The sequence below is a fragment of the Caretta caretta genome, chromosome 1 (assembly GCF_965140235.1).
Source record: "Caretta caretta isolate rCarCar2 chromosome 1, rCarCar1.hap1, whole genome shotgun sequence".
NCBI lineage: Eukaryota > Metazoa > Chordata > Testudines > Cheloniidae > Caretta > Caretta caretta.
In genome coordinates, this window is record NC_134206.1 from 344,753,416 (window position 1) to 345,041,773 (window position 288,358).

Sequence of the window (288,358 nt, forward strand, 5' to 3'; positions counted from 1 at the left end):
TCCTGAAAGTGCCTAAAATCATCAGCCACCATCGGATGTGGTGGTATGATAGCTTCATCAGGTGAGGATGAAGAGACGTGAAGTCCCAGAGGTACTTCCTCATCCTGCTCTCCTTCCAGTTCCTCCTCCTGTGGTGGTATTTGAAAAAGTTGTGGTTCTGGAGATCGGGAGATAGTTGAGGAAGGGATGGATGGAGGCCTGTGAGTTTGAAGCAGTGGCGGATTACCAAATTGTGCCCTATACATGACCCAGGGATCCCAATATGGCCAATTAGGTGGGAAGGGAATATGTGGTTGCATCCATGGGGGTTCCAGAAAGAGCTGGGTTCTCTGAATTGTGGCAGAGTAAAGGCTGGTAAGTTGATGTCAAGTGCCCTGACTTTGACGGGGCAAGAGACTCTTGATATTCATCATCCTTGTCCTCGACATCACTAGGGAAAGAAGGTGCCATCCCTGTGGGAGAGCGTGAGAAGTGTCTTGATTGTGAAGTGGGTGGGACTTGGGATACATCCTGTCTGAGGAGTGAAAAATCCAGAATGTCAGATATAGTAAGGTCTGATGGATGTGTGAATTCCTGTGGCGTGTAGGCTCTCATTGGTGCTGTTGCAGATCATGGTGCCGAGATCTGAGATGTAAAAGGATCAGCAGATGGAGCCAGAGAGCTTTGCAGAGCTACCAATTTAGTTAGGGCTTGGGACAGTGCAGATGGCTTTTTCGGTGCCAAGGATTTCTGTGACTAGGGCTTCGGCGCCGTGGGCAGCGTCGGGACCCAGGGTTTCACTGGAGCCAGCTGTTTTGCCGGTGCCATTGTCAGTGCTAACATCCGTGCTGACAGCTTCTTCGATGCCAGAAATGGTCCTGGAGCCAAGGATGAGATAGAGGGCCCCCTTTGGTCACCAGCAACAGAAGGTTATTTAGACTGACTCTCAGGGGCTGAGGTAGTCAGTCTGGGAGCAGATTTGTGCCCCTTGTCAGAAGCCATTGAAGCCACGGATCTAGCTGGGGACAGCATTCTAGCTTACCCTCAGTCTGATCAGAGGATGTTTTTCTCTTGGTCAGGCGAGGGGAATGAGAGTCGACAGATGACCTTGAAGAGCGTCATGATCTCTCCAATGAGGAGTAGGAACCGGTGTCCGACGCAGGTCGCAAGGACCTTTCCATGAGAATTAATTTGAGTTTAAGGTCCCTGTCCTTTCTTGCTCTCTGCTTCAAACCCAGGCAGTGGGAACACTTCTGAGGAACATGTCCCTCTTCCAGGCAGCGGATACACTATGCATTGCCATCCGTTATAGAGAAGGTGGCTCCGCACGAGACACACTGCTTAAACCCAGATGAATTGGACATCAGGGTGAGGGAGCAGCTTCCCTGACACTAAAAGATCACTAGTAAGAACTAGGTACAAATGGTAGGTAAATGCTGGCTATTAGAGGAAAAACTAAGCTCAAGTGCTACAGGGAGCTCCAACTCTTGCCACAGGTAGCAAGAAGGCACTTGGAGGCCGTGGCAACACCCCTTTATGCCCTTGACTCCATGCATGAGGATAGCAATTTTTAGCCCCGCAGCCCCAGCCCTGCGAGCCTGAGTCAGCTGACCTGGGCCAGTCATGGGTGTTTAATTGCTATGTAGACATACCCTATAGGGTGTGGCTAAGATCAGCGAGGCAGTTTGCTCTCTTCAGTTATAGGGCGGTTGGCCAAAAAGTGATTTGTTTGGGGTAAAAATGTCACACTTTCATTAAAACTCTATAAATAACCCTCACTGCCTTTTCACTGTGTGACTCAATCACCTAGCAAGTGACTGTTACAGTCAAGCTGTGTGCTTTGGGGAGAGCTGTAGGAGGCCTCATTTCTAACTGGTTCTGCTCAGGGTTAGCTGCTGAGCCTGGGGTTCACCTTAAAAACTCTTTTGTATATGATTTAGCTTTTTTAAGGGGCACAAAGAACAGACTATGGGCTGTGCTATCACATGATACACGGTATATTGCTATATTGAACCTCCACAGCTATTTAACATGTACATAGAAGATACAACGGGAGAAAGTTTAGAAGCTCAGCCAGGGCATATAGCCCAATGGCATATAAATCAACAATATAAGATATGCTGATGACCTAGTTTGCATCACTTTTACTAGAGAAGAACTTGAGAACATGCTTATTGCTGTGAACAATGCCAGCCAGAAGTACAAATGACTATCAGTGTTAGCTAGACAAAAAGTATGATAATAAGTAAATACAGTAACTCACATGGTAGACCATAGCTATATCTTGATGCTCAAGTGGTGGAAGAAGCGAATAGTTTCTTCCACTTAAAAAGTCTATTAACATCAGACAGAAGATGTGACAAAGAAGTCAAGAGATGGATACTAGATTGCTGAGGTGCTGTATATAATTAAACCTCCCATATGGATCGGTGAGCTGGACACTCAAAAACGACATGGAGAGTTTACTCAGAGCATTCAAGTTTTGCTGTTACATAAGTATGTTAAAAATTGGCTGGATAACTAAAATGCATGAATGATGAGGTGATGAGAAGAATGAATTTAAATGACCACAACTATCTGAGATTTTAGATAAAAGAAAAACGTATTTCTGTGGACACACAGGTTTCCAACCTCAGGGCAGCTCACTTTCAGTACTTATATTATCAGGCAACATTGAAGGCCAACCAGGAGGAGGAAGAAAGAGAACCAGTTACATCAGAAACATTACCACATGGACTGGTATTCAAAGGAGACTATAAGTTTTACAGCTCTGTCATGATTGTGAAAGATGGAAGGTGCTGGTCAACAACCTGTGCATCGGAGACTTGAGAGAGAAGTGAGATGCTATGGAAGTGAGCCAGTCAAAGAGAAGACAATCACCTGGATGTAACATCATGGATATACCAGTGATTAGACAAGGTGAAGACATTTGTGAGGAAGGATAATTCACTTTTCTATATGTACCGTATGGAAAGTACAATATATTTTATTCTAGTATTTCCATGTCACCCCTGTCTATTACAATGTCTTAACATACAGGCATTGATGACCCTGTATTAAAACCTTCTGCCACTTGCAAGCCAGAACCTGAAGCAGTTTACTGAGCCTTCTATCATTCCAAGAGGCTGCTATGTTTTTCTGGATAGAGATAAGTTGAATGAAGACACTGTTACCCTCAACTGTACAAGTTTATGTTAATATCAACTTGTTGGCTGATCTTGTAGAAGTACTTACTCAGTTCTGAAGTTACCACTTCATAAGACTCCATTACAAAAGGGTTCCAGGAATTAGGTGTAGTCAGCCAGCCAGCCTAATTACCAAGCAAGATGAAAGAATAAATACCATCTGAGACATTTAAATTCTCAAATGCCATTGCTTTACAGCTCTTTCCTCTTAGGAAAAAGTAATTAGAATATGAACATTTTAAAGATTCTTTATGTTTAAATGTACGGAGAATTTACAGAAACAAATGTAAGCCAGGACTGGGAAATACTCAGAAGGGATTTTGTTTTCCCTTTTTCATCAAGACTGAGTTGTAGTCATAAGCAAAAACCACTAAGCAAGAAACCTGATGTCTGTGCATGAAAACTGGTGAGGGCTCCAGGATAGAAACTTGTAGTGAGAAATTGAGAAAGGTCACATAGCACTTCTCATGAACCAAAGTGAAGGAAACAGAAAAAAAATCCATCCTCTGTGCAAATGAAAAAAAAATCTTTAAAAAAATCTATTCTAATATTATTATTATTCATTCATTTATTTATTTGTATTACCTTAGTGCCTAGGACCCTTAGACATGGACCAGGACCCTGCTAGGTGCTGTACAAATAGAACAAAAAGACTCTGCCCCAAAGCATTTATAATCCAAGTCAGGAAGTCCACTACCTTGATACCTGCCTCCAGGAAGGTGTTTTGGACCCATGACTTTAGATCAGCGGTTCTCAAACTTTGTTGCACTGTGACCCCCTTCTGACAACAAAAATTACTACACAGCCCTTGAAGGGGGGACCAAAGTCTGAGTCTGCCCACGCCCTGCCACCCCGGGCAGGAAGACCAAAGCCCAAGCCCCAACGCCCCAGGCTGGGGGGCCCAAAGCCAAAGCCCCAGGCCCCAGCAAGTCTAACGCCAGCCCTGGTGACCCCATTAAAATGGGGTCATGACCCACTTTGGGGTTCCAACCCACAGTTTGAGAACCGCTGCTATAGATGATTCACTGAGCTGCTTCTCACATTGTGGTGATGCATCAGTTGGGATTCAAGCAGTAACACTTCCTGCTAGGTGTACCCAGTTGAGGCGTGTTTTAGAGCTACAAGGAATATTATTGAGTAACTGCATTAAAGAAAACTATACACCTCTCTAGAGCCACGCTCCTTCCCAATGCCCTGCCCTTGCTCCCCCTCTCCCCAGAAGCTGGCGAGGGCTCAGCTCGGGCTGGTGGACTGGAGCTCAAGGTTGCTACATGCTGCTTGACCTCTCCCTCCTTGGCCCTTACCCAGCTTCTGTGACTTTGCTCTCTCCTGCCCCACACTTTCTCTTCCTGTCTGGCTCCTGTTCCTGGGTGTTTCTTTGTTTAAACCCTGCCTGGTCACCTGGCCTGTTTTGTTCTACTCTTTGTAAGTTTCCACTGCTCCTACCTTCTGCCCTCCCTTCAGAGAAGTCAGCGACACTAGTTTTCTGGTGATGCAGCTGATCCATTATCCCAAATGTTTGCACCTAAAGGCAGGTCTACACTACGGCAGGGATCAATGCTCTGAGATCGATCCACTGGCGGTCAATTTAGCAGGTCTAGTGAAGACCCACCAAACGGGTCTCTCTTCCGACGACAAGAGTAAGGTAAGTCAACGGGAGATTTTCTCCTGTCGACCCCCCGTGGTGTAGACCCCGCAGTAACTCGACCTAAGGTACGTCAACTCCAGCTATGTTATTCACGTAGCTGGAGTTGCGTAGTGTAGGTCAACTTACCGCGGTAGTGTAGACATAGCCTAAGTAGAGTCATTAAGTCCCAAGCACCTTCTTATTGTATCTGTCTGGGGCATACCTGCAACAGGTCTGTCACAAACGGTAGACCCACATACACATAGGCAGAGATGATACAACAGTTTTTCATAATACAACTTCACAATATCAATCAGAATTCATAAACAGACATAGCCCAGTTCATCAAAACACCATAACGGGGGATGTGAAGCGGGTGTGTGTCGTAGCAAATGCACAGAAAAAGAGAACTAAACTGTAAAGAGACCCGGGGAGAATAAAGATGTCAGTCCTGTGGGCAATGTGGGGAGATTTGGTGATAATAAATAAAAAGCCCTCCACCCACGGAAAGGAAATAAACAACACAGCTACAAAATGTGGGATTTAACCAATAGCCACACCCGTTACACTGAACTTCGTTTTCGTTATCGTGTCTCATAATACTGTTTTAATCCTCCTGCCTCCGATAACCAACCATAGGGTGACCAGATGTCCCGTTTTTATAGGGACAGTCCCCGTTTTGGGGACTTTTTCTTATATAGGCGCCTATTACCCCCCACCCCCTGTCCCATTTTTTCATAGTTGCTATCTGGTCACCCTAACCAACCATAACAGTGGTGTCCGTGCAGCTGTGAGATCAGGCCTAGAATATTGTGATGGGAGGTATCTCAAGAGAATCCCTATAAAAACATTCAGAAGAAAATTTTGAGAAGCAATGATTTTTGGTGACTTGAGCAGACTGGTTTGTTTGAAAACCAAAGGTGGTAGGACTCTAGAACATTTCAATTCCTCATACCTGACCACAAATACCCATTGTCTGCCTTTTGACTAGCATCTGGCAGCAAAAAAATTGTGGGTGAAAATCTGCAGTTGTCTTTTGACTGTGCACTGGCAGGACACTATCTGATTACCTGTCTTGTCTTGTTGGTCCCATCAAGAATAAAAGTCTGCTACCAAGTAGCTGCTCAGGTAGTAGGAGTTTGAGCTGGAAGTCCTTGATTTGGTCCCCGATGGCTTCCTGACGTGTGCATTCTTAACACGGAAGAGTCAGATTCTAATGGTTTGCATGGTTGGAATGTGAAACAATTGATTCTTCACTGGAGTAGAAGATCAAGGGGAAACCTGTGCTATCTCCCAGCAAGGACATTGATAAAGTGGAGACATTTTAATTTCCAGGGCACTGAAATCATTGCCATGAGCCAGCTGATACTACATGCCACCCAACACTGTTAATCAGATGTGAACAACTGCAATTATTCATCTTATTTGGGAAAAATCAAACCCTATCTCTAGCTGATTTCTGTGTTCCTTTTGGATTTCCTTCATTGTGCATGACTTTACAATGTGACCCTGGTTTGCCACCACTATCCACACAGACAAATGCAACTATCTAGGGCTCCTTCAACCAGCAAACTCACTGCTAAGAGACATAGATCTTTTTTTTTTCTTGCCCTGGGACTAAGCATAATGCTGCTGCAGTCCATTCAGCCCTGAAGATCAGAGGCCAGGATTTTTAACCAAAATGAAGTCTTCCGAGTGAGAGTGGGGAATATTAACTACTTAGGCAGGCAGCTGCTAAAGCTGTTAGTAAAATAAATTTTATTTACTTTCCAGCATGTTGAGTAAAAGTTTTCAAACTTCAGCTGAGATCTGCCGCCCTGATGCAAAGTCCAAGTGCAGAAATGCTGGTGTGCAAGACAGGGAAACTGAACATTTGATACTGAAGACAGTTATGTTGTCTACAGAGGTGCAGAAACACTATTTAAAAAAAAAAAATAAAAAAAGATCAGCCGTTATCACAGTGCATGCAAGTGGAAAACCCAAAATGCTTGATCTGGGAACTGAAAACCACAGATGACGAACCTGCTGATTTTCTGATGTTTCATCATCTCAGTTAAGGTATCAAGGGGAAATACTCCAGATGTAATGTACAGCTGTAGTCATGTCACACATAAGAAGAACAAAAAGAACAAGTGGCAGAATACAACATTGACATGTAGAGAAGGATAATAGGACTATAACATCACCACCCTGTATCTTGGGCCAAAGTCATCAGCATGTAATGGCTCGTTGACACCAGCTCTGCTAGCATAAAAGATCTGAAAAAGCACCATAACAGACCCACAGGGGAATTCTCAGGATGTAGAAGAGCCCCTAATAGGTGTAGGTGGCATAGCCAGCTCAGCACCAGTACCTGCAGGAGCCTCCGACACAGTGGTGTGTTGCAGGTGGGAAAAGGCAGGGCTGGTGTATTTTTATGCCCTTGACTTTTGCAACAGCACATAGGGACCATCACACCCAGGGCACTAGCTGGCCAATCTTCAGGTTGTTTAACATGCACTAAAGGCTGATGAACCCCAGCGTAGGGGAGAGGCAAAGGCAACACAGGTGCAGGGCTTGTCTATCTGTCTATGATATTGGTAAAGTATCCATCACCACAGGCTGGTACTTAGTCACCAGAAACAAAATTATGGTAATCAGTGAACCACTCTTTCTAGTCCTCAATTCAACACCTACTATTTATAGTTTGATTCTTGTCTAGCCCACTCCTGTAAACTTTTTTCCTCTCCTTCTCCTGCCTCTCCTCCTTTCAGTTTCTGATAGTAAGGCTTGAATGCAAATGATGGTGTTGCAAGGTACTTAGAAAATGGCCAGGATTGAGTTCACCATGCTGATCTCCTCTGGCAAGAGTCCACACAGTCCCTCAACACCCTGCCTCCAAAGAAAAGAGAGGAAGATAAAGGGGATGGGGTGAGTTTAGGAAGGAATTAAGAAGGTAAAGAGGATATGAATTATTATAATAGGTTGTAGATATGGAGAAGTTACTTACCATGTACATTAACTTGAGTTCTTCTTGATGTGTTCTGCCAATGGGTGTTCCTCTCTATATGTATATGCACTTCAATCAGAGAATTTTTTGCCAGCAGTATCCATTTGGTCCATGCATACACCCCAGCTATCCTCGTGCCCCATGCCAAGGGTATACAGGGCAGTGCAGGACCAACCACAGCTCCTTCTCCACTGTGGAACCTGACCTAAGCTAGGGGCTCCTAAGTAGAGGGGAAGAAGGGTGGGTTGTGGAGCAATCATAGGGACAATACATCTTGAAGAACTAAAGTTACTATACAAGGTACATAACCTCTCTTTCTTCAAGTGACTGGTCCTGTGCATGCTCCACCTCAGGTGCCTCCCAAGCAGTGATTCCGCTATGGAAGTGGGTATTTTGGAGTTGTCATGACGAGCCCCTCCCTGGGCATGCACCTTGCTCAACACCAGTGTCTCTGGGTTTGCCACTACAGCACTTCTTCCCCTCTCAGCTTCCTCTCAAGACATTTGCCTGTAAATATTGAACAGTCTTGGCTGCCTTTCCTAACACGATTTTGAGGGCCCTGCCAATTGACTATGACTCCAACTTCTGGGTTTGAAAAACCACCAAACTTTTATTTAACTATATTAAACATAACAATTGCATTCAGTAAACCTTCCACTTCTTATTCCACTAGGGAAAGCTTAATCTGATAAGAGTCTGGCCATGCTTTCCTCCCCAACCCCTTCTGTGATCCTGCTTCCTCTGTCTTCAAGAGAGAGTACCTCAGAGCAGAGACAGGGATACCCTTCATTCTCGGTGCAAATAATATAAAAAGTCTTTGTGAGGCTCTGAAGGGCTTCATTCTTGGAGGTAAAAGCCAATGCCCTCTAAATGTCTAATGGATGTAACATTAAAAACATAAGAATGGCCATACTGGGTCAGACCAATGGTCCATCTAGACCAGTATCCTGTCTTCTGACAGTGACCAGTGCCAGATGTTTCAGAGGGAATGAACAGAACAGGGCAACTGTCAAGTGATCCATCCTCTGTCATCCAGTCCCAGAGGTTTAAGGACACCCTAGAGCATGGGGTTGTGTTCTTCACCATCTTGGCTAATAGCCATTGATGGACCTATCATCCATGAACTTATCTAATTCTTTTTTTTAACCCAGTTATACATTTGTCCTTCACAATATCCCCTGGCAATGAGTTCCACAGGTTGACTGTGTATTGACACCTGTCAGGAAAGGTCTACATAATACTTAGTCCTATCATGAGTGCAGGGGACTGGACTAGATGACCTCTTGAGGTCCTTTCCAGTCCTACAATTATATGATTCTGTGACGTACTTCCTTATGTTTGTTTTAAACCTGCTGCCTATTAATTTCAACAGGTGACCCCTAGTTCTTGTGTTATGTGAAGTAGGAAATAACACGTCCGTATTCACTTTCTCCACCCCCTTCATGACTTTATAGACCTCGGTCATATCCCCCCTTAGTTGTCTCTTCCGCAAGCTGAACAGTCCCAATCTTTTTAATCTCTCCTCAGATGGAAGCTGTTCCATCCCCCTCACCATTTTTGTTGCCCTTCTCTGTATCTTTTCCAATTCTAATATATCTATATATAAACTAGCATGATATGTACACAAACCCTCCTGATTTGCACAAGGCATTAGAGAACACTGGTAATTGGATATTAGATACTACTTTAGGTGTAAATTGAGCATGAGTACAAAGAAACTTTGTCATGGTGTAGGAGGGTCTGTCATAAGGGGCCCTAACTCTCCCACCCTCTAACTGACATTATGGTGACAAGGAATGATGTTTACATGGATAAATGTTACAAAGGACCAGAGCTGTAACTAGGCATTTTATTACCCGGAGCAAGCAAGCATATTTGCATCCCCTCTTGGGTTTTCTTAGATGATATGAGATAGGATATTATAGAGTAATGATAATGAGTTTATTTTTGCAAAGAGGTACAGTACATAAAAAATAAAAGCTACTGTATGATTCTTTTAGGTGCCACATTAATTCTTACACAATCCTTTAACATCCCTGTAGTATCCTCCTATATCACCGTTAAGTAAACTCGTTGATTGGTACTGAAAAAAACATGGACTGAAAATAATCATAACATAAACATGGATACTGCTATGACTCAATAGCACTAAGCATATTCAGAAAGACATAACATTGCATTTTTGTTTATACATTTAACTAAAAGAAAATGTGTTAATAATGAGTCAATCTGCCCAGCAATGGTATAGGGACACATACAATGATAGAAACCCTGTATGAGTAACAGATGCAAACAAATAGGGTGAACACACTCGGTAGATTATAAGCTTTGTAATGATACCTTACAAGAGACCTTTTGCATAAAGCATATTCCAATTACATCATATTCACATTCATAAGCATATTTTCGTAAAGCATATGGAGTGCAACGTCACACAGGGATCTTAACCTTTCCAGTTTTCCTGCAGTGATCCATTTGTTCTTGTATTCCTCTTCCAGTTCACACTCTGCTGCAAGATATTTGATTGTGGGATTGGTGGAATCTGCAATTTTTTGCAGATGAAAGACTTGAATGGAGGGAGCCAATGTAATCAATCCTAGACCACACCATCTCTGTCCTGGACATACAGAGTTTATTGCACATTTTAATAGTAAGGTGAAGCCATACTCTAATTGCTTCTCTGATTACATTATCTATGGCTATAAACATTCATTTGGGAGAGTTTGTGAGACTAGCTAAATAGATTAATCTGGGAGTGATGCATATTACGAGGGTTTGGACCTTCTGGGTTGATTTGAGAGTTGTTTTGTTTATCCTTTAAATTTATTATCATCTTTTGTCAGATTTTGTAAGACCTACCAAGTGGTTCATCTTTTCTCCGAGATATTTCTGGGTCTCTCCAGATAGAATCTTGTCCACTTTATCCTTCACAATCTTCCATGGTGCATGATTGTTGATCATGTCTGAGTTGTGAGCAGGTGTCGGGAAGAATCCATGGTATTTCCATGATCGAACTCTGAGGCCAGAGAGGTCATAGAAGGCTTCCTGAATCTGGATATTCTTAGTCATGCCTTCCCAAGATTTACTGAGAAGCACAAAACTGTCTGCAGAAGCTAATGATTTTTCCAAAGTCCATTTTCTTTAATGCAGCAAGTAATGGATCCAGGGCCCAGTTAAGCAATGGGACGATATTTGACATTAATGCAGGCTGTTGTTTCCTGACCTCCATCTGTGTGGTTATGTTCACGTAGGAGTCCTTTATGATATGCACCATATGGTGGTCTAGAGTTCTGTTGCAAAGCACCTCGGGGGTATGTCCAGAGCACACAGAGCCATACACTCTCGCTGGTGATGAAGACAGCTGTGGTCTTGGCGTTCTTGATTAGTAGCTGCAAGAGCTTTAAGTTCTCTTAGCAGCCTTGTGCAGCTGCTGAGAGGGCAGGCAGTAACAACTTCTATGGCCAGTGTACAGGAGTACAGTCTCAGCCATGGTGACAGGAGGCCAGTTTCCCAGGCCTTTTAGGTCTTATCGGTTCATCATCTTGGATGAACTCCACATACCAGCACCCTTATGATGGGACTGTAGTTGCCGCACACTACTCTGGGGAGCGCTGCAGGTAAAGAACAGAGCTTCCCAAAAGCAGTCCCATCTGCTCCTACTGGCTCCACAGATTAGTCAACCTCATGGTCAACAGTGTCAAGGGCTGCTGATAGAGCTAATAGTATCAGCCTCCTTTGAACATGCACATTGATAGGGAGGTCCTAATTAGTATTTGCAAGGCCGTGTACTCACCATCCATAGCGTCCCCTTGTGTCAGGGTGCAATGCTGCAAGAGGCCCCCTCCCCAGGCACCCTGGCACTTCTCTTGGGGCTCTCACTGTCAACGCTAAGCCTGCCTTCACAGCTTGCCCCCACAGAGGCCTATTCTACTTCTCATGGACTCTCCCCAACCAGCAGCAGTTGCTGGGCCTCGTGGGCCAATTAGGCCCTAATTCTTCTGAAGAGCCATTGTCCCCATGCAAGTATTATTATCGGTTCATTGCTACTCAAGGAATAAATGGATACAAACTTATCTTTCAGTATATTTTTCTCTTTAAAAGAACCAGCAGTGGTACTTGTTTTTGCTGCAGGAAGCTCTCTCTCTGTAAGGGGGAGTGAAGAAAGTCCCTTTTTAAAATAACAAGAAATTCATTAGCACTTCTTGTTCTTTTTTTGAAGTCACCCTTATAGATATTTTGATAACACATCCTTCTACACACACGTGGTCTGGTCTGCTGATGTGGTAGATGGAGGTAATGCTGTTCAGAGTGCTAGGGCTGTTACCTATAGGAGGCTACTCTTCTTTCTGAGACCCTCCTAGTTTTTTCAGAATTAGAACATTTCCTTTGTTTTTGCCATTCCATCTCTTCTTCCCATCTTGTTTAAGCCTGTTTGCCTAAAAACATGACTAGTCATTAACAACCATTACTAAAATCTAAAATCCAGCAACAAGTTGATCATTTCTTTCCCCCGAAAAAGATCTTTCTATATCCACAAGAAACACTACCCAGCTAAAATCAGCAATGGGGTTTTAACAAGTATCTTCCGTCTGTAAACTAAATTCTGAGACTGTTGCAGACGAATAACCATTTAACTCTCAGATTTCCACATCCTATGGTTCTGCTTTGATTTGTAGCTGCCCCAAGGTGCTGTGCAGGGTTGAGGCCTCCTCTGGTGTCAAGGCTGTAGACTTGCTTCTGGGCATTGACATTTCAGAAAGGTTATCACAGCAGCACCACTTTTCCCCCAAGGCCTGGGCAATAGTTATTTTCACATGACATGCTGATGCTGGATTGACAATGCAGTTTCAGATTTCTGTTTTCTGAGGGTGGTTCCTTTGATCACTAAAATTGGTCCTTAAACTCATTTGCATCATTAACTGACACTTCCCATTCATCCAAGAATCCTAGAGAAGTAAACTTGGTGATACGGGGCCAGATTCTCTGCTACATTTAGTCCCTGCTGAGCACAATGATGGTGGGGAGGGCAGAGGGGATCAGTCAGGGCTTCCTGATTCTCAGCCCTAGCCTCACCCCACATCAGGTGGCAACATTTCCTCGGGGAGAGACCATCTGCCAAGGATAGCTGGATCATAGTGCACTTGTCACCTCTTCCCCCCAACACTCACTCACTGTATTCCAGGGACTGATGGGAGGGAGGTTTAGGAGCCAGCTATGCCAACTCTACACTCACCAGAGACTCCCCACACCAATGGTAACCCCAGCATGGGACTCACAGGCTCTCTCCTCACTCCATACCGCCTGAATGGTGCAAGGGGAGCAGAGTAGGTCAGAGAATCTGACCCTATCTCTTCACAAAAGGAAGACACACCTTTCCCTCCTTATTGCCCCTGTGAATCTCTTTCAGTCCAAGCAAGGACTGCCCATTTCTGTCACCACAGGTATCATGGGGTCCCACTTCTCTACTGGTTCGGTAATGCACTGGAGAACTCCAGTCTTCTATCTTCACTTTAGGAAGCAATGGGATCAGCACCCTCTAAGCACACAGGGTTTGTCTGTTTTACAGTGGGAGTCACATTGGTTCTCATTTAAGCCGTCCATTTTTGCTAAGAATCATTCCAACAGCCTCTGTGCATTTTATGAGGCCCACTTCAGTGGCTGTAGTGCAGGTGAGTTGGCTAGTGACAGTGGCCTCATTAATCAAAACCAGTATCAAATGCACATTACTTGCCTTTGTAGCTAGTATGGGCTTTGAATTGCCCCATGCTACTTACCTCACCCTGGGCTATTGAGCACTACCCTTGCCCCCAATTTAGAACAAGAGCTCAGTTCCTTAAGAGGTTTCAGAGTAGCAGCCGTGTTAGTCTGTATTCGCAAAAAGAAAAGGAGGACTTGTGGCACCTTAGAGACTAACAAATTTATTTGTGCATAAGCTTTCGTGAGCTACAGCTCACTTCATCGGATGCATTCCGATGAAGTGAGCTATAGCTCACGAAAGCTTATGCTGCAATAAATTTGTTAGTTCCTTAAGAGCGTCTTTACAAATCAGTCATCTCTGCCCTTGGATCCATTTTAAGTGTAACAATAGAATTGCAAATACAGTAGTTAAAGCCTGTTCCTGAATCCTGTCTTGGTATACAGGCCTCAGGGAATAGGCATCACACACCCTTAATTGCACAATCCCTCCGATCCCTTACTGTGACCGACCTTCCCCCAAGGCCTTTTTTCTTACACTTGCTGTATATACTTCCCCCAGCTGCACAGACTTCATCTGTCATGTGATCTCCATTGCTGCACTTCCCACACTTCCGCCCAGGCAACAAAGCACTCACCTTTTCTCCAGGGTGATTTTTCTTTACTGCGTCTTGCACCATCCTTCCTATTGCTAAAAGAACAGGAGGACTTGTGGCATCTTAGAGACTAACAAATTTATTTGAGCATAAGCTTTCATGAGCTACAGCTCACTTCATCGGATGCTTATCATGAAAGCTTATGCTCAAATAAATCTGTTCGTCTCCAAGGTGCCACAAGACCTCCTTTTCTTTTTGCAAATACAGACTAACAGGGCAGCTACTCTGAAATCTGCTTCCTATTGCTGTCACTGTTTCTCAGGGGGGTTCTCCTCCCTTTTGAAGGCTAGAGCTCCCCCTTCTGGCCCTTTCTCAGACTGCTTGTGACTTGGGAGTGAGACGCCTCAGTGTGGCGGTGTTCACTGAAAACAGTACAACAGGCTTAGTTCCCTTCAGCTTGAGCCCTGATTCCAGTGTCAGCACACGGTAACTGGGGGAGCGAGAATTCACTGGTGCAGGGCACTGACCTAAGAGAAAGGGAAGACTGTGGGTTTGGGAGGATCCACTCCCCAAGGAGGGAACTTTCAGTGCTACCTCTGGCCACAGAATCCTGGGGATCCATCCCACATATTTCTAGTCCTTTGTTTCTATACATTCCCCTGTTCATATGGTGGCAGGAGGGCTGGTTCAAGTTGTTACACAGGCCAGAGTGCCAACAGATGGCTACAGGAGTCTTGGTGGATGCTGGGGTGGAGGCTCAGTTTCTGTGCGTGCCAGTATGCACCAGGAGCGGGGTTCTCCCTATAGGCAGCTTGTTCAGAACAGTTTTACATTGAGAGGGAGGCATGGTGGAGCCATTTATTTTGTGCTGATGGATGCCATTGACCCAAATAAAAATGTCTGTCATTTGTCTCTTCTGCAGTCAGTTTGTCCGACTGGGTCACAGGTTACATATCCTACCCAAGTCTCTTGGCCATAAAATTGAGCAATAGGCTGCAGCCCTGGACTGCCCTCTCACACTTGAATGCCAGGCAGCGGTCCATTTACAGACGGTAATATTCAGCAGGCTCCTGTCTAACTAAGCCTCAAGAGCCGGCTTCTGTTCCCCATCTGAAGAAAGAGGCCTATGCTGGAGCTTACAGAAATGACACTCAAACCAACAGCAGCTTGTGATGAAATGGACACATGCCAGCCAGAGGCACATAAATCCGGAGTATTCAAAGGCCCACGCTGGCTCCAGGATAGCCCCGCGTGATGAGGTTTTTTGCTGTTACCTAAGCCTGGGTGTTTCCATTTATTGATGGAGGACTGCAGGAACTGCTCTTTGCTCTAAGCAGTGACGCTGCTGATCGCAGATTTGGCCTCATGCAGTAGTTAACAAGAGACCAGCTCAAGTACGTGTGATTATGCCACCCTCTAGTGGCAGCTCTACTCCATATCATCCCTAAGCATTGTTACAGCGAAGGGGAACAGCTTTTGGTTCAACCTACAGAAACCTGTGTTTGCAGAAGAAATGGGTGCTTATTTTACAACAACCGTGGTTCTCTGAGATGTGTTGTCCATACATTCCTTGCTTGGAGCACGCACTTGAGCTTGGAATCTTTTGTCCAGCAGCGTTGGCAGGGGCCGCACTTCCCCCAAGTGCCCTCATGCCCTATGTTGTCAGGTGTTGGCTGTGTGCGTATTCTCTTGATGTGCTGCACCATCTCTGGCCAGGTATCCAGTACAGCAGACTCTGCTCGAACTGCCCAAGAAGATCACAGACTCGGTTCAGTAGCGAAGGTGGTCGGACACGTTTATCGTCCATGAAGCATGGTCCTAGTGCCCCGGCTCAATGGTTATTGGTACACTAACATGTATGTTGGTTACAGTGGACCAGCTCAGTGAACAGCGGTACTTTCTGATCCCTCCTCAAACAGACAAAGACACCCCCTTTGTGACCCCTCTTTTATAGACTGATACAAACAAGTTACATATTGCCCCTCTGACCTGGTTAGTTACCACCCTTTACCTTGTACTGGTGGTTCAATCAAAACATCTCTATCCATCACCCTGTCATCCTGACCTTATCTTTAAGAGAGCTCAGTGTGTCCTTGTATCATCTTCGGTGAGAGTGTTTACACCATAACTTCGTATTGGGGTCTTCTAGTACTACCCTTCTGGAATGTGCTTACGTGAATACTTAGTGCCTAGGAGTACTTGTGTTTTTGCAGTGCCAGCCCTGTTCTTGCCAAGTTCCTGTATCAGATAGTGAACCTGCAAACAGGCACCTGCTTTGTAAGAGGGCCTGACTTTTGCTTATAGCTTGACTCTTGTTAACTTTGCTTTATATCAGCAGGGCCTCACTTTACATCAGAACACCTTCACTAGTGAAAACTTCACTGGGGCCTTAGGCCTTACACCAGACCCGAGGTGTTGCAGTCCTCATTCTGCTCAGGGCTCTGGGGATCAGCCCCATTTAAAGCTCTCTGGGAAAGCCCCAAGAGGAGCCCCGTCTCAGTCCCTTCCCACCCAGGCTCCACCTCCTCATGGCTGGTCGCCATCCCTTCCCCAGATGGAAGAGAAATGGGACTAGATGGGACTCACTCCCTGTGCCGGGGGTCGAGAAGCCCCAGTGAGGGATTGGTGCCCATTGTACTAGATGCTATACACAGTAAAAAGTAGGTCCAGGCCTCCTAGCATTTACAATACTGACAAAACCCAAACTCAGTAATCCTGTTCCTGTCTGGGCCACTCAGGTATAAAGCGCAGCATCCTTATTGTGCCTTAAATCAAGGCAGCACCAAGTTCTCTTTCCTTCCAGCGCTGTGGTGGAAATGAAATTAACTTACAGCACTTTTATTAAGAGTAACCATTCGCACCTGTAGCCTGGGCCAGTCCCACTTTCCTCACACTGTGCTGTCTGCCCAGTTACAACCTTGCAGCTCAGAGGTGGTTGCATTTCAGAGGTACTTCATGTACATAGCTTGTAAAGGAATTTGGGACCCCTCCGGAGGAGAGGTGCTCTGTGCATATTTTGGGGGAGCTAGAGGGCTTTACACTTACACTGGGGTCTTTTTCTCCCTCCTTCAGGCATGCTGCTTTCTAGCAGTGAGGCACAGTTGCCAACTTTCACATGGTAAATAAACACCCCGACTTTCACAATGAGCCAAAAATCAAGCTAATCCCATTTCAAAACAAGGCCAAAACAAGACAATCCCTAAGAGCCACAACACTCTATGTGATAGATCCCCCGGCGTGCAGTCTGGGACTGTGGTGAGTGCACTGTACACCCCTGACTCTCCGCCCCCCCCGCCCCTGATTGCCCCCCCCCCCCTGATTGCCAGGAGCTGATAAAAAAAAAAGAAGCAACAAGCTACAAGCCAAAAATTAGCCAACAAGTAACTCACTGGCCAACTAAGCCAAAAACAAGCCCAATTTCTGCATTTTTTCACAGATTTGACATGTCTGAATGAGAGCAGAAAGGCAATGCAGCTGATCTTTCCCCAGATGTTCTTTACCTACTGATGCAAGTCCATTATGTCACTGGACTGGGCCTGCCAGAAAACTTCAAGGAGTGATTGTATTCCGGAAGCTGAGCCAACCTTCAGTCCTGTGAGGTGATTACTGAAGAGACAAGATGTTAGATGACCAATCATGTTCTATTTCTGCTAAGCATGTGGCGCATACAGGGTTTCTATCATTGTATGTGTCCCTAGACCTTTGCTGGGCAGTGTCCAGTCATGGAATGCTTCTGCTGCAGTATAAAGCATGTAACAACTGCCTTTTTTGTTTCGTTGCCTCACTGACTCCTCACCCACTCTCAAATAAAACTATTATAGTATGTTGACATAATGCACAGCCTCTCCAAGGGGAATTTCCAAAATCAATGGAGTTGGGTGCCTAACTCCCTGAGGTGTTTTTGAAAATCTCACCATATTTAACTTGTGTCATATCACACAGAGGAAATCTAAATGAAATATCCCAGTCCCCATGGGAAGAAACACGTCTGTGCAGTGCCTGATGGTGGTGAGGCTGGGAAGGATGCACATTGTATAATTGTCATGGTGATTCTGTAGGGGGCCACAAAGGTACTGTGAGTGACTCTGTTGTCAGTAAGCAGTGCAGGTGGGAACCGGCTCTGAAGACTCTACCCAAAAACACTGGAAGGCTGGACAGAGACAACTGCTGCAAACTGCCCTCTGGTTCCAAGAGCCCCCTCACAGGCCTTCTCTGGCCACAGACTATTGGGGCCAGGGGATGGGAATCAGCAGAACTCCATTGACTCCAGTGGGGGGTTGCCAATTTACACAGCTGAGCATCTACACCTTAGGGTTTGCCCGGCACTCCGGGCAATATGATTTCAGTTGGATTTTTTTCCCTCAGACTATGCCCTAGTGTTTTGGCGTCAGTTTATTTTTCCCTTGATATTCAGGGTGTCCACGTTGAGGTTTCAGAGCCTTGTTGAAATGCCCTGTATTCCTGAAGTATTGAAACATCCATGGGGACGTGCAACAGAAAATTACCACAGTTGTAGTCTTGGTACAGGTAAGGAGTCACTGTGGCAAATGGCTCTCCTGGCTATCACAGCATTGCAGTCACTTTGGATGTATTATACAGCAGCTCTAGCTCTGACAGTTCTCAGGTCAGTGGTGGGGGCTGATGCAGATCGTTACAGCTGGTTCCTCAAATGCTGTTGCTTCTGCCAACACAGCAGTCTAGTTTTACATGACCCGTAGGATTGGATCTTCCACCACTTCCCTTAAGAGTCTATTTCAGTCTAATAGATCTCCCTGTTAGAAAGTTTTCCTTGCAGCACTGAGGATTTTTAATCAGCTATTTCTTTTGGGCCGAGGCTAAACCCCATGTCCATGAGATCAGCCACTCTCAATGGATTTTATAAAACAGACTGGAGAGTTGTGCAGGTCATGAATACTCTGCAAAAAGTTCTGTCATATGCTTATGCAAACAAGGAAGTTATGATATGAAGAGCTCCGGTATGAAACTGCAGAAAAACCTGAGAGTCTCTGGATTAAGTTTAGAAGTGTGAGCAACAAGGATGATGTCGTAGTGGGAGTCTGCTATACACCACCAGACCAGGGGGATGAGGTGGACGTGGCTTTCTTCCGGCAACTCATGGAAGTTACTAGATTGCAGGCCCTGGTTCTCATGGGAGACTTCAATCATCCTTATATCTGCTCAGAGAGCAATACAGCGGTGCACAGAGAATCCAGGAAGTTTTTGGAAAGTGCAGGGGACAATTTCCTTGTGCAAGTGCTGGAGGAACCAACTAGGGGCAGAGCTCTTCTCGACCTGCTGCTCACAAACCAGGAAGAATTAGTGGGGGAAGCAAAAGTAGATGGGAACCTGGGAGGCAATAATCATGAGATGGTCAAGTTCAGGATCCTGACACAAGGAAGAAAGGAGAGCAGCAGAATATGGACCCTGGACTTCAGAAAAGCAGACTTTGACTCCCTCAGGGAACTGATGGGCAGGATCCCCTGGGAGAATAACATGAGGGGGAAAGGAGTCCAGGAGAGCTGGCTGTATTTTAAAGAATCCTTATTGAGGTTACAGGAACAAACCATCCCGATGTGTCAAAAGAATAGTAAATATGGCAGGCCACCAGCTTGGTTTAACAGTGAAATCCTTGCTGATCTTAAACACAAAAAAGAAGCTTACAAGAAGTGGAAGATTGGACAAATGACCAGGGAAGAGTATAAAAATATTGCTCAGGCATGCAGGAGTGAAATCAGGAAGGCCAAATCACACTTGGAGTTGCAGCTAGCAAGAGATGTTAAGAGTAACAAGAAGGGTTTCTTCAGGTATGTTAGCAACAAGAAGAAAGTCAAGAGAAGTGTGGGCCCTTTACTGAATAAGGAAGGCAACCTAGTGACAGAGGATGTGGAAAAAGCTAATGTACTCAATGCTTTTTTGCCTCTGTCTTCATGAATAAGGTCAGCTCCCAAACTACTGCATTAGGCAGCACAGCATGGGGAGGAGGTGACCAGTGCTCTGTGGAGAAAGAAGTGGTTTGGGACTATTTAGGAAAGCTGGATGAGCACAAGTCCATGGGGCCGGATGCGCTGCATCCAAGAGTGCTAAAGGAGTTGGCGGATGTGATTGCGGAGCCATTGGCCATTATCTTTGAAAACTCGTGGCGAATGGGGGAAGTCCCAGATGACTGGAAAAAGGCTAATGTAGTGCCAATCTTTAAAAAAGGGAAGAAGGAGGATCCTGGGAACTACAGGCCAGTCAGCCTCACCTCAGTCCCTGGAAAAATCATGGAGCAGGTCCTCAAGGAATCAATCCTGAAGCACTTACATGAGAGGAAAGTGATCAGGAACAGTCAGCATGGATTCACCAAGGGAAGGTCATGTCTGACTAATCTAATCGCCTTCTATGATGAGATTACTGGTTCTGTGGATGAAGGGAAAGCAGTGGATGTATTGTTTCTTGACTTTAGCAAAGCTTTTGACACGGTCTCGCACAGTATTCTTGTCAGCAAGTTAAAGAAGTATGGGCTGGATGAATGCACTATACGGTGGGTAGAAAGTTGGCTAGATTGTCGGGCTCAACGGGTAGTGATCAATGGCTCCATGTCTAGTTGGCAGCCGGTGTCAAGTGGAGTGCCCCAGGGGTCGGTCCTGGGGCCGGTTTTGTTCAATATCTTCATAAATGATCTGGAGGATGGTGTGGATTGCACTCTCAGCAAATTTGCGGATGATACTAAACTGGGAGGAGTGGTAGATACGCTGGAGGGCAGGGATAGGATACAGAGGGACCTAGACAAATTGGAGGATTGGGCCAAAAGAAATCTGATGAGGTTCAATAAGGATAAGTGCAGGGTCCTGCACTTCGGACGGAGGAACGCAATGCACAGCTACAGACTAGGGACTGAATGGCTAGGCAGCAGTTCTGCGGAAAAGGACCTAGGGGTGACAGTGGATGAGAAGCTGGATATGAGTCAGCAGTGTGCCCTTGTTGCCAAGAAGGCCAATGGCATTTTGGGATGTATAAGTAGGGGCATAGCGAGCAGATCGAGGGACGTGATCGTCCCCCTCTATTCGACATTGGTGAGGCCTCATCTGGAGTACTGTGTCCAGTTTTGGGCCCCACACTACAAGAAGGATGTGGATAAATTGGAGAGAGTCCAGCGAAGGGCAACAAAAATGTTTAGGGTCCTGGAACACATGACTTATGAGGAGAGGCTGAGGGAACTGGGATTGTTTAGTCTGCAGAAGAGAAGAATGAGGGGGGATTTGATAGCTGCTTTCAACTACCTGAAAGGGGGTTCCAGAGAGGATGGTTCTAGACTATTCTCAGTGGTAGAAGAGGACAGGACAAGGAGTAATGGTCTCAAGTTGCAGTGGGGGAGGTTTAGGTTGGATATTAGGAAAAACTTTTTCACTAGGAGGGTGGTGAAACACTGGAATGCGTTACCTAGGGAGTGGTAGAATCTCCTTCCTTAGAAGTTTTTAAGGTCAGGCTTGACAAAGCCCTGGCTGGGATGATTTAATTTGGGATTGGTCCTGCTTTGAGCAGGGGGTTGGACTAGATGACCTCCTGCGGTCCCTTCCAACCCTGATATTCTATGATTCTGTGATTCTATGATCTTTCAAAACTCATGGTGATTGGGAGAGGTCCCGGATGAATGGAAAAAGGCTAATGTAGTGCCAATCTTTAAAAAAGGGAAGAAGGAGGATCCTGTGAAACTCGGCCAGAGGGCTGAGTCACTGAAAAACTCCCTGAGAAATCACCAATAGGGGTCACCAGAAATGAAAGACTGCAGACACACCCGATCAGAAGGGGGTGCTCATGAGAGGTGGGTGCCACCCCATTACAATCCCCAAACAAGAATTGGTGAGACCATGCTGAACTATGTTGGATGACTTCAGCTTAGTCTTGTCTTACTTTTCTTTACACTCTTGGGATTGTTAGGAATAGGGGAAAGGCATACAACAGATGTGTTGTCCATGGAATCATAAAGGCATCCCCCAGAGATCTTCAGCTCATCCCTTCCTGAGAACAGAAAAGGGAATGTTTTCTGCTGGCCCCAGTCGCAAAGAGGTCTATTTGCAGAAAATCACACTCTTGGAAAACTTGATGAAGAACCGAATTCTTCAGTGCTCACAGAATGCTCACAGAATGACAAGTTTTTTCTGCTTAACTGATCTGCTAAAATATTGAGCTGTTCTGGCACATAAAGTGCTACAATGTTGACATGATTCAAAATGCACCAATCCCACAACCTTATGGCTTCTTGACAAAGAGGATCTGATCCTGGCCATCTTCTCTATTATATAATACTTAGCTGTGGAATTGTCTATCAGCACTTGTTCTGACAGTCTCCTTTGTAGATGGATAAAAGACCTGCATGTTTAGCTCCAACACATTTATGTGATCCAAGGAATCCTTTATTGACCACATACTGTGTGTTTGAAATTGTACTAGATAAGCATTCCATCCCTTTCAGGTTGTGTCAGTAATCAGAGTCTTGGTGGGATGTAGAGTTTGAAACAGGTTCCCGTGGCTCACATTAGGATTCCGCCACCACTGAAATGACATTTATAACTTGCAGTGGTATTTTTACTTTTTACATAGAGTGAACACTCAGCTGAAACTCTGACTTGATCCAAGACTGAAGAGATCTTATTCTGAGCCTGGCACATGGGGGCCACATAAGTACAAGAGGACATGTACCTCAGTTTTAGGTAGACTCTTATAGGATTCTGTGGTTGAGTGCCCAGATCAGAAATTAACTGGCACATGTTTAGAAATGTCTATTGAGAGAGAAAAGCTCAGATGAATTCAATTGACTGGGATGGAACTGGGGGAGCTCATTTCTTTGAGCTGACAATTACTTCCAACTCCAGAAAGAGATGTGCGACTAACCAAAGTGATCCTATCACTCTATTAGCCAAAGTGCCCTAAATTAACCAATCCAGATACAGTACACATGTATGCCCTGACAATGAAGATGAGGCATAATGACCCATAGACAGTTTGTGAAGATTTGAGGCATGTTGATAGGCCAAACAGGAAAACTCTGAACTAAAAGTTTGCCTACTGCCACAAAATTTAAAAACTTTCTGTGTGCTGGATGAATCTGTACATGAAAGTAAGTATCTTGTATGTTGTGGGTACTGAACCAGTCCATGTGATCCATGGAGTGTATAATGGAAGCGAGAGATATCATGCAAAATTTTATGCAACAAATAAAAGCATTGAATAATCTGAGATCCAGAATTGGTCTCCAGCCCCCTTTCTTTTTTCAAATTAGGAAGTATGGAGAGTAACATCCCTCTTCCTACTAATTTGTGAGGAACTAACTCTACCTCACACCATTGTATCATAGAGTCTTGTCACACGAGATTAATCCCTGAAAAGGGATGGGGATGGAGGGAGTGGTGAGGAATGGTCTGGAATTATATGGCATAACCCATATAACCCATATAACCCATAACCCATATAACTGCATGACCCAAAGAACCCATCGATCCATAGTTACTCCAGCCCAGGCTTCCTTCAAAAAAGAAAAGTGAGAACCAAAAGAGTGCAGGGGGAGGAAGAGTACAGGTCCATGTAGACTGGATCCATATCCTCAACCATGGCATGAAAATAATTTTTTTTGAGCATGACCAGGTTGTGTCAAGATCATAGAATCATAGAATATCAGGGTTGGAAGAGACCTCAGGAGGTCATCTAGTCCAATCCCCTGCTCAAAACAGGACCAAGATATCGGATGAAGTCAAAGATTTCCTTTTCTGGAATTTTGACCTCGGAGTCCTTTGTTTGGTAGAAACTTGAGGTCTATACTACTTTCTGATGAAGGACAGAGTATGGAGGCCCAACAATCTTAATGTGGCTCTTGAATCCTTTAAAGAATGCAATGTGTCATCCATCTTAATGCTAAAAAGATCCTGACTATCAAAAAGGAGGTATAATAACTGTAGTCTGGACCTTTCTAGGCAATCCCAATGCAGATAGCCAAGAATTACTTCTGATGACAATTCTAGGTGCCACTGATCATGCACCTGCATCTGCTGAGTCCAGAGCTGCTTGCAGAGATGTTTCACAATCAACAATTTTTTAGAGCAGCTGGAAAAAAAATTTCTTTAAATTTTGTAGGGGGCTTATCTTGAAAGTCTTCCACTCTGTCCGGCTGTATGTAGTTATACTTAGCCAGCATTGCTTGATAATTTGAGATTCTGACCTGAAGAGAAGCAGAGGAATAAACTTTTCTCCCCAAAAACTCCAGCTTTTTTGAGCTCTGTCTTTCTCTGGGTAAAGCTCGAAGTCTGCTTGGATTTTTCATTGACAGCAGTGACTACAAGTGACAAAGGAGCCGGGTAAGTATAAAAATACGCAAATCCCACAGGAGGGACCTGATATTTTTGATTGGCCTACTTAGAAGTTGCTGCTATGGAAGTTGGTGTGGTCCACAATTCCTTAGGTACTTCAAGAATACCCTTGATAATGAGCAGGGCTACCCTATTTTGAGTAAAAGGCTGCAGGATATCCAAATAGGTATTTTCCTGCACTAGTCCCAGAGAAATTTCTAATGTCTGCCTTTCTTTTAAAAAGTTCTTGAAAGGTTTTTAAGTCATCTACCATCATAGGAACATAGCTTCGTCAGGAGAAGAAGATGAAGAACTCTCTTGCTGGAAGAGGTTCAGCACAAGTCTCCTCTCCTTTTTCTTCAGAAAGGGGTTGCTGTGTTTCCAGTACCATGTTCTTTGGAAAGGGGACAAGGTGCAGGTAGAGGAAAATCCCTCAAAGGAGATCTCTTTCCTGAAGTGGAGAGAAGAGGAAATTGTTGAATTGCATTGTGCCAAGGAGGCAATAGGGTCAGGAATTATATCCATATGGGCAAGGCACACTATTCCAAGGTACTAACACCCATGTGGCGGATTCCTTACTAGTGTATTTTGAAGACATTTTTAATGATATTTGGAGCTCTTATCAGGAATTGGAGAAGGTGCTTTGCTTGACTCAGCTGATGAAGATGAAGAAAATTTTTCTATTGGAGGGTCTGCTCCAGAAGTTGGAACCATCTGTTTAGGATTTAGAAGCTCTCCAGCCACAGAAGCAGCAGGCCACAATGGAATTTTCATAATTGGTATCATAGCAGTTGTACTGGTGATCTTGAAGAAACTGAAACAGGAGATCTCTATGGTATAGGAGATTCTGGCTCCAGTGTAACCATGAACTCCTCACGGGTTGTAAAGGATGTTCTTGGTACTGAATAAGAATTTGAAGACTGTGATGTCAATTTATTTGGTATCAAATCCCCCAACGCTGGACATTACTAAGAATTAAAGCAAGGGTAATATCATTAATCAAGTTCTGTCTCAGCTGTTCCATTATTCTGCCCATTTTTTTTGTTCATCATCTTGCATTGGTGACTTATTCTCTCTTCCATCCATAGCTAGGAGATTGTAGCCTTCCCTTACTGATACAGTTCTCATCACAGCCATCCAGACCTTTGCCCCTCCAGACTGCAGCCTACTTGTGCCTGCTCTTGAACTCTACTCAGGACCTTCAGTTAGTTGGGAATATGGCATCCCAACTGTGCCACTGATGTGGGTAGGCTTGAAAACATCCCGTCTGGGCTTTCTGTTTGCTCCTGGGGTTTGTTTCAAGGTGTTGGTTCTAATCAGTAAAAGCCCTATATGGTTTAGGACCTGCATACTTTGGGAATAGTCTCTTCTGCTATACACCTTGAGATCAGCCGAGGTTCTTTGCTGACACTTTCTGGCTGATGAGTCACTTCAGGATCAGAGGCAAAGAGAAGATTTCAGAAGTTCCTCAGCTGTGGAACTTGCTTTCTCTACAGGTTTGCCCATTTTAGTGACCTTCAGAGAAGGGTCATCTTTTTGGCCAAGCGTCTGTTAAGTGATGGACCATTGCAGAACTATTAGTGTGGCTGGATAGAGAGCGTTGTTTGCCCTGCATATTGTGAGCAAATTATATTTTTTAAAAAAATTTACACTGTATGGATGGGTGCTGGAACAAAGGGGAGATTGAATGATCAGCAGCTAAATAAACTGACCTCTAATAAGTTCCAAACTGTATTTCTCTTATGGTCCTTTTACAGCATTGTTTACGGGGTGACTATGGAGTGATACCGTTTTTTGAGGTAGTTTCACCTGAGTAATAGCTTTATCATCACATTTTTCATTGCAATACTCGGCAGATCTCCTCAGTCTTATGGCAACAATGAACATTATAGTCCGAGAGGAAACTAAAAAGGTGATAGTGGGGATTTGAAGATGCAAGCTGTGTCCCCCTCTGAAACAATTACAGACAAACCGGAAATTCACTGTGGGCTGTTGCTGTTAATGCGTCAGCAGGTAGAGTTGGGATTAGGGACTGATGGAATCAGATGTACCCACATGACTATTTACATATGAATAAACCAGGGTGTAGGGTGGTTTCTAAAAAGGGAAACAACATCAATAACATTGATTCCATCTCACTTGCTGCTCAGAGAGCACTCAATGAGCTGTGAACAAGTTACTATCCCTGTAAAAAGAAAAGGAGTACTTGTGGCACCTTAGAGACTAACCAATTTATTTGAGCATGAGCTTTCGTGAGCCACAGCTCACTTCATCGGATGCATTCAGTGGAAAATACAGTGGGGAAATTTATATACATAGAGAACATGAAACAATGGGTGTTACCATACACACTGTAACGAGAGTGATCAGGTAAGGTGAGCTATTACCAGCAGGAGAGCGGGGGGGGGGGGGACACCTTTTGTAGTGATAATCAAGGTGGGCCATTTCCAGCAGTTGACAAGAACGTCTGAGGAACAGCTGGGGGCGGGGAAACATGGGGAAATACTTTTACTTTGTGTAATGACCCAACCACTCCCAGTCTTTATTCAAGCCTAATGTAATGGTGTCCAGTTTGCAAATTAATTCCAATTCAGCAGTCTCTCGTTGGAGTCTGTTTTTGTAGTTTTTTTGTTGAAGAATTGCCACTTTTAGGACTGTAATCGAGTGACCAAAGAGATTGAAGCGTTCTCTAACTGGTTTTTGAATATTATAATTCTTGATGTCTGATTTGTGTCCATTTATTCTTTTACGTAGAGACTGAATAGGTCGGAATACGAACAAGAGGCTGCTCGGCAGCTCTCCAACACCACTTTCTACAAGCCATTACCCTCTGATCCCACTGAGGGTTACCAAAAGAAACTACACCATCTGCTCAAGAAACTCCCTGAAAAAGCACAAGAACAAATCCACACAGACACACCCCTAGAACCCCGAGCAGGGGTATTCTATCTGCTACCCGAGATCCATAAACCTGGAAATCCTGGACGCCCCATCATCATCTCAGGCATTGGCACCCTGACAGCAGGATTGTCTGGCTATGTAGACTCCCTCCTCAGGCCCTACTCTACCAGCACTCCCAGCTATCTTCGAGACACCACTGACTTCCTGAGGAAACTACAATCCATCGGTGATCTTCCTGAAAACACCTTCCTGGCCACTATGGATGTAGAAGCCCTCTACACCAACATTCCACACAAAGATGGACTACAAGCCATCAGGAACAGTATCCCTGATAATGTCATGGCAAACCTTGTGGCTGAACTTTGTGACTTTGTCCTCACCCAAAACGATTTCACATTTGGGGACAATGTATACCTTCAAATCAGCGGCACTGCTATGGGTACCCGCATGGCCCCACAGTATGCCAACATTTTTATGGCTGACTTAGAACAACGCTTCCTCAGCTCTTGTCCCCTAATGCCCCTACTCTACTTGCACTACATTGATGACATCGTCATCATCTGGACCCATGGAAAAGAAGCCCTTGAGGAATTCCACTATGATTTCAACAATTTCCATCCCACCACCAACCTCAGCCTGGACCAGTCCACACAAGAGATCCACTTCCTGGACACAACGGTGCTAATAAGCGATGGTCACATAACACCACATATACCGAAAACCTCCTGACCTCTATGCCCACCTACATGCCTCCAGCTTTCATCCAGACCACACCACATGATCCATTGTCTACAGCCAAGCTCTATGATACAACCGCATTTGCTCCAACCCCTCAGACAGAGTCAAACACCTACAAGATCTCTATCAAGCATTCTTAATACTACAATACCCACCTGCTGAAGTGAAGAAACAGATTGACAGAGCCAGAAGAGTACCCAGAAGTTACCTACTACAAGACAGACCCAACAAAGAAAATAACAGAATGCCCCTAGCCGTCACTTTCAGCCCCCAACTAAAACCTCTCCAACGCATCATCAAGGATCTACAACCTATCCTGAAGGAAGACCCATCACTCTCACAGATCTTGGGAGACAGGCCTGTCCTTGCTTACAGACAGCCCCCCAACCTGAAGCAAATACTCACCAGCAACCACACACCACACAACAAAACCACTAACCCAGGAACCTATCCTTGCAACAAAGCCCGTTGCCAAATGTGTCCACATATCTATTCAGAGGACACCATCATAGGGCCTAATCACATCAGCCACACTATCAGAGGTTCGTTCACCTGCACATCTACCAATGTGATATATGCCATCATGTGCCAGCAATGCCCCTCTGCCATGTACATTGGCCAAACTGGACAGTCTCTACATAAAAGAATAAATGGACATAAATCAGACATCAAGAATTATAACATTCAAAAACCAGTCGGAGAACGCTTCAATCTCTTTGGTCACTCGATTACAGACCTAAAAGTGGCAATTCTTGAACAAAAAAACTTCAAAAACAGACTCCAACAAGAGACTGCTGAATTGGAATTAATTTGCAAACTGGACACCATTACATTAGGCTTGAATAAAGACTGGGAGTGGATGGGTCATTACACAAAGTAAAAGTATTTCCCCATGTTTATTCCCTCCCCCCCTCCGGCCCCCACTGTTCCTCAGATGTTCTTGTCAACTGCTGGAAATGGCCCACCTTGATTATCTCTGTGTATATAAATCTCCCCATTGTATTTTCCACTGAATGCATCCGATGAAGTGAGCTGTAGCTCATGAAAGCTTATGCTCAAATAAATTTGTTAGTCTCTAAGGTGCCACAAGTCCTCCTTTTCTTTTATCCCTGTAAAAGATGCCGCTGAATTGTTTGGTCTATAGGTTCCATGGTAGTTGGTAATAGCAGCGGGGAAGTTCAGGGGCAAGTCAGAGGAAGACAGAACAGCAACGGGGAAGAGGCAGAGAAAGAGGGGAGTGAGAAGGGGAATGAGATTTATAATGGACAGAAAGAGAGAGGGCCTAATGAGGAAAGAGTTATAACAGGAATTAAGGACAAAAGGAGAATTTCCTTCTGCGGATCCGCCATAATGCTACCTATCTATCCTAAGTATAAGACTAAAAGGCACTTAAAATGGAGAAAAACCCGGTTCCAAGCGACTGGAATAGTTCAGTTGTCTACCTCAGTGACTGGAAAGAACTGAGCTGCAAGGGCATGCAGCGCCCCCTTCTATAGCCTTGACCTTGGAACGTTTGGAGACACTGGGAGGGACGGATAGGAGGGGAGCACATGTGCGTTCCAGCACGCAGTGCTTGGGGACAGTTCTACCACAAAGTGCCACCAGGCAGTGCAGTACTCATGAGTGGGACAACACAGAGCCACTCCAAGAACAAGCCCTTTCTCATCTCCCCAGCCTCTTTCCACCTTCCGCACTCCATGATTTCACCCTAGGTGGATGGTGAATCCACTCACCCATCAGCTGCCCCTTAATAGCTGCTTCTGGGCTCTCTACTAGCTTCTCTCCACCCTCGGCCTCTGAAATGAGCCACATGACTTCTGCTGCGTCCAGGGCTGAGGGAGGTAGGAGGACAAGGCAAATAGAGGGAAGTATCTCACATCTGGTGAGTTGGCTAGGGAAGAGGAAGGGTTTCTGCAATGGGGATGAGGTACCAATTGAGGCTCACTGCTGGCATGAGTCCAAACCCACCACCTCCTTCCAGTAGCCAAAGGACCTGTGCCTCCATCCTGCCAAAGTGCCCCCCTACCCCCCTCCCAAAAAGAATCATTAGCTAGTTTCCACCACACATCCACCAGGGAACTGAGAGTTAAACAGGTAAGTTAGGCTCAAATTTATGATTTGGAAAAAGGAAGTTTTGCTGGATTTAACATTAAAAACAGAAATATCGTCATGGGGTTTGAAAACATTATTCCAATTAAAACAGGTTTTTGCTTGTATTTAAACTTGGAACTCAGATACACCAGCCTTCTGTTGTTGTGTGAGGACCAGATTGAACATAATTAGACAACAATGAAACTGACTAGTCCCAGGTGTCTAAGGAGAATGGAAGTAAATAATATGGTGAAAAGTAAATTAGATGTTAAAAATTTCAATTTTAATCATTGACATTTTTAACAACAGGGGACAGAGTCTCAAAAGTCCTGAGATCTTTCCTCAGCTTTGTCTGACTTGCTGGGTGACTTTGCATATATTCTGAATTAATCTTTCATCTTCAAATAACCTAATTCTGATTGCTGTAAAGTGTAGCTTCCCCTCAGACTTGACACTACAGTGCACAAGTTCCTTCCTCCTTTAACGTCTCCTGACCGAATATTTTTTAAAAAGTATTTCCCCAGCCTTATTTACGTTCAGAATATTGAAGCCTACACTGTGAACAGAACCTTCCAAAAGCTTCATAATTCCATGGTTACTAGAAAGCATCCCGGTCATGTGACAAACGTAGCTATCCCGTTGTACTGTCAGTCATCTGTCAGAAGATAGTTTACAAATCATTCATGAGGCCCGTCACACTGCTAAGTGAAATTTAACTAAATTGCACACCATGAAACCTGCTTATAGTGAAGTCAGCTTTTCATAAAACAATTTCACTCAAGTAGAGGTTCTCTCTAATTGGAATTGTGATTTGCATGATTGGAATTGCAAATTGACTTTCACTGAAACAAGTAGAGGCTTTCATTCCACTTCATTATAAATGGGGTTTCATATAATAGAGTTCACACTGAAAATATAACAGAAACTGTTAGGAGGTTGCGTTCAAAATCAACTATAGTTTTATAATATTTTGGAGAGCCTGGAAAAGAATGATAAAATCCATGAATCTCCTGGACAATTTGGGAGACTCCACAGGTTTGGTTGGACGACACATTGAACTGCAAGATATTCAGTTTCTGTAGCAGATATGTGAAAGCCTTGGCCAAAGCATTTCTAGCTACGAAGGGGTTTGGGATTATCCTATAATTCTCCTCCAAATCTCTTTACGTAAAAGGTAAAAGAGAAGGTCAAAAATTAAAAATAATTAGTGCCTGAATCTGGTGGAGAAAGAGTTGGTTTGTGAACCTCTGGAGATTAATGACAGATTAGCTAAGATATCTGTGTCTACAGAAATTTTATATCTATCTTAGATTTTTATATTGCTGCCCATCACCATTGTATCTGAGTGTCTTCCATGTAAAACCAATAGGAGTAGCAAAGTCCATAATGAACGTCATGGATCTTTGTTACCTCTCATGTTAGGGGGTCAGTTTATGATAATACAAATAAATATTAATAACTCTGGTTGGCGTAGGGTTTTTTGAGGAGTAGGAAGAGGTTTGTGGATAAAAAAGGTGTTTAAGTTGTGTTCCGTATGACACAAAAGGCTTTCTCAAAGAGGAAGGCTTTGCAACATTTCTTAAAGATGGTCAGACTTTGGATTTGCCTGATCTCTCGAAGATTGTTTCCTAGCTGGATCCCCTTGACAGGCTTTGTCCCCAGCTCTCACGTGGTTCATCCTGGTCTCTTTGCTCTGCATTATCCCAGAAGAGTGCAGCTGTCATGGGTGTTCATAGATCAAACTTCAGTCTTTGATGTAACCGAGACATAATCCATTAAGTGCTTTGAAAATCAGGATCAAAGCATTAAACTGCCATTGGAACATGACTGAGAACCAGTGGAGGGATTTGAGAACAAGCCCAGTGTGTTCTCGGAGGCCTGAGCCATGGAGAAGGTGGGCAGCCATATTCTAGACCAACTGGAGGCTGTGTGCCATCTTCACATTCAGCTTCAGATACACTGAGTTACAGTAATCCAACCTGGAGGGGACAAATCATGGGAGAAAGGGACAAGCTGGAAGTGAAAGGTGGCATTTTTGGAAACGAATGCTAGCTGGTCATCAAAGCTTCGCAAGGAGTCAAACAGGACCCTGCAGCTTCCTATCACTTTGACCAATGGGGATTGCATGCCTTCACAGGAAGGTAGAGACAATGTATCGGCCTTCAAAGTGCACTTTAGTCTTGCCTAGGTTCAGCTAGTGCCAGCTGCTATTCACCCAAAAGCAAATTTCCTGTAGGCACTCTGACATTTTAGTAGTGGTGGTGGTTAAATCAATTATTAGTGAGATATATAGTTAAGTGTCATCAGCATACTGATGTGATGTATTAACAGGAATGTTGTATGTAAGACATTAGAGGCAATTGTCCCACTCTACTTGCCATTGGTAAGGCGTCAGCTGGCACACTGCGTCCATTTTTGGGCACCACACTTCAATAAAAATGTGGACAAACTGTAGAGAGTCTGGAAGACAGCAACAAAAATGCTGAGAAGTTTAGAAAGATGACCTATGAGGAAAAGTTTAAAAAATTGGACACGTTTAGTTTAGAGAAAAGAAGACTGAAGGAGACATAACAGTTTTCAAATATGTTAAAGGTTGTTATAAAGACAATGGTAATAAATTGTTCTCCGTGTCCACTGAAGGTAGGACAAGAAGTAATGGGCTCAATTTGCAGTAAGGGAGATTTAGGTTCAATGTTAGGAAAATCTGACTAGAAGGATACGTAAGCACTGGAACAGGTTACCTAGTCCCCATCATTTATGGATTTGGCTTCGAAGAATGGGTTAAACAAACATCCATCAGGAATGGCCTAGGTATACTTAACCCCGCCTCAGCATGGGGCGGGGCGCAGATGCATGACCTCCTGATTGGTTGTTTGAAAAGTGTGAATTGGGAGTGCTTTGTTCCAGGTGAGCCTTGAGTGGGCCTGACTGTTATAAAAAACAAGTCAGCTGCGAACCAGCTGAGCAGCGAACAGCAGAGAGGCTAACAGAGGGAGTTTGCCTGGGATCTGCCTGAGAGGAGGTACGCTAAGGGCTGCATTAAGGAGGCTGTGTTGGTGAGTATCTGAGTGTCTGTTGTAGGGACAGTTTGACCGTGTGCTTGATTGGTTGTTTGAAAAGTGTGAATTGGGAGTCCTTTGTTCCAGGTGAGCCTTGAGTGGGCCTGGCTGTTATAAAAAGCCAATCAGCTGCGAACCAGCAGAGCAGCGAACAGCAGAGAGGCTAATAGAGGAAGTTTGCCTGGGAGTTCACCTGGGAAAAGCCCACTGAGGCTTACATCTTGCCGGCTGCTCTGAGTGGTTAAAACAACTCCTGAGGAAGCTCGTAGAAGGAAGGTAATATGGATGGGGAGTGTTCAGCTGTTGTGACCTGCACCGGATGTGCCATGTTAGTCTTTCTTCCACAGGAGAGAAGTGACTAGGTCTGTACAAAGTGCAAGCTGGTCTCCACATTGGAAGAGAAGGTTCAAGGTCTGGAGCAACAGGTATCGACCCTGCGTTGCATAAGAGAAACTGAAGATTTCCTGGACAGACATCAGGATATGCTTCTACAGACACAATGTTCTGAAGATTCAGAGCAGGCTGCACTGCGGGGACAGGAGGACGGTGAAGAAATTTGGCAGCATGTGACCTCCAGAAGAAGAAAGGGGAGCGTCCGTGTACCAGCAATGCAGATATAGGTAAGCAACTGTTTTCATGTTCTCTCCACAGGTGCTAATGCGGAGAGTGGACTAGATGATACATCTGAGGGAAGGGAACAGAAAGAGACTCCGCCGATTGGAAGGCATGAAATGCACTGTCCTAGGGTTGGGAGTTCCACGACCACCGCTCCCAAGAGAAGGAGGTGGGTGGTGGTGGTCAGGGACTCTCTCCTCATGGGGACTGAGTCATTCATCTGCCACCCTGACCGGGAAAACCAAGAAGTCTGCTGCTTGCCAGGAGCTAGGATTCACGATGTGACAGAGAGACTGCCGAGACTCATCAAGCCCTCAGATCGCTACCCCTTCCTGCTTCTCCACGTGAGCACCAATGATACTGCCAAGAATGACCTTGAGCGGATCACTGCAGACTACGTGGCTCTGGGAAGAAGGATAAAGGAGTTTGAGGTGCAAGTGGTCTTCTCATCCATCCTCCCTGTGGAAGAAGTCACACAAATGAGGGTCATTCTTGTCAGTTGCCAGCTTGTGCAGATCAAGGAGTGACTGGTTCACATTCTTTTCCAGGAAAAGGCCTGGGTAGAGACCGTCGAATCGTGGAAGTCAATGAATGGCTACGCAGGTGGTGTCGGAGAGAAGGCTTTGGATTCTTTGACCCTGGGATGGTGTTCCAAGAAGGAGGAGTGCGAGGCAGAGATGGGCTCCACCTAACGAAGAGAGGGAAGAGCATCTTCGCGAGAGGGGAGGGCTCCTGCCTCATACTGAGAAAGATGGACGATCAGCGAGTTATCTCAAGTGCCTATACACAAATGCAAGAAGCCTGGGAAACAAGCAGGGAGAACTGGAAGTCCTGGCACAGTCAAGGATTTATGATGTGATTGGAATAACAGAGACTTGGTGGGATAACTCACATGACTGGAGTACTGTCATGGATGGATATAAACTGTTCAGGAAGGACAGGCAGGGCAGAAAAGGTGGGGGAGTTGTACTGTATGTAAGAGAGTAGTATGACTGCTCAGAGCTCAACTATGAAACTGCAGAAAAACCTGAGAGTCTCTGGATTAAGTTTAGAAGTGTGAGCAACAAGGGTGATGTCGTGGTGGGAGTCTGCTGTAGACCACCGGACCAGGGGGATGAAGTGGACGAGGCTTTCTTCCGGCAACTCCCGGAAGTTAGTAGGTCGCAGGTCCTGCTTCTCATGGGAGACTTCAATCACCCTGATGTCTGCTGGGAGAGCAATACAGCGGTGCACAGACAATCCAGGAAGGTTTTGGAAAGCGTAGGGGACAATTTCCTGGTGCAAGTGCTGGAGGAACCAACTAGGGGCAGAGCTCTTCTTGATCTGCTGCTCACAAACCGGGAAGAATTAGTAGGGGAAGCAAAAGTAGATGGGAACCTGGGAGGCAGTGACCATGAGATGGTCGAGTTCAGGATCAAGACACAGGGAAGAAAGGAGAGCAGCAGAATACGGACCCTGGACTTCAGAAAAGCAGACTGACTCCCTCAGGGAACTGATGGGCAGGATCCCCTGGGAGAATAACATGATGGGGAAGGAATCCAGGAGAGCTGGCTGTATTTTATAGAATCCTTATTGAGGTTAAAGGGACAAACCATCCCGATGTGTAGAAAGAATAGTAAATATGGCAGGCGACCAGCTTGGCTTAACAGTGAAATCCTTGCTGATCTTAAACACAAAAAAGCAGCTTACAAGAAGTGGAAGATTGGACAAATGACCGGGGAAGAGTATAAAAATATTGCTTGGGCATGCAGGAGTGAAATCAGGAAGGCCAAATCACACCTGGAGTTGCAGCTAACAAGAGATGTTAAGAGTAACAAGAAGGGTTTCTTCACGTATGTTAGCAACAAGAAGAAAGTGAAGGAAAGTGTGGGCCCCTTACAGAATGAGGGAGGCAACCTAGTGACAGAGGATGTGGAAAAAACGAATGTACTCAATGCTTTTTTTGCCTCTGTCTTCACGAACAAGGTCAGCTCCCAGACTACTGCACTGGGCAGCACGCATGGGGAGGAGGTGACCAGCCCTGTGGAGAAAGAAGTGGTTCGGGACTACTTAGAAAAGCTGGACAAGCACAAATCCATGGGGCCAGATGCGCTGCATTCGAGAATGCTAAAGGAGTTGGCAGATGTGATTGCAGAGCCATTAGCCATTATCTTTGAAAACTCATGGCGATCGGGGGAAGTCCCGGACGACTGGAAAAAGGCTAATATAGTGCCCATCTTTAGAAAAGGGAAGAAGGAAGACCGTGGGAACTACAGGCCAGTCAGCCTCACCTCAGTCTTTGAAAAATCATGGAGCAGGTCCTCAAGGAATCAATTCTGAAGCACTTAGAGGAGAGGAAAGTGATCAGGAACAGTCAGCATGGATTCACCAAGGGCAAATCATGCCTGACTAATCTAATTGCCTTCTATGAAGAGATAACTGGCTCTGTGAATGAGGGGAAAGCAGTGAACGTGTTGTTCCTTGACTTTAGCAAAGCTTTTGACAAGATCCCCCATAGTATTCTTGCCAGCAAGTTAAAGAACTATGGGCTGGATGAATGGACTATAAGGTGGATAGAAAGTTGGCTAGATTGTCGGGCTCAACGGGTAGTGATCAACGGCTCCATGTCTAGTTGGCAGCCGGTATCAAGTGGAGTGCCCGAAGGGTCGGTCCTCGGGCCGGTTTTGTTCAATATCTTCATAAATGATCTGGAGGATGGTGTGGATTGCACCCTCAGCAAGTTTGCAGATGACACTAAACTGGGAGGAGAGGTAGATATGCTGGAGGGTAGGGATAGGATACAGAGGGACCTAGACAAATTAGAGGATTGGGCCAAAAGAAATCTGATGAGATTCAACAAGGACAAGTGCAGAGTCCTGCACTTAGGACAGAAGAATCCCATGCACCGCTACAGACTAGGGACCAAATGGCTAGGTAGCAGTTCTACAGAAAAGGACCTAGGGGTTATAGTGGCCGAGAAGCTGGATATGAGTCAACAGTGTGCCATTGTTGCCAAGAAGGCCAATGGCATTTTGGGATGTATAAGTAGGGGCATTGCCAGCAGATCGAGGGACGTGATCGTCCCCCTCTATTTGACATTGGTGAGGCCTCATCTGGAGTACTGTGTCCAGTTTTGGGCCTCACACTACAAGAAGGATGTAGAAAAATTGGAAAGCATCCAGCGGAGGGCAACAAAAATGATTAGGGGACTGGAACACATGACTTATGAGGAGAGGCTGAGGGAAGTGGGATTGTTCAGTCTGTGGAAGAGAAGAATGAGGGGAGATTTGATAGCTGCTTTCAACTACCTGAAAGGGGGTTCTGAAGAAGATGGATCTAGACTGTTCTCAGTGGTAGCAGATGACAGAACAAGGAGTAATGGTCTCAAGTTGCAGTGGGGGAGGTTTAGGTTGGATATTAGGAAGAACTTTTTCACTAGGAGGGTGGTGAAACACTGGAATGCGTTACCTAGGGAGGTGGTGGAATCTCCTTCCTTAGAAGTTTTTAAGGTCAGGCTTGACAAAGCCCTGGCTGGGATGATTTAGTTGGGGATTGGTCCTGCTTTGAGCAGGGGGTTGGACTAGATGACCTCCTGAGGTCCCGTCCAACCCTGATAGTCTATGATTCTATGATGTACCTTTCAGAACTTCTATGGTTCTATCTCGCTTAATTTAGCATATGGGTTACCTTTTTGGTTATGGAGTCTCAATTTATTGCTCAAGAAATTAGGAAGTGGTCTAAGATCTCTGTTTTATCTAATTCATGATCCATTCCTTGCAAGTAGTCTCAGTGATAGCCTAAACTCTATCATGAAAATAAAATAAGGAATGATTCATAAGAACTCCTGTTCTGTGCCTTAACCATTTGACATCAAGATAAGTAATGTCTACACCCTCAACCCAACTTTCTTCTCTAAAATGATCCAGAGATTTTCTTCCCAAGTTCCATTCCGACCCAAGAATTGAACTCCCTGGACACAGTTCCTCAGTGCAGTAGATTTAGTTTTTTTGAGATAATTAAACAAGGCCACAAGTCTTTCAAACAAATTTATGACTGACATTTGAAGATGTATGAATGATTTGTTAGTCATAATTGAAGTGATTGGAATGAAAGCCACATTTACAATTAAAAGAATTTTATCATGTTTTTAAAAATAATTACTAAAATATTTTTGGTTATGTTTTCCTAAGAAAAGCTCCCTATTTTTCAGCTCTTTGTTAGGTGCTCTTCATCTTCTTGTTAAGCTCCACTGATATGCTTGACACAATGAAAAAGCTTCTTTAGTTATCAGAGAACCCTCAGAAAACTTGCAATCTGAGAAACACTGCAGACTGAATGGGTTTTTTTTCCTTCTTGAACATCAAACTTTACAGTTGCTGCAGGGTATGAGATGATAGACTAGAGCAGATCCTGCAGACAGATGGATTAAGTTATCTAGTACAGAACGCAGAGTACGTTTAGTGAATGTCCTAACATCCAGAAGCCCTGTTCCTCATACCCATTATCTAAGCATACGTCTGCTGTGATGTGTGTAGTTATGACTGTTTTTTATTTACTTCACATTTAAAAGGACACCAACAACTTGAGAGCTAGTCAGTTAAAAAAAAAATTCAGGTCCGACCCAATCTCCTTAGCCTCTCTGGTTTTATTTTACAAGTATATTTTCCCTATTTTTTGCTTTTCTCTTTCCTGTGGTATGTGAAAGACTCATACAAACAACAGGAGAAACCAGGGGCCCACTCTTGCAAGTCCTTAGAGACATAAGTAACTTTACTCATGTGAGTAAAGCTACTAAAATACATACAAACGGAAACAGAGAAAAATGATTTCCTCTTGTCTCTTTCTATGCAATTGTTTTAGGTGTTCTTTGTAATAATTGATCAAAATATTTTAGACTGAAGTGTGGTTTTTCAAGCTGACCGTGTTCCTTTAAACGTAAAATGTCTGTCTGCCTGTCTCCGAGGGGACAGAGTTGTCAGACATTCAGATCCTAAAGTGATGACACAGTATAAACACCTAGAGATCAATTAATTCAAGGCGAGCACTTTACAGACTGAAAGCACATGGTTTTACCCTCTGTTTTGGAAACATAACAGGCACATTCACCATATAACTTTGTGTATTGTTGTAGTTTAGTATATATAAAGGTATTTCAGCACCAGACAAGCCTCACAGTGATAGACATGGATTACAGCCAGACAGCATTTCAGTACATCATATTATCCTTTATAAACATTAATCACCAAGAAAACCTCAAATTATAAAAATAAATGTATGGAGGAAAATAAAGGTTAGTTCATATTTCAGAGACATGTGGCATGCTTTTCTCTTGGTTCTATTTATTTTAGTAAAATGCTCAGATTCCACACTGATGAGTGCAGTATTAGAACTTGGGTAGACGGAAGAGTGATTTAGATAAACTCTCTCCAAAAAAGGCCCAAAAAGAATTTGAAGCACTAGCAAAAGACACGAAAACTAGTAGCAAAAATGTGTTTAAGTACATCAGAAGCAGGAAGCCTGCCAAACAATCAGAAGGGATAATCGAGCTGCTAAAGGAGCAATCAAGGAAGACAAAGCCATTGCAGAGAAGCTAAATGAGAGATACCCTCACCTGAGCCATTCTTTTTAGGTGACACATCTGAGGAACTGTCCTGGACAGAGACGTTAATAGACATTGTTTTTGGAACAAAATAACAAATTAAACAGTAATAAGTCACCAGGACCAGATGGTGTTCACCCAAGAGTTCTGAAGGAACTCAAATATGGAATTGTAGAACTAATAATTGGAATATGTAACCTACCACTTAAATCAGCGACTGTTGGAAGACAGGATCCTGTGCTAGATGGACGATTGGTCTGACCCAGCACGGCCATGCTTATGTTCCTACATTTGTGTGGCACAGTTGGGAATACAACCAGTATCTTTCAACTCATAGTTGCTAGCGATATCCCCCAGATGGTGCTGTCTCTCTGAATAGCTGGGTCACAGCAAGAAGATCAAAAGCAGCCTTCCACTATTGCAACTCAAGCATGTGTAACATTTGTGTGTGCAGGAGCTTGTGCACCTGCATTAGGTTTCCAGTACATTGCTGGGTAACAGCATTTAAGAATCTCCTTGGTACCTCTCTGCACCAGAAACTCTCACGATGCAATTCCCCAGTCACTATAACCGATTTCAAATGGTGCTAGAAAATAGTATTGACTCTGAACACCAAAAGAAATCAGTCATCCTTTGAAGGGGTTATTGGGAAACGCTGCGAAGAAGAAAAAGCCAAGTCTAGTATATTTATAGCCATTAATTAATCATCACACCACTACTGTCATTAGACAAATATTATACACATTATTATTGATGTCTAAATGGAGTCACAAAGATGTTTGGGTGCAAATTTTCAGAAGTACTCAGTGTGTGTGCCTCAAATTTTGTATAACTAACTTTAGCCATCTCAGCCAAAATCCTTCAACGCCGGGTGCCAAAATTAAGCACCGTAATCCATATTTAGCCAACTAAATGAGTGACCTAGTTTTCATAGATACTAATACCGGCAGCCTCCATTAACTACGATGGGAACTGTGGGTGCTCAGAACCTATGAAAATCAGAGCACAGGTGGCTAAAAGCTCAAAAATTAAGCTTCCTCCCACCCCCAAATGAGACAACACGTGAATATTTGCATCACAGTCCACAGTGGATCAGCAGTAGAGCTGGGAACAGCATCTAGATCTACTGACTCCCATATTACATACACAACGTCAGTTCAATCTCTTCAATAAATAAGAGACAGATTATTTTACAAGGGCAGAGTAAGAGCTAATAAATTAAACAGTATCCAGGGAGTTCTGGCAATGTGCTCATTGCCATAAAGAACATGGAACAGATGAGGCCCGTCCTGAAGAGTTTACAATCTACGATAACACTGGATGTATACTATCATAGCAGAAACAACAGTGACAAGTTATGTCTAGTATGCTGTGTCGTAATTCCACATGTCCCATTTTCACCTCTTGTAAACAACATTCCTGCCTCCAAGAGTTCACAGTACAAACATTACAAATATGCTGTTGCTCAATATCGTGATAGTGCAATTTTTTTCTGTGGAATTACAAACTGGGATTGTGCTCGCTTGGTTCAGTTTAACCATAGATGCTGCAGTCACAGGCGGGTGGGATACAGACAATACACGCAGATCTAGCAGTTATATCCTATATTGAAAGCATGTGTCAGAAGCCTTGATCTTCTTTTCCATATGCCATCAAGATTTCCCAGAATTCAATTCCTTCGCTGACGGAAGGGCAGCCATTCTTCCTCCAAGAACACTGATTTCAAATGGTGCTAGACACCGAGTAGTTAAATCTAAACCACCATATGAAACCAGCTTCCTGAGGGAGCTTCAGAGAGTTTTCTATCTTAGATGAGACTTCCTGTTACTACAGTGAACTTGATATGACCTAGAAAACAGGCACGTACAATTTGTTTTGCATTTATTTCCTTTACATTAAAGAAATGGCGATTTTTAATATTACTTCCTCGTTCTGGATTGAGCCATACAATGCAGAATTTTTATGTCCCATTTATACTGTTACCAATGCAAACAAGAATCACTGATAGCAAAATGAATGACCATGCTGCAGGATTCCATTACTCAAGACCTGTGAATGTCTACCAGAATTTCATTATTTGCTGGATTAATACTGAAAGACTGATCTATAGCCTCGCCCCATTATTTTCCTCTTCTCCTCATTCTTTCTGCAATCCACTTGCCCGGAGCTTCATTATCACTAAATGTGTTAATGAGACTGGCATTACTGCAGATCTTCACCATGGGGGTGGCAAACGTGTGAACCTAAAGGTGTGGCATATCTCCTGTCAGAGGCTGAGTTCACTCAATTCCCAAGGGCTCCACAGGCAATAGTAACAGCGGGAGCACTAGTGTGGACTCAGTGCAGCATATTAATCACTGTATTGTCTAGATTTGCTTTAAACAGAGTGATATGACAGAATCCAGAGACAGGATTACACTAGTGCTCTCACCATTGCTAGAGCTGAACCAGCCTTAGCAGTGGTAGGAATTTTTAAGGAAAAAAGTGTAGGGACAAGCCTGACATCAGAACACGGCTTTTGCCAGCTGGGCTCAAGCAGGGGTCCTGAGAAGCATGGGCAGGGGTTTTTTCTTAGAACAGTGCTAGACAAACTGTGTTACAGATTACTTACTCCCGTAGAGTTGATCCAAATTTTGTCCATCTGACCCAGTTAGAACAAACTTGTTTGAATTATGTCCATATAGCAGCTTTATGCACAACACAACCATGCACTGATCACATATGTGTATCCACACAGACCACGCTTCCTATGTTTGTATGGCTGCGTTCTGGGAACAGCTGGGCAGCTGTTTCATAATGCGTCAGCAAAGGAATAAGTTACCCAGAGGACATGCACACAGTGTGACAACAGCACCATGTGGGGCAATGTTTGGCTGGTTTGTGACCAGGCACAGGTAGTTCAGAGGAAGGAGGACTGGCCAAACAGGCTATGCAGGCAGGCACAGTTAAGAGTCCCATCTGCACAGCAAAACAACTGGTGTTAACAAGCAAGACAACAATGCACCAGTCTAGGCCTCTTGCAAGTGTGCAACATAGTCTGTCACCCTGGGTACTAAAAGAATGATAAACCCTAGCTTACGCACAGCCACACACCATGTTTAGAGCAAACCATGCCACTACCTGGTTATCAACCCGGTGAAAAGGCACAATTTTAGTACAAGGTTTGCAGACAAAAAAGTGCCTGTTCATAAAAATCAGGGAACCCATAACGTAACTTTGCGAGGAACAACTGCGTTTACACATGGTTACAGATTGCTCCCAGGGTTCTGCTCCTACTGTGTGTACAGGGCCTGGATACAAAATGCTAACGGTTAACACAGTTTAAATACAGTGATTTTACCCTGTAGACAGGTGTTCTCAAAGCATGTTACAGAGCCTTGGGCTTTGCCAAGCTATGGCACGATTCATGAAAAGAGCTAAAACAGCATTTGGTCCCTTCTATGCTGTAACACTGAACTGAGTTTTAACTGCGTCTGGCAGTACCGGGCTGTAACCAGGTCTCACAACACAGCACTTTCATAGTGTGGAAGGGACATAAGTATGGACAGGATCTACAGTGGACCAACCCAGGGCCACACAGAGACAATCCAAGGCCTTCAGACAAAAGTCTCTCTTCACACTGGTCAGGAAACCATGCTAAAAATCTAGTTAGTTACATATGTGCTGTAACTAGCATGATTCTGCACCTAGTATGGACAGCTCCTAAGGGGCTTTCAGAGTTAGCAGCCGTGTTAGTCTGTATTCGCAAAAAGAAAAGGAGGACTTGTGGCACCTTAGAGACTAACAAATTTATTTGAGCATAAGCTTTCATGAGCTACAGCTCACTTCATTGGATGCATTCACTGGAAAATACAGTGGGGAGATTTATATACATAGAGAACATGAAACAATGGGTGTTACCATACACACTGTAACGAGAGTGATCATTTAAGGTGAGCTATTTAAGGCGTGACCTTTTGTAGTGAAAATCAAGGTGGGCCATTTCCAGCAGTTGACAAGAACGTCTGAGGAACAGTGGGCGGTGAAGAGGGAGAATAAACAATGCATCCGATGAAGTGAGCTGTAGCTCACGAAAGCTTATCCTCAAATAAATATGTTAGTCCCTAAGGTGCCACAAGTCCTCCTTTTCTTCATGGGGAAATAGTTTTACTTTGTGTAATGACCCATCCACTCCCAGTCTCTATTCAAGCCTAAGTTAATTGTATCCAGTTTGCAAATTAATTCCAATTCAGAGTCTCTTGTTGGAGTCTGTTTTTGTTTTTTTTGTTGAAGAATTGCACAAGCTCCTAAGAGGGGTAATCCTTAAAGATGGAACACCTTGCCATCCACCTCACCATTCAAGAGGAATTCCGAAAGACCTGGGAGAAGAGCTTAGATCGTATGTCAACAGAACCACACTGTGTTGTAAGGAAAGGCCAGGAGTGTAACATGATTATGACACTGTCCCATCTTGTCCATGCAGGCAAATCCAAGTCAATATGGTGTCATACACAGTAAAATGTTGATGGGGCTTAAAAGAGGAGGCTCACTTCATATAGTTGAGCTTATCAGTAAGTGTAACCCACAGAGAAAGTGTTATTCAGACAGCAGGATTTGGGTGTTATTCTGTTAAGTTAATTTACACAGGCAAACATAGTTATTCGAAGAAAAAAAAAATCTTTCAAGTGTTGTAATAGTAACTCTGAATATTTCCAGAGCATTGATAATGAAAAACATTCTCAAATAAAGGCTGTAAATTAAAATATGTAATAAAAGTACAGAACAATTATCATGAGATAATCAGAGAGAAGAGATACTGGCCCATGATATGCTCTAATAGCTAGACCTTTTCGTTTCCTATATGCCCTTAAATGTCTTTTTAACCTCTGACAAATATTCTCTTGCTGTTTTCCTGGATTTGATGCTGTGAAAGGAGGCAAGTCATTTCCTGATAGACTCGGGGTTAGCTCCTCTCAGCTTACATGGACGCTTAGTGCAAGGACTTAAAAGCAGTTGTTTGGGAGTCAGAAGAGGGAGAGCTCACACCCAGGATTCACAGAACTAGGTAAAGCCTCAAGATGGGGAGCCTTCCCGGTTATGCTTTTTCTTCGTGTAAACACTATTCTTTAATCTTCAAGAGTAAATGCGAAGAAGGAGATTTGCTGACGTAGGCCCTGTTCTTAAAAGATATCAGCACATACATAACTTTATTTGTCTTGTGGGATTACTCACATGAGTAAAATTATATACATGCTTAACTCAATCCAGGATTAGGGCCTAAAACTGCTGTGTTTTTGTTGCTGAAAAATTCCACCAATTTACATGTGATTAGATAACTGAATAGCCAGTTAGAAGCATTCAAGGTCTCTATAGTTAGGCATTCCTTCTCCCCCTTGTAAAAGAATGCCTGTGGTAAAAAGTTCAAAATAAAATGTGAACCATCAGTTTATTTTTGCTAATGCAAACAACAATTGTGTGCATTATAAAACGTGACTCCAAGATTAATCATAGAGAACTTTGACTGGTAGTGACTTGGAAAGTTTTTCCAAAAGGAGTAACATTTCCGTATTGGAAATTCCTAAAAAATTAGTTTTATTACTTCCTTTTCATACACTTCCCTAATAGGAGATGTGTAAATGTACTTTGCTAGAGCTTTACGTATGACAGCTTTAGTGGATCCACCCATGAGATTGTGAAAGAACAAGTCAGCCTATAATTTTCAGACAATAGCCTGTAAGTACTTTATGTCAGACAAATTGTTCAAATTATTTTAACTTTTTTTTTTTTACTTCAATTTTGTTTGAAAAGTGGAGCTGGTGAAAGATGTCAGATTGACAACCCTGGAGAAGTCCTCTATTCACAGAACAGATACAACATAGGAAGTGATAGTGTGAGTTTTCCACACAATGCCCCACCAGTATATCTCATCCTTGACCTGCAGACAGAACCCCTATGCTCTTAGGCCTTATCTACACTACAGGGGAAATTCGATCTAAGCTATGCAATTTGAGTTACGTGAATAATGTAACTCAAATCAATGTAGCTTAGATCTACTTACCGCGGGGTCCACACTACGCGATGTCAATGAGAGATGCTCTCCTGTCGACTCCCCCTACTCTTCTCGATCGGGTGGAGTACAGGAGTCGACGGGAGAGCGATCGGAAGTCGATTTAGCGGGTCTTCACTCGACATGCTGAATCGACTGCCAATGCATCAAATAACCGCTCATCGATCCCCCGGTAAGTGTAGACAAGCCATCAGTCTCCTGGGCCATTGTGAACATGGCCCTCCACTGAAATACCAATTAGTGCTAACTGGAGTGTTTGTTCTGTGATGGTGATCTGTCCACTATGACACAAACTGAGACCATGGAGTCATTTCACAAAAACCTTCTGACACGAACAATTCTCAGTAACTTCGTATTTGGTTTGGATTCAAACCACTGGAGGAAAAAGGTTACATATCTCTTGATCAGTTCCCTGAGCCATCCATTGCCATCACTTTCACCACCACTTGCTTAATACCCTCTGATTAATAAGGAAGCTCACCAACTGTGCGAACCGTTATTATTTTTCCTCCAGTCAGAAAACAAGTGTGACGCAGTATTTTTAATTTGCTGGGCTAAGTGAGCATTTACAGGGGAACATTCGGTTCTTAATATGGGGGCAAGACTTTTATGATTCATGGGGTGAGGCACCCACACAGCCACCTTACCTCTCACCAGGATGACGTATCTGTTGCTGGTGAGGTACTTCTGAGAAAACTGAGACAAAGCTTAGTCTTCCCCCTTTAAAATAAGTAAAGAAATAAATCATGGCAATACAAATTACAGTGGCAGGTGAAACAATTTCACTCAGGTCCAAATCGTACAGCCACTCCTCAGGCAAGTCACTGGGAATGCAACTAGAGTAAGGATGAGAGTTTCATTTCACAATGAACTGAGCATCTTCAACTTCCATGAAAGCCAAGTGGCCAAATCAGGCTTTCACTACTCAGGCATTACTTAGTCCTTACTTAAAGCCAAATTTTCCAGATTTGGGTCCTAAGACTTTCCTTTGTATTTACTACTGAACAATTCTACTATCTTACAGGTGGTTACATAAGTTAATTAGGGTAAACAGCAAGAAGCAATCAAGACCTCCACAGCTAGCACCAGGAGAGCAGGGTTTGGGTGTATATAAATAGTCAGAAAGAAAAATGTGTTTTGGTAACAAAGCTGAAAGTCATTTTCTGGGATTAGAATGACATGATAAACCGTAAAAAGAACAGGAGGACTTGTGGCACCTTAGAGACGAATAAATTTATTTGAGCATAAGCGTTCGTGAGCTACAGCTCACTTCATCGGATGCATGCAGTGGAAAATACAGTGGGGAGATTTTATATACACATACAACATGAAACAATGGGTGTTACCAAACACCATCTGCTCAAGAAACTCCCTGAAAAAGCACAAGAACAAATCCGCACAGACACACCCCTGGAACCCCGAGCAGGGGTATTCTATCTGCTACCCAAGATCCATAAACCTGGAAATCCTGGACGCCCCATCATCATCTCAGGCATTGGCACCCTGACAGCAGGATTGTCTGGCTATGTAGACTCCCTCCTCAGGCACTACACTCCCAGCACTCCCAGCTACCTTCGAGACACCACTGACTTCCTGAGGAAACTACAATCCATCGGTGATCTTCCTGAAAACACCTTCCTGGCCACTATGGATGTAGAAGCCCTCTACACCAACATTCCACACAAAGATGGACTACAAGCCGTCAGGAACAGTATCCCCAATAATGTCATGGCAAACCTGGTAGCTGAACGTTGTGACTTTGTCCTCACCCATAACTATTTCACATTTGGGGACAATGTATACCTTCAAATCAGCGGCACTGCTATGGGTACCCGCGTGGCCCCACAGTGTGCCAACATTTTTATGGCTGACTTAGAACAACGCTTCCTCAGCTCTTGTCCCCTAATGCCCCTACTCTACTTGCGCTACATTGATGACATCGTCATCATCTGGACCCATGGAAAAGAAGCCCTTGAGGAATTCCACCATGATTTCAACAATTTCCATCCCACCACCAACCTCAGCCTGGACCAGTCCACACAAGAGATCCACTTCCTGAACACTACAGTGCTAATAAGTAATGGTCACATAAACACCACCCTATACCGGAAACCTACTGACTGCTATACTTACCTACATGCCTCCAGCTTTCATCCAGACCACACCACACTATCCATTGTCTACAGCCAAGCTCTATGATACAACCGCATTTGCTCCAACCCCTCAGACAGAGACAAACACCTACAAGATCTCTATTAAGAGTTCTTACAACTACAATACCCACCTGCTGAAGTGAAGAAACAGATTGACAGAGCCAGAAGAGTACCCAGAAGGTACCTACTACAGGACAGGCTCAAAAAAGAAAATAACAGAATGCCATTAGCCATCACCTTCAGCTCCCAACTAAAACCTCTCCAATGCATCATCAAGGATCTACAACCTATCCTGAAGGATGACACTCTCACAGATCTTGGGAGACAGGCCTGTCCTTGCTTACAGACAGCCCCCCAACCTGAAGCAAATACTCACCAGCAACCACACACCACACAACAAAATCACTAACCCAGGAACCTATCCTTGCAACAAAGCCTGTTGCCAACTGTGTCCACATATCTGTTCAGGAGACACCATCATAGGACCTCATCACATCAGCCACACTATCAGAGGCTCGTTCACCTGCACATCTACCAATGTGATATATGTCATCATGTGCCAGCAATGCCCCTCTGCCATGTACATTGGCCAAACCAGACAGTCTCTATGTAAAAGAATAAATGGACACAAATCAGACGTCAAGAATTATAACATTCAAAAACCAGTCAGAGAACACTTCAATCTCTCTGGTCGATTACAGACCTAAAAGTTGCAATTTTTCAACAAAAAAACTGCAAAAACAGACTCCAAGGAGAGACTGCTGAATTGGAATTAATTTGCAAACTGGATACAATTAACTTAGGCTTGAATAAGGACCAGGAGTGGATGGGTCATTACACAAAGTAAAACTATTTCCCCATGTTTATTTCCCCCCCTACCGTTCCTCACACGTTCTTGTCAACTGCTGGAAAGGGCCCACCTTGATTATCAGTATAAAAAGGATTTTTCTTCTCTCCTGCTGGTAATAACTCACCTTACCTGATCTCTCTCGTTACAGTGTGTATGCTAACACTCATTGTTTCATATTCTCTGTGTATATAAAATCTCCCTACTGTTTTTTCCACTGCATTCATCCGATGAAGTGAGCTGTAGCTCACAAAAGCTTATGCTCAAATAAATCTGTTAGTCTCTAAGGTGCCACAAGTACTCCTTTTCTTTTTGCGGATACAGACTAACACGGCTGCTACTCTGAAACCTGTCATGATAAACCATGTTAAACATTTCTCGACTAATACAATCTCCTTGCCTCTCATGTCCTGCCTGTAAATTTACAAAACAGTTATCAGTTAAGGAGTCTGAGAAATGTTTAGGAACCAGCAAAACCTTGTTTCCAAGAAACAGCCCTACATTATGGGCCCAGGTTTTCCCCTAATCAAACTTCCAATTTACCTGTTATGTAAACACAGCATATATGGATTTCAGGACTGCAAAAGAGTCTCAGAACATTTAACCCAAAAGGCCTGATTGTAAAAGCTGCTAATTATTCAAAATATTATTCAAACTGACATCAAAAGGAGCAGCAAGTACGCAGCACAAATGAAAATTGGTTTCCAATGTGTACAATTTTCTCTGTGCGTTTCTGGAACAATTCATTACTGACATCAAGGTTCAATCTCAGCATTCCGAAAGCATCTAAAGCTGATTGAGCTTTTATTCTTGTTTGTGGTGTCAGCTGAAATGCAGCTTCATAACCCTCTTTCCCCACAGTGGTCACATACAGAATGTAACAATTTTAGCTGTTACGTCTGTGTTTTGAATATAAATTGGGGAGGGTTTATTTGGGTGTGAAATGGAGATACAGGATTTTAGACCATGTTTACTGCTTCTCTTTGGACCCCATGGTCCCCAACCTATGAATAATTAACACTGGCGACTGGAAAGTCGGAGAGTTTGCCATTGCTCTTTCAACTGGGGATATGTGGCGTCTGCACATCCAATTGTGAAAGAAGTAGCTGGTTTGGCACACAACCTACGGATCTCAGAGGACTTGTCTGAGGCATGGGTCACTGGTGCAGCTGACCCGTGCCTGTTCATTGGCTCCCATCCCCATATAACCTAGTAGAAGTATCGCTGTGTAAGCAGACTGTAGCATTTGGCACTAACAAGAGTCCTTTTGAGAGATAAGCTGACTTGGATTTACTCTGGGCCATGTTTTCTGAAGCCTAAACAGGAAAGTAGAGACCCTAAAAAAAAGGCATATTTGTTACAGCAGGTTCTAGGTAGTAAAAAATTGATTTAGCTGTCCTCAAAACAGAGTCCTTAACAAATGGATTATGTGTTACTGAAAACCCATTTACATTCTGAAGGGGAAAAAAAGATGATTTGCGCTGAGATCCAAATTCAAACATTACAACCACAACTATGATTGCAAGAAATAACATTCCATACTTCCATAACTCTGTCGAAGCATTAGCTAGTTAAGCCCTGCAACACTCTTGGGGACTAAGTATTACTCTTTCAGTTTTATAACTGGGGAAAAATGAGACAGAGAATGGTGAAGTAGTATAACAAGGCCAAACAACAAGTGACTGCAAGACCCAGGAAGGGGTACTGAAGCAGTAAAGGTGCCATGGGCTTCCTGGTCCCCTCACCTTGTATCACTATCTATCTAGGTTCTCATAGCACACATATTGTCACAATATCTGACCACTTTGCTGTCAAATGCACTCTCTGGTGAGCTGAAGGAGCCGTGCTGATGGTTTCTGGAGGGCACTGTAATTAGTACCGCTTGGCTGGACAGAGGGTCACTGAGACAAGTGTTGTTAGAGTGGGAATGGCAAATGCAGGGTACTGGAGATCCTGGAAGATTCCCTGAAAAAACAGTGGCAGTTCCTTTCTAATGCTTCCTAAGGCTCAACAGTAAAACAATTCTTCACAACAGCACTCAATACAGAGATAAAACGGCCATGCTGTTACTTCACTTGTACCTTACCCATCTCTTAATTACTGCACCAATAAAATTCTCACTGACACCTCCACTCCCATAAATATTCTGAGGTCTCCTATTAGGGACTGGGCACAAACCAATGACCATTTAAAAATTTGATTCCTCTTTATTTTAAAAAACTTCCTTAAACAAAAAGCTATTGACATGTAAAGTTTGGTGTATCTCATTTTTAGAAACTGTGCTGGAAGTGGGACCATCCTCCAAGTTTTAAAATGAGAACAGACTCCAGTGCTAAAACAATACCCATGTCATTGAACACTCAAGAACCGCACCCACTGGGCAGTGGATTGGATTGCATCCACTAGTGCCTTTACTCCGTAAACTCAAAGCATGGACTCTTAATTGTTTGGCACCTCTCCATTACCTTTCGTGCTATCACTAACACTGCTAAATAAACAGCCACCCTAATTTTTCTGCCAGAGATAGTTAAAGATGACCTGCAAAGAAAAAAAATACCCTTGTGCATCGTTTTCGTGTGGTTTTGAGGATGGGTAAGGAAGGCCTGCAAGGTTTTTTCCTCCGCCATAGGAAAAAAAGTTTGTATATTTTCTTCATTTTTTATTCTTAGAAATTCAGGGCATGACTACTTTGGCAGACTCTATGACTGCAGAACTAGTAAAATGATACCTTTCAGTCTGTTGTGATGTTAAACAAGTAAGAGAGCAGGAGAGATTTTATTCTGATGTTAAATAGATGTTAATAAAAACAAATATATTGAAAGTCCAATGGCTGCCAAACACTTTGGAGAAAGGATCTCTTCATTAAAAGATTCCAACACTCCCATCTCTTCTATGAGCTGTGTGATAACTCACAAGGTAGGCAAAGAAAAAAAATCAGAAAAATGCCTTTTAACCCCCCCTCCCCCCAAACCACCTTTCAATTGTTCTTCAGTACTCAACAGAGAAGCAAAGAAAGGGCACAAGCCCTTAAAAGTCATATGCTTCCCCTCTCACTACGCAGCACAGGGTCAAACACAAGGAACACCAGACCTATTCAAATGATCTACTTTCTATTTGGAAACAAAATCCATACAGAGGCTATGCTCTTCTGATTCTCAAGAATAACCAACTATTTACCTTTCAGTTTGTAGGAATTTGTGGACAGGTTTCCCCTCCGTGCAATATGCTCTCCTTTGGCACACTCAGGATATTTACACAAAATTGGCACCTGGAATTTGCATAAGGGATTATTCAAATGAATGCCTGTAGCTTTCACTCTAACTTTCTCCACCATAAAAGCAGAAAAAACCACATTCCCGCCCTATATTTCTACCTGATCTCTTCCTTTATTCCCAAATCAGGAAGCCTGCCAGTGCCTCTTTGATATTCTGTATCTCAGAACATAGGGTGAGGCACATCCTATGATAATCGCACTTTTTTTTCTTGGAGATCAGAATACATAGATCCATCAAACATATATATATCCTCAGCTCAGACATTCTTGCCTCTTTGGGTTAGGTCAATCTGTGACGTCCAAATCACAGAATGACAATTGAACAGCTTGGTTATTCTGGTTTGTTATTTTGGTTTTGAAGGCAATGGGGCGCCAGCTGTACCACAGGAGAACAGGACTGTCAGACACATAGATGAACACCATTTATTGGGGAAGAGTCAACATGGTTTTTGTAAAGGGAAATCAGGCCTCGCATATTTACTAGAATTCTTTGAGGGGGTCAACAAGCATGTGGACAAGGGGGATCCAGTCGATATAGTGTATTTAGATTTTCAGAAAGCCTTCGACAAGATCCCTCACTAAAGGCTCTTAAGCAAAGTAAGCTGTCATGAGATAAGGGGAAAGTTCCTCTCATGGATCAGTAACTGGTTAAAAGTTAGGAAACAAAGGGTAGGAATAAATGGTCAGTTTTCAGAATGGAGAGAGGTAAATAGTGGTGTCCCCCAGGGGTCTGTTCTGGGACCTGTACTGTTCAATGCACTAATAAATGATCTGGAAAAAAGGGTAAACAGTGAGGTGGCAAAATTTGCAGATGATACAAAACTACTCAAGACAGTTAAATCAAAAGCAGACTGCAAAAATTACAAAGGGACCTCACAAGACTGGGTGATTGGGCAACAAAATGGCAGATGAAATTCAGTATCGATAAATGCAAAGTAATGCACATTGGAAAACATAATCCCAACACTACATATAAAATGATGGGCTCTAAATAAGCTGTTACAACTCAAGAAAGAGATCTTGGGAGTCATTGTCGATAATTCTCTGAAAACATCCATTGAACGTGCAGCGGCAGCCAAAAAAGCTAACAGAATGTTGGGAATCATTAGGACAGGGATAGATAATAGGACAGAAAATATCATATTGCCTCTATATAAATCCACGGTATGCCCACTTCTTGAATACTGTGTGCAGATGTGGTCGCCCCATCTCAAAAAAGATATATTGGAACTGGAAAAGGTACAGAGAAAGGCAACAAAAATGATTAGGGGTATGGAACAGCTTCCATATGAGAAGAGATTATTAATAAGACTGGGACTATTCATCTTGGAAAAAAGAGATGACTAAGGGGAGATATGATAGCGGTCTATAAAATCATGACTGGTGTGGAGAAAGTAAATAAGGAAGTGCTCTCATAACACAAGAACTAGGGGTCACCAAATGAAATTAATATGCAGCAGTTTTAAAACAAACTAAAGGAAGTATTTCTTCAAGCAGTGCACAGTCAACCTCTGTAAATCTTTGACAGAGGATGTTGTGAAGGCCAAGTCTATAACAGGGTTCAAAAAAGAACTTGATAAGTTCATGGAGGATAGGTCCATCAATGGCTATTAGCCAGGATGGGCAGGGATGGTGTCCCTAGCCTCTGTTTGCCAGAAGCTGGGAATGGGCAAAAGGGGGATGGGTCACTTAATGATTACCTGTTCTATTCATTCCCTCTGAAGCACCTGGCATTGACCACTGTTGGAAGACAGGATACTGGGCTAGATGGATCTTTGGTCTGACCCAGTATGGCAATTCTTAAGTTCTTATCACATCAAGGGTCCATCAAATCTGTAATCCTGTAATAAACAGAGGGAGGTGGAAAATACCCTTCTGTTCAATGCTCTACATGGGAGAAAGATTCCTTCTTATCCCCTAGACCAAGTAGAGGAAGTCTTGAAGCACAAGATTTCATTACCCCATCTCAACATGCATATAACCATAAATGCTATTGGTTATTGTTATCCAGTATTTTAATATCTGGCTAGTGTATCTGACTAATGCTGCTGCACAAAATAAATCATATTAATAAAAACAGACTCCCTAATACAATAATGCTCACTGATGCTAACACCCACCATGCAAGTTTTAGATCTGATCAAATTAGTATAACGTGATGTTCCACACAGTAAATACAATGAGATTAGAGATGGGCGAGATGATTGTTGAATACTGAGTAAAATACCCTCTCTTGCAGAATATTTTCTGCTTTACTCAGACACTTTAGGTGGGTTAATTTCAGGGTTTTCGCTAGTCGCCAAATATGGCCCTACCTATCACAACAGAAAATACATTTGAAATGAATGCTACATAATCAAAGTCAGCATGTCATGGTCTGAGCATGGAATCCAGGAAATCTTGAGTTCTAACCCCAAATCAGCCACTGATTTACTCTGCAGCATTTACCACACATATCTGTGCCTATTAAAGCTGCTGGAAACCTTTTCACTGACTTTAGTGAGAGAAAGATTTGGCCTTTATTGTCTCTGTATCTGAGTTTCGTTACCTGTAAAAGGAGGATACTAACTTACTTTCCAGGGCATTTTGTGAAGTTTGGTTAATATAACACACTGAAAATATAAAAGTGTTACAGAGTAATGTAATATGATATTGCAAAATGAGGACATACATTTGTATGGTGAGCCTTTAGGGAGAGTTGGAGTAGGCAGCAGAGAATTTATAATGCTGAAAGCTATGGCGAACAGCTGAGATTTATTACATTTAGAAATGAAATTGCACATTTTTGCAGATTGCTAAAGGCCTGATTCAATTCCCACCAAAGTTAATAGGAACTGGACTGTGTCCTCATTAAGGTAACACTGTGAGCTCAGTTTGAAGAATGGGCTGTCGAAAGAGGCAACTCTGCACATAAAATGGACAGTTCTGACCGAAGTGCTCACTGACATGAGCAAGTGAATGATTTATCGGCACAATTCAGGCCAAGTCGTTTGAAAATTTGGCCCAGCCACACTTACTAAAAAAATAAAGATTAACTGTCAAGTTTTTCACTTCTAGGTAACTTAAATATAGCACGTATATAGGTTTGCAAATAAAGGCGTGAATCTGCAATAGGTAACAAGTGCACAGCTATTAACAGACTGTGGCACTATAGTGTTAGACAGTCAGCATTTGCAGGTTCCTTTAATCACATACCTATCAGATGGTGGATGGCATACAGTAATTTTTTCACTACACTACATCTCAGTAGCAGTTCTGACAATTTCAGCTGGTGCTTCCTATCGGAGGAAAAATAGTGAAGAATTCACATCCAGTGAAAAAGGAAAACAAACAGCACGTTGACAGTACTAGCAGAATAAACTGAGTTCAACTTTTATGTGAAAATTAAATAAGCTTTGCTAAACATTAACAGAGGCTGAAAAGTATCTCCTCCGCTGGCACAAAAAAAAAAATATATATATATATATCCGGGGCTTCAAAAGTTCACATTGTCAGATAGTGAACAGTTTTGTTGACTGCATGACTCAGCAAACATTGCTACACTGAACGATGACAACGTATTGAGTGTTAAATACAATGAGATCAGAAGCCCGCAGAGTTCAATCAGGTGACTTGTCAGCTGGCGTAAACAGAGTTTATTATATAAGAGTTCTAGAGAATGTTTTCAATAAAAAGGAAGATATTGGGTTTTTTGATATTCCAGTGCATTCTGAGTGAAAGGGCCTCACAAGAAGAGCCTGCCGCAGCATGCCATGGGCAGTTGGAAAGCTTGTGACATTGTCCCTTTCTCCCTTGCCCCTCCCTTCTGGATGTGTGTTTTGGTAGAAAGAAAACAGGGAGATTCTTCAGAGCCCTAGACTCTCCCTCCTCTTTACCCCACACTATTTTCCCCTTTCACTCTTCACAAACCTGACAGGCCTAGGCCTAGCAGACTATCACTTTGATTCCTGGAGCCTGTGCAACTTGTCAGAAAGGTTCTAGCCTTGGGCAGAGACGGTACCTGCAGCACAATGCACTCTCTCCCTGAAGGGCTCTCCTAGCCCATTCCAGCCCGAGGGAAATGGAGCATGTGTGTTAAACTAGGGGTCCTCCACATGGTGGAGAGCAGTCTGCTAGGCCAGGCCTAGTATCAAGCACTCAATACATATTTGTCTCTCTCCATTATTGGTAACAATTTGGAAATAAACCCTTCCCTAATTTATCTTTTTACACGTGGACTATGGAGTCTTGCACCTCTGTAGTAGGTTGCTGGTTTCAATCCAGCCCCAGTAACTACCTTCTGGAGTTTCTCAGGTACTGTGTGAGATGGAATAATACAACGACAATTTATTTTACACGTAAATTTCCTCGGAGCATTGCACAGCCCTAAAACCAACACAATAATATAAATGTCAAGTTCTTTTACTAAACCAAGTTACTTTAGAGATGTTTGTCCCTCTTCACTCAGTCTCGTTTTTCTACCCACCCTTCAGCATTATTTGTCTTTACCCAGGAAAAGTTATAGTTTAAATCTGAAATATTTATTAGGGCATGAATTTTTTTACAGCAAAAAGAAAAAGGGACAAACAGACAGATGACTTATGACTTGGAATCTTTTTAAGACATGGCTTCGCAAATGATGTTCTTCCCTCATATGGCAACTGGGTGCTGACCATGGCCAAATCGTAACAGGCCAACTTCTGCTCTCAGTTGAAACCAGTGGAACTGCACAAGTGTAAGTGACAGCAATACTTGGCTTGTATTATATGCCTGGCCTTGCATCAGTTACTCATGTGAGCAGGTTTAACTGTATCTAAGGCAGATTTGCAAATGTTCTTACAATTAACAGCAACATCAGATCCAAAATGTTTTAGTGACACAATAAACAAATGGGACACATTGAACTAGCAGTATGAACTATGGCTGTTGATAGCACATTATGGGATAGAAATGTACAGTTCAGCATGTGAGACCTGCAGGGAAGAAGATCACCCTGGTCTACAACACTTCCTACCAGCCAGGGTACATTACACCAAAGGTGTAGGTAAAGGAGGCGGTGAGGGGTTGGGAGATATACTTATCAAGAATAAAGGATCATAGGATGTCTTGCAACTAGTGTACAGTTTGGGATCTTAATTGCAGTATGCTATATACACTGCACTGCCTCGGCTTCTCCTGTAATGAAAGCCTCATCGTAACCATCACTTTCTTTCTATTTGAATTACACCCCTTATTCCAAAGATCTCTAAGCACCTCACAAACATTAACTACCTCTTCTGAGGTAGATATTTAATACAGTTAATTTACATATTTAATTATATAATTATACATAAATAATAATAAAATACTTTGCACATATATAGCACAGTCCAGTTGAGGATCTCAAAGCACTTTACAGACATTAATGAATCAAGCCTCCCAGCCCATGTGTGGGGTAAGTAAATATTTGCCCCAGAGAGGATAAGGTGCTCATTTTCAGAGGTGCTAATAACTTGCAGTTATTTCAATTACAACACTAGGTGCCCAGCCACACCTTAACTATACTGCCCAATGAACCAAAAGTGAGACAGTAGCACAGACAGAAATAAAACTCATAAGTTCTGATACCCAGTTCACCGCACTGACCACGACATGCACTGCTTCCTTTTTCTAGTGTCTCCCTCTTAGTTTTTTAGATCCAGCATAATCAGTGATGCTGTTCACATCACTCCTACTGTCAAAATACCTTTATCAATCCATGGCAGGTCCAGTTCAAACTCCACGCTTTATATTCAACACTTTTTATAGTGTATGTAGCAAGAATGCCGTATTTTTGTCTCAGGCATTGGGTCCTACATCCAAGGGCAAAGATCCAACACAAAGACATAAGCTAACATCAGTGCTTTTGAAAGCAGAAATTCAAAACCACATCAGCACCATAAATTTACGGGATGAGGGTGAATTCCAAACTCAAGGGGCACAAGTGGCACAGCTGTGCACCTCTCAGACATAAGTTTAAAAGCCAGAAGCTTTGCAGCGTTACCCTTGGATTTCCCTGAAAAACTGATAACTTCCTGGACTGAAGCTGAGAAAGAAAAAAAAAGAATGATTTTAACAATGCCAAAGGTAATTTCTGTAATTTACATGGTAGAGGGAAAAAGGATTCAGGCTATACAGCATGGAAATAGAACAAAGTTTTAGTAGGGTAAATTCAGGACATATTGTACACAGCAATAACACCCTTAGAGTGCCTTGTTAATTTCAGTTTTTAATGATTATATCAAACTTTTGATGTGTATTATGCTGGACACATTTTTTCCCATCCTCTCCTGGGTGATCTGCACTGCAGGCAAAAGAAACCCAATAACTAATACCAGCATGGTAGTACAGTAGAACAGTAGAGTTACAAACTGACCAGTCAACCACACAGCTCATTTGGAATCAGAAGTATACAGTTAGGCAGCAGCAAAGACAAAAGAAAAAAAAGAAAAGAAAAGCAAATACAGTACAGTACTGTGTTAAACATAAATTACTAAAAAATAAAGGTTTCAGAGCAGCAGCTGTGTTAGTCTGTATCCGCAAAAAGAAAAGGAGGACTTGTGGCACCTTAAAGACTAACAAATTTATTTGAGCATAAGCTTTCGTGGGCTACAGCTCACTTCATCGCACGTAAAAAATCCATTACAATCTTCATACCACACAGACTATGCTGACAGCTTGTGCCACACACTCTCAAGGAATGCATCCGATGAAGTGAGCTGTAGCTCACGAAAGCTTATGCTCAAATAAATTGGTTAGTCTCTAAGGTGCCACAAGTCCTCTTTTTAAAAAAAAAATAAAGGGAAAGTTTAAAAAAAAGATTTGACAAGGCCAGGAGACTTTCTGTGCTTGTTTCATTTAAATTAAGATGGTTGAAAGCAGCATCTTTCTTCTGCATAATAAAGTTCCAAAGCTGTTTTAAGCCAATGTTCAGTGGTAAACTTTTGAAAGAACAACCATAACGATTTGTTCAGAGTTACGAACGTTTCAGAGTTGCGAACAACTTCCATTCCTGAGGTGTTCGTAACTCTGAGGTTCTACTGTAATAATGTTTGGGATTTGGGTATGAAATGCACCTAGTTTGTGTTTGTGTATTACAGAAGCCCTCTGTTTACATTCCACGGTAAAGCTCCAACACGTAACGGCAGCATATCTGTTTTCCAGTCCCAAAAAACTTGCAACAGGCTTCCAGCATAGAGGGAAGTTGTGTGTATGCTGCACAGAGGTGGACATAGTGTACCAGATGTGAATTACAAGTGCAAAGGATACATTGTTGCAAACTTCTAAAAGAACCTGCACGCTCAAGCAGCAGTGGAAAGTTTAAAATGCGGGTCATGCAGCTCAGGGTAGGTTTAAAGATGTGCGAACCAGCTGAATAAAAAAAACATTGCCCTTCCTCCCCCAACAAATCTTTACACCAAAATTGAACTGAATCTTTCTGACCCCTTCTCTCTCTCTTGCCTTGGAGTCCCCCCCGTCTCTCACCCACCCTGTGGCATAAGCTCCCCAAATGCTTTATCTTGTTTTATCTTTCGTGGGTGGGAGACTTGTCCTCAGATCCTACCTCTTCAGGAAATGTCTGGCTCACCCACTCTCTCATATCATTTTTGAGGGAAACAGGGAGAAGGGATTTGGTAGAAGGTGCTGGCCCAATCAATCATTTCCCCTGAAATCCAAGATGCCGAAAAGGGCTGTCATGGGAGCAGTGGGGGTACGGGGGGGGGTATTTAAAACAGATCCTGACTCTTGCACAAGTCAGACTTTGTCCCTTCCTAGTCACCAGGGACTCCTGAGTAATGGCCTTTGGGTAATTCATTGTTTTTTAGGAAACTACTTTTTCTTGCCAGTTTTTAAGCCCAGCGGAATATTCTAGATCCGCAGTGACAGGGCATGAGTAATCGTTCCCTCATTAAACTACTAAGAGAGTCATAAAACAAAACAAATTGTTCACCTCCCCAGTGTTTTTCCTTTTTGCTTTCCCTTTCCAAGTCCTGTAGTGCTCACAAACATCCAAAGTATCCAAGTGACGTAACCTTTAGTCAGTACCCTAAAGGAAACAACATGTCCTTCACATGTTGCTCAATTCTCTGATATGCTCTTGCAGTCATTAAAACAACAAGGAGTCTGGAGGCACCTTACAGACTAACAGATTTATTTGGGCATAAGCTTTCCAGAGTAAAAAAACACTTCTTCAGATGCATTTTGTTGTTCTTGTGGATACAGACTAACACGGCTACCCCCTGATTCTTGCAGTCATTGATTTTGATGGAGGGTGGTTTGAGTTGTTTTTTTAATCGAGAGCCAGATCTTCCTGAGTGAAATGTGTGCATTCAAAATCAGACGTGAAGAGCTCACCTGGGCTGTGGACTGTGCTGTGCTGGCTGCTGTCCTGCAATTCTAGGTATACCTGTGGTCTTCATGCAGAATACTTTACAAAGCCACCAGCCTGAGTAGCTGGGTGCACTGGGGAGATCTGTGGAGATGTGTAGGACAAGAAAGAATCTGCCCTCTACCCACGGGCAGTGCTCTGTGGATACCACTGCACCCTCAGTACAGCAATACCCTCTGCTGCTAAAGCATGCCCCTCTGTAGGAAACAACGTCCAGAGGATCCGTCCTGCCCACAAGTTTCCTGGAGGCTGGGGCACAGCTTTGTTCCTCTTCTTTGTGTAAGTTCCCAGCATCCTCCCTCACCACCTGCACAGTGGAACTGTGCGGTTCCATTTTTGTCAGGGTCCTCTGTGCCTTTACAGTGGGATAGGTAGCTTTCCCCTCTTGATATCTGGGAATCAAGATTTTTTTGAACCATGAAAGTATCTCTTTGAAAAGCCACATTTTCAACAGCAGCCTCTAAGAATGCAGGCACAAGTCTCAGCCCTGAGTTTTTGCCCACAAGAAAGCAGTTTGTTCTCACAGTGCTGTTTTTTTGTAAGCACAAGAACCCAGACACCTGGCACTGTACCCACAATTTCAGAGACCAAGCTGAGGTCCCTTTGAAAATTTGGTTCTCTTTCTTCTGAGCCAACCTCCAGAGGGCAGATGTATCCTGTGCGGTGACTCAGATCTTTGGAGAATGGAGAAGATACAAACAGGAGAACCATTTCCAAAGTCCAGAGACTTTAGAGAGAGAGAGAAAAAGAAAATAACATTAAAAACCATGGACTGTGGGATGTTAAAGCTTGGTAATACTTACACTGAGCACTTTATATCCTGAAAGCCCTGCACAAACATTAATTAATCCTCACAACAATCCCTTCAGGTAAATGCATTATCCCCATTTTACAGTTGGCAAGAGCAGTTTCTGTGATTTTCCCAATGCCACTGAGAGAGTTTGTGTCAGAGTTTTGTTAAGAAGCAGGAGTTCAGAGTCCTGCACCTGAGTTTGGACTATTAGATTGAACTCAGGGATCAGATCCTTAGCTTGTATAAACTGGCATTAAAGGAAATGGAGCTATGTCAATTTACACCACTGATGGCCCGGCTCTCACAGTTCATCCTGAAAATTGTGACTTATTTTAGGGAAATTGTTGCTCCTTTGGCCTAAATAAAGGTTGGAAAGCAGCAAAGAGAAAACCATCTCGGGTTGCACTGGCATTTAAACAGCAAAGATTTGAACTCTCCCTTGTAATAAGCACCAAAAAGCAAATGAGTGAGGTAAACTTGGGAGTTCCAGACCACAGCTCACAAAATGTTTTGCAACGTGGTGAGAAGGCCCATTAAACCTACCAAACTCATTGACCTCACAGGTTTCTCCAGGCCAATTCCAGAAAACAAAACAGCTGCATTTTTAGTTCCCTGGTAAAAGGAATTATTGACACACTGTTCAGTCCAGCTCTGGTTTGGGAGCTTTGAAGAGACAAGTCCAGACACTTGAGATGTGCAAAAAGACAGTAGAAAGTAAAGTGATTAAAATCAACAGGAGTTTGCCTGATTAAAGACTAAGTACCTCATTCCGGCACTATATTCTTGTCATCAAAAGTTCAAATAACTTTAGTTGTGAGCCTACTTTACTGCACCATCCTTAAGAAAGACCACAGCTGTGCTAATGAAAATAATGGTGTAACAATTAATGGTCTTACTGTGTAGCTGATAAAATGACAACACTGTGCCTTGGATGCGGTGAAGTGCTCGAAAAGACTGAAGCTGTTTAGTTTAGAGAGGTGAGACAAATAAGAGGGAACAGGATAAAGGTATACAAAATAATTAACAGAAAAGAGATAATAAGCCCGGCACTCCTATTCATCCTCTTAAGGCAAGAGCAAGAGGATATTCAATGAAATTAGAATTATTATTATTATTTAACGTTTATATTATGATAGAGTTTAGAGGCCAACCATCTCAGGGAGGCATTGTGTCATGTCCTGCACAAATATATAGAAAATGACAGCCTCTGCCCTCAAAAACTTACAATCTAGAGAGGAAATGCACTCTAAAATATTTTTATACAGTGCATAATTAAGCTGTGGAACTGAATGTTACAAGAGCCCATTGAGGCCAAGACCTTTATAGCAGAAGTTCTTAACCAGGGGTCCGGGGCCCCCTAGGGGGCCTCGAGCACGTTTCAGGGGGGCCTCCAAGCTGGGCCAGAATTAGACTTGCTGGGACCCAGGGCAGAACGCTGAAGCCCCACCGCATGGGGCTGAAGCCCAGGTCCCTGAGCCTTGTCAGCCGGGGCTGAAGCTGAAGCCTGAGCAATGTGGCTTTTTGGGAACCCCTGTGGCATGGGGCCCCAGGCAATTGCCCGGCTTGCTACCCCGTAACGCCGGCCCTGGCTTTTACATGCAGAAAACTAGTTATTGAGGCACAAGTGGGCTGTGGAGTTATTATACCATGTTGGGGGGGCCTCAGAAAGAAAAAGGTTGAGAACCCCGGCTTTATAGGATTCAAAAATAAGGACTGGGCATTTATATGGATAATGATAATGTCCACATTAATTACACTGGATAGGGTGAAAGAAGTAGAAACTCTCATGCTTCGGGCTTAAGTCAACTGCTAACTGCCTATAGTTAGGAAGACATTTTCCCTATAGGAAAGTTATTTAATAATTATCCATCACAGGGATTCTAAAACCTGGGAAGGATCTGGTACTGGCCAATGTTGGAGGCAGGATATCCAATGAGATGGGGATCACTGGTTTGAACCAATGTTATAAGTCTTGCATTCCTAGCAGATCATGCAGTTAGGTTTTTTTTTTAAATAACTGATCTACTGAAACAACAGAGTTGGAGAGCATTTCCAAAGCAGACTTATCCAAGTTAGATCAGCTGATGGATCCTTGTTTAAAATACAGACTGAATGACAGGATCCTGAGACTGACAAATTTTAGAATGAGGTCACCTCCGCTTCCATTCAGAAATGCAATCAGCAAGTATACTTAACTCGTTTATTAAAAACTCCTTTCAAAAAGGGACACTGTACATTTATAATCTCTACAGGAACCTAATGAAAAGTGTCACACTGACTTTGTTGATTTTTTTCCAACACAGAGGTGATAGAGAGGCTAGCAGAAAACTGGCAAATTAAAAACAAAAGCTGAATTTTCTTAGGCGTTACAATATCTTTGATTCAAAGCTCATCCTTTCCCCCTATTCCCTGAAGCAATGACATTTTAATACCCTAGAGCAGTGGTGGGCAACCTGCAGCCTGTCAAGGTAATCTGCTGGCGGGCCGCAAGATAGTTTGTTTACATTGATCGTCTGCAGGCACAGCCACCCACAGCTCCCAGTGGCTGCGGTTCGCCATTCCTGGCCAATGGGAGTTGCGGGAAGCATCAGGGTACCATCAGGGTAATTCAGGTACCATCAGGGTAATTCATCAGGGTAATCCATTGGCGGGCTGAGTGCATGCTGGTGGCTGCCCATCACTGCCCTAGAGCAATGGCAAAAATCATCTAAAATTCTATTTTATAATAAATTATGCTTGGTGGTTAATAAATTTGTTTTCTAAAATAGCAACAATTATGGGAAGTATGGATAATGGGTCATATTAATCCTGGCATAATCCAATTGACCATTGGTCCAATTAGTTCCTTCTGGACAAACTGCCAATTCTGCAAAAATATTAGGTGTGGCTACACTCCAATATTTCAGTAAAAATTTAGTGACATGATAATCATCATAGGGATCTGCGTGAAACTGTAGTGTTCCCTTATAATAATGCTTTTATTTTTTAAAGTTATTTATAATTTGTTTAATCAGATTTATCATAGGGGATAACACAGTGGTCTAAACTTAGAACATAAGAATGGCCATACTGGATCAGACCAGTGGTCCATCTAGCCTAGTGTCCTGTCTTCCGACAACGGCCAATGCCAGATGCTTCAAAGGAAATTAACAGAACAAGGCAATTATCAAGTGATCCATCCTCTGTCATCCAGTCCCAGCATCTGGCAGTCAGAGGCTTAGGGACACCCTGCTTCAGCAGTCTTCATGCAGTTAAGACTCCTGCTGAAGCCAATGGAAGTTTTTGTCTGTATAAGGACAGCAAGAGCAGGTCCCAGGTTTGGAATACTCAGACTTCCTGGAATCAGTCTAGAATCCCAGCATTGTTTAACTCAGCCAGTCATCCCTCTGAAGAAAATAAAAGAAGTTACATGGAGGTTATATGAAGGTCTGGTTTCTGTGTGGACAATAAAGGCCTCACTGCGCTTTCCATAAAAAGGTTTGCTCTAAGTCCTCGCCCACTGGAACATAGAAATTGCCATACTGTATTTACTGGCAAAACTTTACGTATGGGTTAGGCCTTAGAGGCTGGCTTATGCCCTGAAATTTGAGGGTCTGTATCACTCCCAAATCTTGTTTGCTTTTTAAAATATTTACTATTATACCTCCAAAGTTTCCCTACTGCTGTGCAGTATTTTGTGTGCCTGTTCTCTGCATGGCTGCTGCTCTCACTTCAGAGGTGGCTGAATTTTCATAGTGGCTGTCTGATTCTCACCATAAAGCTGGTGTAACTTCACTGAATTCAGTGGAGTTACAGTAATGTAAAACTGATATAAAAAAGTAGAGAATTAGGCCCAAAATGTGCATGAAGCATTTTTGAGATCCTTAAGGGATGAAAGGTGCTATTACCTTCTCAGCACGGTAAGTATCTGTTTGTCACCTATACTGAATCTGGAAATGTTACTTAAGCCTGGAGATTTTCTTCTTCTGTAACGTAAGGTGAAGGATTTGCTCATGACCAGGACGATACACAAGAATGGCATGCCAGGAAAGACGGGCACTGCACAAAGGGGAAGTGGAAATCACAGGGTTAAGAGACAAGCATCCAGAAATAGATTCCAGAGTCATGAAGCAGGCTACATGACTCAGCACAGGAAGACCACCTGCCCACTGATGACATATCAAAACTGATAACAGTCAGGAAGGCAGCTGGGCATTCTGGATGGATAAAAAGGTGCCAGGCAGCAGCTGAGAACAGCAGGGGAGAAGGCGTGAGGGAATGAAACAGAAGCCCTTAAACCACAGAGGTCCATTTTGTTAAATTTATTTAAATCCTAATTTTGTGAAGTGCTGAGCTCCTCCAACTCCCTTTGGGACGAAATGGAGTTGGAAGGCTCAGTACCACATAGAATTAGGCCCTTGTACAGTAAGTTAAGTATTTATTTTTACTTTAATATATTTTTACAGCTGGGTTGATTTTATTTATTTAACAGGGAGGTCACATGGCTTGTTGTAATACAGTGAGTGGGTCAGAGTATCCTGCTTCCGTTCCAGTAGATCACAAGGTATCCTTAAGAATGGGAGCCATTAAACAACTCATATTACCAATTCTCATTTCCACCAGTCCCCAAAACGCTCTAGTGTTTGTCTGTATAACAGAAGTTGGGTAAATAAGTTGAGAGCAGTATTTTATCTTTTGGACAAAGACCCAATTTTAGTTGAACCAGTTCTCGGATAGGAGCATGTGCAGCGACACGCAGCTTGTAAATTCAGTTGCTACACTGATCTTACAAGATATACACCCATGTATCAAAAGCAAAATCAAGCCCTTAGAAGTTATATACTGAAGTATCAGTTAGATTGGGACAAAAGAATAGTAAATTGGAGACTTACTGGAAACATGGGAAGAATTTTATGGAGCTCTTCTAATACCGATATTGGATCAGATCCTCAGTTGGTTGAAGTCAATGGAGGAATGCCGATAGACACCACCTAAGCATATGGATCATAGGGTTCTGGGAGCTTTTAATTTATTATTGTTTCTAAAGCAGTTTGAGAGGGAACCTGTTCTGGTGCTTCAGAGCACAAGGCTGGGATTCTACTCTTAGCTCTGCTACCGACTTTCTGTGTGACCTTGGATAACTCATTTGGCGCCAGAATATCTAAAGAGCTCAACTCTCAGACACATGAATGACAAGATTTTCAGAAGCGTTCAGCAGCCAGCAGCTGTCATTGCAAACAAGGATTGAGCACAGTGGATGCTGCTGCCGCTAAAAGCACTTTTGAAAATCTGGCCATTAAAGTATGAGAAGGGACAATGTGCAGTTCCTTGTTTCAACATCCCTAATTCAACTTTGTTCAGCGAACAAGTATAAAGATGTGATTTTTCCCTAATATTATACTTATTAATCACTTACATTGTGACAGACCCTAAAAGGCTCAATAATTCAGGATCCTGTTGTTCTATGCACTGTACAAACATAACGAACGACAATCCTTGCCTTAAAAAGTTTATTATTCACGTTTCTTTTTTTCAGGGTTCATTTTTTCAAGGTTTATTTTTAGCAATTTTTGAGTTTTATGTAGATATCCAAAAATCAAGGGTTTCTGGGCTTTCCATGTGTATATTGTAAAAAGTAATGGACATTATATGTTATATACATTACCGTAATGGGAAATCTCGTTGTCATGTTCCCTAATGTGCACTTTACCATAGTACTGTTTCAAAACAGCACTGTTAAAACACAGTAGGGAATCTTTAGTGAGCACCAGAAGGGTCTACTCAAACCAATTAATGTGCAACACTTAGTGTGACTTCTGAAGTGGACTCCCATAGTCTGCATTACTGCTCTATGTAAACAAGCCCTTAGATACAAGTAACCATTTCTGGTGTTTTTCCAGTGTTTATTAGGTTAACATATATATATATATTTTTTAACCAGGGATGTTTTATCGGTGTTTATCATTTAAAACCTAAAATTAGAAACCCCACTGATAATCAAAAGTCATTCTGTCAAACTCTGAATTCAAGATCTGAAGGTCAAGCTGGGCTTTTTTCTGGCTTGTGCATCATCATCCAGAATAAAACTTTTGCGAGACAAACTGGTCTTTGATGAAGATGTATAATCATTATCCCAAGCTTTGAAAATGGTTTACTGCACAGTTCTCAAGGAAGGACATGGCTGTGTTCATGCAAATGATTGTGTAGCAATCAGTAGTAGTATTCAATAGTGTTACTTGGTAGTTGATGCATCACCTCAGACACAGTTCTTCAGTGGGTCTGCACAGGAATATCAGAGGCTACGATCTGACCTGAAATTGTAATTTAGGACCAAATCTTAAAAGGCACTAGAGCACTGTCCAACAAGTATTAACTTTGATGGGAGAAGAAAATATCAGATATCTCTCAGGATTCGTCTTTAACAATTCTCTTGATGCATCAGCTGGAATAGATTCCAGCTCTAGCTCTCATAATGAGTATGTTTACACTGCAGTCAGAGGTGTAACTGCAGCACACAAGAATGCACCTGAGTAACCTTTGATCTAGTAACAAAAAAGTGAAGTGGTGGCAATAGAGGTGGCAGCATGGACTCTACAAGCCTGCCTGGGACCCTGAGCGGGAACTGGGGTGGCTAGTCTGTCCTGGCTTCACTGCTATTGTTATTCAAGCTATTTAGATCAAAGCTAGATTGGGTATGTCTACATGTGCTGCAATCACACCTCTGATTGCTGGCTCTGGGGAGCTCACAGGGATAGAAGAATAGTAAAATCTTATTTTTGTTAATGGAGTCAAAAGCTATTCTGAATTGCTTTTCAAATTAGAATAGCATGCGAAGCATTTTGTGCACTGGATTCCCCATCTACAAAACAAGAATAATATATATTCTTACCTACTTCACAGGGATGCCATGAATCCTAACACATTTATGTGTGTAAAATGCTTTGAGATTCCTAAATGAAAAGGTGTTAGAGAAGTGCACAGTTTCATCAGACGTACCCATTTTAAAATATGACAGCAAATGAGACATCCTCTATGCAGTCACAGTGTAAGACAGCAATTGCCACTGAAACACGTGGCTGATCTTATGAAGAAAAAATGAAATAAGAGCAACTCAGACAAAACCACAGAATCACAAGGGAAGGATGCTGTATTTCTCTCCTCCCCATACCCTCCTTTTCAGCATTTTAAACAGTTTCAACATGCTAAAAATATTTCTGACTTCTTCTTTAAGCTGTCTGGTTGTTTTCCTACAGACACTATCTCAGCATTACACTGCACGGTCAATACAACTGACAACATATAATTGTTTCCTTGCTCCTGAAATCCATCGAATGTTTCCCCTTCACTTTCTCTTAGGCATGTTGCACTCACAAGAAAACAGGCCAGGAGGTAATAAAAGTGTTAGGAAACAACAGCTCCAGAAGCTAAATACGTTGTACTGAACATGCAATGAAAAATACACAAACAGACCATACACTTCAGTTTCATATTTAAAGCAACAACTGATGTGATAGGAGTTCTACACGGGAGCAATCAAACAAAAGATACTAAAAAGAAGGGATCGATTTCTGAGCAACGCACCTTCTGACCACGTTGTTCTGACCTCTCTCGTTAGCTTCTAAAATATTCTTCTTCATTGCATAATCTTGAGCCTTGGAAAAGTCAGAGCCTCCCAGTTCCTTCTTGGCAGTCACCTGCCCCTACAGGTAGTAAAAGATTAGAGGGATCAGAACCACAGTGTTTATGAAACGTTACCCCCTACCCCCACACACAGTCTAAAGTTCATTTCTTATTCTTAAAATGGAAGGAGTAGTTGCATAAAAACAACAACAACAAAAAACAAAAAAAACAAAACAAAACAAAACACCACAGTGAAAAGGAAGCACACACCCATATGGAAAAAAAAGGCAAAGATGAGGCATGCTTACTGTAATGCTTTGTAAACCCTGTCACTAGCAGAGACAAACACCACTAGACGGAACAGAAGGAAAAACTCAGGGTTTGTTTTCTCTAAACTTGCACAACCTCGCAACTGTGCGTCTCCTGTTGAAGACACACACAACTATCAGACCACTCTTGTGATCATCTTTCTTAGGTTTAAGATCACACACGACAGCGAGCAAGATTCTCTCCTCAGTTAATGCTATAATTACTTGTATTTCTAAAAGACACATGCAACCCTATTGATTGTAACTAAGGGCAGAACATTTGGCCCAGCAAACCCATTCCTACAGTGGGTTAGCGTCAGAGGAGAAGGCCGATATGCAGCAATAATAAAAAAACCCTCATAGTTCTATAATTAGGGCTCTACCAAATTCACGGTCGATTTTGGTCAATTTTACGGTCATAGGATTTTAAACATCATAAATTTCACGGGTTTAGATACTTAAATCTGAAATTTCATGGTATTGTAACCGTTCGGGTCCCAACCCTAACGGGGGGGGAAGGGGGGGGCAAGACTACTGTAGGAGTGTCATGGTATTACCACCCTTAATTGTGTGCTGTTGCTGGCAGCGGCACTGCCTTCAGGGCTGGGCGCCTGACGAACAGCCACTGTTCTCCGGCTGCCCAGATCTAAAGGCAGTGCAGAAGGAAAGGTGGCAATACCGTGAGCCCCTAGAATAGCCTTGTGGCAATACCACCCACCCCCACACAACCCTCTTTTGGTTAGGACCCCAATTTGAGAAACACTGGTCTCCCTCATGAAATCTGTATCGTACAGGGTAAAAGTGAACAAAAGACCAGATTTTATGGGGGAGAATGGATTTCACAGTCTATGACATGTTTTTCACAGTTGTGAATTTGGTACGGTCTTGTCTATAATGTCTACCTTACAACACCTTTTTTGAACCTCCAACCTCTTCCAATACTTAAAAAACTCAGCATGGATTACAACAATCAAGGCTGATGTAACAAAAACATCTATATTATAATGAACTGACTAATGTATAAGACGGTCTAGTGGATAGAACAAGAACTGCTCAACTATGTGTCAAAGACTCTATAATGCTAACACAGATTCCCCTTACCTCAAGTGACAGGGACATGTGCTTTTGGAACAGGGAATTATAGATCTGTCTCCACAGTCACTGTGAAATTCCAAACAGCCATGACAAACAGCATAGTACCAGACACCAAATATTAAATGGTTGTAGACTTTTTAAAATAGTTCTGATAACAAAAGGTCTATAGCAGATCAAATTTAGTGCATCTACTGTTGGGCACAAACTTCTGTCTGGCTATGTCTTCACTAAAAAAAAAGGTGTATTTCTTTTCTTTCTTTTCTTTTTAACAGGAGGATAACTAACATTCATTAACTACCCTGCTGTAAAATCTGAGTGGATTCAAGGCACTGAAGTTTGATTTTGCCTAACACCCTCCTGGTAAACACTATGGTGCCTTCTCAGTGGAATAGCGAGTGCGCATTAATTATCCCACAGTAAACACACATCTTTTTGGCAGTTAAGACAAAGCCTATGACTTCCCAGAGTATTCATTCACCTCCATTTAAGGTTCAAAAGGTCTCAGCTTTATTACAATAAAAACTGAAAATGTACTGTGCACAACTTAATATAACTTAACAGGATAGCACAGCAATCACCTTAACAATAGCCCAATTGTAGCTGCCCTGGGAAGGTCACAGCTAGGTCTGTAAACTGACATGGTGAATTAAAAAACAACTATGTATTAGTCACAGTAAACTATTTCCAGTGTTATGGTAGACGTACTCAAGATGAAAAAACTTCTGTTAGTATTTTATAGGTTTTTAAAAAAGGTGTGAAAATTCAAGCCCTACTTCATTGAAAAAAGACAGTTTTGAAGTTTGGAAAATGCTTGTATCCTTGCCGATATCTCCTGAGTTTGATGTATGAGGGTGAAGGATACAGTAGGAATGCCCAGATTTGATCTATCTACCTACCATGTTCAGTACAGGGATGATTTACATAGTCTCTAAAGTGCCAGGCACACCTGCATACTACGGATATACTAATTGAAAAATATCGGATTTGTTGTGCCACCTTGTTAGTGTGCCATGGCCAAATAAAAAATAATCAGTAATTATTATTGTACACACTTCCATAAAATCTTTCAGAAATTGATTGCAAATCGCTTTACAAAGTTGGAGATTATTATGTCCAGCTTACTGGAGAAGTTAAGTGACTTGCCTAAAACTGCACAGTGAGTCAGAGATGGAGTGGGTAACACAACTCAAGTCTCTTGTTTCCTAGCCCTGTCCTCTAACCATGCTAGCCCTGTCATGAAGTCAGCCAATCTGATCTTGCCTAGTGTGCCTGAAGCACTGCCAAATGTTTCCTGTTCTCTACCGTTTCTATGTGTCATTACTGAGCTGCACCATGAAGAATGCTAATAAAGTTGGTTCAACTCTTTAGTTGCATACTTGCCCATCCATTCACCCACTCCTACATTCTCTCCCTTGCCAAACTAATTAAACGCCCACGCACATATTCTCGTAATCACGCACCCACCCAATCGCACATTCTTTCATTCACTTTCCCATTCAGTTACACAATCTTATTCTCAAACACCTTCAGTTCATTCACCTATAACCTTGTACTTTCTATAGTCTGCCTAGCCTAGCCTCTCTCACCACCCAAACCAGCGTGCACTTCTAGATGTACCCTACTCAATTATGCTGCTGTGCTGGCTTCATGGATCCTCTGGCCACTGTCCAGCTTCGCAAGACAGCTGTCCTCTTTTGGGGGGAGGGAGAGGCATTTATTGTGGAGCCAGTCCTTTAGTTCTTTGTGAACAAAACATTTTGCTAAATTCTCTGGGTCCAAACTGAGTAGGCACCCAGTGCCATGTGGTGGCACAGCAGCCTGGAATTAGTTCTCTGTACAGCCCTACAGTACAGCCCAACATTTTAAAAAATGTCCTCAACAAGAGAAATAATGACAACAAAGGACAACTAGGAAGGGAATTGATTTTGTAAAAATAAAAAGTAGGTAAGGGGATACTTGGAAAATTTGAACACATACAAACAGCTGGTCTGGCTGATCTCAGGGTATTATGGGAAATAGTGTATATCTTTTTCATTCACAATTGTTTTTCTCTGTCATTTTCTACACTTGCAATCTGTCTACACTACAGCTTCCACTGTTGCTACAATTGGAGGAGAATTATGGGTTCAAATATTCCCGGTGTAGATGCACTCTAAGGGCTCATCTACATGGGAGATTTTTTGTTATACCAGTTTATATTTTTGGGAAGTTATATTGCTAATGTGAACACTCTTATTCAGAAATAAGAATGGCTTCCAAAGTGATATAAGCTAAAGCAGTAGAACGTACTCTCATACCAGAATGAGTGTCCATGTAGGGAGTTATTTACTGGTATAACTATATGGGTTTAAATTCACACCACCTCTTACTGTAGCCAAGTCCTAAAGGAGCTTAGTTAAATGGTTTCTAAGATTGGCAAATTATCATGCCCTACCCTTTCATATTTGAAGGATATTAATACCAAGGGGAAAAATGATATAGGATGGAACAAGGGAATATAAGCTAGGAATAATATGGTGAAACTAAGAAATAGTAAGTGTAAGCTGAATATCAGGAAAAATCATCTTGCCAGTGAGGTCTGCATGGCTGTGGAATAGACTCCTCAGCGAAGAGGTAAAAGACCAGCACTTAGAATATTTGTAACTATAGTGGAATAAACAGTAGAAAATTTTCTGTAGAGAATATGAATTGCCAAGGAGATGGTCCATATGATCTAATAGATCTTTCCAACTCTTAACATCTATGATTCTTTAATTCCATATATCAGTCCTTATCACAGGGTTGGCAAACATTAGCAGCCACTCTCCTAGCCTCCTGATAATCAAGTTTATAATCAAGATGTACAATTAACATATGATGCTCTAACATAACTGCTTGCAGCCCAGTCAGCACACAACTGCAGCCCATGTGACATTCTCAGGGCCATAAGGTAGTATATATATAGCATGGATGTGGCCCATATAACACATAGAGAGTTGCATATGTGGCCCACAATGGTAAATAAGTTGAGAACCACTGGTCTAACATCTGCCTGTGATAAGTATGCCACTCTGGCATCAGAGCTCTGCATTTCTGTCATTAAAAACATTGACATGAACTGCAGGCCTGTATTCAGAGTAGCGGCCGTGTTAGTCTGTATTCGCAAAAAGAAAAGGAGTACTTGTGGCACCTTAGAGACTAACCATTAAGTAAGCAGCATCAAATTTAAAGTAAAGAAATAATCGTCTCCACTCTAAAAAAGTGCCCAGTGTCACTATTTGACAGGTGTTCTGTTAATATAGAGTCCAATCCTGCCAACACTTACATGTGAAAGTATTTTTATCCAGGTGTGTAAATCTTTGTAGGAATGGACCTATAGTTAACATGTGGAACTTTCAACTAGTTTCTTTTGAAATTTCTAGTTAGAACTTCCTCCCTTAAGGTGAAATGCCAGATTCTCCACTAAACCGCCTATGTATTTTCTTTTCTATTTTCAAGTTATTAGGTAAGTGTAAATATAGCAAGAGAGAAAGCATGAGAAAACACATGGCATAAGAGCATTGCCTATTTATAAGTATGCAGAGGAGAAAAACAGACTATAACAATGGTAAGCCTAAGAGACAGGAAGTAAAGAAGTGGAGAAAAAGTAAAAGACAGAAAAAAACACAAAGGAAGGGGAGAGAGAAACAGAAGAGAGCAGAACAGGTAACGCCGTCCAGTATAAAGAACTCTTCTGTGGTTGGTGGGAGTCCCTTACCTGAACAATTTTATTATCTGCAAGTGGAGTTTTTCCTAAAGCTTCTACATTAGCACCAGTTTTCAGAGTAGCAGCCGTATTAGTCTGTATCCACAAAAGGAAAAGGAGTACTTGTGGCACCTTAGAGACTAACAAATTTATTTGAGCATAAGCTTTCATAAGCACCAGCAGCTCCTTCATTAAGGCCTTGATCACAATGGGATCAGAACCATGTGAACTAAAACCATGTGTAAATCTCATGATCAGAGTGGACAAGGATTTTTTTAAATGAGAAGTGTTAGGAAATACTTTGTAGTAAAGTTTGGCTAATAAGTCAACTATATAGAATCTATAAAACTTTATAAATACAAGGTATGTCTTCCTTGCTGGAGCCTATACAGCAAGGGTAGTCACCCCAAAATCTTTTTATTTATGTATTATTATTATTGTGTTTTTTAATTATTTTCTCTGGAGTCTGGACCTTGACTATACCTTGACCAAGAAATTTGGACTCTGACAAGAAATAATTGACTGCTCCTGCTATAGGGATTCCCACGGTATAAATAAGTACGCAGTATATTTCATTTGCAGGTACATTGAGACTGCAATCATAGAATGTGACTGCAGCTCAAGCAGACATACCCAAATTAGCTTTATTTTAGCTAGCTTGGGTCCCAGAGCAGTGATGCTTCAGCAGCACATGCTTCAGAATGAGCTGTACAAGCCTGCCTAGAACCCTGGGTAATTACGTGCAGAGCTAGCCCGTGCTGAAGCACGTGGTGTCCCTGGAGGTGTCGCAGCTTCACCACTCTGGGAACTGACCTAGCTAGATTAAAGCTAGCTTGGGTATGTCTACTCGAGCTGCAATCACATGCTGTGATTGCAGTCTCAATGTACCTGCAGATGCAATATTACTTACTTATTTATACTATGGTAATGCCTCGAAGCGCCAAAAAGGATTGGGATCACCACTGTGCTACGCACTATATAAAAACATTAACAGAGCCTAGAATCTAAACAGACAACACAGACAAAATGAGAGAGAAAGGAAGTATTCCTATTTTATAAACGGATAACTGTGGTTCAGAGGAATTAAGTGACTTGCCCGAGGTCATACAGGAAGTCTGTAAAAGAGCCAAAAATTGAACCTAGAATTCCTGAATCCCAATCCAGTGTCTTAACCACAAGACCATCCTTCTTCAACAAACACATCCACCCTGGTAGAACTCTACTAGCTACAGCTGTGTTTCCACACTTGCACATTGTTGTATGATTTCATCGTAAATACAGCCGAAGAAAGAAACGATATCATTGAGATAGGATATTGTAGAACATGAGAGACCATTCTGGTCGGTCATCTTCCATATCTGAATCCAGTTCATTGGACATCAGTGCACCAGGTCAGTAAGGAAACAAACAGAAAGAAAACAAGATCCACAACTCCCTCTTTTTACACACAACAGCTTGAAAATACACCCGATGAGTTACAAATATACCTTAGAGACAACATGAGTCCTGCCCTAACAGGAGAATAATATGTTTCAATGAAGTCACACAAATGAGGGTCATTCTTGTCAGTTGCCAGCTTGTGCAGATCAAGGAGTGACTGGTTAACATTCATACAGTCTACCTGTATTTTTGGAAATATTTTTATTTTTGGTGTATAAAAGTATATCAAAAAGTAAAGCTGAGATCTCAGTTATGAATTATTTTTGCCCAGGACAATGTATCTTGCAGAACTGCGACCAGGGTGGGGCATGCAGGGCAGCCGCCCAGGCTGCAAAGCCACAGGTGCAGAAAAACAAGGCAAAAGAAATGAAGAAAAAAACCGGTAGGGGATGCAAATGCTTGCCCTGGGCATTAAAATGCCTAGTTATGGCTCTGATATCTTGTAATAACAGGTCATACACTAGGGAATTTCATTAGCTGTTTTGGTCCTTAATGTTGTATCTCCCAAATTCTTGGGGCAACTCTACCATTTTATCAAACCTAATAAAATTCCTACCACCACCACCAATTCTATTGTGCATGATAATCCTCACCCCCGGATTCATGACCATAGCCTGCTAACCCTGCCTCCACATAGGTAGCTTGCAAACAACTGAATGGGAATGTATGGAGCACAGGTGAGTTTGGACCCAGTACAGATAATGATAATTAGATAAAAATTGTGCCTTCTTGCTCGTTCGCCATGGTCCTAGTGTATCTGCACTGCCATTTCTGGTTTTCTTTACTGACCAAAATTATAACTTGTTATTCCTGTTAGCATTACAGATAAAACACAGCTACTGGAAAATGAGCTGGCTCCTGTTCCAGATCATATGTAAGTTACCAATTCTGTCCATAAATTTCAACTGCAGAGTTATTGTTGATTACGTATAGGCCAGAAAGAGCCCAGACTGACTATCAGATTCCAGGTGAAGATTGCAGAGTCCACAGAAAACAACAAAAAAGCAAGCAAACAAAAACTCCAAAAACTATCTTTTTACTTGTAAACTGAGCAGACTTTATCTGGAGAGACAAACATGCAATGAAGCCATTTCTACACTTGAACTTTAAGGTACAAGAATGGAGCCTGGGGTATCAGCGGTTAAGAATCAGTGTTTTGGGGGCTGACACTGAGAGGTGCTGAGTGCTAGTCTGACTTGACTTTAGGGGCTGTGGCTGCTCAGCACCTCTCAGTATCAAGCCTTAAATGAATAAAGCACAAGAGGTGATGGATGCTTTTTATTAGAACAGCACAGAGAGTTCCAGTTCTTTTCTCACTGAAGTTAATGAGAATTTTCCCCTTTGATTTCAGTGCAATCAGGAAGGGTATATGGTTACAACAGACAAGTTTTAGTGAGGCAGATTCATTCTTCAAATGACCCTTCATCACTGGAAGAAGGCACCTGTGGGGATCTGAAAGTTCAAGCACTATGCTGGTTCAATAAAAAGTATCATGTTACCCACCTTGTCTATCTAATTTCAAATCATATCCGTGTTTTCTTCGTATCCAATTTCTGATTTGTGTTCAGTCCTATAGCTGCAACGATGAAGTAAGAAATCTTTAACCCTTTCATTTACTAATAGAGCATGCAAACAGGCAGTTTTCCACTCCAAAGACACTGCAAGAATGGAGCGGAGTCTAAACTGACTCTATCTGCTGCTGTATTTTATAAGGACAATCACAAGAAGCAAGAAAAAAAGTCACCTGGAGCTGACTTATCTTTGGAATCCCCCTCTCACATCACTTTTGATTACACTGTAAAAGCCAGAATACAGTGAAGATACTACAAACACAAACTCAAAACTGAATGATCATTAGTCTTCCAAATAAAAAAAATATCTTTTCCCTTAAGTTATTTTCGGTGCAGCAACATACAATATTCCCCATACATACAATACCACCTTCTTCCAAGAACAGGTGATTTTAAAAAACAGCAGTAAAACTCTGCATCCAACTGTGCAATGCAGGTGGATAAACGACAATTAACTGAAGATCAATTTTTTTTCTTTACATGTGGTCGGCTTAAAATTTCTCAGTAATTGAGTCTGTTCTTGTGTAAGCCTAAGGAAATTTGATCTGCCATTCCAATTTATCTTTAACAGTTAAGAACTTAGGGGCTATAAAAATTCACAACTTCCTCTCTCTCAATTTAAAGTGATAAGGAAAAAGTGTTTTTAAAAGTACAGTCTCCACTGAGAACATTCTGATAAGTTTACAATTAACTGTGTGATTTTAGAGATATGCAATTAATTCAAGAGGATACTTGGCAAAATCAAAATTCACGAAGTCTAATTCACTAACCATACTTTTTTATTTGTTTAATTCAAGAACATTTTCCCCACCCTTTCCTCTTCTTAGGCTTTTCACACCCACATAGCAACCACACAGCAAGTGACTTTTCTTTGACCTTGACGCCTACTCCTTCTGGTGGAATCACTCACTAGAAAGTTAGTGGATAGTTTAAGTTCTTATACTAAGATATGAAGGAAGCATCAAATAAAAGGAGACATGGGTCATGTGCTATATCTTACCATTTTTACTGGATAGCTTAATTCACAGTTCTGTAGGACCTTTGCTATACAGCATTCTTTGATGCCATTTCAGCAAAGAAAATATAACAGCCTTATTGCAACTCAGCAACCAATAGCATTTGGAAACACGAAGCTTCCTTGTGCCATACATCCAGAAGGAGAAAAACTGTACATAGTGAATTCCAAGCCTTGTCTGGGACCACTAAGATACATCATCAGTAGTGACTTACTTTTGCATGGAAAGAGAAGAAATATCAAGAAACAAGATAAGGTGGGCCAGGTAATATTTTTATTGGACCAACTTCTGTTGATGAAAGAGACAAGCATTCTAGTTTATAGAGAGCTCTTCTTCAGGTCTGGGAAAGGTACTCGATGTGTAACGCACTAACCCTCCTTTGTCCTAGGACTGCAGAGGTGTTAAGTGCCCACTTTACCTTGAATGATGTTTTGCAACATGTGTTAACTCCTTATACTAAAAATCTGTTTCACCTTATATTTAGCTGTGACTCTCTGAGTACCTTTCCCGGACCTGTGTAAGCTTGAATGCTTGTCTCTTTCACCAGCAGAAGTTGGTTCAATAAAAGAGATTACCTCACCCATTGTGTCTCTCTAATATCCTGAAACCAACACACCTACAACAACACTGCAAGTAACGAGATAGACAGGCTAACTATCACTTCCATGCTTAGCCCTATCACCCTGTAATGTACTACTTATTAGTTTACACTTGGTAAACAGTTTTCTGTAAATTAAAATGCTACAAGTGTTTTGGGTATCAGAAAATCAACTTTCTATGCAGAAGGAAAATATAATATTTAGGACTGGTAGATATCAAAGCACGTTAGTAAAGGCGAGTAAGCATCATTATTCCCATTTTAGTGATGGGGAAACTAAGAGTAAATAACTTGCCCAACAACAGAAACAGTGGCAGAGTGAGTAACAGAACTCAGGAAGTTTGATTCTCACCCCCTGCTCTATCTATTAGACTGTACTGTCCCTTTGTTAGCCAACACTATTAATACTTTTATAATAGACCATTAATTGTTAATGTCTTTGTTGGAACTTACTGAAATACTTAACAACAACAGCCCGTGAAGCATATCCTACTATTATGAAAAGTATCATCGGGTTTTGATATCCATACATGGGCATCATTATTTGGTATCTAATTCAAAGGACAAATGCATGCTCTTCAGTTTATCTGTAATACATTGGAAAGAAGAAAAGGAGTACTTGGGGCACCTTAGAGACTAACCAATTTATTTGTCTCTAAGGTGCCACAAGTCCTCCTTTTCTTTTTGCGAATACAGACCAACATGGCTGTTACTCTGAAACCTGACATTGGAAAGAGGAATGATGGCTACTTTATGAGAATATCTATTCGAAGCCTGACGGATGGAATACTCTGCCATCCCTTCTACTGGTTACCATGATCACTAGAGAATAGTTTAAACAACACCCTAAAGAGTAATAATATGGTTCAAAGTTTGGCCTCAAAGTTTGGCCCCATATCAAATACCCTCAAACTCTGGGAGGCCAGTTGGTCTTCTCTGAAAAAGTTGACCCAAAGCATTGAAGCATATGTTCATTTAGCTTCCAAAATATTCCAATCCAGAATAAAGGTCAATACCACCTATGCTTTGTTTCTTTAGTGCGGTTATACTTACACCCAATGAAAATGAGAAATGCATTAAACTTACCACTGTACTGTCATGAGCAGAGCCATCGCAAATATGGTTAGATTTTCTCCAGTGCTCAGGAATTCAACTCCTCTCAGGCACAAAACAAAGCCAGAATGCAACATGCACTAGGGCTACCTTTCTTCTGCTAGCCACGTTCACATGCTCACATATGTCTTCTGAATCTGCCATCAACAAAGGAAACCACAATAAGGCTGTTTTCCCAATTCTTCATAACTGAGTCAGTAGGTCAACAATTCCAGCAGTTTCAGAGTCAGAGCAATTCCCTGAAATGCCCTTTTTCTGGTGCTACTGGTAGCCCATCTGCTTTCTGAACAGAACCAATGCGCTCCAAATAACCATCTTGTTTTGGCACAGACATTAGTCGTTGATGAAACTCCATTTTGCCTCTCATGTCTGGGGAAAACTATCACAAAATACTTACAGTTAAAGATACATTCAGGAAAATCCTCCTTATTCACCATGTCCACTGCTTCCAGTTGTCTTAGCTCACAGTCTCATGTTTCGACTATAAAGTGGTGTGACATAAAGAAAAATACATAGAGGAATATTAGATATATTCCAAATATTTCTTGCTCCACAGAAACACAGAATATACAGCATGTGCATTACAACTGCCCTGCTGAAACAAAGAGACAACACTCAAGCTGTATCCCTTTTTCCAATTCACAACTCAAGACGTCTGGTTAAAAACTGGTTTCGTAACAACCTCTTAACTACCACCTACTCACATCACAGAACATTTCTTGCAGGAAATGCACAGGAAATCACCAGCCAGTGCCAACAGATCTACTACTCCAAGAACTAGCTCTTTCAGATGGTCCTTCATCGTTCGGAAACTGGGAGGCTTTTACTATCTCTCTTATTAAAATACACAAGGACATATATACTTATTTTAAAGTACTTTTAATTCTAATCCTGAAAAAATTTGCCCGATAAATCATCATTTCAAAACCCGTCCATTGTAAATGAAGGGAATTTCACAATATCCATTCCAGCAACTGCAGCTATTCATTTCTGGAAATGATTCACTGGACAAGAATCAGAATGGTGGAATTAATTTTTAGAGACAGATTGCATTCTGAATAGCATACAAAGACTCTGTAGTCAGCCACGTGTCTTTTTGACCACCAACAGCAGACCCCTGAATCATCCAACCAAAAGATGACTCGTTGTGAACTATTTCCTCTTATTTTACACTCCCACAGTGTGCTGTGTGCCACTGGTATATCCTGAACCTAATTCCCACTTTGATAAAAATTCCAAAACTCATCTCAGAAGGCTCTGGCCACATTCTAATGATACAGCCATCTGCCAGCTTTTACTCTGAGTCACCTGTCAACTACAGAGAAGGAAATTAGTCAGTAGCAAGCACATGAAAGCACACTGATAGTGAGTAGCTGCTTAAGAGTGCCATGCATGCATTTTAGAAATGTAAAATCGTGGCATGCCCAAGCTATCCTGAAGAAAAGCAATAAAAATCTATAATATTAAAATGTGAAAAAGGTGAAGATCTGTCAAAATAAGATGGCAAATAGGCAGCATTTCAGTTTAGCTTTCAGTGCCAGCATATTGGAAACAGCAGTGGAGAGAGGACAAAAAAATTCACAAACACTAGACCTGCACTGTGCGTGACAAGAAAAATAATTAAAACAACAAGAGAACTAATCTGCGGCTGCTTAGAAAGTTAACTCTTTGAAGGAATAGGTTAAAGTAAGAGAAAATAAAGGCAAAAAGTCTTACACGAGAAATATTTACTCCACAAATAAGGCTAATATAGTGAATAGGATTACTCATGTAAGTAAAGGTTGCTGGATCAGACCTTAATAAGCTTTCCAACAAGTTTAAGATCACATGAGGTTGATAATCTCACTGACTATTAAATAGTTACTTTTCAGGATCCTACAAAAATGGCATTTCAGTTCCACAAACACATCTCTAATACAGCAAACTGCAGCTCAACTGAAAATGCAATCAAATGTTGGATCTCTGTGGGCCAAACTATCAGGTCCTTACTCAGACAAAAGTCACACTGTCTTCAGGGAGTAAGGACTGATTAACAATTTAGGGATTTAAGGATTTCGGCAGTTTTTTATTTGGTTTTATCACTGACATGTAGCTCTACATAATCAGCCATCCTAATCAAGATTTCAACTTCTAAATAAGAGATAGGAAATTAAAAGACAAGAATGGTATCTGTCACTTAGAATCTTCAAAGCACTTTACAAACTTTAACGAATACTTAAGATCAGACGTCTCTTACAGAAAGGACCCAGATCCCATGTATCTGTGATGAGGGAGGAGGTTAGAATTGGGGAGAGGGAGTTCTTGTTTCTGTCTAATACTTGGACTTATTCCTGCATAGGAGATGATCTAATTATTCAACATCTCCGTATATTTCCCCACCCTTCCCCATGTGTCGGATTAACATATTTTAACAATCCATCTCATTAAAGAGAAAAAAAAAACCCCAAGAAAGGTAAAAGCTCCCTAAAATAAATAAAATAAAATAATTGCTCTTTGTCTATATTTAATCATGCACCAATCCCAAACTCTGTGGGTGCATGTACAAATCCAAGCAATACAGAGTATATGACAAAAGCTAAACAAAATTCACTCCCCATCTAACAACTAGATATAAACACAGCTCGCTTCCCACATTCAAGACAAAAGCCTGAACAACCAATGAGCTTTGAAGGTTAATAGTTTTGGGCTCAGCTAGACCAACAAGCAAAGAGCATTATCAAGTTATGGCCCCTCCGTTACTTCCGAACGTGCTGATATTCAAAAGTAGGGCTATGAGCGAGACTGCATTAACCGATCTCAATTACCGGGGGGAAGCAGTGCAAGGGGGGAAGAAAGAGAGAATGGGACCAAAAGCACACAGGGTGCTAAAGATCACCTTGAAATGCACCCCAAATTTAAACAGAAGTTCAAATGCAGTTTATATGGCACAGGAGTACGGTGCTTTCTAGTCAACCCCACTGCACATGCATGATGCCTACTGAAGCTCTGAAGTGGTCTTCATGTTAAGTGCCTTATAATAATACATTTAATAAACTGTTGGATGCTCAGCCCTGTTCAAAAAATCAGATCGTTTAAATAGGTGCCTCAATATGGATTTGGGAGACTACCTTGAGGCTTCTATTTTTTAAAATCTTAGCCTGGATTGTTACTGTAGCATTGTTTATGAGTGCTGGGTTGCACACATTGGATGCTGTTGCACATGGCACACTCTGGCTTGGTACTGTAGGGGATGGCAACATGTTATCCTAAATCATGAGCTCCTGGCATTTAAGTGGGACAAGAAGTATTGGGCTTAATTTGCAACAAGGGAGATTTAGGTTAGATAGTAGAAAAAACTAACTATAATGGAGTTAAGCTCTGGAACAGGCTTCCAAGAGAGGTTGTGGAATCCCCAGAACCAGAGGTGTTTAAGAACAGGTTGGACAAACACCTGTCAGGGATGGTCTAGGTTTACTGGGTCCTGCCTCAGTGGAGGGGGCTGGACTTGATGAGCTCTTCAGGTCCCTTCCAGCTCTACATTTCTATGATTCTAAATATATATATATATATATGTATGAATGAGAGAGAGAGAGAGAATTAAGCATTTCATTAAAACAAAATAAAAACACATGGACAATGAAGAAGAAAAGGTCACATTCTGCGCCCAGAAAACCTTGAACAGAGTCCCCCTAAAATATACTACCATCACCAGCTCTTCCCAGGGAACACTTTTTACACCAAGCTTTGCTATAATCAATAATATAGTAACAGTGCCTCTATATAAACTTGTTTATGGTTATTACTAAGAATCAGTCAGTGCCGAAGCAAGTATTTTATTGTGAAATGAACATGCTGGATTTATTCCTAGTTAAAACGTATACAAAACCCTCCAGGACATAAACACTTCCTTTATAAGAAATTAGGCCAGTATGGAAGGTACAAGAGAACTCTCTTGTTACACATTCATAAAATTCTACACATAAAAGACTTTCTACATTACAACCATAAAATCACACGGTGTGTCCCCCTAGCACAAGCATTCAAGAATTTCCTGTCATAAAACCATAACCAGCCCAGCAAACAAAAAAAACCCACATAGGTAAGAGGCATCTGCATCTTATAAAAATACTGTGCTTTCAACAGAACAATCAGACGGTCCCAGGAAGGGTTTATCTTTAACCCTTGTTGCAGATAAAATGGAGATGTCATATAATCTTTATTGGCTAATTTGATTTAATGTCACACAACGGTAGAAGCTATTAAAAAGATAACATTTGATAAATATTACCACAAAGGGAAAAAAAGAAGACTACTTACCAATGCTAGAGTTCTACAAATAAATTGTTTCTGCAGATCTTTCCTGAGTGGAACACTGAAGCACAGCAAGTGACTCCATTCAATTGGGCTATGCAGAGGCAATTTTTTGAAGAACTACATTAACTCATGGTGAAGGCTGAATTTCAGTAGTGATGGGACTGGATGGCAGGCTTTAGGAGTATGTGGGAAGATGAAGAGCTGTTCTGCTGACTCATCCTGGCAGGTAGATCAGATGGGCCACACCAGACCCATTGACCCAATGCACAGAGGCTAGAGAGCTTCTATGTAACAAGAAAAAGCTAGAGACAGGGACAGGAGGACCTGCAAGGAGAAACCCTAGGAACTGTGAGCTCAGGCTAATGTTTACATTTACAAGTGCAATCCTGCCACAATGCTTTGTAGCAAAGGTAAGATAAAGGCAAACTTCCAAGAAGGGAGTAAATTTGGATCATAACCCACTGGGTGTGTGCCTGTACCAAGTTCAGAGTGGCGTGGGGCTCATGCCTGTTTACAGGCGTGATCATAAGAATCAGTCTCTTGTGTCTTGGGGCTGAAGCCCAGATTTCTGAACAGTTTGTACAATCTGGTCTGGATCACTCAAGGACCTTAACTAATGGGGATGGGGAAGGGGTGGGGAGAGGAGTCCAATTAACGGTGTGGGTAGAAAACATGGTCTTATGGTTAAACCCCAAGCCTGAGAACTAGAACTCCTGAGAACTAGAACTTCACTGTGGGAAACGGCGCAGGCTGCAGGGATGTGCTGGCCGCTCTTTCCTGAAGCTCCCGCTGGCCGGGAACAGCGAACCGCGGCCACTGGGAGCTGCGGGCGGCCGTGCCTGCGGACGGTCAGTGTAAACAAGCTGTCTTGTGGCCCGCCAGCGGATTACCCTGACGGGCTGCATGTGGCCTGCGGGCCACAGGTTGCCCATTACTGGTATAGAATCAGCCCTCTCAGGACATGCTTCCTTCCATTACAAGGGCTAGTTTTCCCCAACAGTGTCAAGCATTTTGCTTCAGGTGGCACAAGCATTTGCACAACAAGCAAGCAGTGATCCGTAGCCTTGTGAATCAGCCTCTGTGTGGGTCCACTGCCTCTTGCACTGGACAAGCTTCAGAGTGTACCCAGTTGTATCCTGTTGCACTGGCTTTGGCAAAGATGATAGGGTTGGGCATCGTCACTTCCCTCCCATTAGCATCTCACTCTGTTGGAGGAGTGCTGCCCGTTCCATAATTCAGCTCAACCCATTCTGAACTGCAAACCACAAACTTAGATCAGCCCTAGCTAATGTTTGGGACCCATTCAAGAAGGACAAGTCAGTTCAACATCTCTGTAACTATGAACAGAAGATGTCAGCAGTATTTGCCACGGCTTCATGCCCATCATTCTTCAGACCCGTGAATAGGAAGAATTTACATTTATCACTGTCACCTTAACACTTGACTCAGTCCTTGGACTGGATTTTCTCCCACTTAAGTCAATGGCAAAGTAAGTGTTGATTTCATTGGCTGCAGAACTAGGGTCCTGCAGATAAACCAGGAGGCCTGGGCAAGGCAGAACAGCTCTCAGCACAACCACCACTGAGCATTACCTTTCTCCTTTCCTCTTCTGAATAGGATTTGACTGTTGGCAATCTCAGCAGAGGCCAAGGACCGAATAGACATGGAAACTGAGCTGCCTCTCAACCAAAGGTCACCTTTCAGATCAGGATTGAAACATTTGGATAGGGCAGGATGGGAAAGCTTTCCGTGCCACAATTCATGCTACGGGAATGTCACTCTTTTCAGGGCTGTTAATCCAGCACCAGTTACATATAAGTGATAGCCAAGTCCCAAGCCACAGGGCAAGTATTGCTGAAAAGCACTGAGCGCATTTCTTTGTTGGATATCTTTATACTCCCTAACAACACAGCTAAATACAGTAATGATCCTGTTGCAGAAAGAGTGTCAGATAATCCCTCTGCTCTGAATATGCAAACAACCCATAAGCAATACAAATCAGCTGGATTTCGAACATAATGATGCCATTGTGCCTATTTTATCCTTCTCTTCTCCTTATCAGGTCTACACAGTGAGGAGAGAATGGGCCAGTACCATGAAGGCAGCATGGTTCAACAGTTTGGGTATAGGAATGGAACTTTGGGCAAATCATGTCACCTCTCTCTGCCTCAATTTCTCCAGCTCTACAATGAAATTATTGATTTACCCTTCTGTGCAAAAGGCGTAGAGATCTACAGACTAAAGACACCACTGTTTGTGAAGCAGTGGGTTTTCCTCCACACCTCCATCCACTGAGTGGAAGAAAAATAAATCCTCTAGTATTCGGCTGTTATAGGTGCAGCAATACCTGCTGGGAGTCACAGTATAGTTTTAGGGTACGTCTGCACTACAGCTTGAGATGTAATTTCCAGCTCAGTACACGGACTAGCTTTGATCGAGCTAGCACTTTAAAAATGGCAGTGGGGCCACAGCAGCCTGGGCAGCAGCATAGGCTAGCTGCCAGAGTACAGTCCCATCCAATTATCCACATTCAATCCAGTCAATTATTCAAATTCCTTCTGTTTTAATAAGGAGGATGTTTGTGAGGAAGAGAAGGGAGTCTTGTGGCTAAGGCACACTGTAACACTTTCAAAGTGCTTAAACTGGGAGGCCTGTGTTACATTCCCTATTCTACCATGAGTTTTTTGTTTTAACGGAGGCAAGTCACACAACTCTCTATAAAACAGGGATAATGATGCTTAGCTACGTCAAGTCCAAATTTCCCACAGGTGAGGACAAAATAATGAAAGGGGACGTTTTGTTAGGAAAATTCAGTGAGAATTTCCTCATAGAGATGTCTATGAGGAACCCCGCCCATCCAGAAAAGCTGCCCCCAAAGACGGTGGATCCCAGGAGACACATGGGAGAGCAGGACCAGTCAGCAGTTCTCGTCTCTGACACCTCCCACAGCTCCTTGCACAGACAGCATGGTTTCATTAGAACCATACTTCCTGGAATTCCTCCTGGCCAAAGCAACTCCCTGAGAATCTAGGAGGGATTACACACAAAAAAGTTAACAAAGTTTCCTCTGGCCCATCTCCCTCCTTGCCCAGCTGATAACCAGATACAGATGAAGGTTTCTACAGGATCTCGGAAGGTACAGTAGAGCATAGTGATGCAGAAACATCTGAACCCCCCCATAAGCATGCTGAAGGGATGACAGATCCTGGCAGACACAATCAGGACCTCAGTCTGTGCCTGCCTGTTCCCATCTGAAATCCATGAATGTTTTACTGTTGATTTCAAAGGGAGCAAAAACAGGCACTTTGCAAGTATCAATCCATTGACTTTAATTAAGAACTTTGAGATCCTCAGAGAGAAGAGGCTATATAAGCACACCGTATTATTTCTTGTTATTATTAATCTTAGGTGATATGAATAACTATTTTCCATTAATAGATCTGATTTATAAAAGCAGATTTATTTATTTTAGTAAAAGTGGCTGTTTAAGCCTATGTTGGTGATTCAGGATTTTTTTTTTTTTTTGCAAATTTAAAAGATAAACATAATTGCTTTTCAGTTTTGTTCTAATTGCATATCTCCTGTTTATTTAAATCTACCATCCCCCTTTTTACCCAGTGTGTAACAATATTACTGTACTGTAGTAGATTAGCAGCTTTATGCATACAACTGGCTGTGGTCCATGATTTTGGTTGCCCGGAATAATCAACATCCTTGGTCAAAGAACATCTAACAATTAATACACTCCATTTAGCTGTCACCAGTGATGTCACCAAGTGCAAAGTACAACAACAGAAATGACAGCTAGGCAAGATGAAGCTTTTCTGAAGTATTGTTCAACCAACAATCTCACAAACCCTTCATTATTTATCTGCCTGCGGAAATGAACGCCACGCTAAGAACACCCTACGTATTTTTTATCCCGAAGTAGGAGATACTTAGTCAAATTCACTACTCTCAGAGCAGAATGTGTACATTACATTACAAGCAGAATCATATGCTTTTGGAGAAACGGAAAGTCAAGAGCCTGCCCTTGCACTGACGGCTACTGGGTTTTCAGGAAACAACCCTTGGCTATCATGCCACACTAGGGTGACCAGATGTCCTGATTTTATAGGGATAGTCCCGATTTTTGGGTCTTTTTCTTATATAGGCTCCTATTACCTTCCACCCTCTTCCCAATTTTTCACATTTGCTGTCTGGTCACCCTATGCCAAACCAATGCATTAGTGCACCAGGGAATTCACAGACTTGAGTGGACCAGCTTCCAGGGTTCTGCAACTCGCTTCCTGATTGGCCACATGGGCTTGACCCTGGTGGCTGGTGATTATACATAAACTTCCAGCTTCCCTTCTGGCCTTGTTTGAGCCAGGACCTGCGAGTTGCTACTTGGGCTCACCTGACTTTGCCTTATAGAGCTGTCTGATGGAGGGTTGTTGCCTCACCCTAACCCCAACAGCTGCCTCGCTGTACCTCCCCCTGGATTGAATCTCCAGGCAACGAGACCTCTTGCATGAACTCTGACCATTGATTGGGACTGCCCTTTGACCGGCCTGACCCCTGGCATTACATGGAATCCTATTAAAGCAGAGAGATAGATGTGAAGTGTATCAGACAATAAATCTGAATGATTTTCACTTTTAAAGTGTCCCTGTACACTGGACAAATATGTAAACCACTTTGTTTAGTTTGAGGTCCCCCACACAATATTTCAGCATGGCAGGGAAAGACACAGGTATATGTAGGAACAGGAGTAGGAACTCCTGAATCACTGATAATAATACTTTGCACTTTTATCATCTACAGATCTCAAAATTCCTCGCAGAAATAGGTAGTATCACTGGTACCAAGCCTTGGCTACACTGCAATTGCTTGCACTGTACTGCTGGCATAAAGTGGCACTAAAGGTCAGCCCTCTGCCTCCCTGTGGCCAGTGTAGGGCTCATGGCCAGGACTTCCTTGCACCCTGTTCATCTGTCTAAGGGTTTTATATTGCTCCCTCCCTCCCCCACCCCCCAGTATCTGAACTCCTTCCTTACACAAATCAATACTGAAGCCCCTAGTTGACTTCATGGAATTTCTGGCACTTCTCCCTTTTCAGAGTCAACGTTCTGCTTGAGGTCGGGTTTTATTTGTTTGTTTGGTTTTGATACCTAGCTCATACACTGGCCATTGGAGCCGTTGGCCCGTGATGCGTTTGAGAGTAATCCTCACACTGCTCGTACATTGAGGACTGGCCTGATACTCAGTCAACACAGAATAAAGGGAGCAAAAAGGTGGTTAACCCATCTTTCTGCTCCCTGTCTTCCTGTGATGTACTGTGGTTTCCTCAGCCCCCACAAAGGCAAGTTAAGTTACTTGCCCAAAGTTACGCAGAGGGTATAAGGTGGATAGAAAGCTGGCTAGATTGTCAGGCTCAATGGGTAGTGATCAATGGCTCCATGTCCAGTTGGCAGCCGGTATCAAGTGGAGTGCCCCAAGGGTCGGTCCTCGGGCCGGTTTTGTTCAATATCTTCATGAATGATCTGGAGGATGGTGTGGATTGCACCCTCAGCAAGTTTGCAGATGACACTCAACTGGGAGGAGAGGTACATACGCTGAAGGGTAGGGATAGGATACAGAGGGACCTAGACAAATTGGAGGATTGGGCCAAAAGAAATCTGATGAGGTTCAACAAGGACAAGTGCAGAGTCCTGCATTTAGGACGGAAGAATCCCATACACCACTACAGACTAGGGACCCAATGGCTAGGCAGCAGTTCTGCGGAAAAGGACCTAGGGGTTACAGTGGACAAGAAGCTGGATATGAGTCAACAGTGTGCCCTTGTTGCCAAGAAGACCAATGGCATTTTGGGATGCAGAAGTAGGGGCATTGCCAGCAGATCGAGGGACGTGATCGTTCCCCTCTATTCGACATTGGTGAGGCCTCATCTGGAGTACTGTGTCCAGTTTTGGGCCTCACACTACAAGACGGATGTGGAAAAATTGGAAAGAGTCCAGCGGAGGGCAACAAAAATGATTAGGGGACTGGAACACATGACTTATGAGGAGAGGCTGAGGGAACTGGGGATGTTTAGTCTACGAAAGAGAAGAATGAGGGGGGATTTGTTAGCTGCTTTCAACTATCTGAAAGGGGGTTCCAAAGAGGATGGATCTAGACTGTTCTCAGTGGTAGCAGATGACAGAACAAGGAGTAATGGTCTCAAGTTGCAGTGGGGGAGATTTAGGTTGGATATTAGGAAAAACTTTTTCACTAGGAGGGTGATGAAACACTGGAATGCACTACCTAGGGAGGTGGTGGAATCTCCTTCCTTAGAAGTTTTTAAGGTCAGGCTTGACAAAGCCCTGGCTGGGATGATTTAATTGGGGATCGGTCCTGCTTTGAGCAGGGGGTTGGACTAGATGACCTCCTGAGGTCTCTTCCAACCCTGATATTCTATGTTTCTATGATTCTATGGCAGAGCTGGAAATAGGACCCAGCTCTCCTAACTGCCAGTTTCCTACTTCCTACGCTGGATCATGCTGCATCCAGCTTGGACATTTTCTGTATAGCCTTCACTTACTCACTCAGTGCTTCAGTTTCCTCTTCTGGGGATGGGGATGATAACTGATAACTGTACAATGGGGATGATAACTGCTTCACAAGGAAGGCTGGGAGGGTGTGTGTGTGTGAGAGAGAGGTTATAGTTTACTGTTTGTAAAGCATTCTGCAAACATACAGCATTATTACTAACATCCTCATCAGCTGACATTTCTACAGCTCTCCATCATGTTTGCATGCTTAGGAGTATAAGGAGCCCTGAGGGCATGGGCTACAATGACTCAGTGAACAGACAGGTGTCATTTCTGCACTGCTCCACCAATACCCCTCTAGCCTGCCCCACCCTTGCTGTGTCAATGCTGGAACGCTCATGAGCAGTCACTGCCAATTACAACTAAAGTTCTCAGCATCTGCTGATGTGATCAATTATCCACTAAGGATTAGGAAGAGACAATCCACTTTATTGCATTTTGCAGATTTAAGATTAATTTGAACCCAAGTTCTCTGAGGTGAAAGAAGGGGCTTTAATACATTTCAATGCTCTGGGGGCTCTGCCAGAGAGATAAGTGAAATGGGACAAACACAGCATCATATTCCTACTGATTGATGAGAGACTTGCATAGTGCAAAAGACTGTTAAGTTTCTACAGCTCCATCATTTTTCTCCACATATAAATGCCTTTAATCACTTTTGCTAACTACTAGAGATGGAGTCCAAACAGTCCTACCAAAACTGAATATACCAGTACTTTCTGGAAGTTCTGATCAGCAGCCTGTCTTCACTAATTACCAAAGCTTTTTGAGTTGGATCAAAGGTACGCTCTCTCCCAGACCCACCTTCTCCCTTTACTTGACCCTACAATGAAATCATAATACTGAATTTGTGATGTCCCCTTTCTTTGCATGGCAGCAGAATAGAATGTCAGAGGGCAACAGTTTCTCTGCATGTTCAAGCTGAACTGGGAGTAGCAAAGACATTATTAAAGTTGGAAAATGGCTGACAGGACCCTGGCCAAGCCCACCTACGTACTGGGGGTAGGTTTCCAACCCACCAGGATTATTATAACATCTCCAGGAGTTCAAGATTCATCTGTAATTAAATGTTATGTCATGTGATGAAACCTCCAGGAATATGTCCAACCAAAATTAGCAACCTAATTGCGGGTGGGATGTGTGTGTCGCATGGGTCCATACTCTTGGGTCTGATTTCAGGATAATGTCCCTAATTTTTGTAAAAAGAAAAGGAGTACTTGTGGCACCTTAGAGACTAACCAATTTATTTGAGCATGAGCTTTCGTGAGCTACAGCTCACTTCATCGGATGCATACCGCGGAAACTGCAGCAGACTTTATATACACACAGAGAATCACACAGAATATTCTCTGTGTGTATATAAAGTCTGCTGCAGTTTCCGCGGTATGCATCCGATGAAGTGAGCTGTAGCTCACGAAAGCTCATGCTCAAATAAATTGGTTAGTCTCTAAGGTGCCACAAGTACTCCTTTTCTTTTTGCGAATACAGACTAACACGGCTGTTACTCTGAAACCTAATTTTTGTATATTTTTTCCCCAAAGTTTCCCCTAGTATGAAAGTTGCTCTGTGAATTTAATGTGTCTGAAGTATTTCTCCTAAAAATGTAAAGAAGAGTCAGTTTAAGGGAGAGATGAAAAACGTATACTTCTAAACAAACTTTTATAATCCTACTCAACCAGATTAATTTCTAAAATTGCCTTTTTCAGGTGACTGCTTTATTTCTATTTGACCAATATCCCTATCCGCATCCAACTTTAGAGAAAACTTCTGTTAATTTTGAGTTTCAGTACCAAGGTACTGAGAACTGCTACCCATAGCCAGGGCCGGTTTTATTGTCAAACACACACAACTTCCTGTTTTCCCAAAAGTATATCTAGGTACTCCATCTCCTGGATCCCACAGAATATTTCCAACTCCATTTCACCTCACTCACCTAATGTTTCTCTTCTGCTCTACACTGACTGTCCCAATGTCCCTGCACAGTTTCAATTTCGGAAAATTCTCAGTAGGTTGCCAGGAAGAACCCCCTCAGTGTCCTCCACAACCCTTCACAAAATTTAACTGCACTTGTTATATGGAAACTCCAATCTCCCATTTGTATTCCCAGTCACATCATCCATGGGTGTTGTTTTCCTTCATGTGATGACCCCTTCACATTTCAGTTAGTTAAGTTTAGCAATGATGTCCCTCAAAATTTATTCAATGGGAGCTGCAGGGTTCAGCTCTGGAAGGTGTTGGGAGGAGGCCATGGGGAAGTAGCCCAGGGAGTTGTAGCTGTCACGCAGCTGTTACAGGAGCCACTGTAGACAGCTGCAATCCACAGGGCCCTGGGCTGGAACCTGGAGTAGAGGGTGGGCCTGGGTTCCCCCCATCCCTCCAACTCCCTACTTGGAGGAGTTCACCTGGACTGTGGGTTCCACCAGAGGGGAAGGTCTCTGGCCTGTTCCCTGATCCACTAGGTGGATCAGCAGAGATTGTGGGGATTGTTCTTCCTTTTCCCCATGCTGGCCAGTGATGAGGTTAACTGAGTGAACGGCAGATTTGAGCCATGAAAGTGGCCAAACTGAGGGCTGCCGTGAACCTCTGAGGCGAGCAAATCTGCCAATAAGTGCAGGACCCACCAAGGCAGAGGAGGAACTTTGTCACTGTACCCAGATTTAAGAAATTTGGCCTATTTTTTTTATTCCTCTTTTTTTGACAGAACTGTCAAAATTTACTGATGTTGAAGAGTAAGGCCCCAATCCAGGACACCTTGACTTTGAGACTACTCATGTGCTTACAGTGCATTGCTGAATCAGCCCCTAAACAAGAATATCCAGTACCTTTAGAGCAGTGGTGGGCAACCTGCAGCCCGCGGGCCACACGCAGCCTGTCAGAGTAATCCGCAAGACAGTTTGTTTACACTGACAGTCTTACAGCCAATGGGAGCTGCGGGAAGTGGCATGGGCTACAGGGACATGTTGGCCACCATTTCCCGTGGCTCCCATTGGCTGGGAACGGCGAACCATGGCCACTGGGAGCTGTGAGTGGCTGTGCCTGCAGACGGTCAATGTAAACAAACTGTCTTGCAGCCCACTAGTAGATTACCCTGACGGGCCGCAGGTTGCCCACCACTGCTCCAGAGATTCCAGAATGATATAATCACAGTTTAGAAAATTAGGAGGACTAATAGAAAAAACTATGACCTAATGAGGTACATTGTCAAGATAGGTTTATTAGACATCATTAAGTCAAATGCAACCATGGTGTAATCCCAACAGTTTACACAAGCCATGAACTGGGCCCATTGTTTTGACTATATTTTTCACTTTGCGCATCCATAATGCTTTCTATTTGAGGAGCTCCAAGCCCTTTAAAACATTAATTAAATAAAGTTTTGCAATCCTCAGTTAGATAGCCACTATTATTCCTATTCTAGAAAAATGGCAAAACCAAGGGTAGAGAAGGTAAGTTGTCCAAAATCACACACTAAGTCAACAGCAGAGGCCAGAAACAGAACCTAGATCCACTGGTTCCTAGTCTGATGCTTCAACTATTATACAGTATTTCTTCTCAGATTAAAATAATTATCTATGGCCAAAAAGATGCAAGCACCACAGTAGCAAACCACCAACATCTCTATGGCAAAGGGAATAGAACTCATGATCTCTGGCTCCAAAAAGAAAGGTAAATCTCACCAAGTGAGCTCAAAGAAGCAGGCTTCGGTGAGACAATACATATATTAACAGATCTGGCACAACCAGTCAAAAGAGGCCAATGATAAAAGGCCTGCCTATCACACAAGCATTAACTCACATTAATGTACCGCGACCCCATTGTGTAATCTTGAGTCAATATTGACAGTACTTTCAATCACCCCTGTAATAGAAGAACAGTTCAGAGACTAAAAATAAACAGCATCATGTGGGTTAATACCACTGTTCACACAGACATTCCCCACAAATGTTAAAATACTTAAAAAAAAAAAAACTATCATGCTTAGAATTAAGCCATTTTGATCTAAAATATTTTACACCAATGCAACTTCACTGACTCCAGTGGACTTACTTCTGACCTACACCAGAGTATCAGAGCAGAGCCAGGGTCCTTTCCCAAAATAGCATATAATCTAATTTATGTCTTAATTTAATGAATTATGAAAATCAATATTGGAGAGCAAGGAAGTTAATTACTGCTATGTCTTTATTTCCCCTTGTCCCAAATGCCTGGGTCACTGAGCACACTCAGTTCTTGGTAGGTTGTAGGTAGCACACTCAGCTCTTGGTAGATTATTTACTATTTATTACAACAAGCACGAATGAGATGATGACAGCTTCTTTGCAATTATGCCTGACCTTAACTGACTGGAAGCTTTTAGAGCCCAGGGCAATATTGCACTACATAACCTAAGAACTGTAATATTATTATCAACTGCTACTTTTTTGTTTATTTGATTTATAGCAATGAGTTGTAGAAACCACGTTGTGTAATAAAACCCACCCAGGAACCAAGAATTCATTACATGCTCTTCAAGTTCACCTATGTGGGGTTTTATGAAATACACACCTCTCGTCAGACTCTCCTGCCAAAAGATATAGAGTTGGAAGCCCCAAGAAGAGGGGATGGCAGCTTTCACTTCCAGTGATGAGCTTTCAAACTTGCCTGTATTTCTTCTGGAAATAAATTCTCACCTCAGGATCGTGAAAACTCTCTGGGCCCTGCTTGATTCCATTTTACATGAATATAAATGAACTCATTCTGATACAGCCAACACTTCCCCATTTGTTTCCCTTTGTTTCCTCTCTGGAAAGAATAAGAAGCCAGAATGGATGAATGAGCACTACAGCGAAGGTCACCCAACAGATGACATCTTCTTTACTCCTTATCCATATTTAAGTGTTTGAGTGTCAGAGGAGAGATGTGCACTTTCTCCCAGCCATATATATTATTTAATAGGTTATTTCCTGCCCTGAAGCATTAACTCAAGCTCTGGGTTAGTCCAAACAGTGTTTTAACCCACCTTTAATCTCCCCCCTCTCCTTAAACACACACAGTTATAGCCACATTGCAGCAACTCTTAATAGGTGCATACTCAGTGCTCCTGCTATATGTCACCTAGATGTAAGCGGGGGAACAGTCCCGCTATTGTGGGGAACTTTCCTGGCTTCTGTACTACCCCGGTGAAGTGGGCTAGCAAAAGGATCTGAGTCCTCGCTCCCACTTCCTTTACCCAGTGGCCTCCCCTTCCACTCTCCTGTCTGGCAGAGTCCTCGTAACCCCAACAAGGCTGGGCCCAGGATTCCTGGGGGGCTCGACCCCCAACCCTGCTGTGGTCACCTAGGACAGGGGCGAGGGTGTCCCCACTCCAGGGTACTCTCTCTGCACTGGGCACTCCTCTGACCCACTGATCATTACATACAAGTTAAAGCAAATGCAAGTTATTTAATCAACAATTAATTCTAAAAAGAATAAGGAAAAATGGGAAAGGGTTAACGGAAGCACATCACCCCGCTCTGTGGCAGGGAACATCATAAACAGTGTCTCTGAAATGTCAGGGCAGTTCGCAGTCTGCTCCTTGTAAGTCCCTAAACTGGGAGGAGTGGTAGATACGCTGGAGGGGAGGGATAGGATACAGACGGACCTAGACAAATTGGAGGATTGGGCCAAAAGAAATCTGATGAGGTTCAACAAGGATAAGTGCAGGGTCCTGCACTTAGGACGGAAGAACCCAATGCACAGCTACAGACTAGGGACCGAATGGCTAGGCAGCAGTTCTGCGGAAAAGGACCTAGGGGTGACAGTGGACGAGAAGCTGGATATGAGTCAGCAGTGTGCCCTTGTTGCCAAGAAGGCCAATGGCATTTGGGGATGTATAAGTAGGGGCATAGCGAGCAGATCGAGGGACGTGATCGTTCCCCTCTATTCGACATTGGTGAGGCCTCATCTGGAGTACTGTGTCCAGTTTTGGGCCCCACACTTCAAGAAGGATGTGGATAAACTGGAGAGAGTCCAGCGAAGGGCAACAAAAATGATTAGGGGTCTGGAACACATGAGTTATGAGGAGAGGCTGAGGGAGCTGGGATTGTTTAGCCTGCAGAAGAGAAGAATGAGGGGGGATTTGATAGCTGCTTTCAACTACCTGAAAGGGGGTTCCAAAGAGGATGGCTCTAGACTGTTCTCAATGGTAGCAGATGACAGAACGAGGAGTAATGGTCTCAAGCTGCAGTGGGGGAGGTTTAGATTGGATATTAGGAAAAACTTTTTCACTAAGAGGGTGGTGAAACACTGGAATGCGTTACCTAGGGAGGTGGTAGAATCTCCTTCCTTAGAGGTTTTTAAGGTCAGGCTTGACAAAGCCCTGGCTGGGATGATTTAACTGGGAATTGGTCCTGCTTCGAGCAGGGGGTTGGACTAGATGACCTTCTGGGGTCCCTTCCAACCCTTATATTCTATGATTCTATGATTCTATGAAGTCCCAGGCCTTCTTCTCCGGCCCTGGCCGTGCTGCAGGGATGCCTGTGGGTTGGACACTTGCTCCTGTGGTGGCCTCACGCTCTCAGGCTCTAAGTAGTAGGACCCTTCTTCCCAATGTCACCCCCGCCCTGTCGGGGTTACGATCCAAGCCTGGCCTGCAGAGCCTCTTGGCTGAGGCGTCTCCCTGTGCTGGGCCCGCTGCCCAGGGTCCCCCTCGCTCTCCCCAGCTGCCCACCGCACCCAGCTCCGGACTGCTCCAGCCTCAGCTCCACCACTCTGTCTCTGGACAGCTGCTGCTCTGCCTCCAGCTCCCTGGGCTGCTCCTTTGGCCCCTCTGGCTCTGGCTGCTACAGCTCCGCTCCCAGGACAGGTCTGCTCTGCAGGCTGCTTCTGTGACTCTGCTCCCAGCACTGACCTGCTTCCTGGGCCGATTTTCTGGCCCCTCTGGCTCTGGTTGCCGCCACTCTGCTCCAGGGCAAATCTGCTCTCTCTGGCCTGTGCCTCTAGCTTTGGGGCTGCAGCTCTATAGACCACTGGACCAGGTGGAGGAGCTGGACAAGGCTTTCTTCCGGCAACTCATGGAAGTTACTAGATCGCAGGCCCTGGTTCTCATGGGAGACTTCAATCACCCTGATATCTGCTGGGAGAGCAATACAGCGGTACACAGACAATCCAGGAAGGTTTTGGAAAGTGCAGGGGACAATTTCCTGGTGCAAGTGCTGGAGGAATCAACTAGGGGCAGAGCTCTTCTTGACCTGCTGCTCACAAACCAGGAAGAATTAGTAGAGGAAGCAAACGTGGATGGGAACCTGGGAGGCAGTGACCATGAAATGGTCGATTTCAGGATCCTGTCACAGGGAAGAAAGGAGAGCAGCAGAATACAGACCCTGGACTTCAGAAAAGCAGACTTTGACTCCCTCAGGGAACTGATGGGCAGGATCCCCTGGGAGAATAACATGAGGGGGAAAGGAGTCCAGGAGAGCTGGCTGTATTTTAAAGAATCCTTTTTGAGGTTACAGGGACAAACCATCCCGATGTGTAGAAAGAATAGTAAATATGGCAGGCGATCAGCTTGGCTTAACAGTGAAATCCTTGCTGATCTTAAACACAAAAAAGAAGCTTACAAGAAGTGGAAGATTGGACAAATGACCAGGGAAGAGTATAAAAATATTGCGCGGGCAGGCAGGAGCGAAATCAGAAAGGCCAAATCACACCTGGAGTTGCAGCTAGCAAGAGATGTTAAGAGTAACAAGAAGGGTTTCTTCAGGTATGTTAGCAACAAGAAGAAAGTCAAGGAAAGTGTAGGCCTCTTACTGAATGAGGGAGGCAACCTAGTGACAGAGGATGTGGAAAAAGCAAATGTACTCAATGCTTTTTTTGCCTCTGTCTTCACGAATAAGGTCAGCTCCCAGACTACTGCACTGGGCAGCACGCATGGGGAGGAGGTGACCAGCCCTCTGTGGAGAAAGAAGTGGTTCGGGACTATTTAGAAAAGCTGGATGAGCACAAGTCCATGGGGCCGGATGCCTTGCATCCGACAGTGCTAAAGGAGTTGGCGGATGTGATTGCAGAGCCATTGGCCATTATCTTTGAAAACTCGTGGCAAACGGGGGAAGTCCCAGATGACTGGAAAAAGGCTAATGTAGTGCCAATCTTTAAAAAAGGGAAGAAGGAGGATCCTGGGAACTACAGGCCAGTGAGCCTCACCTCAGTCCCCGGAAAAATCATGGTGCTGATCCTCAAGGAATCAATTCTGAAGCACTTAGAGGAGAGGAAAGTGATCAGAAACAGTCAGCATGGATTCACCAAGGGCAAGTCACGCCTGACTAATCTAATTGCCTTCTATGACGAGATAAGGGGAAAGTAATTGATGTGTTGTTCCTTGATTTTAGCAAAGCTTTTGACACGGTCTCGCACAGTATTCTTGCCAGCAAGTTAAAGAAGTATGGGCTGGATGAATGGATGATAAAGTGGATAGAAAGCTGGCTAGATCGTCGGGCTCAACGGGTAGTGATCAATAGCTCCATGTTTAGTTGGCAGCCGGTATCAAGTGGAGTGCCCCAAGGGTCGGTCCTCGGGCCAGTTGTGTTCAATATCTTCATAAATGATCTGGAGGATGGTGTGGATTGCACCCTCAGCAAGTTTGCAGATGACACTAAACTGGGAGGAGAGGTACCTACGCTGGAGGGTATGGATTGGATACAGAGGGACCTAGACAAATTAGAGGACTGGGCCAAAAGAAATCTGATGAGGTTCAACAAGGACAAATGCAAAGTCCTGCACTTAGGACGGAAGAATCCAATGCACCGCTACAGACTAGGGACCGAATGGCTAGGTAGCAGTTCTGCAGAAAAGGACCTGGGGTGACAGTGGACAAGAAGCTGGATATGAGTCAACAGTGTGCCCTTGTTGCCAAGAAGACCAATGGCATTTTGGGATGCAGAAGTAGGGGCATTGCCAGCAGATCGAGGGACGTGATCGTTCCCCTCTATTCGACACTGGTGAGGCCTCATCTGGAGTACTGTGTCCAGTTTTGGGCCCCACACTACAAGAAGGATGTGGAAAAATTGAAAAACGTCCAGCAAAGGGCAACAAAAATGATTAGGGGACTGGAACATATGACTTATGAGGAGAAGCTGAGGGAACTGGGATTGTTTAGTCTGCGGAAGAGAAGACTGAGGAGGGATTTGATAGCTGCTTTCAACTACCTGAAAGGGGGTTCCAAAGAGGATGGCTCTAGACTGTTCTCAGTGGTAGCAGATGACAGAACAAGGAGTAATGGTCTCAGGTTGCAGTGGGGGAGGTTTAGGTTGGATATTAGGAAAAACTTTTTCACTAGGTGGGTGGTGAAACACTGGAATGCGTTACCTAGGGAGGTGGTGGAATCTCCTTCTTTTGAGGTTTTTAAGGTCAGGCTTGACAAAGTCCTGGCTGGGATGATTTAGTCGGGGATCGGTCCTGCTTTGAGCAGGGGGTTGGACTAGATGACCTCCTGAGGTCCCTTCCAACCTAGACATTCTATGATTCTATGATTCTCTGCTCCCAGGACAGGGTCTGCTCTCTCTGGGCTGCTTTTCTGGTCCCTCCGGATCTGGCACAGCTCTGCTCCCCAGCTTAGCTTGGGCCCCTGCTTTCTCCTTAGCTTGGCCGCACTCTGTCTGACCCAGGCAAATCCAGCTCACACGGAGGACGGGACCTCCCTGGCCTCCTGACTCTCTGATTAGCCTGCCCACCCTGTCATTCAGGCTGACCTGGAGCATTGGCCTCTCCCCATTGTTCATGGGGACTATCAGTCTCAGGGTCCTGGTTTCCTATAGACCTTTCCCCTTTTAGTACTGGGAACTAGCCAACCAAAACACCCCCACTGAATGTTAGTAAGGGGGCAACAGTCCCCTTACATAGATCAGACAGGCTCTTCTGAAGTCAACAGTGTGTGATCCCGTTACTATACACTAAAGCAGGTGAAAGATCGCCATCTCCAAACTCCAGCTGAGCCCACTCTAGCTCTAAGTGCTGCCACCAGAATAGCTCATCCAGAACCTTTCCATCATCATTTTCATAATGTAGAACTCTCAGAACTTTACATGAGGCATTCAGCACCCAACAGGATCGATCCCTCAGTATACCTCTGCTAGATTTTAACATGCAAACAGCCAAGAATGGAGATTTGAGGCTAGCAGCAACATACAAATGAAAGGAGAGCTGACCAACGAAGATCTAACACCACAGTTTAGCGGAGACAACAGTGGTTGCACAGTGCAAGGGAGGCCAGAATTTTGCTCCATGGGAACAGAAGAACTTACATTTCATAAGAAGCTCTTCTCTTCTGCACAGAACACCCATTTATTCTAGCGTTAGTTCTGTCTAGAGCACTTAGGAGCCCTGAAATAGCTGGTGAATCTGACAAGCAGTCTGGAAATTAAACTTCTTCTTGGATGCAGTTAGTATCTTCAGATTTAAATTATTTGAAGTCAGACATACTTTCAAATTTAGCCAAATTACAATAGCTATAAATGCTATACTAAATGCTTCTGTCAGTTTCCTGTGCTGAAGACAAAGTTGAGTCTTTTTTTTTTAATTTTAATAATGGATAAGAAGTAGGAGTAACGTCAATAATTTATGCTAGGGGACTTTGCTGATTTTACAGTGATTTGAATGCAGTTAACGTTTAGATAGGGATCTGGTTACAAAACACTTTTCCTCAGGTTTCAATGATTCATCCTCTGACTAATAGGTGCTCATGTACCTAACAGCAAAAATATTCCCTCAAACCCCCAGCAGGAGGCCACATTTTACTAAAAGTGGTCACCCAGGTCCATAATCACATCAGTGTAGCATGCAAATCCTGTATAAAAAAACCAAACATATTCAGTGAACACAAACCCATCTTTCATTCTTATGTTGCTTTGAAGCAGCAGCGCGGGGCAGGAATTTTGGTTCCAATCACTTCCAACCATATTGATACTGAAAGGTCACTGATCAAACTGATTATTGTAAAGTTTTTAGTACAGGTGGCACTAAATGCAGTTTAATGCTAGCCCAAAGAGAAGAAAACAAAAACAAAACATAACAAAAAAAAACCCCAACTGTCAAACTTCTAGGCCATGGAATGGGAGCATGAAACACAAATACAGCATAATGCAGCAGTATAGCGCCTACAATTGTGTTCCCTACTGCTTGGCCCAATGATTTAAATAGCCTATTACTTTTTCACAGCTATAGGAGCTCTCTTTTACCTTGACTGATAGAGGCCTGTACTTTGGTGTTGAAGGTTCCAGGTTCAATCTCCACTGACAACAGTGCTGTCTATGTTTGTTAGTTACAACAAGCAACAGTACTTACCGTAAATCAGGGGCCCCCAACTTAATTCAAACAAGGAGAAAAATGGAAATTAAGTAGGAATGTGAAGGTCACAACTATTGGAGCAGACTGCAGACACACAGAGACTAGTGGTCCCAGAATACAATGTTACAGAAGTACAAAATGCACATATTTTATGCACATGAACTTCGAGGGGCTCAACCAGACAAATAACAGAAGCTCAGGGCATGTCTACCCTGGTAGAGTTACAGCACCGGCAGTTACAGCGCCACTCAAAGAGCGCTGAAGGGAAACCACGGTTGTGTGTTCACACTGTCAGCTGCCTGCGCAATAGCGTGTTCACACTTGTGGCACTTGCAGTGGTATTCGGAGCGGTGCACTCTGGGCAGCTATCCCACAGAGCACCTCTTTCTCTTCTGCCGCTAAGAGTTATGGGAAGGCGGAGGGGATCGCAGGTCATCCTGGGTCCTGTCGCAATGCCCTATGATGCATTGCTTCACATCCCAGCAATCCCTGTGCTTCCGTCTGCATTTGGTGCCAACTTTCAACCATTTGTGTACTGTGCGCCGTGCATCTTCAGGCTGCAGGAACAGATTCCGAACTGCTGACTAGTATGTTGCTCACTCTAACACATCACGAGTGGCAGTGGAGTTATTCCTTAAACTACAAAGGCAAAAGGAGTGCAGCATTGATCTCGCCACACATAGTAGCTATGACACGAGATTGCTTGTGGCATTCACGGAGGTGCTGACCACAGTGGAATGCCACTCTTGGGCTCGGGAAACAAGCATTGAGTGGTGGGATCACATCGTGATGCACATCTGGGATGACGAGCAGCGGCTGCAGAACTATCGGATGAGGAAAGCCACATTCATGGGACTGTGTGATGAGCTCGCCCCAGCCCTGCGGCGCAAGGACATGAGAACGAGAGCTGCCCTGCCACTGGAGAAGTGTGTGGTGATAGCACTGTAGAAGCTGGCTACTCCAGACTGCTACCAATCAGTTCTTAATCAGTTCGGAGTGGGAAAGTCTACCTTTGGACTCATGTTGACGGAAGTGTGCAGGGCCATTAATCACATCCTGCTCCAAAAAGCTGTGACTCTGGGTAACGTGCGTGACATTGTAGATAGCTTTTCACAAATGGGCTTCCCTAACTGTGGAGGGGTGATAGATGGCACACACATTCCAGTTCTGGCACCAGACCACCTAGCCACCGAGTACATTAATTGGAAGGGGTATTTCTCAATGGTTCTCCAGGTGCTTGTGGATTACCGTGGGCGTTTCACAGACATTAACGCAGGCTGGTCCAGAAAGGTGCATGACGCACGCACGTTTCGGAACACTGGTCTGTTCAGGAAGCTGCAAGCAAAGACTTTCTTCAAAGATCACCATAGGGGAAGTCGAGATGGCCATTGTGATCCTGGGAGACCCTGCCTACCCCTTAATGCCGTGGCTTATGAAGCCATACACGGGGCAACTTGACAGCAGCAAGGAGCGGTTCAACAACAGGCTGAGCAAGTGCAGAATGACTGTTGAGTGTGGTTTTGGCCGTTTAAAAGCCCGCTGGTGCTACCTCTATGGGAAGGTGGACCTGGCCGAAGACATATTACTAAGCTTATAGCCGCATGCTGTATGCTCCATAATATTTGTGAAGGGAAGGGTGAAAGCGTCACCCAGGGCTAGACCGCAGAGGCTCAGCACCTGGAGGCTGAGTTTGAACAGCCAGAAACAGGGCTATTAGAGGCGGACAGCGTGGGGCCATAAGGATCAGGGATGCCTTGAGGCAGCATTTTGAAGCTGAAAGTCACTAATATTTGTTGCTATGCTCAGGAGCGCAGTGCTTGTAATGCTAACAGGTGATTGGTGCAGACGATGTACTATGTGGGTTTAACATAATTGTACACTGCTCTGAAGGGCTCTTTTTGCTTTCAATTAATAAAGATTGCTTTCAAACCAACACAATTCTTTTATTAAAAGACAACAACCGGAGGAGAGAGTAAAAAAAAAACAAACCCATCAGCAGTGAAGGGGATGGGGGAAAGGCAAGGTCCCAGGAGGAGGAGGGGTCCCAGGACGGCTAAGATTTGTGTATGTCCAGGGATCATATCCAACCTTCTCCTTTGGAGTACAATACAGTGAGTACTGTACTTCAGCAGGGCCAAACTGCAGAGGGATGGGTGTTGAGTGCGGTGGATAGTGGGAGTCCGCAGGACTGGACTGTGACGGGGCAGGAGTGGAATGCCGCGGGTATAGACTGGAGCCAGGAGGTTGATAACAGTGTGTTGGCGGTGTCTGGGGGGAGCATGGGAAAGAGTTTTGCGACAGCGGCTGAAGGGGAGGGCAGGCACGGAGCTGCTTGCTTTGAAGAACTAGTATTGCCTGGAGCATGTCTGCTTGGCGCTCCGTAACCTTTAAGAGCTGCTACATGGCTTAATTTTGGCATGCCGAGTTCTCCTTTCGGTCCCTCTTCTTGCTGTCCCACCACTCCTTCAATTCCTGTTTTTTGACAGCGGAGTGCATCATAACCTCACGCAGAAAGTCGTCCTTATCTCTTCTTGGCCACTTTCTAATTCTGCGCAGCTGTTCGGCCACTGATAACAAAGAGAGAGGCTGGGCTCCCAAGGTCATCTCTGTGAAGTTTAAATGCAACATTTTACAGAAGTAGTATTGTCTGCAACACAGAGAACATTGATTCAGTAATTTAAAACAGAGCCAGTACTCACACACCTTTCACTAACTGGCTGCCCAGGCAAGCACACATGAGCCACAAGACCCCCAAAATGGTAAGTAACTGCAGGGGCAGGTCTTCCCCGACCCTGCTGTACATTGGGCACATGGCTCTTGGGGAGAGCCAGCACTGTAGGGGGTAGGACTGGCAATCATTCCTGTCCTCACACTTTCCACAGCATGTGATCATTATGGAAGATATCTCGCTGCTGAGGGTGAGCAGGGAATCAAGGAAGGGTCTTCTCCAAGCCCGTGACTTCTGCCCTGGCTTCTATGTGGCTCACCTGTGTGCAGCAATGGTCCTCGTCCGTCCCCCCATGACGGCACAGTGGCGCGAGAAAGTTACTGTTAATGGGGCAAGAAACAGCAGCTCTGCCGAAGAACCTGAGGCAGCGGATTGCCCAGTATCTCCACATGAGTTTCCTGGAGATCTCTGAAGGAGATTCCCGTGAAGTGAGGGAGTCAATCAACAGCCTGTTCTCCTGCTCAGACTAGGCATGCGGTGGGAGACAAGCCTGCTTTCTGCAACCCTCCTGCTCCCAACAACTCGCTTCAGCAATTCCCAAAATCAAATCCATTTACCAGGGGCCTCCTCTCCTCTCAACTGGCACGCGAGCCACCGAAGTAGCCACAATGGTTTTCGCAGTGTAGGAGGGGTTGCCGCCGAGTATCGCGTCCAACTCTTTGTAGAACTGGCAGCTCGTGGGCGCAGCACCAGAGCGGCGGTTTGCCTCCTGCGCCTTGTGGTAGGTGTTCCACAGCTCCTTCACTTTGACCCTGCACTGCAGTGTGTCCCGGTCATGGCCCCTTTCTGTCATGCATCGTGAAATCTGTCTGTAGGTATCATAATTCCTACGGCTGGAGTGCAGCTGGGACTGGACAGCCTCCTCTCCCCAAATGCTGATGAGGTCCAGCAGCTCGGCATTGTTCCAAGCGAGGGATTGCCAGGTGCGTGGAGCAGGCATGGCCACCTACAAAGATGTGCTGAGAACCTGCACGCATCGCCGAGCAAACAGGAAGGGGACTTTCAAAATTCCAAAGGCATTTACGGGGTGGGATAATGGTTGGTCACTCAGGGCACGGCAGTAGAGTTCAAACCAATGAGCAGAGAGGCGAGAACAGGCATCGTGGGACGCCTCCCGGAGGCCAATCACAGCACTGTAATGACCCCGGCGTCTACACTGGCACCTCAGCACTGTAGCCCCGGCGGAGAAAGCTCTACGCCTCTCGTCAGGGTGCTATTTTTACAGCACTGCAATGGCACAGTTTCTGTGCACTAAGTGGCATGTCAGTGTGTACACCTCGAGAGTTCCAGCACAGAAAACTGATTTACTGCGCAGAAACTTGCCAGTGTAGACAGGGCCTCCGAAATAAAACCACATCAGCCAATCCCCACTGTGGAAATGCTGTGCATTAAGAGTAGTTCAGCCTGCCTGTCACAGCAAGGAAGGATGGATGTGTATGGAAGTTTAGAAAAAACGAAAGAAAAAGAAAAAACACAGGGGGTAGGAAGCAAGTTAAGGCATATCTGAAGATTTACAACATAATTAGCAGGCTGGGGCCAGAAGGGAAATTCCTCCTCAAAGGTTTAAGTGGACAATGAGTTTCCCTGAAACCTCCAGGAGGTGGTTCCCAGCTCCTCTGCTGGGAAAACAAATGCTAGAAAAATGGTTTCAGTTCATTACTGACCTCAGTTAAAATCTTAGTACCAGTGAACTCCACTGCAGATCAGCGTGACTTCTTGCTTCAGTGCGGTACAGTTGTAAGAACACGTACAGCACACAATCCCACTTTTTTGAGAATACAGCTGTCAATATGCCACTGTGTTCAAATCAATGTTTCAACAGTCACAGCAGGCTGATCAATCAGATTAATGCTTTAGGGCCTGATCCTGTATTTCTGACACAAGGAAAACTCCCACTAATTTAACTAAAAGAACAGGAGTACTTGTGGCACCTTAGAGACTAACAAATTTATTTGAGCATATTTGAGTCCTCCTTTTCTTTTTGCGAATACAGACTAACATGGCTGCTACTCTGAAACTAATTTAACTGAAAGCGTTGTGTATGTTATTACTGCAGAATCAGGGCCATGCAGTATAAGATTTAAAATTCCACGAGAACTGTAGCATGGACTCATTCCCCATTGTTTATAATAGTCAAGAACAATGTTTCTCAACCTTTCTTAGGTTCACAACCCCTTATTCTAAGACAAAAATGTTCATGTTTCCCTTACAGATTTTACTTACGTTTATAGTTAAATGTATCAGCAATCACAATACTAAGCCTACACAGGACAATTACGACAACAACTACTACATTGAACCTCACAAACACTGAAGGTTTTATTTTCTTTGCTTTAGAACTGTAATGAACATTTTCAACATCTTGTAACACCTGACTGCCTTTTGTGACCCTATGGGGACATGACCTATTCGTTGAGAAACAAGAATCCAAGTCCTGTAATACTAGAATACAAATCTACAATCCAAGTCCTGTAATTTCCTTCTGATGTGATCCTTAAAAGTGTGAATTTGGTAAACTCCCTGCATTTCATATTTAAACCTTAACTGAAATTAAAATGTTATCAAAATTCATTCAAAAAGTCTGGATTATCATTTATACTAAGGCTTTGTAGTGTAAAGGGGCCTTAAAGTGGACACAAATGTAATTTACATCCACTTTAAGGCCCCTTTACATTGTCAGAAGTGTAAAACAGCCGTAAATAAATCAAATCAGATCTAGAGAGTTCCCTTTTTCCCTTCTTGCTTGCAATAATACTCATCTTCCTCCCTTTGTAAAGTGACTGGATAATTATGAAGCAAAGAAACAAATTTAGGAGGAATATATCATTCATTAAGGTTTAAGGCCCAGTTCTGCCACCTTTCTCACATTAAATAGTACCTTACTTCATAAGTAGCCCCATTCAAATAATTGATTACACTCAGAATAAGGTACTGCTCCCCACAAGCAAGGGTGTCAAAAATCAGGCCCTAAGTGAAGACGAACATGAAACAATCTATCTGCAGTTTAAGGGTTAACTTCTTAAAAATCAGAAACCCATTCACTATATGCGAAAATGCACAACTGCCATAGGAGCACATGCAAATCAGGTACATGCATGTGTAAAATGGGCATTTAGGAATTTATCCTTCCTCCCCTAATTTACGTATGCAATCTTGGTAACTGTACATGCATGGCACCTTAACATCTAAAAGTAATTAAAAAACATTCTTGGAACTTACAGTGCTTTATTATTGGTACAGCATCAAAAATTCAAATAGTGATTAAAAAATACCGAAGACAGGAGAACCTCACCAATTCAAACCAAACTGGGAACTGCTTCGCAAAATTACTGAATTTTACAAGTTAGTAAGCAAATGAATAAACACATACCACAAAGGGAAAAAAGCAAGGAGAAACTTTCCCGCTTTGTTCATTTATTTGAATAACTTTGGCGTAGTCTTAATTCTCCATAATATTCCTTTATGTGCTAGTGAGCGTACTTCAATATATTTTGTATAAACCATGAAGTCTAATACAAAGACCTCAATTCACCACCTGCTATAGGGGCAATGCCCCAATAATATTGACTGAATAATATAAGTGCATGTCAGTGAGGTTTTGCTATTAGAAAAAATACCTCTGCCCTCAAGAACTTGCGCCCTATGGGCCAATTCCTGTGTGGTGCCGAGTGCTCTCAGTTAATGGTAATACAAATAATAATGTTATTAATAATAAAAATAATAATTGAAGCAGAGGGCAGTAAACACCTTGCAGGGAGTGCTCAGGATCTTGCAAGAACAGACCCTGACAAACAAAAAACAAAACAGGACCACAGTGCACGCTCAGCAGAAGGAGAGGGGGAAGGAGAGGGGGAAGAGACCACCTTAGTGAGAACAGACTGGGAAGGACAGTGGTAGAAGGTTTTAATGAGATCTGGTAGAAAATTTTTCGAATTTGGAAGAAAATGGAAATTATTTTTCTTTTTCCAAACAGTGCTAATGTAAAAGGGAGATCTAAAGGGAAAGAATTCATAAAGCTTCTGAGAACCCGAGAGAGAACCTAATGAGCTACGAAGTCCTCTGTGGACATTGCTATGCGGATATAAATTTGCGTGCTTAGTTGTTTGATAATATCGTGATGGGTGCTAGAGTAAAAGGAGAGGCCTCTGCTGGTATGTGGAATTCACTTTGCTATTACAAAGTGTCGTTCAGATATAAAAGGTAGTTTGTTATAGAGAAAACACTGGCAAAATATTTTTTTATAGCAGCTACCATCTGAGGATTTTAAAGAGCTTTAGAATCATTAGTGAATTCTCCATGTGTGTGCAACCCAAGCATTATCCACATTTCACACACAAGGAAACTGAGGCACATCGTCTCAGTGATTTGGTGGAGATTACACAGTGAGCCAGTAGCAGAAACTAGACTAGAAACCCTGGCTCTGTGATGCCCAGGATCATCTCTCCTCCCTAACTGCATTTATTGATCTGCAATATTGATGGTAAAAACACAAACATTCAACTTTTTTAAAAAATGAATTCACTGCTTACTGCATTAGACACAAAATCAACTCTTACAGAGCAAAAGGGAACAATATGACCTTGTTTACCTGCAGTGTTTTGAATCTCTGCTCTCTGTTCGCTTGTGACATCCGTAGTAAATGCGTGTTAGTACATTTACAATTTTTGGCTGAATACGCTGATATGGAGTCTACCCCCCAAGCAGCCAAGCTATTTGATAAACAGAGTGAAATACACACAAAACAGCCACCTCTAAATGCAGTTAATTATTAACACCACAGTGCCATATCAAGGGCCAGATTCTCTGTGGTGGAATACTGAAATCATTAGAGTTCCACTGATGATGAATCTGGCCCAATTAATTTAATATTGTCAATTTACAACTATAATACATAGTAACACACAGAATTAGGGATTACACTATAGAAATCATATTCTATTAATACCTATTACTCATATAATTTTTCCCCAGTCTTCTCTCTAATTAGGCATGGTTTTAAGGTCTAATCCTGCACCACTGAAATCAATGAAAGTGTTGCCATTGACTTCAATATGAGCAGGATATAGCTATTAATTTGTCACCAACAATGTGTTGTATTCAGTTTGTATACTAAATTCTTACAGTCATTTCAGAGAATGCTTTCCTTTTGATAAAACAATACTTACAGAATACTCTTAGAGAACTCGTCACATTTTTTAAAAGTCTGCGCAAACATTATTAGCGAATTGAGCTTTATCACATCCTTGTGAGGAAGGCAGTGGGAGCTAAATATTATTGTAATTGTACAGATGGGGAAACTGAGGCACAGAGCAGTGCCGTGACATGCCCAAGATCACACAGCAGATCACTGACATTAGAATTCAGAGGTTTCATTCTCCCTTTCCCATGCTCAGTACAACAGACAGAGGGGCATATTCAAAACCACTCGGCACTCGCCTAACACCACTCCAGTTAAAGACAAAGTAGTATCAGGCTAACTCTGAGTGCTTCCGGAAATCCAACCCTGATCTTCTGAAGCCCTTTGCCCCATGTGTGCAATATACCAGAATATTTTTACACTTTTAGCAAGATTTAAAAAAAGAAAAAAAAAGAAAGAAGTGAGCGGGAGATGGGGGTGGAGAGAGGTTCTCCCATCATGCCTACTGGAAGCTCACTGTCTCACCCTTCCCCAACAAAACCACTGCTTCCTCTTGATCATTGCAGGCATACTGACCATTCCAGCAGATGATGCCTGACCATCAAGATGCATTCCCAACATGCAGAATTCAGCAATGGGATATCACAGATCTGATACTATTCAGAACATTTGACAATCAGTTCCTCGTATGTACACGACTTGCTAAAACTAAGACATGGAGGGGAGGGGGTCAGGTCACGAAATCTGCCTCATAAAATAAAAATACAGAAATTCACAAATTAAAAGATTTCTGGCTTAGTTCCAATGCAGCCAGCTAGGCTGCAAATATAAACATAGCAAGATCTGAAGGATTTCCGTTTGCCCTTCCTTCCTCTCCCCATAGCAATGTTTTGCACAGGCATAAGGAGAGTATGATTACTTGAGGGTATTTAAGAGACATTCCTAACACTTCTACCTCAAATACCAGCCAAGAAAAACTTTCCTTCTGAGTTTTGAGAGCTAACATATCGTTCTTCACATAACCATAAAAACTAACACTTGCAGCTAGGGACCAATAACAGTTTCCATAGTCTGTGAGAACCATCTTTTCAAAATTAAATGCTGCCAATCCTGCAATTTCAGTTTGTATTTACAGTTAGTGAACAATAAGAACATTCAGTATCAGTAAGTCCCACACTTCTGAAATTACTTACCTGGAAACATGTCACTCCTACAGAAAAACTGGTCTCAAGAACTTGCTCACCAATTTACTGCAATGTACTTTCCCCAACATTGAAAGTGCTGGCGATCTCACTATCCCTCAATCAACATCTATCTTTACTATGTTGATGATTAAAACAAAAAAGCAATTATGGGCCAGATTCCAACTGCTGTTCTGCTGATGTAAATCTGAAGCAACTTTGCTTCCTTCAGTGAAGTTACTCCAGATTTGCAACTGTGGAACTGAAATCAGAATCTGGCCTGTGATATTTTATACTATATTAAAAAAAAAGTAATAGAAAAGGAACTTGCTGTTTTATAGAGCTATGAAAATTTCCCCATAAGGCAATCCGATGACAGTGCCAATGCATTTTAAAGAGCAGAAATTAGATAGTAGCTACTGTAAAATTACAAGCCTCAAGTCTTATAATATTCAAAAGATCACCAAGAGAAAGAGACAAAAACACACACATAGAGTAAGTTACCTCGATTCTTGTTGAAAGGTACGCAGCCAATACAAGGCACAAGGCATGTTTTCGGCCGTTAATAAGAAGAAGCGCAAGCAAATGAACAGCTTTCAGATTAATCCAAATCGTTTTAGTTTCTGTGCTGCAGTTTCACCACTCCCACAGAGTAATCGGTACACATACTTTATAGTGAAAGCAAAGTTCAGGTCATAATTAGAATGGGAGGAGACCAAAAAAAACCCAGTATTCTCGTCGAAGCATAATTCTTGCTGGTTTGTTTTAGAGTCGGGGGGGTAGGGGAGGGACACAGAAGGAAGAACAGGGCTGGTGGGAGGGAGGGAAAGCAGACGGAGGTGTTCTACAAATACTTATACTTTATCTACATTTTATGTGATCTGAATGGTAAGACCAGGAAGTAAGAGAACTTTTAAGTGAGTGATTTATGGAAAGATTATCACATGTATGACAAGCAGAACAAATTATGGTGCCAATTTTTCTCTTGGTTACAGTGGTGTAAATCTGGTGTTAAAGCCACTGACCGATTAATTTCTTTTGGTGTAAATGAGATCAGAATTTGGCCCTGTGTAAAGACACTGGGGGAATTTTAAAAGAGAATTAAAATAGTGAGGTATATTTACTTTTGGATACTTGCCACATAAAAGTACATGCATTAGTAAAGAACAGGTTATATATAGTAAAGTAAAGCTGAGAGTTGAAAATACAAAAATGAGACAGCACAGAACTCTTGCTTCCCTAGCCATGTCCAAGACAAAGAAGAGAACACAGCTTAACTAGTTAAGCAATTGTTGCTCCAAAGGTCAGTTCAATATAGGAATTGCCACGCTAGATGAAACCAATGGAACATCTACCGATGGTAGATTATTTGATACACCTCTATCATGTTTCCTCTTATCTGTCTCCTCTCCGAACAATCTAACCTCAATCTATTTAATCTCTCACCTCATATGAAATGTTCACACAGTTCAAGATATTAAAATCAGTTTTAAATAGTCAAAGACAGGACTATGCATAAATGACCAACTGAAAATTACTTCTGTATATAGAACAGGAGGACCTGTGGCACCTTAGAGACTAACAAATTTATCTGAGCATAAGCTTTTGTGAGCTACAACTCACTTCAACATCCTCACTGCATTTTCCACTTTATGCATCTGATGAAGTGAGCTGTAGCTCACGAAAGCGTATGCTCAAATAAATTGGTTAGTCTCTAAGGTGCCACAAGTCCTCCTTTTCTAAATCCAATTTAGTGTCACATGATTAATTATCCCCCAGGACAGTATGGCATGTTTCATCTAGGATCATTAGTAGCACGCCATTAGGTGCTAGATGCAAGAAGGGTTATTTGGACTAAGTATCAGACACTAGTAGCGCTTCTAGCCTCAACTGCTAATAAGTACGGAAGTCAGAAGCACTCTGAAGTTGCAGCACTTCTGCTGTTAACTGTAGAAACAGCTGTCTAAGAGTGGCACATGAGAGTATGTGAGGGTATAATGAGAAACAATGGTCGTGAGATGGTGTAAATTCTCAGATGGTGCGAATTCGTTTAGATCCACTGCCTTTAAAAGTTTACACCAGCTGAGGATGTGGCCCAGTGGGATGACAATCTGCACTTAGTCTGTTATCTGAAAAAAATACTAGCTAACGAGATCTAGTAACCTGTGGAATACTCATCAAAGGGAACCATGGAAGCCTTCCTGCTCGGACATAATTCGGCATTTCCATAGGGTAGTGGAGGGCTATATGTGTCCTAATAGACCCTTTCCATCTCTAATTTGTGAGTTTCTATGCTAGGTTGGGGGAGGGAAGACTGTGAGGCAAGTGGGCAGGAGAAAGAGGAGTGCATGAAAGGGGATTAAATAGGGTCTAAGGAAGAATGGCAAAGAACGGGCAAGCAGAGTAAAAAAGGAAGAAGCAGAAAGAAAAAATAGGGAGGGAGATAGAAGAGATGACAGAACAGGAGAGAGGAAGACACACAAGAACAAAGAGGCAAAATGTGGCTCACCAGAGGCAGCATCCCACTGTTAGTGACAGGCCAGAAGCCCTGCTGCCTTCAGAAAGCCAGCTCAGAAAACAGAAGGGCCAGAAGCACTGAGGAAAGGCTGATTCATCTGACCTAAAACAAAATTAAAAACAGTGCAAGCCTTACTTTTAAAATGGTAGCCTCTTCTAGTTCAATGGGAGGGCTCTGCTTTCTTGTGCGACAAATTCCTGATTCAAAGCCTACACAATGCAAAGCAGGTGTTAGAGTCACAAAATGACAATTTGTTTCATTAGGCTGGAACTGTGTATAATGAGCTTGTTTTATGTTAGACTGTAAATTATTAAATAATTGACTAATTATACATAACTGGACCATACGATACTGTCAAGCCTGCCCTGTGATTCACTGACATGTAACTTTGCTGATATGTTTAAAGGTGACCTGCAAATCAAATCAACATCTACTTAAACTCATAATAAATTCTGAGGGTCAAATTATGGCTGCCCCAACAGGAGTATACTGTGGAGGGATTTTTTGGGGGCGCGGAGAGGGGAGTTTGCAGAGGGCACAGGGGAGCCCTTAACACAGTTCTAGCTCTTTAGAATCATAATAACCTCACAGTCTGGCTGATGGGAGCATTCACTATGGTATTAATTTAAGTAGATGGAAACACAGCAAGCGGTTTGCAAATCACTTGCAGGCTACTTGCTCAACACATTTTCCTGTTCTCCAAACAAGTCACATCTCCAAATCCACTTGTGTGTGATGGCAGAGCTCAAGAAAGGACCAAAAATAAGCAAAACTAATGTAAAACCCTCCAGTAATTTTTATGATATTGTCCAAAATAGGTGGATCTACAAGCGAAATTCTGAGCAGAAATGAAGGCTCAGAATTCAGAATATCTTCGCTGGACTAACTCCAGCTTCCTCAGACACATAGTGAATATGGTTCTAGCTGAAAGACTCTGGAGCCGTAAACCAATGACTGGATCATTATGGAGACACCCGCCCTGAGTGATTCTATATTAAAAACTGTGTTGCGCTAAAAGAGGATTTAAAACTCTCAAACACATGAAACCTCACACTGAACAGTTTCAAGATAATACCATCTCAGTAAGATCAAACTTGACTTCCCAAGACCACTGACATACTAAAGTGTCCTGCCAGGATTTTCACCAGTCAAATCAATACAAAACCATTCCTGTTGGACATTTTTTTTTTTCAGTCAATCTTACTTTTTGTTTTGGGGACCCCTGTATAAGTAGGGGCATAGCGAGCAGATTGTATAAGTAGGGGCATAGCGAGCAGATCGAGGGACGTGATCGTTCCCCTCTATTCGACATTGGTGAGGCCTCATCTGGAGTACTGTGTCCAGTTTTGGGCCCCACACTTCAAGAAGGATGTGGATAATTTGGAGAGAGTCCAGCGAAGGGCAACAAAAATGATTAGGGGTCTGGAACATATGAGTTATGAGGAGAGGCTGAGGGAGCTGGGATTGTTTAGCCTGCAGAAGAGAAGAATGAGGGGGGATTTGATAGCTGTTTTCAACTACCTGAAAGGGGGTTCCAAAGAGGATGGCTCTAGACTGTTCTCAATGGTATCAGATGACAGAACGAGGAGTAATGGTCTCAAGTTACAGTGGGGGAGGTTTAGATTGGATATTAGGAAAAACTTTTTCACTAGGAGGGTGGTGAAACACTGGAATGCGTTACCTAGGGAGGTGGTAGAATCTCCTTCCTTAGAGGTTTTTAAGGTCAGGCTTGACAAAGCCCTGGCTGGGATGATTTAACTGGGAATTGGTCCTGCTTTGAGCAGGGGGTTGGACTAGATGACCTTCTGGGGTCCCTTCCAACCCTTATATTCTATGATTCTATGATTCTATGAACTTAAGGGCTACATTCATGGAGCTCAGGTTTCACACAATGTTTAATACTTCATTACAATTTGAACATTTGGGGAAATTTTCATAAAGTATACCAAAACAAAGATTTTTTATCATGTGGGTTTTTGTCACAGATGCCAAATGAGCACCGCACCTTCATGGACAACTTCCTTTCTCCATCAGTGCTTACCTGGCTCTTCTCCTGATAGATTTTTTAACTAGCCCCTCGCCTGAACTTTCTCTGTGCTTCAACCAATTCATTACTCTTCTGCACCTTCAAACTTCTGACTAATCTTATACGGTTGATCAGCAAGAGACCCAATGAAAGAGTCCTGATAAGGTTCAATCGGACCAGGGTTCCTCTCCAGTAAAGAACAGGAGATTCTCCAGATAGAGAAGGTGTCTCTTCCCTAGTGGAATTCAAAGTTCTGCTTCACACTTAGCTTTGCTGGCAAGCATAGACACCAAGAGTGGGTGCTCTGGGGCTCAAGGACCCACGGGAAAAAAAAAAAGGGTGCTCATCACCCCCAAACTACCAGTAGGTGGCAGGAGCACATTCATGGAGCACAGTGGAACTGGAAGGCAGAAAGCACCGACCAGCAAAAACAAAAGTCAGCGCCGGTGCCGGCTCCTATCCCGCTCCCTTGGCCCTATCCAAGTCACTTACCAGGGGCCTCCTTCTACACCTGGGGAATTTCCTCTGATTAACCAGAGAGAAGCTTTGGTCCAATGAACTTCACCAGTTCTGATGGACTGGAACTTAACAATAAAACTCCCTCTTAATTGCAACATATAACAATCCACAATGCATACATCCAGTGCCTCATAATCACACTCAAAATCACACTCAACCTCCCCTCTCTAACCTCAGAATGTTTTCTGCAGAAGCAAGACATTACACACCTTTAAAAGTAAAAACATGCCTGTTGTTAAGACCTTAACCATATGTGACCAGAGATAGGCTGTGTATCTGAGTGTGATTTTCAAGATCTGGATATTATGGTATTTAAGTGGAAAGGCTTGTAAACCGAGGTTTGTCTGTATGTTAATGCTGCTTTAACTGCTAATTCTCTTGATTTTCAGTGAGTGCAATGCTACGCAATGTACTCAAACAACCTTAGGTTAAGCAATTTTTGTGTGTGTGTACGTTTGTGTAACATTTATGGATCATTTCTACTAGCACTACTGATGAAGGAAAACCAACTCTTATCAACCCTCTTAAATCCCAAACGATTAGCAGCGCTTATCAGAATTCAGTTGAAAAATATATACAGTACACAGGAAAATTACTCTGGCATCATGATTACAAAAGACTTTTCCTAAGGAAAACTGTCTTCGGTTTTCACAAAGCCACTAGCCAAATGCTTACCCCAGATACACACCCACTCACACACCATATGAGTGAGGAGACATAACAGAATGGAAATTGTTGAGAGGGGAGCAGCATTCTGTGGACTGGACCATGGATGTAGAAGTGGGAGACATCTCACATGTGTGCTTTTTTTGGGTTATTGATAGCTGCATAGTGACATGCTACCTGCTAACAGTGATGCAGGAGAGTACAGCTGCATTAGCCTGTATTACATACCCCTCACTTCCCTGATGTACATTCCAAATTAAAACTGCTTTAAAATGAAATTTTAACCACCAATGTGAGTACATTAGTCTCCCATGTAGGTCTGTAATTTTAGCCCTTGCCTACACTACAGAATTACTTTGATATAACTATGTCGCTCAGGGGTGTGAGTAATACTGACCTAAGAACTGGTGTAGAACTTCTCCTGCCGACATACCTACCCTCCTCTTGCGGATGTGGAGTAATTAAACCGACGGGAGAGAGCTTAGAGCAGCTGTGTGCAGCTGTGTCCATGCAAGTTTGTAGTGTAGCTGTGTACTTACTATCCTCACTTTCATCCTCCTCCTCCTTTCTTGTGTCCTCCCAGTGTTGTTAACTCCTCCAGATATCCTGGTCTTTACCTCAATCACAAGTTCTTACGTGAAGCGAATATGGGTAAAATTTTATATTACCCAAGTAATTTAGGAATCTATATCCCATTTTCAAAACAGATTTAGGCACTGAGACAAACGCCTAAGTGTAAAACTTTTCAAAGTGGGATTTAGGCTCCTAAATCACTTATGCACTTTAGAAAGTTTTACACTATTTGCTCGGTGCAGGGCTATGCACCTCTATGGAGCTAAATAAAAAGTGGTAACAAATACAAATGAGTGATAATCTTGGTGGGGTGGCACACTGGATTAGCTATCTGGAAGGTTATCTGGATTCTGGTCTTTCAACACAAATAAAATCTGCATTCAATATGGGACTCCCAGCTAAGAAGGCAACCAGAGGACTTTCAGTGAAGAGGTTTATTAGGTTTGCTTGCACTGCTATACTGAATTATACCCATTTGTTTCCCCACTGCCACCATCACATGTGAAGGAAGGAAAGCAAGTTAAAAATTCTTTCTAGACTAATCACTCACAGGAGAAAGAAAAATAAACTGTCACCCAATAGCTTTCACATGCATTTCTACCACCTCATCCAAAATGTAGGCCAGAGAAGAGGCCTTAGTCACTTTTCCGAGCAATATTAGAATGTTGACTGTACCCACTGAACAACTCATACTCAAGAATGGAGGTGCCACATTGTGAATTAGGACCAGGAAATCAAACAAGGAAGATGGACTGCACAGAGTTGATATGAAAAGTGGTAACACAGAAAGGGTGGGGATATCGAGACACAGAATGATTGTGCTTCAGTGCCTAATTGTGGTTTAATTCCTTAAGAACAAAGGAAGAGTTTCTGCATGAAACAGCTAGCAGAGTATGCAGGGAGTCACATCCTGTTCAAAGGGCTGCTGTGTCACAGATGCTGAAACAACAGGGCTGTCACATGCCAAGGGACATTTTCAGGGTGAAGAGGAGGGAGGCCCGTACCGAGGAGAGTGGATTTATTTAAGAAAACATTTTGGGACGATATCATTCTCCATGTGAACAGGACAAGGGACTTTGATCCATAAAATATACATATCTTACGGAACATGCTGGTAAGAAAGCACTACCCACACACAGGCCTTCTGCCTCTACACTGCTTCTGGGGCTCCATGCCTGCCCCATACCCTCATAGCACACTGCTGGCCAGGTGGCTACTGCCCCCTGAAGCCTATGGTAGAGCCATATCACAGATGGCAAGCGTGCCTAAATTAATACTCAGATGGTCCACAGCAAATTCCCACAGGACTACGGTAGAGATACAGTATCTCTGTCGCCCACCCCCCGTCCATCCTTTCTCCCTTCTCCATGTCCTCAGCACTACCAAGGGCCTATTTGCAGGGTCCTGATGGCAAGGATGGGGGGAGGATCATTCTATAAAGGCAGCACTCCCCCTCCTATGCCCTGCCACGCCTGGTTGGGGAGTCACCAGGTTATTATCCCTTCCATCCACTGAGCTAAGATAGTGCTGATATGCTAACTTCTAGGTATGTATAAAAAACTGGTTCAAATCATGCAGCTAGCATTGTAGGATTTGACCCACTTCCTTTGATTATGAATGAACAGTAGTTTGTGGGGACGAATCCTGAAGTCTGCATTTAGGCAAAACTCCTGTCAAATTTAGAGTTTTCCATGAACAAGGCCTATGCACTCAGGCCTATGGTTACCTAAATATATTAAGGGAGAAAGACAGCAGGCATGCAGTGAGTTAAAAATAGTTATCTAGCACTGAGAAACAAGCAAACAGAACAAGTTGTGCTGAAGAGGAATCTAAAACGAGGATATAAAGAGGATAATTACATTTTATTTTGCTAGAGATCAGTTTCACACTCAAGGCAAAAGGCAGGCAACAGACTGAGAAAAAAACTATTCAATATTAAGGTTCTTCGCAAAGCTAGTTTAGCGTCTGGAAACAAGGGCCAGTTCTCACCTCACATCAATTTTATAGGACTGTAATTCCACTGATTTCAATGGAGCTACTTTCACCATGTAAATCAGCACTGACTCAACTGAAGTAACGCTGGCGCGGGGAAGAATCAAGCGCATATCTAATGACAAGAAGGGAAAAAGTTTCCCCACTTTAATCCTTGTACCTGTGATGTCGGTATTTCCTCAGCCCTTTCCTGGCATCAGTTGCACATGTAAATTTCACCGGAGAGTCTATGCTAAACCTGCAGTTCCAACAGTTACCAAAAAAAGAGCAGAAGTCCATCTGCGTTTTCAAACGTACCCTTCCCGTATGGATGGAACTCCAGATACCAGTGACTCATGCAAAATTCTGTTCACTGCACAGAACTCTTCTGCGTAAATTTCAGGTGCTCAAGTGTGGATATATTCAAAGTCCAGCACAAAACAACCTCTCACAGGCAAGTCAAAGTTGAAGTAATGTCAGCTTTTTGTCCTATTTCCTTCTGAAGGCTACAACTGCGTCATGAGTAAACAAGGTGTACCTTTGCTCTAAATTACTTTCATTGTATTGTTAGTTGATGATTCATTATAATTACGCAATCCTGAGCGCTTCAGAGCCCTAAGAATCTGACAAGGAGCTATATGCATGTATTTAAAAAAAGAGAAAAGAAAAAACTTACACATATAATGGGGACCAAAGAAGAATGAAAGTTTCTTGCAGTCAGTGAGATCTTTCTAAAGCACTGAGAACCTGATCCAAAGCCCAGAGTCAACTAAAGTCTTTCCATTGACTTAACAGGCTATGGAACAGGCCCTAAAAAGTTAGAGTAAAATCCAACACTATTCAGTATCAGTATGATCCCTGGCAGTTGCTCCAGAAGCAAGTACCTCACAGGATTCAATCCTAGATACTCGATTTGGACATAGGGTATTTCTACGCTGTAATTAGATACCCACAGCTGGCCTGTGCCAGTTGAGGCAGGCTTGCGGGACTTGGGCTAAGGGGCTATTTCAGGGATCAGCAAACCTGTGGGAAGCAGAGGCCAGCACATTCCTTCGGCCCATGCCACTTCCTGCAGCCCCCATTGGCCTGGAATGGCGAACCGCGGCCAGTGGGAGCTGTGGATGCTGCAGGTAAACAAACCATACAGGCCCGCCAGCGGATTTCCCTGACTGGCCACATGCCAAAGGTTGCCAATCCCTGGACTATTTAATAGTGTTGTAGACATTCGGACTGGGGCTGCAGCTCGAGTTCTGGAACCCTCCCACACTGAAGGGCCCTAACGGCCCCCTAGCCCAGAGGTCCCCAAACTTTTCAGGGTCACACCCCCCTTGCCCTTGTCCAAGCCCCCCCTCCTGGAGCTGGGGCCAGGAGAGGGGCCATGGCTCCCAGGAGGGGGAGGGGACATGGACAGGGAAAGGGGGCTGAGTCTGGGGCTGGGAACGTATCTGTGCTAAGGGGTCGCAGCTGGGGGTGGGGCTAGGGTCATAGAATCATAGAATATCAGGGTTGGAAGGGACCTCAGGAGGTCATCTAGTCCAACCCCCTGCTCAAAGCAGGACCAATCCCCAACTAAATCATCCCAGCCAGGGCTTTGTCAAGCCTGATCTTAAAAACCTCAAAAGAAGGAGATTCCACCACCTCCCTAGGTAACGCATTCCAGTGTTTCACCACCCTCCTAGTGAAAAAGTTTTTCCTAATATCCAACCTAAACCTCCCCCACTGCAACTTGAGACCATTACTCCTTGTTCTGTCATCTGCTACCACTGAGAACAGTCTAGAGCCATCCTCTTTGGAACCCCCTTTCAGGTAGTTGAAAGCAGCTATCAAATCCCTCCTCAGTCTTCTCTTCCACAGACTAAACAATCCTAGTTCCCTCAGCCTTTCCTCATAAGTCATGTGTTCCAGTCCCCTAATCATTTTTGTTGCCCTCCGCTGGACGTTCTCCAATTTTTCCACATCCTTCTTGTAGTGTGGGGCCCAAAACTGGACACAGTACTCCAGATAAGGCCTCACCAATGTCAAACAGAGGGGAACGATCACGTCCCTCGATCTGCTGGCAATGCCCCTACTTCTACATCCCAAAATGCCATTGGCCTTCTTGGCATCAAGGGCACACTGTTGACTCACATCCAGCTTCTCGTCCACTGTAACCCCTACGTCCTTTTCTGCAGAACTGCTGTCTAGCCATTCGGTCCCTAGTCTGTAGCAGTGCATGGGATTCTTCCGTCCTAAGTGCAGGACTCTGCACTTGTTCTTGTTGAACCTCATCACATTTCTTTTGGCCCAGTCCTCTAATTTGTCTTGGGCCCTCTGTATCCTATCTCTGCCCTCCAGTGTATCTACCTCTCCTCCCAGTTGAGTGTCATCTGCAAACTTGCTGAGGGTGCAATCCACACCATCCTCCAGATCATTTATGAAGATACTGAACAAAACCAGCCCCAGGACCGACCCTTGGGGCACTCTACTTGATACCGGCTGCCAACTAGACATGGAGACATTGATCACTACCCATTGAGCCCGACAATCTAGCCAACTTTCTATCCACCTTATAGTCCATTCATCCAGCCCATACTTCTTTAACTTGCTGGCAAGAATACTGTGGGAGACCATGTCAAAAGCTTTGCTAAAGTCAAGGAACAACACGTCCACCACTTTCCCCTCATCCACAGAGCCAGTTATCTCGTCATAGAAGGCAATTAGATTAGTCAGGCATGACCTGCCCTTGGTGAATCCATGCTGACTGTTCCTGATCACTTTCCTCTCCTCTAAGTACTTCAGAATTGATTCCTTGAGGACCTGCTCCATGATTTTTCCAGGGACTGAGGTGAGGCTGACTGGCCTGTCGTTCCCAGGATCCTCCTTCTTCCCTTTTTTAAAGATGGGTCAGAGCTGTTGCTGGGATGCAGTTGGTGGGGCCCAGGCTGGGGCGGGCCAGGAGTCTGTGGGGGGAGGGAAGGGCCGGAGCAGAGCTGGGAGCGGAGCAGGGCTGGGTGTCGCTCCCTCTCCACCGCCTGTGGGGGCTGGCCTGGGCCCTGTTGCACACCGCTGAATGTTCCTCTGTGCCCCGCTAGGGGGAGCGCACCCCACAGTTTGGGAACCTCTGCCCTAGCCCAAGCCTAAGTCAACTGGCACGGGCCAGCCATGGGTTTTTAACTGCAGTGTAGATGTACCCTTCGAACTTTACGGGATCAAGCCCTGAGAGAAAAGTGTCACATGACTAGACTCGGTGGCTGATGATCAACATTCCTGGTTTTTTCCCCTGGATCTATCACTGACTGCTTCCATGCTGTCAGGAAAGTCACTTAACTTCCCTGAACCATAGTTTAGCCTCCTGTAGAATGGCTGTAATACTATTTACGTACCTTTATAAAGATTGTGTGCAAATTAGGACCTAATTGTGGCTAAACCTGATGTAGGTGGGAGGGGGGACTGGAGGGAATTGAAATAGGCCTCTCCACCCACCCTTATACTCCTGCGAAAGAGGCTACTCACCATGCACCTGGAGAGTACAGGCTCTGCTCCATTTTGGTACCCCCATAGAAAAAGAAAAGAAGACTGGACCAGGGGTTAGGGTGTTAGCTTAGGACTTGGGAGAACTGTGTCCAATTCCCTGCTCTGCTACAGGCAGGCTCTACGGAGCTAGTTGCCCTGTGCCTCAGTTCTCCCACCTGTAAAATGGAGCTAACAGCACTTCCCAACCTCACTTGATTGTTGGTAACTGCATTAAAGATTGTGAGGTGCTTTGTCACTATAGTGATGGGTACCATAAAAGTACTAATATAGCTAGATATGCCTGAAAGGAGATAGTGAGGAGTGGTACCACAGATTCATCTTCCTTTGAACAAGCTAGAATAGAGTCCTCCCTCTTTCAGAGTGGTACAGCAGGCACATTTCTGTACACTGCCTGGAAACTCCCAGAAGCGTAAGTATGGCTCAATTAACCAAAATCTCTCCTGAGTACTCTGGCTGCAGTGGCTCCTCCATTCACTAGGGCACAATCAAGTCTTTAATATCTGTATGCGGCTTGCAGATTCTCAGGTATAAGTCTCCATACAAATGCAAAGAATTATTACAGTACATTTTTACAACCTAGATTATTTTAAAGCCAAAAACTGACACAGGAGACCTCAGAGATTAAGAGGGAGAGCCCTTTAGTTATTTTGGTCACAGAACAAGCAAGGTCACTCTGCTAGCTAATTTAACTAGTTTAAACCACAACATGCAAGAAATAAGGAACTGGAAATGAATCACACAAGTGAAAGGGAAACATGCAGATCTCACTGCCTATTAACAGAAGATGAGTTGCCCCCCCAAAAGGCTTTCCCCCATTTTATTTCCTACCAGCTGATGTTTGAGGACACCCAGGCCAGAAAGAAAACAGATATTTGCCCATTTACAGTCATCTCAAAATCACAGAACATTTCTCCGAAACAAGAACTGCTGGAGAGGGGGGTGGGCTGGTGTGAATATGGCAGCTTTAAATACGAGCAGATCTTTCTGAGTTCAAGCTGCAGGTTTCGTTTCATGCAGGCCACCTGTTGTGGCATGACGATGGAACATCACAATGCTGCTGCATAAGTTGTGCGGCATTCATGTTCATAAAAGATGCCAACCCCAGGAGTCAGAGCAATTGGCAAAGTCATATTAGAGAAAGGTAGAAGATTTGTTTTTAAACATTTTGCTTGTTAACAGTGACCACCTGAGTACTCTGGAGCCTGAAGTCCTCTCTCTCTCTCTCTCTGTATGATATCCATCCATCCACAAATATACACCAGGATCTGCATGGCCAGAGGCAACACATGTTTCTCCATGCTGAACTCATCATGTATCAACCCTGACCTTGAGGTGCCACCTCTAGCAGAGAGAAAAAAATTTCAGTCTCTACAGCCCCTCACTGCTGAGGCAGCAAATGAAGATGCTTTCCATTGGCAGTTTCTAGTGTTTTCCACTGGAAGCTGGCAGGACCAGAACAGTGCTCTGTTCTACAGCCAGAGGCCCCCACCTCCACTACTCATTCCACAATAATGTTTAATGTCAGCCTCCAGAGACAAGTAGTGTTGGATATGAGCTGCTTCACGGTGACAGAGCTGTGTAGGAATAGTACCACCACACAAATCAAGCTAAAATGACGAGGAGTCCTTGTGGCACTTTAGAGACGAACAAATTTATTTGGGCATGAGCTTTCATGGGTTAAAACCCACATGAAAGCTTATGCCCAAATACATTTGTTAGTCTCGAAGGTGCCACAAGGACTCCTCGTTGTTTTTGCTGATAGAGGGGTAGCCATGTTAAGTCTGTATCAGCAAAAACAACGAGGAGTCCTTGTGGCACCTTCGAGACTAACAAATGTATTTGGGCATAAGCTTTCATGTGGGTTTTAACCCATGAAAGCTCATGCCCAAATAAATTTGTTAGTCTCTAAAGTGCCACAAGGACTCCTTGTCGTTTTAGCTGATACAGACTAACACAGCTACCCTTCTGAAAGAAATCATGCTGTCTTCCTCTTTTTAATCACCCTGGTGTGGACACATTGCAAAAAGTCATGCCTGACCAGCATGGGGAGCAACGGAGAAGAAGAGAACAGGCTCTGAGAGAAAATTCAGCTGTGAAGACATCCACATGGGATCAGAGAAATGAACAAAACTGGAGGCTGGGAAATCCCCCCTCCTCCCCATTCCTCTCCAATTTGAATACAGCTTCTATTTTTAACTGAAGAAAGTTAAGGCACCTTAACACCTACGGGGGAAAACACACACACACACACACACTCTCTCTCTCTCCACTTCAATCGGAGGTGTGACTGCAGCACAGGTAGACATATCCACATTAGCTTCATCTGCACCCGCATGGATAACAATAACAGTATAGAGGCAGGGCACAGGCTTCAGAGCGGGTTAGCCATGTAAGTATGTACAAACTACGCTAAAGCCTGTGCTGCCGGACCTATGTTGCTACTTCTACCCAGGCTAGCATAGCTACCCGGGCTGCACTCACACCTCAGGCTGCAGTGTGGACCTACATTCCCCAGCCACCCGCTTCTCAGAGCAATTTTAATTTTGTTTGATCAAACATTGCTCAATCCATTGTGACCATCTGTAAGTTATACACAGAACAACTCAATGGATGCATGAACCGTATCTACATTGTACGCAGAGAAAAAACACATAGGCAGGGTTTGTAGACTGGAGGTAAGATTTCGTGTTGTACCCGCAGGAAGCACACCATAAAATTCCTTGTAGGGAAGGTAGGCAAAGCCAGTTTTAAGCCAAAGCTTTTACCCTACAGAATGCCTGTGCCGAGAGAATTTACCCCAAGAAGGCTGCAAGGCTTTACAGCCCCCGTGCTCTGCCACTACAACAGGGGCAGTAAGCAGAGGTGGCAAGCAAAATCTCACACTGCCTGCTCCCCCCTCCCACAAAATGTAATGGAGGTTCTCTCAGCTCCATGTGTGGAGCTTCAGCCATGTCATTTCCATGAACGTTAAGGGAGGATGGTAGCTATAAATTGGTGTATTACAGTATGATTATGTTCCTGCAGTTCAAGCCTGGGTGTGACAGAAGTACTTCCAGAAAAGAAGCCATAAGTGCAGAAAAGTGCAGCAAACAAAGGCACGCAGGGCCACAATGGAAGTTCGTTACATAATACCTGTTCTTGCTGAGTGGAAAAATAAAATACTTATTTTTAAACAAACTTATTTTCAAAATATTATTGCCTTGCCATTAGAAGAAAAGTAAATATGCACAGACAAACAAAGCCACCAAATCTTAATATTTAGGGAAACAAATAGTGGTTAAGGATGGTGGGCAAGCAGGGAGTTAGGTTTAATCCAAAGTGTAAAGCTGTAATATTACTATGTAGCTCTTACATGGCGCTCTTTAACCTCAGATCTCAGAGTGCTTTGTAAAGGATGATAAGTAACTTTATCCCCATTTCACAGATAGAGAAGTTGAGACACAGAGGGATAAAGCAACGTGCCCACGCTCACACAACAGAGACAGAGATAGCACCCAGGTCTTCTGACTCCCAGTCCAGTGCCCTATCCACTGGAGCATACTGCCTCCTCTTTTCACGGTATAATTATTTTTGTACAGTGCACTTTATTGTTTTGAAAATGGCCTCTCTCACTGCAACAGTAAAATCCTCCATAAGATTAGAAATCTTCAGTGAATTCTGATCTCTTTCTGCAGATTTACATCAGCATAACTGAAAACAGGATTTGGCCCACTAACTCCTTTTCACATAAAAAACACAGAGGACCGTTGTAGCTTCAAAGCCAAGGAGAGAAGATAGAATCCCAAAAATTTAAGCTTAAACGTTCCTTACTTTTCAAGTGCGCAGACTGAATACAGGTTTGAGGTCAGCAATTTTAGACTTGTGAAAAGCACTCCATCTCCCCCAATCATAATGTGAGTGCACCGAGAAAAATCAACATTGCTCAACATAGAGGTTAAGAGAACACCAGTGCCAAGATGTTATTAAATGTAAATGTTTTAGATATTAAAGTGCTTTGCTTTTCTGAGTTAATAGGTTGCATAACGTGTTTAATAGGATTGTTTGTTCAACTGTATATATACTTGAATAACACAGGTAGAAATCAAGTGAATGAAAACATAAAACATCAACAATTATTCCCCCTGGACTCATTCCACAGTCTTAAACTGCAATTTGGTGAATATAAGGTTACTATTTCCCCAGAGCAGTTTATGAATAAAAATACAATCATTTTAGATACGCATGATACAACTCCGATGCAGTCGCAAATAGTCTTGTTCTTAACAGCACAGGACTGGGAGGCAGAGCTCCTGGGTTCTATTCCCAGCTTTGATGCAGTCTTGCTGTGTGACCTCCGGCAAATCACTTAATCTCTCCATACCTCAGTTTTTCCATTGTGAAAGCCAGAATAATATGGACGTACAGTATCTTAAGGCTAAATTCATATGAAACTGTTGCTGGAATCCAAGGCAAGTGTAAGAATCTTACCTAAAATAGAGATTGAGACTTTCAAAGCCATCCAAGGGATTTAAGCACACATCTTACATTAAAATTCCTAGGAGATGTGTTTAAATCTCCTAGACAGCTTTGAAAATCTGAAACAGAGATTAACATGTGACAGAGTAGGACATGTCTGTACATAATTGTGAACTCCATATTGTTTTGTGAATTCCATTTTTGTACCCTGTCTTCCATTTTGTGTGCTAACTGCCATTTTGTATTCAGTGGTAAAAAAACAGACTGACCCAGATAAGATAATATGCAGTGTAATTGTAGTCCTGTCAGTCCCAGAACATTAGAGAGACAAGAAAAGGTGGGTGAGGTAATATCTTTTGTTGGACTAGACAAAATTAGTCTGGGAGGAATACGGGACACTCAGAGAAAGGACTATCAGTGTGAAAGCTATCAAAGGTCATCAACTTTGAACGACTCAACAACTGCCCCCTTCTCAAGGGACAACTGTGTTCTTCATGTGGGACTCACATGACTCAGGGTGGAATTTCCCAGCCTGGGCCAATGGCAAAACAGGCCCCGGGGGCTTCTCTGAGAAGGGGGCTCCATCCACTTGCCAGAAGACCGGGCTGGAGCAGGCAGGAGGGTACTCTGCCCAGTCTGTAGTATGGATCAGATCTCGGACACACAAAAGGGGCAAGATCAGAATGAGAGAGAGAGAAAGAGAGTGTATCAGGACTGTTTATTATTTTGCAAAGATCTGTAACTCTCTGGTGCTTTCTTAAAAGTGACTGTGGTTAAAAAATTCTTAGGCTTGGCCTGTGTTCCTTGCTTGCCTGCCATGTTGTCCCTGAAGGGTTTAATTGAGAAGTTCAGAGTGCCCACAGCGAAGGGGAAATTCTGAGGGAAGACGTATAAGTAACTGGGGGCTTGGTCGGGCTACGGCAGTTGTTTGGGGGTCAAAGACAACTGGCCTACAGAGCTTCATGTCCCAAGGAAGCAGGGGCACCATTTGCTATGAGTGAAGAGAGCAACTGGCCCTTGATTCTTCATAGGTTTGTATGCTCCATTATGTTTTCCACTCCCTCTTCCCCCAAAGACTTTGCAGGAGATAATATCATCTCATATAACATTCTATCTGCTGACCCAATTTTGCACGCACCCCCCACCCAATTTTTCTAAAATGATGCCCCTGTAAGGAAGGTGGCAGATACGGAGTCTGCAACTGGGAGTGTGCCTTAAAGACCCAGAGCAATGACAAGTGACCCAGATCTACCAGACCCATCTGTCTTAGGAGCACGTGGGATCCAGCAGTTAGGTCCACTGCAAACTAACTGGTGTCATTCCAAAGGGGGACTGGATAAGATTGTGCCATAATAGTCTGCAGAAAATAACATGACTTGTGGGAGAGGAAGAAAAATTTAAAGAATGGCAAATGATCATTAGATCAGACTCAAGGGTTTTATTTTTAGAACAAAGTATCTTCAATGACACAACATTTAAGATACATAATAAGTAATATTGTTGTCCACTATCTTCATGCAAGACTCATTTTCAAAGACTAACATCCCAGCCTATTGCGAGGTACTCACCCTGCGTCCAAAAGCAAGAGCCGTAGACAGAGCATCAATACGCCTCCTACAGTGGAAACAGTTACAAGGTCCAGCACCCTTTCCCTTTCAATTTTTTCTGCAAGATTCTCCTTGTCTTTAAAGCGAGACCAAAAATTCTGACATCAGAGAGAAAGCTGAGTGAAAGACAATATATCTGGTAAACTGGAAATGGATGCTCGATTGCACTACAGAAAGGGATTCCCAGCTGCCCACTCTGATACAGAAGGCACTTCTACAGAAATTTTGTATCTTAAATGTTGTCAGACGGCCAAATCGGAACATTTGGCCAAAAAGCAGAATGAACCATGTAATTAAAAGAAGAAGGGTGAAAGGGAAATGAAACATTTTGCTGACAGGTTCTTCTTTCAAAGGATGGCAGCAGTTAGAAGCTTTGTAGAGGTTTGGAATGTCAGATAGATCTTGATTAGTGGGCAGAGTGCAAGTGAGGAAAGGCAAGGTAACATATAAATGCAATGTATCACTTAGCTCTGGAATTTACCACTTAGATCTCACTACCACAGATGTGGTACAAATAAAGACATAGGTACATACTGCAGGTCAGATACCATCTAGTCTCTATGCTGCTAAGAACCCTGTCCTACCAGCAGTGCTCCTATGGAAAGGAAGGGAACAATATTTGGGAGTTCTGCTACCTTGGGGCTCTTTGTACATCAGGACATAAGAGGACTGGATTCAGAAACAGTGGATCCACAACTAAATAAATCCATCACCCCTCAACCAATAGAAATGAGGCACGCCAACAGTATATGCTATTGAAGCGAAGCAGTTTGTAACCTTATATAAGCCATCGGACCACATATTTTGCTAAGAGCTCTGATAAAAAATGGAAGTTTGACAACTAAACTTAGCCCTTTGTTCTCTTTTCAAAGTACAAATTAATTGGAGGTACTTTCATGTCTGACACAAATTAAAAGTTCTCTTTATTAAAAATAAACTTGTGGTTTTAGAGCTACGTTTGATAGGTATATATCTAAGAGGCGGTGCTGTCAAACAAAGAGTTTCTAGTTGAATAGGGCACTGTCTATACATTAACTCTACTGATGGTGTTCGCTACTTCTCACACACTCATAGCACTGACCTCTTTGCAGGTCATCTGCCATATCAGACAGTAGTGGACTTCAGAGAAAAGTAAAAATCTGAAAAGAAAAGCAACAATGTTTTCTCGGCATTCACATCCTCAAATGATCAGACTGGATGATAAAAGGGAGTGATGGCCATCAACTGGGCATGGAGGTGGCCTTCCAGCCAAGCCATACACAATGACAGGTTTCAGAGTAGCAGCCGTGTTAGTATGTATCTGCAAAAAGAAAAGGAGGACTTGTGGCACCTTAGAGACTAACAAATTTATTTGAGCATAAGCTTTCGTGAGCTACAGCTCACTTCATCGGATGTATTCAGTGGAAAATAAGGTGGGGAGATTTATATACACGGAGAACATGAAACAATGGGTGTTACCATACACACTGTAACGAGAATGATCAGGTAAGGTGAGCTATTACCAGCAGGAGAGCGGTGTGGGGGGGAACCTTTTGTAGCGATAATCAAGGTGGGCCATTTCCAGCAGTTGACAAGAACGTCTGAGGAACAGCCGGGGGGGGGGGGGGAGGGGCGGGGAAATAAACATGGGGAAATAGTTTTACTTTGCGTAATGACCCATCCACTCCCAGTCTTTATTCAAGGCTAAGTCAATTGTATCCAGTTTGCAAATTAATTCCAATTCAGCAGTCTCTCATTGGAGTCTATTTTTAAAGTTTTTTGTTGTTGAAGAATTGCCACTTTCCTCAAGGGCTTCTTTTCCCAGCTATCTTCAAGACACGACTGACCTCCTGAGGAAACTACAATCCATCGGTGATCTTCCTGAAAACACCATCCTAGCCACTATGGATGTAGAAGCCCTCTACACCAACATTCCACACAAAGATGGACTACAAGCCGTAAGGAACAGTATCCCCAATAATGTCTCGGCAAACCTGGTGGCTGAACTTTGTGATTTTATCCTCAGCCATAACTACTTCACATTTGAGGACAATGTATACCTTCAAATCAGCGGCACTGCTATTGGTACCTGCATGGTCTCACAGTATGTCAACATTTTTATGGCTGACTTAGAACAACGCTTCCTCAGCTCTTGTCCCCTAATGCCCCTACTCTACTTGCGCTACATTGATGACATCTTCATCATCTGGACCCATGGAAAAGAAGCCCTTGAGGAATTCCACCATGATTTCAACTATTTCCATCCCACCATCAACCTCAGCCTGGACCAGTCCACACAAGAGATCCACTTCCTGGACACTACGGTGCTAATAAGCAATGGTCACATAAACACCACCCTATACCGGAAACCTACTGACCGCTATGCCTACCTACATGCCTCCAGCTTTCATCCAGACCACACCACACGATCCATTGTCTACAGCCAAGCTCTACGATACAACCGCATTTGCTCCAACCCCTCAGACAGAGACAAACACCTACAAGATCTCTATCAAGCGTTCTTACAACTACAATACCCACCTGCTGAAGTGAAGAAACAGATTGACAGAGCCAGAAGAGTACCCAGAAGTTACCTACTACAGGACAGACCCAACAAAGAAAATAACAGAACGCCACTAGCCATCAGCTTCAACACCCAACTAAAACCTCTCCAATGTATCATCAAGGATCTACAACCTATCCTGAAGGATGACCCATCATTCTCACAGACCTTGGGAGACAGGCCAGTCCTTGCTTACAGACAGCCCCCCAACCTGAAGCAAATACTCACCAGCAACCACACACCACGCAACAGAACCACTAGCCCAGGAACCTATCCTTGCAACAAAGCCCGTTGCCAACTGTGCCCACATATCTATTCAGGGGACACCATCATAGGGCCTAATCACATCAGTCACGCTGTTGGAGGCTCGTTCACCTGCACATCTACCAGTGTGATGTATGCTGTGTGCCAGCAATGCCCCTCTGCCATGTGCATTGGCCAAGCTGGACGGTCTCTACGTAAAAGAATAAATGGACACAAATCAGCATCAAGAATTAGAACATTCAAAAACCAGTCGGAGAACGCTTCAATCTCTTTGGTCACTTGATTACAGACCTAAAAGTGGCAATTCTTCAACAAAAAAACTTCAAAAACAGACTCCAACGAGAGACTGCTGAATTGGAATTAATTTGCAAACTGGATACAACTGACTTAGGCTTGAATACACTGAATACATCCGATGAAGTGAGCTGTAGCTCACGAAAGCTTATGCTCAAATAAATAAATTTGTTAGTCTCTGAGGCGCCACAAGTCCTCCTTTTCTTTTTTTCAAAGCCATACAGTGATTCTGTACCATCAAAGCACAAACACAGTAAATTCACATAATGACCCTGTGAAGACAAACTATTATCATAATTTTACAGATGGGAAATTTGAGGCACAAAGAGTTTTAAAGTGGCTTTCCCAAGGTCACACTGAAGAGCCAACTGAGCTGAGATTGGCACCGAGAAACTCCCCCCGTTCTATCCTTAAACTAACTGACCACATGACCTCTGTACACATGTCCATCCAAAGGGGTTAAATGGTCCTAGGAAATCTAGGGATTCCACCAATCCTGAGCAAGAGAGACACAAAGGGGTGTGTGTGTGTCTGTGTGTGTGTTGATCAGACAATATACAGAAATTTACGATGGGGTGGGAGAGGGTGAACTCAGGTGTCTATTAATTGGAAGTCGAGCCTTTCAATGCCCAAGTACTGTATCTGGTGCTAACAAAGCAGCACGAGGAGAGGAAAGTAATTTCCTTACTACTGCAGACATTATTTCAACATAACTACATCCACAGCAGGACTAAAGCACTGGTAATGTAACAGATATGTTAGCACAGACATACGGTTGCTTGAAAAAAACCTGCACTTCATACCATTGCATCATCTGCTTTGCTAAAAGCATATTTTCTTATTTCTAAGGAGACTTTTTAGGGGTTATTTACTTAGGAAAAAATGAAAGCTTTTTAGAGTAAGTGAAAGCCATTTGTCCTATTAAGTCTAAACTTTCTTTAATGTTGTTCTTCTGGTAAAGGACTACTAATGTAACTGAGCAGTATCCTTCATGCTTTGGCCCTAACCTTCCAAAATGCTTCTATTCTGGCCCCATATCCTGCCCCAAACCAAATAACAATCCTTTTCTTATGTGAAAGTGCCTGTTCTTAAAGCAGTACATTTTAGGGCATGTTGTCTTCCTACATTACCATCTGTCGCTGACTGGAAACACTGACTCAGACAGATATTATCCACAATATTTAGGCTGTTTCTTATTTCCTGGCATACACAAACCTTATGATTTCAGGCTTTGCACCTCAAAATTTCCTGCCACAGTTTCAGATACACCTTTTGAAGTGCTACCAGGGCACAGCCTCAGCATTTAAAATTTGCCCCAGTCTATTACAGTTTAAGGCATCAACAGAAATCATTTTGGTGAGCTGACAGAAAAGACAAGAAAAAGTAGAGACAAGGTAGGTGAGGTAATATCTTTTATTAGACTAACTTCTGTTGGTGAGAAAGACAAGCTTTTGAGCTTACACAGAGCTCTTCTTCAGCTCTGGGAAACTTAGGGCAGCTCTACACTTAAAATGCTGCACTGGCGCATTTGCTTAATGGTGCTTAAGTAAAGACGGGCCCTATGCTGATGGGAGAGCTTCTCCTGTTGGCGTAGTTAATCCACCTCCCCGAGAGGTGATGGCTTTGTCAACAGGAGAAGCTCTCCCTCAACACAGCGCGGTCTATATGGAGGGGTTAAGTTGATTTTTCACACCCCAAGCAACGTAGTTATACAGATATAGGTCTGTAGTGTAGACCTAGGCTTGGTCTACACTACAGAGTTAGGTCAGTGTAAGGCAGCTTATACCGACCTAACTATGAAGATGTCTATACTACACTGTTCCTCCCACCACTTTAACTCACCCACTATGCCGACCTAATAAATCCACCTCGGTGAGAGGCATAACGCTTAGGTGGACACAGTTAGGGTGACGCAGCGTCACTGTAGCCAATGTGTTCCTGTCATAAATATAAGGGGAAGGGTACCACCTTTCTATATACAGTGCTATAAAATCCCTCCTGGCCAGAGGCAAAATCCTCTTACCTGTAAAGGATTAAGAAGCTCAAGTAACCTGACTGGCACCTGACCAAAAAGACCAATAAGGGAACAAGATACTTTCAAATCTGGGGGGGGGGGGAGGTTTTGTCTGTCTGTGTGATGCCTCTGCCGGGGACAGATCAAGAAAGCAAGCAATCCAACTCCTATAGAGTTAGTAAATAATCTAGCTAGAAAATGCAGGTCACTCAGGGGCATAGCCTTGTTGCAGAAGGTGGGTGCTTAAAGATGCTTAAAGCCCAGTGACCAAGGCATCCCTCGGCACAAGTAAAAGCAACTAAAACTAACTAACTATGTACAATAACAAGGAAAGTCCACTGAGAGAATTGTGAATGCAAGGAGAGCAGTTTCAGAGACCGCCACAGGTGATAAGAAGGAACTGAGGGTGCATGAGCTTGCTTGGGTACTTTAGACTGCTGCTAATGGTGCGTGGCAGCAGAAGACACTTGACCCACCCCAACAGGCACCACTGAGGGAAAAATTTCCGGTGATTGTGCGCACACACCTAGAGTGCACATGCACCTGTGACATACATACCTAGAGTGGAATGCACACATGCAATCACTCAAAGAAGAACTAGCAGAAACAATCTCCATTAGCAATTATCTTTCAGAACTCATGAGTGTCTTAATCCTGAGTGTCTCTGGATTAAGTTTAGAAGTGTGTGCAACAAGAGTGATGTAGTGGTGGGAGTCTGCTATAGACCACAGGACCAGGGGGATGAGGTAGATGAGGCTTTCTTCCGGCAGCTCACGGAAGCTACTAGATCGCATGCCCTGATTCTCATGGGTGACTTTAATTTTCCTGATATCTGCTGGGAGAGCAATACAGCGGTGCATAGACAATCCAGGAAGTTTTTGGAAAGCGTAGGGGACAATTTCCTGGCGCAAGTGCTAGAGGAGCCAACTAGGGGGGGCGCTTTTCTTGACCTGCTGCTCACAAACCGGGTAGAATTAGTGGGGGAAGTAAAAGTGGATGGGAATCTGGGAGGCAGTGACCATGAGTTGGTTGAGTGCAGGATCCTGACGCAGGGAAGAAAGGTAAGCAGCAGGATACGGACCCTGGACTTCAGGAAAGCAGACTTCGACTCCCTCAGGGAACGGATGGCCAGGATCCCCTGGGGGACTAACATGAAGGGGAAAGGAGTCCAGAAGAGCTGGCTGTATTTCAAGGAATCCCTGTTGAGGTTACAGGGACAAACCATCCCAATGAGTCGAAAGAATAGTAAATATGGCAGGCGACCAGCTTGGCTTAACGGTGAAATCCTAGCGGATCTTAAACATAAAAAAGAAGCTTACAAGAAGTGGAAGGTTGGACATATGACCAGGGAAGAGTATAAAAATATTGCTCGGGCATGTAGGAATAATATCAGGAGGGCCAAATCGCACCTGGAGCTGCAGCTAGCCAGAGATGTTAAGAGTAACAAGAAGGGTTTCTTCAGGTATGTTGGCAACAAGAAGAAAGCCAAGGAAAGTGTGGGCCCCTTACTGAATGAGGGAGGCAACCTAGTGACAGAGGATGTGGAAAAAGCTAATGTACTCAATGCTTTTTTTCCCTCTGTTTTCACTAACAAGGTCAGCTCCCAGACTGCTGCGCTGGGCATCACAAAATGGGGAAGAGATGGCCAGCTCTCTGTGGAGATAGAGGTGGTTCGGGACTATTTAGAAAAGCTGGACGTGCACAAGTCCATGGGGCCGGACGAGTTGCATCCGAGAGTGCTGAAGGAATTGGCGGCTGTGATTGCAGAGCCACTGGCCATTATCTTTGAAAACTCGTGGCGAACCGGGGAAGTCCCGGATGACTGGAAAAAGGCTAATGTAGTGCCAATCTTTAAAAAAGGGAAGAAGGAGGATCCTGGGAACTACAGGCCAGTCAGCCTCACCTCAGTCCCTGGAAAAATCATGGAGCAGGTCCTCAAAGAATCAATCCTGAAGCACTTGCATGAGAGGAAAGTGATCAGGAACAGCCAGCATGGATTCACCAAGGGAAGGTCATGCCTGACTAATCTAATCGCCTTCTATGATGAGATTACTGGTTCTGTGGATGAAGGGAAAGCAGTGGATGTATTGTTTCTTGACTTTAGCAAAGCTTTTGACACGGTCTCCCACAGTATTCTTGTCAGCAAGTTAAGGAAGTATGGGCTGGATGAATGCACTACAAGGTGGGTAGAAAGCTGGCTAGATTGTCGGGCTCAACGGGTAGTTATCAATGGCTCCATGTCTAGTTGGCAGCCGGTATCAAGTGGAGTGCCCCAAGGGTCGGTCCTGGGGCCGGTTTTGTTCAATATCTTCATAAATGATCTGGAGGATGGTGTGGATTGCACTCTCAGCAAATTTGCGGATGATACTAAACTGGGAGGAGTGGTAGATACGCTGGAGGGGAGGGATAGGATACAGAAGGACCTAGACAAATTGGAGGATTGGGCCAAAAGAAATCTGATGAGATTCAATAAGGATAAGTGCAGGGTCCTGCACTTAGGATGGAAGAACCCAATGCACAGCTACAGACTAGGGACCGAATGGCTAGGCAGCAGTTCTGCGGAAAAGGACCTAGGGGTGACAGTGGACGAGAAGCTGGATATGAGTCAGCAGTGTGCCCTTGTTGCCAAGAAGGCCAATGGCATTTGGGGATGTATAAGTAGGGGCATAGCGAGCAGATCGAGGGACGTGATCGTTCCACTCTATTCGACATTGGTGAGGCCTCATCTGGAGTACTGTGTCCAGTTTTGGGCCCCACACTTCAAGAAGGATGTGGATAAATTGGAGAGAGTCCAGCGAAGGGCAACAAAAATGATTAGGGGTCTGGAACACATGACTTATGAGGAGAGGCTGAGGGAGCTGGGATTGTTTAGCCTGCAGAAGAGAAGAATGAGGGGGGATTTGATAGCTGCTTTCAACTACCTGAAAGGGGGTTCCAAAGAGGATGGCTCTAGACTGTTCTCAATGGTAGCAGATGACAGAACGAGGAGTAATGGTCTCAAGTTGCAGTGGGGGAGGTTTAGATTGGATATTAGGAAAAACTTTTTCACTAGGAGGGTGGTGAAACACTGGAATGCGTTACCTAGGGAGGTGGTAGAATCTCCTTCCTTAGAGGTTTTTAAGGTCAGGCTTGACAAAGCCCTGGCTGGGATGATTTAACTGGGAATTGGTCCTGCTTCGAGCGGGGGGTTGGACTAGATGACCTTCTGGGGTCCCTTCCAACCCTGATATTCTATGATTCTATGATTCTATGATTCATGGAGGATGGGTGACGTCCCAGAGGACTAGAGACGGCCAAATGTAGTTTGTATGTTTAAAAAGGGGACCTAGGGAATTATAAACCAGTCAGCCTAATGTTGATACCTGGAATGATACTGGAACAAATTATTAAGCAATCAACTGGTAAGAGGATAATAAAATAATAGAATCATAGAAGATTAGGGTTGGCAGAGACCTCAGGAGATCATCTAGTCCAACTTCCTGCTCAAAGCAGGACCAACCCCACTAAATCATCCCAACCAGGGCTTTATCAAGCCGGGCATTAAAAACCTCTAAGGATGGAGATTCCAACACCTCCCTAGAGAACCCATTCCAGCGCTTCACCACCCTCCTAGTGAAATAGTTTTTCCTAATATTTAACCTAAATCTCCTCCACTGCAACTTGAGACCATTGCTTCTTGTTCTGTCATCTGCCACCACTGAGAACAGCCTAGCTCCATCCTCTTTGGAACCCCTCTTCAGATAGTTGAAGGCTGCTATCAAATCCCCGCCTCACTTTTCTCTTCTGTAGACTAAATAACCCTAGTTCCCTCAGCCTCTCCTCCTAAGTCATGTGCTCCAGCCCCCTAATCATTTTTGTGCCCTTCGCTGGACTCTTTCCAATTTGTCCACATCCTTTCTGTAGTGGGGGGCCCAAAACTGGATGCAGTACTCCAGATCTGGCCTCCCCAGTCCCGAATAGAGGGAAATAATCACTTCCCTCCATCTGCTGGTAATGCTCCTACTAATGCTCCTACAATATGCCGTTAGCCTTCTTGGCAACAAGGGCACACGGTTGACTCATATCCAGCTTCTCGTCCACTGTAAATCCCAGGTCCTTTTCTGCAGAACTGCCGCTTAGCCAGTCAGTCCCTAGCCTGTAGCAGTGCATGGGATTCTTCCGTCCTAAGTGAAGGACTCTGCACGTGTCCTTGTTGAACCTCATCACATTTCTTTTGGCCCAATCCTCCGATTTGTCTAGGTCCCTCTGGACCCTATCGTTACCCTCCAGCATATCTAACTCTCCCCCCATCTTAGTGTCATCCGTGAACTTGCTGAGGGTGCAATCCATCCCATCATCCAGGTCATTAATGAAGATGCTGAACAAAACTGGCCCCAGGACCGACCCCTGGGGCACTCTGCTTGATACCGGCAGCCAACTAGACATCAAGCCATTGACCACAACCCATTGAGCCCGACGATCAAGCCAGCTTTCTGTTCACCTTATAGTCTATTCATCCAATCCATACTTTTTTAAACTTGTTGCCAAGAATACTGTGGGAGACAGTGTCAAAAGCTTGGCTAAAGTCAAGGTATATCACATCCACTGCTTTCCCCATATCCACAGAGCCAGTTATCTCACCATAGAAGGCAATCAGGTTGGTCAGGCATGACTTGCCCATATTGACTGTTCCTGATTACCTTCCTCTCCTACAAGTGCTTCAAAATGGATTTCTTGAGGACCTGCTCTACGATTTTTCCAAGGACTGAGGTGAGGCTGACCAGTCTGTAGTTCCCTGGATTCTCCTTGTTCCATTTTTAAAAGATGGGCACTATATGTACCTTTTTCCAATTGTCTAGGACCTCCCCCGATTTCCACGAGTTTTCAAAAATAATGGCCAATGGCTCTCCAATCACATCAGCCAACTCCCTCAGCACCCTCGGATGCATTGCATCCGGCCCCAGGGACTTGTGCATGTACAGCTTTCCTAAATAGTCCTTAACCTGTTTTTTCATCACTGATGGCTGCTTACCTCCTCCCCATACTGTGCTGCCCAGGGCAGCAGTCTGGGAGCTGACCTTGTCTGAGAAGACCAAGGCAAAAAAAGCACTGAGTACTTCAACTTTTTCCACCTCATCTGTCACTAGGTTGCCTCCCCCATTCAGTAAGGGGCCCACACTTTCCCTGACCTTCTTCTCGTTGCTAACATACCTGTAGAAACCCTTCTTGTTACCCTTCACATCCCCTGCTAGCTGCAACTCCAATTGTACTTTGGCCTTCCTGATTACACCTCTGCATGTTCCAGCAATATTTTTATACTCCTCCCTTGTCATCTGTACAACTTTCCACTTCTTGTAAGCTTCCTTTTTGTGTTTAAGCTCACCAAAGATTTCTCTGTTAAGCCAAGCTGGTTGCCTGCCACATTTACTATTCTTTCTGCACATTGGGATGTCTATTCCTGCACCCTCTATAAGGCTTCTTTAAAATATAGCCAGCTCTCCTGGACTCCCTTCCCCCTCATATTAGCCTCCCAGGGGATCCTGCCCATCAGTTCCCTGAGGGAGCCAAAGTCTGCTTTTCTGAAGTCCAGGGTCCGTATTCTGCTGCTCTCCTTTCTTCCTTTTGTCAGGATCCTCAACTCGACCACCTCATGGTCACTGCTGCCTAGGTTGCCACCCACTTCTATTTCCCCTACCAATTCTTCCCTGTTTGTGAGCAGCAGGTAAGAGGAGCATGACCCTTAGTTCCTCCAGCACTTTCACCAGGAAGTTGTCCCCAACACTCCCCAAAAACTTCCTGGATTGCCTGTGCACTGCTGTATTGCTCTACCAGCAGATGTCAGAGTGATTGAAGTCCCCCATGAGAACCAGGGTCTGTGATCTGGAAACTTCTGTTAGTTGTCCGAAGTTGTCTGTCTACCTCATCCTCCTGGTCTGGTGGGCTATAGCAGACTCTCACCACGACATCACCCTTGTTGCTCTTGGCTCTGTTAACTTAACCCAAAGACTCTCAACTGGCTTTTCTCCAGTTTCACAGGGTTCAATAGGGTTATAAAGAATAGCCAGCATGGATTTGTCAAGAACAAATCATGCCAAACCAACCTAATTTCCTTTTCTGACAGGGTAACTGGCATAATGGATGGCAGGGGGAAAGCAGTAGAGGTGAAAAATCTTGATTTTTAGTACGGCTTTTGACATGATAGTCTCATAAGCAAACTAGGGAAATGCGGTCTGAATGAAATTGCTATGGGTGCATGCACAACCGGTTAAAAAACCATACTCAGAGTTGTTATCAATAGTTTGCTATCAAACTGGCAGGGTATGCTTAGTGGTGTTCCACAGGGTCAGTCTTGAGTCTAGTACAATTAAATATTTTAATTAATTAGTTGGATAACTGCATGGAGAATATGCTTATAAAATCTTCAAATTCTCCAAGATGGGAGGACTTGCAAAAACTTTGGAGAGCAGGATTAGAATTCAAGATGATCTTGATAAATTAGAGAACTGGTCTGAAATCAACAAGATGATATTCAGTAAGGACAAGTGCAACGTACTTCACTTAGGAAGCAAAAAAAATCTAATGCACAACTACAAAATGGGGAACAACTGGCTAGATGGTCATACTGATGAAAAGGATCTGCGGCTTATAGTGGATCACAAATTGAATATGAGTCAAGAATGTGTTGCGTTGCAAAAAAGGCTAATATCATTTTGGGGTAATTAACAGGAGTGTTGTATGTATGACAAGGGAGGTAGTTGTCCCACTCTACCTGTTACTTTTGAGGACACAGCTGGGTCCAATTCAGGGGACCCTTTAGGAAAGATGAAGACAAACCAGAGAGAAACCCCAAAGGAGAACAACAAAAGTGACAGAAGGTTTAGAAAACCTGACCTATGAGGAAAAGGTAAAAAATTGTGCATTTTTAGTTTTGAAGGGCAACCTAATAACAATCTTCAAATATGTCAAGGGCTGTTATAAAGAGGAGGGAGATCAACTGCTCTCCATGTCCACTGAAGGTAGCACAAGACGTAATGGGCTTAATCAGTAGCAAAAGATACTTAGGTTAGATATTTCAAAAAACTTTCTAATCTAAGAGCATTTAAATTCTGGAATATTTCCCAGGGAAATTGTGGCATCCCCATCATTGGAGATTAAGAACAGGTTGGACAAACACCTGTCAGGGATGGTGTTTAGATCATTGATCCCCAAACTTTTCAGCATCACGCCCCCCTCTTACCCCCGTCTGTGCTCCCCCACCAAGCCAGGGCCAGGAGCAGGGCCATGGCTCTGGAGTGGGAGAGACACGGAAAGGGGTAAGGGCGCTGAGGCTGGGGCCGGGTCTGGGGACGAGAACAGAGCGGCGACCAGGAACCGAGGCTGGGGTCAGGGCCAGAGTAGAGCTGGGAGTGGAGTGGGGCTGGGTGGCACTCCCTCACTGCCCTGGACCTCACCATGCCCCCCAAATGTTTCTCTGTGCCCCCCTAAAGGAGCCCCACAGTTTGGGGACCTCTGGTCTACATTTACGTGATCCTTCCTCGATGCAGAGGGCTGGACTTGATGACCTCTGCTCCAGCCCTACATTCCTATGATTCTGTGATTTCCAAAAGACTATTAAAGAAGTGCAGGCTTCAAGGTGTAGCAGGAATTGCACATGTCCATGCTTTTATTTTACCTCTGAAAATATCCAATTTAAAAAAACTCTGTACAAATTTATTTAATTTTTCAAAGATTAAAAAATGCAGCGCAAAATCATGTTAACAGAAAAAAAAAAGAAAGTTAGCACCAATCTTCAAGGCTGTTTGACACACTGCAGTCATCAATAATTTCCAAACCCATACGTTAGAAACATATTCATCCACCGATAGAGGAGAAGTAAAACACAATGTGCTTCGTAGTGTTAAACATATTTTAAAATTGACTCAGCAATATATAGGAAACCTCATCCAATCTTTTAATGAGTCTACTGTTTTCTGTCTGCTTGATCTGAAATTCCGTTCTTTGATATTCAGATGAGTAATGTTGGGTTTTGTTATTACAATCATGAATTTTCATTAGATTATAGGATGTTTTTACATCATCAAATAAGGTCTTCTTAATACAGACAGTTAAAAACCATGTATACTGGATACAGGCCAAGGCCAACATATCATAAATGAGGATCAACTGCAAGGCTTGATGTCTATAAATGCCAAGAAAACACCTCATAATGTTTCTTGATCACAACAGAAGAGACCACCAGGCTAAATCATAAACATTCAGAATACTCTGAGTAACTAAGTACTCTATTCAACACAACACTAAGGCCTGGTCTACAGTTACAAGCTTTGCCAGCATAGCTATGTCCATAGCTTGACTGTGATGGAGTGTACTCCCCACACCGGCTCTGGGAGGGTTGAATTAGGCCAAATGGCCCCTATCAGCCAATTAAGCGGCAAACAAAGAAGATTTAGGCTGTGTAGAGAGCCTTGGTTAGAAAGAAGCTTGCCAGTGAGGGAACAGGCGGGGCTTACATAAAGCCAAGGGCTGCAGGGTGAAGAACAGCAGTCACTCTCCCCTGAGACCTAGTAAATCCTAGGAGACAGGGGTCTGACTAGAATGAGTTGAAGTAAGATAGGAAGTAGTCCGGGGAAAAAGTAGTATGATTAGGGAAGCTGCAGACCTTGACTACTTGGTGAAGGGCTCTGGACTCGAAGCTAGAGTACATGGCAGGGCTGGGTTCCCCTACCAGCCCCTGAGGAGTTGTACTGTTGAAGGCAGTGAATTAAAAGACTGCCTGGGTCACTGCAGGAGGGAGAGGGACAGGGTCAGGGCAAACGGCATGAGAACTGCCTGCTGCCATTAGAACAGAAGAAATTTTTGAAGTATCTCACTCTGGAAGGGGAAACTACTTAGTGACCTGGTCGGAGGGCCAAGTCATGAAGAGAAAGCTGCAGCTCCTGGAGCAAGGGAGGGGCTGCAAAGGGAGAGAGGGAGAGAGAGAGAGTGATGGAGTGCAACCGCTGGAAAGGGGTGTTGGCCATATAGAACAGCAAGGAGGAAGTGCTCTCAAGTGGTGAGTAGAGCACCCCATCACAATGACACTGGCAAACCAGGGGCCAGCTCTTGCAAAGGCTTTGGGTCTCAGCTGAGCATGAACAAATTCATTGATGGAAACCAGTCTGTTTCACCTGGGTGTTACTATGGTTAAAATGGGTATTGAATTTATAACAACATGTTTAGTGTTTAGACTTTATGAAATGCTTGTAAGTTGCTGCATGCATTAATCTCACTTATACTATCTTTATTGTGTGCTATAAGTTTTTGATTTATAACTGTAAAAAATGTTTGTCCTGAAACTGTCAACCTATCAGAAGGGATTGTCTCCTGCTCATTAAGATGATTATCAAAATGAAACGGGCCATTGTGGGACACCACAATATAAAGGTGTTGTTAGCTGCCCCTCCACACCCATGACGAGGCTACATGCAAAAGGGCTCATCCCATCATCTTGAATTCCGAAAGAAGAAAATAAAGATAGTGAAGAAAATGTTTCTTCCCTTTTCTTGATCGGATTTTCACAGGGCTGGAGCCACGAAACAGAAGCAGAAATCTCCAGGGACAACCTAGATTACCCCTGAAAGACATTCATTGCTGACAGACTGCTACAACTCTGTCACCTTTTGGAACCATAGACGGTAACTCATTTGTGTACATATGTTTGTCTTCTTTAACCTGTAAATAACTCTCTCATTTCTTTTTCCTAGTTAATAAGTCCTTCTATAGGATCATCTACAAGTGTTATCTTTGGTGTGAGATCTGAGGTACAAACTGACCAGGGATAAGTGACTACTCTGCTTCCAGTCCCAAGAATCTGAATCTTTTGTGATCTTTGGTGCTAATATAACACTGACAGACCCCGGTTGTTGGCAGGCCAGATTGAACCTGGGTCCGCTGGAGCTTAGTGCATGTGCCTCTACCGTATGAGCTAAAAGCCATATGGCTGTTAGCTAAGGCTGCAGAGAAGACTCATTAATCTCTTTCTTTCTTTAAGTGGTCTCGGTGCCACTAGATGGGACAGAGAACCACACCCTGGAGGTGTGTGGGTTACACATAGCAACCAACTATCACTAAGTCTAGCTTGCTGGATGGCAAGACAGTCTAGTCAATTCCAGTCTAGAATGCCCAAGGGGCCTGTCTGTGACTCCATGATAAGACTGTTAGAGCGCTTCAGGAGTTTTCACCAACCCAGGAACAAATGAGATCTAATTATAGAACATACAACCAGTTTGGGGTGTCTGCCCTGAGGTTGGCACTCAGAGTCGTGAACTACTCCAGACAGCGTAACAAGTAGGAACATGATTTTTTGCAGATATAACTATGCCAGCAAAAGCCCTCCTACAGACACAGTTATATGCGCAATAGTCTGTTTGCCAGTACAGCTTATTTCACTCAAGAAACTCATATAAAATATACTGACAAAATGACTTTTTCTGTCAGGATAAATTGCATCTGCAGTAGGAAGGTTTAACAGTATAGCCCCACCTATACTGCTGCACCATCAAACCTTTTAAGTGTAGACAAGACCTCAGTATTGGTCAGTGACATCCAATTCTAGGGTACAATCCTGAGCCACATTACACATGGATGTAAGAGTGTGAAAAGCACCATAAATGCTGGGGGGACTTTTTGTAGTGGGGGTGGAGAAGGCAAAAAAATAATGTTCTCAAAGGGCCCTTTCACTTCAACACATCATGGATATAACCCGCACAGCCAATCTCCACAAAAGAGTACAGGGAAAGAGTGGACATATCTTGTGGGCCTGTACTGAAACCACACAGCCTGAAAACACATGACTCAAAACGGTTGTAGGAACCAACCAGCAGACTGCATCTACTACTCCCCACATGCCCTTTTGGAGATACAGCAAAGAAAAAACGTTGACTTCTTAACAATAGATACGGACAGTTTTATGTTTTATACAATAGAAACCTGTGTGGTTTTCACTGACTTACTTTTTTGATTACGTCATTTCTCTCAGTGTGTCTCAGTCTCCTTTCTGCAAAACAATGAACAAAACAAAAAAAGACAATTGTTAGAAATGCAGTTGCCAAAACAAATGATATTGTTCTTTGATATTTGCCCTCTCCCCTATTATTGATATTTGATGTTTTAATTATACTGTGCACTAGAAAATTATTCCATCACTGATTTCTTATTAAATGAATGGTTTTATAGATAGAGAAGTTTCATAAAGCAGGAATCAATTTTGTCAGGAGGGATTGTGGAGAGAGTTTAGTAATTTGAGCATGACGCCCAGAAAATCCCAGATTCTATCCCAGACTTTACCGATGACAAGCTGTGTGGCCAGGGCCAAGTGACATCCTTTCTCTATGCTTTAGTTTCTCTGTGTATGAAATGGAGATAAGGATGTACTATCTCACAGGGATTGTTTGCAAAATGCTCTGAAGATATAAACTGATATATAAAATCCTCTGCAAAAGGGATCATATTATTTCCTCTTGCCAATTCAAATTTCTTGTTTATCCACAGAGCAGATACAGCACTAATAGCAACAGCAAACACTTTCTCACACTGCCCCACTGATGTGCCTCAGTGCTAACCTGGTGGGACCATTCTATGAGAGAGTAGTCAGTTTCAACAGTTCAGTCATTAGCCTCCGCTGAGATTCCTAACAAGGGTGCCTACTGAGGGGAGGTGGTTAGTGATTTGGACACATACACTGAGATAAGTAACATGCTTCAGATGGTAATGTCTTCTGATCATTACTGACCAAGACCAGATCTCAACCACCAATCTAAAACAAATATTCTGTGTCCCCAACATTGTTTCCTTTTAACCATGCAGAGTAATCAAACCTCTGGCACAAACACAAAATCTTAACTCTCTAAAGATTCATGGGATTCTAGGAAAGACTTATGCAAAGCAAGGGAGTTGCATGCACGCATCACATTAACCAATAACAGAAGAATAACAGGCACAGATTCCATTACAGAGAGCCAGATTGGTGGAAATGCTTCCCACATCCCCCACTCAAAAAACTGTACTCTTCAAAGAGTACATCCAGTTCTTTATGTAAATGTGTTTGTAAAATCTGATGAGTACAAAATAATGCATATTGGAAAAAATAATCCCAGCTACAAATACAGAAATGATGGGCAAAGAGTTCTATTATCTTGGTGTCACCATGGACAGTTATCTGAAAACTTCAGATCAATGCACAGCAGCGGTCAGAAGGGCTCCTAGAATGTTAGGGACTAATAGAAAAGGGATAGAAAATAAGATAGAAAATAACATAATGCCACTATATAAATCCATGGTGCACCCACATCTTGAATACCTTGTCAGTTTTGATCGCCTCATCTCAAAAAGGAGATAGTGGAACTGGAAAAGGTTCAGAGAAGGGCAACAGAGATGATCAAGAGCATGGAACGTCTTCCATCCAAGGAGAGACTAACAATAGTAGAGTTTCAGAGTAACAGCCGTGTTAGTCTGTATTCGCAAAAAGAAATCCGATGAAGTGAGCTGTAGCTCACGAAAGCTTATGCTCAAATAAATTGGTTAGTCTCTAAGGTGCCACAAGTACTCCTTTTCTTTTTGCGAATACAGACTAACACGGCTGTTCCTCTGAAACCTGTCAATAGTAGAGTTGTTCAGGGAGATATGATAGAGGTCTACAAAATCAAGAATGGTATGGAAAATGCCAAAGATGTACATGCCAAAGATGTAGATAACTTCAGTTGGGGAATAAGCACCAGGAGGAAGACAGAAAATCTTAGGAAACTATTATCCTGTTAACGCAAGATAATTAGTTAGTTCCTTGATAATAAGAAAAGAGGAAAAGAAACAAATGATACAGCAATATGCAGAAGGAATATTATTTCCAAATGTGAGAGCTCTCAGAGTTTCGTTCCTGTGAGATTAACTGCTGTTGAACATCAGATATTACTTTGAGTAGCATGCATCTCTACAGTTCAGGATTATGATTTTTAAAATTAGAACAAATTACTTTTCAATGTTCACACAGACATAACAAAACAAGGAGCAATGATTTACGGTTGTTTAGGAACCGAAAAAAACCAAAATATATAAAATACAGTCTCTGCCCCTAAGAGATTACAATCTAAAAAATAAACATACATCATGTACAAGGAACACTAGAGGTGGAGATAACTGAGGCTTTGTCTACACTACAGAGTTTTGTTGATGCAAATTAAGCTGACAATCAACAACCGGTATAATTATATCGCTTGTGCATGTTCACGCTCCGCTCCTTCTGTCGGCAGAGTGCGTCCAGACTTGGCGCTCTAGCATTGACAGTGAGAGCAGTGTACGTAGCTATCCCACTATGCTACTCCCACCTTCCGCAGCTAAGACTTGTGGGACGGCAGAGAGGATCGCAGTGCATCATGGGTGCGGATTCCCCATCCCATGATGCAGTTCTTTCTATCCCAGCATTCCATGGGCTTCCCCCTGCATTTTGAGGCATTTTTCAATGCCCCCAGTTTACTGTGCACATGCCATCTCTGTCTGGAAGGGTGGATCCTGCACTGCTCTCTACTGTTGTGGTCACTGTTCTGAACACATTGTGGATGGTCATGCAGTATATTATGAGCTCCGAATCTGAACAGGAATCAGAGTTGCCTGATCTGCTGTGTGCCATCGAAAGAAACATCATCAGATTACTTTTGGTATTCATGGAACAGCTGAACATGGTGGACCATCGCTTTTGGGCTCGGGAAACTAGCACTGACTGTTGGGATTGCATCGTTATGCAGGTCTGGGATGAAAATCAGTGGCTGCAGAACCTTTGGATGTGCAAAGCAACCTTCTCAGAACTGTGTGAGGAGCTCACCCCAGCACTGTGGTGCAAGGACACCAAAATGAGAGCTGCCCTCTCGGGGGAGAAGAGCATGGCGATCACTATGTGGAAGCTGGTGACTCCAGACTGCTACCCGTCGGCTGCGAATCAATTTGGAGTCGGGAAGTTGACTGTTGGGGCTGCGTTAACAGAAGTGTGCAGGGCCATTAATCGCATCTTGCTATGAAGGACTGTGACTCTTGGCAATGTGCGTGAAATAGTGGATGGCTCTACAGCAATGGGATTCCCTAACTGCAGAGGGAAGATAGATGGCATACGTATTCCAATTTTGGCAACAGAACATCTAGTGATGGAGTACATCAATAGAAAGGGGTACTTCTCTATGAAATTGCAGGTGCTGGTGGATTACAGTGGGCATTTCACTGACACCAACACAGGATGGTCTGGGAAGCTGCATGACGCATGCATCTTCTGGAACTGTGGCCTGTACAGAAAGCTACAAGCAGGGACTTTCTTTCCAGGCCAGAAGATTCCAGTGGAGGATGTTGAAATGCCCATAGGGATCCTGGGAGACTCAGAGTACCCCTTACTCCCATGGCTCATGAAGACTTACACGGAAAACCTGGACAAGTAGCAAGGAGCACGTCAACAACAGGCTGAGCAGGTGCAGAATGACAGAGGAATGTGCCTTTGGCAGATTAAAAGCATGCTGGTGATACCTTTATGGCAGGTTAGACCTAAATGAGGAAAACATTTCCATGGTTATAGCAGCTTGCTGCACATTCCGTATTTGTTAGGCTAAGGGTGAAAAGTTTCCCCCAGGGTGGAAAAATACTGCTGCAATAGTGAAAAACAGGATAGCTCAGGTGTTTATGTCTCCAGCTGCTGGCTGGAGGGTTTACTACAAAGTTTAACTAAATTTGAAAATTAAACCATAAGCCTGGATTTTTTTTAGGGCAACTACCCAAGTCCCACAGAGACAGTAGTTGGCTAGATAAAGTGTGATCCTCATACAAATAAAATGCTCAGTAATTTTCTAACTGTGCAGATTTTAACCACTTTGGACCACATTTATCCTGGTGTAACTCCACTGAAGTCTCACTATAATTTACATTAGACACATTTATACATACTGTACTGAGTAAATTTTACATCATTAACGTCCTAAAATAAAATATCTGAAAAATCTCTCTATTGTTCTTCATCTCATATTTGCTTTAGTGGAAATCACTTAAGTTTATATTAAATTTTAGGCGGTGCTGGTAGGGACACATTTTATTTTAGGTTGTCTAATACTTTCCATTATAAACACCCTATTTTCAGTTTTGTATAACATGGACAAACAGTGACTGTTTAGGCTGAAATTTCCCATACAGAGTGACTATGTAAGGCTGACATTTAATGTTTCGGCAAAAATGGTTCAGACATTTCTCAGAATTCAGTTAGATTGAAATATGTTTTGCCCATGTCAAATGCTTACAACGGTTTCATTGAAAAGCTCTAGAACATCTATGCTTTGAGAAAGAGGTCTGAAATTGGGGGGGGGGGTTACCCTGATGTCAAGAATGCACCTTTTATATCTGCATGAAAATCCACCCACATCTGGCTAAGTAACAAGCTGCCATACAACTGTAGTTTTCACGTGCTTAGTAGAGACCTGTTAGAATTTGGCAGCTAAATTCTCTGAAGAATCCATCTGTACTAAGCAAGCTCCTGTGCAGAGCTGAGCAGGGCGTTCCCTGCAATTGCTCCTCCCAGCACCAGGGGACCACTGTGGCTCTGGGGATATTCTCCCTCTCTGTTTCTTTTAGCCTGTGCTCTCAACACTCCCCCACTAGCACCCAGGAGAAAGAGGAAGCTCCCTGATACAAACAAAGATGAGCACCAGAGCCAAGTTGCAGTGTGGGATGGAGGCAGACCCAACCTACAGGCAGGCTGTTGGTGTGGGAACAGCCAGGCTGTGGCGGTACATGCTAAGGGTATGTGCAGAGATCCTGTGGAGAAAACAACATTGCATATATCATAATGCATATGCAGAAGTGGGCCAAATTAAGTTTATTACTAAGCACAGTAAATACCTGTTTTTACATAGCTAGGCAAAAGAAGAACACCCATTTCAATTAAAGAGACAAAATGGGTGAAATGATCTCTTTTATTGGACCAACTTCTGTTGGTAAGAGAGAAAAGCTTCCAAGCTACAAAAGAGCTCTTCTTCAGTTCTGGGAAAGGTACTGGGCCGTGACACTCTTAGTACCTTCCCAGACCTGAACAAGAGATCTCAAGTGAGCACCCCGAATGAAGAAACATACCTGACTTGCCAACCAGTGGCAACTAGTGCCCTAACCATTCCCATCGCAGCCACCATATGCTCCCTCAGCTCTTGTAGAAGTACGCTCCCACACATCTTACTTTGTACAGATCCTGCAAATCTTAATGACACTCCTACCTGGAGAGACCATCCCTAGGCATGAAAGTGCCATGCACATCTCCAGGCATACTGAATACTTGACCTCACTGATAAGCATGCCATAAATGTCAAATATGATGGTGGATTTTGACATGAGCCCACTAAGAACCGCTGAGACCAATACCTAGAACAACAAGCAGCCATCAGAAGGCAATTACTTTCTGTTGCTACTGATCTGGGATGAACTATTACCCACTACCTGAGCCATAAGTCCCCATGCTTTAGTTGAACTTCTAAACTGCACATGAATAACTGCCTGTATTTCAAAACAAGCAGCTTTGTTTCCTACTGGTGCGTAAGAATGTCCAAAGCACAGCCAGCAAAGGAGTATCAGCAATGCCCTTCAGACATACATTTCCACCCTAAGTCTTGCAATGGCACTAAAAATTAGAGGGCTGCATCAGTAAGGCCATGGGCATGTACACGTGGCAGTTTCTCCCATGGCTGAAGATTATGTAGCAAGAAGGAAAGAACATTGCCAAACTCCATCTTTTTTCTAAGGGAGAATAAAGATGCAGTTTCATGTGAACCACTGGAAATGGAACATGAATCTGCTTCTACCTAAAATGGACCTTGTACTGTAATCACCTTTATGCAATAAAAGTGGTTTATAATCAAGGACAGACCTGACGAAGAGCAAACTCATTTCAGTCTGTGGTCCTTTCACCAGTGCACACCCATTTCATAGAATCATAGAATATCAGGGTTGGAAGGGACCTCAGGAGGTCATCTAGTCCAACCCCCTGCTCAAAGCAGGAACAATCCCCAATTAAATCATCCCAGCCAGAGCTTTGTCAAGCCTGACCTTAAAAACTTCTAAGGAAGGAGATTCTACCACCTCCCTAGGTAACGCATTCCAGTGTTTCACCACCCTCATAGTGAAAAAGTTTTTCCTAATATCCAACCTAAACCTCCCCCACTGCAACTTGAGACCATTACTCCTTGTCCTGTCCTCTTCTACCACTGAGAATAGTCTAGAACCATCCTCTCTGGAACCACCTCTCAGGTAGTTGAAAGCAGCTATCAAATCCCCCCTCATTCTTCTCTTCTGCAGACTAAACAATCCCAGTTCCCTCAGCCTCTCCTCGTAAGTCATGTGTTCCAGACCCCTAATCATTTTTGTTGCCCTCCGCTGGATGCTTTCCAATTTATCGACATCCTTCTTGGGGCCCAAAACTGGACACAGTACTCCAGATGAGGCCTCACCAATGTCGAATAGAGGGGAACAATCACATCCCTCAATCTGCTGGCTATGCCCCTACTTATACATCCCAAAATGCCGAGAGTACTAAAGGAATTGGCGGCTGTGATTGCAGAGCCATTGGCCATTATCTTTGAAAACTCGTGGCGAACGGGGGAAGTCCCGGATGACTGGGAAAAGGCTAATGTAGTGCCAATCTTTAAAAAAGGGAAGAAGGAGGATCCTGTGAACTACAAGCCAGTCAGCCTCACCTCAGTCCCTAGAAAAATCATGGAGCAGGTCCTCAAGGAATCTATCCTGAAGCACTTACACGAGAGGAAAGTGATCAGGAACAGTCGCCATGGATTCACCAAAGGAAGGTCATGCCTGACTAATCTAATCTAATCGCCTTATATGATGAGATTACTGATTCTATGGATGAAGGGAAAGCAGTGGGTGTACTGTTTCTTGACTTTAGCAAAGCTTTTGACACGGTCTCCCACAGTATTCTTGTCAGCAAGTTAAAGAAGTATGGGCTGGATGAATGCACTATAAGGTGGGTAGAGAGTTGGCTAGATTGTCGGGCTCAACGGGTAGTGATCAATGGCTCCATGTCTAGTTGGCAGCCGGTATCAAGTGGAGTGCCCCAAGGGTTGGTCCTGGGGCCGGTTCTGTTCAATATCTTCATAAATGATCTGGAGAATGGTGTGGATTGCACTCTCAGCAAATTTGCGGATGATACTAAACTAGGAGGAGTGGTAGATACGGTGGCAGGTAGGGACAGGACACAGAGGGACCTAGACAAATGGGAGGATTGGGCCAAAAGAAATCTGATGAGGTTCAACAAGGATAAGTGCAGGGTCCTGCACTTAGGACGGAAGAATCCAATGCACCGCTACAGACTAGGGACCGAAGGCTAGGCAGCAGTTCTGCAGAAAAGGACCTAGGGGTGACAGTGGACGAGAAGCTGGATATGAGTCAACAGTGTGCCCTTGTTGCCAAGAAGCCAATGGCATTTTGGGATGTATAAGTAGGGGCATAGCCAGCAGATCGAGGGACGTTGCATCCGAGAGCATCAAAATTTGCCTGTACACTGCTTATTTTGGTATTCAGCTAGGCAGATGGAGCAGCTGTGGCAGATTTAGCAATACAGCCTAACTAGACAGGGTTCAACCTCCACACAGTGGGTGGCAAAATGTATTTACATATGAATTGCCTTGCCCACTTACTTCAGAGTAAAGCACCCATCAACCTTTCCTTACAATGAATAGTATATTATACAATAGAAGATAATGGAAGTCCTCATTCCACGCAATTATGAGTTTAAATAAACAATCAAGTGCGCAGCTACAGAGCTAGAAAAAGATATTTCAAAACAGAAATCCAATCAGAGTCTAAGTCCAATGCCTTATCCACAGGGCAGGTGATGTGTAGGACAGCTCTGGCAACTTCCTGGACAAACGTTACTGAATGAAGTTTAAGATCTAGCCTAGACACGACAAATCGACCCCCGAGCGCTCTCCCGTTAACTCCTGTACTCCAGCACCGTGAGAGGCACAGGCAGAGAAGATGGGGGAGCGGCAGCAGTTGACTCACTGCGGTGAAGACACCACGGTGAGTCAATCTAAGTACGTCGACTTTAGCTATGTTATTCACGTAGCTGAAGTTGCGTAATTTAGATTAATCCCCACCCAGTGTAGACCAGGGCTAAGAGACGTGACTAACCTAAACCTTGGGAAAGGTTATAAGCGTCAAAAGGACTCTCCAAAACAGTGTGCTAGACAAAGTTAAGTGGGATTCCTAGGAAATACTGGGGTGGGGTGGGGAGGGTGGCAATTTCTCACCTCCAGACCCACCCTTTTGAAGTTGCGTCCCGAGGAGAAACCCATTGTCTGTTTGATCACCTGTTAGGAGAAGGCCAGACCAGAGGCCCAAATTGGATAAAAGAGTGACTCTCTGATTCACTGATTGGATATCTGATTGGATAAAAGAGTGACTTATCTGATTGGATAAAAGAGTGACTCTCTGTAGACTTGCCTGTTCTGAGCTACCAACTTTTGTGAACTTTTGACCACAGAAAAAAAACCACCTTATTCACTAGCCAGAACCCTTGTTAGAGACAGGGGAAGATCTCTAGTAAACTTATTAGCATGTGTTTAGGTTCTTTTATGGTTTTAAATGTTTTCTCTGCAATGCTTTAACCTTATGAATAAACATGCTTGCTCAGAAAGAGATGTGATAACTTATCTGTGGGTAATTACGCAGTTTATAGTCTCTGAGGAGGAGTCAAAGCAGCCTGTTTAGTCAGTTTGTAGGGCTGAGGCATTCACGGTACATTCAGGGAACTGATCAGCCGGAAATACCCAGTGTGAGATGAGAAGGAAGAGAAATGCAGGCTGATGACCTGGAAGCTTCAGAGTGGGTGCCCTTGTGGGACCGCAGAGGGGGAAATACAGGTGCAGTCGCCCTAAATTGTGACAATCAACACCTTTGAAAATAGGTTGATTTTCAAAGGTGACTACTGATTTTAGATGTGTCCATTTTTGGAAGCCCAATTTGAGACACTTTAACAAGGCCTGATTACAGAGTGCTGAGCACCTACCTTAAAAGCATCATAATTTGGGCAAATATTGAGGCAAAGTCAAATAGCAGTTTTGAAAACATTTCCCCAACTGACTTGTTCGAGGCTATGCACCAAGATAGTGACAGAGCTGGGATACAAACTCAATTATGTTTCTGGACATCAAATCTCTGCTCAGACCATTAGGTCACGTCTCGTTTACTAGATCATGACTTATACTACTTGGAAAAAATTGCTTATTTATATTCCCTATTCACTGCAGAAATGGATCTTGTGCCTCTAGCAACACAACGAGACCAAGTTTGCATAACTCAAAGAACTAAGGTATTGAGTCATCCCAACAACAAGAGGTGTGCTTTCTTTCTGTCCCATGCCCTCCCAATAACTGGTAACCTTACTTGTCAGACCCCCTCACAATCTTTTAAAATCTTGTGTTATTTTAACAATTACTCTCCCACTCTGGGTTCGATCCAGAGAAGTGATGAGAACCTGCAGGTCCCTTGGATTTCAAGGTAAGTTGCAGATCCTCGACATTTCTCAGAATCACTTTCTTTGAGTGGAACATGGATAGGATATGCATCCTTGTTGCCAAGAAGGCTAACGGCATATTGGGCTGCATTAGTAGGAGCACTGCCAGCAGATCGAGGGAAGTGTTTATTCCCCTCTATTCGGCACTGGTGAGGCCACATCTGGAGTATTGCGTCCAGTTTTGGGCCCCCCCACTACAGAAAGGATGTGAACAAATTGAAGAGAGTCCAGCGGAGGGCAACAAAAATGATTAGGAGGCTGAGGCACATGACTTAAGAGGAGAGGCTGAGGGAACTGGGTTTATTTAGTCTGCAGAAGAGAAGAGTGAGGGGGGATTTGATAGCAGCCTTCAAATACCTGAGAGGGGGTTCCAAAGAGGATAGAGCTCAGCTGTTCTCAGTGGTGGCAGATGACAGAACAAGGAGGAGTGGGGGAGGTCTAGGTTGGATATTAGGAAACACTATTTCACTAGGAGAGTGGTGAAGCACTGGAATGGGTTACTAGGAAGATGGTGAAAGCTCCATCCTTACAGATTTTTAAGGCCTGGCTTGACAAAGCCCTGGCTGAGATGATTTAGTTGGTGTTGGTCCTGCTTTGAGCATGTGGTTGGACTAGATGACCTCCTGAGGTCTCTTCCAACCCTAATCTCTTATGATTCTATGATAGGAGGGGGTCTCTTATAAAAAATATCTTTAGAGAACAGGGATTCACACTACTAAGTCATTTTACCTTCTCCAAGAAGCATGCAATATGAAGAAAACACCACATCGAGGAGGCTAAAAAGCTCCAGGAATCCATATATATTTTGTAGCAAGCAACGTATTTTTTTAAAAAATTACAAATAAGAATCAACCAAAGTCAGATTTACAAAGCACATACATAGAAAGAGAGAGAAACACACACACATACTTTATCATTTTCATATACAGTAGGTTGTCATTAATTGTTAATTTACAAATCAGGCTTAGTTTATTGCAAAGCATTCTACTTTTGAGAGATACACCTATTGCAAGAGGTTGCTGCCCTCTTACTTTGTGGACCTCGCTACAAGGAGTACATAATGTTACACCTATTTTCTGAGTTCTGCACTGACTTCCTATTCACTTCAGGGTACTAATGAATGCTTTTGAGCTATAATACCCAGTAGCACTTGCATCTTGGCTACCCAAGAGAGTGCCTTGTTACCTACACGCTGCTACCATGATTGTGATCTACTAGGTTGCCTGACAGAACAGGGTCCCAGATCAGAATGTCTGGGAATAGGACCTACAAGAGTCTCAATAAAGAGCACTCCTCTCAGGTGACGCACTTCCACTGCTGGTCTGATAGAGCACAACTCTGTTCACTAGGCACAGTGTAAGAACATTTACTTTCCTTAGACAAAACCTAAGGAGGTTATATGTAGCTTAACCGAGGAGTAACAATGTTGTGTACTGTTTTTAGTCTATCTAAATGAGATTGAAGCATGTTTGATAAATTCCTTCTATAAATCTACACATAAGTTAAATTAAATATGCACATACTTCTGAACCTGTGTTGGACCAGATGCTCAGCTGGTATAAATTAACGCAGCTCCACTATAATCAATGTAGATATATAGATTTACACTGTTTAAGGATCCGACCATTATTAGCTTATCAACACTAAACACATTGTCATTGATGATGTAGAAAAAGCAGGTGTCACAGTTCCAGGGCAAATTGTACCTTTGATCCCTCACTCAGTCTCTCTGTGGACACTGCTACCATAGGACTGGAAGGGATGTTGAGAGGTCATCTAGTCTAGCCCCCTGCACTCATGCCAGGATTAAGTATTATCTAGACCATCCCTGGCAGGTGTTTGTCTAACCGGCTCTTAAAAATCTTCAATGACGGAGATTCCACAACCTCCCTAGGCAATTTATTCCACTGCTTAACCACCCTGACAGGAAGCTTTTGCTAATGTCCAACCTAAACCTCCCTTGCTGTAATTTAAGCCCATTGCTTCTTATCCTGTCCTCAGAGGTTACAAAACACAATTTTTCTTCCTTCTCCTTTTATATTCTTGAAAACGGTTATCATGTCCCCTCTCAGTCTTCTCTTTTCCAGACTAAACAAACCCAATTTTTTCAATCTTCCCTCACAGATCATGTTTTATAGCCCTTTAATAATTTTTGTTGCTCTTCTCTGGACTCCAGTTTGTCCACATCCTTCCTGAAATATGGCGCCCAGAACTGGACACAATACTCCAGTTGAGGGCTAATCAGAGCAGAGTAAAGAGGAAGAATTACTTCGGTGTCTTGCTTACAACACTCCTGCTAACACACCCCAGAACGATGTTCACTTTTTTTGCAACAGTGTCACACTGTTGACTCATATTTAGCTTGTTGTCCACTATGACCCCTCCGATCCCTTTCTGCAGTACTCCTTCCTAGGCAGTCATTTCCCATTTTGTATGTATGCAACTGATTGTTCCTTTCTAAGTGGAGTACTTTGCATTTGTCCTTATTGAATTAAAGTGACAGACCAACCGCCTGCACTTCTCTCAGTATAATTCCCGGATTCACCCTACTTTCAGATTGGGTCTCCTGATTATCACACTCTTGGTTACCAACCATGTTTCCTCAGCAGGTTCAAGTGGGTTTGGCCCCTGCTATAGACTTCCCTTTAGGAGTTGTGAATGGTATGTAAACGATGTGACACTGAACAGCTTCTTTAAAACAAAATATTACTTATTTATCCATAGGAATAGAGCAAAAGATCAAAATAATGAAGACCTACATGCTATTATCTTACATAAGCTTAGCATTTCCCCCAAGAGATAGCAAGGCCTGACTTATCCCTGGTAAGTCTGCTCTTTTGGGGACCAGGTTACAGTCCAATCTAATGTGGGTCTGCATCTCTGCATCCTCCCACTTCCCATGCACACCTTCAATCCCGAGGTCTCCCCCTCCCCCCGCCTCCAACCCCCGTGTCTGGTCTTTCCCTTTGCTAGACAGCATGTTTCCTTTTAAAAGCATTTCTAACACCTTCTCTCTTTCTGTCCTCCTATCATTTTTTCCATTTTCAACCCTCTTTGGGCTGGGTATAGAGGTCTGTTTAACTGTTAATGTCTCTGCCTGTAGCTCCCATTATCCCAGCAGGGTAAGAGCTAGTCAACTGCTGATGGCCCGTCCATTCAGGGACAGACACACCTAGATGCCACACCCCTTAACCCAAGAGGGATGACACAAAGACACTGTACAACGAAAGACATCATTAAGAGTATAATCATACACAGACGTCATAAAATCAAATTGGAATTCAAAAGTTCACAGATTCCCAAAACTGTCGAAGTAGGCGAGCTGGGCTACTCTCACAGTGAAACACTCTCTCTAAAACCCAATAACTCATATTCTGATTCATGGCTAAGTGCTGAGTCCAACCAATGATTCGCTGAACAAACGTACAGAACCCCACATGACTGCCTTGCAAATCTCCCGAACAAGAACAGATCGGACACGACTAGATATCTAGCCAAATGTGCTTTAACACTGTGTTAGTGTTATAGAACTGGTAAGGAACAACAACAAAAACATGAAAAATGCAGTCAAACCAGATAAGTTTTGTTTTGACAGACAGAGCTAGATCAAGGTAATTAATGTACCAAAAAGCTGCACAGGCATTTTAAGGATTTAGTCTATTCCAGATAAAAGCTAAAGCTCCACCCTGCTTTGTGATACTAAATAAATTAATTAATTAAATAAAAGGATGCACAGATTCTCAGGCCAGTTCTGTGCCCAACTAGCCACTGGAATATGCTGCCTCCAAACTGGTGGGGCACAATATTTTAAAAATACTTGCAGAACAGGTGACTGGGAGCCAGGACTCCTGGGTCCTATTCCTAGACCTGCCGTTGATTTATTGTACGTGTTAGTTAATCTTTCTGTATCTCAGTATGTCCTATTGTAAGATGGGTACAATAGTATTTACCTACCACCCAGGGATGTTGAGGCTTCATCAAAAAAAAAAGTTGCAAACCACTTTGAGATCCTTGGGTGAGAGGAGTTACAGAAGTTATGGTGATTCTCATAATAATAAGTGCAGGCCATAAGGAAACTGAACCAATATCAGGTGTTTCCACTTCTACACAACAGAATTTTAAGACTTTCAAGTCACTCTTCCTGAGTTTGCTCCAACAGAAAATGAATCATTCAGGTGCAACTTATCAGCATGCTAGGTCACACAGGGGAGGATTACCAGCCTCTTGATTAGCGAAAACAGCAACGGAGAGCTCCTGTACATGCATTAAGAACACTTAGATAAGGGTGCATGGTTCTCCAAACAGGATTTTCTTTCATGGTCTGAAGTAAATAGGATGAAATTCAATAAGAACAAATGCAAAGTACTCCATTTAGGAAGGAACAATCAGTTGCAAACACACAAAATGGGAAATGACTGCCTAGGAAGGAGTACTGTACTGCGGAAAGGGATCTGGGGGTCACAGTGGACAACAAGCTAAATATGAGTTAACAGTGTAACGCTGTTGCAAAAAAAAGCTAACATCATTCTGGGATGTATTAGCAGGAGTGTTGTAAGTAAGACACAAGTAGTAATTCTTCCGCTTTACTCCACTCTGATTAGGCCTCAACTGGAGTATTGTGTCCAGTTCTGAGCGTCACACTTCAGGAAGGATATGGACAAATTTGAGAGAGTCAGAGAAGAGCAACAAAAATGATTAAAGGTCTAGAAAACTTGACCTATGATGGAAGATTGAAAAATTTGGGTTTGTTTAGTCTGGAACAGAGAAGACTGAGGGAAGACCGATAACAGTTTTCAAGTATGTAAAAGTTACAAGGAGGAGGAAGAAAAATGGTGGTTCTTAACCTTTGAGGGTAGGACAAGAAGCAATGAGCTTAAATTGCAGCAAGGGAGGTTTAGGCTGGACATTAGGAAAAACTTCCTGTCAGGGTGGTTAAGCACTGGAATAAAGTGCCTATGGAGGTTGTGGAATCTCCATCATTGGAGATTTTTAAGAGCAGGTTGGACAAACACCTGCCAGGGATGGTTAGATAATTAGTCTTGCCACGAGTGCAGGGGACTGGACTAGATAACCTCTCGAGGTCCCTTCCAGTTCCATGATTCAGCATAAGATTCCTACCACCAATCCTGCAACTGTACCTAAATACCACAGTGACTGAATGGTTCATAAATATCTAGAGAAGACGAATAAGACAACGAGTACCTTCAACTTCCATTTTAGCCAGAAGCTCAACACATTGCAGAATCACAAGTATAAATACTACCAGATGCCATCATTGCACAGTTTTATTTCCATACGCATGGTATCTTACGAACCGGTTCATCCTGTTCAGAAACTGATTCATACTCACTCGCCCTCCAAATCTGAGTAAGCTTTGAAAGACCTTTTAAAATGCAACAAGGTTTCTAAGTTGCAACGAACTGGTGTGCAGAGAGGAGACTGAAGTGCAGAAAGACATATCACAGAAATACAGCTCACAGCAATCTGATTGTACTTTCTGGAGTATTTAACCTGAACAGCAGAAGTAGTCCCCTGCAACTTTATCATACAGCTTACAGCAAAAGGGATAACATGAATTCTAACATTCTCTCCCAAGACTGAAGCCACAAATATTGTTACATCGATTGGTTGCAACAAAGACAGTAGCACAAAGTGTAAAAGCACCTTGATTTTGGGTCACAGAACTCCACATTCTTGTTGTTTCATTCTCTACTCTGACCTCTTTAGACTCCCTATTTATGAGAGAACACAAACTACATTTAGACAGTTAAATTGGCAGCAAGATACACCCCATCCACATCAAAGCACAGAAATAAGAAGTTAAGGGGAAAGACTTATGAAGGTAGAATTCCTTTCCAATTTCATATTACCTACAACAGTGTTGACGGCACACCCCAACGCTCTATTAAGGTGTGTATTTCCACTTCCAACAGATAAGATACCAAAAAAGCAGTAGGTACAACTTCACCAAACTTGCGCTCTACCATAAAATTTAGCAGCATCTCCACATACTTTTATATTAATTGTATCATCACATTCCATTTATTCCGTGCATTTGGGATGTTATTTTGCCTCAACACTGCTGCGGTCACTTATGGTTTTGTGTTAGAGTGCAAGTTAAAATTAAAAATTCAACTCGTGGTTGAAGTTTATATTCTGTTTTGGTTTTTGCTATGAGATTTTTACCAACTAAAGGTTTAAACATCCTGCTGAGCCTGAACTCTAATGCATTTTTAACTATGCACCATAATGGGCACTTTTCTCCCAGTTAAGCCACACAGCTGCACTGCCTTTACTACAGCCCACTGCACTACAGCCATTAATCTTCTACATTGTACCAAAAACCTCGGGCTTCCTCTATGCAGTTAGTTCTGTTTAATAGTAATTTCTCTTTGGGGAAGATTTTGGGTTCAGAAGACTGTGTGAGAAAGAAGGTTTGATCTGCAACCTTGTTCTGCATGAGCACTGGAGTCTGACAGATTTTTAAAATACTTTAAAAATATATTTAACAAAAATAAAGAAAAGAAGTAGTTATGGATGTATAAAAGCAGTTAGTGACTAAAAGGAGGTAAGGGATTGTTTGGGAATTTTTAACATGTAGAATTCAATGGGTCTCACTGATATGCATGCCATTCCACTGATCAAATATTCATCATACAAACATCTGCTCCTCTCTATATTCATTGCTATTCAGCCAAGTTACACATTTACCTCTTTTAATCCTTCCCTTGACTTTTTTGTTGCTCTTCTCTGGGCTTCCACTAATAGTCAACACCTAAATTAGGGTTGCCACCTTTCTAATTGCAGGTAACGGGACCCTTGAGGCCCTGCTCCTGCCCTGCCTCTTTCCCCCAAGGTCCTGCCCCTGCTCTGTCCCTTCCCTTGAGGCCCTGCCCCCTTCTCTGCCTCTTCTCCAAGGCCCCAACCCCTTCTCCCCTCCCTCCCCCACAAGGCCCTACCCCCATCACTCACTCCTCTCCCCCCCCCCCCCACCCTATGTCGCTCGCTGGATTGTCTCAAGGAGTCTGTCTGCAGATAGAAGGCAGCCCCAGCCACAGGCGCCAACTTTTCTCTGGCCCTGGTGGGTGCTCACACCCCCCTGCCCTGCCCTGCCCCGACCCCATTCCAACTCCTTCTCTAAAGTCCCCACCTCAACTCAACCCCCTCCATGCCCCTACTGGACCCCTCCCCAAATCCCCGCCCCTGCCCCACCTCTTCCCCTAAGCAGGCCGCATTCCCCCGCCTCCCAGCACTTGCTGCCGCAAAACAGCTGTTTCGTGGCGCAAGCGCTGGGAGTCAGGGGGAGAAGCAGGATGCAGCGGCGTGCTCAGGGAAGGAGGTGGAGCGGAAGTGAGCTGGAATGGGGAGCGGCCGGTGGGTGCAGAGCAACCACCAATTTTTCTCTAGCCCCGGAGCACCCACGGAGTCAGCACCTATGGCCCCAGCTGAAGAAGGGCTGGCGCAGGTTAATGAGCTGCACCACCCCCCATCCTGCGGTAACTGAACTTTTGGTTCAGGTGCCATTTAGGGTCACCAGGTCCCCAAAACCGGGCACCTGGCAACCCTAAATGTTACCCGGACACAGAAGCCAAAAATCAGACTGTCCAGATAAAACCCAGATGGGTGGCAACTAGGAATGTCGATTAATCGCAGTCAACTCACTTGATTAACTCAAAAAAATTAATCGCGCTTAATTGCAGTTTTAATCGCACTGTTACACAACAGAATACTAATTGAAATGTATTAAATATTTTTGATGTTTTTCTATATTTATATGTATCTCTTTATCATGAAAGTGCAACTTACAAATGTAGATTTTTTTTTAGTTACATAACCACATTCAAAAACAAAACTGTAAAACTTTAGAGCCTACAAGTCTATTCAGTCCTACTTCTTGTTCAGCCAATTGCTAAGAGAAATAAGTTTATTTACCAGAGATCATGCTGTCCGCTTCTTATTTACGTCACCTGGAAGTAAGAACACGCATTCACACGGCACTTTTGTAGCTAGCATCGCAAGGTATTTCCATGACAGATATGCTAAACATTCGTATGCCTCTTCACGCTTCGGCTGCCATTCCAGAGGACATGCTTCCATCCTGACACTCATTAAAAAAAATGCATTAATTAAATTTATGACTGAACTCCTTGGGGGAGAATTATATGTTTCCTGCTGTTTTACCCGCATTCTGCCATATGTTTTATGTTATAGCAGTCTCGGATAATGATCCGGCACATGTTGTTCATTTTAAGAATGCTTTCACTGCAGATTTGACAACGTGAAAAGAAGGTACCAATGCGAAATTTCTAAAGATTGCTACAGCACTCAACCCAAGGTTTAAGAATCTGAACTACCTTCCAAAAACTGACAGGAACAAAGTGCAAAGCATGCTTTCAAAAGTCTTAAAAACTCAACACTCTGATGTGGAAACTACAGAACCCAAACCACAAAAAGGAAAATCAACCTTCTGCCGGTTGCATCTGACTGAGATAATGAAAATGAACATGCGTTGGTCCGCACTGCTTTGGATCATTATCTATTAGAACCCGTCATCAGTATGGACGCATGTCCTCTGGAATGATGGTTGAAGCATGAAGGGACATATGAATCTTTAGCATAACTGGCACATCAATATCTTGCGACGTCGTCTATAACAGTGCCATATGAATGCCCATTCTTACTTTCAGATGACATTCTGAACAAGAAATGGGCAGCATTATCTCCTTCAAATGTAAACAAACTCGTTTGTCTCAGCAATTGGCTGGACAAGAAGTAGGACTGAGTGGACTTTCTAGGCTCTAAAGTTTTATATTGTTTTATTTTTGAATGCAGTCTTTTTTGTACATAATTCTACATTTGTAAGTTCAACTTTCATGAAAAAGAGATTGCACTACAGTACTTGTATTAGGTGAATTGAAAAATACTATTTCTTTAGTTTTTTACAATGCAAACATTTGTAATAAAAAATAAACTAAGCACTGTACACTTCGTATTCTGTGTTGTAATTGAAATCAAAAGATTTTAAAATGTAGAAAACATCAAAAATATTTTAATAAATGGTTTTCTATTATTGTTTAATAGTGCGATTAATTTTTTAAAATTAATTTTTTAAATTGCTTGACAGCCCTAGTGGCACCCCTAAACACCTTTCTGGTACGCAAAACCCAGAGTTCTGAGCTCAGAGACTGTTTTCCTCTGAAGACCCATTGGTCCATTGTTATAGCAGCCCAAGCATGGTAAAATGGGTGCAAGCGGTGGCCAAAAGTATGGGTAGGAGTGTCTGGGGGCACTATAATTGGGGGGACATCGTTCAGACCTTCGACTAATACTTCAAAACTGTGGCTTGGATGTAGATGGTTGGGTGGGCGAGGCCTGATTCTACGGGGCCCACTGTCTCTGGGATCATTGCTTGTTTCTATTTTGATCGAAGTGTCGTTGCTGTTGACGGTAAAAAGAGATATCTGATGGTCTCTGGTATGATGTATAACATTGACGTTTATTAGGCAGGGTGTATATGTCTAGTGTGCGCAAGACAAGAAGAGCTTTTCCCTATCAAAAGAGAAGATCCTCCTCTTTTAGATGCAGTTCTTTTGGGATCCTTGACACTTGCAGCCAGGATGCCCTTCTCATGACTACTGCTGTGGCCGCTGTTCGAGCAGCTGTGTCTGCCACATACCTTGAGGCCTGTAGCGCCATGCAAGCTATTATCTGACCCTCACTGATGATGGCCTTAAGTTGAGGATGCTTCTGCTCAGGGAGATCTTCTACGAGATCCTGTAATTTGGTGCAGTTAGAGCAGTCATAATTAGCCAAGCGAGCTGAGTAATTGGCGACTCTAAATTGAAGAGTGGCTGAGAATATATTTTGCACCAAAACAAGTCTAGTCTTTTGTGTTCCCTACCCTGTGGTGTGGAACGGAACTGGGGTTGCTTGCTGCGATGATTGGCAGCCTCGACCACCAGAGAATTGGGTTGAGGGTACAAAAACTAAAAGTCCATCCCTTTGGCTTGGGCAAAATATTCCCCTTTTGGGGTGCCAATGCCGGTGTTTGCCATCTGGCCTCCGCAGGCTCCATTATGGCCTCATCTATGGAGAGGGCAATCTTAGTTGATGCAGAGGTTTGTAGGATTTGTAGCAATTTATGCTGTTTTTCCTGTACCTCCTGTAAAGCAATCTCTTCATTGGTCGCTACCCTTTTGAAGAGTTCCTGGAACTCCTTCAGGTCATCGGATGCTGTTGGGGTTGGTGGTGTAACTGCTTCATCTGATGATGAGGATGAATTATGGGGAGGTGAAGTATCCTCCTGGTCTATCTGAGAAATTGCCTCTTCTTCCTATATCTCTTCTTCAGGGATCTTAGAAGTTTGTCTGCTTGGTGAGGGTGGAGGAGACCTGATTTCCCGTCTCACTGGGGCGGAGGATCTGAATTGCTCCTGTATGTGGCCCATGGGTCACATGGTGGCCATTGCATTGGATAAGGTGGTGGTGGGTAGGGCAAGGTTGTCCACACGAGGGCTGTATCTGGCCAGGGTAATGAGGCTTAGGTTTGGTAGCCTGCCATGGAGGTCTCCTCTGTGTTGGGGAGGAGTGTTGTGAAAAGAAACAACTGTCATGCGCGTCTCCTTCCTCATCACTATGCACTGACTGAGGCGCGGGAGACAAAGGAGGCTGCTCAGACCAGTGGCTTGGGGAATGTTCGGTGCCGAGCAGGGGCAACTGTGGTACCGAGGAGATCGCTACGTCTCACTGGTGTACGAATTCTACTGGTGCCGTTGTATTCGGTGCCGCGTTAGAACTGCGGTCAGTCTTTGTGGCAGCAGTCGGTGCCGTTTTCGGTCCGTCTGCCGGAGCTGATGAGTGAGTCGGTTCCAGCGGCATTGATGGCGGTGCCGTTTTCTGCACTGAGGTCTGCACCAGAGTCGTCGGTGCCACGGCGGAGACGGGACGTCTCGACTCCAATTCAGCATGTTGGGGCTCGGCAAAGGTCCGTGAGGGGATGGTGCCAGAGGTGCCCGGTACCTCATGGGTGCTCTCTCTGGATGAGCTCGGCACCAAAGGTAGAGACCTCGCTGGGGAAGCTCTCTTTTTGTGAGTCTCGCTTCGGGGAGGTCGCTCGCTTCCTCGAAGTTTTGGAAGCTGGAGCCCTGTCACTGCTGAGGGATTTGTTGCTGTGTGACTCCATGGATGATGTTTCCTGAGGAGGTTGAAGGGACTTTTCCATCATCAGTACCATTTTCAAACAAACAGAGGTTCCTATCTCGCCTTGCCCTCGCTTTTAAGTTGTTACAATGCTCACATTTCTGGGGGATATGAGTTTCCCCCAGGCAACAGATACAGGATGAGTGGCTGTCAGAGACTGGCATAGGCTCACTGCACGAGTCACAATTTTTAAAACCGGGTGAACCCATCATATCATCCATTAGGTCTCCCGACCACTGGGGAGATGAGAACAGAAATAATTTAAAGATGTTAGAAGCAGAACTTATTTCTAACTCTAAATTAGGAAATGGGTTAGGAAGAAAAAAGAAGGAAATTCTATTTTTTTTTAAATAAGGAAAGTTTCTAAGAACTATTTAAACTCTAAAAAACTATCTAAAGACTAAAGTACTAAACTACTAACTAAATTTGTTTTCATTCAGAAATTTTCAAAGAGACAGCACTGCCATTGAGCTCCATCTGCAGCCAAGTCGGTTGAGAAGGAACTGAGCGGGTCAGTCGTACGAGCACTATATGAGGCCCCAACAGCACCGCAAGATGGCCACTGTGCACGCACGCCCTGAGCAAACACTGCTACGAAAAATCTCCGATCTGCAGCGCAAGGATGCACAGACACCTAGAGTGGAGCACCCACAGGGACACCCCTCAAAGAAGAAGAAAGAGAAAAGGGAGAAAACCCTGGCAAGCAGAACATTTAGATTTGTGTATACACAGCCTACTGGACTAGCAACTGCTGTTTATGGGAACACAATAAACAATTACACAGTTTTTAGTTCATAAAAAATGGGTTTGGGGGTAATTTTTAAAATTTATTTTAATTTATGTAGCAGGCAAAAAATTTAGTTAAAGTTACAATAACCTTCCAATGAGTATTTACCTGATGGACTCCCATTAGCAACTTACTATCCGAAACCCACTGGCGCCACTACACTAGGCTCTTACATACCAAAGGGCACAGGTTTAATGGTGTGTTTAGACACACTGACCACAACTTGGCTATTCCCCTGCCCCATTCCCTCCCTTCGCATTTCCAGACAGTGAACCTCACTGCTACTGGGTTCTCTGGCATGCAGGGATTGCAGACTTCTCAATGTGAGCTCTCCACTTTCCAGCTTCACATGTTCTGAACTCCCATCCAGAATATACTACTGAGACAGTCATGGCAGGTCGCTAATTTTGTTCTAAATCTTGACAAAGAACATCTGAAATCCTTACAAATATATGATCCATAGTTCTGTGAATAAATCAAACTTGATAGACTCAAAAATCCCAAATCTGAGCAGTTACATAATTTTTAATTCTAGCTCCAAGACATATTTAACAATATAATCCATCATCCAAAATTAGGTCTACATCACTTTAAATCCCATCTCTGCAGCTGGGTGACCCAGCCCCCAACACAATGAATCCATAGCCTGTGATGTAAATGTTTGATCAGACAAGGGATTGAAACCTATAAAATTCTGTTATCTAAGCGCTTTAGAGAGTCAAGATTTTTGGCACTTCTAGTGCTTACACCAGCTCATACTATGGAAGAGCCAGCAGAAAGAACAGGTAGATTTGCAGGCTTTCTTCATGTGCACATGTAAATTAAGATCATGACAGTCCTGATGCCTGAGGATAGCTGGCATTTTAACCTGTCGTAAACCTAGTTACACGGGTTTCATTTTTTTCTTAGAATGTCCCACTAAATAAAGAAAATAATATTTTCTTTTTTAAGTGTAGGGGATTCTGACTGGGACATGTGAATCTCAACACTTTATAAACATTCATATTTCCTTGCTTTAGAGAAGCAAAAGCTACCTGGAACTTTACAAAGATTCAGATCCACAAACACACAAAAAACTTTAAAGCCTTTTAAAAAGCACCATACAAAACACAGGTTAAAGACATGAATTTTTGGAGGCAATAAAATGCCATGCATTCAGACTGGCAAGCTGACTGTTCTAAACCACTAACAGAGTTCTGCATTCTCAAAAGAAATTGGGGACAAGGCATTAAAGAGACCCTTAGCCACATCATTCTTGGAGTGCATCTTTACAGAGGAGGGCATGTATACACTGCGTGTTAAGGAACCAAAGCTAAACAAAAAGAAAAGGAGTACTTGTGGCACCTTAGAGACTAACCAATTTATTTGAGCATGAGCTTTCGTGAGCTACAGCTCACTTCATCGGATGCATACCGTGGAAACTGCAGCAGACTTTATATATACACAGAGAATATGAAACAATACCTCCTCCCACCCCACTGTCCTGCTGGTAATAGCTTATCTAAAGTGATCATCAGGTTGGGCCATTTCCAGCACAAATCCAGGTTTTCTCACCCTCCACCCCCCCCCCCCCACAGATTCACTCTCCTGCTGGTGATAGCCCATCCAAAGTGACAACCCTAAACAATCTAACATTCCTCTTTGGCACATCTAATTTATTTGTGCATCATTTAGATACTATAGCAATGAGCTATACAGAACCCCCCCAAACAGATTAGATATAATTCTGTATAATGTTGCATTGAAAGGGTTGTTTGGTTTTCTCACTTCTCGACCTGGATTTTTGCAGGGCAGTTGGCTCCCAAAGGAGTCAGACACCAAGTCTACCTGTGACTGCTAAGGTGACTGCTAAGGAGAATGAGCCAACCCAGATCCACTTGTGAATCATTACTTACCGAGGTGGCTAGACACCAGTTAGATGGCTAAGGAACACCCAAGCCTAATAAAGGGTGAGGAGGGCTCAGTCATGAGGCTCCAGAACACAGAAAGCTGCTGTAGAGGAAGACTTTTCAAGGGAGCCGGTTAGAGAGTTCACCAGAAAAGGTGCTCCTGGAGGGAGCAGGTTCCAAAAGGGCCAAAGCCCTATGGGGGCCCAGTCCCGGCGAAAGGACCTTACCAGGCTATAGGAAGAAGTTCAGATCACTGGGGAATTACATGCTGCTTCAGAGAAGAGCTACAGGGGTTTGACCTCTGCAGGGGTCCCTGAGTCCAGAAAAAGAACCCTTCCCCAGGTGATTTCAGGAGGCTTGACTACAGAACAGGGTACCGGGTGGTGGAGAGGGCCTTACTGGTAAATAGCCTGGATGGAGAAGGTGGGGTAGACAGACTAAGATTAATTTTAGGCAAAATTTCCATTGAAGTCAATGAAAACTTTGTCTGAGTAAGGGCTACAAGGTTGGACATACCTCTCCATCCCATCACAATGCTGGGGTAAAGACTTGCTTGCATACCATGTTCAGCCTTTGTTTAATAAATCAGTCCTTCAAAAAGGACACTGTTCACATTATAAAAGCGTCATTGAAAACCCATTAGCGGAAACTGAGTCAGGTATGTACCTGTGGTTCCACATTGGGTCCCAAGGGGATGCTCCAGTGGTAAGTACTCAACTTTAAATAGATGAACCCATTATTGCAAGGCACATTACTCATGCCCTAGAATCGTGCCCATACAAACATCAGAGCCCTAGCCACACATTAGACACAGCAAGATCAAACTTCATATTCCTACAATGAGTAGTTCCAGTTATTGATACAATTCATTAATATCCTCCATCCAACCCCCCCCTTAACAAATCTGTAACTTGCATCCATTGGGCACCAGGTATAGAAGTGCGCAATGTTACAATAAATCCTATGGACCCAAATGTTTACATCTTTACCCTCACAACAGCTCACAATTTACCCTGTCATTACTCAGACAAAAAACAAAACAATGCTGGAGTAAAAACTAAGTAAAGATTTCAAGAGTTAAACACTTATCATCTGTTGATCTCAAAGTACTTTGAAAGGGAGTTAAATATCATTATTCCCACTTCACGGAACTGGGAACAGAATCTAGGTCTCTTCAGTTCCAGCCTTAGGCTCTATCCACGGGACTCCACTGCCACTCCTATAAGGCAGGTAAGTGTCTCCTCAAGTCATTTTTACTTTCAGCCTTTAATGCTACAAAGTCCATTATAAAAATAGTACAGTCAACAGCTTTTAAAATATTTAGTAGAGTTATTTTGGGTTATTTTGCATTTACTTATTTCCCGCTCTGAAACTTAATGCCTGCTACCAAACCAGGTCAGGCAGTTTTTCCATGACTTCCACAGAAGTCAGACAAAGTTCAGCAAAGTCAGGCCCCTATTATAAATAGAAACTAGAAAATGTTATTTTCACATGGAGCCATTCAAGTCTATCAGATTTACAGGCACTTAGTGACTTACAATGAATCTATTAGGCAGCCTGAACTACTTGTGATAAAAAATTCAAGGGAAACTGTAGCTTCCGAAAATCATCTGTGTGTATGCTCAGAAAGTTGCTTTATTACATGAAATAATTGTTTTCTTTCCAGAAATGACAAGACAGGTGAATTAAAGTTACACTTATAATGTATTGTACTCATAGCATAATAAAGTATTAAGTGACTATCAGTAGTAAATACTACTAGGCAGAACATATGGTAGATTATATCAGACCTATGATAACATTCATCATAATTTGTCTATATATTGACTTTGGTTTCCAGTTCTTAGAGGTTTAAACTTAGGTCATTCATCAAATTAAACGCATCTTGGGGAAGTTTGACTTTTCTCTTGAGACTGGTACTGAATCTCAGGATACACTGAGGTGTTTTAGTATGGACAAGTAGAAGAACTAAACACTGTTCTAGCCTTATAAATCTCACACGACATTTAGAAATGGGATGGTGGAAAGGGGGGAGTGGCTGATGCAAAGCAATATTTTTTGAGATATACTGAGTAACATAGCATTCAATAACGCTGAACAACAGAGCAACCTTTTTTTCAACAATTGTCTTGTTTTAAAAAACATATTACGGGGCTGATCCTGCATTCTGCATATGCAGTATGTTGCACATAAAAGTGATGAGCAGGGCTTGGAGCACAAGGCAACCTACACTAAGAGATGGCATGGCTTAGTGGCTGGAGTATGGCACTGGGAGTCAGGATGCTGGAAATCTATTCCTACCATTGTTACCAGTTTACTGTGGCATTTTGGACAAGTCTCTCCACTGGTCTGTGCCAGTTTCCTCATCTATGATAATGAACTATAACCTTCTCTGTAAATCACCTTAAGGTTTACAGATGAAATGGTCTGTATAAGAGCCTGATCACGCATCACTGAATGCAAAGGCATTTGCCATAGACTTCAGGGGGGCACATATTCAAGCCACATATGCATGGAAGCCAGGATGAGGTTACACGCTGCAGTGTACACAGTTTGAGAGCCGGTGCAGAGAGCTAGAGATTTACAACCACTCAGCACACAGAACCTGCACCCACATGTAGCCTGGCACTGCTCATGACCTGCTATGCACTGCTCAAGGACTTGCAGAATAAAAGCTAAACACTCTAGCAGAACAAAAGTCTTCTTACTTCTCCCATATGACATTTAATAAGAAGCAAGTTCACTGCACTGTAACTTCCTTTGCTGACAAAGTCCTTTGCTGGGGAAGAGTAATGGCCTTATTTTCTTATTGTGAAAGAATACATAAATAATGGAAGATTATCAAAGTGCCCCGATTATAAGTGATGATCTAAGACTGTCGAAGGGCAAAATACAGGAACTTTTTCTACCCAACGAACAAAAGAAGTGCTGCACGCCTCACCCTGTGGATGTTACACATTTATTTTCTGAGAAATTCAGAAGGTAAATTGCTGTAAAATGTCATATTTGCTAGGGTTTTTCCTAACCCTAATTTGTGGCCATTCTTGCCTTGCGACCATGATGTGAACTTGACTGAGTGATATGGCTGGGAAGGCAGGTGAAAAGTGCAGGTAGGTTTTCTTAATTTGTTTTTAAAATCAAAATGTCAGGGGTTCCTCTTTCACTCTTTTAATCTATATTCATAAGGATACTGCCAGGTTGAGAGAGCAGCTTTACTTGCAAATATTAAGTCTGATCCAAAGAGCAGCAGAACACCTGCAACTCCTGTTAAAGTCAATGATCTCAGCATCCTTCAGATGAGCTTTAGTGACTGTAATCTAAGAGAGAGACTACTCAGCTGTAAGAAAAGGAGGACTTGTGGCACCTTAGAGACTAACAAATTTATCTGAGCATAAGCTTTCGTGCGCTACAGCTCACTTCATTGGATGCATTCAGTGGAATGCATGTTTTTCCACTGAATGCATCCGATGAAGTGAGCTGTAGCTCACAAAAGCTTATGCTCAGATAAATTTGTTTGCCTCTAAGGTGCCACAAGTCCTCTTTTTCTTTTTGTGAATACAGACTAACAAGGCTGCTACTCTGAAACCTACTCAGCTATGTGTCCAAACCTGTGTCCTTAATCAAAGTTTTTATTGACTGCAATGGATATTTTGACTAAGTAAACAGACTGGGCTCTGTATCTGTAATCATTGAGATCTTTTTTTTTTGAAAGATAAAAGAAAACCCATTATAAGAAGCTTTACTGATGCTGCACAAATGCAGGAGAGTTTTCTGAGGTCAGGCTTTATTACAAACTCAAAAACCCTCAGCTCAACTCAAGGTCAATGAAAGGGTCACTAGCACTTCGAGCAAATTTGGTGCGAGTTTCCAGTGAAGCCCCTAACCTCACCACAGGTTCCAGGGTGGAATTTATGATTGTTTCCAACTCAAAACCAGTAGTTGCAGCTAGGTGTTTTTTGCTCTGGAGCTTTCAGATTTAGTCAAACCTGAAACTCATTGAGAGTTCGGGTGGTTCAAATCCACACGAACTGAAACCAAAAAAAATTAAAATTAGATTAGGCCAAAGCTACAAAATTGGCCAGCTTTAACTACAAAAGTTAAGAACAGTCATAGAGTAGCCCTCAGTCAGCTAGAGAATGAACGAATACACACACATTTGTGTGTCATATACATGGTTTCATGTGCATCTGCTGGACTGCCAGCCCTGTGGTCGGCAAAATTCCACTATCTCCCTACAGCCGTTTTGAAAGGCAAGTTTTACAGACAACCACATGAGAAAGCTGAGCTTCTGAAGCATTTAATTCCTTATACCTCTTTTTCCTTTCCCCCACCCCTCCTCAAATATTATTTTTGTGATATATATTCAGATCCTTGTTCCACATGCAGATAGTCCACTGGAAACAGTGAGAGTTTTCTTTGTACAAAAATAGCAACATTTTTCACCTCATTTCCCATCTCATCCTTATCTTTTTTTAATCACATTAGAGAACTGGTCAGTGTTTATCACTATTATCCTCACCACATAATAAACCTGTTTAGCTTTTCTGCCCTTTCCTACTGAAAAACAGTTTTTTTGATGGATTGTTTTGCAAAAGGAAACATGGTTTAATGGTTAAAGTTCAAGACCAGGAAACCATGTCTCTATTCTTGGCTCTGCTACAGGTTTGGTGCATAATCTTATGGTTAAGTCACTTAGCGAAAGATTTTCAGAAGAACTCAGGGCCAGATCTGACAGTTTGACACCCACAACTGGGACCAGATTTTGAGAAGAGTTCCTTTTCCGTTTAGGCACCTAAATTATGGCCAGAATTAGAAATGAACTATGTATTAGATATGCTAATATGTGCTGAGTTCTTCTGAAAATATGTCCACATATTTTGGCATGTAAATAGGAGCTCAGGATTTTTGAAAGTCTGGCCTTAATCTGTCTCAGTCCCCATCTGTCAAATGAGGATAACAATCCTTCCCTATCTCCTAGGGGAGTTCTGTGAATAAAGTCATTAGTGAATCGTGAAATGCTTTCAAATCCTTGGATAGAAGGCATTATGGAAGAACTAGGTATTATTACAAAAAAATCACACTTATCTCTCCTAAGAAAGTTATTTTATGAATAGTGCAGTAAACTCCATGTTGGCAGCTGGCTATTGGCCAGCTGCAGTAACATATGAAACTTAAGCAACGTCATAAAAAGATGGGCCATCATTGGATTGTTCTCCCTCAAGACAGGGTGACAACACCTAATAAACATAGCCTGTGGGGACTGTCAATGCATGTGGCATGTTGTAGTGCCTTGGCCTGCCGCTCCCCAAATGATGGCTGTGTCACATGTACGTGGGACAGAGATGGGGATGATGCCTAGGAGACAGCTCATCCTCCTGTGACATGGGCATGAGGAGATCCATGTAAGGAAGATCCCTTGCATGCATAGCCTCAGTGGGCACAATACAGGCCACCAGCTATACTGATCTTCTAGCTTCAGGGGTGGGTTTGCTCATTATAGTACATGTGTGATGCAATTAATTCATCTTATTTTCATCATTTTTAGGGCTCAATCTTGCACTGGTCATAAACCGGGGAAGATAAGCAGCCACAGCGCTTCCCACCCTGCTCACAATCTGTACTTCAAAGCTACCGTTCCTCCTGAGCAAACTCATCTAGTGTAGGCTAAACTAACAGCAATGCCTACAGTTAAGGTTGTATGCACAGCTACTGATCAAAATGCTACATCAGCTGCAGCTCCAGAATTGGGAGTAAAGTGATCCAACTCCAGTCATAACCTCTCTCCTCTGACCACACCCCATTTTCCCTGTTTTATGTACTAAGCTGGGGTATTTAAGGGGCAGGAAATGTGCTCCTCGTGCAGGCTCTAGAGTACCTGGGCCAGCCACCATGCACCTCAGGAGAGGTCACATTCATCCTATCCTGAAATCACCTGTGTAAACCAGTTTAGTTCCTTGACACAGTAAGAGCTAAGGAGATAAAAGCGACCACCTCAAAACACAAAGTTGTAGAGCTATAGCTCAGATCTTCCATGGCAGCTACTCCAGCCCAGTCTGTGGGCCAAAACAGCAGCCACTACTTGTGAATATACCATTCATAGCAGGGGTTCCAGACCAATGGAACGGTGTTTGTAGAGAGCCGGTGACCCCACCCCCAAATTGGTGCTGAGAATCCCCTCTGTTCTGGCTTATTCAAACCAAGGAAAGATTTTACTCCTTGGTGCATGGCCTCTACTCTTCAGCTGTTCATCGCACACCTCAGCATGTGTGGGATTTAAGTGGCACAGAGGGTGACACTCATGTATGGTGTGGTGCTCACCCTGTAGTACCTGGGCTGACAAAAAAGGAATGACCTCCAGGCTTTCGCCTGTTAGTGATATCCCCATGAGATTCAGGATGTTTGTAAAGATGCTCTTGGTGATTTGCACCCTTTTTTGTTCACACTTATTTAAAAATTCATTAAAGAAAATCCAGCAAGAAGCATCTTATAATTATGAAGGGAGAATCTATTCATTATGCTGCCTTCTGTTCAATAAGGCCAAAATTAATGTTCTGTTTCTCAGGTGACTCCTAATTAAGCTCCTTACAAACAGGGTAAGGTGTTAACAGTGACTTGCAAAGCTTGTGCACTTAATATTTTAAAGGCACTTCCCTATTTGCACTCTAATGAAGCACTGCATATTCCAGCATAGCTAAAATAGATGCTGTTCTATGGATTAGGCTCTAAGGGTAACATTTTCAAGAGAATTAAAGTGACCCAATAGCCTAAGTAACAAATTAAGCGTGAAGGAGTCAAAAGCCACATGCTGAAACTGATCAAGTCTCACCAGTGACCACAGAAAGAGGGAGCAGAACTGACTAGGCATCATCCCTGCCATACCCCTTCTTTAATTATATTCAAGCTCACAAATGTCACTCCATGCAGACACCATGTCAATTTTAGGCGTGCAAGAGAAATGGGTAGCTAAATAAGGGACACAGACAGGTCCAGACACTTTAGGTGGCAGCAACCATTCAAATTTCAATAGAAAATTCAAATAGCATTAACTCCTGCTGAGCCTCAGGAAGGCATGGGGGGAAAGCAGGTAGTCAACTAATGGCATCACAGTTCCGCAGTGCGTCACGATACCATCCAGAGAGGGCAGGGCTGCTAGGGTGTAGTGTGATCAATGGTGCATCCCACAGACAAAGATCTCTTAGCAGATCTTGGGACATGGCACTAACCATCTCTCCAGGCCTACAAACCCTTCCCTCAATATTGTTTTTTTTCTGAGCTTTCTAACAATTATATCCCAACAATTTCAGTGTATTCAACTAGGCATTAAACTATCAGTATGCATATATTGCATTTAGAACTGGGGCTAAAGAATAATAAAAAAAAAAAAATACAATTAGACCAAGAGTTACTGATGCAAAGAACCCTAGCTACAGAACTGCCAACCTTAGGATATACACATCCTTTTGTATAAAAAGATATAGCTCAGTTCCTTAGGATAGGGCCCAGCCTATTCTGTAGGTTAACGGGATCAGATATTAATTTCTACTAAGAAGAAAGGCCTTTAAATTTCAGCAAAAGAATAACTATTGGGGTCTTAGACTCTGATGTCCACTAGGAGAACTGAATGGAAAAAGTTACACTAAGCAGTTCTTCCAATGAGAAAAGAATAATTCTGTCTCTATGTCATTTCTTCTTTGGCTAGGTACAAGATGACTTTGTGAGAAAATAATATTATCTTGCATATGCCCGACTGAAAAGTTAATTTGTTCAACACCTGATGATTCACTCACCACATGCTACTGTCCACGTAAGTGACTCACTAACCTGGCAGCATAGTCTCCTGGGATAGATGAAGAGCTCTCATCTTTTCCAAAGCTGATGAACTGTTTTTTTTTTAAATCAAGATATGCCAACACCTGGTTCCATTACTTTGCATATCTCTGACAAACTATCTGATCTTGCCTACTCCTGGAGCAGTAGAAAACGACTGACCAGGTCGTAGTATCTCAGATCTGAAATCCAAGAACTGATACTGAAGCCAACGTTCAACAATTAACACAAGTTTTTTGTTGTTATGTTGCAGATATTTCTTGATTCATATCTTTCAAGATTTATTACTCCTTTTTCATTTAGAAGAACCACCTTAAAAATGTTTTTCTCCCTCCAAAAGTGTTGAGCTTTTTTTATTTTGCTTAAAAATACACATTGAAAATACAAGGTCCTCAACTTCTCTCTTTTCGGGTAGAACTTTGTAAATCTTTGGAGGACCTTTGCAGATGATACTAAACTGGGAGGAGTGGTAGATACGCTGGAGGGGAGGGATAGGATACAGAAGGACCTAGACAAATTGGAGGATTGGGCCAAAAGAAATCTGATGAGGTTCAATAAGGATAAGTGCAGGGTCCTGCACTTAGGACGGAAGAACCCAATGCACAGCTACAGACTAGGGACCGAATGGCTAGGCAGCAGTTCTGCGGAAAAGGGCCTAGGGGTGACAGTGGACGAGAAGCTGGATATGAGTCAGCAGTGTGCCCTTGTTGCCAAGAAGGCCAATGGCATTTGGGGATGTATAAGTAGGGGCATAGCGAGCAGATCGAGGGACGTGATCGTTCCCCTCTATTCGACATTGGTGAGGCCTCATCTGGAGTACTGTGTCCAGTTTTGGGCCCCACACTTCAAGAAGGATGTGGATAAATTGGAGAGAGTCCAGCGAAGGGCAACAAAAATGATTAGGGGTCTGGAACACATGACTTATGAGGAGAGGCTGAGGGAGCTGGGATTGTTTAGCCTGCAGAAGAGAAGAATGAGGGGGGATTTGATAGCTGCTTTCAACTACCTGAAAGGGGGTTCCAAAGAGGATGGCTCTAGACTGTTCTCAATGGTAGCAGATGACAGAACGAGGAGTAATGGTCTCAAGTTGCAGTGGGGGAGGTTTAGATTGGATATTAGGAAAAACTTTTTCACTAGGAGGGTGGTGAAACACTGGAATGCGTTACCTAGGGAGGTGGTAGAATCTCCTTCCTTAGAGGTTTTTAAGGTCAGGCTTGACAAAGCCCTGGCTGGGATGATTTAACTGGGAATTGGTCCTGCTTCGAGCAGGGGGTTGGACTAGATGACCTTCTGGGGTCCCTTCCAACCCGTATATTCTATGATTCTATGATTCTATGACCAGAATAGTGACTTCAGAATGTAAGACTGAAGCCTGGACTACAATATGCCCCCAGTTAAGAGAGGAAAGGCACTGAATCTCATGCCCAAATTTAGAAGTAAAGTAAATGGGCATATTCACACACATTATTAAGCCGTCGTTGTAACTTACATGTAGAGGGGGCAAACCGTTTTAAACCAACTAACAGGAGGGTGTAAAAAGATGTAAGGAGTGGCATGCTGGTGGATCACTAGTGGTTGCTTTCCTGCTACAAGCCCATCTTTTGGGCTCCTTTGCTATGCAAATAATACCCACTATTGTCATCATTTCTGTAATCCTTGAATTTGACTCTCAGACCAAGGCTCAGATATCATTACCAGCAATAATAGTGGGTACATCATATCCAGCACAACAAAATCATTAAGTCTATCTTATTACAAGACACAAAAAAAAAACCTCCAGATTTTTTACTTTCAGACATACCTATATGGTTGTTTTCACCAGACTGCACAGAACCCATCTATAGCACTTGACATAGAAAGTAAGTGGGAGAAAAGAGAACAGACAACAAGAACAGATGAATGTTTCAAATGATCCAGTTTTCTAGAAGGTGTCCCAAATAGTAAATAACAATGGAAGAAACCAGATACAGAAGTCGGGTGACCAGATGTTCCAATTTTATAGGGACAGTCCCGATTTTTGGTTCTTTTTCTTATATAGGCTCCTATTACCCTCCACCCCCGTCCCAATTTTTCACACTTGCTGTCTGGTCACCCTATACAAAAGTAACAGTTTATTTACAAAACAAAGGGTGTTTTTCAAAGATTCTCAGAGGATAAGCATCAACAGTTACTAAGGAAAAGCAAGACTTTATCTATTTTCAACCCTTGATTTAGATAAAAAGGTACAAAATATATTATTCCACCTGCAACACATTTCTGTTTTAAAAGCCCCTGATAAAAATTTATTTGAAACACCCAAGTCAATCTAAAGGAACTCCATAGAAATTGGTGTCATGCCAGCATACAAGTCTCACATTTTCCTTTCTATTAGGCCTTAAACTTCCTAATTTAATTCCTCAGACTGTATTCTGCCCTTTGTAATGCTCAGGCAGATCCATGGATGTAAACTGTTACTGTATCTTATTTAAGCTAAGGCTCCAGGGAGCTCTCCCTTATAAAAAGATGTGTTTTTTTGTTGTTGTTATGGTTGTTGTTATGGTTGTTTAAATATCACTATTCAGACTTTGCTCCTATTAGAAGGAACTCACTCAAACACTTCTGAAATAGCAACCTCTTCCACAATGCCCACAAGAGAATGTATTATAATTATGGGACAGTATCAGCACTCCTAGTTAACCCCACCTCTGGATTTCCCAGTGCATCCCATTTCTAATTAGAGATTTTAATCTCTACAGGGTAGAGGCTTTTGCTGTTTGCGTATTCTGTACAAAACTGAGCATGCTGTCAGTACTAACCAAATAAATTAATACCACTGCTGCTTATTTGTCACTGATGCTGACCTCCTATTTAGTTTGAGAACTATATTACTAGTCAAGATACTCCAAGGTGCCAACTTAACTTGGTGCTGGTCCTGTTTTAAAATAACTGTATTTTTTTTAAAAATGTTTGACTTATTCTTTGATCTCCTACCGTACCTTGAACACAGCAATTCCTAGGGATGATTTAAATTCAGCATGAAGAATATAACAGAATATGACTTAATTCCTAGCCATCTTAAAACACTCACCATTAACATTTTCACTTAAAAACATAATCACACATACATGTAGACAACAACTAGAGTCTGTTTCATATTTTAAGTAAATGAAAACAAGAAGACATTGAACTGTCTACTGAAATCCAATGGAGCTGTTGATTGGTCACTGTGGATCAGACTGGTCACATGTAGGTCAGATGAGATTACAAGGAGCCTCCTTTTCCTTGCATGGCCTGTTACAACTGCAATACCTGTATTTGAGACAGGCAGGGACTCTCTTGGTGGCAGTAAAGGGGCAGGACAAGCCCCTCCACACAGGACTGCAGAGTGGGCTGGTTACACTGCAAAGAGCAGGCTGTACCATTCTAAAGACGGTATACTACAGAGTAGGTCTACTTTTTCAAAGTTAGCTATTCTTACCTGGGGTGCTGCTAGGAGGTTCTCTCACTTCTCCAATTTTACATCCTTTCTTTACAAACAGTTATAGCACAAGGACAGACACCATGTCATTTGTTTCGGCCAGGTGCTTAACTCCACAGATTTAGTATTCCATGCTACTAAAAGTCTCTCCTTTTTATAGTGTTGTAAAGGGAAACCCCATTTACTCAGTAATATTGGGGTTTAACCTCTTCAGAGTACAATCCTGCTCCCCTCCAAAGTCAATGAGAGGGCACTGACTTCACAGGGAGCAGATTAAGTATTTATAGTGAACTCATCACAGATGTAGCTACGTCAATCCTTGTAATTTTATCACAAGTCTCACAATATTTGGTGTTTTTCTTTAAGTCCCAGCTCCAGGAGTCATCAGATTACAGGAGAACGGCATCTTTCATGTTTAGAAAATTTTCTAATCCTCATGGTCGAAGAGAAAAACATGAACCCTTACAGGCTCAAAAAACAGAAGGTATATAAAAAGCACCGCAAATTTACTATTTTTAAAATCCCATTATTTTCAATCAAATCTCATGAATTTAGAGGTGGGGGCTCTAATGACTTTTGAATGCCGATAGCCTCACCACATTCCTCTGGTATCTTATTTATTTAGACTAATTTAATAACTACTTTTTTAAAACAATCACGGTTTTCCCCACTAATTCTTTATAAATTTTACTACAAGTATTTAATGTTACCACTCTAAAACAAATGCATGAATTAAACACACAAACATGTAAACGTTTTCATATCTAGCCACTGCATCAGTCAATGGGAGATGTGTACTGAGAACAAAGTCAGCCGGAATTCCACATAGGAATGATGGCAGCATATTGCTCTCTGTATCTATCTCACAGCTTTGAGTTCTTTAAAATCCCGGCCAGAAACATTGCCATCAGTTGTTAAAAAAAAAAGGTAACATCTAAGTTAAAAAATCCCACACACGCTGGAAGAGAAAAAACAAAATGTATTTTTGAACTGTCTGCAGATTAAAATGTGTTTAAGTTCAAATTGGTCCTAAATGGTTAAAAGTATACTTTAAAAAATGCTAAATAAAATTCTACACAAGAGAGAAATATTTACATCCTGACCAATATTCCAGAGCTCGGAAAACATACGACTTTGAGATTCTGAAAGCTGCCTCAGGATTCTGGATGCCCAGTTTTCAATTGAGCATTCAAATTCTTTAAGGAGATTTCAAAAGTTCAGCCCATGACTCTTCTAGCTACAAATATATAACTGTACAGCAAACCCTCTACATTTCCATATGCACCAATCAACCACAGTGACTGGTCAATTAATAATGAGAGTCTCAGTCCCCATCTGTCAAATGAGGATAACAATCCTTCCCTATCTCCTAGGGGAGTTCTGTGGATAAAGTCATTAGTGAATGTGAAATGCGGTGTGGGGGCAGGAGGGGAGAACGTTATAAGGACTTTAAAGGAGTATGCTTTCTAATAGCAAAACAACGTTAACCAGGAGGACGTTAAGTGAGGAGTTACTGTACTTCTTCAGAATCAGGCCTTAAATTGTAGCTGTATTACTGTGAAGTGTTTTGTGATATGGTTTGTGGATGATACTGTGCAACTACAATACCCACGTGCGGAAGTGAAGAAACAGATTGATAGAGCCAGAAGAGTACCCAGAAGTCACCTACTACAGTACAGGCCTAACAAAGAAAATAACAGAACGCCACTAGCCGTCACCTTCAGCCCCCAACTAAAACCCCTCCAACGCATTATTAAGGATCTACAACCTATCCTGAAGGATGACCCAACACTCTCACAAATCTTGGGAGACAGGCCAGTCCTTGCCTTCAGACAGGCCCCCAACCTGAAGCAAATACTCACCAGCAACCACATACCACACAACAGAACCACTAACCCAGGAACCTATCCTTGCAACAAAGCCCGTTGCCAACTGTGCCCACATATCTATTCAGGAGACACCATCACAGGGCCTAACAACATCAGCCACACTATCAGAGGCTCGTTCACCTGCACATCCACCAACGTGATATATGCCATCATGTGCCAGCAATGCCCCTCTGCCATGTACATTGGTCAAACTGGACAGTCTCTATGTAAAAGAATAAATGGACATAAATCAGATGTCAAGAATTATAACATTCATAAACCAGTTGGAGAACACTTCAATCTCTCTGGTCACGCGATTACAGACATGAAAGTTGTGATATTACAACAGAAAAACTTCAAATCCAGACTCCAGCGAGAGACTGCTGAATTGGAATTCATTTGCAAATTGGATACAATTAACTTAGGCTTGAATAGAGACTGGGAGTGGCTAAGTCATTATGCAAGGTAACCTATTTCCCCTTGTTTTTTCCTCCCCCCCTCCCCCCCCAGACGTTCTTGTTAAACCCTGGATTTGTGCTGGAAATGGCCCACCTTGATTATCATACGCATTGTAAGGAGAGTGATCACTTTAGATAAGCTATTACCAGCAGGAGAGTGGGGTGGGGGGAGAGAAAACCTTTTGTAGTGGTAAACACCCATTTTTTCATGGTTTGTGTGTATAAAAAGATCTTCTGTACTTTCCACAGTATGCATCCGATGAAGTGAGCTGTAGCTCACGAAAGCTTATGCTCAAATAAATTGGTTAGTCGCTAAGGTGCCACAAGTCCTCCTTTTCTTTTTGCGAATACAGACTAACACGGCTGTTACTCTGAAACCAGTGCTATTTAGATTAGTAAGATTGATTTGTAAGGCTGAGAGAGCCACAGAAGACATACAAGAACGATTTTTCTAAAAACCTGCTCAAACATAAAGGGAAATTTTCACAACTAGAATTGTTCTGTTTTATTTTCAAACACATGGAACTTTAGGTTTTTAATCCTCTTCTATCAGCCAAGACACCATCCTAGATCAAGCAGTGCATTTTTTTCAAGCAATTATCTTCAGCCTGCTTTTCCATGGCAGAACACAAAAGAATAAAGACTATAAAGGAAGGCAAAGTACTCCTCTTACAATACAGCATCGTTCAGAGGGGGGAAAGCCCTGCAACCACAAAGCCTTTGTAAAATTCTAGGGCCTGCTGAAGAGGCTAAAGTAAGACCATAAGAATGGCCATACTCGGTTAGACCAAGGGTCCATCTAGTCCAGTATCCTGTCATCCGACACTGCCCAGTGCCAGAAGCTTTAGAGGGAACGAACTGAACAGGGCGATTATCAAGTGATCCAAATGGAGAACCCAATATTAGAAACACAGACCTAGAGACTTTTTGTTAGCCATGCTATACAGAAGGTGCAGATAGATAATGTGAATCACAAGGTAATAGGGAATTTTCTGAACAAGCAGAAACATGAAAATTCACTGACCAATTGTGCACTAAATTGTAATTTATATTTAGATACACTGAGGATGATATCTCCATTACATATGACACACCCAATTTCGCAGTCCTTACTCAAGAAAAACTACCAGTAACTTGAGTGAGAATTTTGCCCAAGCAAGGACTGAAAAACCCAATCAGTTACTCAGGAACTGTACTACAGAAGTTAATGTGTGCCATAAATACATAACACACTTATCCCCCAAACTGTATTTGCACCAATTTGTCAAAACAGTTAATCATACCCAATGGTTCTGCACAGCCATCATCTGTGGAACAGACGACTCCCCATGTGACTTCATAGAGACCACAGAAATCGTATGTTCATTTTTATTAGTTTTTGGCAGGCATTAACCAAAAATCACATCCCTTCTCATTTCTATCTTGCAGCTTCCGAGTCCCTTGCTCTCACAAAGATCCTTCTTTTGACCATATGTATTCTAACTATGCTTATTTGAGGGATGCAAGTTAGTGGTGTGATATCAGCACTACCCCAGTTCTCACAAATGTTGTTATCTTTCACCATTTAAATTTAATCAGCGCTGTTCTGTGAATTTTTAAGTCAGCACCTGTTTCCAAATCTAGTCTTGGCATGTGTGGAGGAGCATTTTATGGCTGCTGGAAACTCAGATCAATTATCACTCAGAGTTAGTAAAACACTGTAACACTTTACAAAAATCTACATTTTTACAACCCATCTGCATTCTTATGGGGACAAAGTGGTAGAAGCTGCACATTGCACAGAACAAAAGAGATCAGAGAAAGTTCATTAACCAAGCTCCAAAGACTGCCTACAAGACATCCGATGAAGTGAGCTGTAGCTCAAGAAAGCTTATGCTCAAATGAATTGGTTAGTCTCTAAGGTCCCACAAGTACTCCTTTTCTTTTTGCGAATACAGACTAACACGGCTGTTACTCTGAAGACTATATTTATACACTACTCAGTATCCCCACTTGCCTACACAAACATGAGCTTCACCAAGGACTCTTGTAACGTTTAATGTGAAGCACCCCAGAATTTCCAGCTAGTCAGATCAGTCAATTGCTTAGGCAGTCTGACAATCATTAATGTCTACCATCCCAAGAAACAGATGGAAAATGTATTTTTCGGGTTCAAAATCTATTTCAGAAGTAATTTATGGTTACATCCTTGGTCAAGTAACAGAAGCACAAAAAGTCCCAGGATCAGCTGAAATGCCATAAAAAGAACAGGAGTACTTGTGGCACCTTAGAAACTGACAAATTTATTAGAGCATAAACTTTCATGGGCTACAGCCCACTTCATTGGATGCACAGAATGGAACATATAGTAAGAAGATATACACATATACAGAGAAGGTGGAAGTTGCCATACAAACTGTAAGAGACTAAATTAATTAAGATGAGCTATTATCAGAAGCAGAAAAAAAACTTTTGTAGTGATAATCAAGATGGCCCATTTAGACAGTTGACAAGAAGGTGTGAGGATACTTAACATGGGGAAATAGATTCAACTGGCTAACTTACCCAGACAGTGCAGAGGAACCACACAAGAGGACTCTGCCCTGTAGATGCATAGTAAATGACAGGTGTCAACAAGGAACAGTGGCTAGACAAAGTGGGTGTGTCAACTAGGAATAGTGAGGTAGAGAGAGGGAGGTTGCACCCAACACACATCCACATGAGCCAAATTCAGCAATCACTGTCACCCATCTTCCTCATTCCCAGCGGTGTACACATTCTGGACTGAAGCACATGGTCACATGGAGGAGTCTGTCCCCAACCAGCTCAACTACATTTAATAACACTTTCAGGCTACCATAGACTTTTTTTCTTTATTAAAAAAACAATGGGCCCATTATGTAACTCTATAAAGCTGACTGAAATTACAGCAGCCAGTACGCAGCAGCTGCGACTCAACCATACCTTTTAATTCAAATTAAACTCCACTTCCACCCCATGCCTTAATCCTTTACGGACTAATCCAAAACCTACTGAAGGCAATAAGTGTCTTTCCATTGTCTTGAAAGGGTTCTGAGTCTGGAACATTTCCAAACATTCAACATGGTCCTTTCTGCTTTGGTTTGCTCTAACTTTCCAAGGCACCATGGTGTTTAAGGATAGCAATATGTAACTTGAGTCACGGTGGCTCATACTTCTAAGAAACAGAACCTTAGTTTCTCCAAATTTTCCTATATGAATCCACACATTTTCATAAGACGATCAAGTCACTGAATAAAGAGGAAGTTGCATCAACTGGCATTAGCAAAAGACTGAATCACAGTTTGTCACCTGAGGTACCCTGTGACTTGCAGAATTGCTTTTACTTACTGAACTAGTTGATTTCCCAGCACCAGTTTGGACATAAGCCATTGTTTCACCAGGATAGAATGTAGACAATATTTAAAAACACTGTACTCTAAGAAATGTGCAGTAAACACAGAACAGAACAAACTGTTTTTCAATTTAAGGAAGAGAGCACAAACTGTTTTCTTTGCAAAATAACAAAATTTGAATTTTGAAGAATTTTTCTAGGTGGTCAGTAAAGCAGTTCTGATATTCAAACAATCACCAATAAAAGGAAAACCCTGTAAAGCAAAATGTTTGTTTCCAACAGACCTGGTTTTAAGTACAGTTAGCTGTTAAGAATGAGGATAACATCAACAACCCAAATTACATGATTACTAGTGCAGTGCTTAGACACTATTAAAACCATCACTACAGAAAACTCTTTGATAAGTATACAGAGGTAAGTACGCACATGCATCACAATGGAAACATTATGAACTAGATTAAGCCTCATGATCCTTCACAGGGGAACAAGGAAGGCGGAGTTTCCTTACACTTTCTCCCACAACTTTGCACAGGGCTAGACACAATCTCATTATTTGCTCTCAGAGTATTGCATGGAAATGGAATTCTAAAGCTAAGAGGTTCTACAAACTCTCAGAGGTGGAAGAAGAGCAGTCATGGGGGTCCAAGCCCACTATGCATCTTATAAAACCATGTATTTGTGCTCCCAGAGTTATTGTGCTTGCCACAAGTATAATGCCTACAAGTGTTGCACAGCACCTTCTGACACACCATATCTGAGCACACACAATGTAGGTAGCAATGGAAAGACACAATCTACACTAAACAGAATACAGACATATGGGTTGATACAGGATTCAGTGAGTTGAAACCAAATCAACAGGGGAGGGGGCTGGAAATATATAAGAAAATTAACTCTGTTGTCTCAAACGTTCTTTTGTTACAACCCATAGATATGACTGACACTGAACAATGGTAGACCTTCCAGGAGGAATGGCAGAATGGAGAGGTTGCTTACCTTGTACACTAACTGCCATTCTTTGAGATATCTGTCCCTAGAGGATGCTCCACTCCAGGGGCACATGTGCCCCACGAGGCTTTTGGTAGTAGTGCCCATTCAGCCAGCACATGTGCTCTGGACCTCCTCATGCCCATACTGAGGATATGAAGTCCCACGAGAGGAGACTCTAAAGCAGAGGGGAAAGAGGGTGGGTACTGAAGCACCCATAGGATCAAACGTCTTGAAAAACTCCAGTTACCTTGTCCAGCAAGTAACCTCTCAGTCTTTGAGTAATGTCCCTACAGGTGCTCCACTTCAGGTGATTCCGAACCAGCATTCCTTGGAGGACGTGGGAGCTCTGGAGCCAGATTTAAGACCAATGACAGAACTGCTACGAACAGCATCTGCCCTAGAAGGGTGCACTAGAGCACAGTGTTTGGGAAAAGTATATACAGAGGTCCAAATGGCAGCTCTACAAATTTCTGCAATTGGTACATATTACAGGGTCACAGAAACAGACTGAGATCTGACAGAATGGGCAGTTATTTTAAGAAGGAATTCAGAGTTAACAGTCTCATAACAAGAAGAGATACATCCAGAAACATACTTTGAAAGTCTTTGGGCAGAAATTGTGGATCCTTTGGATCCAGCTGCAAAAAAAAAAAAGAAGACAACACACAAACACACCACTCTGGGAGACTTTTTAAATGTTTTGTTCTGTCCAGATAGAAAGCTAATGCGCTTCTAACATCTAAGATATAGAGAGTAGCTTTCTCCCTGGTGTGAGATGGTTTTGGGAAAAAAGACTGGAAGATGAATGACCTGACTGATGTAGAAATCAGAGCATAAGTCTAGTAGAAACTTGGGATGTGGCCATAAAGACAATCTTTCCCTGGAAAAAGGAAAAAAAAAAAACTGTGAAAGGGGGATCTGCCATTAATTCCCCTAGTTCTCCAAATCACAAGGCAGAAGTAATGACCACCAAAAAGGCTGTCTTCATAGACATGTATAGGAAACAGCACTTAGCTTATGGCTCAAGAGAAGGTTTCATCAAACAACTGAGGACCAAGTTCAAATCCCATACACCACTGGGCTCTCTAATCTATGGGGAAAAAATTATCAACCCTCTGATGAATCTGGAAGTTGTCAGATGGAAAAATACTGAAAGTCCCCCTAGGAGTGGAAGGCTGTAATAACTGCCAAATGAACTCTGATGGAGTTCAGAGAGTCCTGACTTTTTCAGAAACCAAGCTCTGAGCCATAGGATGCTCAGGTTGCAGAGCAGAAACCAAATGGAGTCCTGAGCTAGCAGGTGGGGAATGGTCAAAGTTGTAATGCCAGGCAGAAGGTGAGGTGAATCAGTTAAGGAAACCAAACTCGTCTTGGCCAAGATGGTGAGATTAGAATGACTCTGGCTCTGTCTTGCTTGATCTTGATTAGCACCTTTAGAATCAACAGCACTCGAACGGGTAAAAGCCCTTCACCCAAAGGATAAGGAAGGCATCTCCTAAGGATAGATGGTCCAGACATCCGCCGAAGCAGAACTTTTTGCACTTTCTGTTAGTGGTGGTGGCAAAAAGTTCCATCTCTGGGTACAGGAATTAAAGTTACTATATTCACGCACACCCCACTTGAGAAGAGACCATTCTTGAGATTTCTGAAGATGACAGGCATTTCAGTGACAAAGGCATGCTGTGCTATAATGCATGTGCCCCACATGATTTGTTTATGAACATAAAAATTTAAGAACAGCCATACTGGGTCAGACCAAAGGTTCATCTAGCCCAGTATCCTGTCTTCCGACAGTGGCCATGCCAGGTGTTTCAGAAGGAAACAGGAATAGGTAATCATCAAGTGATCCATCCCGTCGCCCATTCCCAGCTTCTGGCAAACAAAATTAGAGCCTCCCTGAAGAGCTGAAGACTCGTTCACCAAAGGAGATCCTAGAAGTTTGTGGTCAGCCAATTTCTGATTAGAGCTTTTTCTTCCAAAAACTGGAAGAGACTAACTGCTTAAGGTCTTCCATCTAAAACCTCTGCAGGGGCAGAGCAGGGGCCTCTCTTGTACAGAGGAAAGGTTCCTTTTGGAAGATCCCGGGTTTAAAAAAGGACCTGGATTTCCAAGATACAAGAGGAAGCCAACAGCTAATTTGTGGGACACAATTAAGGTCTTACCTACATTACAAAATAAATCCAGCCTTTAACTATGTCAATGGACAACCATATTGTAATTGGCTCCCCTAATACAGTAGTACTTGCAATATACAAATGAGAAAGCAAAATCGCTGTATCAAAATGAACTTTGAGTATTATTATGTAAGCTCATTCCTTTTCTTCTTTAAAAGAACAATTATGCAAGAGTTTAGATATGAGCAGAGTAAAAAAAGAAGACAGAAAAACAACTCAGGCAACTATAATGTACTGTCCATAGCATAAAGAAAAATTTGCTTCTGTTAGTGTAAAAAGTGAAAGTGCAGAAAACTGAATATAAAATTCACCAACATATCTTATGGGAACACAAGACATTAATTTCTAATAACTCAAGGCAGATTTAAAGTTTTCAGTAAGTTGCCACATACTGAATCATTAAAAAGTCCAAGTGATTTAATAAATCCCTTCTCTTAAACACATATTTTCCCCACCCACTCAGTGCTGCGAATTGCCTTAGGGCATAAGGTACAGTGAGGCATAAAATACATAGATAACATACAGTAAACTAAGTATTGTCACTGTATTTTGTTTTACATAGTCCAGTTGCCAACTTAACAAAAAATGCTTTTATTTTACTGGAAACCATGTTCACAAGCCCCATGCAGATCTCTGATATCCTCAGTGCTGAACCACAAACTACAGTACTGAGCACAGGAAACTTAGTGTATCTTTGCTGGGTTGAGAGGAGGTGTGTGAATGAGGGTCAGACCCTTGAGTCAAGCTGAGCCCCACTCAGCACCAAGGCTGAGAGAAGGGGAGTGAGATCGGGAACAAGAGATCATAGTATGCCACCTTCACACACATGGCAGCTCCCCACTGGATATTCAGTGCATCTGAAAAGTCAGGCCAAAAGTGTCTTGAGTTGGGAACCCAAAAATCACTGGCTGCTTTTGAACATTTTGAACATTTGAGTTATTTAGGATCAAATTCTGCTTTTATGTAAACTGTTGTGAATCCTGAATGACTCCAATGGAGTCAATGTACACAAGATCAGTATGACCCCTTTACTGTGTTAATTTTATACACAAACACTCTCTTTTTAGAAACATTATTTAAACTCACATGTCTACACTACAAAATTATGTCTATCTAACTTACCCTGGCGTACAGCCACTGCAGTTATTAAATCGCTTGTGTGCGCGCACACTTGGCTCCTTGTGTCAACAGCGCACGTCCTCACTTGCATCAACTGTATTGTCAGTGTGAAGCATTGTGGGACAGCTCCTGAAAGCCAGTAACAGTCAACGTAAGCACCGTAATTACATCGACCGTGGCTCTACACCGCTTGGGGAAGTGGTGTTACTAAGTCAGCATAGAGAGACACTTACTTAAGTGAAGACACTTTCACAGCAATGTCGACACAAGGCAGCTTACATCGACCTAACTCTCTAGTGTAGACCAAGCCAATAAAAGACATTAAGGTTCCTTTCAGAGCATGAAAACACCACCTTTCCCAAAAACCTTCATCTTTGACTCTATGTTGATAGGAACTAAACAACTCGGAAACTCATTTCTGCCTATAAAATGACAGCCAATTTGGCAAGTAAGCCACTGGCTTTGGAATGTCTAAATTTGGAAACCTAATTCTATAGCTGCTGGTGTGGACACTCCAGATCTACTCAGTGCTGCTAACAAACACTAGTGTCTCAGATTCTGTAAACTCTAGATAAGAAAAAATGATTATTTTTTAAGGCAAACAGTGGCTGGGTAAGATAATCTTTGTATTTGTACCCCCCACCACATTGCCATCAAGGAGTATGTACTTTTTGGACCCATTAGATCTATAAATAATCATGCTCTCTCTGAAGCTGCCAATGGGATGGAATGTGAAATCCCATACACATCCCAACAGTATCCCACAAACATTTTGGTAGAAAAATGTATTATGTAAACCCCAAACGGCATTTCAAATGTTTCTAATTTAATCACTGCCTTAAATAAACTAGCATACACAAGCATTAGGCTAGGTAGCCAAACTTTAACATACAGTTACTCAGACTATGAGAAGACTGTCAATATGGCTTTCTGTATTTAACTAGAGTTAACGTTTTTCCTTTTCAAATATGTTTTCACAAGTGGAGGAAAAAGGAAGAGATAATGAGCAGATACATCTAGTAACATATTATACTTTTAGAAAGAATGTGTGTGTCTTTTCCAATCATTTAGATCATGAATACTTTCCACAACTTTTCATGGTCATTTGTTTTCAAGTATTAGAATTAAGTTTTCCTCCCTCTCTTTCTCTCTCTCCCCACCTTCTCCAAACTGAGTCATTACAACTATCTCCTATCCTCACCAATATGCAACTCAGGCTGAGTTTGGGGCTACAGCACTAAAAGCAGTTTCAGCAATTATAGCCTTTTAAATCCAGACCTGAAAACTAATCTGAGAGTCAAATATCAATTTAATTACACAATGATTCTGGACTAACCCTTCAGCCACATGAAAAACCAAACAAAAACACCAGGATTCCCGTCTGGGCAGTGAAACTGATGTGGATCTGCTCCTATGTTCCTTGAGCTCCCAAAACTCCAACTGACTGCAACAGGAGTCCAAGTGTACAAGGGAGGCAGGACTTGACTCATTTTTTCCTGTATGTTCCAGTTTAGTCCTCACTACCTTCAAAATAATTTGTGGGGAAGGACTGAAATGTGCAAAACAGTTCATGCAAATATTTTACTTGTGTGACTTATCACTTACCTACATGAATTTTCCATCATCTTTCTCCTAGATTTTCTATTTCAAATATTCCACCCCCATACTTTGTACATGTAAAGAATTGAAAAATGTAAAAATATTTATTTTTAATAGAATGTATTAAAAGAGTTCTTTTTGTCACAGGGGAAAAAATACAAAAAACAGGCACTTTACATCTCATACATAGGGGTAAGGTCCAGTTCAGCAAAGGATTTAAGCACAGGCTTAAGCTTAAATCTTAGCCTTACAGCACAAAGCCAATGATAAAATTTATGTTGGCTTCCCTGGGAGTAGGATCAGGCCCTAAACCAAAAAGAAAGCTTAAACTCTAGTGTTGAGGAGAAAATTAATTCAACTATCGCGATGATATATCTTCTGTTAAAAGCAAAATGATACCCTCTATAGTCACCAATTAAAATTAATGCAACAGTCAATATTAGGTTTATTACTCTTACTCATTTCTTTTAGTATCTCCGAAGCAATAAAATCGATAGTCTTTAAACTCTTAAGTTTGCTGGCACATGCATATTTCACTCCTCAAGATGAACATGAAATGTTCTTTTCAAGCAAAAGTCCTTGAGCTGTGACACACCAGCCCATCATCTCTCTCACTATTCAACATGTAGTTGCCTAGGAAACTGCCAAGTAACTCTTGGTTTCCATGCATGATACTCCATTTTCCCCAGTGTGAGCAAGCCTCCATAGCCTGCACATATTCAATCAGCATTGACTGTAACAAGAGAACAACAAAATTATACTAGAAGCTAAAAAGGACACACAATTTACATAACTCAGTTATGATACTGTATCTAAAAGATCAAATACAATGAAAGCCAGGGGATGGTGGAAGAGCGGAATACACAACTGGCTTAAGTGGTACACTGGCCAGGTTCAGGCTTCCTATACAGACGTGGATTTCACTCTTCAGGATTAAAGGCCTGATCTTAAGAGGAGTTGAAATAGTTGAGCCCTTTTCATGGGGGGTCAATGTGAGACTGTTTTCGGCTTTGGCACGGATTTGCTGTGTGAGATTGGGCAAACCACTTTGCCTCTCTGCGCCATGGTTTCTCCAACAATAAAATGGAGATAATACAGAACTACTAAATAAAGGCCTTGGGAAGGTTATTCATGTTTGTAAAGTACTTTGAAGGCAAACACCACTATATGCACTAAGTGCTGAACAATATTTTTTCATCACAGATAGCAAAACTATTTCATGCTTGATTCAGATTTCAAAACAAGGGGAAAATTCTCCTTTTAAAATAGAAAGTGATTTGAGAACCTAATACCACAGTTCATTGAAGAACAAGACATGAAGATGGCTTTTAGGATCCCAAGTTGGATGACCCTTTAAAATAGTATTGCATTTCCTTCTCTCCCTTGGCCTGCGACACCTTGTTAGTTCAAAAAGGAATGATCATTTGGGTTTGTTTGTTTTTTAAAACAATTAAATTTCTTAATCATATTTTCCATCACTGATCAGAGTTTGAACTTTAATCCTTCCAAAACTTTGTTTCATTATTTTCTAATGTTCATTTTATAGGTTTTAAGTGATTTGAGGAGGTAAGAAAAATAACTGTTACTGCAACCAGAACCCATAAAAATTGTCACTCCCACATCAAGGGAACTATTCATGTGATTAAGACCTGTAGGATTTAGCCTCACAGCATAACCGCAGAATTCCTATTTTACAACCTTGCTGGGGATTGAGCAATTCATGAAATTGAACATTTCAAAATTATAGCTGGTATGTTGCATAAGTTGTAGTGGTGCACTAAGTCACTTTTTTTTTATCCGTCAAACCACTGCAACACAATGATTTCGAATGCACTGAAGGCACTGGAATGTGAGGAGATGTCAACTTGTTCTTCATCAACATCACTTTCATCATGTGATTTTTTTTTTCCCCTGTCTGGAAAAGTGGTTCAAATGACTGGTCATTTGCTAAACTGCTGTTCATGACATTGAGGTTCTATTGTAGAGCCCAATTTTATGGGTTATAAATAAGCCTTATAAAAGATAAATGTCAATGAGCTAATTACAATGAAGGCTGTCTCCAGGGTAGTGGAAGTGGGAGCAAACAAAGATGCCAAACTCTCACAGTTTTATTGCAAATCTTGTGATATCTTTATTGCAAATAATAATTGTAAATAATCTTTATTGCAAATCTAGTATAAAGGCTAGAAACTTACTTTTTAAAATTCTTCACTGAAGGATTTTAAAAAAGTAAGTTTCTAGCCTTTATACTTGTGGAGAAGAGTTTGAAAGAATGAAACCATAAAAAACCATAAAAAACCTAAATTTTGTCTAAAAATCTCATTATTTTAAATAGACATGGCAGAATTTGATTTTTTATAATTTGAACAGAAACTGAAGTTTATTTTTATGCATTTTTTAGATCATTGATTTAAATTTTCACAGTTGCAGGGAAATTATTGCAGGGAGGTCAGACAATTTAATGACAGTAGATGCTGAGAGTCAAACAGTGAAAGCTTTATAACCATTAAAACACAACTTGTCAACAACATGTCAAAATATACACAGTCAAAATCCTTAAGTCAAACTCAAATAAGTTTTCAAGCAGCATTTTTCTTACTTTGCCTATTTTTTCCATCAGTTTATGTGTGTGTGGTGAAATCAACATTTGCCAATAAAAATAAAATCCTTCAAGCCTATTTTTAAATCAGTCTCATTATTTTGGGGGGCTGGACTCATAGTTTTTGAAAAATTGGAGTTAGCAATACTGAAACCCTGTAAGGTGAAATTTTCAAGAGGAGCCTAGAAGAGTTACATGCCCAATCAATAAATTTGGGCGCTGAATTGTCTTAGAGCCCCCTTTGAAAATTCTCACTAAGGCACTTTCAAGTTAAATCCCTTACCCTTTCTCCCCCGGTCACAAATGATAACTTTGTGAAAGTCATTTCTTTGGGACTTGGTCTCTCACACAGGTTAGTATGTTTAGGCAAGCGTGATGACTTCCTTTTCAGATGTCACGTTAGCAAATCATCCTCCTCCCATGTTCCGTGAGCTCCATAAAAAAAAAAAAAAAAAAATCTTCAGAATCTGTTGTGCATGAAGAGTATGTCTACACCGCAAAGAAAAACCCGTGGCTGGCCTGTGCTTGCTGACTCAGGCTCACAGGCCTTGGGTTGCAGAGCTGTTTCATTTCTATGTAGACTTCCGGGCTCAGGCTGCAGCCTGGCCTCAGGACCCTGAGGGGTGGGAGGGTCCAGAGGCCCAGAAGTCTACACAGCAATGAAACAGCTCTGCAGCCCAAGCCCTGCAAGCCCAAGTCGGCTGGCACAGGCCAGTCACAGGTTCTTCTTTGCTGTGTAGACATACGCAAAGACTCCAGCAAAAACAGCTAAACTTTAATGCTTCTAATTTGGGACACGGGTAGTCCCCCAGAGAGGTAGAAGTCTCTGGTATTTCTAAGGTGCCTATCCACAAGGTATCAAAGGACCATAAACAGATTTTACTAAGCAACATGCCATTAGTTTTGACATATGCCTAGGATGCAATTGCTATTACATGTTTATATGATGCAAGATTTAAAACGGAATGACTTCCAGTGACTTCAACAGGCTCTGAATTAGGCTCGGGTAATACCTCCCTATTCAGAAGTGTTTTCAGACAGATTTTGTTTTCTTAATTTCATCTCATTACTCCTTATTATATACTCCACCCTCATCATTGTCCCACCCAAAGCAATGCCTCTTGGATACTAACATTTTATGTGAAATCTGGATAGTTCTCTTGAGTTCGCTTGTCAATATTCAATACCTGTTTATTATTTAGGATATACTAGAAATTATAAATAATTAATAAAATATCTTCCAGGGAATGCTGCAAGTCCTACCTTTTCACATGAGCTTCTGAGGAAGGAGAGGCCCAATGTTTGAGGGAAAATTATTTTTGGATGGGAAAGTACTTTTTTTTCCCCTAGAGCGTTCAAATGTTTTGGGGGCAAGATGCAGATTTTAATTTGGATTGTTATTTTAAGATTTGGTCGAAGGTGATTAAGGTAAATAGATAGGTTCTTTCTTTGTATGTATGACAGCAAACCAGAAGTAAACAACAGTACAAAAATTCCTTCAGCCCACCCTGCCGCTATTGTGTCTGATCGTTACTTCATAGAATCATAGAAGATTAGACTGGGAAGAGACCTCAGGAGGTCATCTAATCCAACTCCCTGCTCTCAACTAAATCACTTATTTCACAGTTACACAACAGACTATTAATACATGTCAGCACATCAACTGTTGAAATCAAAGATGGAAAAGTACAGAGCAGGCCGCATTTCCACGCCTTCACTTAAAACAAAGTGAAAGTTTGAAATGAGAAATGGGGGAATTCCCCTCACTGAACCACGGGTGGTCAGAAAACTTCAAGGAAACTCCTTTTTGAGAGTTATCAAAAAAAAAAAATCCACACAAAATGTGTGTACAAACAAAAATCTGTCGTATATGCTGATAGTTTTCTGTGATGTGACTGCTGCTGCCATGTACAATGGGTCTGACTAGCTGTAATCATATGAAATGAGGAAAAGAACAGAGCTAAGAGGTTTGGTCAAGGTGGAACAGAAATAAATGGGGAAGAGGTGACCAGTCAGCCTCGGGTCAAATGGCTCTCTCACCACCACCTAGGGTGACCAGATGTCCTGTTTTTATAGGGACAGTCTCGATTTTCGGGGCTTTTTCTTATATAGGTGCCTATTATCTCCACCTCCTGTCCTGATTTTTCACACTTGCTATCTGGTTACCCTACCCACACCTACTACAAGCAGAGCAGACCCAGGGCTATTGAGGAAGGAAATTCTCTCAGAACATTCATCATGGAAAGCTGTATAAGCCAAAACAGACAAGTCCAGATAAGAACAGCTAGAAAAGGCACGGTCTGACTGCCCAGTGGCCACTTGGCTGGACTCGGAAACAGAGGCTTCCACATTTTTCACCCAGGAGGTGGTTATGACTCTGATGGAGTGAACTCTGAGGTTTCCTGGGTAAGGAACACTGGCTAAAGAATACTCTTTCATAGTGTGGCCTTAATCTAATCTCTGTCTCTCAGTTTCCCATCTGTGAAATGGGGATAGCAGCAATTCTGTGCTTCAGATGTTGCAAAGGAAAACTCATTAAGATTTGAGAGAGACTCAGTGTCAAGTACTACAGAAAAATCCATGAAGACATCTTTTAAACTCATTCAGTACAGGATTTGGATTGTGACAGTAATAAAGGCATGGGCTGATGCCTTGAGACATTGAGTGATGAAGATAAAAAGCAATAATGAACAAATGTCTCACTGTGACGAGGCAAGGCCAGATGGCTATAGAAAAGTAGTGGGAGATAGATATATTAGCTCCAGGCTAAACAAATCCTTGGTACCAGGATAAGTGAAATGGCAGCTGCTCCAGGTCAATTAAGACACCTAGGGCCAATTAAGAACTTTCCAGAAGGCAGGGAGAATGCTAGGTTGATTGGGACACCTGAAGCCAATCAGGGGCTGGCTGAAACTAGTTAAAAGCCTCCCAGTTATTCAGGTGGGTGTGCATGTCAGGAGCTGTGGGAGGAACTGCCATATCAGGCACAAGGAAGGAGGCCCTCAGGTAAGGGTGAAGTGGAGCTTAAGGAAGTGAGGGCTGCTGTGGGGGAAGCAGCCCAGGGAATTGTACATGTCATGTTTCTAAAAGATCAGTTACCACAGCTGATACTATTAGGGTCCCTGGGCTGGAGCCCGGAGTAGAGGGTGGAGCCCGGGCTCCCCCCCTTTTGCCCCCTGATTAATCACTGAAACTGGGAGACAACATAGACTGTGGAAGGAAGGATTACTTCTCCTCGCCTCCCTTGCTGGCTTGTGATGAAAATGGCTCAGTAGACTGTGACCCTTGTCTCTAGAGAGAGAAGGGTTACTTGGAGGGTCACAGTGAGCCTCTGAGCCTAGCGAAATCCGCCAGGAAACGCGGGACCCACAGAGGCAAGGACAGAGCTTTGTCACACTCACTCACTGAGCACTGTCCACTGAACAAGGCAAGAATCTTGTGGGGGGAAAACGAGTATATGATTATAAACCATGGATATGTTTTTAAAAAGCACCTAAGTGACCTGAAAATGAGACTTAGGAGCTTTGAAAATTTTACCCTGTATCATAATGCACATGTGCAAAGGGGGCAGAATTTGTCTACATGGGCTACTGTAATTCATAGCTGCCAGGTTTTGTGTCATTCCATGTCTTATGTTTTATGCAAATTTTAATTTACTAATTTGGATATAGTTGCAAACTCCAGCTTGAAAAAAACCTGTGTGGATTTAGTGCAGGTGAAAGGCATCACCATAGCAGCCCTGGCCAATGAAGCTCTCTGTTAATCTACAGGGCAGCAGCTGGCAAGTCCCCCACCACCCCTACTCTCTTCTCACCGACACATACTGACCTGCCAGCATGTCCCTACCATGGCTAGGTGGGGGGCTTCCTCCAGAAGTAATAGCAGTTCAGTCTCCATGGCCCATGCAGTTCTTGGCCTCTCTACTGAGAGCGTCAGTTAGTGCTAAGCATGAATTTAAGATGCGGGAGCTAGAATTGAGACCTACCAAACTCATGTCAACTGGAGCCATTAAGCATCCAGCAGATGGGAACACACTTTACCCTCACTTGAGTTGGGTTGGATTCGTACTGGTGACCTACAGGCAAAAAGCTCTTACGCTCAATAGCCAAGTCCTGTGGCATGGAATCTCCTAATAAGTGTTAATGTTACATCTTCAAGAATGATGCTTATTTTCTGGAAGAATATGTTTACTATGTCAAGTTTTGACCTTGCACTTCCAATCTCTGGACACACAAGCAACATCTCCCACCCATTGTTCTCAATCTTCTGCAAATAAACTGTAAAATAAGCGGCCCACGCTTTTCTTAAAAGGATAGCTCCCATTAACCAAAACACAAACACTAAAAAATACCCCAAAACAAAATATATATAAATTCACCTCTAAATATAATGTTCTGCAACATAAAATAGAGCATACTAAATTTCCCACCACCACACAATGGGTTATCATCAACCAGGGTTGAACCCAGAACTTTGAGATACTATCTGAAGTGACAGAGATCTGTACTGTGTAATTGGTGGGGGAAGCATGCTGTTAGCGTCTGTGAGAATCAACCCATGCAGGGAGAGAAAATAGTTAACAGTTCACCGCTGGTTACGCAACTCCTTGTAAACCCATGCATCCGATGAAGTGAGCTGTAGCTCACGAAAGCTCATGCTCAAATAAATTGGTTAGTCTCTAAGGTGCCACAAGTACTCCTTTTCTTTTTTCTAGAATGTTAGATATTACTAGCAAAAAAAGGCATAATAAGAACCAACGGCTGAATGCTGAAGCTAGAAAAAGTCAAACCAGAAATTAGGCACAAACTTATAACAGTGAGGGTGATTAATCACTGGAGCAAATACCAAGGGAAGTGGTGGATTCTCCCACCTCTAGAGGTCTTCAGATCAAGACTGGTTGCTTTTTCATAAGATATACTTTAGCCAAACACAAGCTGTTGGTGTTGGCCTCAATACTGGGGGTAACTATGTGAAACATAATGATCTGTGATATCAGAAGATCAGACTAGATGATCTAATTGTCCCTATTGACTTTAAACTCCATGAACCTATAATCTTGATTCTTTTCCTAGCTCTGGCAGCAAAGTGTGGTCAAGTGGTTAGAGATTGTTTAAACTTGGTTATGCTATGTCCCTATTTGATTATCTGCAAAGGCTGAACCTAGGATATCTGATCTAAAAGCATAAGCCTCTATCACTTGAGCTAAAATACCACCTCTGTTGGAATGCAAGCTGTAGCAGACTTAAACCTCTTCATATAATCTAGCCACTAGTATGGGATAAAGAGCCACCCCGTGATAGTATGGCTTACACAGGCACATAATTTGGCCCATTTCATCTGAAAGGCTGCATTGCAAAGGGGATGAAACTCGGTTTCTTATATTATATTAGAGACCTGGGTTCTATTCCCAGCTCTGCTTTCAGTGACCTTGTCAAACCCCCTGCTATAAAAGTGGTAAATGATAATTACCTCCCACAAGGCACGGAAGGTAGGCCACAATAAGGGTTGTGAAGTTCACAGAACCGTCAATAAAAGGAAAAGCTGGGATTAGAACTCATGGGCGCTTGGCTTTTAGCTCAGTGCTCTTTCCCCCGAGGCTACAGGGTACTATATCGGTGAGTGTCTGTCTTCCTAATTAAAAATGCATCACAATTTATCAGTTGTGCATGAATGCATGACACTTGGCAGACCTGTTAATACTGACACTTCCTAATTTGTGAGTACTTTGCTATTTTAATAATAGCCTTTTAATACAACTTTTTAAAATGAATATATTATTTTATATATCTTCATCTATATGCATGCTTTGCAAGGCAAATAAAGGCAAGGAAAGAAGAAGAGGCAATGGAGCGTGTAGGCCGAGGAAGATGGCTGGCTGCCAATATACATACTCACATTTGGAAAAACCCATTCATTCAGGGTAAGTACGTGTATTTCTCAGGTGCCTCCAATTCCTTCTAAATCTCAGCTTTTCTTTTAAAAATGAGTTTCTAGCCTGTATGGCTACAAAGACAACCTTCCTATCAATAAATGAGCGTAAAATGATGCAGCTATGCCTTTGCCGGCAAAACAGGTGCTGCTCACGCAACAGGAGGGAATGAAGTTGAGGATCTGGGCTCCTCTCTGTTCTTAACAAGTTCATCAGCAAAGTGAAACTAACCAATGATGTGGATAAACTGCACATTTGAGTCCACTGCACAGATGCAGGGTAGTTACTCCTGGGGGAATTCTGTGCCACTGCGCATGCGCAGAATTTATGTCACCCACAGATTTCTTTGCTTCCCTGAAGAAAAATGACTTTCTGACATCAGAGGTAAATCACTGTGGGACAGGAAGCGGGACTGGTGAAGACCCAGCTGGTGGCTCCTATATGCGCCGTGCTCAGCTGCTACTCAAAGCTGGGCTGGGGAGGACGGGACTTCTTCCTCTGCACGGCATCTGGGGCCAGGTCAGACCCACCCCCAGATTTCTCCCCCCGACTGCAGGAAGGTATGCAAACTCCCCCTTCCCCTCCACTTCCTGTGCCCATCACTCCTCAGCTGCAGCGGGAGGTATCCCTGTACAGGGAGCTGCTCCCCCATCCGCCCAACCCCCATGCATCCAGACCCTCTCATACCCAGACCCTCCCACCAAGCCTCACCCCCCACACTCAGAACAACCCCCCCTGCCCAATGAGCCCCACTCCACCTGCACTTGGACCACCCCAAGTCACCTTCACCCAGATTTGCACCCCACTAAGCTCCAACCAGCTGCACCTGGATCCCCACCCCACTGAACACCTGACACCCAGACCCCCCTGCTGAGCTCTATCCCCCCACACAAAGGCCTCCCCCTCTGCTGAGCCCCAACCACCTTCACTTGGACCCCCCTGCAGAGTCTCATTACTGTTGCACCCAGAACCCCCAACAAATCCCTGTGCATCCAGATCCCCCCCACACCCGGATCCCCCACTGAGTCACCCACACCCAGACAGCCCCACACGGAACCCTCTCCACCCACACCTGGTTCCTCCCACATTAAGCCCCTCAATGCTTGGATCCTGCCTTGCTGAGCCTGCCTGCCCACACAGAGGGGCAGGGCCCTCGGGTGTTTCTGGGGCAAGCTGGGTCCTTGCACTGAATCAGGGTTGGGTGCAGCCTCACTGCTGAGTCCATGTTCTGAGACGAGCTGCAGAGTGATCTCCCATCTCTGTGTAGCCAGTCGCCTGTGCTCCCCAATGCCATGCTGGAACCCTCACATTTGACAAATAAAATTTGCAGAACTTTAAAATATCGTGCAAAGAATTTTTAATTTTTTGGCACAGAATGCCCTCAGGAGTAAGTACTGTATTATGAGGTAGCGTACATAAGAACATAAGAATGGGCACACTGGGTCAGACCAAAGATCCATCCAGCCCAGCATCCTGTCTACTGACAGTGGCCAATGCCAGGTGCCCCAGGGGGAGTGAAGCTAACAGGTAATGATCAAGTGATCTCTCTCCTGCCATCCATCTCCACCCTCTGACAAACAGATGTCAGGGACACCATTCCTTACCCATCCTGGCTAATAGCCATTAATGGACTTAACCTCCATGAATTAAACCCTCTTATAGTCCTAGCCTTCACAACCTCCTCAGGCAAGGAGTTCCACAGGTTGACTGTGCGCTGTGTGAAGAACTTCCTTTTATTTGTTTTAAACCCGCTGCCCATTAATTTCATTTGGTGGCCTCAAGTTCTTATATTATGGGAACAAGTAAATAACTTTTCCTTATTCACTTTCTCCACATCACTCATGATTTTATATACCTCCATCATATCCCCCCTTAGTCTCCTCTTTTCCAAGCTGAAAAGTCCTAAACTCTTTAATCTCTCCTCATATGGGACCCATTCCAAACCCCTAAACATTTTAGCTGCCCTTTTCTGAACCTTTTTTCATGACAGTATATCTTTTTTGAGATGAGGGGACATCATCTGTACGTAGTGTTCAAGATGTGGGGGTACCATGGATTTATATAAGGGCAAGAAGATATTTTCCATCTTATTCTCTATCCTGTTTTTAATTATTCCTAACATCCTGTTTGCTTTTTTGACTGCCGCTGCGCACTGCGGGGACGTCTTTAGAGAACTATCCATGATGACTCCAAGATCTTTCTCCTGATTAGTTGTAGCTAAATTAGCCGCCCATCATATTGTATGTTTAGTTGGGGTTATTTTTTCCAGTACGCATTACTTTACATTTATCCACATTAAATTTCATTTGCCAACTGATTAAAAGACACGGAAGAAAGGGTAGGAATAAATGGTAAATTTTCAGAATGGAGAGCGGTAACTAGTGGTGTTCCCAAGGCTCAGTCCTAGGAACAATCCTATTCAACTTATTCATAAATGATCTGGAGAAACGGGTAAACAGTGAGGTGGCAAAGTTTGCAGATGATACTAAACTGCTCAAGATAGTTAAGATCAAAGATAGAGAAAGGGTGACCTGTTAGGACATAAGAGGAATGTAGGGAAGTGTAAGTAAGTTGCTAATTCACAACATTCCTGCTTCACGTTAAGGCTTGGCATTATGAATGCTACTGAAATCAAATTGCTAGTATGTTTTTGTAAATGACAGCATTATGCAGCACATAGGGATCATGGCTAACAGTGGTCTTTAATCAATTACTATTCATCCTTCAAATTCACTACCTTCTGTTTTAGTTTTTCAAAGACTCTGTCTATGCTAGAAACCTAAGACAACCTATATTAGGTCAACTTACAGCCACTGCAGTAATTACTGTGGTGGTGCATGTCTACACTACTCTCCTTGGGTCAGTGGTACGTGTCCTCACCAGGAGCACTTCCACTGACCTAAGAGGCGCAGTGTGGGGAGCTGAGAAACCGGTCTCTCAGCTCCACTTGCAGCTCCCTGCTAGGAGCCTGGCTATCCCACCCCTCTGATCCCCCATTACAAGCCAGGAGTGGGGAAAGCTGCCAGAGGCTTCTCGCCTGCCCTGCATTCCCCACCCTTCTCGGATCCCCTCCCACCCACAGGGACCACGGCAACCTTGTCAATTTCATGGCTCGGGGAGCCGTGAAATTGACACTGGTGCCTGAATCCAGGCAGGGTGCCCCTCAGGCTTCTCGCCAGGCTCTCAGCTGGGTTCGGGGCCCAAAGCTTCCCTAGATTCTTGCCCCAGCACCTAGCTGGGATCAGGCTCCAAAGCCACCCCTAGAAAGAGCCTAACTAGACTTGCGCCTCTCGTGGAGGTGAAGTTATTATGTTGGTGTAGCATGGCACTTATATTGGTAGCAGAAAGGCTGTAGTGTAGACACTGACATAACTAGATTAACATAAGGCAGCTTATGTCGACCTAACTGTGTAGCGTAGACCAGCCCTAAGAAACTCACTTATAAGATTTTAAGTGGAGGCCAGTGAACTGAAAGGTGCTATGATCTGTACCTCTTCACCACTGGCCTATGTGTATCACTGCATAAGGCCTATGTCAAATCCCTCAGTTGTGCATATAGTTTACACTGTAGGAGGACTAATATTACCCAAAATAAAATGGCACATGAGGCATAAAAAAAACCAGTTACCTACCTTTTTGTAACTGTTGTTTTTCGAAAGGTGTTGCTCATGTCCAGTTCATTCTAGGCGCGTGCGTGCCCACGCCCACAGTCGTTGGAGATTTTTGCCGTTGTGGTATCGTAGGGTCGGCTGTAGTGCCCCCTTGAGAGCTGCACTCATGCGTTGGTATATTAGGCACTGCCGACCCTACGCCCTCTCAGTTCCTTCTTGCCGGCAATTCCGACAGAGGGGTAGGAGGGCGCGTAATGGAATGGACATGAGCAACACATCTTGAAGAATAACCGTTACAAAAAGGTGGGTAACCATGTTTTCTTCTTCGAGCGCTTGCTCAGGTCAATTCCATTCTAGGTGACTCACAAGCAGTTTCCTCAGAGGTGGGCTCAGAGTTCAGTCTAGCAGCACTGCTCCACCAAATCCAGCATCGTCCCAGGCCTGCTGGGTAAGTGCCTAATGGGGCGTGAACGTGTGGATGGACAACCAGGTGGCTGCCCTACAGATGTCCTGGATAGGCATTTGAGCCAGGAAAGCTGCTGAGGAGGCTTGTGCCCTGGTTGAATTGGTGGTTACGATTGCTGGAGGTGGCACCTGTGCCTGCTTGTAACAGCAGCAAATGCAGGCAGTAATCCAAGAAGAAATTCTTTGAGTGGACACTGGATACTGCTAAAGCAAAAATCTCTGACGACTGCGCACATGGGCGTGCGCACCCAGAATGGAATCAACAATCTAACTTTTCAGTAAGAAGCACCAGCCCACTCAAGAAACAGGCATTTCAGTTTGGCACTGTTACAACAGGTTCAGCCTTTGAAGCATTGCTCTACGCTGTAAAATGAACTGGACATAAGAGAAAAAAACTCATCTCATCATTTACTAATCATCTAAATATTTATCAAAACATTTTACTCTCATGGAAAAACTATATTAAACCAATTTTCATTAGCTGTAGAGAAAATGTTCTTAGATCTTTGTAAACCAAGGAAGACAAATGGAGAGACACAGACTCATCCAAAATGGGCCTGAAGCATAACTCCAGCATAACCCCAGTTCTGAATTACTTTTGAGTATTAATCAGAGTTCAGATCCATCTTTAAACACACATACTCAAGTAACCAACCTTTGGTTAGTAGATGGCTTTTGTAAAGTAGATTTTCCAGCTGTCTTAAATGCTGGGCCTACATTTCCACTGAAGATGTGTTATTATTATCTGTTCAGCAATGACATGCTAACACTGTACGAGATTTCAACATAAAGTCTGTGCCCTGAAGTGTTTAGAGTGCAAGATATGCAAGGTGGAGGACAGGATGCCCCGGGAGTCCAGAGGAAAGAACAACATGATTATTGTGATGGATTGAGGTCCTTTGAATTTGTTGACTTGAATGTTCACATAGGGGTTGATTAAACGCCCGCTAAAGTCAGCTGCAGGACATCCACTGACTTCAGTGCAGAGTAATTATGTGACTGATACAGCAGCACTAAAGAGACCCCCTTTTAAGCACCACTAAGTCATCAGTCTCGCAAATTCCATTCACAGGCAAGAAAAGATAGTTATAGATTTAACTTAGTCTTACATTTATCATTATTAGGAGTGAAAGTTTTTTCTTGGGCTTGAAAATATCTGAGCATATTACTAGGCTGATATGTAGACACAGTAGAACTACACACACAATCACCCATTTTGAACCAAATCCAGTTCTGGGATCAACGGGCACAATTCCCACTGAAATAAATAGAAGTACCAGAGCTAAATTTGGCTCACAGTTGTACAAATTTTCTTTAACAGAAATTACTAAGCAAGCTGGTGTGAGGTCTCAACCAATGTGCCATTGAAAACTATCTACCAGAATAGAGAACGTCATTGCAGTCTGATCATCAGTTTATATGCAGCAAAGCTGAGTCGGTTCAGTTGGTACTCTTTGTCCAATATCCCCAAATATACAAAAATATTTTTTAAAATGGAAGTGCAGGGGAGGAAAAGAGGTTACTACCATAAACACATTTCCTTGCTTTCACATGACAAATGAGATACCCAGCATAAATCCAGAGTAACCAAGTTCTGTGTAGAAGAGATCTACATGAGCAAGAAGAGAATCCAGCACAGCCACTCCTCTTCCCATCCAGCTCCTATGGCTGGTGCATTGCCCCTCCACAGAAGAGGAATAGCCAGATGGCCAGTAGCTCCCTGGAGTTGCATTGCCCCACTCAAGAGACACTCCTTACCCAGGTAAAGCAAACAGAAGATGCACAGTCCCTGAAAAAAGGTTCATGTCCTGCCATCAACCTAACAAAACCACACTGGTTCTCCTGTGATAAGAGATCTGGAGCATAACTTGCTGCTGAGTAGCTGCACAAACAAGTTGCTTTAATGCAACTGGGTTTGCCTGTTGCGAGAGGTATCTGGCTTAGATTACTTATGAAAGACAAAAGAGATCAAGTACCAAACATACTCTCAAAATACTTGAAAAAAATTATATTCCTGGGTAAACACATTTCAATAAAGGAATTTTTTAAAAAGGAAAGAAAAAAGTACTCCAAAAGAGAAAAACAGTAGCCTTCAAAAAAACTACACTCAACAGAAGGATATGAAGGACTGTGAATAGAAGCAACACAAACTCCTGTACTTTCTATTATTACCCTTGTACTCTTGTGACTAACTTGGCTGACTTACAAAAAGAACAATTTCATAACAGAATTTAAAGCAGGGGAGGAGGGAGAGAAGTACTGCCCACTTTTGATGTTGTTGGCAAGTTATTTTTTGACAGTATTAGCACTCTTTTACATACAGTGCCATACAGTTATATGACACTTTCCACACTAAGGGCCTAAACCTGGAAACTCTTAAGGCTTGATCCTAACACCTTTCTACTTATAAAGAGCAGTGCCTTACTCTGCAAATATTCCCACAGAAATCAGTTCTGTTTATCTATTGTTCATTATCTGCATTTGGCAACACTTTGTGTATTTACAGTTTTACAGTTTCTCCTCTGTAGAGAGTCAGTTTCCTTTCATATAGCAATAGGAGTGATGCTACAAATAAACAGGAAAACCTCAGCAAAAAATTTACAAGTTTTGCAGAAAAACACAGGGGTATGTTAACTTCACCAAGATGATTTTACTCTATTTGGGTTAAATTGATCATTTTCATGTTAACAGAGGGTGGAATATTCAAAAGTGCCCAAGTAATTTAGGAACACAAGTCCCACTGACTTTTGTTTTGGGACTTGAGCTGCGAAGTCACTTTGGCACTTTTGAAAATCCCGCCCAAGATTTCTTTAATTAACGTACCTGAACAGTTTGAGGTTAGCAGTTATTCATGCTGCACAGTTTCAATACAACAGAAGAATTTGATTAAGCAAGACTATACTGGAGGTAGAATCTGGGGAAGGAAGAGAGCATGGCAGTAGATTGCAGTAGTACAGTCTAAACCAGGGGTTGGCAACCTTTCTGAAGTGGTGGGACGAGTCTTCATTTATTCACTTTAATTTAAGGTTTTGTGTGCCAGTAATGCATTTTAACGTTTTTAGAAGGTCTTTCTCTATAAGTCGATATATTATATAACTAAACTATTGTTGTATGTAAAGTAAACAAGGTTTTCAAAATGTTTAAGAAGCTTCATTTAAAATTAAATTAAAATGCTGATCTTACGCCGCCGGCCCGCTGCCGGTCTGGGGTTCCGTCCGCCAGCTCCTGCCTGCCAGGGTCCCAGCTGCCGGCCCCGCTCAGCCCGCTACCAGTCTGGGATCCCGGCCCTGCCCTGCCCACATAGAATGGGTACCTACCTTCTCCCTGGTTCTAGCCCATTCTCTTCCTCACTCTCTGCACTGAGCTGAGGGTGGGAGTGCACTGAGCACAGAGCTGGGGGTGAAGGAGCAGGCTGGGGGTTGGGGTGTAGGGTCTGGCCAGGAGCTAGAATGAGAGAGGGGGCTCAGGGTTGGGGCAGGAGGTTTGGGTGTGGACTGCTTACCTGGGCAGCTCCCATTTGGTGCAAGGGGTGCAGGAGCTCCTGTTTGGTGCTCAGGGTGGGGGTGGGAATGTGGGGGGTGCGAGGAGGGTGCAGGAGTCAGGGCAGAGGGCTGAGGGCATGTGTGGGGGGTGCTGGAGTCAGGGCTGGGGTCATGGGTGGGTGCAGGGGTCAGGGCAGGAGGCTGAGGTGTGTGGGGGGTGCAGGGGTCAGTGCAGAGGGCTGGGTGTGTTTGAGAGGGGGTCAGGGCAGAGGGCTGGGGGTGTGGCCTAGGGTCCTGGGGTTTACTGGTCCTGGTTACTCCCAGCCCCCTGCCCAGAGTGGCTCACGGCAGGGGGGTGGAGGGGATATGCCCTGATTCCACCCCGCTTCCCCAAGGCCCCGTCCCCACCTCTTCTCCGCCTCCACGCTGCGGCTCCGCTTCTCCCCCTTCCCCACAAGGGCCATCAGCTGATTGGTGGCAGGGAGGGAGGAGGAGGAGGAGGAGGGGCAGGGGCAGGAACCCAGTACGGCGGGGGAAGGGGAGCTTGTCTGCCCTGCAGCAGCAACTGGCAGAAATAAGCTTCTTCACCCTGCCGCTGCGGGGGGAAGGGGGGAGTGGAGAAGAGTGGGCCGGGGCGGGCAGGATTTTTAATGGCACACTGCTGCCTGCCGGGGTCCCGGCCGCCAGCCCCGCTCAGCCCACTGCCGGCCTGGGTTCGGCAGCGGGCTGAACGGGGCTGGTGCCTGGGACCCAGCAGGCAGCAGCATGCCATTAAAAATCGGCTCACGTGCCATCTTTGGCACGTGTGCCATAGGCTGCCGACCCCTGGTCTAAACTCCAATCCCATTTTAGCCCAGCTAGGCCCCCCACAGGTTGCTCAATACGACACAAGCCAAGAAAGATCCCAGGACAAAGCAAAGTGAAGAACAAAAGAAGTGGGATCGCAGTTCTATTCCCCATGTCATTAAATGCAGAAGATGCCCCACCCAAAAAGCAAACACTGTTAATGTGTTCATCTGATTTGCAAGGCAAAAGAGAAGCCTGGATGCTACAGATCTTCAGAGCTGCTGCATTCTACCCAGCACCGTTCTGGAATCACCCAGGCCCATTGGTTCTTAGCAACTTTAAATTTCCATCTAGACAGAACCCAAGTACTCTAGTATCCAGTCTCTTGTCCAACATGAAAGCCATTTAAAAAAAAAAAAACATGACATCAACAGACCCAAAAGGTCAATTGACAAGAGGCTGAACCCAATCTAAACCCTAAGAGTAGATACTGGGGACACCACAAACATTCTAACAAATTTATTTGGGCATAAGCTTTTGTGGGTAAAAAAACCCACTTCTTCATATCCATCTGAAGAAGTGGGGTTTTTTTACCCACAAAAGCTTATGCCTAGATAAATTTGTTAGTCTTTAAGGTGCCACCAGACTCCTCATTGTTTTTGTGGATACAGACTAACACGGCTACCCCACTGATACTTGACACAAACATTCTTCTCTTCAAGTCTGACCACAATCTCACTCAGGCAAGCATTATAACATTTCCTCCATCCCACCAGGACATGGAAGCAACCAAACTGGTCTCCCTCCAGAAAACACTGAACCTTTTACATTTCCAGCATGCCCTAACCAGGCAAGACCCTCAGGTACAAGGACAAGATGCTGAAGAATAGCATAATCACCTGTTAGCCACAATATACAATACCTTGGCCTCATTTTGCTCATATCCACAACAACTGTGTAGGTTACCTTAATGTACCAATGAACTTTGTCAGATAAATGGTACACTACACGCAGGAGAATCGGCTGTCAATGGTACAAAGCTCACTTCAAACCCCTGTGCCAACAGCAGGAAGACATCCTACAGGACTATGCTCTGACGGGGTAAACAAAAAGAGAGCCAGAGACAAGGCATTCTCAATTTAGGGAGTCCAGCTATGAAGACATGGGATGATACTCAAGAAAAGAGTAGCCTAATCAAAATCTAACCTCTTTTAGGTCACTTAAAGGCCTTCCTCCCTGAGAACACTTTCTCACCATAACTGGAAAGGATTTTTTTACAACTCCTTGTCAATGGTGGCCCCAAATGGAGCTACCTCCTGCAGCAGGCCATGGAACAGGTGCGCCTGTTTAGTTATCCCTTCCAGAGTTCCAGAAATAATCCAAACCCTCTTTACAAGTATACTTGCAGCCCTTGTGAGGTTCACTTGTTATAAGAGCCCCAGGCACATAAACCATAACAAAACAAGTCCCAACAGTCCATCAACCGCCAGCCCCAACATCTCTCAACACACCTCATGTCCAGACTTCAGGCTTCTCTGGCCCTCCAGCGTCAGTCCTCCAGCTCTGAGAGCCAAGAAGCATTTCCCTGTTCTTAGCCTTCAGCTCTCTCTCACCTTCTCTGACTATGGTTTTCTGTCTCAGGAAGGTCAGCTAGATACCCCTTCCACTAGCTTCCTAAAGCTCATCTCTTGTCAGCCTTCCAGCACTGGCTCTGGCTCCTGAACGCCAGCAGGCTAGACTGCTGTGGCGCTCTGTACCTCAGAATACACCCTGGAACCCCCATACTCACCCCATCACAGAATTATGATAGATTTCATACAAGCATGCCATGTAAGATATCATATGAAAGGTCATGATATGCTGAAATCCATGATTTTGTCAAACCATGTGTATCACTAGTGTGTATGAAGTTATGAGATTTTGTTGTATGGTTATTACTGAAATATGTTGTAAATTTGCTAGTGACAACAAAGGAGGTGATCCAAGCCCAGGAAGGTGTTAAATTACCATTAATCAGCAGGGGAGTTGTAAACAAGGGATTTACAATACTGTAAGAGGGCTGACCAAGCATCACATAATGGGCATTTGCTCAACTCTGTAACTCAGGACACGTCTGTGATAGTATCTTCCAGGCACAGGGACTGAGAACATAAAATAACGGACAGTTTCATCATGCTTTGGCCTTTCTCCTCCCCCACCTATGCTGGAAACAACAAGAATGCTGGGAGGGCAAAGACTTCTACTGTAACATTCTGCAGGGTGGGAAAACTGTTTGATTTAAATACTGGCTAATGTAATAAGGTTTAAGATTCAGCCTGTGTGATCATCTTTTATTTTCTTTGGTAACTATCTCTGATAAATTTGTTCTATGTTTCACCTAAAACAATGTGTTTTGGTTGAAGTGCTTGGGAAATGTCAGCTCAGATTACAAAGGCCTCTCCATACCAAGGGAGGGGGCGGACTGGGTAATAAACTTACACTGAGCAGGCTTCTGATCAGGGCAAGATGGTACAGTTCTGGCATGCAAGGCAGACGGGAACTGGGGGAGAATTGCCTAGTGCCTTTATCCGTGGGATTCATGAGTGGCTCTGAGAGCATTCAGCATTCAATCTAGCTGAATGCGGGACTCCACATGTTGTGCTGACTGATAACAGTGCCTGGAGGGGTTTGTTGCTTGTCACTAGCAAAGCATTGAGAGAGACAGCCCAGGCTGGAGAGTTAAGGGGGCACAGAGGTAGCCCAGTTTCAGGTTGTACCCCAGGGACCCCATCACATCTGCCCACTGACTTCCTGATAATTCCTCCTCCTTTCCAAGGAGCGCTTACAGAGATCTTTTCCCAGAGACCGTCTCCAGCCTCCTGACTCTCAGGCAGCTCTCACCTACCCCTTTTCCTGACTAAATCTCAGAGATTGCTCCCACCTGATCTCCTCCCTCTCACATTGCCCCTGATCTTTCATTGCCCAAGGTGCTGTCCCACCCTCTGAATTGGCCAAACTGGGAAAACCTGTTCTGGCAAGGGGGAGCTGGACCTGCTTCATTTACAGGGGCAAGCCACCTTGTGACATTCATATTGTTACACAATGCTAATCTAGTTTACCTAAGAAGCATTTAGCCAATATGGGGATAGGCAGTATAACAACCCCTAAGACAGGCACAGTTGTACTATTACTATCCTAGACCAATTTCCCTTGATTTTATTTGGTAGCTGGGGCTATCAACAAGCATCTCAAGAAGACCTAAACAATGCAATGCTCCATACTGGAGAAAATGCATACTTTTTGAGTGCTAGTGAATTCTGGGGAAAGAAAAAGAAAAAAAGCAAAATCTAAAATATCCTAGAGTTGTGGCACTATAAACAAACCTCTGTGGTGACTTAACGTACATTTCATTGACTTCAGTAGAGCATAAGTAGGGACAGAATTTGGCCTTATGATTGTAAGCCATCAGGGCTGATTACAGCAGGCATTTGCCTGTCCAGTACCAGTTCCCTTGAATACTTCCCAATTTAAGCATCATTCCCCTAAATGACCCCACTATCTGCTCAAGCATTCAACAGCAAGATAGTCTTTCTGCTAACTATTCTGAAGATACTTTCCTGACTTTGCATACGTTTTCAAGACCTCCTTCCACACTAACTTGCACAGTTCTGGTTGTGATAACAGGTGCTCAACCAACCTCTGTATAAATTAACCAGACTCAAATTAAGTACACTGCTCTCATTTCTAAAATGTATATCTATAATATATAGCGCTGTCTTCATGACCAAAAGCCTTGAACCCTACTCCACATTTTGCATACTACCCATCACTGTAGCTCATTATACATTAACTCACCTCTACATGTAACTTTCCTTCTCAAAACAACATTGATCTTTTCTCCAAACTCCAGAACCTGAGACCAGCTAAATGTCAATTAATAGATATGGATCAATGCCCAAGGAGCAGGGCCGGCTCTAGGCACCAGCAAAACAAGCAGGTGCTCAGGGTGGCACATTTCTAGGGGCGGCGTTCCGGCGCCGGCCATGCCGCCCCTAGAAATGTGCCCCCGCCGCCCCAACTCGCCTCCGCTCTGCCTCCGCCTGCTCCCCTGAGCACGCCACGGCCGCTCGGCTTCTCTCCCCTCCCTCTCAGGCTTGCCGCAAGCGAAACAGCCGTTTCGCGCAGGGAGGGAGAAGCCAAGCGGCGGCACGCTCAGGGGAGGCGGCGGTGGTGGAGCGGAGGCGAGCTGGGGTGGGGAGCAGTTCCTCTACCCCCCCCATTACTTCCTGCGCTCCCCCCACCCTCACTCACCTCCGCTCCGCCTGCTCCCCTGAACGCGCTACCTCTCCCTCGCCTGAGAGGAAGGAGGGAGAAGCGGAGCAGCGGCATGTTCAGGGAAGCAGGAGGAGCGGAGGTGAGCGAGGTCGGTGGGTTGCGGGGGTGGAGGCGCAGGAAGTAATGGGGGGGAATGCAGCATGCCAGGAGGAGGCGGCAGGGCCGGGGATTTGGGGAAGGAGTTGGGAAGGGGCGGAGTTGGGGCGGAGCCAAGGGAACGAAAAAAAGCGGGGACAGCCAAAAATTTTTTTGCTTGGGGCAGCAAAAATCCTAGAGCCGGCCCTGCCAAGGAGTTGCTTCTATAGATGCCCCCAGAAAACCACAATATATTCATGCACTCTTCTAATATCACTTGATTGAGGCTGTCAGAGTCACTTGACTGCTTGGATAGGAAAACCCTATCTAATCCCGTGTGATAGAACCAATTTTTGCTTTGGTTCACAAGCCAGCTACGCTTTCCGTAAGACTTTTTCAGACTATAAGATTGTTCTTTTACAAACTAGAGACCTGATATTCCACTCCTTTACCCTGTTTTTATGTCCGGATGACAAAGCAGAGACTCAGGCTCAAACTGTCTAGATAAAGTAACAAGTCAGTTTCCTGTTCTGTCTTATGCTACAAGAACTGCTCTCATGAGTAATTCTTCTGGATACGTGGCTATCCTGATATTTGCAATACTTGGTATTGAAATTGCTTTCCTGTTATAACCTTTGTTAGGAAAACAGAAAGGTACTTTTTAACACTGACAGAGCTACTGGATGCAAATGTCATAGTTGCTCCCAAACCTATCCCTTCTCGTCTCACCACCATCACTTCTGACATATAAGTTATACAAGTATAGTGGAATATCTGTCAATGGAGAATCAGTTGTTTGTTTATTTGTTTTTTAAAGACTTTAAAGTCAAGTACTAGTCTGAAAAGTCATGACCTCATAGGCATAGCAGAGTGAACAAATTCTGTGGTCCCAACTCCTCATACTGGCATTTAAGTCAGTTACACAAGTGTAAATTGGAAGTGAGACAGAGGATAAATCAGATGCTGTACTAGTTTGAAATTCCATAGCCAGATTCCGCTCTGTATTACAGTGTGCATCCTGAAAACTCCACTGACCTTGACTGGGATACTCCAGATTTACACCAGTGTGCCTCCATCAGAATCAAAAAAGTTGAATTGGTGTAAATCCAGGGAAAGCAAGAGACAGATCTAGAAATAACTTTATCTGTGATGTATTCTGGAACAGCCCCTACAGCTGTGTTCTAGAAGCATTTTTATTTTGGCCTCCAGCCATGAAAAGAATAGTTTTAAGCAAAAACCGAAGCATACACTGTCTAGATAACCTATTTTTAGCTGAGTTTATATGTTGCAAAAAGCTTGGCACCGCCTACTAGATAAACCTCTACTGCAAAATAAGATGGTGCGTGGTCATATTGCCTTCTTTTAGAAATATGGATATTCAGAGAAGAGTAGAAACAACATCTTACTTAAAGAGGGAACATCTGACACCTAGATTTGCAGTGCTTAATTTGAAAGTCATTGCCTTGCCTTCCCAGGAGAAGGCTTTATCATCCTGCCTGGTTCAATCAGACTGGATGTTTTGCCAAACTATACACTGTATGAAGTATCAAACAGGAAATTCACGTTGAAATTATGCTCCCTTACTGCTATTCACATGTTGGAAGTATGTGCCCTTATTGCAGTTGATTTTACTAATAAAACAGGGACCTACAGTATTAATCTGTTCTGGCAACTATCTCAAAAGCTTACTCGTTATCTTAATTCAAGGTTTTAAATTAGTTCCAGTGGACTCCCCTTTTGTCAAAAGTTAACAGTCAGTGCTATTTTGTATAACAAAAAACAGAATATGAACCTTAAAAAGCAAAACAAAAATATCCCATGCATTTACTTGTGTAACTTAGGTAACAATTTCCTTTCTCATTTTAAAGATATAAACTACTAATATTTAAGTCTCTGAATCAGACTGTAACCACATCTATCTAAAACCTGCTATGTTATCAACACAGTAGTGCATTTTGAGAACTCTCCAAATAATCTGGCGTCGACACCCAGGTTAAATACTTTGATCACTAACACAAGTCACTCTTTTGAATCTCTAAGAACTGCATCTCATAGATTATTCATATTGAAAACTTCGTAAGTATTTTTCCCCAGCCCACCAAAGCTCTACAGTAAACAGCATCTTTTATCCAAGTTTTAGTGCAAAATATGTTGTCCCATGTTACTTGGGTCCTTCCATCATTAATATTATGTGGTCTTGTACTCTTTGCCAAGGCATAATTCAGGAGCACAGTCCTTGCTCTGGCAGTGGGATCAACTCTTTAAAAAAAAAAATCTAACCTTTCCCTCCTACCCTTAATGTGTTTCCAAAATATAACTGTACAATTCACAAAAATCCTGTGGGTCGAACAAAAATCACTTATGAATACTGCACCACCTTGTGGTGCCTTGCAGTAGAGCTCTCTTCTAGTGGTATCCACTAGAACAGGTTTCAGAGTGGTAGCCGTTTAAGTCTGTATCAGCAAAAACAACGAGGAGTCCTTGTGGCACTTAGAGACTAACAAACGTATTCGGGCATAAGCTTTCGTGGACTAGAACCCACTTCATCAGATGCATGGAGTTAAAATACAGGAGCAGATATAAATACATGAAAGGATGGGAGGTTGCTTTACCAAGTGTCAGGTCAGTCTAATGAGTTAAATCAATTAACAGCAGGATACCAAGGGAGGAAAAATAACTTTTGAAGTGGTAAGCGAGTGGCTCATTACAGACAGTTGACAAGAAGGTGTGAGTAACAGTAGGGACAAATTAGTATTGGGGAAATGAAGTTTACGTTTTGTAATGACATAACCACTCCCAGTCTCTAGTCAGGCCTAATCTAATGGTATCCAGTTTGCAAAAAGACAGGTAGGAAGAACTCCAGTTGGAAGTAAGTAACCTTCAATTCTTTTTCTAGTGCTCTGCATATTCCCATTTATTAGACAGACTGGTAATCAACGCTGAAAACTCGCCTGGAGGTGGGAGCAGGGTCTTAACTGAACACAGAATGAAGCACTCAAGCATGTGCCCTAGATGCCAAGTCCAAAGCACAATGCTTAATGAAAGTGTGTACCAAAGTCCACATTACAGCTCTGTACATTTCAGCAATTGGCACCTACCTAAGACAAGCAAAGGAAGAAGCCAGAGCTCTAGTGGAATGTGATCAAATCAAAGCAAGTACAGGAACTTTTGCTCACATGTAGCATTCAACAATACATTGTTTAATCCATCTAGAGACAAGTCTGGGGAAGAAACCTTACAACCCATACGGTTTTTTAGTGTAAGACACAAAAAATATTGGATTTACAAAAACTTTTAGTTTCCATTTAAATAATAAGTGAGGGTCCTTCTGGTATCCAAAGCATGTAGCAGAGATTTCCCCTTTTTAGAATTAGGCTTAGGGGGAAAGAAGCAAATCAATAGTATCACTTGATACAAAAAAATTAGACACACCCTTAGGTACAAACCTGGGATCGCGTCTAAGAACTATCTTGTCTTTACAAAAAGAAGTGAATGGTGGATCAGCCATAAAGGCATTCAACACACTCTCCTGGCAGACGTGATGGCTAAACCACAGAAAGAACACTCAGCCATGACTTCAAAGAGCGATTTTACCACCATGACAAATACCAAAGTGAGATCCCAAGAAGGGAAAGGATCTCTAACAGGGGGATACACATTTGATAAATCTTTCATATACCTTTTGACCAAACAATAAACAAACAGTGACCTACCATCAACTAAAGTAGGATAGGTGGAGATGGCTGCCAAATGAACTTTGAACAATGAATTAGATAACCTCTGAGATTTTTTAAGCACATTAAGTCCAAAACACAAGGAATGAAAGCAGGTACAAGGGAATCACTAGTCCACTTTAAGTGGTACAGCTTCTAGTAGACTGTTTTCTAGAGTTAATTAGTATGAACGAAGGACATGACAGTCAAGAATAGACAGAGTTAAAGTCCAATCACCCACAGCCTCAAGGGAAGAGATTGTGAATCCGGGTTGCAGAATGCTGGTATTGTTGATGCCTTTGACTTGACAAAAAGCACTTCAGCAACAACGAAGATTAGGGATGGGACTGCCTCTGATACCAAAAAGGAGTTGAGGGCCTCTTCTTAGCAGAGGAAATTAAACCCAGAGAGCAGGCCATCAATCTCATGGCCTTTAGTTTTTCCAGGAATTGGTCTACCTTTTCACTGACAAGACCTTCCCCTTCAATGGGGAGATCCTCTAGCTTAAGTCTAGTGCCTAGAGCTAGCAAGAAGGAATGAAACCAAGCATGCCTCCCCATGGTCACAGCAGATGCCAATGTTCTGGCAGTAGAGTCTGAAGCTTCAAAGGAGGATAGGAGGAAATGCTTCAAAGGAGGATAGGCTACATTTTGGCCCTCCAACCTTCTTCTGTTGTCAAATAAGTCCTGTAAAAAAACAGTCACCTCCCACAAACGGAATTGGTAGTGGACCATGACTATCTGATAGTTTTCCACCCAAATACTGAGCAATGAAGAAGAGACCACATTTCTCCCCAACAAATCAATCTTTTTCCCTTCACTAACAGCTGGGGTGGAGTGTGGTAGTCCAGATCTTGCCCTGTTACTGGCAGCAGCCACCACCAGTGAATTAGGTAAGGGATGGGTATGAAAATAAAAAAAAATCCCTACAGAGTATTTGATACAACTTGTCAGTCTTCCTGGAGACTTAATGACAAAAAGCAGATGCAGACCAGCCAGATGTAGCTGGCCGTAGTAAACCATCCTAGAAGTAGTACCAAGAATATCAAACTTTGGTGTGAAGTCTCTTCCACAGGCACGGTAGGCAGATTCAGAGTGGACACCATGCAATCACCAAATCATGATATTGCATAGCGTCCTTGGAAGAAGAGGAGGCTGAAGTCACACTCACATGTTCATCCAGTGATAAATCCAGTTCACAGTCTGTTTTCAAAGGCTCCTGCTCAAATACGGGAGCTCCCTGTTTGTCTTCTTCCTCAGACAGTATTTCAGGTATTGCAGCATCTGCAGCATTGACAGATCTGGAGAAGTCAGATCTGAGGATCTCTGGACTGTTGGATCCTTTGTAGATGAAACATTACTTCTTCATCCACAAAGAGAATAATTGAAAAAAAATCCGGAGGTTGCCCCCAGTAAGATCATGAGCCGCAGGACTGCCAGTCTTCCCAGCAACTAGAGTTCAGAAACATGCCTACAGGAGGTGGACCAAAGGGTGGTGCAAAGCAGCCACATGTTTCTGCATTCTTCCTCTATCTTCCTCCAGGTAAGGATCTGGGTCTGGATCCAAGATAGAGTGTATTGAGGATAACAACAGATCTTGAGAGAGATGTGAGGATCCAGCTCTTTGTGGAGACACTGGGGTCCTCAAAGGAGGAAGAACAGGATGTTTCAGGGAAAGGTCAACATCTTCTGGCCTCTTGTTCTCAAGAGGAGATGAGGAAGATGATCTTGGAACTGGGAAAATGTGTTTCCTCTTCCAGCCCCTGGGTTTCATGCTCAGATCCAACACATGCACAGGAGCCGAAAGATTAACTTGAACTGTCATGTTGACAGATCTTTCTGGAATCAAGGATGTGTCCAGAACCAACAGAGGAACTGAGGATTTCATAAATATCAGATCTGATGCTATATACAAATCCATCTCCCATGCTACGGAAGATGGAGGTGAAACGGTTTCTATAAGGGTCTGAGGACTAGAACCTGTGTCTAGAGGGCTTTGAACAGCTGACGTTCCCACAGTGCCACCAGGAAGCCATGCAGAACTGCAGCCAGGGAGCACTGTAGAGAGTATGTGCCACAGGAATTACCACCCAAGGGAGCCAGAGTGACAGTATCCTGCAGCCCTCTGATTGGCCAAGTGCCCTATTTACCCCAGGGGTTGCCCCAGGAAGTTGCCTGCGCAGCCACACAGACTTTGGCCTGCTGTGATTCCAGATGTTGTTTGTGTCCTGGTCTCCAACCCCAGCCTGACTCTGATCCTGACTCTCGCCCCCTGACTCTCGCCTGGTACTATCTCTGATCTCCAGCCTGACTCTGACTGCGATTCCTGCCTCTGGTTTCCAGCCTGCTACTACCTCTGACCTTCGATCTCTGAGCTTGGCCTGACTCTGACCCCAACTCTTGCTTACTGAACCTGGCTCACGCAATTCTGCCAGTTCCTGTTCAGAACTACAGAGGCTGAAGTGCAGACCCCAGCCCAGCTGTGACCGCTAGGCCAGACCGCCTACGCCCCAGTCCCTTACAGTTTCCACTTTGGAATCATGGTTGCCCTGTCCAAATCAGACTGATCTGATAGTTCTCTGGCACAGGAACCAGCACTGCTAAAACTGACTGGTTTGTCCCTCTCTCTCTTTTTCTTTGGTGCCATGACAGCCAAAACCAAAGGAGCTGACAGCCCCAGATCTGACACACCAATCAAATCCATCTTCCCGGATCCAGAAGTGGAAGTCAGAACCAACCCTGGTCTTGCAGCCACAGAAGTTCTGTTGAGATTGAATATTTGCAAGGCATGAGGTACGGTTCCAGCAAAGGTGGCTAAGCTACCTCTCAGCCTTTCTTCCAGAAGCGGGTCAGCTGGTTTGAACATATGTAGTCTCAAGGCTTTATCTGAGAGAGTCACAGGGACCAAATCTGGTCTCTACAAGGGCGAAAGTTTCATGGACCTCTTCAGTCATCTGAAGCTGCTGAAAACCCCCAAGGGTCAAGACTGGCCTTCTAGATTCTGGATCTAAACACAGATCAGATCCAGAGGGTCTGGCCTCAACAGCCTCTTTGAGGAGGAGGAACTACAAATGAGTCTCCTTATCCTTGTAGGCTCTCTGAGTAAAGGTCTCACAAATTGAACGCCCAGAAGGCGAGTGTCCTTCTCCCATGAACCTGAGACACCACAAGTGGTCATTGGATACCAGGAAGATAGCTGGGGAGGAAGCGCAATTCCTGAATCCCAGTTTCCTCTGATTTGTCAATTCCACCATAAACTGGAACTGGGGGGGGAAGTCACTAACTAGCTATATGTAACAAGCTAACATTATCTCAAGAAGGAAAAAAGCTCCAGCTTTGACGAGACCAGAGAGGTTCAGGTCCATCCAAGCATGCAGTTGGAAGGAACTGAGGTTGTATGAGTGTTCTGCCCCCTATATAACCTCTCCCTCAGTACATCTGTGACGCTGAGGGAAGGGGGGGCATGAGAGCACTCTAGCTAACACTTGTAGGAGAGAGTTCTTACTGTAAGGCACAACAAGATGGTGAAATACCCATAAACTAGAATATGCAGAGCCACTTGAAGAAAAACCAGTAGATCTCATCCTCTCTCACCTAGTATTTATTCATAGGTTGGAAGAGTAAAAACAAGCTTTCCTGCGTTTTCAATTCCCAAATGCTTTCTTAACTTTGAATAAACTAGTCATTGAGCTGAACTAGGTGAATAAACTGAAATGGAGCAAGGTATTCTTTTTGCACCTGCAGAAGATGCTACTAATGTCAAAAGCTGGTTTAGGAGTTCAAAACACTCTAGTTCCAGGCACTTAGACAGTGACTTCTACCAATTCAGTGATTTGACTTTCTTTATAACTTGGCAGCAAACATATACTGTACTGCTTAATTTTATTTTTTGTATTTAAATTATTTTAAAAGATTATAATCAGGTTAGGCCTTAACATAAATTGTCAATTTCAAATTTAATTTTAAATAATTGATTAAAAAAAACCCCTGTACTTAATTTAAATAAAAAAAATCAATGTTTATCCACCCTATTGTAGCTGCGCAAAGAGCCAAATTTTACTCTCACTGAATCAGTTGAGATAGTCCAACTGATTTCATTTGGAATTGGATTGGGCCCATAATAGTCAAACAAGTGATGGCGCTTACCAACTAAAGTGCTCTTCCAAAATGCAAGTAGTTTCCAATTAAAGAAGGAAGATCCTGTCCCATAAAAAGACAAGAATGAAGGATTCAGGTGAATTGACGAACAAATGGGTGAATAAGGGCAGGAATGCTGGCAGAATGGAAGGGGCGATGTAAAAACCTGACAAGAGATGATACGCAGGGAAGGGCCCATGTGACATAAATAAGTCCACACTCATTTTGCTGGTACTTCTTGAACAGAGAGGGACTTTGGGATCGCAGGGCTGCTATTACCACCATAACATGAAAGGTAATGGAAGGCTAGTATTTTCAACCAGGAAGCTAGAGAATTCCAAACCTGAGGCTGCATCAGCGGGAGATACAAAGGTTTGCTTCTGCTAGACCTCCTTAAGTCATGGAAATCACTCACAATATTGAACAAAATGTCTCTAATTGAATCAAGCATATTTGAAGGTCCATTTAGCTCTCTGAGTTCTAGAGCTGCAGGCATTCTAAAGAGAAAATTTCTCTAATTGTTTTTTCCACAGTTTTCGTTCGGTTTTCTCCACATCTACTGGAGGAAACAATATTTCAAGCTAAGTTTTCTGACTCTGTCACAATTGGATTGTGCCCTTCCAATAATACTGAGCAGCAGCTTACATTTTTTCTTTTGTCCTTACTATAGAAGGGACAGATCCAAGTTTCATTTTCAAGTGAGGCAGCAATTCCAAATGAAATCAATGTGAGTTTTGCACATATGAAACTTGTATGATCACATCCAAATACTGTAAGAATATTAATGGGAACTGGGAGTCCAAATGCATCAGGCAGTTTTAAAAATAGCAGCCCCCATTGTTGTTTAACAGCTATTTAACTTCAATTACCAATAAACATTTTGGAGAAAAGGACATCTTTGTTAAAAATTCACAGCCCACCCCTTTGATTAAAGTAATTAAAATGTGAAATCTAAAAATATACCTCCTTTAAGACATCCAACAGGTGCTCCGGCAGTATGGGAAGGCCAAGGTTGACATACCTGAAATTTCTAACGTGAAAAGAAAAATAACATGGAGAGACGGAAATCTTAAAACACAAAAATGGGCACAAAACCACATTTTTAACAAATTCTTGCAGGTCACCTTCAATACAGAGAATTGATGAATCAAAGGATTTTCTGTTTTGTTTTTTGTTCTGTTGTTATTATTTCTTATATTGCCTTTTTGATGTTGACTCCTAGGCCTGGAATAATCTGTCTTTTCCTGCACGACCTTTTCATGTGTTAAATACCTCCTCAAAATTCACTTCCTTCAGCTTTCTTCAGTTCTTAAAATTCAGCTCCTGTATTAACTATGTCATCTCTCACCTGACTGCAAGATAAAAAAACCTCCCCAAAACGAAGAAAATATGCAACTGCAACAAAATAATCACTGATCCCAGTCTTTAAAAACAATGCTCAGCCACAGAAGCTTCCCTTTCCCCCCGTCTTGTGCTGACTCCCTGCATCTCTCACCAACCCCATGATTTGTAATCATTTTTCTCATCTGATTTTAAAGTGCATGCTCCTTAGGGCATGGAACCTGTTGTCTTATTTGTCTGTAAAGTGCCACGTACATTAATGATGCTCTATAATAAGGGCCGGATTCTGCCACTTTTATGTTGAATAGTAACTTACTCCTGTAGTAAGGGTAGTTAATGTCTATGTAAGTCAGTGAGACTACTTGCCTAATAAGATTCTGATACTATTCAAATAAGGCTAAGTATATAAATATAGGTAATTAAAACTATTTGCATGCCTAGTCGAAGGAGTGCATACATAGGAGAGCATAGACTGTAACATGAGTCCAGATAATAGGAACTGTCATACCAGATCAGACCAGTTGTCCATCTGGTCCAGTATCCTGACAGTGGCCAGTACCAGATGCTTCAGAGATATGTACAAGAAACCTGTACTGGGGAATAACCCACCCTTACGGGATAGTTTTTCTTCTTAACTGCTGTCAGTTGTTGGTTGCCCTCATGCACAAGGGTTCTTTTGGTTCACCCACAGATGGTTTGAAGTAATCACATAAACAGATTCTCAATATGTCATTCTTTTTATTCTATTTTTCTATTCCGCATTTTTGAAAATTTGAAGCATTTAAAAATATTTGAACTAGCACATGAACTTCATTACGCATCATACTTACAATGCTTAAAATTTCTGCCTTTTTATTAAAGAATTAACAAAAATGAGAAATATAAAACCATAAACAACTGGTTGCATAATACTGTGGTCTGTGTATCCTCCTAGTGGCAATTGTCTGAAACTGCAGCGTTCATGCTTTTAGTCACTCCCCTTCAGTTTAAATACTAAATAATAAGAATTTGATTTCATGGTGTTCAGAGAAATTACAGCCACAGGGTCCATTCCTGCAGACCTTTGCTTATCTGAGTAAAAGTCCCTCCTCAACCCCCCCCCCCACACACCCCTCTAGTCATTTTTGTAAAGGTGTACAGAATTGGACCCAAGGTTAGCAGTTACTCTCCTCTACAATTAAAATTCATAAACCACAAGTAAAATTCTCATATGTGCCTAAGCAGTTTACATCCTATTTTCAAAAATAACTTAGGCTCATGACACACTTAGGGTATGTTTACACAGCCAAAAAAAAAAAAAAAAGACCTGCGTAAGTGAGTCTCAGAGCCCAGGCCAATTGACTGAGGCTCATGGGGCTCATACTGAAAGGCTACAAACAGCAGTGTAGAAGTCCAGGCTCGGGTTGGCGCCTGGGCCCTAAAAACCAGCAAGAGGGGAGGGACTCAGAGCCTGGGCTCCAGCCCAAGTCGGAACATATACACTGCTATTTTTAGCTCCCCAGTGCAAGTCCAACTAGACCAAGTCAGTTGTGCCAGTCTCTGAGACTTGCTGCCATAGGGTTTTTTGCAGTATAGAGGTACCCTTAAAGAGATTTTTAAATGTATCTAGGCACTAAAGATGCAGAAAGTCACCTCATTGGATTTTCCAAAGAGCCTAGGTGCTTAATCCCCACTTTTGAAAATTTTACCGCACATCTTTCAATATTTAAAGCATTCACACACCAGCTTTGAGTTAAAGCACAGCATGCTTTCAATCCCAGTGTGGTTTAGTGGGGTTCTCACATACCCCAATTCCCAATACCTTACTGCACAGCAGGTCTTACTGCACAGCCACGTGTAACCTTGCATCTGCTCTATACTTGAAGTCCACCTCGAAAGAGCACACTTTTCTCATGAAAAATAGGCTTTTTATGCTCTCCCATGAGGAACAGGTAGGTTCAGCTCTGTTTAGGTGGAGTGATGATGCCACATACATTCTTCTATATAAATAAAACGAATGTGATCAGCAACTGCCCCCAAGGGCTCCCTACTATTCCTCGACACACCCACACACAAACATAGGACCAGCTTCCCTTTGGGACAATAGGACTTTGTCTGAACTTAGCAAGTGGCCTCTGTGTTCTGGTTTGTCCGTAAGGGTTTGATACTCAAGATGATGAGCACTCTAGCCCCCGATCCAATTAAGCACATGCTTTACCTTTTGTTACAAGAGTATTCCCACTAAAGCTGAGCTGGATTGAGCCCTGAATCAGGATCATGACACATGAGGTCATGCAAGATTTTCAGCAAATAATATTAACAGCCTTGCTTGTCTAGACCGTCTAGTAATAGACTACAATTTTAAAAAATACTGAAATAAATTTAACACTGTTGATCTGTTTTCCCATTAATTCTGGATTTAGAGATATGAAATAATTTTCAACATGGCAACAGAAATTAATTTCAAATGCACACTAGGGACATCAGCTGTTAAAATACAACAGTTAAAAAACACTACCAGGTCTAATATTTTTTTTTTAAAGTCTCTGCGGAATCTGTGTTGTAAGTGGCAACTTAGATCGTTATGCTTAACTTTGCAGAAATACTTGGTTACTGAATAAAGCATCACAAAATAAGTCACAGCCTAAAATCCTGACCATGCAAAGATTGTGTTGTGAAGCTGAGTCAGCACGGCAACATCTCACGCTGGGACACATATACGCTGGACCTGCTGCTCCAAAGTTAGGGCCTGATCCTGAGTGATGGGAGTAAGTCACCCATAATTCCCATCAATTTCAGCACCTCTGATGACCAGGCCATTATTTTCAATTTAAAAAGAGGAGCCAAATTTTCAGAACACAGCAAAAGCCACAGATAGAGTGCTCTGATTTGGAGATCGGCTTCTACTGCACTACAGTCCCAGGCCTGAATATCAGAAGAGGAACAAGTCAAGAGAAGTGAAAGACAAATACAAACGGAAGGGTGAACCTGAAAGAGGTTTAGAATCTACATTTTTCAAGCAATGACCATATAAGTCACACACACAGAGGAGGTGGGAGTGACAGTGCTAGAAATCTGTGTTTACTCGTGTGTGGCAAAGATGGTTTGAATTAAGAAAGGCCAGACAAGTGATAAGATGAACAAGCTAAAGACAAAAATGATAACTGTTTGTAATCTAATAATGGCAATTTAGAGAAATACTGCCAGCATCTTCCTCATTTTGAAGCGAGGCAGCTATTACTGGCATGAGGTCATCACGGAGAAGCCATAAAAACCATTTTGTAACAATAATAAATCATAATGTTGAGTTGCTAGAAATTAATAAATACACATCACTGTAAGAACTGCTATTGAACTAAAGAACTATCTGTACTAAAAATATTTTCCCAAGTGGTATTCTTTCTGAAAGATCTAGCAAATCATCATCAATCTTCTACAGTCATCAAATGTATGCCTGAGTGGTACTGGATGAGTAACAAAATACCCATCAACTTCAGATTTGCCCGATAACACCTCCAAACGTCACAAATGGTTCTCAATATTCACACTCACTGTTCCATCAGCCACCATTTTGCTCATATGATCCAAGAATTCTAACAGATTAGAATGGCACAACTTTCCTTTATAGAAACTATGTTGGTTTACCCCTACCATGTTATGCTTGTCTAAATGTTTTATTAGTCTTCATTATGGTTTCAACCAATTAACCGGATAATGAAGTTAGGCTTGATGATCTTCAAATCCTAGGGATACCCCCCTTTAGTGCCTATACAGAAGAAGATAGGAACAAAATTTGTTATCCTTCAGTTCTCCAAGACTGAATACATTTTGTTGGGGACCAGCCATTTCATTTTGAAGTTCCTTTTGAACTCCGTTTCCTCCTCAAATACTCTCTTTAGCCCTCTACTTTCCAATACATTTTACCTGCCAGCATTTATGCTTCTTTCTATTGGTTCCAATAAAGCCGGATTTCCATCTTCTGAAGGATACCTATTTGGCTCAAAAAAACATGTTTTTTACATTGCCGCGTAACCATACAGCGTTTTTTTGTTTGGGGTTTTTGGAGGGTGGGGCAGGTTGCCTTCCTGCTTCCTTTTTTATATTTAAGGGTATGCACGTCTTCTCAGTATTGCCAACTCTTGTGATTTTAAATCACAAGCCTTGTGTATTTGGTGGTTCTTTTAAAGCGTCAGCTACTGGAATCAGGAGACTGAATGAGAATTTCAGTTTTCTATTTTAAAAAGTATGTTTTTGGCCCTCATGGTTGTCAGAAAAAGTAACTGCAGTGTCCCCTACAGACTCAGAAACCAGAAGGAAAACGAACAAAAAACCAAAAATGAATTTTAAAAAAATCTCTCAATATTTATGCCAGTCTCATTGGTTTTGGAGGGTCTGACTCATGATTTTTGAATGGTTGGTATTGGCAATACTCCTTGTGTGTGTCTTACATGGTATGTTTGAGTAGTCTCCATGTTACATTGGATAATTTAATCCACTGACATATATGAAGTAAATTTCTATGCAAAGCTTGTTCTGAAAACATGGCTTGAGTGCACTTCTATATACCCTTGCATTATTGAAGTGTCCTTATTCTATAGTAGTATATAAACACTGCAACAGACGCAAAACAAGATGGACAACTAACAGCAAGAGAGGAAAAAACAAAACACAGCTGAGTTTTTCTAAGAAATACGCTTTTAGATTTACCACGTAAAATGAGGTTTTCAGGAAACGGCTCATACCGGAAGCCAATGACCTCACAGTACTTTATAAATATCACACAATTACAAGCTGTAAGAGAACCTGCATATAGATATATTTCCTGCTATCACTTTGTTTTAATAGTCAGATGTTAACTAAATTTACTCTATGCTACCTAATTCAATACCTACCAAAACCCAAGTCTGGATGAAAGCTGCACGATTTCTAGAGACAAAGTGGGTGAGATATCATCATCTTTTATTGGACCAACTTCTGTTATTGCTATCTCACCCACCTCATCTCTCCAATATCCTGGAACCAACATGGCTACAACTACTCCTGGGGACATTCTGCACCAAAAAGTTAAAAATTCTGCAAAATTCTGCAAATTTTATTTGCCAAAACAACACTATATAATCATGCCAGTTTCAATTATTTTGGTAATTTATTTCAAAACACCAGTCAACAAGTATGTCTATAACAACAGAGACACACACAAAAACTACCCCTGGGAGTTGAAGAAACCCCTATGACAACCCAGTTACCGTTTCTCTGCCCCCTTCCCCCACTCCGAGCCCAGCCGGGGGGGTGGGGGGGGGCAGACACCCACAACCTCTCCCACGCGCCCCCAAGGGCCCGCCTGTGGGGCCCTCCCAGCCAATACACCTAACCCTGTGCCCCCCACCTCAGAGCCTGACCACAGGGCCCCCCCTTGCCCAGACACCCTTTCCTCCCTCCCACTGAGCCCAGGGATCCAGAGGGAAAAACAGCCTGATGCTTGACCCCAGGCTTGCACAGAGTTTCTTGCGCACCACCCTCTCCTTCCCTCTGGGCATGCTGGGAGCTGCACCTGCCAGGAACCCTCTAGCTCCCTCTCCCAAGCAGTGTCTTCTATATGCAAGTCAGGCTCTGCTGAGTCCAGCGGCCCCTAGCCAGCAGCACTGCAACCCATTTCTGTGGGGGAAAGGAAATTCTGCACACCCAACATTAATTTCTGCAAAATTCTGCATTGTGCAGTGGTGCAGAATTCCCCCAGGAGTAAGCAAACACTGCACATAGGATTTATAGACTTTTAGCATACACGTCAAAGCTGCACTTGTCTCATTTAAAGCGCTGAAGCCAAAACACCATTAACTTCTTGGTAGCAGAAACATAACCTTTTAATGTTTAATGTCTGAACTCTAAAGTCTATTGTGAAACACACTTGCCATACACATTCCTGATTCCCAGCATCTAAACCAACCATCAAACATTACTGGCACTGCAAATGTACATAGGTTTCTAGAGAAGAGAATAAGATAGCTCTTTTTGGCACATGGACTTTCTAATGTTACATCTTACCAAGATTTAAAACAAGTCCAATGACAATATTAAGCTAAATATACTGAGCTCCTTGAATCTATCACTATAAGGCAGAGGTGGGCAAACTACGGCCCCTGAGCTCCCGGCTGGGGAGGCTAGCCCCCGGCCGCTCCCCTGCTGTCCCCCATCCCCCGCAGTCACGCCACTGCATGGGCAGAGCGGCTTGCGCCCGCCCACCTCCCAGGCTTTCCAATAAGCCTGTCCTGCTGCTCTGAGCGGCCTGGTAAGGGAGCGAGGGGGTTGGATAAGGGGCAGGAGGTCCCAGGGGGCAGTCAGGGGACAGGGGGTGGTTGGATGGGGCGGAGGTTCGGGGGGGGAGGGGTCAGGAGACAGGGAGTGTGGGAGGTTGAATAGGGGGTGGGGCCCCAGGGGAGTTTTGGGGGGGGGACAGGGAGCGGGGGGTTGGATAGGGGGCAGAGTCCTGGGGAGGCAGTTAGAGAAGGGTGTCCCGGGAGGGGGCAGTCAGGGGACAAGGAATGGGGCGGGGTTGGATGGGTCGGGGGTCCCAGGGAGCCTGTCAGGGGGCGGGGGCGTGTATAGGAGTTGGGGTGGTCAGGGGACAAGAAGCGGGGGGGGGGATGTTGGATGGGTCGGGGGTTCTGAGGGGGGCAGTAAGGGGGCAGGAAGTGGGAGAGGGCAGGGGCCAGGCTGTTTGCGGAGGCACAGCCTTCCCTACCCGGCCCTCCATACCATTTCACAACCCCGATGTGGCCCTCGGGCCACAAAGTTTGTCCACCCCGCTATAAGGCATGTTTTCTAGTTATTTTTTATTCTCATGGCTCTTCTCTGAACCCTCTCCAATTTATCAACATCCTTTTTGGATTGTGGGCACCAGAACTGCATACTGAATTCCAGCAGCAGCTGCACCAGGGCCAAATCCAGAGGTAAAACAATCAATCTTGTTTGTTGAGATTCTTCTGTTTATCATAGAAGGCTTGGGTTGGAAGAGACTTCAGGAGGTCATCTAGTCCAATCCCCTGCTCAAAGCAGGACCAACACCAACTAAATCATCCCAGACAGGGCTTTGTCAAACTGGGCCTCAAAAACCTCGAAGGACGGAGATTCCACCACTTCCCTGGGTAACCTATTCCAGTGCTTCACCACCCTCCTAGTGAAATAGTGTTTCCGAACATCCAACCTAGACCTCCCCCACTGCAACTTGAGACCATTACTCCCTGTTCTGTCATCTGCCACCACTGAGAACAGCCGAGCTCCATCCTCTTTGGAACCCCCTTTCAGGTAATTGAAGGCTGCTATCAAATCCCCGCCTCGCTTTTCTCTTCTGCAGACTAAATGAGCCCAGTTCCCTCAGCCTCTCCTCCTAAGTCACGTGCTCGAGCCCCCTAATTTGTCCACATCCTTTCTGCAGTGGGGGGCCCAAAACTGGACACAATACTTCAGATGTGGCCTCATCAGTGCTGAATAGAGAAGAATAATCACTTCCCTTGATCTGCTGGCTATGCTCCTACTAATGCAGCCCAATATGCCGTTAGTCTTCTTGCCTACAAGGGCATACTGCTGACTCATATCCAGCTTCTCATCCACTGTAATCCCCAGGTCCTCTTCTGCAGGACTGCCACTTAGCCATTCGGTCCCCAGCCTGTACCAAGCAGTACATGGGATTCTTCCATCCTAAATGCAGGACAGTCAATGTGGATTTTTCTGTTTATGCATCCACGGGGCCTCAGGGAAAGGGGCGGCATGAAAGGGGTGGGGCCCTGGTTCAGTCACCAGTGGCCCCCGTACTTTTAGGAAGCTTCCACTGCTCCTTCCTGGAGAAGCCAGGGGGCAGAGATGGATTAACTACACACGAGGCTCAGCTGGGCAGGGACAGGCGGGTAACCCAAATTTGTACTCTCATCCAAAAAAAAAAAAAAATCAGGTAAGTTTGATAGCATCTATTTTCCGTAAATCCACGTTGATCGGCATTAGTTACATTACCCTCTTTATTTATCGAATGCCATATTAACTGCTTCATTATCTTGCCCAGGATCGAAGTCAGGCTGGCAAGCCTATAATTATCTAGGTCATTCTGTTTATCTTTTTCAAAAACTGGCACAACAGTCTTCTGGAACGTCTCTAGTGCTCCAAGACTTATTGAAAATCCACAGCAAGCTCTTTTAAAACTCTTGGATGCAAGATATCTGGACCTGCTGATTTAAATTGGTCAGTTGATAGGTCTCAAAATGTAATTGTAAACAGGGAGTCATCATCAAGCAAGTCTGTTTTCAGTGGGGTCCTGCAGGGATAGGTTTTTGGTCCTATGCGATTTAATATTTTTATCAATGACCAGGAAGAAAACATAAATTCACCACTGATAAAGTTTGCAGATGACACAAAAATTGGAGGAGTGGTAAATAGTGAAGAGGACAGGTCACTTATACAGTGATCTGGAAGACTTGGTAAACTGGGAGCAAGTAAACAGTATGCATTTTAATACAGCTAAACGTAAATATATACCTCTAGGAATAAAGAGTATAAGCCATGTTGGATTCTGTCCTGGGAAGAAGTCTCTTTGAAAAAGATTTGGGAGTGTATGGTGGATAGTCAGCTGAATATGAGTTATCAGTGTGACGCTGTGGCCAAAAGAGCTAATGCAATCCTGGGATGCTGTCATGGGGTGCCCTCACCACGGGTAGCATCTCCTGCTGGCCATCCTGGGGACAGCTCTGGCCAGGTGTGGTGCCCTCCTCCAGCAGTTTCTCTCCTACCGTCTTCTCGTCCTGCAGCCCCTCTCACTCCAGGAACTGCAGCCTCCTTTTCATAACCTGGCCGAGTCACAACATAGTTTCCCCTTCTGGAGAGGGCAGAGAGGGATTGCAACAAAGTCCTTCCGAGACCAAATTGTCCCAGGCAGTCCACACTCCTCTGCCTGGACTTGTCTCTACTCGGGGTTCCAGCTCAGGGCTCCCCCAGTTAGCAGCCAAGGTCTGCCTTGTTATTCCTTGCTGCTAGTCCCTTGAGCCTTCTCCTAACTTCCTGGCTTTCCCCCTCTTTGGATTTGCCAGCCTCCCAACTCCCTCCTCCCAGGAAGCAACTGTGGACTACCCTCTATAGTCCCAACACACCACCTTCCTCCCAAGGAGTGACTGCAGCCTACACTCCTGCTGCCCACTTCTGTTGCCATCTACCTAGAGTAATATATGCCAACTCTGGCACAGTGTTTAACATGGTACTGCATGACATTTTGATTAAAATACTAGAATGATATAAAAGCAACATGGCACACATTAAATCATCCCCCCATCTTTCAGTAATTTCAGCAAGATTGAATTTATGCTGATAAATGAGCAATTCCAATTCCTCTTGTTTGTTACCTAGGCTCTTTTAGTTCTTTGGTAGTAAATCTACATTAAATGCACCATATGATGACAATTTAATAGGGTAAAAGGAATCCTTTAATAGAAAATCACTGCACTTACAGATGCATGGGGATGACTCATTTAAAAAGAAAAACAAAATATTTCCAGTATTTGAGCCAGAAGACTGCTGGACCACATCAGTTTATGGTAAAACACAAGAACAGATTTAAAAACATTTGAAAATAAGCTCTTTAAAAAGACAACATTATCCTGGGCCAATTTATTAGAATCATAGACTATCAGGGTTGGAAGGGACCCCAGAAGGTCATCTAGTCCAACCCCCTGCTCGAAGCAGGACCAATTCCCAGTTAAATCATCCCAGCCAGGGCTTTGGATTACCATTATTAATCTAATGGTAGCACAATAAACCACCATACAGGAGAGATAAGTTTGAGATTCCAGCTTGGTATTTTGTTTCTGTGGTGGGGCTGCAGGGAGAACTTCACTTCTCCCTAAAATCGTGAATTGGTAGGGTAAGTTGATTGGAGTTGACAGTCTTCAGAGCAAATCGTGTCTACCCTTTCCACCCAGACAATCTCCACAACTAGGGCGGATGTAAGAAGGGCCCAGTGAGCAAGTGAACTGTGGAGGGCAGATATTATGGCCAAGCAGGTGGCTTCAGGGGTGTGTTCAGAGAAAAACAGAATGGCTTGAAAAGCAGGCTGGCATAGGTGCCAGTTGCAATCTTGCCCCCCAGCCTAGCCCCCAATGGGATCATAAAATGCCCTCTGCATCCATCACAAGGAGAAAATGAGGAGAGATCCCTATGTGTGACACCTATCCTCTTACCCCTCCCAGCCACAACACCACACAGATGGGCAATACCTGGAGCAGCCTACAAATCACAACTCCTCTTAAATTAACAGCTGTATGATCATCTTACATATTACACACATGTACTGGTAATAAACAGAGCACTGCAGACACATTTTGTGGATTGTTCAAATCCTATCATTTGTATGAAAATTTAAACTTCATTTTTATTTTATTTTCATTTTGGCATTGAACTTTGATAAAAGTTAATTTCAGTTACTCTGATCTCCCTTGCTTTTAGTGTCCCTCTCGTTCCTTCAGGTCCCCCATTTTCTCCCTCATCTTTTTGCTAAACTTCCATCCCCTCCTCTTTCACAAAAGCCTGCCTATAGACTTCATTTACTGGCTTCCTCCCACTCATGCACCCTGGTCATCTACTGTCACACACATGCAACCACCACTCTTGTCCTTTCCTATTCAGTATCCCATGAATGCTCAACCCAACCCTTCCCTATGCCAGAGAATTCACAGCCCTTCCTACTTAAGTTGTCGGGATCCCTCTTCCCTGAAGCAGGGTTGAAGCTTCTGTTGCCCACAGCACACCCTGTAGGGCAGGATGAAACAAAAAGTATCAGCACTTCCTCCTTTCAAAGTTGGGGAGGAGGTGAAGCAGAAGCACTCTAAAAAGTAACTCCGGACATTTGGAATATGGGAGCCAGCTAGCAAATGCTGACTATGCTTTTCATGATTAATGATTAGAGGGCAAGTGGAGGGACCAACAACACAAAGCCTTGATGAAGAGGAGCAAAAGCAGGTAGAAGTGGGGAAGGAGAAGAGTCTAAGCATTCTATGTAACTATCAGATGTAATTCAACAAAATTCTCATTAATTTTATTTAAATAGTTCAAATGACACTTTAACTACACCAGAGTTGACTAAACCAAATAAAGAACATTAAAAAATGTTATTCAATTGCTTGTATGTCTAGTTATACTTGGGTAACAAAAATATAAAACAGATTTCTGGATCTATAAGTGTTAATGGCTAGTCATATTTGGTTAGTAAAGAGGTGGAAGTTGAATGAGTGGAACTGGGAAAATGGCAGACACCACACACCCACACTGCAAGATATGCTGCATGTAGCTCTTCTTCAGGGAATTGGGAGAGAAGGATTGTGAAATTCAGTGATCTAGTCTTCACAAATCACAGACTTAATCCTGGACCCAGAAGAAATGTTGTTCCTGTGACAGAAAAAGGGAAATCCAGAACTGGCTCCAACTGGACTTGGGTTGGCACTGTGGTTTACAAAAGGAAATCTGCACACCTTGTTTAAGACCATGCTTGACTGGGGATTTCCAAACAAAGAAATGCAGCCGGGTCTTCACCAAAAGGAGGAAGTCTGATAAATATATTTGATAGTGTTGCTGGAGTAGGAAGAGAGGTATTTTCACTGAAGTGTGAAACTGAGTCCAGCACATACCTAGATAGCAAGGGCTCTTGAATGAAAAGGATAAAAGACAAAGCTTAGAGGAAATGTCACCACCCCAAGAATGTGTGCAGAGGGCTTGATGAGGTACTGACAAGTCTTGGAATAAGATGCTGCTGCACAGCCTAGTCCTTGAAGTCAAGCATTATGTAAAACCCCATCCGAGCTTACACATTCAGCAGAGATGCTAGAGCAAGGAGGAAACTGGAGATGATTATTTTCCATCAATCATTCTGACAATGGAGGGAAGAATTCCACCAGAATTCTGGTGGAGGGAAGAATTCTGGACAACTGCGTGAAGGCTCCACAACTGAAGGCAGAAGTGGGGTAGAAGAACAGGGCGGGCACTTTTTGCCCTTCCTGCTAGATTTCTTGTTCACTTCTGGTTTCTTTTGTTCTATTTAGATTTCAGATGTCAGTAGTTCTTTGAGACCATAGAAACAAAAGAGTATGTCAGAGAATAAGTACTAGCTACTGTTACTCCATCGAGGAAAGAAAACAACTGAAGAAAGAAAAAGAGAGTGGGCACTAGCAGGAAGAGGAGGGGCTAGCCCCCAAAATTATTCATCCCCACAGGCATCACCTGCCTGACAGAAGACAAGACACACTACTACAAACACTGATGAGGACCACAGGAAGGAACATTGTTTTAAATTATGGGATGCTTAAAGAGATATACTGAATAAAGAGCTAGTTACTGCAATTAGCTGGAATAAGATAACTTGATTTACATTTTAGATACTGTTGGCTGATACTTGTGGTTAGTTTTCTGTTAGTTTCTTATGGTGTTAGAAGCCATCAAGCTGTTTTACTTACATCTGACAGGAAATAGACTTTAAAGAACAGGCTTGTTATATGCAAAGAAACTATAATGGCAATAGAGATATAGACTATAGTATTTAGACTGTTTATCTCTAGTACTTTAGAAAAATCTAAGAACTAGATTCTAATAAGAATCAGACCCTGAGACTTTCAAATGCAGCTTACGTGAAATCCATGTCATAACTAACTTTCTAATGTATTTAACATTATATGTAAACTGTGTTCTCTTTTTGGACAGCAAGATTTATTGCCCATAAAGGTAAATATCATCCTTGGCTTCATTTCATTTAGTGTTTACATCTAGTCATTAAATGTTCATGATGACCTTAGCCAAAGTTGATAACTGCTTGCTGTCCTTTTTAACAATTTGGGCAGAACTGGGTGTTATATCACAGAAGATAGTTATAAACATAACTAGACATATGTAACAGAATGCGTCACTAGGACGGCCTTGCATTTAAAATATTTAGCTAGTGCTATTACTCTAGGATATCCTCTTCTCTAATCCTTCTCAAAAGTAACATAACAGAAAGAATACTCTAAGAGTACATAGCTAGCATTACCTGCATTTTACCCCCTCCTTATTTGATGTGTCTTTGGACTACTGTGAACAGGCAGAAACCAAATAACTTAAAGATTAAAGCTGAGACATTTGCCTATATTTTTAAAAAGTTTTAGGTTTTAGCTACAAGACAACAGTGTAGGTCCTAGACCATGACCCATGGAGAGGTGGCCTGTCACCTGATGCTGGCTCCTCCTTCTTGCTTCCATCTCTGTCTATAGACATCCAGAGTCTTCACTGTACAGATAGCACAAGTTCTTGTAAAAGCAATTTTAAACAAGGAAGAATCAGTTTAGCTTCTTCCCTTAGAGGCCACGGCTGAACTTGGGTGGAAGAAAAGAAACAAGAACTGCCCTTGGGACTTGAGCTTTGGACTGAGAACCACAAGTGGGAGAAGAAGGTTGTTGGGAAGAAGAAAAAACAGCCAGTTGGGCAGCGTGTGCAGTGGGAGAAGAGGGGAAAGTGATCAAGAAAAATGTGCAGGGAGAAAAAGTAGAGAAAGAGACCACAAGTCAAAAGAGCATGTGGAGGGGAGAAGGAGGGGAGGGGAAAAAAAAAAACAAAACACTGGTGTAAGTTAAAGTGATGGAAGTCAGTGAATTTTAGACCTAACATTTAGATGGTTTTAAAAATATATAAACAGGGTCTTACAATTTAATAGAAATGTTTTCATGAGTATTTATTTCCACTGCAAAAGTATATAAAAACAAAACAAACGTTCTCTTTTTTGAAGTGCTGAGCCCAAACTATAATCTCTATTAGCTTTGGATGTATAGGCTTACAACAGTTCAGTACGTCTGATTTCATCCAGAGAGGGCAATGGCATGCACAAACTCACACCAGTATGACAAAATATTTATGTCAGAGGGTGGAGATGGATGGCAAGAGAGAGACCACTAGATCATTACCTGTTAGGTTCACTCCCTCTGGCGCACCTAGCATTGGTCACTGTCGGTAGACAGGATACTGGGCTGTATGGACCTTTGGTCTGACCCAGTATGGCCAGTCTTATGTTCTTATTCTTTAAAAAAGCAAAATATTACTTCATACAATACAAAATACCATTAAAATTCTTCCCTAAAATACAATCATAGAAACTTAGGGCTAGAAGGTACCTCAAGAGGTCAACTGTCCATCCCCCTGCACTGAAGCAGGACTGAGTACACCTACACCATCCCTGACATGTTTATTAAACCTGCTTTTAAAAAACTCCAGTGATGGGGATACCACCCCCTCTTTAGGTAACCTGTTCCAGTACTTAACTAGCTTTATAGTTAGAAAGTTTTTCTTAGTATCTAACCTGAATCTCCCTTGCTGCAGACTAAAATTTATTATTTAACATTTTTACTACATAACTTGAATATTTGCACTCTATTTGTGCTTTTCTTAGTCCTGCTCATCTACACAAAAGTGATCCTTCTTACACATGTCTCATCAAGAAAAAGCACGCACGAGGTTAACAGGTTAGAATCTTACTCTCCACAAGCAAGTTAAAAATATTTAACTTAAGGATGGCCTCCTGGTTAGGACACAGGACCAGGATTCTTAAGTTATAATCCTGACTGTGTCACAAACTTCATCAGTCAAAAAGATTTAACTTTTCTATGACTCACTTTTCCCTCTACCTAAAAAACTAAAATAATATCTGGGGATGGCTGGTTAATGTCAGCCAAGCATTTAGAAATCCTTGGATGGAAGGCACTACAGAACTATAAAGTATTTTTATTCTCCTCTCCCAAATCACAAACCGTTTAAAAGATATGGAATACAACTTAAAGCCCAGGATCTCATCTGATCCCTCTATCCCCAAACATAAATCACAACTCATGCTATTAAAGCATTACACAGAAAATAAATGAAATCTGTTTATTACACAGCAACAAACCCATTCTAAAATGGGTTTCAAAACACATACAAATAACAATTGAAAGTTTAACCATTTAACTAAAACAATTATTACACAATGGTCAAAAAATAGGTCTCCAGAACAGAAACAGCTTCATTTTATAGAGAACAGCAGTGGAGAAGAGGAAGAAAAATACTTACAAAGAAATCACTTCACAAAGATGGTGTTCAGTTGGATATACTTGCAAGCTATTAAAATTCACAGGGTGCATAACTGCTCCAGGAAGGTAGACCACAACCATGACATTAAAATCAGGAGAAGGCCAGAACACTGGGCAAAGTGATCACCTAACAGCCACAGAGCATGCTCAGCAGACAATGAAAAGGAGTACTCTACGGTGCCACAGGTACTCCTGTTCTTTTTGCGGATACAGACTGACACGGCTGAGACTCTGAAACCAGACAATGAAAGACACCTACATCGCTGGAAAAAAATTCTCAAAATAAGAGCCTAAAAGCATGAACTGAAAACTCTACAATAATGTAGCAAGCAGCCTCTGGAAAACACAAGTTAATCTGTTTGTTTTAAAAAGCACAGGAGAAACTGGAAGCAAACTTTTTTTCTTGATATTAAACAAATAATTTCACAAAGACTCATTTCACTGTAGCTTGTTACATCCTCTCACTTTCAAGTTGTTTGTCAGCAGTTTAAATTGGTTGGGAAGGAGGAAGTCTCTAATCCAGCGGTGGGCAACCTGCGGCTCGCGGGCCGCATATGGCCCATCAAGGTAATCCACTGGTAGGCTGCGAGACAGTTTGTTTACTTTGACTGTACACAGGCACAGCCGCCCGCAGCTCCCAGTGGCTGCGGTTCGCCATTCCCAGCCACTACACCATTCATGAGCGCTGCACAGGTGTACCCCTGCACCACCTGCAAGAATTATAATATAATGCTTTTCATCCAAGAACTCAAAGCAGTTTGCAAACGTTAATGAATTCAGCCTCATAACACCACTATAAGGTAAGTATCAAGTCCCAAACCAGGAAATGGATAGAGAGGTTAAGTTACAGACAACATCAATGATAAAACTTGGAAATAGAACCCAGCAATCTCAATTCCCAGTCCCTTGTTCTAGCCACTAGACAACAATGCCCTCTTTACAAGCTAAAATGTTGTTGGGTTGTTTTTGTTTTTTAAATAAGAGTCTTTACAAAAATCCAAAGCCAAAAGAAATTTTCCAAGACACTTTTTTTTTTTTTTTTTAAATTCCAGTGGTCACAGTAGCAACCTCAGTATTGCCAACCCCAGTCATTCAAAAATCATGAGTCAGGCTCAAAAAATAATGATACTGGCTTGAAAGAAATACTATGGGGAAGGAGTCTTTTTATTTTCCTTCTGGTTTTAGAGCTTTTAAGGGTTCACATTTTCAAAGGTTTTTGTCTGCAACCATAAAGGTTATATTTTTTTTAATGAAATCTCAGATTCTGACATAATCACACGATTCCAGCAGCTGGAGCTTTAAGGAGAAAACACACCTCCAAATATCACAAGACCACAATAAAAATCACTAGAGTTGGCAACACGGCAACCCAAACATAGTTGCACTGAAGGCCGGCCTTCACAGATTTTCATTGTCAAAGTTGAGAGAAATGCAGTAAAGTAAATAAGTAATGGAACAGTGAAGCATGAACAAGAAGTTCTTACATTCTTTCAGTTTTAATCATCTAATAGGTTATTAGTAGCATAGGTACAGTAACGTTTATGAAATAAGTTCACAATTTCGCTTTTTATTGAAGTGAAAAAATAGGTTTCATTACTTCCCATTGCAAAACCAACAACCAACCGTTGTTTAGCAGTTTCCTTTTCAGATACTTTTTTGAACTCTTCTACACTAAAAGAGTGATCCTTTTTTTATTTATTTACCAGTGAAAATTGGCAAGTCATGAGTTCCTACAATGAAATTTTGGGCATATCTTATGTGAGATATAAACAGGCATTATTTAAATAGAAAAAAAAGAGAAGTCAGGCACAATCGCTGTTTTTCATAACCCTTTTTAATACACACTGTATTCATCACCACAACCGCTCCATAAAACACAGCGTACAGTACACAGTGAGCCTTGCTACAAACTGGCAGCATGAAGTAATATCTGTTCTTTTTGAAGGTGAACTAAGTTACAAAATGAAATATTTTTCCTCGTAGCTGTCTCACTGAGAAGATAAATGAGCTCAGTAATATTAAAGAGCAATGGGAGATGGGAACACATTTTTAAATTAATAGCATCTCACCAGCAGGAATGAAGAAGAAGGCAATTTCCTGGTGTGTCCACCATTGTTTATTCAGCCTACCGATCCACGGACATCACAAATTTCAGTGTCAGGAGTGTTCTGCATGACTACGTTCCTTTCACTCTGCTCAAATCTATATCAAAAAGATATGTCTTTATTGAGTAACAAGTTTCAGATGAATTGTTTTTGTTCCTCTTCCAAAATCCAAAGAGTAAGTATAGCTGTACCTATACTAAGCAAGTCAATGAGATTACCTAGGCGAGTAAAAATAAGCTTTCATGGGCTATAACCCACTTCATATCTGATGAAGTGGGCTATAGCCCATAAAAGCTTATGCCCAAATAAATGTGTTAGTCTCTAAGCTGCCACAAGAATTCCTCGTTGTTTTTACTGACACAGACTAACACGGCTACCCTTCTGAAACCTGTCACCATGCTAAGTGACTAAAGATATTCCTGTGCATAATATTATTTGTGCTATGAAAGCATCTAGTCTCCCTAAGGTCCTTGCTCTCCACACCATATGCAAAATGCACCTACCATCCCAATCTTCAAATCAACTCCTGGCCTCTTATTCATTTCAGCATAGTTCAAAATTACACTCCTGTTATTAAAATGCTGAGCCCAACTTCCCTCTTACATCTGGGCAACTCCACTGATTGAAGGGAACAATATCCAGTTTACAATGGTGTAAGTGAGAGAAGGATTATGGCTCAATCAGGCAAATGGCTGTGCACACTCCCTGATCTTGTCCCCATCCCATGCAAGATAACGCCCTAGGTACGTATTAAACCCAACACATATCATTAACCTAACCTTGCTGCACCCCTTCTTATACCCTTTGTCTGGCATTACAACCTTACCAATGTTAGAGCAAGAATCGTCTCCTCAGCAACTCTGCAACAGCATTCCTGCATTTCTCTGTCTCATCATCTATCATAAAACAATTTCTCTTCTCCATTCCCTGTACTTCTCTGTTTGCTGTTATTTAGTTCTTTACAAGCATTCAGGGATACAATTTGCCTAGATAATTTTACAAGATGATTCCATCTTTTTGAAAAGTTTAACAAAATACATTGCAAGACACTCTCAGTTATACTTCTCCTACCCTGCTTCTCTCCTTTCAATATTCAATAGCCTACTAGTCTAGAAAAAATATCCTGTTACTATTTGTGGTGAAAGCTGTGCAGCCATATCTAAATAGACGTGCCAACCCCCAAGGCCTTTCTTCATACAACCTTATTAAGAGACAAACAAAAAAGACTTCCATAAAAAGTTACAACCACAGGCCTGATTTGGTACCTAGATGGGATGATGTCAAGATACCTGTAGATAACAACTGGACCCTGGATGGGTTTTAACAGGCAGTGCCCAGTTACACGGAGATAGAAATTTGTCCCTTCAGGGTTTGATGTGGCAGGGCTCTGGGAACAAACAACAGGAATTGGTCCCTTCGTGGAATTGACAGGGCAGGGCCCCTGGACTGACAAGCAGGAATTCCCCTCATGGGGTCTGACAGAGCAGAGCCCTGGAACCCCAGAAGCAGGAATTGGTCCCTTTGTCTGGTCTGATGGGAGCAGGGCCCCGGGACCCAGGACGAAGAACTGGTTGCCTCATGGAGTGGGATGGCGCAGGGCCCTGGGACGCCTGGGTAGGAATCAGTCTCCCTGTGCAATATGACGGGGCAGGGCACCAGTATCCACGTGCAAGCATCAATCCTGTGAGGGGCTGCCTAGGGCAGGACCCCGAGGCACAGAGGCAGGAATCGGTGCCCTGCTGGGGCCTGATGAGGCGGGGCCCTGGGACCCACAGGAAGGAAGCTGCCCCCTCGCAGGGTCGGACAGGGCAGGGCGCCTGGACCCGTGGGCGGGAATCGGACCCCGCGTGGGGCCTGACGGGGCCGGGACCCCGCGTGGGGGGGGGAATCGGACCCCGCGTGGGGCCTGACGGGGCCGGGACCCCGCGTGGGGGGGGGAATCGGACCCCGCGTGGGGCCTGACGGGGCCGGGACCCCGCGTGGGGGGGGGAATCGGACCCCGCGTGGGGCCTGACGGGGCCGGGACCCCGCGTGGGGGGGGGAATCGGACCCCGCGTGGGGCCTGACGGGGCCGGGACCCCGCGTGGGGGGAGGATATCGGACCCCGCGTGGGGCCTGACGGGGCCGGGCGCCGAGACCCGCGGGGGGGAGTGGGGGAACGGACCCCGCGTGGGGCCTGACGGGGCCGGGACCCCGCGTGGGGGGGGGAATCGGACCCCGCGTGGGGCCTGACGGGGCCGGGCGCCGAGACCCGCGGGGGGGAGTGGGGGGAACGGACCCCGCGTGGGGCCTGACGGGGCCGGGCGCCGGGACCCGCGGGCGCGAATTGCTCCCTTCCTGATCTGTCTGGCTTTCGCGCCCATCCCCCACCTATGTCGCCTTCCTTCCGGGCAGAAGAGGTAGGACGGCGGTGGGGGCGGGGCGGCGCGGGGCCCTGCCGCGTGACAAGCTGAGCCGGCGGCACGTGGCCCGGACCATAACAAACAGGGGGGTGGGCGGAGAGACGGCAGCGACGCGCTCATTGGCAGGGGCGGGCTGCGGCTACCGCAGCGGCGCGGGCCGGGGATTGGCCAGGCGCGTAGTGGGCGTGGCCCCACAGCCGGCGGCTGGTGCAGCACCGAGGCGGCGGCGGCGGCGCCCCTGAGAGCTCGGGGTCGGGCCGCTGCCGCTAGGTCGGGTCGCGCTCGCTCCACCCCGGCCGTGCGATCAGCTGCCACAGCACCCCGTACAGCCGAGTGCCCCCGGACCCTAACATAGCCCCAGCCCCCGTCCCCACCCCTACACAGCCCTGTCCCTACCCACCCCCGTTCACCCCCACACGGCCCCACCCCCCGACACAACACAGCCCCGTCCCCACCAACCCAGCCCCGTCCCCACCCCTCCGACACAACACAACCCCGTCCCCACCCCTCCGACACAACACAACCCCGTCCCCACCAACACAGCCCCGTCCCCACCCCTCCGACACAACACAACCCCGTCCCCACCAACACAGCCCCGTCCCCACTCCCCCCCGACACAACCGAACCCCGTCCCCACCAACACAGCCCCGTCCCCACCCCTCCGACACAACCGAACCCCGTCCCCACCAACACAGCCCCGTCCCCACTCCCCCCCGACACAACACAACCCCGTCCCCACCAACCCAGCCCCGTCCCCACCCCTCCGACACAACACAACCCCGTCCCCACCCCTCCGACACAACACAGCCCCGTCCCCACCAACACAGCCCCGTCCCCACCCCTCCGACACAACACAGCCCCGTCCCCACCAACACAGCCCCGTCCCCACTCCCCCCCGACACAACACAACCCCGTCCCCACCAACACAGCCCCGTCCCCACTCCCCCCCGACACAACACAACCCCGTCCCCACCAACACAGCCCCGTCCCCACCCCTCCGACACAACACAACCCCGTCCCCACCAACCCAACCCCATCCCCACCAACACAACCCCGTCCCCACCCCCCCGACACAACACAACCCCGTCCCCACCAACACAGCCCCGTCCCCACCCCTCCGACACAACACAACCCCGTCCCCACCAACACAGCCCCGTCCCCACCCCTCCGACACAACACAACCCCGTCCCCACCAACACAGCCCCGTCCCCACCCCTCCGACACAACACAACCCCGTCCCCACCAACACAGCCCCGTCCCCACCCCTCCGACACAACACAACCCCGTCCCCACCAACCCAACCCCATCCCCACCAACACAACCCCGTCCCCACCCCCCCGACACAACACAACCCCGTCCCCACCAACACAGCCCCGTCCCCACTCCCCCCCGACACAACCGAACCCCGTCCCCACCAACACAGCCCCGTCCCCACCCCTCCGACACAACCGAACCCCGTCCCCACCAACACAGCCCCGTCCCCACTCCCCCCCGACACAACACAACCCCGTCCCCACCAACCCAGCCCCGTCCCCACTCCCCCCCGACACAACACAGCCCCGTCCCCACCAACACAGCCCCGTCCCCACTCCCCCCCGACACAACACAGCCCCGTCCCCACCAACCCAGCCCCGTCCCCACCCCTCCGACACAACACAACCCCGTCCCCACCCCTCCGACACAACACAACCCCGTCCCCACCAACCCAGCCCCGTCCCCACCCCTCCGACACAACACAACCCCGTCCCCACCCCTCCGACACAACACAACCCCGTCCCCACCAACACAGCCCCGTCCCCACCCCTCCGACACAACACAACCCCGTCCCCACCAACACAGCCCCGTCCCCACCCCTCCGACACAACACAACCCCGTCCCCACCAACCCAGCCCCGTCCCCACCAACACAACCCCGTCCCCACCCCCCCGACACAACACAACCCCGTCCCCACCAACACAGCCCCGTCCCCACTCCCCCCCGACACAACCGAACCCCGTCCCCACCAACACAGCCCCGTCCCCACCCCTCCGACACAACCGAACCCCGTCCCCACCAACACAGCCCCGTCCCCACTCCCCCCCGACACAACACAACCCCGTCCCCACCAACCCAGCCCCGTCCCCACCCCCCCGACACAACACAACCCCGTCCCCACCAACCCAACCCCATCCCCACCAACCCAGCCCCGTCCCCACCCCTCCGACACAACCGAACCCCGTCCCCACCAACACAACCCTGTCCCCACTCCCCCCCGACACAACACAACCCCGTCCCCAACAACACAGCCCCGTCCCCACCCCCCCGACACAACACAACCCCGTCCCCACCAACCCAGCCCCGTCCCCACCCCCCCGACACAACACAACCCCGTCCCCACCAACCCAGCCCCGTCCCCACTCCCCCCCGACACAACACAACCCCGTCCCCACCAACACAGCCCCGTCCCCACCCCTCCGACACAACCGAACCCCGTCCCCACCAACACAGCCCCGTCCCCACCCCTCCGACACAACACAGCCCCGTCCCCACCAACCCAGCCCCGTCCCCACCCCTCCGACACAACCGAACCCCGTCCCCACCAACACAGCCCCGTCCCCACCCCTCCGACACAACACAGCCCCGTCCCCACCAACCCAACCCCATCCCCACCCCTCCGACACAACACAGCCCCGTCCCCACCAACCCAACCCCATCCCCACCAACCCAGCCCCGTCCCCACCCCTCCGACACAACACAGCCCCGTCCCCACCAACCCAGCCCCACCCCTCCGACACAACACAACCCCGTCCCCACCAACCCAGCCCCATCCCCACCCGCCCGACACAACCCAACCCCATCCCCACCAATACAGCCCCGTCCCCACCCCTCCGACACAACACAACCCCGTCCCCACCAACCCAGCCCCGTCCCCACCCCTCCGACACAACCGAACCCCGTCCCCACCAACCCAGCCCCGTCCCCACCCCTCCGACACAACACAACCCCGTCCCCACCAACCCAGCCCCGTCCCCACCCCTCCGACACAACCGAACCCCGTCCCCACCAACCCAGCCCCGTCCCCACCCCTCCGACACAACACAACCCCGTCCCCACCAACCCAGCCCCGTCCCCACTCCCCCCCGACACAACACAGCCCCGTCCCCACCAACCCAGCCCCGTCCCCACCCCTCCGACACAACCGAACCCCGTCCCCACCAACCCAACCCCGTCCCCACCAACCCAGCCCCGTCCCCACCCCTCCGACACAACCCAGCCCCGTCCCCACCCCTCCGACACAACACAACCCCGTCCCCACCAACCCAGCCCCGTCCCCACCCCCCCGACACAACACAACCCCGTCCCCACCAACCCAGCCCCGTCCCCACTCCTCTGACACAACCGAACCCCGTCCCCACCAACACAGCCCCGTCCCCACCCCTCCGACACAACACAGCCCCGTCCCCACCAACACAGCCCCGTCCCCACCCCTCCGACACAACCGAACCCCGTCCCCACCAACCCAGCCCCGTCCCCACCCCCCCGACACAACACAACCCCACCCCCACCAACCCAGCCCCGTCCCCACCCCTCCGACACAACCGAACCCCGTCCCCACCAACACAGCCCCGTCCCCACCCCTCCGACACAACACAGCCCCGTCCCCACCAACACAGCCCCGTCCCCACCCCTCCGACACAACACAACCCCGTCCCCACCAACCCAGCCCCGTCCCCACCCCCCCGACACAACACAACCCCGTCCCCACCAACCCAGCCCCGTCCCCACCCCCCTGACACAACACAACCCCGTCCCCACCAACCCAGCCCCGTCCCCACCCCTCCGACACAACCGAACCCCGTCCCCACCAACACAGCCCCGTCCCCACCCCTCCGACACAACACAGCCCCGTCCCCACCAACACAGCCCCGTCCCCACCCCTCCGACACAACACAACCCCGTCCCCACCAACCCAGCCCCGTCCCCACCCCCCCGACACAACACAACCCCATCCCCACCAACCCAGCCCCGTCCCCACCCCTCCGACACAACCGAACCCCGTCCCCACCAACACAGCCCCGTCCCCACCCCTCCGACACAACACAACCCCGTCCCCACCAACACAACCCTGTCCCCACTCCCCCCCGACACAACACAGCCCCGTCCCCACCAACACAACCCTGTCCCCACTCCCCCCCGACACAACACAACCCCGTGCCCACCAACCCAGCCCCGTCCCCACCCCTCCGACACAACACAGCCCCGTCCCCACCAACACAGCCCCGTCCCCACCCCTCCGACACAACACAACCCCGTCCCCACCAACACAGCCCCGTCCCCACCCCTCCGACACAACACAGCCCCGTCCCCACCAACACAGCCCCGTCCCCACCCCTCCGACACAACACAACCCCGTCCCCACCAACACAGCCCCGTCCCCACCCCTCCGACACAACACAATCCCGTCCCCACCAACACATCCCCTCCCCTCCGACACAACACAATCCCATCCCCACCAACACAGCCCTGTCTCCACCCCTTCACCCCAACCCAGACCCATCCCTCTGACACAACACAACCCCGTCCCCACCCCTACACCCACCCCTTCGCCCCAACACAGCCCTGTCCCCACCCCTACACCCACCCCCTGCCCTAATGCAGCCCTGCCCCATTCACCCCCCATTCACCCCAACACAGCCCCACCCCTCCGACACAACACAACCCCGTCCCCACCAACACAGCCCCGTCCCCACCCCTCCGACACAACACAATCCCGTCCCCACCAACACAGCCCCACCCCTCCGACACAACACAATCCCATCCCCACCAACACAGCCCTGTCCCCACCCCTTCACCCCAACCCAGACCCATCCCTCTGACACAACACAACCCCGTCCCCACCCCTACACCCACCCCTTCGCCCCAACACAGCCCTGTCCCCACCCCTACACCCACCCCCTGCCCTAATGCAGCCCTGCCCCACCCCCCATTCACCCCAACACAGCCCCACCCCTCCGACACAACACAACCCCGTCCCCACCAACCCAGCCCCACCCCTCCAACACAACACAACCCCGTCCCCACCCCTACACCCACCCCTTCGCCCCAACACAGCCCTGTCCCCACCCCTATACTCACCCCCTGCCCTAATGCAGCCCTGTCCCCACACCCATCCCCACCCCCCATTCACCCCAACACAGCCCTACCCCTCCGACACAACACAACCCTGTCCCCACCAACACAGCCCTACCCCTCTGACACAACACAACCCCGTCCCCATCCATACACCCACCCCTTTGCCCCAACACAGCCCTGTCCCCACCCATACAACCTTTGCCCCAACACAGACCTGTTACCACCCACGCTCCCTCACCCTAACACAGCTCTGTGCCCCCAAATACAGACCCCCTCACCCTGACACAGCTTTGCCCCACATATACAGACCCTTTCACCTCCCAACAATGTAGTGTCCCCCCACAGGCATCCTCACCCCAACATATACCTATGCCCCCCACTCCCTCATCTCAACACAGCTCTGTGTCTCCGATACATACACACCAACCCCCTTACACAGACCTGTGCCACTTGCTCCCAGTACAGCCCCGTATGACACCCCCCAATAACCCTCACTGCGGCAGGACGCACACCCCTCCCGTACAGAGCCCTGTGCCAGCTCTATGCACCCAGGAAAAGCACTTCTCAACACAGGTGCTGGAACTGGGGGTGCTACCGCACCCCCTGGCTTGAAGTGGTTTCCATCATATACAGGGTTTACAGTTCGGTTCAATGGCTCTCAGCCCCCCCACTGTACACATTGTTCCAGCACCCCTGCTTCTCAACAACATGTTTTGTCCTTGACCCTCCACTACAGTCCTTTGGCCCCTCCCCATGGCCCTGTGTACATCTTCCCATTCCCAAATCACACACACAAATCCCGCATACCTTCTTCAGACCCACTCTTGTCTCCCGATCCCCAACATGTTACACCCCCATACTGAACTCCCCACTCAAACCAATCACGTGTACAGCCCACCCGCACACGTCTGTTAGTCCCTCCCCCGGCACTCCCATCACTTTCAAGATATAATCCACTCAGTATTCCTGACCCTTCCTCCTCATGATGTGTATTACCTCCTCATATACACTCTCCAGTGTCCTGCCCCACAATACCCTTTTACCCCTCCTCACCAGGATAAATTGCTTTGTAATTCCTCACTCAACTCCACTTGCCCGCAAGCTCCTTAAGGCCTAATACACCCTTATACCTCATATGGGGCCTTCTTCTATTCCACATACCTCTCTCTCTTTAAAGGAGTCCTTTCTCCTCTTTATTCCCCATCTTGCCATGTACCCATGTCCCACCTCACCCTACCCGCTATCTATACCACTGCAGGCAAGTGCCTGCCCCCTACACTAGCCACGTGGCACAGAGAAAGAAACCTGCGCCACTGAATTAGTGGTTGTGTTTGCAGTGCTCTGGACACGTGAAGGGCATCACATTAGTGATGAGTATACTTATTGCCAGCTAAATTGCCTGTGCCATAACCTAGAACTTGCAAATCACAGCACCCCCCCTTCAGATGACAGACACATCCACATTTTTGCTACTTCACACCACTTCAAAAGATAACCTTTCCCAGACCACCAGCACACCTCCCTCAAAATCAAAGACCCACACACACACACCCCTCCCCTAAAACTAAGCAAGATCATCTATACCCAGCTGAAGATACCTAAGCCTGTTAAGGGGATGCTGTTCTGCTGCTTTCCAAAACCACCACAAAGAGCAAAACCCCCTTCCCAACCACAAAGCCTTCCTCCGCCTCGCAGCTGTCATTCCCCCCTGGTTTCTAAGGCCCCCTCCCGTCTAACACACAGCTACCCAGCAGTCACTTACCAAATCCCCACGAACCTCCATCACAGTATCACTGTGATGCTAACCACATGCCAAGCCTCCGCACCTGCTGCCACACACCCAGCTAGCCACACTTACCCGTTGCTCGCACACGGAGCTCCAGCACCGACCAATAACCAGATGCTCAGCACTGTAGTAACCTAGTCCTTGCACCTTCACTAAGGGGGGAAAACATGCCCCCTCCCGCTTTAGTTAAAAAAAGCCACCCGCTCCACCCTGTGTTTGGGAGGCTCTGAGCTCGCTGGGTGCCTGAGAGGAACACGGCTGGATGAGGTGGGGCACCCACTAAGGGGATTTATTTCTGCTCTCACCTACTCGGCGTAATGCTTTCCTGGGGCAAGCAAGTGGGGATCACTATGCTGCCAGCCGGCGAGGGGGAAAGGCATCTTCCCTATATGCTGGTGGCGAAGGTGTGTGCGTGGGTGGGGTGGGGGGGGTTGTGTTGTTATGGATTTGGAATGTGACGTTTTGGAGATAAAAAGGCGCTCCGCCCCCTCCCATCACCACCCTAGCTGCAGAGGACCTGGGGGGGGGGGGGGGGGTTATGGTTTGCAGTCCCACTGCTCTTATTTTTCTGGCTGGCGACAAAGGAGGGGGGTCGGTGGGGGGGGGGGGGGTTGCTGTGCCCGCTGTGGATGTTATCTGCGAAGTGGAGAGGTGGGATCCCAGGATGGAAACAGCCTCCCCCCCCCCCTCGCCCGCCCGCCCCCTCGTTTCCTCTTCTGTTTACCTCAAGTTCGAATTTTATCTGCGCAACATTAGCTGGAATGCGGACACGGAGGGGGAAAAACACACGAACAACCCAGCCGCTCCAGAGAAGCCATGTGGCATGCAGCCATGCCACACACACACACACACCCCCCACCCCTCCTCTTAGCAACACAAACATGGCGCAATCGCCTTTCTTTATTTTTAAATTCCCATTTCAAGCTGGAAATCCCACCTCGCTCCCTCCCTCCTGACCAAAACGCCTGCCTGCCCCCCCCCCCCCCCCATGGCTCCCGACCCTGGACCAGAGGAAAGGGACACAGAGAAAAGAAGTTAAAAGGAGACGAACATGCGAAACAATTCCCACCCCGAACCTAAACTCACATGAAAAACTATGCCCCCGCGAAAGGACACCCTTCCTCGTTTAAACGTCCGGGATGCAAAATTTAGGACGAACCCCCCCCCCCCCCCCCGGCAGTCATACACACATACACCACACCTCCCAAAACAAATCTCTCTTGAGGAGCTTTTAAGGACTATAAATAACTTACCTTACGCTGATCCATGTGCTGGCAAAGCTTTCTCGCCTTCCCCGCACCGCGACCCCCCACCCCCCGCAGCAAAGTGGAAGAAAAAACAAAAAAACAGGTAGTTTCCAGATCTGTTCTTTCATATAAATTTCCTCTTCCTCTGGATGGTGGCGACTCCGGACACAGGTGCAATCCCATCTGTGCTGATTAAAAGTTGTTCTTCCTCCTGGCCCGAGGGGGGTGGGAGGGGAGCAGAGGGACCCCTCCTCTCTTTTCCACGTCCCCTTTCGCTAGTGGATGGAGGTGGGCTCCTGTGTGCTGAAGGATGCCCCGTAGTTTCCTTCTCTCTCTGCCCCCTTCCCAGACACCGTTTGTGCAGCCCTGGGCTCCCCTCAATGCTTTCCTCGCTACAATGTTGTTTCATTATATCATGTCCATCATGTGACACTGAGAGGCCTCTCTATGGAAACTTAAAGGGGACTCTCACGTGACTCTGCAGCAGCCGCGGCAAGACCAGCAGTAACAGCGGCATAACAGCATCGCCTCCCGTCCACCAACCTCCCTTCACGCCGGTCCAGAGGGGCTCCCCCTTTGGCAGGAGGGGCGGCAGCCTGCAAAGCAATGAACACACCCGTCCTGCCGTTCCAAGGTAGAAAGAACAGCAGCTCTTTCCAGTCCCAAAAGCCACTCACCGTGGAATGATTTCTTAGTGCTGCCCCATTTATTCCTAAGCAGGGATGGCTTCCTAAAATAAAAAGGGGCTCAGCTGACAAGTGGAAGCAAGTTTTGTTTTGTTTTTTTTTCTTCCCCTTGCACTGCCTGTGCTGGAAGCTCAGTTTGATCTCTGACGGGGAATAATCGTAAATCAGAACTAACAACCAAACAGGCTCTGTTCTTTCTGCCTGCTACATCACCACCAGCACCCAAGAGTCCAGACTCAGAAGGGAGCCTGCTCATTTTGCGGGTGACGCATCAGCCAGACTACAATGCAGCTTTGCTCTTCCGCAGCTAAATTGGGTCCTCAGTGCTGACAGTAGCAAAAACTTGTTTGTGTCTGTAAAACTAAGCAGATGTGCCATGGAAGATGTCGGCAATACCATTGTGCATTTTTAAAGAGTTATCTTATGGCCATAAAACATTATTTTAAAACTACAGACATGACCAGATAATGAAAACCGGTGTACCATTCCATTCTGTAATTAAATTAACTTTGTAAAGTAATTTGTGGTTCATTTGTGTAAAAAATGCCCTGTAAAATACTGTGTATACTTTTATATACTTGGCTGTATTGTATATGCTACTGCATTTTATATACATATATATATATTATTTCTTGGTCATATTTTATAGAGAGAGAGGGGACCATTTAAAATTCTGTGAAATTATCTGTGTTCCATCCATTTACTATGTTATTCTTTAGCTCCAAATCCTCTCTCCAGCCTGTGCACCTTGGGGATCTCCTGCAGGGCTGGAGAGAAGGAATTCTACTTACAGGCCACACAGCTTGCAGCTTATAGCAGAGCAATTCTGAGGCTGCTGTTCTGACCTCAGTGCTGAAGTTGCCTCTGCTCTGCTTGTGCCCCAATGGTGGGGAGCAGGGGTAGTCAATTATTTTTTGTCAAGGTCCAAATTTCTTGGTCAAAGTACAGTCCAGGTCCAGGCCCCCACACAGTTCCACTCCCCAAACCCCCGATTGGCCCCCCTAAGCTCCCCGATTGCCTGCCAGCTCCCCATGTGCCCTGCCCAGAGAGTTAGATGACCTTATTTCCTAAACTGTAAACTGGACACATGGGGCTGGCCTGAGTCACCTGACATTGCTGCTCGCCCCCCCAAACATTCCTCCATGCCCCAAATTGAGCCAAGTAGCAGAGATGGGGGCGGGGGGGGGGGAGAAATGGGTATGGGCTGGGATCTGGGCAGCAAAGCAGTGTGAATATGTGTGAGTACTTTTGAGCTAGGAGCCAGGAGGGACCAAGGCGACTCCAGATTGCAGCCCTGGGGAGATGGGGGAGGCTGGGATGTGGCAGAAAGTGGTAACTGGAGGCAGACTGGGGAGGGGAAAAGGCCGGTTGGGGTGGGGAGGGAGGGTGGAGAGAGTTCCAGGGACTGGCCCCAAAGGATGCGGGGTGGGGAGGACGTGAGGCCAAGATGGGGGGCTCTGGGAACTGCTCGGGGGTGGGGGGCATGAAGCTGGGGTGGGCGGTAGGCTAGGGGACAGGGAGTACGGGGGGCAGGGGGACTCCAGGGACCGCTCAGAGCACAAGCATGGCCCTAGCTCAGCTTCAACCTGCGTGCCGAGGCAACATGTAGCCGTGGCTAGTGGGGGACACAGATGAAAGGTTCTGGGGGGGGGGTCACATGCCTCCCCAATTTCTCGGGACTCCCAGAAGCGAAGAGGCAGTCCTCCCACTGGCAGCGGCACTCTCCGTGTGTCCGTGGTGCACCCTGAGTAGGGAGGAAGCAGCAGGGCGGCTGGCTGAGCTCCTCCTTCTCCCCGCTACATAGGGCTGCCTCACCTTCCCTGCTGCTGGAGTCCCACTCATTGCCTCTGCTTCCACCCCCAACTCACCTCGGTGAATAGCGTGCAAAGCAGGTAGCAGCGCTAGGACTTCAGCGGCAGGGAAGGCGAAGCAGCCCCATGTTGGGGGTCAGGGGAGGAGCTCAGCCAGCCGCCATGCTCCGTCCCCACTCTGCATGGACACACAGAGAGCACCGCTGCCAGGGTGAGTGCAGTCTCCTCGCTTCTGGGCATACCCTCCAGAGGGATCTGGAGAAATGGGGGAGGCACATGACCCTTCATGCCCCACCCATGTGTCATCTCTGCCCCCGTGGTCCAAGGTGGGCTGTACAGCATACAATGGGTGCATACTCTTTGAATGGGCTCCCCAAATCCTGCTCCCAACACAGTGAAACCACACTGTTATTCAGGTTAATAAACCAGGTCCCAAGATTTGAACCAGTTGAGAGTCTCTGTCTTTGCTACTAAAAAGTTAAGTGAACAAAAACCATGCATTATTCACTTGTTATGGCTTACATTTAAATTTTTCATCTCAGTTACCATTTTTGAGTATGGACTATGACTTTGAAAACCTTTAGGGTTTTTTTTAAACTCATCCAATATTTCATCGAATAATTTGGGTTGAAAGAGGCCATACTGTTCATGAATTGATGCACACATATGTACCCACTGATCACTAATGGACGGAATCAGAATTACTCAACAGGGTGTCACAGGCCCTATACTGGTAAGTAATGGAGATTCTCCTTTGAGTCACTTGTTGAATGCCTTTATTTTTGGATTAAAAATATCCAAGCTCTGTCTCTGCTACAATTCTAACTGGTGATGGTGTGCAGCATAGTGCTATGTTGCCACGGATTTGTTACAATATTTTTTGGCATCAGATGTTTTTATTCATTCATTACAGAAAGTGGGGAGCTGAGTTAGAGATTGTGTTCATGACCTGAAGTAAAAGTTTACAGTGAACAGTTAACCCTCCCGTCTCCTCTAGATCAGTGGATCTAAACCTTTCCAGACTATTGTACACTGGTGAGGCCTCATCTGGAGTACTGTGTCCAGTTTTGGGCCTCACACTACAAGAAGGATGTGGAAAAATTGGAAAGAGTCCAGCAGAGGGCAAGAAAAATGATTAGGGGACTGGAACACATAACTTATGAGGAGAGGCTGAGGGAACTGGGGATGTTTAGTCTACGGAAGAGAAGAATGAGGGGGGATTTAATAGCTGCTTTCAACTACCTGAAAGGGGGTTCCAAAGAGGATGGCTCTAGACTGTTCTCAGTGGTAGCAGATGACAGAACAAGGAGTAATGGTCTCAAGTTGCAGTGGGGGAGATTTAGGTTGGATATTAGGAAAAACTTTTTCACTAGGAGGGTGGTGAAACACTGGAATGCGTTACCTAGGGAGGTGGTGGAATCTCCTTCCTTAGAAGTTTTTAAGGTCAGGCTTGACAAAGCCCTGGCTGGGATGATTTAATTGGGGATCCGTCCTGCTTTGAGCAGGGGGTTGGACTAGATGACCTCCTGAGGTCCCTTCCAACTCTGATATTCTATGATTGTACCCGTTTCAGGAGTCTGATTTGTTTTGTGTACCTCCAAGTTTCACATCTCTAAAACTACTTGTTTACAAAATCAGACATGAAAATACAAAAGTGTCACATCACACTATTACTGAAAAATTGCTGACTTTCTCATTTTTACCATATAATTATAAATCTATTGGAATATAAATATTGTACTTACATGTCAGTGTATAGGATATAGAGTAGTATAAAGAAGTCATTATATGAAATTTGAGTTTGTACTAATTTTGCTAGTGCTTTTGATGAAGCCTGTTGTAAAGAGGCAAATATCTAAATGAGTTGATGTACCCCCTGCAAAACCTCTGTGTACCCCGAGGAGTACATGTACCCCTGGTTGAGAACCACTGACCTAGATGTCCCATATTCTTCCCATATTGTCCCATATTCTTCCTACTTGTTCTCCAACTAATCTTTGCCTTCCATTCCAATCTTCTCGGGCTGACTTGCTCTCTTTCCCCTTCTCCTTCACTCTCTCCTGCTTGTCTTTATTAAATTTTGGCCTTGTCAGGTCCCAGCTCCACCTTCCCCCAAGTTCTTCCTCTCCTGTTTTGCCCACCCCATTTATCTCCCTTCTATTTGTAAGTGGGGGAATAGTCCCACTCTTGTGGGGAACTTTCCTGGCTTCTGAACCACCCCAGTGAAGTGGGCTAGCAAAAGGATCTGAGTCCTCGCTCCCACTTCCTTTACCCAGTGGCCTCCCTGCCCTTGAGGACTCCCCTTTCACTCTCCTGTCTGGCAGAGTCCTCGTAACCCCAACAAGGCTGGGCCCAGGATTCCTGGGGGGCTCGACCCCCAACCCTGCTGTGGTCACCTAGGACAGGGGCTAGGGTGTCCCCACTCCGGGGTACTCTCTCTGCACCGGGCACTTCTCTGACCCACTGACCATTACATACAAGTTAAAGCAAATGCAAGTTATTTAATCAACAATTAATTTTAAAAAGAATAAGGAAAAATGGGAAAGGTTAAAGGAAACACATAAACCCGCTCTGTGACAGGGAACATCACAAACAGTAAAAAGAAAAGGAGTACTTGTGGCACCTTAGAGACTAACCAATTTATTTGAGCATGAGCTTTCGTGAGCTACAGCTCACTTCATCAGATGCATACCGTGGAAACTGTAGCAGACTTTATATATACACAGAGAATATGAAACAATACCTCCTCCCACCCCACTGTCCTGCTGGTAATAGCTTATCTAAAGTGATCATCAGGTGGGCCATTTCCAGCACAAATCCAGGTTTTCTCACCCTCCACCCCCCCCCCCTTTTTGCGAATACAGACTAACACGGCTGTTACTCTGAAATCACAAACAGTGTCTCTGGAATGTCAGGGCAGTTCGCAGTCTGTTCCTTGTAAGTCCCAGACCTTCTTCTCCGGCCCTGGCTGTGCTGCGGGGATGCTGTGGGTCGGACCCTCGCTCTGGTGGTGGCCACACGCTCTTAGGCTCTAAGTGGCAGGACCCTTCTTCCCAGTGTCGCCCTCGCCCTGTCGGGGTTACGATCCAAGCCTGGCCTGCAGAGCCTCTTGACTGAGGCGTCTCCCTGTGCTGGGCCCGCGGCCCAGGGTCCACCTCGCTCTCCCCAGCTGCTCACCGCACCCAGCTCCAGACTGCTCCAGCCCCAGCTGCACCACTCTGTCTCTGCACGGCTGCTGCTCTGCCTCCAGCTCTCTGGGCTGCTCCTTTGGCCGCTCTGGCTCTGGCTGCTACAGCTCTGCTCCCAGGACAGGTCTGCTCTGCAGGCTGCTTCTGTGACTCTGTTCCCAGCACTGACCTGCTTCCTGGGCTGTTTTCCTGGTCCCTCTGGCTCTGGTTGCTGCAGCTCTGCTCCCAGGGCAAGTCTGCTCTCTCTGGGCTGCTTTTCTGGTCCCTCTGGATCTGGCACAGCTCTGCTCCCCAGCTCAGCTTGGGCCCCTGCTTTCTCCTTAACTCAGCCCCACTCTGTCTGTCTGACCCAGGCAAATCCAGCTCACTTGGAGGACGGGACCTCCCTGGCCTCCTGACTCCCTGATTAGCCTGCCTGCCCTGTCATTCAGGCTGACCTGGAGCATTGGCCTCTCCCCATTGTTCCTGGGGGCTGTCAGTCTCAGGGTCCTGATTCCCCATCGACCTTTCCCCCTTTTTAGTACTGGGAACTAGAAAACCAAAACACCCCCACTGAATGTCAGTAAGGGGGCAACAGTCCCCTTACATATTCCATGTTCCTGTCCTTGCCCTTTTTTCCAGAGGAGATTGTTGCAGTTGTGGGGGGAAAGGCATTTTCTAAGACTGCTGCCAGAGCCAATCTCTTTTTAGGCTGCGGCTACTGCTGCTTTTCGGCTGTGTCATGGAAAGGGAGAGGTGCCTGGTCACAAGAATCAACAGAGATTTGGAGGCTGGGGAAAGAAACATTAGCCAAGCAGAATCTCTTGCAGCAGGTCTGAGCTCTTTGTCTTGTGGAATCACTGATGTACACACATCCAGTGATCCAGTGCTAGGTTTGGGGTAGAAAGAGAAGGCACCACTCCCATTCCAGGCACTGCCCATGGATCTGTTGATGATGTTGGGAGCAGGGTAGGAGCAGCAGGAGTAAATGATTCATGGCCTGAGAGGCACATCATCACAGCTTTACATCATCTTATCAGGCCAAAAAAACAACAAGAAGTCCGGTGGCATCTTAAAGACTAACAGATTTATTTGGGCATAAGCTTTCGTGGGTAAAAAACATACACTTCTTCAGATGTTTTTGTGGATACAGATTAACATGGCTACCGCTCTGGTACTTATCAAGCCAAGGCGCTTAAGATTACAGCTGAAAGGCAAACAGGAACAATACTTTCCTGTTCAAAGGTTTTTTTATTGTTGTTTTTGCAATACTTCTTTTGAATTCTTGCAGTTAGGATTTGGATCTAGGAGAGATTCTTTCTCCTCACACAAATGGTGCTTGTTATAAGATCTTTCCAATCTTAGCTCCTTACTATTAAAGCCATTTCCTTAATTAAGCTTTTGAAAAATATGAGGTTTACAGATGTTTCTCATCTCCTCCATTCCAAGTTTCCATACTATTACCTGGTAAGGCACAGTATGTCATATTGAGACAACTTGAATGAGAAAGATTTAAATAAATACACACACACACACAGGAAAATCCTTCACTGTGTGACTTTGATGGACTTTTACAGCTGCCTTAAAATTAAACCCAAACAGAGGGAGTCTCCCTGTAAATGAATGAGTCATGGCAGAGCTCTGAAGAGCTGTACTGTTTTGTGACGTTACTTAAAAATAACAATGGCAAGTTTAATCTCTCTACTGCTGCTGCATACATTTACATGTGCCTTTGCCACAGCTTCCTATGGAACATTCAGACAATGCAAGGAATTATTAGGACTTTATTGGTTCTGTCAGGCTGCTCCACACCCCCGAGTGACATAAGTTACACCGACAAAAGTGCAAATGCAGACATAGCCTTAGTCACTGAGGAACAGAGAACAGCTTTTATTTTGGCAAGAATCCCTTTAATTACTTTATTGTGAAATAATATAGGCCCTAATCCTGCCATTGATTCCATATGGGCAGCCCATACTTGGCAGTGCCAGACTGACCTAAACGAGGCTTTGCACAGGTGCAAGGCTCTGCCTACATGGATCTAACTGAAGAAATGGGACCATACAAAGTAAAATTTGTATGGAGCAGCCTGACAGAACCAATAAAGTCCTAATAATTCCTTGCATTGTCTAATTGCATTGTTTAATTGCATTGAATGTGTAAGTTACACCAACAGAAGCGCCGGCGTGGACAGCGCTCTTCTGCTGACCTAGCTACCGCTGCTCGTTGGGGGTGGTTTAATGATGTCAATGGGCGAGATCTCTCCCATTGGCATAGAGTGGGTACATGAGAGATCTTATAGCAGCACAGCTGCATCAGTACAGCTGTGCCACTGTAAGCTCTCTAGCAGGGCCGGATTAACTTTTTGTGGGCCCAGCACCAAACATATTTGTGGGCCCCCTGGCGAATGATTGTAAAAGGGGCCGGGGGCAAAAGCACAGTGGGGTGGGAGCTAGGGTTGGTCCCTGGAGCAAGGGAGGGGCCGGGGGTTAACTGCAAGCGCAGCAGGCTGGGGAGGGGGTAAACAGGGTCCCTGCCCCCCACCCCTGCCCACAGAGAGCAGGTACCTACCTGGTTCTAGCCCATTCTCTTTGTCTCTCTCTGCACTGAGCTGCCCCTCCTTCCACAGCAGCAGGACAGGTTCTCTTCCAGCCCTCTGGGGTGGGTGTTGGGAGTGGGAGGAGCGGAGGCTAATGTGGTTACTCCTGTAACCGGACTTTTAGTTTCCAGTCAGCACGGCTCACCAGACACTCAGGTCCCGTTTTCTACTGGAGTTTCCAGTCTAAAATGGATACCTGGCAACAGGGCTGCCAGAAAAGTCTGAGGCAGGGAGGGGCAAGCAATCATTTTTAAAAGTGAGAGGGCTAAGCCTTAAGTGGGGGGCGGGGGGAAGCAAGTGGTGGGTGGGCTAGGGAGTGGAGAGGAGTTAGTGGGCAGGGCCATGTCTGCTGTACTGCCCAGGTAGGTTGGAGACTGTGGGGATCAGTCGACACAGTATCCCCAGGCCAGGTGACGTGACAGCCAGTGGTGGATTTAGAGTTAGTGGGGGCCCCAGCCCTGTGCTCAGCTTCATTTTTGGGGCTCCTCCTTGGGACCCAGACAAGAAAAAGAACATTCTCTCTTATCTCCCACTGACCCCCGTTTTTCATTCTTTTTTTCTTCATCCTCCTCCTATAAGTAATAGGAAGTAAATGAAAATAAAGTGATTGATTGTTCTTGTAGTCTAACTTATTTTTCCACAGACCACTTGAAAATCGCGGAGGGTCTCAACAAACCACTTAATGATCTTTCCAAATATTGTTTGTACCTTTAGCTAACTATTGTAAAGTGTTTTGGATAAGAGTGCTTTATAAAAAAAATGTAAAAATACATTGGGGTGTGGGGTCTGGCCAGGAGCTAGGGTGAGGGAGGGGGCTCAGGGTTGGGGCAGGAGGTTGGGGTTTGGAGCACTTACCTGGGGCAGCTCCTGTTTGGTGTGAGGGGTGCAGGTGGGAATGGGTGTGTGTGTGCAGGAGCTCCTGTTTGGTGCTCAGGGTGGGGGTGGGGATGTGGAGGGGTGCAGGAGTCAGGGCATGGGGTGTGGGGGGATGTGAGGAGGTGCAGGAGGCTGGGGGGTGTGAGGGGAGTGCAGGGGTCAGGGAAGAGGGCTGGGGGATGTGGGCTGGGATTGTGGGGGTGCTCACGGCAGGGGACTGGAGGGGGTATGCCCCAATCCCACCCTCTTCCCCAAGGCCCCGCCCCTGCCTCTTCTCCTCCTCCTCCCCCCCGGAGAGGCGAGCACGCTGCAGCTCCGCTCTTACCCCTCCCTACTGCCGCCAAACAGCTGATCAGGGGAAGGGGAAGGGGCGGGAACGCAGCACGCTGGGGGAAGAGGCCAGGGAGGCACTTGGCTGCTGGTGGAGCCTGCCTTGCTGTTGCAGGAGCCCCAGGAGCCGGCAGAATCAAGCTTCTTTCCCCACAGGAGAGAGCGGGGGGCAGAGAAGAGCGGGCTGGGCCGGGGCCCCTGTGGACCGTGGGCCTGGCACCAGTGGCGCCATGGTAAAATCTGGTACTGCTCTCTAGTGTAGACATGGCCTAAAAGTCCTAGATTTTTAAACTGTAGGAATTGTTTAAAATGTTGTTCACTTTTCAACATTTAGGCTTTAATACTTGTTTGCACTTTGTTCATCCTGGAAGAGGAAACTAAACTTGTTGGGTTCACTTCTCTTTCTAGTCTGGGGCGCTGTCTCTTTCCCATAAATGAGCACATTGTAGTTACATTTAAGTTCACAGCACTAAATGAGAAAGTTTAATTAAAAAAAACTGTCGAGTAATATTTTTTTCTTTTTAGTTTCATTAAAACATGACTATTTCCATCAGACTCTGGATGTACAATACTTTGACTGGGCCCCCACAGCACAACCAATTTATTAAATTGACACAAATAGCTTAGGAAATCCAAAATGCTCTTGTTTCTAAAACACTGGATGCTGACAGAATAAAATAAAATAAAGCTTTGTTTACATGTAGAACACAGTGTTTGTCACTCAGGTTTCTAAGATGATGCAGCAGGAAATAACAAATCTGGCACGAACAAAACATGAACATGTAACTCAGCAGCTTTTCATTGACTGATAAGGAAAAATAATCCATTAACTATCTCTCAGAGAATTTTGGTTCTCTGTCTTCCATTGAACTGCCCAGTCCTGATCCAGCAAACACCATTGGGACCACTCATTTGCCTGTAAGCATTAGCAGGATTAGGGTCCAATCATTTAGTGAGGGGTAATTTTCCCCTCAGATGCAAATTCCTGTACTGGCCACCATTTATACAGTTAAGAAATCACCAGTTAGATGGATGCTCAGACGTTATAAAATACCTGACTATTCGAGAATGCCGAATATAATAGATCACTGCAAAGTTGCTGAGTCATTTTCACTGTTTCCACTGTAGAGTCAGCTAGTTGTTTGGTTTCCTCTGTGATTTGTTTGGGCCTTACAGACAGTAACAGGCAGCGGGAGTAATTTTTTTAAGTATGAGAATGATTGTAAAACTATAAAAATTGGCAGGGTGATTCTTATTATTGATTATATTGAAAGGCAAAGTTAATGCCAGGAAATTTAGCTCATTTTTTTAGCTTTTAGCTCATTTTTTGGGGAAATTATTAGCTTTGAAATTGGTGTCTGTGACCACAGGCACCCCTGTATTCATTCCCTACAAATTACTGCAATAATATTTGTACAAAATATGCTTTGTGAGGTATCAAGTGAAAGCTAATAACATGCTGGTTATTAATATCACTGTAAAATGCATGTGCCGACCTTGTTTTTGAAGTTATGAATGCCCTCTGTTTGATGTTACTAGCACAAGTTTAAGACCACACAGGCTAGCCTAGGTAAAGGGATAAATAGGTCTGTCCTAGACAAAGGAATATGAGATTACCTCAATCTGTGTATTAGATGTAAACAAAGCTATCAAGACAGTGTGGGTTAGCCTGAGCCTGAACTCAAGAAACAGAGAATTAACATGGCTCCTGCACCTCAGGGAGATTCAGGAGTCTGAATCCCCAGGATTTCTTCCTGACTTTTAGGACAAAACAACTTCTCTGGGAATATAAGGAACAGAGAAATTCCATCTTTATCCTTCACCTTAAGGAGACAAAGAAAGCAAGCAATTTGAGCTCTGTGATATGTCCTGGCCAGGCCGTCCAGTAAAAAGTTGGAAAGGACTGGGTGTGAAAAAAAACATCTTGAACAAAGATTGTATCTTGCTAGATTGAATTTTAGATGCATGTTTTCACTTTTATTTGCTTGCAACCATCTCTACCTTTATCTGTTTTACTTAGTATCACTGAATCCATGCTCTTTTGTTAATAAACTTGTTATATTTGTACTATAAACCAATTCAGAGCTGTGTTGAAGGGGAGGGTGATTTTATCCCAATTAAATTGTTAAACTGTGATGCACTGACTCTTTAACAGAATAACAAACATGTTATCTTCTGTGCATGCACAGTGGTAGGAGCTGGGCATTGCAGAGAAACATCTCTGAGGAGCTCAAGGTCTGGAGTTCACTGTTACCTGCTAGGCAAGATTTAGTTTGGGAGAACCTTGAAGAGTTTGCTGCTGAGAAAGACAGACCAGTGTGGCAGGGAGCTGATGCAGAGTCTAATCATTAGCAAAGATCGCACTTGCTGAGGCAGACAGGTAACGTAGTGGCATGCAGCTTTGGGTATACCCAGCAGTATGTTGCATTGGCGTAGTCGGCAGGAGGTACACACCATTTGTTGGTTCGCTGTGGGCATGTCTACACTACAAAGTTAACTTGAGTTAATTTAACTTGACATCCAGCTGCCTCAGTAATTAAGTCAGTCAGGAGTGTCCACACCATGCTTATTGTGTTGGTGGAGTGTGCCCTCACTGGCACCATGTGCACTGATGCACAGAGCAGTGCACCTTGATTAGCTATCCCACAGTGCAACTAGCCACGGGGAGTTATGGGAAGAACTTGCAATGCCTCATGGGACCGAAACATTGTCACAGAGGGGAATGGGAACATCGCTTCAACCTCCCATGATGCAGTTTCCTCCCTTCTTCCCTCCCTTCCTCCCCTGATATCAACTGCAAACAACCCATACTTTTTCACACCTTTTTTGAAAGCCTGGCTTAGTCAGGCATACACCATAGCCCAAGAAGGATGGACCCTGCTCAGCTGTGCACTCTTGTTGTGAGCATTACAAACACCTTGTGCCTTATCCTGCAGTATTTTCAGAACTGAGACAGGAGCCACCATGCGGAACATTGCAATGTCATTCAAGCAGCCCTGCTGAAAGCCATAGAATGAAACGAATCCCAATTGCTGCTGGTAGTCATGGAGCAGCTGAACATGGTGGAGCACCATTTCTGGTCCCAGGAAACAAGCACTGACTAGTGAGATCACATCATTATGCAGCCATGGGATGATAAGCAGTGGCTGTAGAAGTTTTGAATGGGGAAGGCCACTTTCCAGGCACTTTGTGCAGAGCTTTCCCCAGTCCTGAAGTACAGCAACACTAAAATGAGAGCTGCTCTGATAGTGGAGAAGTGAGTGGCGATAGCTCTGTGGTAGCTTGCAACACCAGACTGCTACTGGTCAGTGGGGAATCAATTCAGAGTTGGTAAATCCACCATGGGAGCTGTTGTGATTCAAGTGTACAGGGCCATTAATCAGCTTCTGCTGAGAAGGGTAGTGACTCTGGGCAATGTGCAGGGCATAGTGGATGGTTTTGCTGTAATGGGGTTCCCTAACTGCCATTGGGCAATAGATGGGGTGCATATGCCATACCATACCATACCCTCCATTGCATCAGTTTCCCTCTACCTCCCCTTCCCTGCAACATCCCATGCTTGGAATAAATAAGGAGTATTTCATTCTCAAAATGTAAACTTTTATGCACAAAGATAAAGAACCTGAAAGAACAGGAAAATAATTTAACCTTGGGCACACTGTGATAAAATTGGGAGGGGAGAAACCAAGTCAGCTTGTTTGTGAGAGCATGGAAGTCTTGCCCATTTAAGGTCTGCATTCTTAGTACCCTCCCCTGGTGCTGAGTGGAAGGGATACTGCACCTTCCTCCCCTGGCTCCTGGAACATTTGTGAGAGAAAGATTGGGAACAGGGCGATGTTTGCAGGGGCTGCAGAGGAAGTCTAGCCTCAAGCTGTTTTTCTTAAAGCTCAACCAGACACCTCAACATGTCTGATTGGTCCTTCATAATTCACAGCATCTCATCCTGCATGGCCCGCTCATGCATCTGGGATGCTCTCCTGTTCACCATGTCCATGTCTCATTTTTCAGACAATGAAATCCTCCAGGCTCTGAGCTCTGTGTCACCTGTCCCGGAGGCATTCATTATCTCATTGAACATATCATCACATGTTCTCTTTTTATGTCTTCAAATCTGTGAAAGCCTCTCTGCCAGTGTGGCGGATGTGCTGAAGGCCCAGCTTTCCGTTATAAGGCATGCAAAGCACAGGGTAACCATTGTCAGTGCATAGCCTGGGTCTAGTACAAGGTTGCTATTTAAAAACCACTCCCCTTATTACACTCAAGTGCAAGCCAGAACATAATCAGTATCCCTAGCTATTCAATGAATGGTTTGCTGTTCCAGCCATGGTGAGTATGGCCCAGCGGCATGGGCGACAGGCCTTGTGCTGCAACTTGTGGCAAATCCGCATCAGGAGCACAGGTGGGCAGATGGACAATGCCCCCTCCCTTTAGCAACATGGATGGTTCTTTGAGACCAGGGACCAGCATTAAGCCTCTCAAATATCTGTCTGTCCGAGGCAGCTCCAGGAAGTGGGGTCAGGACTTTGCAGCCATGAGAGAACACAAAAAGCCCACCCCCACTTCCCTTAACACTGCTGGTAGAAGTCACCCTGGGCACACAGATTCTGCGTTCAATGCTGATCCCTGCCAGCTAAAACACTGGCATGTTAAGGAACCTGGAAATCATCATGGGTGGGGGATCACATGTGGCTCTTTTATAGTTAAAGTGTAGCTCATGGAGACCCCCACAATCCCCTGCCATTCTCCACCTACCAGATTGCATGGGAGCTCAGGACCTCTGCCTTGCAGCAGGGTGGTGGGGTAGGGGCTTCTGCCCACCCTGGAGAGGAGAGGTCTCAGGGCTTCAGCCTCATGGAATATGCCTGCTGGGGCTTGAGGCTTCAGCAAGAGTAGGGCTGAAGCCCCAAGCCTTGGCAGGAGCCTCCCACGGGGCTGAAGCCCCAAGCCCCAGCAGGCGCACCCTGGCTCTTGAACTTCAGAAAATTGTTGTATGCAGCTCAGAGGGTCAGTAAATTTGCCCACCCCTGCTCTATTGTTTGCAGCATGAGCACTTGTAATGAAAACTTCCACGTTATACCCTAGGTGACATCGGTCTGCCAAGGGTAACAGAAGTGGCAAAGGAGCAGATGCTGCAAGCTTCTGGGTACAGACCTGGTCTCTATGCAGCTATACTGTGTACCACAATGATCATAGACTATCAAGGACCTCAGGAGGTCATCTAGTCCAATCCCCTGCTCAAAGCAGGACCAATCCCCAATTTTTGCCCCAGATCCCTACATGGCCCCCTCAAGGATTGAACTCACAACCCTGGGTTTAGCAGGCCAATGCTCAAACCATTGAGCTATCCCTCCCCCAGATGATGCCAGCTGAGTTCATACTGGAGAGGCATGGGAAAGTGTCCGACCGTGGTGGAAGAAATAAGGCAGTCCTCTCCAGAAAACTTCTGCAAAGGATTGTAGAGTATGTCAATGAAAGTTTCCTGGAGATCTCAGTGGAGGATTCCCAGGCCATCCCTCTGCACATAACAGGCTTTTCCAGGGGCACCCTCTGCATAGCCACTGCACCTCACTTTTTGTTCATATTAAATATAAAATATAAGAGCATGTAACCCCTGCAGCTTGACTGAATTGCATGCTCACTAGAGGTGCCTTCCCAGCCTTCATGCTCAGCCATCATGCTGTCCTGCAACTGGCTGGACTGCTCCAGGGTTAAAAATAGCTCCTTGCTCTAGGGGAAAATGGATCCCCCGCTTGCCTGTCTCCTATTCTGTTTCTTCTCCTCTTCCTCATCCACAATGTTCTCCTCGTTGTTGCCTGAGGTGGCCCGGGACTCAAGAGTCCCGGGAGGTGTCCATGCTGCGTTTGGGGGTAGTAGAGAATCTCATGCAGCTCATTGTAGAAGTGGCATGTCTGTGGTGCAGAACCAGAATGCCTGTTCACCTCCCTTGTCTTCTGGTACGCCTGTCGAAGTTCTTTGATTTTCACGCTGCACTGCTGCGTACCCCCTGCCGTAGCTCTTCTCCCCCATGACCGGCGCGATCTTTTCTTAGATGTGTGCATTTCTGTGGCTAGATCGGAGCTTTGCCTGCACAGACTCTTCTCCCCACAGACCAGTAAGATCCACCACCTCCTGTGTGCTCCAGGCTGGAGTGCGTTAGGGGTGTTGAGTCTCCATGATCGGCTGGGCTGAGGAGCTCTCCTCACTGATCAAACAGGAAATGGGAATTCAAAAGTTCCCGGAGCTTTAACCGGGGAGGGGCTTTTTCCTGTGTACCTGGCTGCTGTGCAGTGGAGTAGAAAACAATCTCCAGAGCGGTCACAGCGGAGCATTGTGGGACATCTCCTGGAGGCCACTTCAGTCGACTTACACAGCGCTGCATCTGCACTGCCTTTCTGTCGATCCATCAACATTAAATAAAGTGCTACGCCTCTCATGGAGATGGAGTTATTAAGTTGATGTTATAGGTGAGTTAGGTCAGTGGAAGGGACCTGGTAGTGTAGACACATACTTTATTCGGTTGACATAAGGCAGCTTCTGTTAGCCTAAGTTTGTAGTGTAGATCAAGTCTGAGGTTCACACTTCCAGCACTGAAAAACTTGTTTTAAGTGATTCTCAAGTGAAGAGGCTGGGAACAGTCAAGAAAGGTTATAGTTTGTTTTCTGTTTGGTTATTTTGATGAGGGACATAGAACAGAACCAGGGGCATGATGAGCAAAGAACCATAGGCTAAGTTTAACAGAATGCAGGTTAGAGGAGTTATGCAAACAATGTGGCCTGTTTTATTGGGGTGGGGGGACAGAAAAGATGAGAACTTTTCTCCTAGAATTTGACCAACAGGAAGAGCAGCTGAGCCTACAGTAATTGCCTGGAGACACAGGGAACGCAGTGGTGGGAGGAGCTGGACTTCCCAGCTCACTCTTTAGCCAAGAATGGATGCAGCTAGAGAGGAAAAAAACTGCAGCTAGAAACCCTTTGACTCAAACAGGAGCTAGAAGAAAGAGAGAGAAGTAACACCAACATGAACTCAGAATCTGGGAACTAAGAAAGGAAAAACCCCAAATAACAAACATCCTTCCCCAAAAGCTGCTCAGCTGGAACAAGCTGTGCCTGCATATAAAGAAGCAGACTGTACTGAAAAATCCTTTACCACTTTTGAAAGGTTATAGGAGATGCATAAAGTTCCAGAGGACAAGAAAGTCCCAACTTTGATTACTAAGTTCTCAGGTTTCAGAGTAACAGCCGTGTTAGTCTGTATTTGCAAAAAGAAAAGGAGTACTTGTGGCACCTTAGAGACTAACCAATTTATCTGAGCATAAGCTTTCGTGAGCTACAGCTCACTTCATCGGATGCATACTGTGGAAAATACAGAAGACGTTTTTATACACACAAACCATGAAAAAATGGGTGATTATCACTACAAAAGGTTTTCTCTCCCCCCACCCCACTCTCCTCCTGGTAATAGCTTATGTAAAGTGATCACTCTCCTCACAATGTATATGATAATCAAGGTGGGCCATTTCCAGCACAAATCCAGGGTTTAACAAGAACGTCTGAGGAGGGGGGGGGGTAGGAAAAAACAAGGGGAAATAGGTTATCTTGCATAAATGACTTAGCCACTCCCCGTCTCTATTCAAGCCTAAGTTAATTGTATCCAATTTGCAAATGAATTCCAATTCAGCAGTCTCTCCTTGGAGTCTGGATTTGACGTTTTTCTGTTGTAATATCGCAACTTTCATGTCTGTAATCGCGTGACCAGAGAGATTGAAGTGTTCTCCAACTGGTTTATGAATGTTATAATTCTTGACATCTGATTTGTGTCCATTTATTCTTTTACATAGAGACTATCCAGTTTGACCAATGTACATGGCAGAGGGGCATTGCTGGCACATGATAGCATATATCACATTGGTAGATGAGCAGGTGAACGAGCCTCTGATAGTGTGGCTGATGTTATTAGGCCCTGTGATGGTGTCCCCTGAATAGATATGTGGGCACAGTTGGCAACGGGCTTTGTTGCAAGGATAGGTTCCTGGGTTAGTGGTTCTGTTGTGTGGTATGTGGTTGCTGGTGAGTATTCGCTTCAGGTTGGGGGGCTGTCTGTAGGCAAGGACTGGCCTGTCTCCCAAGATTTGTGAGAGTGTTGGGTCATCCTTCAGGATAGGTTGTAGATCCTTGATAATGCGTTGGAGGGGTTTTAGTTGGGGGCTGAAGGTAAAGTATTAAATGCATATAATAAAATGCCAATTGATCAGGCTTTGAAATACAACGAGTTTAAAAAGATTGCATTGCAAAGGTTTCAAAAAACTCCTGGAGTGTATCGATGGACATTCAGAACCCTCAGAATGCATGACAATGTGAATCACAGAGAATATGCGGATAACTTATGATGAGATGTGATTTGATGAGAAAATGGGCCAAAGGGAAGGGGACAGAGAGCTATGAACAATTGTTTGATCTTTTTGCACAGGATCAGGTCCTGAAAAAGTCAATCTATTTGAGTTAAATCCCTAGACTTTGTCCAAAAAGCAGCAGGTGTGGCTTATTCCTATGCACAAGTCCGAGCATCCAATAAGCATGAGCCACAGAAGGAAGGGCAGAAAAACAGGTTGAAAGGGGGGCCCCATTTTGTCCCTGGGAAGAGAGGCTGGTGGGAACAAAATGGGGCCCACCTCTGAGTCCCGGGCCACCTAGGCACTTTCCTCCCCAGGATACAGCCTCCCTTGGGAATCTCATTTGCAGATCCCCTGTACAGGAGAATGGACCCAGAAGGTGTTTCATGTGTGATTCCACTGAACACCTGAGGAATAATTGCCACAAGATAAGGGAAGCTACGCCCGTACCCCGTCCAACCCAGGTTAATGCAGCTTTCATTAGCACAGGGTTGCTTCTAGGGCTCCTGATTAGTTCTGTGAGGTCTGACCCATTGGAGGTAGACATGGAATTTATTAAAGTTGCCAAGGTGAATGGCAAAGAATGCCTGCCATGGGCAGACAGTGGTGCCCAGATTTCTTTGTTCAAGGAAAGCATGGTCAAAGTGAATTACTTGTTACTTGGCTAGGAGGTAGAACTCCTGACATTGGGAGGATATAAAATTCCTATACATTTAGCTAAAGTAAATTTGGAGTGCGAAAGTTTAGTGGATACCTCAAAAGCTGAGGTGCTGGATTGTATTCCAAGAGCAATTCTTGTGGGAAATGATATTTTGTCTGTTTCTAATATGGTTAATATAGTAACTTGCAGCAAGTTATGCAAATTACTATCGTCTCAGTTCTGTAATCTCAGGATAGAATTGTGTAGCCAAAAAGGCAGCTGGAGGGGGGAGGGGATTGCTTCATCCCCAGCTCAGCAGGAGATAGCGCTGTGCTTTCAGGTGTGGGAGGGGCCGAAGCCAGCTCCTGCATAGCAAAAAAGAGTAGCCAGCATACAGATCTGAAGAGGGAGGCGTTATCCCCTGTAACTGGAGAGGCTGTTCGGGTTGTCTGTAGCTAGGGTTTTACAGATTTGCAGAGAGCATATCCCACGCTTGAAAGTATCTGGAGGCATGGGCGGAGGAAGCTTCCTAACAATGGGGGGGAGGCACTGGCGCCTGACCATGCCCCCCCCATTCTGCCCCTTTCCCCAGAGGTCCTGCCCCTGCACCACCATTTCCCCCTGAGGCCCTGCCCTCGCATGGCCCCTTCCCCCGAGGCCCCGCCCCGTGTCACCCCTTCCCCAACACCCTGCCCCCACACAGTCTCTTCTTCCCAAGACCCCGCCCCTCTCCCATGATTCATCCTTACAGCAGGTAAGAAGTGGAGGGGCCATGGCTCCCTGCCTCCCCTGTTCCAACGCCCCTGTGGCGGGGTACATCCTTGAGGGGACCCCAGTGAGTGGAAATGGGAAACTTTTTTTTAAAGAGGAAGGCAGATTGTATAGGGAAGCTCACAAGGGGAAAGATAAAAGCCTTACAAGCAACTGGTTGAGGCTGCCTATCACTGTGGTGAATTAACGCTGCTTGCACCTGATAGTCCTTTTGCTGGTCACTTGGGGGCACAGAACCTACAATAGGTTAAAGAAGATTTTTTTACTGGCAGGGATACAGAATAATATGAGCAAAAAAACCAAGGAGTACTTGTGGCACCTTGGAGACTAACAAATTTATTTGGTCATAAGCTTTTGTGGGCTAAAACCCAAGTAAATTTGTTAGTCTCTAAGGTGCCACAAGTACTCCTCAGTTTTTTTGCTGATACAGACTAACATGGCTGCCCCTCTGAAACCAGAATAATATGAGAGACTATTGCGGGTCTCGTGAGTTATACCAAAAGAGAAAGAGACCTGCAGGGCTCCAAAAAGTTCCTCTACACCTCTTGCCTGTGATACAAGAGGTATTATTAGGGTATCAATGGACATTGTGGGCCCTATGCCATGTCTTACCCAAAGGGGGAAAAGAGATATCTTTGTTGTAGTGGATTTTGCTGCTAGATATCCAGAAGAAGTTGCTATAACTAACACAGAGGCTGACTCTGTAGCAAAAGCCATTTTCATTATTTTCAACTCTTCCCTAAAGAGATTTATCAGATTGAGGGTCAAATTTCATGTCCCATTTATTCAGCAAGTTATGGAGGCTGTGTAGGGTGAAACAGCTAAAAGCTGCCCCATATCACCCAGCAACAAATGGCTTGGCTGAGAGATTCAACAGGACTCTGAAATCAATGCTGGGAATGTACATGAACAAGAGAGCCAGTGACTTGGATGAAATGTTATCCTATCTGTTATTTTCTTACAGGGCAGTCCCCCAAGAATTTGCAGGGTTGAATTTCTGTATGGAAGGAAAGTGAGGGGACACCTACATTTCATCAGAGACTTCTGGGAAGGAGACACTGAGGTCATGGGGGAACCAGTAACTAAATATGTACAAAGGTTCAGGAAAGAGTTAAGAGACATGATGTAGGTGTGGGTTCAAACTGACCTTACTGGCTGCCAGACCAAACAAAAGGCAGGGTATGATAATCATGCTTGGAAATGCTCTTTTGAAGTGGGGGACTTGGTGTTGGTGCTTATCCCTATGAAAAAATGCAAAACTCATGGGAAGGACCGTTTGGAGTGGTAGAAGAGGTGACTGTACATATCATGTTAAAAGACCGCGCAGTAACACTGCCCCTCAGCTGGTGCTTGTGAATAGGCTTAAAGCTTATTACAGTAGGGAAGTGTGATGGAGTGGGAATTTTCTGTAAATATTTTGTATGAATACTGTATGAATATGCCTCAGTTTCCCTTATATGATGAGTGGTTAACTAGGTGGTGGGAAAAGGCAGTTTACTTTCGGGCAGGCTATGACAAAGGTGTGAATGGCACCCAGCTGTCTTGGATTTGGGGGCCCAGGTCAATGGAGGATCTGGGAAGACAATGGCAAATTCAATCACTTGGACATTGGGTACTTAGCAACTAATGACCGTGGATGGCCCACCCTTTTGCAGGGAGCCAGCCGTGTTTGACCAGCTGGATAACAAAGGACTGAGGAGGTGCCAGGTGAGACTGGCCCGGGAACTTGGACAAAGAGGGCACAAGGGGACAGAGTGGCAGCCAGGAGGGGAACATATCACTTGGCTGGGGCTCTGGGCTAACCAGAATGGTCCATACTGTAACTTTCTTTTCTCTACGCTAACCAAGGAGTTTCTATTCTGTGTTCCAGTTGACTAATAAACCCAACTGTTCAGACAACGCTGTGTGAATGTCACTACAGATGCTGAAGAAGTGGGGGGATGCATTGCTCCCTTTGGGTGTACAAGTCACTCTCAGGTGTCCAACTAAGGTGAACTTGCTGAAGGGAGCTCATGGTGTGAAGCAGGGGTGCTAAAGGCTTGAAGAGTCAGTCCAAGGAGGCAGGGAAGCCAAGTGGCTTACCCTAGTGAACGAGTGAGATCCTAAGGGGGTCTGGCACCCTAAAGGGGTCCTTCCAGGGACTGTTCCAAAGCTGTTCCAGAGCACCAATCCTGTGGATCTGTGATAGGAAGCAATGGTAAATGTGATATGATGTGTTGAAGAGGAAACTGAGGCATCACACCTCATTGATTTGATAGCTGAATGCCAAGACAACTTACCACTTGAAAGCATTGAGCTATCCAATGAATTAACACAGACCGAAAGGGCAAAGATTCTGGCTATATGGAAGAGTCAGAGAAGTTTTCTCCAGAAAGCTAGGGAAGATGTACGTACTCACCCATAAGACTGACACTGTAGGTTCTCAGCCCATCCACAGCGGGGCTTATTGTACCACTGGCACAGTGCAAGAGCAAATCCATACAGAAATAGAGAGCATGCTGGACTTGGGGGTGATTAGAGACTCTGGTAGCTGTTGGGCATCACCCATTGTGCTAGCACCTAAGAAAGATAAGACTAAGTTTTTTGTTGATTATAGAAAACTAAATGCTGTCACTGTTCCACATGTTTATCCTATGCCCAGAATTGATGACATACTTGGTATTTTGTGCAAAGCTGTGTATCTTAGCAGGTTTGATCTTGTGCAAGATTATTGCAAGATCCCTTTAGATAAAGATGCGCAGAAAAAAATCTACTTCTATTACTGATGTGGGACTGTATGAATTCAAAATTTTTACCATTTGGGTTAATTAAGAGGGAAACCACTTTTCAGAGGCTTGTCAACCAGGTGTTAAGCAGCTTACAAAATTTTGCAAGAGCATATATTGATGATATATTGGAGTTTAGCAACTCTTGGACTGATCACAAGAAACACTTGGGCACTGTCTTGTCAAAGCTCAGAGAGGCAGGCCTGCCTCTAAAAGCATCTAGGTGTAAAACCGGAGAAGCAATGGTTCCTCATTTGGGTAACAGGGTAGAGAGCAGCCAAATCTCTCCTGAATCCTTAAAGATGGAAGCCATTGTAAACTGCAAATCAAAAAGCAGGTCCTGTGTAGCAAAGAGGCATGGCCTCCCTCGGAGATTGACAGCGAGGGATGGTCAGACGCCTCCTCCCGGTGAGCAGAACCAGGAAGGCCATGCCTACCATGCCGGAAGCAGAGTGGTGGGACAGAAAAAGGAAGTATTAAAGGCGGGCTCTGTAGTTTAGTTGTAGCGGAGCTGCTGAGGAGGATAGGTGCTTCCACTCTGCTGCTGGGGTGGGAACCTGCAGAAGGCTTCTGCTGTCCTGAAGACTCTCCTGAGCTACCAGACCTGGCTGATGTTGAGGAGCTGCTGGGATTGCCACTGGCAGTGCATTCTGGGGAGGTGGAGGATGACCCTGGGACTCAGGCACCCCCAGAGGGGGAAAGTAAGAAGTAGCCCAGGGACAGCTGACTACAGTCTGTCTGCATTGCTGTCTACCTGAGCCAAGATTTCGGGTAATATCACTGTCTACTGCTCTGCCCCACTGCCTGGGTCAGAGAAAACTCCTCCTGAGCCCCCAGATTGTTTGGGGCCCTACCCGGGATCCTGGAATACACACCACTCTGCCTTCTCTGAGAGTTTGAGCCCTAGAGACAGCTAACCTGCCCCTTTTATAGACTCCTGTTCTAGATGTGTGACAGCAAAGGGGTGTGGCCTCCCTTGGAGATTGACAGTGAAGGGTGGCCATGCACACCTACCTGCTTACACCTGGTTAATGACTACTACCCATTTGTGCGTGGTTTCAGTGACATTGTATCTGCAACCACACATGTATATAAAAAGACAAAGCCAAACCCAGTTGTGTGGTCAAAAGCCTGTCAAGAGGGTTTTGATAAGGTACAGAAAAGTGTTGTCTGAAAACCCTGTTGGGGCCAGCCCAGATTTTGACAGAATGTTTGAACTTTTACTGATGCATCAGAGGTTGACCTAAGAGCAGTATTAATGCAAGCAGGGGAAGGCCATAAGAAGCACCCCATTGCTTTCTTACGCAAGATATTGATACCCAGTGAATGGAATTACTCTGTCATAGAATTTTATGCCATAGTGGCATAGTCAAGCAACTGAGGGCCTATCTTTTAAACAGGAGATTTGGGATACTAACTGATCATTCTCCATTAATCTGGGTACACAAAACCAACGGCACTAATTCTGTACTGCTTTGCTAGAGCATCATACTCTAAGAGTATGAAGCAGAGATTGTACTTATTTTCTTTCTCCTTAATATCGTGGCTGATGCCCTGCCTAGGAAGGAGGTTTTTGACCCACTGCATACAGATCACCCAGTGGCTAATTGTCCTGCAGTTTTGTGATAGGGGAGGTGTGACTCTACGCACCCTGTATTCACACCCCACATGCTACCGCAGTGATATTTATACAAAACATGCTTTGAGGTATCCTAAGAAAACTAACAACTTACTGATTATTAATATAATTGTAAAATGCACGTGTTAACTTTATACAGAGGGAATTCAGAACTTCATTTATGATGTTACTAGAACATGTTTAAAACCAGCATTCTTAGCCTAGGTAAAGGTGTTAAACAGGTCTGTCCTAGATAAAGGAATACGGGATTACCTCAGTCTTTATATTAGCTGTAAGCAAAGCTATTGAGCTAAGCCAGTGCGGGTTATCCTGAGCCTGAACTTGAGAGACAGAGAATTAACATGGCTCCTGAACCCCAGAAAGACTCAGGAGTCTAAATCCTCAGGACGTCTCCCTGACTTGAAGGACAGGCATTCCTTGGGGACTATAAGAAAGAGAGACTCCATCCTTATCCTTCACCTTAAGGAGACAAAGAAACCATACAATTTGAGCTCTATGATGGGTCCTGGTCAGGCCGGTCACAAAAAAACTGGAAAGGAGACTGGGGTGAGAGAAACCATCTTGAACAAAGACTGTCTTGCTAGATTAAGTTTTAGACTTTTCGGTGTGTGTTTTCGCTTTTATTTGCTTATAACTATCTCTGCCTCTATCTGTTTAACTTGGTATCACTGAATCCATGCTCTTTTGTGAAAAACTTGTTTTACTATAAACCAACTCAGCACTGTGTTTGAAGGGGAGGGTGTATTTATCCCAGGTAAATTAACAAGCTGTGATGTACTGACTCTTTTTAACAGAGCAGTGAATTTAGTATTTTCTGTGCATTCACCGTGGTAAGCGCTGTGCATTGCAGAGAAACATCTCTGAAGAGCTTGGAAACTGGAGGTCACTGTTTGTTACCTGCTGGGCAAGGTTGAGGCGGGGAGAGTCTTGAGGAATTTTGCTGGTGAGGAAGACAGACTGGTGAGGCAGGGAGCTGATGCACGGTCTAATCTCCAGCAAAGCTCACGCTTGCCGAGGCAGAGAGGTAACACCGTGGCTTACAGTTCTGGGTACCCCAGCAGCGTGTTAATGTTCCTTTTTTAAAAAAGTAATAGCCATCTGGGGAGTGGTGTACTCCTTTAAAAGCAGCACAGCATACACACTATATGCTCTATTAGTCTTGGGAGATCTGTGCGTGAGATATGGCTACAGGCAAGGTTTCCATACCCATGCTTCTGCCAAATATGGTCAGTATCTATATACATGTCTCTCTAGGCCCTTTATCTACCATCTGCCTTGTTCTGGTGTTACCAATCCAGCATAGGCATCCTAGTTTCCCAGACATAACATACACTGTCATGGCAATTGAGATTAGCATTGTGTGACAAATAGAAAATTTTTGACCGAAATGGCACACTTCAAACAGCTAAGCCAATATGTGAACGAGCTGGATAAACAATATAAACTGTATTATATTTGCCACCCTCTCTCAGATCCCATTTATTCCTGCTGCATTTGCAAATTGTATGTGACTCAGCAGTACCATGCTGTCCTAATGCACCCTTGGGAACACAAGAATAACCTGACACTGCTACTATTTTAACTGAAGGCTGCAGCTACCTCCCAGCCAAATGCATCAGATTTTCCATCATAGAATCAGAGGACTGTAAGGGACCTCGAGAGGTCATCTAGTCCAGTCCCCTGCACTCACGGCAGGACTAAGTATTATTTAGACCATTCCAGACAGGTGTTTGTCTATCATGGGGGATCCCTTAAGAATCAAGGCCTTAATTTATAAACCTGAGGCTGATGAATCTTTGCATAATCTTCCTGTACCTTGGGGGGGCTGTTACTATTTATTATCTGTATTATGATAGTGTCTAGAGACCAACTGATAGAGGTCCCATTGCGCTATGAGAGACAGTCCCTGCCCTGAGGAGCTTGCAATCTAAATAGACAATACAGACAAAGTTGGGGGGTGGGAGAGGGATATAATATTAAAGAGTGAACAGCATGGTCACTTGCCAATGTCATGTTAATTCAATGATTCTTCAGGGGTGGAGCAGAAGGTACAAGATTTGTTCGAGGGAGGGGGAGTTAGATAAGCAGACGGGAAAGAAAAGGCAATTGAGGGATGTAGCCACTGGGGACTGATGCCTCTGGAGGTGGGGTTGCCCCTGCACAGTTCTTGCTCCCTGGAGGGTGCTCAGGGAGAGGTAACCCCATCTGGGTTTCATTCTTCCCTCTACCCTCTGTGGTGTGGCTGCACCTACTGCAGCTGCTTCTGTGTTTACTGATGGCCAGCTGAGTTTCTGGGCTAGACTGAGCCACAGTTCAGTGCTGTGAGCATAAGACAATGCATAGCAGAAGCTTAACATGAGCAGACCGGGGGAGGTACTTTGAATCAGAAAGTCACAATTCCTTTTCTGCTCCCTCTTGCTTCTAGCTGGAAGTAATTTACTACAGTCCTTTAGCAGGTGTAACATACTTCCCTCCTCATGAGGGCTCAGGTTTGCTAGATAGTGCATTGGAGAAGGGGCAAGTCAAGGCTCCACCCACTTGCTATCCCTCTCTGGCCACTCCCAGCCCACCTGCTTGATAGTGTGGGTGGAGTAACGGCTGCAGGAGCCTCAAATGTCCCACATGTGTCTAAACCAAGATTTGGGTAGGCTGTGGAGGGGAGCATTTTACATCCCCTTAGTCTGCTGAATGCAGGCCAGGAATGAACGGGAAGTTAAGGCTTAGCAGAAGCTGCCTTTGATTGAACAAGTGTTGGACAAGTTATTTAATGTCTCTACTTCAGTTTCTTCATCTCTAAAATGGGAACAATTTACCTACCTGACCAGGTTGTTGTGAGGATTAGATAATGACTCTAAAGTGCTTTGAAGATGAAAGTTGCCATTAAAATGCTAAGTACTAATGTTTCAAAAGGCTTGTAGTATGACTGGTAACTACTGAGGATTCACAGTTGTTGCTATTCTGAATGCCAAAGCCATTTTGAGCATCTCAGTAACAGCAGAGGAAGATTGCGTTTGCTCCTACTCCAAAAGCAAAGACCCCTATCACTTGAGCTAAAGAAGAATCTCTGAGCATGTTGCCATATATGGTATAAGCTCCAGAGGTGATTACAGGCTGATATGCCTAACTTCAGTACTTGGCAAATTGGTTGGAAACTATAGTAAAGAACAGAATTATCAGACACACAGATGAACACAATATGTTGGGGAAGAGAACATGGCTTTTGTAACGGGAAATTGTGCCTCTATCATGTGGCCAAGGGTGACCCAGTGGATATGATGTACTTGGACTTTCAGAATGCCTTTGACAAGGTCCCTCACCAAAGGCATTTAAGCAAAGCAAGCTGTCATGAGGTAAGAGGGAAGGTCCTCTCATGGATCAGTAACAGAGGTAAATAGCAGGCTCCCTCACGCATTTGTACTGGAACCTCTGCTGTTGAGCATATTCATAAGTTTTATGGAAAAAGGATGACCAGTGAGGTGGCAAAATTTTAGGTGATACAAAATTACACAAGATAGTTGTGTCCAAAATTGACAGTGAAGAGTTACAAAGGGATCTCACTAAACTGGGTGACAAATTGCAAATGAAATTCAGTGTTTGATACATTGAAAGTAATGCACATTAGAAAAAATAAACCCAACTATACATACAAAATGATGGCATCTAAATTAGCTGTTACCATTAAAGAAAGAGATTTTGGAGTCATTGTGGATGGTTCTCTGAAAACATCTACTGAATGTGCAATGCCAGTCTAAAGAGCTAACAGACGGTAAGGAACCATTAGAAAATGGATAGATCATAAGACAAAAAATATCATAATGCCTCTATATACATTTATGGTATGCCCACACCTTGAATATAGCATGCAGTTGTGGTTGCCTCATCTCAAAAAATGATACATTAGAATTGGAAAAAGTACAGTGAAGGGTAATAAAAATGATTAGGGGTATGGGATATCTTCCATACGAGGAGAGATTGAAAAGACTGGGACTGTTCATCTTAAAAAACAGCTGACTAAGGGGAGAAAGGATAAAGGTCTATAAAATAATGAATGGTACGGAGAATGTGAATTGAGAAGTACTATTTATACCTTTGCATAACACAAGAACCAGGGATCACCCAATGAAATTAATAGCAGATCTAACACAAACATAAGGAAGTACTTCTTCAAACAACACACAGTAAATCTGTGGAACTCATTGGCAGGAGACATTGTGAAGGTCAAAAGTATAACTGGGTTAAAAAAAGAAAGAGAGAAGTTCATGGAGGACAGGTCCTTCAATGAGTATTAGCCAAGATGGTCAAGGATGCAACCCCATGCTCTGGGTGTTCCTAAACTTCTGACTGCAAGAAGCTGGGACTGGACAACAGAGAATGGATCACTCAATAATTGCCCTTTTTGTTCATTCCCTCTGAAGCACCTGGCACCAGCCATTGTTGGAAGACAGGATACTGGGCTAGATGGATCATTGGTCTGACCCAGTATGGCCATTCTTACGTTCTTATGGTTTTGTGATAGGGTCGGGCCAGATGGCTACAGGAGCGTAATAGAAGGCAGATATATTAGCCCCAGGCTAAGTAGGTCCCTTTTCCCTGGGTAAGGTAACAGGGAAGGTTCCAGAACAATCAGGAACCTTCTGGAGACAATTAAGACAGGATGATTAGAACGCCTGCAGCCAATCAAGAAGCTGCTAGAATCAATTAAAGCAGGCTAATCAGGGCGCCTGGGTTTTAAAAAGGAGCTCACTTTAGTTTGTGGTGTGCGTGTGAGGAGCATACCGGACATAAGGCTCCCTTTTCTTTATGGGTCACATGGCATCACACTTTATATTCTTCTCTGGTCCAGGACTGAGTACTGACATCCTGGGCCTTGGAGATGTGTAATTTCAGGAGGGATCGTCTATCTTTGGGGGAAAGAGGAAACATGTTCGTGGCAGACTGATTTCTCCCCCCTTTGCCCCCCCCCCCATGCTTCTCAGAGGTCTGAAATTTTAGAATGAGGTTTAGCACAGATGGATTAATGGGAAAAATCCAGGTGAGGCTGTCAGAGGCATGCGATAAATGCAGTTTATCACACAGCTCTAAAATGTAGCACATTGCACACAGCCTGATCACATTATTAGCTATAATATTTATTTGTTGAGCACCAAATGTGTGAATGAAATAGATTAAAGACAATGAAGAATGCAAGAAGGGGGGAAAGGTCAGACAAAACTGAAGTCCAGGGGCTGACTGGATTTGTTTTGCTCTCATTCCGACCTTACCCCTCCAGTTGCATCTATAGCATTCTGTGTTGTGATCCTGTCACACTGTACAACTTAAATGGGTTCTGGCTAGTTCAGTAATTGCTTGGGAAACCTTGCAGTAATATCAAGGTGCTGCAGATAGCAGTGATGAGATTTAGCAGGTGGCAATGGCCCAGATCCTTAAAGATATTTAGGTGCCTGACTTCCATTGAAATCAATGAAAGTTAGGTAGCTCAATATCTCTGAGGGTTTGGGCCTGAGTGAGGTGGCACGCTTCCCTCTGAGTCAGCACTGAACCAAGGTCTCAGCATTCTTTCAAGGTATGCTGAGTTGCTAGAGGAGCTGCCTTTCCGATGAGATGTAAAAGCAAAATACTTGACCATTTGTGGCTATTAAAGATCCCAGGGCATATCGGAGTAGGCTGCATACTAGAGTAGGCTTGCTAATTGCAGTGTGCTGGCCAAATGACAACTGATACGAAATGATTGAGCCTGCTTCCAATGGCGTTGATGGTAGAACTCCCATTGACTTTAGCAGATGCAGGTAATGTTTTGTCTGCCTATGTTCCCCCTACAGCTCTAAATGGACTTGGATGCCATATTATTTTTCACCTTCTGGCCTGAACTGTTGTACAATGTTGTTATATGCTGTTCAAGAGCTGCTATTTGTCATCTTGAAGTGGCTGCATTTCTGTTGTGGTTGGAGTGATCCCTTATTTCCCAGGATGCATGCTGATTCAGATTACCTGCAGTGGGGTGGGGTGGGGTGGGGGGACACTTCCCAAATACTCCCACATCCCAGGTCTGCAATCCTTGGCCCCAATACAAGAGTTGAGCTGAAATTCTAAGCGTCCATGTTGCCAGAGTTTACGATCCCCTGGACTATCTGCCCCATCTAATGTAATCTAGTCTGACCTACATGTGTCCATGATAGCCATTATATAACCTCATATTTCCCAAATGAAGGCGCTGACTCTGCAACTTGTTGCGCAAAGGCAGACCCCCCCATGGAGCCCCGATGAAGTAAGTGGGGCTCCATGAAGGCTCAGGGCCCATGTGCAACACATTGCAGAAATGGGACCTACAGTGTAAATGTCAAAGCACAATGTAACCTGATGTTATACATCAGGGTTGGAGGTCTCTTCCAACCCTAATCTTCTATGATTCTATGTGTGGATGGCCAGAATTTCAAGGCAGAAAACTCAGGGCAAAAAAAAGGAAAAATTAAAGGCCTAAACAAGACATGTTGTTTGCACTCCCTGTGCCAGATGGGAAGATCCTGAGTGGATTTCCAGGGGAGCAGGGAATCTCATTTTGGAGGTAGAGGCAGCATGTGGTGGGCTCCATTTTGTGCGTGTTTAAAAAAGAAAAAAAGAGCCATTGCTGAGTGACTGTGAATCTGGTCAGAGCGCCGTCCAAGCGGGACACCAGCCCTCTGCTCTGCTGTAGTCCCCTGGTCTGAGTTGGGAGCTGAGACTGTGTTACCGGCCCCTGGTCAGAGGAGGGGAGATTGTTTGTTAGAGCTCTCTCCAAGCCAGGAGCTACTGCTAAGCTGCTATTGAGAACCTGCTGGGGCTTCGGGCAAGCAGGGAGGCAACAAGGCTATTGCTGGGCTTTGTGGGAGCCAGGGCAAAGGCTGTTGCTGTGCCCAGAACTGACTGAGGTTGGCCTGCAGGGATGGCAGTGAGTAAACACCATCTTTGTTGTTTGGGAAAGGGCTTGCTGGGGAAGGGGGATAGCAAAGACACTTGGAGGCTGAGAAGAGAAGATGTGGTCTTACTGGCTAACGGGGATCCCTGGTTGCTAACCTCTGGTTACAACAGCTCCCTTCTTCAGAGGGGCTGTGCAGCTTGGAACAATCCCCAGTTCAAATTGCTCTGCCCTTGTCGCCTTGGCTGGACTACTGTACCACACTAACAGAGCGCTGTCCCTGGCTTCAAATCTCCAAGTGTGCCCACGCAAGCATCTAGAGCTCTGAAATTAAGGGGCGAGCACGCTCAGGAATGGGGCAACTGGTAGCAGTATAAATGTAAGTTGGTTAAGCTTTATTTACTACTGTAAACTGCATTTATTAATTGACTTATCGCTGCATCCCCTCCTGACCTAAAGCGGTTGTGACATTTTAATTAATCTCAATCTGTTGTAGCATGTTTTTCTAAATTGTTAAGTAAATGTGTGTTAACCCTAGTCTAACAGTATATTGTTTGTATAGAGTTTATAATTGGTGCTTTTGGGGTTAGACCCACTGCATAGATTAGCTCAGGTTTATTCTTGGAAGTTTCCAAAGCATGCCAGTGTCTGTATGTAAAGGGACCACCAAGATTAATTTCCTTATAAGTAAAAGGATGGCAGCAGAAGGGTGGATAGAAGATTCCCATCTATCCAACATCACCACTGGAATACTCAAGATCTCCTTTACTGTCATCAATATTAGGCACCCAGGCGAGTGTTGCCTGCTCCCAAGTAACCCAGGAAGGAAGTGCGGGTGGGGGGGGTGAGAGGGGGAGGTTTACAGTGTGATTACATGTGAGGCATGCTCTGAAGTTCTTCTTCTTGTTGTCTCTTGATTGAAATGAGCTGGGTGACTGGCAGGACGAGGGCCTGCAGCAGAGCTAATCTCCTGGCAGTCTCATCAGTACAGCTGGCCTGCAGCAGGCTGACTGATTGGCCATGCCGCCTGATCAGCTGCAGGGGCCAGCAGGCTGACTCTTAAGCCAGCAGCAGGCTCATGCTCACCACTATGCCTGATCCTGTTTTAGCTTGCTTCTCCCGCTTCTATCTTGCATCCAGCCTGGGCTCTGTCCTGCCCCTGCCTTGAACTCCTCCTTGCCCACTACCCTGCTTGCTCCAGTTCCTGACCTCCAGTTTGACCCTTGGCTTTGGCTCCTGACTACTGACTCTGCTCTGACTCTAGTCCTTGGGGCCTGGGGCCTGCTCTGACCACTAGGCCTGATGCCTGCTCCAACCACTAGGTTAGACTGCCCCCATCCCACTCAGCTGACAGTGATAAGACAGTGCTGCTGGTGCCTAGGGCTGTCAGAAAATTTTTGATCAAACCCCAATTTTTATGAAAAATGGGAAAACATTTAGACATTTATGTGCAAGTCAACAATTCCCTTCCCTGCTGCGTTCTGAGTGGCTGTCCCAGAGAGTAAGCCACTCAACACAGGCTCCTTGCAATAAAATTTCAGAGCATTGTCAAGTATTCTGTTTAGGGTTTTAGCTTCAGCTCTTTTGCAAGAGGAAGAAATGACACCCCTCCCCCTGCTTTCCAGCTAGATTTGAAGCCTACCCACCTCAAAAGCTAATGACTCTGCAATACCTGGTGAGAATGGTCTGGAATTCTTCAGAAACCCACTCTCACCAAAGCTGCATTGAGACAGTTCTGCTGCAAAGCTGAGGCCTAACGAAATGCCTAAAGAGGGAGAACAGGTTCATTTAAAACTCAGGGCCAGATTCATAGAAGTTGTCACAGGGAGTTATAATCTATCCCTCCCTTAATCAGTTAATACCCCTGTGCTCCAGAGAATATTCATACTATCCTCTGTGGGTTTTCCAGCGGTGTGGAAGGCAGCTTTACTGTAGTTTGCGGCCAGGACTCCAGCAGAAACAAGTGGATGGAGGCTACTGAGGGGAATTAACCTAAACGGCACATCCCTGCCTACCTTAACCACGCACCCTTCCTTGCCAACACTGCCCATTCTGGGGCCATCAACGAGCCCCTTTGTGCAGGGAAGGGAACAATCTCTTCCCACTGTCACAGCCTACACTGCTGCCAGTCTTTTGTTGCAAGGGCCTTGCGCTGCGTTTAAACCTAGGGTCTGACCCCCGTGTGTTTTGCATATCGTCACATAAATGTTTGGGAGGAGATGCAGGCTTCAATGAGAAATGCTTTCCCATGCTACGTTTTCATTTTGGCACACACACTGTTTATGATGCAAGGTTCCTAAAATAATTGTACTAGATGAAGAGTTTGTTCTCCATGCTTTGAGGCCAGTACATCATGACATTTTAGAGATAAAGTGTTGCAGAACACTCTTGGACTTAAATTCCATTGGAACTCTTCTGGAATCTATTCTTCTTTCTCATTTCTTGCTATCCTGCAGTACTTCCAAAACGACCATCCAGTACATTTCCATCATTTACATCTTAAATTGTGTGCAAATCTACCTTTTTTTGCAACTGGTAGATTAATCTACAAAAATAATTTCTTTAGAATGTGCAGTGGAGATTATGAAATGCAAAATCAAATGATACTGGTGTCAGACAGTCCAACTGCTGGATGGTTAGCCTGTCCTTCACATCTTGACCATGTGGACGAATGATAGCAGCAGTGTCTTGGGATAGCATCCTAAGTGTATTGCATTTCCTTTTTGTGCATGTGACCCCTGTCTCCAGACTTCAGAGGGGGAATTCATTTACACTGTACGTGCATTAAAGGGACACTCAGGCTGGACATATATGTTTAAAAAATAAACAAACTCTTTACTTGGGTTACTAGCAACACATTAGATTATTAAAACAACCACTATAAGATGGTGATAGAATTTCCATAGATAAGTGCTTTGAGATTCACTGATAGGCACCATATACAAGCTATGTATTAACAACATTGAATTCACTTTGGGACTGGTTCTGACTAGCCCTTCATGCGGAGCCCTGTGTATGCGGGGGGCGGGAGGGAGGGTATGGGGTTTTCACTCCTATTTTTGTTTATATGGTCCACATACATGGCCAGGGAGAATTACAGTTCTTACCCCAGGGAGCACAGGAAATGCTCCCTCCCTATTCCCCAAGAGGTGCATAGTGCACCTAATGAGACAGGAAGGAGCCAGGATTGTGGGTGAGCAGCAGTGCCAGGGTGAGAAAACTGCACCCCACAATGTAGTACAGTCGCAAGGGCGCAGCCTCTCACTACCTGGGACCTGACTCCTAGCACTCCCCTGGGACAGGACAGCTCTGCAGCTCCTTTTATTATAGGCTGTCACTGCCTGGCACACTTCAAGCCTTTCATTGTTGTGATTTTTTTTTAAATACAGCACCCAATTATGCGCGAGGGGCTTCTACAATCTAAACACACAACATGTAGCTAACGTGATGGGATAAAAAGGTACAAGAAGATTTCCATTTGATCAAAAGCTTTTGTGAGCTACAGCTCACTTCATCGGATGCATACTGTGGAACATGTAGAAGATCTACATCTATTCAGGGGACACCATCACAGGGCCTAATCACATCAGCCACACTATCAGAGACTCGTTCACCTGCACATCCACCAATGTGATATATGCCATCATGTGCCAGCAATGCCCCTCTGCCATGTACATTGGTCAAACTGGACAGTCTCTACGTAAAAGAATAAATGGACACAAATCAGATGTCAAGAATTATAACATTCATAAACCAGTCGGAGAACACTTAAATATCTCTGGTCACGCGATTACAGACATGAAAGTTGCGATATTACAACAAAAAAACTTCAAATCCAGACTCCAGCGAGAGACTGCTGAATTGGAATTCATTTGCAAATTGGATACAATTAACTTAGGCTTGAATAGAGACTGGGAGTGGCTAAATCATTATGCAAGGTAACCTATTTCCCCTCATGAAATGAGGGCCTGGAAGGGACCTCAAGAGGTCTAGTTCAGTGCTGATGCATGACCAATTAAACTTCTTAGAAACCTCCAATTATTCAGATTCCACAAGCTCCCTTGGAAACCTGTTCCAGAGCATGACTGGAACCCTTAGAGCTGGAAAGTTTTTGCTAATATCTAACCTAAATCTCCCTTGCTGCAAAGTAATCCCATTACTTTTTGTCCTACCTTCAGCGGACATGGAGAACAATTGATCACCTCTTTATAACAGCCCTTAACCTATTTGAAGACTTCTCAGGTCCCCCCCTCAGTCTTCTTTTCTCAAGACTAAACATGCCCAGTGTTTTTAACCTTTCCTCATAAGTCAGGTTTTCTAAACCTTTTTTCATTTTTGTTGCTCTCCTTTTGACTCTCTCCAGCTTATCCACATCTTTCCTGAAGTGTGATGCTCAGAGCTGGACACAGTACTCCCGCTAAGACCTCACCTGTGCTGAGTAGAGCAGGACAATTACCTCCCATGTCTTACATACAACAGTCCTGTTAATACACCCCGGAATTATATTAACCTTTTTTCACAACTGCAACACGGTGTTGACTCACATTCAATTTGTGATCCACTATAACCATCGGATCCTTTTCAGCAATACTACCATCTAACCAAATATTCCTCGTTGTGTAGTTGCACTGGATTTTTTCTTCTCCTTAAGCGAAATACTTTGCATTTGTCTTTAAGGAATTTCATCTTGTTCATTTCAGACCAATTATCTAATTTGTCAAAGTCATTTTGAATTCTAATCCTGTTCTCCAAAGTGCTTGCAACCCCTCCCAGATTGGTTTCATCTGCGTATTTTATAAGCATACTCTCCACTCCATTATCCAAGTCATTAATGAAGAGATGGACTAGTACTGGTCCCCAAACTGACCCCTATGGGACTCCTCTGGATATGCCCTCCCAGTTTGACAGCAGACCATTGATAACTACTCTTTGAGCAGTCTTTCAGCCAGTTGTGTACCTAGCTCATAGTAATTTCATCTAGACCACATTTCCCTTATTTATGTATGGCAATGTCATATAGGACCATGTCAAAAGCCTTACTAAAAATCAAGGTATATCACATCTACTGCTTTCCCCTCTCCACTAGGTCAGTAACCCTGTCAAAAAAGGAAATGAGGTTGATTTGTTCTTGACAAATCCATGCTTGCTATTCCTTGTAACCCTGTTTCCTCCTGGTGCTTACAAATTGATTGTTTAATAATTTGTTCCAGTATTTTTCCAGGTACCAAAGTTAGGCTAACTGGTATACAATTCCCTGGGTCCTCTTTGTTCCCCTTTTTAAAGATAGGAACTATATTTGCCTTTCCCAAGTCCTCTGGGATCTCATGCATGCTCCATAAGTTCTCTGGGATAATTACTAACAATTCTGAGATTGCGTAAGTATTGTAGGATGAATTTCATCAGGCCCTGCCAACTTGAATACATCTGACTTATTAAAACATTTCTTCACCTGTTCTTTCCCTATTTTGGTTGGTGTTCCTTCTTCCTTGTTGTTAATATTAATTGCATTGAGTATCTGGTCATCATTAACCTTTGTAGTGAAGACAGATGCAGTTTTGTTTATTCACAAAGAATGTACAAAGAACCGTGTCTCTGAATGCGGCAGGAATCAAATAGCAGGAAACAGCTTCTTATGCTCACAGCATTGAGAATGCTCTTTTCAGCCTGCAACCCTGACCCCAAAACCTCTCCTCAGGTTTCTTCCGGGGCTAGGCCCCCTCCTCCCACCACACACACAAAACAATACTCAGCAAAAGCTCCCGGGCAGCTTCAGACACGCCTTTTGTCTTAGATGGAGACTTATGCTTACAGCTACCTTAATGAAGGGTGAGATCACACCTATTAATCTCAATGGGGTTTTAACTCAACCTATAACAAGGTTTCACCCAGCTCATAGCACACCACCACCACAGCTTCAAAATATTATGGCAGTGGTGTTTGTTGATCTCTCAGCTGCACACAATGCAGTCAATTATCGTGGGCTCCTTGCCAAGGTAGTGGTTATGAAGATCCACCACTTCACAGAGCTAATACAGACCAGGCTGGAGAACAGAAGATTCTTTGCAAACTTTTGTGGGAAACAGAGCTGATGGCAATGACAGAAGAGTGGTCTCCCACAAGGTAGTGTCTTAGCACCCACATTGTTCAACATTTAAATGACCAGCCAAGCAACCACAGCACAAGGTGCTTTATTTATGCAGATGACCCATGCATCACCACACAGCACAAGGAGATTGGCATATTGGCGAGTACTCTGGTGAATGGACTTGAGACCCTAGATAAGTACTATTCAGCCAACCAGCTGCATGCAAACCCAGCAAAGACATAAGTCATGCATTCCATCTTAAAAAAACATATTGAGAGACCAAATGTGAATTTAACGTCCACTGGCTTAGGACGACACTTATCATTCCATAAATCTCATATACCTCAGGGTTACTCTTGACTGTACACTCTTCTTTAGTGCCTACATCAGGAAAACTAAAGCCAAGATTAGCATACAAAACAACATTGTCAACAAGCTGATTACATCCAACTTGGATCCATCCATTCTGCGGTCAAGAGTACTGGCACTTTGTTACTCATAAGAACGGCCACACTGGGTCAGACCAATAGTTCATCTAGTCCAGTGTCCTGTCTGCCAACAGGGACCAGCGCCAGATGTTTCAGAGGGAATGAACAGAACAGGGCAATTATCGAGTGATCCAATCCCTGTCATCTACTCTCCGCTTCTGGCAGTCTGAGGTTTAGGGACACCCAAAGCAAGGGGTTGTGTCCTTGATCATCTTGGCTATACTCCATGAACTTATCTAATTCTTAGTTCCACAGGTTGACTGGGCATTCTGCTAAGAAGCACTTCCTTATGTTTGTCTTTTAGTTTAATCTGGCTATCCCTAGTTCTTGTGCTACATGAAGGGGTAAGTAACACTTCCTTATTGTCTTTCTCCACCCCATTCATGATTTTATAGACCTCTGTCGTATCCCTCTTGTTGTCTCTTTTCTAAATTGAATGGTCCCAGGCTTTTTAATCTCTCCTCCTATGGAAGCTGTCCCATACCCCCAATAATTTTTGTTGCCCTTTTCTGTACTTTTTCCATTTCTAATATATGTTTATTGAGTGGAGCAACCAGACCTGCATGGATTGTTCAAGATGTGGGCGTATCATGAATTTATAGAGTGGCATTGTGATATACTCTGTCTTATTATTATCCCTTTCCAGTTTCTAACATTGTTAGCTTTTTTTCTGCCATGTACCACAGCACATTGAGTGGCTGATTCCAGAGAACTATCTACAATGACTCAAAAATCTCTTTCTTGACTGGTAACAGCTAATTTAGACCCCATTACTTCTCTGCTGAAATGCCTGTGCAGTGAGGGATCGTGCCCTCATGCAAAGAAGGTAGACACTGCACTTAACACTGCCTGCCACTGTATTACAGCATGCCTTAAGCCAACCTACATCAACACTTCTACATCCTCCCAGGCATTGCTCCTCCTGAAATATGATGGGAAGTTGCTTGTAGAATAGAGTGCACAAGGGATGCAGAGATCCAAGACAGCTGCTGTATAACTGATGTTGAGTTTACTGAAGTCATGACAGAACCTTTTTCCCCCATCATTAAACCACTAACATTATCACCCAAACAGACCAGAGTTCAGTTATGGCAAACAAGAGTAGAGACTGACCATGTAGTCCATGCCCTCCAGATCCCACCAGTCAAGCACCTACCACCTGGTGCAGATCCGCCCTAGACTACATGACATTGTCTTATTTGACTCCACACTGGACTTGGCTGGTCTAGGGATGCAATAATCAAGTGAGGCTACATCAGTGGCCTCAATACCTATGACTGCAGCAAACCACCCCATCAGATTGTGGGCATGTTGGAGTGGAGCGAGTTTTGCGGATCCCTGGAGTCTCACCTGTTAAAACACTTCAGATTCAAAGTTTCTCCCTTTCTCTATGTGTAACTCACCTGGAACTTCAAATGTGGTAAAGAATTCATTCACGGGAACCTCTGCTACTGTCACAGCAACTTCATTTCTTAGTGGGTATGCCTCAGGGCACTTTGTGGAGGAGTCCATAGCTACCAACAAGTATTGATTGCCAGCGTCTGTCTCAGGCAAGGGCCAAAGGACATCCATGACAATGTGCCCCATTCATAGAATCATAGACTTTAAGGTCAGAAGAGACCAATACGATCGTCTAGTCTGACCTCCTGCACAACTCAGGCCACGGAATTTCACCCACCAACTCCTGTAACAAACATTGGTGCCCCATGAGATAATGCTGCAAAGGGGCTCACCCAGTTTTAGGAGAACCCTTCTTTGCAATGCAAACTTAAATTTCCTGAACCAGTTTTCTGCATTCTGCCTGCATTTTACCCAATAGAAATTCTCCCTTAGCTTGGCTAAAGTTTGTGCAACCCCTAAATTTCCAGCAGTTTTAAGATTATGACAATCTCATACCCTCTTTTTTCCAGTGTATCTGGTACAACCAGCTGCTACCAGTACCATCACCTGCTAGTTTCACCCATCTCCTATTGAATATTTCATCTTTAACTGCAAGCTTTGACTGTGGCGCTGTGAGGGGACACTATGTTCCAGGGTGACTGCATTTTCCAGTTGAGTCTTCCAATCACACATTATCCTTTTATCGGGATCCTCTCATTTGGAAGTTTTTAGTTGCTCTCGGGTCCATTCCTGCAACCTGACCCCATTGTTCCAGTGGATGAACCGGGAACATGGATGCATCTCTGAATCAAGGGAAGAGAGGAGCAACATGTCCTTGGGCAACTAATTCCTTGCTCTCCTGCTT

General features: G+C 44.1%; 1 long non-coding RNA gene across 13 annotated transcripts; it reads right to left on the minus strand.

The window, feature by feature from the left end:
• Positions 1-57,904: 57,904 nt before the first annotated feature.
• LOC125630552 (uncharacterized) lies at positions 57,905-241,150 on the minus strand. 13 transcript variants are annotated; one of them, XR_012666626.1, is made up of 8 exons: positions 240,799-241,150; positions 239,718-239,815; positions 238,393-238,525; positions 144,479-144,522; positions 113,200-113,273; positions 79,735-79,818; positions 79,311-79,474; positions 57,905-68,552 (listed from the first exon to the last, which is right to left on the minus strand). It is a non-coding gene; the product is annotated as an uncharacterized LOC125630552 (long non-coding RNA). The 13 variants fall into 13 exon arrangements; XR_012666623.1 differs by lacking the exon at positions 240,799-241,150 and adding an exon at positions 240,271-240,791; XR_012666621.1 differs by lacking the exon at positions 240,799-241,150 and having other exon boundaries at positions 57,905-60,807; positions 68,434-68,552; positions 239,718-240,791.
• Positions 241,151-288,358: the final 47,208 nt, after the last annotated feature.